Source organism: Salmo salar, chromosome 01, assembly GCF_965601325.2.
Source record: "Salmo salar chromosome 01, fSalSal1, whole genome shotgun sequence".
Classification (NCBI taxonomy): domain Eukaryota; kingdom Metazoa; phylum Chordata; class Actinopteri; order Salmoniformes; family Salmonidae; genus Salmo; species Salmo salar.
In genome coordinates, this window is record NC_138291.1 from 60,287,365 (window position 1) to 60,548,665 (window position 261,301).

General features: G+C 42.0%; 4 protein-coding genes and 1 pseudogene across 11 annotated transcripts; 3 read left to right on the top strand and 2 right to left on the bottom strand.

The window, feature by feature from the left end:
* Positions 1-17,385: 17,385 nt before the first annotated feature.
* On the top strand, positions 17,386-24,837 carry LOC106606477 (core histone macro-H2A.2). Its single transcript, XM_014202702.3, has 9 exons — positions 17,386-17,543; positions 18,903-19,094; positions 19,602-19,708; positions 20,512-20,706; positions 20,818-20,928; positions 22,119-22,218; positions 22,324-22,413; positions 22,656-22,830; positions 24,233-24,837. Exons 2-9 carry the CDS (start codon positions 18,923-18,925, stop codon positions 24,396-24,398), a joined length of 1,116 nt encoding a protein of 371 aa, XP_014058177.1. The 5' UTR covers positions 17,386-17,543; positions 18,903-18,922; the 3' UTR covers positions 24,399-24,837.
* Positions 24,838-24,897: 60 nt separating this feature from the next.
* LOC106606442 (Golgi-specific brefeldin A-resistance guanine nucleotide exchange factor 1) lies at positions 24,898-144,718 on the bottom strand. 5 transcript variants are annotated; one of them, XM_045720593.2, is made up of 41 exons: positions 144,443-144,718; positions 139,403-139,544; positions 130,884-130,987; positions 130,377-130,443; positions 71,437-71,568; positions 65,901-66,019; positions 65,308-65,416; positions 64,802-64,862; positions 57,993-58,047; positions 53,927-54,074; positions 51,809-51,999; positions 51,503-51,683; positions 51,053-51,264; positions 50,857-50,955; positions 50,515-50,709; positions 50,072-50,267; positions 49,785-49,922; positions 49,582-49,670; positions 49,170-49,372; positions 48,757-48,880; positions 46,178-46,303; positions 44,690-44,772; positions 44,236-44,472; positions 41,476-41,569; positions 41,208-41,384; positions 40,812-40,876; positions 40,494-40,617; positions 40,274-40,345; positions 40,062-40,156; positions 39,676-39,829; positions 34,402-34,627; positions 34,022-34,179; positions 33,537-33,783; positions 32,536-32,738; positions 31,193-31,343; positions 30,681-30,811; positions 29,348-29,449; positions 28,953-29,066; positions 28,541-28,724; positions 27,859-28,032; positions 24,898-27,736 (listed from the first exon to the last, which is right to left on the bottom strand). In XM_045720593.2, exons 3-41 carry the CDS (start codon positions 130,977-130,979, stop codon positions 27,498-27,500), a joined length of 5,571 nt encoding a protein of 1,856 aa, XP_045576549.2. In that variant the 5' UTR covers positions 130,980-130,987; positions 139,403-139,544; positions 144,443-144,718; the 3' UTR covers positions 24,898-27,497. The 5 variants fall into 5 exon arrangements, with proteins under 5 accessions (XP_045576549.2, XP_014058162.3, XP_014058142.3 ...); XM_014202687.3 differs by lacking the exon at positions 139,403-139,544 and having other exon boundaries at positions 32,548-32,738; positions 51,512-51,683; XM_014202667.3 differs by lacking the exon at positions 139,403-139,544 and having other exon boundaries at positions 51,512-51,683.
* A 13,848-nt stretch (positions 144,719-158,566) lies between these two features.
* On the top strand, positions 158,567-176,568 carry LOC100136797 (paired-like homeodomain transcription factor 3alpha). Of its 2 annotated transcripts, XM_014200970.3 has the most exons (4): positions 158,567-158,851; positions 167,658-167,784; positions 172,399-172,604; positions 174,837-176,525. In XM_014200970.3, exons 2-4 carry the CDS (start codon positions 167,676-167,678, stop codon positions 175,401-175,403), a joined length of 882 nt encoding a protein of 293 aa, XP_014056445.1. In that variant the 5' UTR covers positions 158,567-158,851; positions 167,658-167,675; the 3' UTR covers positions 175,404-176,525.
* Positions 176,569-185,876: 9,308 nt separating this feature from the next.
* LOC106605598 (inactive pancreatic lipase-related protein 1-like) lies at positions 185,877-189,072 on the top strand (annotated as a pseudogene). The gene is made up of 5 exons (XR_014381124.1): positions 185,877-185,957; positions 186,150-186,284; positions 187,463-187,569; positions 187,752-187,872; positions 188,026-189,072. The product of XR_014381124.1 is annotated as an inactive pancreatic lipase-related protein 1-like (transcript).
* An 8,720-nt stretch (positions 189,073-197,792) lies between these two features.
* On the bottom strand, positions 197,793-240,835 carry LOC106606490 (heat shock 70 kDa protein 12A). Of its 2 annotated transcripts, XM_014202722.3 has the most exons (12): positions 240,450-240,834; positions 222,615-222,691; positions 222,261-222,391; positions 218,407-218,593; positions 215,288-215,392; positions 214,992-215,108; positions 210,720-210,891; positions 206,214-206,300; positions 205,484-205,588; positions 204,776-205,034; positions 203,147-203,250; positions 197,793-201,879 (listed from the first exon to the last, which is right to left on the bottom strand). In XM_014202722.3, exons 1-12 carry the CDS (start codon positions 240,538-240,540, stop codon positions 201,248-201,250), a joined length of 2,067 nt encoding a protein of 688 aa, XP_014058197.1. In that variant the 5' UTR covers positions 240,541-240,834; the 3' UTR covers positions 197,793-201,247. The 2 variants fall into 2 exon arrangements, with proteins under 2 accessions (XP_014058197.1, XP_014058206.1); XM_014202731.3 differs by lacking the exon at positions 206,214-206,300 and having other exon boundaries at positions 240,450-240,835.
* Positions 240,836-261,301: the final 20,466 nt, after the last annotated feature.

The following is a 261,301-nucleotide window of genomic DNA, read 5'->3' on the forward strand; positions in this document are numbered from 1 at the left end:
TTTCAACACTATCGTACAATGCTTCGAATCTTTTCATCAGTTCAAACACAATTTGTTACTTCTGTATCGACTACCATTTAATCAGCTCATTACTTTTACATTGAGATGCATCAACCATAAGTAACAAGGCCAGATGATACAACCTGTTGAGGACCTGATCCCGGTATTGGGATTTATTGGAGGTACAAATAATGAAATTGTGGCAACACAAGGACCCATTCATATTTATAATAAGGAAGAAGGTATTCATGTAATATAGGTAATTGGTATAGTATCACCATACTACTTACCTTATTACTTACCCTATAATATAATAGGCCCTATGAGGATAGCAGGGCTGATGAGCAATGTGCCCTCTAAACTAGCCCCGAGAAATATCAGCCCACGAGAGAAGCACGAGATTTAACATTTGTAAAAAAAAAAATTTAAAAACCGATAAAGTCGTGTGTTCCTTGTTTGTTTTATTCGACTCTGGCTGTTGCCGGTAGGTACACCCGATTCAGCCGCCCTGCGCGACAGGTAGGCGAACTGTTGCCATTTTTAACCATTCCATATGTCTGAAGGTACAAATTCTGCATCCCAGTGGGCCTAGAGAGCAAGTCAGGTGTACTATAGGCCTACCGCTGGCCAATCGGATGGATCAGATGACCAAGTGTGCAGTAACAGGCATAAAAGAAAACTACAGTAAAATGAATACTGTGAGATTTCAAAGGTTTAAAACCATGACTAGAGAGAGACTTAACAAATACAGGAAAGAGCTGCTGTTGTTATGAGTGAATTCATGTTTAAGTTCTTACTCAGCAATGTCAACACTTTGTATTCAACACTTTTATGAGCCATAAAATGCATGTTCTTCCTATTTCCACTCAGCACTGAACAAGCACTGTAGTTGCAGTAATGAATGAGTAGGACAGTGCATCAATAGGCTTGCATTGTTATTATTAGCAGCTTGCAGTGGCGATTTTAGCATGTAAATCTTGATGGGGCAACCCCCCCCCCCCCAAAATAAAATATATGTTGCATACCAGCAAAGCCACAACACTAAACAACACATTAAATTGCACTATAATGGTGACAAACGGTGACCACAAACTGTTAAAGCTGTCCCAACAGCAGAGCTTTCTTTTCAGCACCATGGAGTGAATCCTTACCACTTCTACAGTACACCTGGCTATCATTGTAGCTTTGTCTGGCAGCGATTCATTCAGCCATTCAGTTTTTTGTTGTTTTGTGTTGTCAACTGAGGGACCTTTTGCTGGCCGGCCTACTAGCTGGTTAGCCTAGCCTGGCCTGCTGGTGAGGCTTGCTAGCTTTCTCGTCCCTCAAGTTTGGCAGGTGTTGTTGGTCAGTATTTTTTGTTGTCCCCTCATTTCCCTTTACCCCAATCATCTTGTTTCATTAGTTTTACCCCCTAGTTTGTCCCTCCTTTTGGTTTGTGTTTTTTGTTTGTTTTTGTTGTGAGGCCTCTCGGCTGGCAGGCCTGCTAGCTGGTTAGCTTAGCCTGACCTGCTGGTGTGGCCTGCTAGCCTCCTAGCCTTTATTGGTTTGTGTAGTGTACTTTTGTCTTTCCCCTTTGTGCCCTTCCCCTTTATGGATAGTTTAAATTCCCCTCCTAGTGTCCCTTCCCATTGTCAATAAGATTAGTTAGGTGCTGTGCTAGATAGTTTGTTGTGTTTTACGTGGTGCTGGTAGGCCCTGTTAGCATAGCCTAGCTGAGCCTGCTAGCTTCCTCGGTTGCCTATACTCCTCCCTCTTCCTCCCACCACCCCTCTCCCTTCCCCCTTTTCACTGGTGTTGGGTTTTAAAGGGAGTGGGCCTCCATGTCAGCAGCACAAGCTGGCATAAGGAGGCACCATGCTGTGTGCTTCCTCTTAAAGGCGAAGGGAGGAAAATGGAGTTATCCCGATTGGATTTCTCCAGAAGATTTTCCAGAAAGAGCTCGGTTTCCAACCCGCGCAGGTAAACTGCATCTTAACCCTCCCCTATGGGAAAGGCTTCAATGTCAGTTTTGCCTGTGCCAGCTTCATGAGGGAGTTCTGGGGGAAACTCCAGAACGCCCTGAATACCCAGGGGTCCCTGACAGCAATGTTTGAGGTGACCAAGCTGACGGATAATAGCATTAAAACCGTTATTATTCATATGTACAACGAAACCATACAACCCGAGGACGTTGCAGTTTGGCTTGGCAGGTACTGCAATGTGAGGGGGCCCGTGGTCCAGGTGAAGGATCCTGATGGGATCTGGACAGGGGCCTGGAGGGTCACTGCCCAGCAGAGGGAAGACCCTGGTGGTTATGGTGGGTTGAAAGCCATCCCATCCACCATAGTCCTCGGAGAGAACAGGGGCCATGTTCACTACCAGGACCAGCCCAAGCTGTGCCGTAAGTGTGGTGAACATGGCCACCTAGCAGATGCCTACGACAAGGTAGTGTGTATGAAGTGCCGGGAGGTGGGCCACCGCTACAAGGCATGCATGAACGGAAGGTCGAGCAGTCCCACCTCATCAGGGGCTGCCCCTCTTCCTGGGCCAATAAGGTCAGGGCTGGCAGGAGGGAGATGGCGGTTGCGGACCGGGCTTCCGAGCGCCAGGAGGAAAGAACAGCAGTTGCTGAGGTGGTGGAGGAGGCGGTTGTGGAGCCAGTGGCAGTGAAGGTGGTGGCTGTAGTGGAGGGCGCAGAAGGTGCAGTGGTGGAAGAAGTAGGAGGAGAGGAAAAAACCCTCCCCTCCCCAATCCCAAACATCAGTTTGGGACAGGGGAGGAGAAAGGAGAAAGGGCAGAGAAAGACGGCTCCGGAGAGACTTTGAGTGAGAGCTCCCCAAGTGGGTCAGACAGCATGGGGAAGGAGTCGGAAAGCACCATGGAGAAGGTGTCAGGAGATACGGGAGATGGGGGGAGGTTCTGGAGGAATACCTTCCCCCACGAAAAAGAAATGCTGAGGAGCTCTCCGACCCCGAACAGGGTGAGGAAAAAAAGGGCAAGTTGGAATGGGAGAGCTCCCAGGGGGAGGAAGAGAACCTTCCTCCCCAACTCCCCCATCTAGAATCTTCCCCCCCAACTCCCCCAATCCAAATCTCCTTTTTAAGTCCCGTTTTAACCTCCTCTTCCTGCCAACCCCCTTTACCCCAGAGGGAGAGAGAGAAAGTACCTGAAAAGTAACCCCTTTTAACTGTTCAAATCCCTTTTCTTTTAACACTGTTTAGCTCTACTCACCCCTTTTATGGTTATTAACATCACCACTATTAACGTAAGGAGTGTAAAAACAGAGACACGGGCACAGTCGGTTTTATCTTTTTTAGAAAGGTTAAATTCAGATGTGTTTTTATTACAGGAGTGTGGTCTACCCTTTTTATGCTCTTACAGTAAATGAGAGGATAAGTGGCAGCACGGGCCCTCCATTTGGAGTGGTTCCAATTTGAACAAAAATGACAGTGTTGCCATTTTAATCAAGGTGGTGGTGACGGGGAGGACGGTGGTGGTTGGTGGGCGTGCTCTTTTAGCCAGTTGCACTTTTATGGGGAAGGATTTTAACATGCTAAATGTGTATGGTTTTAACAATAAACATGACCGGTGCGCACTCTTAGAAGACCTGCAGTCCCACATGCTAGGGAGGGATTTCAACTGTGTTTTAAGTAGAGCAGACAGGAGAGGGGCGGGAGAGGATTTTAAGGTAGGTAAGTCAAGTGTTTTATTGCAAGGGTTGTGCAGGGATTTTAAACTGACTGACTGTTTTAAAACCCTGCATCCAAGAGCGGAGGGCTTCACCTGGACCAGTGGTGACGGCACCAGAGCCTCTTGCGTTGACTGTTTACCGGTGACTGTCCCCCAACTGATGATAGAATAACCCCTGCTTTCTTCTCAGATCACTTAATGCTGACGTGCACCCTTTCACTGACTTTGGGAGTGACTGTGGGAAGAGGGCCCTGGAAACTGAACTGCTCCCTTTTAGAAGATGATAGAGTAGTCAGTCAGTACAGGGAGCAGTTCAGCCAGTGGCAGACGCTACAGGACTTCTTTGACACACGTGCACAGTGGCGGGAATTGGTGAAGGGTAGGACGAGGACCTTCTTTAGAGAGATAGGAAAGAAGAAAAGTAAAGAAAAAGATAAACACATGCTGGGACTGCAGAGGTGACTGGAAAAGTATTTTAATCTAGGTCAACAGGGCTTTGATTTTAACCATGAAATTAAAAAAGTAAAGAAGGAAATGTCCTTTTTAGCAGAACAGAAAAGTAAGGGGGTTATTTTAAGAAGTAAGGAAAGGGAGTTAAAAGAAGGGGAGAAGTATACGAGGTACCTTTTAAAGAAAATAGTTAGTAAGGGTAGGACAATGACAGGATTAAAAAACAGATAGAGGGAATAAAATAAGTAGTTGAGGATTTTTATGGGGAACTGTTTGGAGTAAAATATGTGTGTGAGGAAACCATGGGGGATGTTTTAACATACATTGACAGGACCTTACCCAACACAAATGACCTAACGAAATACCTGACGATGACAGAAATTGACAAAGGATTAAAACATTTTAACCTGTTTAGGATAGGGGGCAGTATTTTCACGGCCGGATAAAAAACGTACCCGATTTAATCTGGTTATTACTACTGCCCAGAAACTAGAATATGCATATAATTGTTTGATTTGGATAGAAAACACCCTAACGTTTCTAAAACTGTTTGAATGGTGTCTGAGTATAACAGAACTCATATGGCAGGCCAAAACCTGAAGATTGCATACAGGAAGCGCCCTCTCTGACCATTTCTTGGCCTTCTATAGCCTCTTTATGGAAAATAGAGGATCTCTGCTGTAACGTGACATTTTCTAAGGCTCCCATAGGCTCTCAGAAGGCACCAGAACGGGGAATGATGACTCTGCAGTCCCTGGCTGAAAAACAGTAGCGCATTTGGATAGTGGTCGATCTGAGAACAATGAAACGGGCGTGCGCATGCACTTGAAGAGTCCATTTTACATTTTCAGTCTTTGAACGAAAACGACGTCTCCCGGTCGGAATATTATCGCTATTTTACGAGAAAAATCGCATAAAAATTGATTTTAAACAGCGTTTGACATGCTTCGAAGTACGGTAATGGAATATTTTGAAATTTTTTGTCACGATACGCGCCGGCGCGTCACCCTTCGGATAGTGTCTTGAACGCAAGAACAAAACGCCGCCATTTGGATATAACTATGGATTATTTGGAACCAAAACAACATTGGGTGTAAACTAGAAGTCCTGGGAGTGCATTCTGACAAAGAACAGCAAAGGTAATCCAATTTTTCTTATAGTAAATCCGAGTTTGGTGAGTGCCAAACTTGGTGGGTGTCAAAATAGCTAGCCATGATGGCCGGGCTATCTACTCAGAATATTGCAAAATGTGCTTTCACCGAAAAGCTATTTTAAAATCTGACACCGCGATTGCAGAGGAGTTCTGTATCTATAATTCTTAAAATAATTTATGTTTTTTGTGAACGTTTATCGTGAGTAATTTATTAAATTCACCGGAAGTTTCGATGGGTATGCTAGTTCTGAACGTCACATGCTAATGTGAAAAGCTGGTTTTTGATATAAATATGAACTTGATTGAACAAAACATGCATGTATTGTATTACATAATGTCCTAGGAGTGTCATCTGATGAAGATCATCAAAGGTTAGTGCTGCATTTAGCTGTGGTTTTGGTTTTTGTGACATTATATGTTAGCTTGAAAAATGGGTGTGTGATTATTTCTGGCTGGGTACTCTCCTGACATAATCTAATGTTTTGCTTTCGTTGTAAAGCCTTTTTTGAAATCGTACAATGTGGTTAGATAAAGGAGAGTCTTGTCTTTAAAATGGTGTAAAATAGTCATATGTTTGAAAAATGGAAGTTTTGGGATTTTTGAGGAGTTTGTAATTCGCGCCACGCCCTGTCATTGGATATTGGAGCGGTGTGTAAGAGGTTTTAAGAGGGGTAAGTCACCGGGGGAGGACGGCCTCCCCTTGGAGTTTCATCTGACCTTTTGGGACGTTTTAGCCGACGAACTTCTGACTGTTTTTACTGACTTTGAACAACTTGACAAACTACCTGACAGTTTTAGAGTAGGTATTGTGTGACCCTTTTACACAAGAAAAACAACAGGACTGACCTGAAAAACTGGAGACCGATTACCCTTTTAAATTTTGACTGTAAACTTTTTACTAAGGTTTTAACACTCAGAATGTCTTCTGTTTTAGGGGAGGTGATCCACCCGGACCAAACCTGTGCCATTCCCAGAAGGAAGATCACGGACAGCCTGGCACTGATCCGAGATGCCATCTGTTATATTAGAGACAGAAACATGCGGCTTGTAGTCCTAAATGTAGATTTTGAAAAGCTTTTGATCAGGTCTCGCACCATTACCTCTTCAAGGTACTGCAAAAAATGGGCTTTCCGGACAGGTTCTTATCTTGGGTGGGACTGCTGTATGGGGATATCACCAGCAAAATCCTTGTAAATGGGCATTTGTCAAAAGCAGTGGGAGTACACTGCAGTGTCCATCAGGGCTGTCCATTATCTCCTTTCCTGTTTGTGGCCTGCATCGAACCACTGGCACAGGTCTTGCGAAGGGACCAACGGATCACGGGGGTGGGTATCCCGGGGAGTGGGGGGATGACCGCCAAGTGCGTTTTTTATCATCAACATTTTATGCACCAACCTTTTATCTGTCGACAGGACCCTGGACAGGACTGACTGGTACGGACAAGGCTCTTGGGCATCAAGACAGAAGCCCAATTCTTCGGACCAAGTGTAGACCCAGACTTGACCAGACTACCACTGACAGTTAAAATGACTGACATAAGGGTACTGGGGGTAAAGTTTGACCGGGAGGGAGGAGGAAGCGGCAACTGGAGTGGGATCCGGGGGACTGTACGACAGAGACTTGGTTTTTGGGGACTTCGACAGCTGTGATTTTACCTGTGCTGTTATTAATCAGTTCTGTTATTATCCCCCCACGAATAACTCTTTTAGCTCTGGAACGGATGCTGTTTCACTTCCTGTGGGGAAGCAATTGGGAGAGGCTGAAGAGGGAGGTGGTCAAGAGACGCAGGTCCAAGGGGGGGAAAGGCTTGCCTGACCTCTACTTGTTCCTGGGCAGCCGCTACACAGCGTTACATCTCAATCTTGCCACCTCCCCGGTCAACAACAAGACTCAGGCCCTCGCACGGTTCTGGCTGGGATCTTACCTCAAGAACCTTAGGCTGATCCCGGTCGACCTGCGCTCCCACACACTACGTCCAGCTCCAAAAGTTAAGACATTTTAAACTGGAAAAAGAGGCAGTCACGGTTTTAACTAAACACCGCTCTCTTCACTCTCTTGTGCAGGAGCGGGAACCAGTGTGTCCAGTGCGCAGGCTTGCTACAAGCGAGCCCACAACGGTTTGGCGCAACATGGCCCATCCTGCTCTGCTGAACCGGCACCGGGACCTATCCTGGATGGTCGCCCACGAGATCCTCCCAGTGGGGGCCGTTATGCACTCCTGGGGCATGGCGAGGACACCCACGTGCCCCCGACCAGGCTGCGGCCAAGATGAGTCGGCGGGGCACTTGCTCTGAGAGTGCAGTGCTGCCAGGGACCTGTGGAAGGGAGCAGGCCCCCTGATCTCCCCGTGTCTGCCAGCAGAGGATGACCTAACGCCCCAGCTCGTGCTGTATGTGGTGGGCCGAAGGCCTATTCCACCGAAGGCCTTCACCAAGCTCTGGCCTAACCTCACGTGTCTGAAGGATGCACTGTGGTCCTCCCACAACCTGCTGGTAGTGAAACGAGTAGAGACCACCCCCCAGGCAGTGGCCATGGTAGCTACGGAAGCCCTGGGGTGGTACAGAACAAAGGGGGCCCCGACCCCAAGTGAAGGGTCCCCCACAACACCCAAGGTCCCGGCAGCCACGGCCTGACAGCTCTGCGGCGCCTAGGGCGATGCGCCTAGGGGAGGGATCACCTCTGGGACCCGACGGACAGGACGATAATTGATTCGGAGGAGCAGGAGGCGGCGAGTTTGGCTCACCCTGTTCCTGTACAAAGGACCGAAGACAGCCTTTTAACCTCTCTAGGACCGGCGGGACGAAATCGTCCCACCTACGCAACAGCCAGTTGAATCCTGTGGCGCGATTTTCAAATACCTTAGAAATGCTATTACTTCAATTTCTCAAACATATGACTATTTTACAGCTATTTAAAGACAAGACTCTCGTTAATCTAACCACACTGTCCGATTTCAAAAAGGCTTTACAACGAAAGCAAAACATTAGATTATGTCAGCAGAGTACCCAGCCAGAAATAATCAGACACCCATTTTTCAAGCTAGCATATAATGTCACAAAAACCCAGAAGACAGCTAAATGCAGCACTAACCTTTGATGATCTTCATCAGATGACACACCTAGGACATTATGTTATACAATACATGCATGTTTTGTTCAATCAAGTTCATATTTATATCAAAAACCAGCTTTTTACATTAGCATGTGACGTTCAGAACTAGCATACCCCCCGCAAACTTCCGGCGAATTTACTAACAATTTACTAAATTACTCACGATAAACGTTCACAAAAAGCATAACAATTATTTTAAGAATTATAGATACAGAACTCCTCTATGCACTCGATATGAACGATTTTTAAATAGCTTTTCGGTGAAAGCACATTTTGCAATATTCTCAGTAGATAGCCCGGCATCACAGGGCTAGCTATTTAGAAACCCAGCAAGTTTAGCCTTCACCAAAATCAGATTTACTATTAGAAAAGTTTGATTACCTTTCCTGTTCTTCGTCAGAATGCACTCCCAGGACTTCTACTTCAATAACAAATGATGGTTTGGTCCAAAATAATCCATAGTTATGTTCCAACAGCTGCGTTTTGTTCGTGCGTTCTAGACACTATCCGAATGGTAAATAAGGGTCACGCGCACAGCGCATTTCGTGACAAAAGATTTCTAAATATTTCATTACCGTACTTCGAAGCATGTCAAACGCTGTTTAAAATAAATTTTTATGCCATTTTTCTCGTAAAAAGCGATAATATTCCGACCGGGAATCTGCAATTAGGTAAACAGCCGAAAGAAATATATCACTGGGTCGACTCGGGCACGCGCCTAATTCCTTTGTCCTCTGATCGGCCACTTGGCAAAGGCGATTATGTGTTTCAGCCTGGGGCTGCCTCGACATCGTTCAGCTTTTTCCCGGGCTCTGAGAGCTTATTGGAGCCGTAGGAAGTGTCACGTTACAGCTAAGATCCTGACTCTTCAATAAACAGAGGCAAGAACAACAACACCTTGTCAGACAGGCCACTTCCTGCATGAAATCTTCTCAGGTTTTTGCCTGCCATATGAGTTCTGTTATAAAAAAACTGGATTACCCTTGCTGTTCTTTGTCAGAATGCACTCCCAGGACTTCTAGTTTACACCCAATGTTGTTTTGGTTCCAAATAATCCATAGTTATATCCAAATAGCGGCGTTTTGTTCTTGCGTTCAAGACACTATCCGAAGGGTGACGCGCCGGCGCGTATCGTGACAAAAAAATTCAAAATATTCCATTACCGTACTTCGAAGCATGTCAAACGCTGTTTAAAATCAATTTTTATGCGATTTTTCTCGTAAAATAGCGATAATATTCCGACCGGGAGACGTCGTTTTCGTTCAAAGACTGAAAATGTAAAATGGACTCTTCAAGTGCATGCGCGCGCCCGTTTCATTGTTCTCAGATCGACCACTATCCAAATGCGCTACTGTTTTTCAGCCAGGGACTGCAGAGTCATCATTCCCCGTTCTGGTGCCTTCTGAGAGCCTATGGGAGCCTTAGAAAATGTCACGTTACAGCAGAGATCCTCTATTTTCCATAAAGAGGCTATAGAAGGCCAAGAAATGGTCAGAGAGGGCGCTTCCTGTATGCAATCTTCAGGTTTTGGCCTGCCATATGAGTTCTGTTATACTCAGACACCAGCATATTCTAGTTACTGGGCAGGAGTAGTAACCAGATTAAATCGGGTACGTTTTTTATCTGGCCGTGCAAATGCTGCCACCTATCCCCAACAGGTTAACAAAGTGACTTTTTAACATGTCTTAAAAATGTTTTATCTTTGTTAAATCATTTGTAGACATTTTAAATGGCTTTTACAGAATTTGATGTTTTTTACAAGAAAAAGTACTTTTTATTCATGGTTGTTTCTATTGTTTTTAACAACATGTACTTTTTAACAAACTTAAATGTAATATTCGAAAATGCTGTGTTTTATGCTTTTGTGCCGTTTTTATGTACATAAAATGATGTGCAAAAATATATGAACTGTTTTAAAAGAAATGCAACAGTAAAACTTTTCCAAAAGAAAAAATAAATAAATACACATAGCCGATATGGCTGACTTGCTTAATTAAACAAATGTGGTTTCCACTGACAATTAAGATGTACAAACTATGGCATAAGGGGATGACGAGCGGTTAAGAGGCAATCAGTAACTTGGATTAAGACATTAATGAGCGAGCTAGGACAGACATAGTCAATATAACTATTTGTTCAGCACTTTTCAAATGTACAGCTACAGAATTCAGAACATGGGCCGTTCCTACAGTATTCTGCCTGTACACCAAGTCAGAACTGTAGGATAAATAAAGGGGGCATATAAACAGACAGTGAAAGCTCTTACAATATTCAATGATTACATTTCTCTAAAACAGGCTATAGGCTACATGTGCACCACCAAGTCAGAACAGTAGTCTAAATGATGAGGGGGAAAGGGACCAAATTCTTAGGGTGAGGCACATGGGCTACTAACAGCTTACTACACAAGATACAATTAATATTACTTTCTTAGCTACAATTAGTATTACTTTCTTAGCTACAGTGTACATATCTCCCTGGCACATTACATAATTTATGCAGCAGCATAAAGACATTTTTGGACTCACCTTGTGCTGTGCTCACTTGAACAGGAAGGTGGTGCACATTTCGTCATCAAAGTCTGGCATTCTCTGGTTTTAAGGTGCTTTCAAAACTGTGAAACCTAAAAAACAAAACAAGGTTGAATCATGAAGTCAGTAATCTTCAGGTTGGAGCTCTAGAAAGAGGACTGAGTTGGATGACCATATTTTACCATTCGGAGCTAGTTCCCCCCCCAGAGTTCCCAGTTGTCTTGAACTCACTGAAGTCTGACATTTCCCAGTTCCGAGTTTCCAGTTGTTTTGAACACGGCAGAAGTCATGCCGGATTGACAGCATGGCCAATGTATTCAACCTTTTATGGCCCATGGTGTTGAATGTTTATCTTTTTAAGCTTGGAAAAGAGACCCTTAAACCCAGACTTGGACCACACACCCACTCCATTAAATAGCAGGCTAGTGATTACTTTGCAATGCTTGCAGTTAGCCACTGATTCCTTCCAAACCACTCATTGTTGAATTTGCAATTTCCAACTTGTGTAATGTTTATGTCCAATGGCCGATGAGCACAGATACGTTTTATCTAAAATGTATCTTCATAATTTCTCTTCCTATGACAAGGATTAAAAAGGATTTGCCAGTAGATTGTCGACTTGATTCACGATGATGACTGCTAGCTCGCTAGCTAAGATTCTGAAAGTATGATGTTGACATCAGTCCAATCAAAGCTATGGTAGATAACATGATTTGGCATTTTATCTGTGGCCAATGACCTTGAGCCTTCTTGGATGGGCACGTCTAATGTAACACTATGGCAGCACCCAAGGGGCTTGAATTTTAGAGCTCTACCCGTAGATTTTGTGGTGACGTAGTGTCCCCATGAGTGACAGAACACTGAGCCAATCACGGTGCAACTAGAGTCCATTGCCAACCCTACGCTCCATATATTCCGCTGGCTGCCCCACCACCACAGAAAGCACTGAGCTAGGCTTAAACACCTGCATTTTGGAGCTGCCTTACTCAAGAAAGCAAAAAAGAGACCATGTTTGTATGCAGCTTTATTAACTCAATTATTATTATTTTTTACATTGTTTGCAAACTGATATGTGACATGTATTAATTCCAAAATAACATGCAAAACAGGCCAAAAAAACTAAACAGGTGGGGCTAAACACGTGGGGCTCTGCCCCACCTGCCCTGAATGACGGGTCGCCACTGACGGCTTGGGTCTTTTTTAATAAAGGAATATTTAATTTTCTCCGTTCATAGGAGTAGCATGAATTTGTGCAGGAGGCAGAAATAATGTGGTGCGACTCGAGTTTCACCATAAGCTGGAAGACGTCCCTTGTTGGTCAGTGTCAGTGGAGGAAAAGGAGGAGGGATGTTGAGAGGTGGACCCTCAGTCTACTGCTCTCTCCCTCCGCTGAGACTGACCATCAGATGCAGGTACCATCAACCCAGTAAAAATATATATATATTTTATTATGTAGATAGATAGATAGATAGATAGATAGATAGATAGATAGATAGATAGATAGATAGATAGATAGATAGATAGATAGATAGATAGATAGATAGATAGATAGATAGATAGATAGATAGATAGATAGATTTAAATGTATGCTGACTCGGCTGCGCCGCAGAAGTAATACAATATGCCTCACAAGTAATACAACAATGATCATATAGCCTACCTCAAATAAAAAAAATTGCCCGATTGGGCTTATAGCTTACTGCACAAACCTCATTGCTACAGTACTGTTTTTAATTGGTTAATGTTGCATAGGCTTATGTTTTTTAAGTAATGTTAAAGAAAAATCTGAGCAGTAGATCTCGACTTGCATTTTGACTCAGAAAAGGTTGTAGACCACTGTTCCAGTGTTTTCCCTGTTAGGACTATCAACATCTTCCTTTACTGTGGCAATTGTGAACGAATCAATGCAATATTAGTCACTTTCAATGCAACATACCGAAACAAAACGAACTATGCAAGAGATTTTGTTGTGGGCAGAACGCATCGGAGTAGGATTCTATTGCATTGACACTCACTACTCAGCCCATACTCTGCACTACTCAGCACGTATTCTGCACAGACTGGTGCGGCATAAACAATCAGAGCTGCAGTATGTCTATATGCAAATAGACAATTGCCATATACGGATCTGTGCCATTTACTTCGAACTGGACTGTGTTTACAGCATGAGCGTTCATGAGTAGATGCGATTGTTAAGATCAAAGTGAGAGCTACATGTAGCCACATGTGCACATTTTGTTCATATCCTTTGCTAGTTAGTGAGTTATTATCCCAGTTATAGATAATTTGTAGTCAGCAATAGGTGAGTGATTATTTCCTATAAGAGCACAAAACAGGTACATTTCTAGACACCTTTGAAAAGCAAATCAGGTAAAGAGCTTTAATTTAGTCCTAAAGGGGCAGTGTTGTATTTTGAGACAGGCTTTAATATGCTAAATAGCCAATAGGCAGAGGGTAGCATAATTTGTCCGATTCTCTGTAAAAATGATATGAAAATAATGCATTGTATTTTGTTAAGTGGTTTATTCCATCAAACAACACAGCAGCATTTTCAGTCACCTCCTTATTTGAAGGACATGTGGATAAAAAGGTTAATGTCAAGCCCCGCATGTTTTTTTTACAAAAGTTTCAAAATGTTACCCGCAAAACATCAGTCTCAACATAAACAGTGAAGAGGCGACTCCGGGATGCTGGTCTTCAAGGCAGTCTGAAGTTTCTGAAAGTTTCCAGCTACAATAGTCATTTACAACATTAATAATGTCTACACTGTATTTATGATAAATTTGATGTTATTTTAATGGACAAAAAAAATAGCTTTTCTTTCAAAAACAAGGACATTTCTAAGTGACCCCAAACTTTTGAACAGTAGTGTATACAATATTGACACTTTCTCAATCAAGAAATTGTCTGTAAGGTATCAGTGTGTGGCAAGGTGTTGCGAGACGAGACAAGCCCAGGAGTTATTTGGAAGAAAATTGGCTGGCATTACCTTCCATTTAATAATTTGCTTAGACAGATCAAAGGTGGAGACAAGTATTCCGATTGGTTTATCTGACATCCTAGTCCCATGTGATTTCTCTTTGATGCATAAAATAGCCAGTCAAACAGGCTTGTGAAATATGGTTAACTGCCCTCATACATTTCTTATGAACTGAAAGTTTGCCTCATGCCTGTAATTGCTGGCACATATATTTGCACATTTTCAATAGTCTGTACATGTCCATTTAACTTATGTTTTATGTCTATAGCCTTTATGTCTATTTGCAACATCATGTCAAGATTCTGTGGGATTACACAGAAAAACCAAATGGTCAACAGCCTACTGTGCAGAATTGACAATGAATGAAGGTGGGCAACCATGATGCATTTTTCTTGGTCTACATGTATGCATCTATGTATGTGTGAATGTATCCATGTAAATCTACACACAATACCCCATAATGACAAAGCAAAAACTCGTTTTTAGAAATTCTTGCTAATTTATTAAAAATCAAAAAACGGAAATCTCATTTATATAAGTATTCAGACCCTTTACTCAGTACTTTGTTGAAGCACCTTTGGCAGCGATTACAGCCTCGAGTCTTCTTGGGTATGACGCTACAAATTTGGTAAAACTGATTTAAATTTGCCTGCATTAAAGTCCCCGGGCACTAGGAGAGCCGCTTCTGGGTGAGCATTTTCTTCTTTGCTTTTGGCCTTATAGAGTTGGTTGAGAGCGATCTTAGTGCCAGCTTCACTTTGTGGTGCTAAATAGACGGCTATGAATAATACAGATGAGAACTCTCTTGGTAGATAGTGTGGTCTACAGCTTATCATAAGGTACTCTACCTCAGGTGAGCAATACCTCAAGACTTATTTAATATTAGACATCGCGCACCAGCTGTTATTGACAAAAAGACACACACCCACGCCTCGTCTTACCAGAGGTAGTGTCTCTGTTCTGCCGGTGCATGGAAAATCCTGCCAGCTCTATATTGTCGGTTTCTTCGTTCAGCCACGTCTCGGTGAAACATAAGATGTTGCAGTTTTTAATGTCCTGTTGGTAGGATAATCTTAGTATTAGGGCATCAATTTTATTTTCTAACGGTTGCACCTTAGCAAGAAGACGTGAAGGCATTGGGGGTTTACTCGCTCGCCTCCGGATTCTCAGAAGGATCCCAGATCTGCGTCCCCTTTTCCGGGGTCGTTTCTTTACGCTAAAGGTGTGGATCTGGGCCTGTTCCAGTGAGAGCAGGATATCCTTCTCGTCGGACTCGTTAAAGGAAAAGTTTCTTCCAGTCCGTGGTGAGTAATCGCTTTTCTGATGTCCAGATGTTATTTTCGGTCATAAGAGAAGGTAGCAGCAACATTATGTACACAATAAGTCAAAAAATACGTTGCAAAAAATTTAATAGAAAAATTGCACAATTGGTTGGGAGAATGTAAAACGTCAGCCATGGTCTTCGGCGCAATCTTTTTCAGAGACTTGTCCCGAGGCCACTTCTGCGTTGTCTTGGCTTTCCTGTTGTAAGGTGAACCTTCGCCCCAGTCTGAGGTCCTAAGCGCTCTGGAGCAGGTTTTCATCAAGGATCTCTCTGTACTTTGCTCCATTCATCTTTCCCTCGATCCTGACTAGTCTCCCAGTCCTTGACGCTGAAAAACATCCCCACAGCATGTTGCTGCCACCACCATGCGTCACCGTAGGGATGGTGCCAGGTTTCCTTCAGATGTGACGCTTGGCATTCAGTCCAAAGAATGTTGTTTCTCATGGTCTGAGAGTCTTTAGGTGCCTTTTGGCAAACTCCAAGCGGGCTGTCATGTGCCTTTTACTGAGGAGTGACTTCCGTCTGGTCACTCTACCATAAAGGCCCGATTGGTGGAGTGCTGCAGAGATCGTTTTCCTTCCGGAAGTTTCTCCCATCTCCACAGAGCTCTGTCAGAGTCATCATCGGGTTCTTGGTCACCTCCCTGACCAAGACCCTTCTCCCCCGATTGCTCAGTTTGGTCGAGCGGCCAGCTCTTGGAAAAGTCTTGGTGGTTCCAACGTTCTTCTATTTAAGAATGATGGAGGCGACTGTGTTCTTCGGGACCTTCAATGCTACAGAATTGTTTTGGTACCCTTCCCCAGATCTGTGCCTCGACACAATCCTGTCTCGGAGCTCTACGGACAATTCTTTCGACCTCATGGCTTGGTTTTTGCTCTGACATGCACTATCAATTGTGGGACCTTATACAGACAGGTGTGTGACTTTCCAAATCATGTCCAATCAATTGAATTTACCACAGGTGGACTCCAAATTGTAGAAACATCAAGGATGATCAATGGAAACAGGATGCACCTGAGCTCAATTTCGAGTCTCATAGCAAAGGGTCTGAATACTTATGTAAATAATGCATTTCTGTTTTTAATACACTGGGCTTTCACCCACAACAGTGTCTATGGTTTACAGAGAATGGTGCAACAAAAAAAAAAAAAAACAGTCAGCGGAGGTCCTGTGGGCAAAAACAGTTTTTTTTTTATTAAACTTTTAAAAATGTGTTTAACCTTTATTTAACTAGGCAAGTCAGTTAAGAACAAATTATTATTTACAATGACGGCCAAACCCAGACGATGCTGGGCCAATTGTGCGCCACCCTATGGGACTCCCAATCACGGTCGGATGTGATGCAGCCTGGATTTGAACCAGCTACTGCAGTGATGCCTCTTGCACTGAGATGCAGTGTCTTAGACCACTGCGCCACTCGGGAGCCAAATCAGAGCGGTTGAAGAAGAAGGGCAAGAATCGTGCAAATTAACATTCAGGACACAAACAGGCAAATAACGGCACAGTATAATAGTGGTGTGCAGAACGGCATCTCGGAACGCACAACATGTTGGTCCTTGTCACGGATGAGCTATTACAGCAGACAACCAAACCGGGATCAACTCCTATCAGCTAAAAATAAGAAGCCGCTCCAGTGGGGACCTGATCACCAACACTGGACAATTGAGGAGTGTAAAAACGTCACCTGGTCGGAAGAAATCCCAGTTCCTGTTGCTTCATGCCAATGGCAGAATCAGGATTTGGCGTAAACAGCATTAATCCATGGCCCCATCCTGCTGGTGTCAACGGTACAAGCTGCTGGTGGTGTAATGATATGGGGAATGTTTCCCTGGCTCTCATTAGGTCTCTTGATACCAATTGAACAACGTTTGAACACCACACCTTGCAGAATCCATGTCTGAATAATTCAGGCTGTTCTGGAGGCCCGGTACTAGATTGGTGTACCTAATAAACTGGCCACTGAGTGTGTATATATATATATATGTATCCAGAATTTATAATTGACACATTTTTCAAACTGCTCTACGCATACAAGGCCAAATTCAGTCGTATATATTCAAACACATTGCGTTACTTTCAACCAACATTCTTCTCCCCTTCAAGCCATGTTAAGAGGGCGTTTTCATTCTACTTTCCCCGTACTGAATTTTTCCCCTTTGCAGCATCAGTAGTAGTAGAGCCAGCCCCCTATGTAGCCTATGTACGTACGTTGGTTGTAGTTTTATGAACAGGATCCGCATAAGGACAGCGAATACAGCCATTCCTCTGAGATTTGTGAAAGAGAAGATCAGGCCTGCATCGATTCGTGTTAAGGAGGACAAACAGGTATCAAACTTGGATAATTTCACTCTCGCGCATATCCGGTTTATTGCGTTTTGTGGCGAGCTGCGTCTCGGAAAGAACGTTCCTTTCCGACCAGGTCTGACGAGATTACACATCCAATGGATTGAAAACAAAATGGGGGTTGCGCTGTAGCATGGGAGGAACATAATTACAGAAAGGTTATGGCCCGATGTCCCAGGCATTTCTATTTGAGAACAACAGCCGCGGATGTCTAGTGGATAGGCAACCAATTTAAAGCAAGGCCATTGATTAGATAGATAGATAGTTATTTTATATTAGCATAATCCTGTTGCGATAGGAGGAACCGGTCAGAAGAAAAACGTATCAAGGGGTTATTTTTATTCCTGCATAATGGCGCGTAGATTTATAAACATTTGTCATATTCATGGATTTGTGCATTTAATATTTCTATGTCGTTTAGGATCTGTCGTTACATTTAAGACTTCATATTTGACAAAAAAATTTTTTTAAAATTACTGTTTGTCGAGTAGCCTATTGTAAGCTATTATACTAGGTGGCATGATCTTTTGTTATTTTATTTGTCATGTGCATGTGAGCAATCCAGAATCCAAAACGCATTCAAGATGCACAAATCAATGTATTCTAAATAATATACGTCGGGTCTCAGATTGCAAATGCCATATCCAAAACTGGAGTGTAGGCCACCGCGGCCGTTTTCTGTCCGGTATTATTGAGTTTGTTTACATAGTTACATTTGGGAAAGTACGTTGTCTACCCTTACTATTTTACCTTGAAAAGCAGACTAAATACTATACAAATATGAAGTATTTACAAATAATAAATACAAATACTGATGCGTTAATCAAATAATCCTATATGGCACGCAATTTAATTCTTAAATATTGTAGGCCTCTTATTCCATCGTATTTTGGAATTGTCTTCCAATGATATCTGTTAGTGTGCATTGCTAGTTTTATTCAGTCTCTGATCTTATCAGCTTTGCAAACTGTAGGCCTACACGAGGACGATATGACGCTCCTGAAAGGCCCCTTCTCAACCTGGAATCTCATTCTTTGTTTCTCAAGTTTACAGATCTGCACAGATTTGTTTATACATGTGTTATCAGTTTAAATAATGAGTGGTCACATAGCCTGCTGACAAGTTCCAACTTTTCACGCTCAGACTTGGTTATGCTACATGTACACACCAGCATCTAGTCAATTTATGGAAGCTTCAACGTGGCACATTTGCAAGCTTTTGGAGGAGTAAATTGAGTCTTTATAAAACTCATTTGGGCAAACAAAATAAATGACCCATTTAACATAGTTTCAATCTCCATCCTAAACACTAACCATGGTAAATGGACTGTTGTCTTCCCAGGTAGACGTAGCTGTGGCAAGATGTCAGCCCGAGGAGGGAAGAAGAAGAGCACCAAACTGTCCCGCTCTGCCAGAGCAGGGGTCATCTTTCCTGTGGGGAGGATGATGAGGTATCTACGCACAGGGACCCACAAGTACCGCATCGGCATGGGGGCACCCGTCTACATGGCAGCCGTCATAGAGTACCTGGCAGGTTGTTGTCTCACCTGAATGAAAACACACACATCTTTCTTCAATTCAGTTGTGTGTCCAATATAACAGGAAAAATGGTATCTAAAATATATACTGAATAAAAATATAAATGCAACATGTAAAGTGTTGGTCCCATGTTTCATGAGCTGAAATAAAAGATCCCAGAAATTTCCCATACGCACAAAAAATCTTATTTCTCTGAAATGTTGTGCACACATTTGTTTACATCCCTGTTAGTGAGCATTTCTCCTTTAGCCAAGATCATTCATCCACCTGACAGGTGTGGCATATCAAGAAGCTGACTAAACAGCATGATCATTATAGAGGTGCGCCTTGATGAGAAAACAACAATTGAATCCATTTTAGAACAAGGCTGTAACGTAACAAAATGTGGAAAAAGTCAAGGGGTCTGAATACTTTCTGAATGCACTGTATTTTTGTTCAGTATATAACTGATACTTTATAATTTGTCTGAAGATTTTCTAATGACATTCATTTATTTGTTTAGCTGAGATTTTGGAGTTGGCAGGAAATGCAGCAAGGGACAACAAAAAAGGCAGAATAACTCCTCGGCACATTAAACTGGCTGTAGCCAACGACGAGGAGCTCAACCAGGTACAGTATAATTCCCATTAAAATAGACAAACATTTAGAAAATGTCAGTGCTTGTCGTTCCACTTCATTGCATCATCGTTACACTATATTATATTGCAGTATATTTCTCAATAGGGCTCCATGAAACTATGATGAAGGTTGTCCTTCTGTCTTAAGGGTTCAGGAAGGTACAGATGACGCCATATGGCATCAGGCATGAACTGCCACCGCTTCGTGGTTAACCCCAAGTGGTAAAATGTTTTATTGAGGCCCGATATCCTGACAAGACATACAGTGCTGTGAAAAAGTATTTGCCCCCTTTATGATTTTCTCTATTTTTGCATATTTTTGATACTTAATGTTATCAGATCTTCAACCAAAACCTAATATTAGATAAAGGGAGCCTGAGTGAACAAATAACCAGAAAAATGTATACTTATTTTATTTAATAAACACCCAACAATCAATAACTGGTTGTACAACCTTTAGCTGCAATGACTGCAACCAAACACTTCCTGTAGTTGTTGATCAGTCTCTCACATCACTGTGGAGGAATTTTGGCCCACTCTTGCATACAGAACTGCTTTAACTCAGTGACATTTGTGGGCTTTCAAGCATGAACCGCTTGTTTCAAGTCCTGCCACAAAATCTCAATTGGGGTTTAGGTTTGGACTTAAACTAATTACACAATGTTCTTCATTTTATGAGGATTTTTTTTTTACCACTTGACTAGTAAAGTATTTCTCAGAGCAAAGAAATTGAACAATGATAGACTGAATACCGATTGAAAAGTAAACTAATTCACCTGTTCTTTGGCCTCTTAGCTTCTCCGAGGGGTGACCATATCAAACGGAGGGGTCCTGCCTCGTATCCACCCGGAACTATTGTCCAAGAAGAGGGGCAGCCGAGTGAAAGTGGACACTCAGGTGACCGTGCCAGAGAAGAGGGCGGAACGCGTCAAGAGCATCAAGAAACCCACCACCAAAAAAGGCAAAGGCAAACCAGGCCGCAAGCCAAGGGTCAGTACACATGAATGGGCTTCGTGAATGATGGCAAACATCTCAATATTTGTCCATGTGTTTGTTATAGTGTTATAAGAAGCGTGAATGTGTTCTGTTTTCCATGATAAGAAGAGCACAGAAAATGATAAAGAGGCTGTCGTAGCCAACTCGACAGTGGAAGATGGACCAGGCGATGGATTCACTATCCTCTCAGCGAAAAGCCTGTTCCTTGGACAAAAGGTATCATGTCATGTCAGTTATGACAAAACTGTCATTCTGTGACACCTATTGTAAAGATACTTTTGTATATATAGTGTATGTGGACACCCCTTTAAATTAGTGGATTCTGATATTTCAGCCACAACCATTGCTGACAGGTGTATAAAATCGAGCACACAGCCATGTAATCTCCATAGACAAACATTGGCTGTAGAATGGCCCGTACTGAAGAGCTCAGACTTTCAACGTGGCACCGTCATAGTATTCCAACAAGTCAGATCATCAAATGTCTGCCCTGCTAGAGCTGCCCCGGTCAACTTTAAGTGCTGTTATTGTGAAGTCGAAACATCTAGGAGCAACAATGGCTCAGCCGCGAAGTGGTAGCCAAATCGTCTGTCCTCGGTTGCAACACTCACTACCGAGCTCCAAACTGCCTCTGGAAGCAACGTCAGCACAAGAACTGTTCGTTGGGAGCTTCATGAAATGGGTTTCCATGGCTGAACAGCTGCACACAAGCCTGAAATTACCATGCGCAATGTCAAGTATCAGCTGGAGTGGTGTAAAGCTTGCCGCCATTGGACTCTGGAGCAGTGGAAACGTGTTCTCTGGAGTGATGAATCACACTTCACCATCTGGCAGTCCGACGGACGAATCTGGGTTTGGCGGATGCAGGGAGAACGCTACCTGCCCGAATGCATAGTGCCATCTGTAAAGTTTGGTGAAGGTGGAATAATGTTCTGGGGCTGTTTTTAATGGTTTGAGCTAGGCCCCTTAGTTCCAGTGAAGGGAAATCTTAACGCTACAGAATAGCAAGGTCCATATAGAAATGGTTTGTCGAGATTGGTGTGGAAGAATTTGCCTGGCCTGCACAGAGCCTTGACCTCAACCCCATCGAACACCTTTGGGATGAATTGGAACACGACTGCGAGCCAGGCCGAATCACCCAACATCACTGCCCAACCTCATTAATGCTCTTGTGGTTGAATGGAAGCAAGTCCCTGCAGCAATGTTCCAACATCTAGTGGAAAGCCTTCCCAGAAGAGTGGAGTCTGTTATAGCAGCAAAGGGGGGACCAACTCCATATTAATGCCCATGATTTTGGAATGCGTTGTTTGACGAGCAGGTGTCCACATACACCTTGGTCATGACACGTATGCATTAAGTTTCTTAGTAACTTTGTCATAACTTCAACTCTATATCCCCTTTAACAGCTTTCACTAACAGAGAGTGAAATTAGCAAGATTGGAACGATCAAGGTGGAGGGAATCATCAACCCCACAAATGCTGAGATGGACCTCAAAGAGGGAGTGGGTGAGGATTCCAGACCTGCTCGTCTTTTCATCTTAGAATCGCGAAAGCTTCACAGCCCATTATACTTTTGACTCTATCTTACCTGTTGTGTGCTGTGGTCTGCAGGCAATGCCCTGGAGAAGGCAGGTGGGCGGGACTTCTTGGAGGCAGTGAAAGAACTGAGGAAAGCACAGGGACCTCTGGAGGTAGCATCAGGTATGGAGACACGGACACCCAAACTACTGTCAAATCTGCTGGATGAAAGGGTTTGCTTTTGTATGGTTATAAAAGGATGCAATTACTGAATGTGCTTATCCAAATACCCAAATGTAACATAATCCACTTGATAGAAACATATTGTCTCACCTCACTTCAAAACCAACCTTACAGTACACTGTCAATGCTACATTTAAACTTGCACGTGAAGAGCGAAACGTCAGTGCGTCTTCCTCCTGTAGTTGCGGTGAGCCAGGCCAGTGGTATGCCAGCTCGTTTCGTCATCCACTGTAACATCCCTCAGTGGGGCTCGGAGAAGTGTGAGGACCAGCTGGAGAAGACTGTCAAGGCCTGTCTCTCTGCTGCAGAGGAGAAGAAACTGAAGTCTGTGGCCTTCCCCTCACTTCCTGCTGGCCGGTGAGACTAGTCAACTACAGCTTTAAAGGAAAATTCCACCCAAAAACTATCTTTTGGTATTTGTTTCATTAGTCCATTGTTGTTAGATATGACATTCAAAATACAGAAATACAGCCAGTATGATGTTTAAATCTATACCAGTAGCTAGGTTTCCATCAATTTGTCGAACGATATTCAAGCGAATATTCAAATTCACACAAAAGAATATGCCCATACAGATGCCATATCTTGATTCGATCACTGTCAAATTCAAATGAGCCTCGTGATTTACATACATTCACTGAAAACCCGCAGATCTCTCTTGCTTGCTCAAACGCTAAAGCACCAGACAGAATAAATGTCCTAGTACTGCAACATTCAAAATGTTTAAAAAATGCAGCCATACACATCAACAACTGTCGTTTTATATAGCTTAGTAACAAGCTAGATGTTGGTCTCCACTATGACACACAAGTGTATCTGAAATGCAGCTGTACGCTACATATAGCCTGCTGTAGCCTATCAAACTGGCTTCTTGTGAACACACAACTTTTTTATTTACTGAATAAAAAAACTGAAATTCTATTTGTTTTTAACTAGGTCGATGGTTTGGGCACAAAGTCTGCTTTAAACAGCAAATGTGCCCGCTCTGGTCTCGGCATGCGCTCTAGCCAACAGCTCGCTGATACAGTGCCTACATGATGAAATTATGGATAAGAGAGAGATTGTATTTATTTGTCGATTGGCAGGCAAGCACCATTCATGTCACCAGCATAAAATAAGAACCCTTGATATCTATTGAAAACTAGCATTAAGTTTATCATGCACTTTCACCAACCTGTGAAGTTTATCATCATTTATTTAATCTGTAGCCTAATCTGCATGCTTTTTCATGTTGTAGTGGGAGGACCACACAACATATCACGTGACTGCAAATTTACCTCGTCATGGTTAATCTAACAACAATTGCACAATAAATTGTTTCCACCGGAATTTGTTGCATAATCGTATCACAGCCCCAAAACATATCCACCTTTGTGTAGCGAATTTTGTTTTGTCGACAGTTAGGAAATTTAGACAATTTGACTGTTTCCATCAGGCATGTAGTGAGATTATCAGACAGGCACTTGACTCACAACAATGGTTGGGTGGTAACCTGCTGAGTAACAATAACATTGTTATTTTAAAAGGTACAATTCATACATTTGGTTTCCAGTAATAAAAAAAAAAGGGGCCTCAGCGGTCTGAACTAGGGCTCTCAATTTATCTTTCCTCGTTTCCTTAAAACACATTTGAGAAAAAGGTCCAGGGAGGGACATTGAACCTTATACTCAAATAAGGTTCAGGAAGCAGCAAGGAGATAGGAATCGCAGAAAGACAAATAGAAATTGAGCCCACATCTGTGCATCTCTCCTGGTTCTAGGAATGGATTCCCAAAGCAAACAGCCGCCCAGCTGATCCTCAAGGCAATCTCCAACCATTTTGTCTCCGCAACGACCTCTTCCCTGAAAAACATTTACTTTGTACTGTTTGACAGCGAGAGCATCGGAATATACCTTCAGGAAATGGCCAAGCTGGATGCCAAGTGAAGATGAGCTAGAGAGATGCTCGATTTGGGGTGTTTTTTTAAAAGGTTGCAGTTGTATTTCAGATGGATCTTTGTTTTTGTAGCTGGTATAGTGTGATGGAAGATGCTGTAAGTAGGTGTTTTTGACGACATCGGGTAGCCCTCGGAAGGTGTTAAAACATTTTTTTTTGTGAGTGAAGTACTGTATGCATTTATGTTACCGTCTTCCTTTTACGGGATTGCATTATTTTTAGACTAGATTAAATTAATAATCCCCATGGCTTGTCATTCGTATCCCTTATTTACTGATATTGTTTTTACATTCCATGTACAAAGACAATTTTAACGGTTGTTTTTCTGCCAGAATCACTCTGTAGTTTCTGATACAGTTAGTTTACTAAGAAAAAAAAAAGTGTTTCACATTCTGCTTTGAAATAAAAATCCAGATGTTTTACACCACAGATCCAGCTGTGATTTGATTAATGCATAATTTACTAACACCCATGAATAAGACAACAATCCAGTTTCATTACATTTATTACATTGTAAAAAGTACATGACCTTATCTTCATATATACATTATATTCATGTAATTTCTTGTTCACTCAAGAATTAGCTCCTGGTATACCTAACAACGCAGTACAACACATTAACATAACGACTTACAAAAAGACCCCCCTGATAGAGGGGCTCCACTTCATTGTGTTTGTGCACAGACTAATGTGATTTCTGACATAAGGCAGAGGATTCGGAGAGTAATGTAACCTGACATGGAAGTAGTTGCTCCCAACTGTGCTTCGACGAGAGTATTAATTCCCCAACGACCCCATTCATAGCTGAATAAATACGCTAAAAATATTATAGACTGATAGGGGTAACGGCCAAGGAATAAGCTGCACTGAAGTTTACTCCAATCGCAAGGTTGGGTTTTCAAAATAGACACCTGACGTGTTCTAAGTGGTTGAGGCTTTTGAAAACCATTGTTTGTTCTTCCGTCATCACATGCAGTGAGAAGTCTGGTACGTGCATCGTTTGATAAGATGATCAAGGCTCTAACTTCAACATGCCAATGTTCCAACTCCTCTGCAATCCATAGCTTACTGTACAGACGGTGAAATGCAAATATACTTTCACTGAGTCAAGTGGGGTAAAGTAGTCCCGTATGAAACTTGCACAGGTGATCTGGACCAATCATCTCATCTCTTGAAAATGAAAACTGAATTTAAGATCTGCTTGTCCCAGATTTACTGATTGCGGTCTATGCTCAATCTGCTCAAGTCATATAATATGACATTATGCTTACTCAAGTCTTAAGTGGCCACAATTGCTGTATGCATCATGTTGCTTAGAGTGTTGGACCAGTAACCGAAAGGTCGCTGGTTCGAATACCCGAGCTGACAAGGGGAGAAATCAGTCGATATGCCCTTGAGCAAGGCACTTAACCCTAATTTGCTCCAGGGGCACTGTACTACTATGGTGGACTCTGTAAAATAACACATTTCACTGCACCTATCCGGTGTATGTGACAACATTTATTACACAAACGACAATATTGTACTCCATTAAACAATCTCATTAAGACTTTACTATTAAACTCTCCTAACATGATCGACAAAAGTTGACACGTACAGAGTTCCACCATCCCAGAACACAGGGAACCAACCACATACCTAGGCCAGTTGTCACATTCAGAATGTTCTTGGTGCTGCCCTTGTTAGCAATGGCAGCATCTCAAATCCATCTTTCCAAGCCAAACCATGCACACCTTTGGCCCTCTTGGTCATAACAGTATTTAAAGTACGTAAAGTGTCGTTTTAAAACATATCCTTGTTCTTTTGTGTTTTAGGGCCATTGTAATAAAAATTTGCAAACAAGATTGTGACAACTTGTAAGCTAATTTCTAACCTCTGACGCCAAATTTTATACTGGAAATATAGAAACTATGTATGCTTTATATTACCGTACACTTACTTTTCGACCTTCCAATAAAATAGTTACGATATAGGTCTGTTTTTGTTTTAAGACAGTGCCCTGACACTTTGACTGGAGTAAATGAATCTGTTTACATCCTATTCAGTAAACAACATGCAGTACTTAAAACCCAAATAAGTTATTCACTATGATTTTGTTCCTGGCAGAACCTCTAGATTAATGTTAAGCACAGGCATACTCAGGCAAAACTTTAGCCTTTTGGGGGCCCTAAGCGAGATTTGGTTGGGGAGGCCCCCCCACAAAGCGGGCCATTTTTTTAAATGCCCCCCCCCCCTTGAAGGTGGAGAGAAATATCTTTTAAAGTAATTTCATGGAACACATTTTGCCATGGGGCGTAGAGAAAAATGTTAGCCATTTTAAAGCAAGTTAACTGCAGTTCTATACATTTTGCCATGGGGAATAGACATTTTTGCAATTTTATAACATATTTCATGCAATTCTACTAACTTTGCTGCTTTACAACTTGTTTCCCATTTTTCCATGGGGTGGAGAGACATTTTAGCAGTTTTAAAGCCAATTTCCTCAATTCTACACATTTTGCCATGTTAATGATATCTGAGTGAGATTGACTAACAAAATCAAAAAAATGGTGGGCCCTTTAGAAGTCAGGGCCCCTGGGCAAGTGCACTGTCAGTATTTGGTCATGATTACTACAAATTTAGGTAACTGGCTAGACTAATTTACCAATCAACAAAATTGTTAGACGACATGGCTAATTGGAGTGGCTGTTAGCGATTGACAAAACGAGAAAAACTGCTAACGCACAACCAATTTTCAAACTTGCACCTTGTGTATTCTACTAATCTAACTCTCAAAAGTAAGTTGAGACCCCGACAGAGTTCCAAAAAATGTCTGACGAATAAGTGAATATTGAAGGACAGCAGGCCCCAGGATGTTAGATAAGACTTCAAAGCTAGATGTGTCTGTTGTTTAGTGTCATCTGAGAGGTGACCATGGATGTCCAGGGTCTCTCTCTGTGTCACAGACGGTTTATCCCCCTGTGTGAAGGGGGGCAGAGCCTAAGGAGAAAGCTATGTTGTTTAGGGGACAGGTGGGGGATGGAGTTCCCCCCCTGAGAGTAGGCATAGGGCTATGGTGGCTCTATTTGACCTGCGGGGTGTCACTATGGTTAGTGGGGTGGCGGGCGGGGAGCAGGGCAACTGGCCTCAATGAGGGCGGGGTTGAGAATAATGGGGAGGGACATAGGGGGCACGCCCCCCACCTGCAGATGGGAGGCCAGGGGCTGCAGGATGAGAGGGGACTGACTCGTGGGGGACTGGATCAGTGGGCTAGAGATCTGGGGGGACATCTTCACTGGGGTGGGCATGGGGGGAGTCGACGGGGGTACTGGAGATGATCTGTCTGTTCCTGGAAGAGAAGAGAGGACATTGATTAATTCACTGATTGTTGGCTATGAAACTGACATTGACTAAATTGATCGTTGGCGTTGGCCAGATTTGATCTTTGACTGGCCACGTTAACATGGTTACCGTTGGTACTAGGTGGTGGGGGATCTTGGGGCGACGCTGGTCTGCTGGAGGTCTTTGGCTCTGTGGGGGCAGCTGGCACTGGCACAAGAGATGGGGCCTGAGCTGGGGGTGGCGAGGCTGGGGGGCAGGGGGCAGCCGGCTGGACAAGCTCCACTGGGGGACTAGGAACAGGATCTATGGACACAGAGCACATACAGCCATTACATCTCAGAGATCTAGCTTGTGTATATAGCAGAACACTGAAACAAGACTAAGTATAAATCATGAAAAACATGAAGGCTGTGTATTTGAAAATCTGATTTATGCTTGATCCGGGAAAATGAGGTCCAGAGGCTCCGTACAGAGGGTGTGATGCAAACACGGAGCCGCCGTAGGCCTGCAGAGGCCAAATCAAGCTCCGTACCGCATCGCCATGTGCATCCCACATTTTGTAAGGTTTCCATATAGCTCCCCATTGACATGATTGGTTGACGGTAGGTAGGGGTGGTATGTCGTGTATAAACAACTCACTACCTTGACAACAGCTATGCTCCGCGAAGGCGCAAGAAGTATGAAGGCCCTGACTTCTGCAGAGGCCGCAACGCAGGAAATGCTGTACTGCCAATACAGATCCAGATAACCTACCTTGTTAACAGTCTGAAAGCAGAGTACAAAGAAAACAGGGCCTTAATAGAAGCAGTACCTGGTTGTGGTATGACTGTCTGTTTGAAGAGCTCCTCCCGGAGGTTAGGCAGGAAGCAGTCGATGCGTTCCCAGGTGATCTCCCACAGGTCAGAGTATCCCGTACGAGAGTCAGCGCTGTGGAAGATTCCTGCTGTGTCCATCACCAGCAGCATGTTCTTCAGAGACTCTGGGATGGCCTCCAGCTGGGGGGGGGGTGATAACAACCAGCCAATTAGCCATGCAATCACACACATAGATGGAGAAAAAAAAACACTGCTTGAAATGAGCTGTATAGGAATAAACATGAACTATTACTTAAAGACCAGTATTTGTTGTCCTTTCTTTTTGTTTGACCACTCAGATTAGAAGCACCTGCGCTAATAGGAGTTGAAATCGACATGTGCTACTGTGTAACAAGCAGGCATCCTTACCAGCAGGTCACTGGAGCCAGCGTGCATGTACTTGTCCATGAAGTCCAGGATGGTGAGCCACAGGGCAGCGAAGGTGGACAGAGACAACAGGGGAGAGAGGTGCTGCAGGAACACCTAGGGGAGAGCAGAGCAATGGAGAGCAACAGTGAGATATGCAGAGATGGCATGGGTAGACAGGCACACAGCATATTATACTATCGCTGTTCAGGCAGATGAGAAGTGCTAGACAGTGGAAGGATTTAGCAAATTATGTCAATTTCTCTAAAAAAAATAACACCCCAAAGGCAACAGACAGTTGTAGGAGAGTCTAAACCTGTGGTCTGAAAACAGTCTGACAAAATATCAGATTTCACACTTTGAAATGGATGCCTGTTGTGTGTTGACTGAACTCTGACCTTTGACAGCAGGGTGCAAGCCCTCATCCTGGTCTCCTCCATGCCACACACGTCTGCAGGGCTAATATTGTCCAGAAGCTTGGTCAGCAGGGGGAACAGCACCTGGGAGCACACAGTACACAGTACTTAAAACACAGTTAACACTGACAACGCTCAGATTAGACAGACCACTTACCGTGCATTCAGAATGTATTCAGACCACTTTACTTTTCCCACATTTTGTTACGTTACAGCCATATTCTAAAATTGATTCAATTGTTTTTTCCCTCCTCATCAATCTACACACAATACTCCATAATGACAAAGCAAAAACAGGTTGTAGATTTAAAAAAAAAAATGTATTAAAGATAAAAAACTGAAATATGACATTTACAGACCCTTTACTCAGTACTTCGTTGAAGCACCTTTGGCAGCGATTACAGCCTCGAGTCTTCTTGGGTATGACGCTACAAGCTTGGCACACCTGTATTTGGGGAGTTTCTCCCATTCTTTTCTGCAGATCCTCTGAAGCTCTGTCAGGTTGGGCGGGGAGCGTCGCTGCACAGCTATTTTTAGGTCTCTCCAGAGATGTTTGATCGGGTTCAAGTACAGGTTCTGGCTGGGCCACTCAAGGACATTCAGAGACTTGTCCCGAAGCCACTCCTGCGTTGTCTTGGCTGTGTGCTGAGGGTCGTTGTCCTGTTGGAATTTGAACCCTCTCCCCAGTCTGAGGTCCTGAGCAGGTTTTCATCAATGATCTGTACTTTGCTCCGGTCATCTTTGCCTCGATCCAGACTAGTCTCCAAGTACCTGCCGCTGAAAAACATCCCCGAAGCATGATGCCGCCATCACCATGCTTCACCGTAGGGATGGTGCCAGGTTTCCTTCAGACGTGACGCTTGGAATTCGGGCCAAAGAGTTCAATCAAGATTTCATCAGACCAGAGAATCTTTTTTATTTTTTTTATTTATATACATTTACAAAAATGGCTAACAACCTGTTTTCGCTTTGTCTTTAATGAGGTATTGTGTGTATATTGCTGAGGAAAAAAATGTATTTAATCAATTCTAGAATAAGGTTGTAACGTCATTATTTTGGGGTAAAAGTCAAGGGGTTTGAATACTTTCCAAAGGCACTGTATTTCCCACTTATTTTAGAATGTGAGATTTTTCCAAAATACTTATTTGCCATAGAAGCTAGGATTTGGCCCCAAGTGCCTACTCTTTTAATGAATCATCTATTTCAGAGGAACCATTCAGCAGCCATTCTTGTGACCCACTATTCCCCATACGCACACCAATTTCCAGTGGTCCTCCTATTTTGTGGAAAATGATGTTCAGCATCCTCCTCTCACCTTGTTGAAGCAGGACTCCCACTCCACAGCATCTAGTGTCTGCAGGTCATGGACCAACAGTGCCCTCTGGAGGTAGGTCAGGGCCTGCATTCGCACCAGCCTCCTGGCATCGCAGCACAGCCAGGCTATCCCTATAGGGTTCACACAATGTATGGATACTTGAGCTAAGACTGGCTATAGTGGAACGATAACAAGATCACTGAGTCCACTAAGTCCATTCTCTCAGGGGTCATCAGTGAATTAAGGGGACCTAGGGACCTTCAAGCTTATATTTATATGAATCTCCAAATATTAGTTATCAGTTCCAATATTAGCAAAAAAATATTAACATCTGAAAACCTTGTCAACGAAAACAGGAAATGTGCATTTGGCTTCACACAATAACACACTGACACTGAAAACATTCCTCCAATGACTACGAAATGATGATAAATTGTGTTTATTAAACACAGTTTAGAGGTGCCTTTATTTAAATAGGTTATAATGACAGCAATGGGGATAAAGTCTCTGACCTTGGAGCAGTGGGCACCAGCAGCTGGTCCACAGTGTCTGGGAGTCGGCCTCAATCTTCTTCCCTGCAGGCTCCAGGCGACGCTGCTCCTCTGCCCAGGAGCTGTAGATGCTGGAGGCCCTCGTATGCAGCGTGTGCATCAGATCTAACAGCTGAACCAGGGGGAAACACCGAACTCCATGTCAATATGGTGTGGTCATTGCTAATCTAATCACAGCTTGATTCTAAAACATGAATGTATGACTTAATGTCTGTATTGTCTTGCTGGCTCCAAGACACATACTACAGTATATTTACATATCTATGGCTGCGTTTAGACAGGCAGCCCAATTATGATCTTTTTTTCCCACCAATTGGTCTTTGACCAATCAGATCAGATCTGAAAACGATATGTGAAAAGATCTGATGTGATTGGTCAAAAGATCAGAATTGTGCTGCCTGTCTAAATGCAGCTTAGGTAGGTAGCCTAGTGGTTAGAGCGTTGGGCCAGTAACCGAAAGGTGGCTGGATCGAATCCCCGAGCTGACACGGTAAAAATATGTTCTGCCCCTGAGCAAGGCAGTTAACCCACAGTTCCCCAGGCGCCAAAGACGTGGATGTCGGTTAAGGCAGCCCCCCCACACCTCTCTGATTCAAATACGGAAGACACATTTCAGTTGAATGCATTCAGTTGTACAACTGACTAGGTACGCCCCTTTCATTACTTTATTCTAACCCAGGCTAATATTAGTGTCCGTCGTCTGAGCATGAATACCTGATTAGTGCCAAATGAGTTCTGAAAAGAGATGGCAATTAGTGCTGACAGATCACGTAACTTTGAATCACTCATATAGGGCCGGGATGATACCAGTATCGCGGTACTCGTTAGTGCCATGGCAAGGAAACAAAACGCAAAGCGGATTTAAGAGTCACATTTACAATATTTTACATACAGCAGATTTTTAACCTTTGTGTTTGAATTTTTGCCAAGGGAAAAATATTGCGATAGTGGTATCGTCACAGAATAGGATTAAACACCGCCACAACGTCGCTTAATTGCCATGACAACCATAGTATGTCACTCCGCCTCAGTCTCAATTGAGTATGCAGAGAGAGAAAAGACAGCTGAAATCTCCCATAATTCCCACCTTTCCCTGCAACCCCACCTCCACCCCACATACCTGAGAGCAAACCTGGGGCTTATTCAGGAGGGTACAACGTTACAGAATGTTCAGATAGATAATTATATTGTGTAGAACAGACATGATTGTCTGTCATATAGTTCTGAACATTTCATCCAACTGAAAAGAGCCCCTGAGCAGCACAGAGACCAAGGTAGAAGGGAAAGAGGGCTGTGGTACTTACGTCCTGACTAACCTGTAATGACACCATGTGGTAGCTGGCTGGGACCCCCTCGTCCTCCTCGTCATCGCTATGGGAACGGGAAGGCCTCTGGCTGGAGGCCTTGGCGCGGCGGGATGCCCCCTCCTTGTCCCGGGGCTTCCTCCTCACACGGGACTTCTGGGAGTCGTACTTGTGGTTCTTCTTCTTCTCATAGGTCCTGTAGCCTGTAGGTCAGTGGAGATGGAGAGACAGTTTTAGCCATTGTTACAGATATATCCTGAATAATTATCTTCATTTATATTTCTATAGACGTCATATTTTGACGGGTATGACTTAGCGCTTGGGAAAAAAATGCATTCCTTTTATGTTAAACCAGGCAACAAAAGGCTATATCAACTTTGAGTAATAGCAGGTTTCAGGGCTGTGCGGTTTCCATTAGCTTCCTATATAGATAAGCGCTGCGCTTAACTGAGGTCCTTGATCAACCAAACTTTATTATTAAGTGTGTAAAGCCGTGTTGACAGCAGGTATCTAAGGGCCTGGAGCGCTGGGAGAAATGAAAAGGCTATCAGTGGTGCCATGCCTGCAGAGTGCACCTGCACCACCTTCCACTGTAATCCCGGCTTTACTTTAGTCTTTTCCAGATCAAATCAAATCAATCTAGATCACTAACAGACTGCTGTTGCTGGGGAGAAGGGAAGTCGAGTGACACAGTCCTCAATTAGAGGGTTAGTGTGGAGGAGGCAGGGTAGTCACTCTATAGGCATGCCTTCGGATCCCCTTCCAAAGGGTTTTGAGACTAACCACTCAAAAATGGCAAACTGTCAAAGCTTAAATTACTCAAGCATATGACATGTGTTAGCTTGTAAAACAGCATTGATGAAAAGAAAGGCAAATACAATGCTGAATTCATTGTTGGAAGAATTCTAGTTGTTATGAAAAAACTAAAAACACTTTGGAAAAAGACAGAATACAAAATGAACCTCAAACAAGTATATATGTCAGTCCACAGAAAGCCATACCTCCGTTTAGGCTGGCCTCCACAAACACCCGGATGGCCTTGACACACAGCTCAAAGTTCTCGGGGGTGACGTGTGCAGCGTCGCGTACGATGAAGGAGAGGGACTCCACACACTTGATGAGAGACTTGGTGTCGTGGAAACCCATGTCTTGACCCAGGGTCAGGCTGTACTGGTTCACTAGAGGGTTTAGCAGGGTCTTGGAGCCAGAAGCCGCTACCTTGCTGATGTCCAGGTCGTCTTTCCCAACCTGCCAATATAAACACACTGTGTGAGATGTGCCGTATGTTGATGCATTGAGAGTATTGACTGACATTGATATGACAAAATAACACACGAGTTTCACTATTACTCTCGGGTCTTCCACAACAAGCAGCGTAAAATAGTATCAACGCTATGAAGATCTCTGGAATTGATCGTCTGAGCACTTAAAAGAAAAGCGTGTGCACGTGACGTGGAAGTGTGTGTGTGTGTGTGGGGGCTCATACCACCAGCCATCCGCTGCTGGTCACGTCCACGTCAGTGACAGAGCGGGGCATCCTGGACTTTCCGTGCTCCGTGTAGACCTCAGAGTCTGAGGTGTACCCCCGGTCCAGACTCACCTCACTGGGGTGGTGGAATGACAGCTCACTGTCCGACTGGGCACCTGGAACAAAGGTGGAAACGGGACATGAAAACAACCGTTTAGCAGACATAAAAACGCACCACTTAAAAGTGTGGCTGTGTGCCCTGTAATATAACAGCTGAGCTGTTTGTATAAAATCAATACAATTGACCATAAACTTGTAGATTTTTTCTCAGCAGCTAAGGCCAACAATGTAGCCTACCATTCCACGTGATGGTGTGTGTAAGTAAGTAAAAGGCTGACCTGTGTCGATGTCTGGGGTAGTGGAGGTGACCTTGAAGGAGGCGGGGGGTTTGATCCCGGCCCCGATGCACTCGATTAGGGAGAAAAGGGTGAACCAGTCGTCTGTGCAGTGGATGTTGGCAGCGTTGGTCTTAAGCAGCTCATGGAGGCCGTAGGCCACCTCCCGGCTAACCCGGGCCAGGACGTGTGGTTTCATCATCAGCAGGAGACGCAGGGACAGCAGCACCTAGAGATGGTGTGGCAGAGGGGTTAAGGGGACGCGGTTACTTTAAAAGACCAACTGCTTGAACTGGCTGCGACCTCAATCTCACCGATTAGGGAAGTGAAGTATGTTCCTTACAAACAAAGTTCAATTTATGTAATGACAGTTCTAGGTCTCACAGTTCTGCTAGGTCTCACTGCACGTTTGAAGGGACAAGAAGATTAGCCGAAACAATTGTAGGATTTGTGACAAATACGTTGTGGGGAAGCAAAAGGAAGAAGAATACACTATTAGTTTACCGTAACAATGTCCATCTGGGTTAGAGATAAGATTGGGAGCAAAAGATAGTTCTCCATCTACAGTTTCTTGATTACTGAAGGAAACTGGGCTCCACATAGCCAAAACAATAACCTCTTCTGCACAACAGTAATTTCTCATCCTTTTCACACTAAATGCAAATGCGGAACACTTCTTTTGCTAAACAGACGCAACTCTGAATCACAAGACACTTTTTGCTAAACCGTAGACAACGCTCTACATAAGACACAAATCAATTGGACCTCTATACCAGGTGGTGTCAGAGGAAGGCCCTCAAAATGGTCAGACTCCAGCCACCCAAGTCATAGACTGTTCTCTCTGCTACCGCACGGCAAACGGTACCGGAGTGCTAAATCTGGGACCAAAAGGCTCCTGAACAACTTCTACCCACAAGCCATAAGACTACTAAATAGTCTGGCTAACTATTTGGTAAACTATCTGCATTGACTATTTTTGTACTAACACTTTTTGACTATGCACACACACACTAGACTCTACCCACACATACAATAGAGTGACATCAAAAAGTATTCATACTCCTTGACTTATTCCACATTTTGTGTTACATCCTGAATTCAAAAAGGATTACATAAAAAAACACAATATCCCCTTAATGAAAGTGAAAACATGTTTAGACATTTTTGCAAATGTATTTAAAAATGAAATACAGAAATATCTAATTTACATAAGTATTCACACCCCTGAGTCAATACTTTGTAGAAGCACCTTTAGCAGCGATTACAGCTGTGAGTCTTTCTGGGTAAGTCTCTAAGCGCTTTCCACATCTGGATTGTGCAACATTTGCCCATTACTCTTAACAAAATCCTTCAAGCTCTTTCAAAATGGTTTGTTAATCACTGCTAGAAAAACATTCAGGTCTTGCCATTGATTTTCAGGAACATTCACTGTCTTCTTGGTAAGCAACTCCAGTGTACATTTGGCCTTGTGTTTTAGGTTATTGTCCTGCAGAAAGGTGAATTAATCTCCAAGTGTCTGGGAGAACAGGTTTTCCTCTAGGATATTGCTTGTGCTTATCTAGTTTATTTTTTTATCCTGAAAAACTCCCCAGTCCTTAACGATTACAAGCATACTCACAACATGATGCTGCCACCACTATGCTGAAAATATGGAGAGTGGTACTCAGTAACGAGTTGTATTGAATTTGTCCCAAACAAAACACTTTGTATTCAGGACAAAAGGTTAATTGTCCCACTCCACTTCAATGGCTGTGCGAACTGGAACACGCTGTTGTACATGTCGATCCAGAGCATCTGGTGAGTATGCAGGTCATGGAAGAACTGGGACATTTTCAGCTTCCAGGAATTGTGTACAGATCCTTGCGACATGGGACTGTGCATTATCATGCTGAAACATGAGGTGATGGAGGCAGATGAATGGCACCACAATGGGCCTCAGGATCTCATCACGGTATCTCTGTGCATTCAAATTGCCATTGATAAAATGCAATTGTATTCAAACTCTGTTCACAATGTTGACATCAGCAAACCGCTCGCCCACTCGATGCCTTGCATATGTCATCTGCCCGGTAATGTTAAAACCGGGATTCATCCATGAAGAGCACACTTTTCCAGCGTGCCAGCGGCCATCAAAGATTAGCATTTGCCCACTGATGTCGGTTACGATGCCGAACTGCAGTCGGGTCAAAACCCTGGTGAAGATGACAAGCACGCAGATGAGCTAACCGGAAACGGTTTCTGACAGTTTGTGCAGAAATTCTTCAGTTGTGCAAACCTAGAGTTTCATCAGCTGTCTGGGTGGCTGGTCTCAGGCAATCGATCCTGCAGGTGAAGAAGCTGTATGTGAAGATCCTGGGCTAGCGTGCTTACACGTGGTCTTTGGTTGTGAGGCCGGTTGGACGTCCTACCAAATTCTCTAAAACGACGTTGGATACGGCTTATCGTTGAGAAATGAACATTAAATTCTCTGGCAACAGCCGTGTTGGACATTCCTGCAGACAGCATGCCAATTGCACTCTCCCTCAAAACGTCAGACATCTGTGGCATTGTGTTGTGTGACAAAACTGCACATTGTCCCAAGCACAAGGTCCACATGTGTAATGATAATGCTGTTTAATCAATTTCTTGATATGCCCCACCTGTCAGGCGGATGGATGGATTATCTTGGCAAAGGATAAATGCTCACTAACAGGGATGTAAACAAATTTGTGCACACAATTTGATAGAAATAAGCTTTTTAGAACATTTCTGGGATATTTTATTTCAGCTCATGAAACATGGGACCAACACCTTACATGTTGCATTTATAGTTTTGTTCAGTGTATCTACCTCAATTTCCTCGTACCCCTACACATCGACTCAGTACTGGTACCCCAGTAGTATATTCGTTTATTAGTACCAGTCAAAAGTTTTTCTTTATTTTTACTATTTTCTGCATTGTAGAATAATAGTGAAAACATCAAAACAATGAAATAACACATATGGAATCATGTAGTAACCAAAAAAGCGTCAAATCAAAATGTTTGAATCTTCAAAGTAGCCACCCTTTTCCTTGATGACAGCTTTGCACACACTTGGCATTATCTCAACCAGCTTCACCTGGAATGCTTTTCCAACAGTCTTGAAGGAGTTCTCACATATGCTGAGCACTTGTTGGCTGCTTTTCCTTCACTCTGTGGTCCAACTCATCCCAAACCATCTCAATTGGGTTGAAGTCAGGTGATTGTGGAGGCCAGGTCATCTGATGCAGCACTCTATCACTTTCCTTCTTGGTCAAATAGTCCTTATACAGCCTGGAGGTGTGTTTTGGGTCATTGTATGTTGACAAACAAATGATAGTCCCACTAAGCACAAACCAGATGGGATGGCATATCGCTGCAGAATACTGTGGTAGCCATGCTGGTTAAGTGTGCCTTGAATTCTAAATAAGTCACAGACAGTGTCACCAGCAAAGCACCATCACACCTCCTCCATGCTTCACTGTGGGAACCACGCATGCAGAGATCATCCGTTCACCTACTCTGCGTCTCACAAAGACGCGGCGGTTGGAACAAAAAAATCTCAAATTTGGACTCATCAGACCAAAGGACAGATTTCCACAGGTCTAAAGTCCATTGCTCATGTTTCTTGGCTCAAGAGAGTCTCCTCTTCTTTTTGGTGTCATTTAGTAGTGGTTTCTTTGCAGCAATTCAACCATAAAGGCCTGATTCACACTTTCTTCTCTGAACAGTTGATGTTGAGATGTGTCTGTTACTTGAACTCTGTGAAGCATTTATTTGGGTTGCAATTTCCGAGGTGCAGTTAACTCTAATGAACTGTTCCTCTGCAGCAGAGGTAACTCTGGGTTTTCCTTTCCTGTGTTGGTCCTCATGAGAGCCAGCTTCATCATAGCGATTGATGGTTTTTGCGACTGCACTTGAAGAAACTTCCAAAGTTCTTGACAATTTTCAGATTGACTGACCTTCGTGTCTTAAAGTAATGATGGACTGTCGTTTCTCTTTGCTAATTTGAGCTGTTCTTGCCATAATATGGACTTGGTATTTTACCAAATAGGGTTATCTTCTGTATACCAACCCTACCTTGTCACAACACAACTGATTGGCTCAAACGCATTAAGGAAAGAAATTCCACAAATTAACTTTTAACAAGGTACACCTGTTAATTGAAATGCATTCCAGGTGACTAACTCATGAAGGTGGTTGAGAGAATGCCAAAAGTGTGCAAAGCTGTCATCAAGGCAAAGTGTTTAACACTACATGATTCCATATGCGTTATTTCATAGTTTTGATGTCTTCACTATTATTCTACAATGTAGAAAATAGTACAAATAAAGAAAAACCCTTGAATGAGTAGGTGTCCAAACTTTTGACTCATACTGTATATAGCCATGCCATCATTGCTCGTCGTGTATTTATTCCTTGTGTTACAATTTTTTTTCTCCCCCCCATTATTATTTATTTAGTTGTATTCTGCATTGTTGGGAAGGGCCCATAGGTAAGCATTTCACAGTTAGTCTACACCTGTCGTTTACGAAGCAAGTGACAACATTTTTATTTGAATTGTGTCGTCTTTTTTTTCACCTTAAATAACAATAACTCGCATAATATTATATTTTTACCACCAACCTGTAAACTACCTTTGCATAATTAGTCCATAACTAGACATGAAAGTGTTTTCTGGTGAGTTATTTGGTTTTCCATGGGTTATAAAGTAGATCACATTCCATTTTTCTTTTTTTATATTGCTGAGAAAAGTGTTCGAGCAATCAAGAGAAGCTGTAATGATATAGCAGTTCAAGGTCAATAGGACAGTCACATAATAAACACTATTGAGGTTACAGGCCAGGGCATCAAGAACCCAGGTCCCCTCTTGGAAAAAAAGATTAGACCAGTTAAAACCTGGATAATCAAATTGTCCCACTGATCAACACAGACTAAGGTAGTTCATTGTGTGCCTTGATGCCCGAGCAAATACAACAATTGAGAGAAACATCTGACACCAGCAAACAACTATCACAGGAAACATCCTTTGTGACTTGTTATACAACAAATTGAAGCTTCCTTTTTAATTGCTTTTAAGACTAGGCCAGATAAGACCAATTGCAATGGTTAAAGGACATTGACCTAAGAAAGCTGTGTGTGTGTGTCCCCATCAGATGTAAGACTCATTGGATCAACAGTCCAATCATCCAAACACAGTGCTATCACTGCATCATTTCTGCGTTAATGCAACGATGCACTCCTAGATAGTTTGGTTTCCCCTTTCGTGTGCGTGTACCTGGGAGCTGATGTCCTCTCTGCGCAGCAGGCGGATGGCCAGTCTTATGAGGCCCACCACGGCCCTCTCCACCAGGAAGCAGCTCTCTGTAGCCTGGACACACAGGTGGCACAGGTGATCCCGCACCGTCTGCCATACACACGACACACGGTCCCTAAACACACACACACACACACACACACACACACACACACACACACACACACACACACACACACACACACAGAGAGAGAGAAAAACAGACAAATGATAAGGACTCGATAGCATAACAAAGCCTGATGTTGAAACAGCTGATTTGACTGATGTCATTCCTAATGGACGTGGGACAAAACACACTTGCCCTTACTCAAAGCAAACATTCTACCCTTTCTTCCCTCTGGCTGTACCTGTTCTCCATGACTATGCGTAACAGCATCTCCAGGCAGAACGCAGCATCCTCCTCGTCATACGTCTCCTCATCAGGTGTGACTGAGATCAGGGCCTGTGCACAAGAAACAGCTCTTAGAAAACAATACTAGAACGTTTTATACTCCCTGCATTTTAGTAATTAATATTCAGACAATGCATAGACAATATTTGCCTGTAATGTTATGATTACCTTCATCAGCTCCTGTAGAGACTCCAGCTGCAGGAATTTACTCTCTGTGATCAGCTTCTCTGGGTCACATTGCTGGAGGGGGAGTGACAACCCCCCCCAAAAAATGTATTAATAAAACAATTAAATGCACTATATGAACTTATCAACAGAGGCAATTTGGATGATCGTGATAGAGAGAAAGCAGTGGGCTAAGGGGTGATGGGTGTTGTAGTTCTGGTACCTTGATACAGAGCACGGCTGCCTGCTTGGCCTCCTGGTTCTCAGTAGAGGGCCCACGTTGACCAGACTGCTCCGCTCCACTCAGTGTCAGCCAGTTCACAAAGCTCAGCACCGCAGACTCACCCCTGGGAGAAAGGGAGGAAGACAGAGATGTCAAACACTTTAAAAACACATGTAATGTTTAATGATAGCCACCCATTTTACAACATGGAACTGGATTTAAATGTCAGAAAAGCTCTAGGTTTTTTTTAAGTGAAAGAGCTCAGCCTGGTATTTGAGCGAAACAGATGGTGTGACATGATTTTAAGGTGACTTTTACCGATTTGACGGTGTCTCTTCTCTTTGAAGGGAAATCGTTCCATTTGGCTCCACAAAATCCTCCACCTGAATGGACATAAGCACACAAACGCCACAGACATTTAAGAAGGAAGTCATGTCTAGTTTAATATCAGTAGGTGGCAGTATAACATTCATAATGTCTTACAGAAGAGTCCGCAGTCTTCCAAATTCAAACAGAGAACCATTTCATCCAGCAAAATGAATGGAAGGTTTGAATGTTCCAAAGGTACTCATAAACATGATTGAGGCCATTCGTTTTTTCTGACCATGTAACCTGACCAGGAAAAAAATGCTCACCCTTTCTGGTTACGTCACAACAAGGTCAGGTAAATCTCCTGTCCCTGACCATTGTCAGTAATAAAGAAACAGTTCTGACCTCCAGCATGGCCTTGGGCAGCAGCTCGGCTCTGAACAGCTGCAGCATGGAGTCCATGATGTTCTTCCAGCCTTCCCTCAGGATGTCACCGTGCCGGTGGGCCAGGTGGAACATCGTTTTCGCCGCTATCTGTGCCTTCCCGTTACTCCCAAATACTGTGGGCAGGTTCTCCACCGACTGTATTGAAACCATCCAGTGGAAAATGTTAGAATACTCTAGCGCACTAGGTGAAATGCGAAGGTTCCCACATTTGAAATGAAGCACTTACCTCACTGCTGAGTATTGTAAACTTGCAGAGGGAGATGATCAAATTATCAAAAACGTCACTGAATCCATAATGAGCTGATATCATGGCACACTTCCTAAAAGGAGAGAGAGAAACAGATCATCAAGCCTCATTGCTTTCCCCAAGGGACCCTTCTTCAGCATCTCCTCAGAGCCACATGGCTGGGCCCAGAACCATCTGTGACTCGTTTCAGGAAACTAGGCGTATGTCGTGCGTCACTACTTCACAGGAGAGCCATTTGAACATAAACTTTTTTTTTAATCAAAATGCGTTTTTTTGGCAGAAATGCCTTCTGGAACATGTTAACTTTCATGTGCCTTAATAACAAACTTGTATGCCATCTGTAAATACGAATAAAATTGTTAAATTACGAGCCTAGTTGGTTTAGCCACAGAAAAGTTTTGAAATCAGTGGAAATAGAGTATGATCGCTAACGAGATGGAGAAAATGTTGGCGTTTGATTGCAAATAAACAGACGGAGTCGAAAAGGGAACACACAAAAGGCTGTTACATCTTCAAACTAAGGGCAACCATGGTGTCCGTGACAGAGGGAGAAGCGTCCATCCATGTATACGGGTAAGAGAGTCTAGCTAGCTACATTTTCAGATATTACACGTTTCTAATTTAGTCAGAAAATCGTTTTCATTTCAAGTTAAAGTGTACTGTTAGCTAGCTAATGTTAGCTGGCTGGCTAGCTAGCTAACGTTACGTGTATGAGATCTGTGTTGTAATATTATTTGTATCTCAGAGCCATTTGCATTGCTAGTTATAACCTAATGTTAGCTAGCTAACATTGAACCTGTTTGGTTAGCTACCTGCAGATTCATGCAGGGTAGTAACATTATGAGTTGGGATTATGGTTCATTGTTTAGCTAGCTAGCTACATGTCTAAAACGTTGCATATAATCAATGCGGTGCCTATTAATTTATCATCGAATCACAGCCTACTTCGCCAAATGGGTGATGATTTAACAAAAGAGCATTCAAGAAAAAAGCACACTCGTTGCACCAATGTACCTACCTAACCATAAACATCAATGCCATTCTTAAAATCAATACACAAGTATATTTTTTAAACCTGCATATTTAGTTAAAAGAAATTAATGTTAGCAGGCAATATTAACTAGGGAAATTGTGTCACTTCGCTTGCGTTCATGCAAGCAGAGTCAGGGTATATGCAGCAGTTTTGGCCTCCTGGCTCGTTGCGAAATGTGTGAAGACCATTTCTTCCTAACAAAGACCATAATTAATTTGCCAGCATTGTACATAATTATGACATAACATTGAAGGTTGTGCAATCTAACAGCAATATTTAGACTTAGGGTTTCCACCCGTTCGATAAAATACGGAACGGTTCCGTATTTCACTGACAGAATAAACGTTTTGTTTTCGAAATGAGAGTTTCCGGATTTGACCATATTAATGACCTAAGGCTCGTATTTCTGTATGTTTATTATAATTAAGTCTATGATTTGATATTTGATAGAGCAGTCAGAGGTGGTAGGCAGCAGCAGGCTCGTAAGCATTCATTCAAACAGCACTTTCCTGCGTTTGCCAGCAGCTCTTCGCAAGGCTTGAAGCACAGCACTGTTTATGACTTCAAGCCTATCAACTCCTGAGATTAGGCTGGCAATACTATAGTGCCTATAAGAACATCCAATAGTCAAAGGTATATGAAATACAAATGGTAGAGAGAGAAATAGTCCTATAATAACTACAACCTAAAACTCCTTACCTGGGAATATTGAAGACTCATGTTAAAAGGAACCACCAGCTTTCATATGTTCTGAGCAAGGAACTTAAACGTTAGCTTTTTTACATGGCACATACTGCACTTTTACTTTATTCTCCAACACTGTATTTTTGCATTATTTAAACCAAATTGAACATGTTTCATTATTTATTTGAGACTAAATTGATTTTATTTACATATTATATTAAGTTCAAATAAAAGTGTTCATTCAGTATTGTTATAATTGTCATTATTACAAAAAAATATATATATATCGTCCGATTAATCGGTATCGGCTTTTTTGGTCCTCCAATAATCGGTATTGGCGTTGAAAAATCATTATCGGTCGACCTCTACTCTGGATAACATAAAAACAGCCTAACCAGCTCTGCTAGGGTGAGTAAAATGGTCAGAGTGAGCTGTTCTCTCATTTGTGTCAGGAAGCAGCTAGCAAGATAGCTTGGGTGCTTGACTGCTGTCAGGTCAGAAAGCTTGGATCAACCGTACTTTTCGGCTAGAGCGTCCGGTGTGCGCTCTGAAGCTCCGAGAGTGAAACGCTCTGAATTTACAAATGGCCAATCTGGAAACGCTTTGAGTTTATGAACGCCCAGAGCACACTCTGGCACTCCAGATAAAATTTACGAACACACCAGTAGTATAAACCTAGTCTAGAAATCTTTGGTTGTTTAGTACATGTGAATCCTTAAAGAGATGGGTGGGGCTAAAGCTTAAAAGGGTGTGAACGACGCTGAATGGGTGTAGACAAAGAAGAGATCTTCCAGTAGGTACCCCAAAACATTCAAGGGCCATTTTCTCAAAAGTGAGATTACGAGTTTATCAACTTTTAAAGCAGAATGACTTTCCCATTGTTCCTCAACTGTAGTGTATGATATACCATTTTCTATCTCTGAGTCTCTACTTTTATTCAATGTAAAAAACACAATTTAAAATATTGATACATAAGACCGAATCGAGCCGGTCGGTCACATCTGAGCAGGCCTATAGTGTACCTAAAGCCAGCAATGGCCTTCTGGATGATTGTGTCGTCCTGGCTCTTGTCGAAGACGTAGGAGAGGGCTGCGATGGTGGGCCCCCAGGTCATGGTGAACAGGTCGTGGTCGTAGCTGCCGGCGGGCACATGAAGGAAGACCCCCTCGGAGGTGGCCCCCCGGTGGAGCAGCACGCTCCATACATAGTTCTCCTTAACCAGGCCAGACTGCTCGTCTGGCATCACTATCTCTTCATTCCTACACGACAGAGAATACCATGATTGATAAGGCAACTTTGATCATCTAGGGTGGGTCGTTTGACATGGAAAAAATATCCCAGACATAACTTACTGTCACAAAGTGCCAACACTGAAACAAATAAGTACATCCTCTTGAAATAAGATTGATTTCCTTCATCTTGTGTGTGTAAGTCACAAACATTTCTATATAAGATCTACATAAGACTATGGCTTACTTGATTGCATTGTAGATGTCTTCCAGCATATCCTGATCAAAGTCTGTATTTCCATTCACACCCTTCAGATTCTTCTTGAATTGCTACATGAAGGGGGAAAAAAGACAGTTAACACTGATAATATGAGAATCAGGGCACCCTCATCACACCAATCATTGTGGAGCTCTGCCAGCTAGCCTGGCTCTGGCATCCAATGCTTTGGCATGCAATGCTCTTGCTAATTGAGCATCCAACAATTAAGGGGGTAGGGGTCCAAGCTTTACCAACGTATGTGTCACTTAATACGGTTAGGTGTAGTGTTAGTCAAACAGGATCGAGGCCAAGAGCCACAGCAAATAAACACATCCACCGTGTGTTGACTGATCGAATCAAGGCTCCTGGTTGGCTGCGTGCTTTGGCTAATGGCAGGTAAACCAGAGGGGAAACTCGAGATGCTTTGCAGCGGGATGGACAGACAGAGAAATAAACAGTGAGGGCTCAGGGTCGGCGTGGAGCAGACAACGGTAACAATAGCCTCCACAGACACAAAGCAGCTGGCCGTGATGCCTGCCAAGTAATCATGGGACTGACAGCCAGAGAGAGCAGAGCTGTTTCCAGACCGACATATTTGTTGAAGAGCTACAATGTTGCACTATGCGCTAGCTGAGTATAATTTAGAGCAATAGCATCTTCGACTATTGCCATGAGTCTCACAGAATATCGTATCATGGCATTTGTATGACAATTGGAGAGGTCACATCGTAAGAACTTTCATCCGTAATAACGGTGTTTTTATATACTGTGCTGAGAGTCAGTAAACTGAACAGTGGAAATTTCATTGCCCTCTAAAAAAAAGAATCTAAGGTCACAATTCCAAATGGCAACCGAGGATCGGGTATGTCTTGTGTAGGAGAGTGGCCCACCAGAGGCCTCTTCAGAACCCTGCCCATGGGACTTGTGTTTAGTCTTCAGGCGCTGTCACTCACACAGAGAGCGGGAGCCAGGACCCCCCCCCTCCCCCCACCCCCCTCACTTCTCCCACCCCTCCTGTCCTCTCCCATCACGTCCTCTCTCCCCCCTTACTTTTTCCACCCCTGACTAAGCAGGATGACCTAATCCCACAGACCACCACTGGGCACAGCTGTTACTGGGGGTCGGCTTTCTTCAGACCATCAGAGGGTCTGGAAGAACCAGCACAACATACTAAATGTAGGGTGTCTAAAAGGGTCTTAACAGGGCCTCTTGTGAAACCCATCGCTGCATGGCACAAAAGCGATCATAAGAGGTGATTCACATCATGTCTAACATATGTGGGTTATAGGTGCATTTCTGAACATTTCAACTTAAGACAAAATAAGATCGGATAAGATTTTGTTTTGTAGTAGTAGAAAACTTAAATTGGTAGGAATAGTAACTTAGTCCATTTCTATCAATAAAATATATTTGAAATATAAAAATAGTGAGCGTGTTCTCATGGGAAATAAATTGTGTGTGTGTGTGTGTGTTTACCTCAATGGTCATGGGGATGTTCTGTTTGCGCACGTTGTTGTTGTGCTGGTCCGTGTTTAGCATGATGACAGCATAGGCCAGGGCGAAGCCTGCGTCATTGGTCATGAAGGGAGAGCCGTTCACTTTCTACACACAGAGGGAAAAACACACTAATATAACCCTCTGTCCATAAAAATACTTTCCAGGTCACGAGGGCAACCCTCTCCAGTTATCTAAGGAGCAGCCAGTGGCCCCGCTGGTTTTGTCCTCCTGCCCACGACCGATTATGTATGCCTAGTCACTTTACCTACCTACCTACAAGTACATATTACGTCAATTACCTCAACTAACCTTTACCCTGCACACAGACTCGGTACTGGTACCCCCTGTATATAGCCTCATTATTGTTATTTTTGTGTTACTTTTTTAATTCCATTTTTTTACTTAAGTTTATTTAGTAAATATCTTCTTAACTCATTTTTGTTAACTGCATTGATGGTTAAGAGCTTGTAAGTAAGCATTTTACGGTAAGGTATGTATGTTGTATTCGGCGCATGTGTATATATCAAATCAAATTTTATTTGTCACATCAACAGCTGAGTTCCAGATACATACATCAATATAACAACATTTGGCACACCAAAACATCTAAACTCACCAAAAAAAGAAATGCCCCCTTTTCAGGACCCTGTCTTTCAAAGATAATTCGTAAAAGTCCAAATAACTTCACAGATCTTCATTGTAAAAGGTTTAAACACTGTTTCCCATGCTTGTTCAATGAACCATAAACAATTAATGAACATGCACCTGTGGAACGGTCGTTAAGACACTAACAGCTTACAGACGGTAGGCAGTTAAGGTCACAGTTATGAAAACTTAGGACACTAAAGAGGCCTTTCTACTGAAAGATGCCCAGGGTCACTGCTCATCTGCGTGAATGTGCCTTAGGCATGCTGCAAGGAGGTACGAGGACTGCAGATGTGGCCAGGGCAATAAACTGCAATGTCCATACTGTGAGACGCCTAAGACAGCGCTACAGGGAGACAGGACGGATAGCTGATCGTCCTCGCAGTGGCAGACCACGGTAACAACACCTGCACAGGATCGGTACATCCAAACATCACACCTGCGGGACAGGTACAGGATGGCAACAACAACTGCCCGAGTTACACCAGGAACGCACAATCCCTCCATCAGTGCTCAGACTGTCCGCAATAGGCTGAAAGAGGCTGGACAGAGGGCTTGTAGGCCTGTTGTAAGGCAGGTCCTCACCAGACATCACCGGCAACAACGTCGCCTGTGGGCACAAACCCACTGTCGTTGGACCAGACAGGACTGGCAAAAAGTGCTCTTCACTGACGAGTCGTGGTTTTATCTCACCGGGGTGATGGTCGGTTTCGCGTTTATCGTTGAAGGAATGAGCGTTACACCGAGGCCTGTATTCTGGAGCGGGATCGATTTGGAGGTGGAGGGTCCGTCATGGTCTGGGGTGGTGTGTCACAGCATCATCGGACTGAGCTTGTTGTCATTGCAGGCAATCTCAACGCTGTGCATTACAGGGAAGACATCCTCCTCCCTCATGTGGCACCCTTCCTGCAGGCTCATCCTGACATGACCCTCCAGCATGACAATGCCACCAGCCATACTGCTCGTTCTATGCGTTTTTTCCTTCAAAACAGGAATGTCAGTGTTCTGCCATAGCCAGCGAAGAGCCCGGATCTCAATCCCATTGAGAACGTCTGGGACCTGTTGGATCGGAGGGTGAGGGCCAGGGCCATTCCCCCCAGAAATGTCTGAGAACTTGCAGGTGCCTTGGTGGAAGAGTGGGGTAACATCTCACAGCAAGAACTGGTAAATCTGGTGCAGTCCATGAGGAGGAGATGCACTGCAGTACTTAATGCAGCTGGTGGCCACACCAGATACTGACTTACTTTTTTGACCCCCCCCTTTGTTCAGGGACACATCATTCCATTTCTGTTAGTCACATGTCTGTGGAACTTGTTCAGTTTATGTCTCAGTTGTTGAATCTTATGTTCATACAAATATTTACACATGTTAAGTTCGCTGAAAATAAACGCAGTTGACAGTGCGAGGACGTTTCTTTTTTTGCTGAGTTTATATTTGTCCTGCTGAAAGTGCAGTCACAACTGCTCAATAGTGGGAAAGAGGTACACGTGTGTGTGCAGTAAGAATATCTGTGAACTCATTCAAGGCGATTGTGTATGGACAGGGAGACTATGAAAAGACATTACAATAAAATATTTTCCAGGTCACGAGGACGACCCTCTCCGGTTATTTAAGGAGTAGCCAGTGGCCCTGCTGGTTTTGTCCCCCTGCCCTTGATAGACAGGCCGGCTCTGTTATGTCAGCCTTGCAGTTGCAACTTTATCCTGTTCCCCTAATTACCTGAGTGACTAATGCCCCTGTCCTTGATTCAGATCAGGGTCACAGTTCCACTGGGCGTAATTACATGATGATAGGGACAGTTGGTGGCAACGATTGCCTTGTGGTAATGGAAGAAGTGTGTCCCTCCCTGTGCCCCAGTGCATGTGTGTGAGGAAAAAGAGAGACTTCCAAGGGGGGTAAGACAGCTGACTTACATGCCAGGTGTCTGTGAAGGTTTCCAAAAGTCTATGGATGACCGGAGCCTCTCCTGGCAGTCTGAAGGCCTCCAGATACAGACGCAGCGCCTCGTCAATACGCAGCCCTCGGAAGGTGAACGTGCTGCACGTGAGAATGAGTATGATTCACTAATATGGATATTCTGAAGTATATTCTTCAATTTCCTGTCAGGTCTTTTAACTCAACTATACATATCCATTTGTGTACTGCATTTTATAATCGTTGGGGATTAAAGACAATTCCTAGGGTTCAACTAAATAAACGTCACTGCTTCACTATTCATTGCTGCACTAGTAACTGAGCCAAACTTCAGCACAATTCAATGAAGGAGAAGATCCAACTGGTTGTACATCATGCTGCCTGGTAATAAGAAGAAGACTGGGGCTCCTACTTGACGAAGCTGTCCAGTAACTCCATGTATTTGCGGTCACTGATGAACTCTCCGATCTGCTTCTTGTCGAGGCGGGGGTTCTCCCGGAGCCACTGGGCCACCTCGTTGTTGTCCATGGGGCTGCTGAGGAGACCCTTCTCCTGCAGGAACTGGATGCCCTTCTTAGGCTTCTGGTTGAACTGCTCTGTACCGCTGTTCAGCAGCTGTAATCGTACAATATAAGTATGATCACTTTATCTTAGCGACACAAAGCGAGTCGAATCACAACTTGAGATCCACAAGCGGACTCAAACGCCATTGTCGTCAATGCATGGTTTATGTCAAAGTCTGAGTTACAGGACGTGTGGAAACATCATTAACGGCCACGCATAAGTCATTTAAAACAGATGCACAACAAAATCATAAAACATACCTTCTTTTTATTTCTGATGTCCAACAGCTCTTGAGAATCAGGTAAACAAGACGAGAAGCGTTGTGGCTTTTTTGGTTCTTTCTTCTCAGCTAAAATAAAAATACAATTTTCACTCTTAAATCAATTTCATTCATGTCTATGAACCTGAATGCTAACCCAGTGCTTGAGGAGACCTGGCCACTGGTTAGTAAAATCAAACTTACCTGGTTCTGTCTCCTCCTGGTCTTGTCTGCCCAGTCTCATCTTCTCTGCCATCAGGTGCCCGCTGGTAGGTGGTAGGGGCCAACTGTGAGCCTCTGGAACATTCTGACCGTTGGCACTGTTCACCTGCCTGCTCGCTTCTACAACCACATCAGAAAAACATTAATGAATAACCCTCTATACACATCTGATATAACCTTTTGTCAATGTAAATGATGGACAAAGACCATTACAGTATAAGACCATCAAAGCAGAAAGTATACCAAGTGTATGAGAGGAATCGGCGTACCCGTGGTTGTGTCTGTACGGTCGTTGGTTGAGCCCTCCCCTTCTGCCAACACCATTTCTGCTGATTGGTCCTGCTGAGCGCTGCTGTTGAGCACCTTGGCCTGGCAGTGGGCCTCAGTGCTGTCAATAACAGTCAGTAGGGCCTCTAGTGAGAGGAGGTGGGTTGTGTAGAGCTGTCCGGACACAGGGAAGGCATTCTGCAAGAAAACATGACACAAACAAACCATAGTTCAACAAAAGAGAACAATGTTCCTCTGAAAATGAAAAGCATGGAGCGTGACGGTATGCATCAAAAGGAAACAAATGAAGTATTAATCCTTGACTGAACGGGACAGTGGACACTCTTCTAATGCAGATTTTAGAAAGTAAACAAAACCCTAAGCTCCCTGGAGTGATCATCGAGTGAGTGTGAGTGTCCAGAGAACAGGCATCGTCAGTTCCCACCTTAGAGAGCAGCTTGGTGAGGTCTTCAAACAGGTTTGAGCAGTAGAAGTCACAGTCGTAATTGATGTAGAGCTCGGTGACGAAGCTGGGGATCCTCGAGAGCTGCACCAGGGCCTCCAGGGCCATCTCCTTCATCTCATAGAGCATCTTCATGTTCTCTGATGTGATGATGTCCATCAGCTTCTTCAGATACATCTGCAGACCGTGAGAAGGTGGTTAAGTTGGTCACTCTGTTCAGCTGCTGGTTTTTACCATGACTCAGCTTGTGTGTGGTTGTGTCAAACTAGTGTGTGAACCCTTGTGACAATATCAAATGCGAAGAAAAGAAACACTCCCAAGTACCTCGAGCTGAAACTTCAAATGTCCTCGCATGCTCTCAAAGAGCAAGAAGCACGCTCGGACGGAGGCGGCATACAGGTTCATACGGTCCACACTTAGCAACTGAAATAGAAAAAAAACACACGTTAGTTACGTTGTTTTGTGTTGAATAGATGCAATAGAAGGTTCCCCTCCTGAACAAGCCTGTGGTGTACGATACCTGGAAGAGGTGTCTGCAGAGCTCGTCTTTGACCAGGCCCAGCAGTGACTGGTAGGGGGCGATGTGAGCCGCCTCCAGAGCCACGGTCAGCAACTGCAGGCCCATGTGCATCATGGCGTCCGTGTTGTGGCGGTCATGGGGGTTGGTCAGTGAGATGAGGAAGCGGAAGAGCTCCCGCAGACAGGGCAGGGAGTAGGGGATGAGAGCCGCACCTGGGAGGTTAGGAAATGACAACATGACAGTTAGGAGAGGATTCAAAGCCATCATTTGGGTGAGACGTCAGGTCGGGGTGAGACACGGGATATAAAAGGAGACACGCAGAGACAAGTTGTGAGACATGGGTTGAGACGTGTTGAAACATGAGGAGAGACATAAGGAGACACACAAGGTGAAATGCGAAGTGGAACAGGGTGAAATCCAAACAATACTGGCGGTGGTGTGATGGCTCACCATCCTCACCGTCTCTCTGTGTTTGCTGTGGTGTGAAGCGGACTCCTCGGGGGTTGACATAGTCCATGTCATGTAATGAGGCTGAGTCCGAATGCTCCGTCACAGATTCTCCGTCCTCCAGGACCTCAGGGATGGACTCCACCGAGGCTGACTGGGCATGCTCCACCTGCCTACCCTCAGACTGGCAGGGGAAACAGAAACATCAGCGTATGAACATTAATGAGCACGAACGAAGACTAGAAATATGCAAAAAGTGACAGATAACATAGCTGATCCAGTGTCTTTCCCCCCCCCCCCCCCCCTCACCTGAGTGTACAGGCGTCCAGGCTCTGTGGAAGGGGTGGTGGCAGCAGAGCTGCTCTGGTCCAGGTCTGTCAGGTCCTCTCTGGAGGTGGCCTTGGAGCAGGTGTCCAGGCCGCTGTCTGTGGGGATGGACATGGAGGAGGCCACGCTGTCTGAGACAGACAAACTATCCTGCTCGATGAATGGGACACCACCTGGTAGAAACACACAGACCTGTGTTAGCTACATCAGCATTTTTTGGTCAAGATCGCCTAGACTTATCCATGCTATTCATCTCTCCACTTTAAAATGCATGACAGTATAAATGTTAATATATCTATGAGATTTAAGTTTAATAGAGACATACAATGAAGCCCCCTTGGACCAAATATGATTCTCTAAGCTGTTCTTTACCGAAGAGGCATTTGTTATTGATGTTGTTGCGGGGCATGCATTGATCATGTTTGATCAATTGTCCGTCTTCCGGTTATTGCAACATGGTCGACTTAGGGGTTCGAGCCTCGGCCGACTGTCTGTGCCCTTCCTTAGTTTACCTTCTATGTCTATCCCCCCGATCTTGTTTCTAACACGGTCTGAAAAAACAATAATATGTGGGATAAGAAAATGTTCATAAACTCAGCAAAAAAACAAACGTCCCTTTTTCAGGGCCCTGTCTTTCAAAGATTATTCGTAAAAATCTAAATAACTTCACAGATCTTCTTTGTAAAGGGTTTAAACACTTTTTCCCATGCTTGTTCAATGAACCATAAACAATTAATGAACATGCACCTGTGGAACGGTCGTTAAGATATTAACAGCTTACAGACGGTAGGTAATTAAGGTCACAGTTATGAAAACTTAGGACACTAAAGAGGCCTTTCTACTGACTCTGAAAAACACCAAAAGAAAGATGCCCAGGGTCCCTGCTCATCTGCGTGAACGTGTCTTAGGCATGCTGCAAGGAGGTACAAGGACTGCGGATGTGGGCAGGGCAATAAATTGCAATGTCCGTACTGTGAGACGCCTAAGACAGCGCTACAGGGAGACAGGACGGACAGCTGATCGTCCTCGCAGTGGCAGACCACGTGTAACAACACCTGCAAAGGATCAATACATCCGAACATCACACCTGCGGGACAGGCACAGGATGGCAACAACAACTGCCCAAGTTACACCAGGAATGCACAATCCCTCCATCAGTGCTCAGACTGTCCGCAATAGACTGAGAGAGGCTGGACTGAGGGCTTGTAGGCCCGTTGTAAGGCAGGTCCTCACCAGACATCACCGGCAACAACGGCGCCAATGGGCACAAACCCACCATCGCTGGGCCAGACAGGACTGGCAAAAAGTGCTCTTCACTGACGAGTCACGGTTTTGTCTCACCAGGGGTGATAGTCGGATTCGCGTTTATCGTTGAAGGAATGAGCGTTACATCGAGGCCTGTACTCTGGAGCGGGATCGGAGGTGGAGGGTCCGTCATGGTCTGGGGTGGTGTGTCACAGCATCATCGGATTGAGCTTGTTGTCATTGCAGGCAATCTCAACGCTATGCGTTACAGGGAAGACATCCTCCTCCCTCATGTGGTACCCTTCCTGCAGGCTCATCCTGACATGACCCTCCAGCATGACAATGCCACCAGCCATACTGCTCGTTCTATGCATTTTTCCTTCAAAACAGGAATGTCAGTGTTCTGCCATGGCCAGCGAAGAGCCCGAATCTCAATCCCATTGAGAACGTCTGGGACCTGTCGGATCGGAGGGTGAGGGCCAGGGCCATTCCCCCCAGAAATGTCCAGGAACTTGCAGGTGCCTTGGTGGAAGAGTGGGGTAACATCTCACAGCAAGAACTGGTAAATCTGGTGCAGTCCATGAGGAGGAGATGCACTGCAGTACTTAATGCAGCTGGTGGCCACACCAGATACTGACTGTTACTTTGATTTTGACCCCCCCCCCTTTGTTCAGGGACACATTATTCCATTTCTGTTAGTCACATGTCTGTGGGACGTGTTCAGTTTATGTCTCAGTTGTTGAATCTTGTTATGTTCATACAAATATTTACACATGTTAAGTTTGCTGAAAATGAACACAGTTGACAGTGAGAGGACGTTTATTTTTTTGCTGAGATTACAAGATTGAGTCTCACCAGAGAGGAGGTTGTTGCTGAGGGTGGTGGTAGGGGCCTGCTCCAACCCGCCAGAGGCACTTCGCACCATGTGACGGGGGGGGTGGGGCGAGCGCTTCTGCTTCTTCCACTTTGACGACTCACTCATCCCACCAGCACGCATCTTCAGCTAAAACCAGTAGAACACACACACAGTCAGTACACAAATACATTAAACCACTGGCTGTGCTCTTGGCCAGAGGATGCTGTAATATCATCATATATTGTACAGATGATGGTATCAGGTTCATCTTTTAAAGGCAATAGGATCCTTTTAAATACAGTATTTGGACAGTGCCCCAGTATAACACAGTCTTAAAACAGAAAGTCATACACATACATCTGAAAACACAACACTGTTTACTAACAGCTGAGATTGCATAGCAGTCACCCCAATGGCAAGATACAATATCTGTACAAAGGTGGAATAAGAAAATTCAACAAAAAGTCACACAGGATTAAACACAAGAAACAAATTCAAGCAGCCACAATGAAAAAGGTCATGGCATGGTTTTGTTAGTGTACTCCAACACTTTATAATGAATATAACTACAACAATACATCTTTTAAAAACATCTGCAAATTGTATTTTGGTTAAAAAAAATTGCCCCTTAGCATTGTGTATGAATCTTCAAAAGTGGGTGGTTAGTGGGTTCAGATTAAGAGGACAGGAGGGGCAGGGAGGATGAGGAGGAGGGATGGTCATTCTCCAACTGAGTCACCAGTCATCTCCTTACCTGCACTCGTTTGTTTTTCCACAACATATTGTAAGCCTCAGGAGAGAAGGGGGCAGGTGCCCGTGATTAGTGATGGACGACATGTCAGCAGCAGCACACAGACAAGCGACTCACTCAGTGATGCATGGGGTGTGGGGGGGGTTCAAACAGAGTACCATGCAAACCCCACCGGGATGGGCTTGTTTGGGAAAGAGGGTAGTGGGTTAGGAGGGGGGGACACAGGCAGGCTCCATACGGAGACATTCACAAATGAGCAGGCCAAACCAGACAGCACAGTGAAGGGCAGGCAATCAGACAGAACGGCAAACTTCACATTGTAATTGCTCAAGCTGACATTTTTTTACCCCCTTTTTCTATCTTGTCTTATTGCTGCAACTCCCCAACGGGCACGGGAGGCGAAGGTCGAGTCATGCGTCCTCGGAAAAACACAACTTGCCAAACCGTGCTTCTTAACCCCCGACGCTTAACCCGGAACCCAGCCGCACCAATGTGTCGGAGGAAACACTGTTCAATGTGGCTCAGTTGGTAGAGCATGGTGTTTGCAACGCCAGCGTTGTGGGTTCGATTCCCACGGGGGACCAGTACGGGAAGAAAAAAAAAAAATTATGAAATGTATGCATTCACTACTGTAAGTCGCTCTGGATAAGAGCGTCTGCTAAATGACTAAAATGTAAAAATGTAAATGTAACTGACGACCGGTATCAGCCTGCAGGTGCCCAGCCCACCACATGGAGTCGCTAGAGCGAGATGATCCAAGTAAAGCCCTCCCCGGCCAAACCTAACCCGGACGATGCTGGACCAATTGTGCGCCGCCCTATTGGACTCCCGATCACGGCCGGTTGTGATACAGCCTGGGATTGAACCCGGCTCTGTAGTGACACCTCTAGCACTTTGATGCAGTGCCTTAGACCAGTGCGCCACTCGGGAGGCCCCAAGCTGACATTTCTGGTGCCCATCAATATTTGTATTTGTACACTTGGAGTCTAGGTTTGATGGGGTATGATTGTGAAATAAAAGTGTCACTTGTGTTCTTTTCTACTGTTTGTGGTATGAGGCTAAATCAGAAATGCCAGAGAAATGTCCAATCCAAGCCACACGATGCATACACTGCATTCGGAAAGTATTAAGACCCCTTGACTTTTCCCCACATTGTTACATAACCTGATTCTAAAATTGATTCAATTGTTTTCTGCCCCCCATCAATCTACACACAATACCCCATAACGACAAAGCAAAATCTGGTTTTAATTTTTTGCAAAGTTACTAAAAATAAAAACTTAAATATAACATTTACATAAGTATTCCAGAGCCTTTACTCAGTACTTTGTTGAAGCACCTTTGGCAGTGATTACAGCCTCGAGTCTTCTTGGGTATGATGCTACAGGCTTGGCACACCTGTATTTGGGGAGTTTCTCCCATTCTTCTCTGCAGATCCTCTCAAGCTCTGTCAGGTTGGATGGGGAGCGTCGCTGCACAGCTATTTTCAGGTCTCTCCAGAGATGTTCGATTGTGTTCAAGTCCAGGCTCTGGCTGGGCCACTCAAGGACATTCAAAGACTTGTCCCGAAGCCACTCCTGCGTTGTCTTGGCTGTGTGCTTAGGGTCATTGTCCTGTTGGAAGGTAAACCTTCTCCCCAGTCTGAGGTGCTGAGCGCTCTGGAGCAGGTTTTCATCCAGGATCTCTCTGTACTTTGCTCCCTTCATCTTTCCCTTAATCCTGACTAGTCTCCCAGTCACTGCCGCTGAAAAACATCCCCAAAGCATGATGCTGCCACCCCATGCTTCACCTCAGGGATGGTGCCATGTTTCCTCCAGACGCTTGGCATTCAGGCCAAAGAGTTCAATCTTGGTTTCATCAGACCAGAGAATCTTGTTTCTCATGGTCAGAGTCCTTTAGGTGCCTTTGGCAAACTCCAAGCGGGCTGTCATGTGCCTATTACTGAGTGGCTTCTGTCTGGCCACTACCATAAAGGCCTAATTGTTGGAGTGCTGCAGAGATGGTTGTCCTTCTGGACACCATCTCATGTCTCGGAGCCCTACGGACACTTCCTTCGACCTCATGGCCTGGTTTTTGCTCTGACATGCACTGTCAACTGTGGGATCTTATATAGACAGGTGTGTGCCTTTCCAAATTATGTCCAATCAACTGAATTTACCAAAGCAGTTTCCGTTTGCAGCGGACTCCAATCAAGTTGTAGAAACATCTCAGGGATGATCAATGGAAACAGGATGCACCTGAGCTCAATTTGGAGTTTCATAGCAAAGGGTTTGAATTCTTATGTAGATAACGTATCTGTTTATTATTTTTTATAAATTTGCAAACATTTCTAAAAACCTGTTTTCGCTTTGTCATTATGGGGTATTGTGTGTAGATTGATGAGGAAAAGAAAAATGCATTTAACACATTTTACAATAAGGCTGCAACGTAACAAAATGTGGACAGAGAGAAGGGGTCTGAATTCTTTCCAAATGCACTGTATATAGAAACGGGTATGAATACATGAACAGTTTGAAATAACGTAATTTGTTGTACAGCCTGAAACCATTAACCTGTATTTATTTTCATTTAAATTACATTGAATTGAGTTTAGTGGGATAAAAAAAAAATCTAACCACCAAATAATGAAATGTCTTTTTAAGTTGTTAATAATTCATGTGAAATTTATGTTGTGGAAATATGAAATTCCTTTAAACCCAGGATATAAGAAAATGCTAAAATATCCCTAAAATGCACCCTCATGCATTCACTCCAGAAAGCCACGCTAACCTGGCCTATTTCAATGCACTAGTCGAGAGCCTTTAACAAGTACCCTCTCTAAGCCCCTCTGATTGGTGTTTTTAGGCTGCTCTGTACAAATAAGATCCTGTGTGTCCAGGATACAGGATGGGATCTGTGGGAGGGAACACAGGCAAATATGCATTTTGTAAAGAGGAACTCAAATAAAATAAAATAATAAAATAAAAAAACGCAGCATTTGATGAGATGGAGGTGATATTGGGAAAAGCACGCCACCACGATGGGTGGAAGCAGAGGGAGGGAAGGGCATATTGGGTATGTAGTTGCAATTCCGCACGTCAAGACAATATATTATTATTATTGTTAAGACACTTTTCTTTTTGGCCGTGGGGGAGCAAAGACCTAGCAAAAAGAGGTGTTGCTACGGTGGCCATCCCTGTAGAGTACAATGATTACTCACAGCACCATGGGGATGACAGGAACCAGGAGGAGACAAGGGGAGGGGGTGATGCAAGAAAATCAGTCATAGCAAGACAGTACTGGCACATTCAACATTAGGCCTAATTTGAGTTTACCTTCTTCATGTTGGCGCCCACAAAACTTTTGGCCTCCTCTTTAAACTGGGGTAGTCTAAAAAAAAAAAAAAAGGGCGGGAGGAGGATGTCAATTATCAGACTTATACATTCATTAATACATTGTCCTGTCCTCTCCTCTCCTCCCTCTGCGTTGAGTTCCTGTGCCTTCTCAAACTCTACCGTCAATTCAAGGTCATTCATTCATCAGCCACCGTGAGGCGACAGGAAACCTGATATCTACACCAACAAAGCAGTTTCCGTTCGCAGCGGATATCTGAAGTTGAGTCCCTTTTACATGTAGAGCTAGAGCAATCAATCAAATTAAATGTAGTTATAAAGCCCTTTTTACATCAGCAGTTGTCACAAAGTGCTTATAAAGAAACTGATCCTAAAACCCCAGAGAGTAAGCAATGCAGAAGCACAGAAAGACTGGAACCCAGGAAGAACCAGGCTCTAAGGGGTGGCCAGTCCTCTTCTGGCTGTGCCCGGTGGCGATTATAAGCATTAAGAGCACAAAAGGCTTTAAGCCCTTGCAAACTGTATGATACCAAAGGGCAGTACTTGAATATCACAGTTTAGACTAACATGGAAACTCAATGTCATTAACGCCACACTGAAAATAAAATCTGTATTGTGTAACCACATGCATGTCAATATCCAAGCAGGGACAAAGAACGGAAAATTGTTTGTCATCTTAGATGAAATTTAATTAAATCCCCCAAAGGCTTGCAGACAGTAAAATAAAAACAGCTGGTGTAGAAGTTGACAACTGCTAAACAAAGCTTGTTAAAGTAACCAAAGCTCCATGAAAATAACCATACACACACAGAGAGAGAGAGCGATGCTTATGAGGCACTAGGGCTGACAGAAGCAATCTGTCTGAGGGCCCTGCATTTCCATCCCGAACCCAGATGAGCTTCTCAGTGGCTTGACGAGATGAGCTGTGCAGCGTAATGTTTCTACTCCTCACACATTGTCCGAGAGCCCTGTGCTTTGTGGACTCTTGGGCTTTGCGGCGAATGAGATGTCACTGGCTAACACACACACACACACACACACACACACACACACGGAGACGGGGCCCCCCCGCCGTTAACTCTGCGTTAATAGAGTGTTGTCTTGCAAGCTCGATTATTGGATGATCTGTGAGTCCAACAGATTAACATTCATAATACTTTCAGTAGGCAATCTAAGCCTCCTCCTGAGCACTCAATGAGATCTGCTGCTCATTATGCCCGGGCTGCTCAAGGCTCTTACGTCTTTATTATGGATGAGCTGCGGACAAGGGGGGGCTGGGTGAGTGAGTCTACGTAATAGGCATCCTCAACGTACTTGCACGTTGTTGTGGGAAGGAAAGTTGTAATAACTAGGCAAGTCAGTTAAAAACAAATTCTTATTTTCAATGACGGCCTAGGAACAGAGGGTTAACTGCCTTGTTCAGGGGCAGAACCACTGATTTTTACCTTGTCAGCACGGGGACTCGATCTTGCAACCTTTCGGTTACTAGTCCAACGCTCTAACCGCCAGGCTACCTGCTGCCCCCGATGGCTGTCATTCATTTCTATTTCCATATCCGACAACTAGTAAACAGTGTTGTAAGAGATATGATAACAAGCTGCTGCAGTGCATGACACACAACTCCCAACGACGACACAAATACACAAAGAATGTCCAGATAGTGACTTAGCGATATCAACGGACTCCACTGTGAAAGACACCACGTTTCTTAACAAATCCTGCATCAAATAGCCTCGTCTGAGATCCATGCGCCTCCAAGAGAGAGAATTACACCGTGACTTTGTTTTGAGCTCTGTTTATTCTTGAGGTGGTGAGGGGAGGGGGGGGGCGTAATACATTTAGAGAATGAGACGACTCTATTCCGTCTGATTTTATGATCATTTCTGGCAGGATTACTGGCCATGCTAATTCTGTGTGTGTTTATGGGGGAGACGCTCTTCTTCATCTATATGCAGATCATACAGTCTGGCGCTCCGCAGGCTCATCCACTCGTCTGTGAGACGATGTGACTGGAAGTCTAATGTACGGGCCTCTGGGACAGGGGGTGGGGGGAACGATGTGGCATGCTTCCCCACAATGCTGAAGTCGGTAGAGAATCATGTTATTGCATTAGTGGACCGGCGCCCTGTTGACCTCTGAATGCAGAGGGAAATTAAGATGGCTAAGTGTTGCTGAATACGTTAATGTACAATGCCTTCAGAAAGTATTCACACATTTTGTTGTGTTACAAAGTGGGATTAAAATAGATTTAATTGTAATTTTTTGTTAACGATCTACACAAAATACTCTGCAATGTCAAAGCGGAAGAAAAATAAAAACATTTGTAAAAAAACATGAAAAATAAAACACGAATATATCTTGATTAGATAAGTATTCAACCCCTTGAGTCAATACATGTCAGAATCACCTTTGGCAGCGATTACAGCTGTGAGTCTTTCCGGGTAAGTCTCTAAGAGCTTTCCACAACTGGATTGTGCAACATTTGCCCATTATTCTTTTCAAAATTCTTCATGTCAAATTGGTTGTTGATCTTTACTAAACAACCATTTTCAGGTCTTGCCAAAGATTTTCAAACAGATTTAAGTCAAAACCGTAACTAGGCCACTCAGGAACATTCACTGTCTTTTTGGTAAGAAACTCCAATGTAGATTTGGCCTTGCGTTTTAGGTTATTGTCCTACTAAAAGGAGTATTCACCTCCCAGTGTCTGATGGAAAGCAGACAACCTGGTTGTCCTCTAGGATTTTGCCTATGCTTAGCTCCATTCCATTTTTTTATTCTGAAAAACTCCCCAGTCAACGATTACAAGCATCCGATAACATGATGCAGCCACTACCATAGTTGAAAATATGGAGAGTGGTATTCAGTAATGTGTTGTACTGGATTTGCCCCAAACATAACACGTTGTATTCCAGGTCAAAAAGTGAATTTCTTTGTCACATTTTTTGCAGAATTACTTTAGTGCCTTGTTACAAAAACAGGATGCATGTTTTGGAATATTTTTATTATGTACAGGCTTCCTTCTTTTCACTCTGTCATTTAGGTTAGTATTGTGGAGTAACTACAATGCTGTTGATCCAACCTCAGTTTTCTCTTATCGCAGCCATTAAACACTGTAACTCTTTTAAAGTCATCATTGGCCTCATGGTGAAATCCCTGAGCGGTTTCCTTCCTCTCCAGCAACTGAGTTAGGAAGGACGCCTGTATCTTTGTAGTGACTGGGTATATTGATACATCATCCAAAGTGTAATTAATAACTTCACCCCGCTCAAAGGGATATTCAATGTCTGCTTTTTTTCTTAATCTACAAATAGGTTCCCTTTATGAGGCATTGGAAAACCACCCTGATCTTTCTGGTTGAATCCGTGTGTGAAATTCACTGTTCAACTGAGGGACCTTACAGAAAATTGTTTGCGTGGGGTACAGAGACGAGGTAGTTATTTAAACAAATTATGTTTAACACTATTATAGCACACAATGAGTGTCCATGTAACTTATTATGTGACTTGTTAGGTTTACTCCTGAACTTACACTATACAGTGCATTCGGAAAGTATTCAGACCACTTGACTTTTTCCACATTTTGTTACGTTACAGCCTTACTCTAAAATGTATTTAACAGTTTTCCCCACCTAATTAATCTACACACAATACCACATGAGACGTTTTTAAAATGTTTTTTAAATGAAATAAGTATTCAGACACTTTGTTAAAGGACCTTCGGCAGTGATAACAGCCTCGAGTCTTCTTGGGTATGACGCTACAAGCTTGGCACACCTATATTTGGGGAGTTTCGCCCATTCTTCTCTGCAGATCCTCTCAAGCTCTGTCAGGTTGGATGGGGAGCGTCGCTGCACAACTATTTTCAGGTCTCTCCAGAGATGTTCGATCCGGGCTCTGGCTGGGCCACTCAAGGAAATTCAGAGACTTGTCCCGAAGCCACTCCTGCATTGTCTTGGCTGTGTACTTAGGGTTGTTGTCCTGGAAGGTGAACCTTCGCCTCAGTCTGAGGTCCTGAGCGCTCTGGAGCAGGTTTTCATCAAGGATCTCTCTGTACATTGCTCTGTTCATCTTTCCTCAATCCTGACTAGTCTCCCAGTCCCTGCCACTGAATAACATCCCCACAGCATAATGCTGCCACCACATTGATGGTGCCAGGTTTCCTCCAGACGTGATGCTTGGTATTCAGGCCAAAGAGTCCAATCTTGGTTTCATCAGACCAGAGAATCTTGTTTCTCATGGTCAGAGTCCTTTTGGCAAACTCCAAGCGGGCTGTCATTTGCCTTTTACTGAAGACTGGCTTCCGTCTGACCACTACCATAAAAGGCCTGATTGGTGGAGTGCTGCAGAGATGGTTGTCCTTCTGGAAGGTTCTCCTATCTCCACAGAGGAACTCCGGAGCTCTGTCAGAGTGACCAGGAAGCTCTAGGAAGAGTCTTGGTGGTTCCAAACTTCCTCCATTTAAGAATGGTGGGGGCAACTGTGTTCTTGGGGACCTTCAATGCTGCAGACATTTTTTGGTACCCTTCCACCAATTCTGTGCCTTGACATAATCCTGTCGTCTCGGAGCTCTACGGACAATTCCTTCAACCTCATGGCTTGTTTTTTTGCTCTGACATGCTCTGTCAACTGTAGGACCTTATATAGACAGGTGTGTGCCTTTACAAATCATGTCGAATCAATTGAATTTACCACAGGTGGACTCCAATCAAGTTGTAGAAACATCTCAAGGATGATCAATGGAAACAGGATGCACCTGAGCTCAATTTCACGTCTCATAGCAAAGGGTAAATACTTATGTAAATAAGGTATGTTTTTTATTTTTTAATAAATGTGCAAACATTTCTAAAAACCTGTTTTCGCTTTATCATTATCGGGTATTGTTTGTAGATTGATGAGGAAAAATGTTTATTTAATCCATTTTCGAATAAGGCTGTGGAAAAAGTCAAGGGGGCTGAATACTTCCCGAATGCAATATATACAAAAGTATGTGGACACCCCTTCAAATTAGTGGATTCGTCCATTTCAGCAACACCCGTTGCTGACAGGTGTATAAAATCGAGCACACAGCCATGCAATCTCCAAAGACAAACATTAACAGTAGAATGGCCTTACTGAAGAGCTTCGTGACTTTCAACATGGCACCGTAATAGGATGCCACCTTTCCAACAAATCAGTTCATAAAATTTCTGCCCTGCTAGAGCTGCCCCGGTCAACTTTAAGTGCTGTTATTTTGAAGTGGAGACTTCTAGAAGTAACAACAGCTCAGCCGTGAAGTGGTAGCTCACACAAGCTCACAGAATATGACCGCCATGTGCTGAAGTGTGTAGTGTGTAAAAATCCCCTGTCCTCGGTTGCAACACAGCACAAGAACGGTTCGTCGGGAGCTTCATGAAATGGGTTTCCATGGCCGAGCAGCCACACATAAGCTTAAGATCATCATGTGCAATGCCAAGCATCAGCTGGAGTGGTGTAAAGCTCGCCGCCATTGGACTCTGGAGCAGTGGAAACGTGTTCTCTGGCAGTTCGACTGACGAATCTGGGTTTGGCGGATGCCAGGAGAACACTACCTAGTGCCAACTGTAAAGTTTGGTGGAGGAGGAATAATGGTCTGGGGCTGTTTTTCATGGTTCAGGCTAAGCCACTTAGTTCCGCTGAATGGAAATCTTAACGCTACAGCATACAATGACATTCTCGACGATTCTGTGCTTCCAACTTTGTGGCAACAGTTTGGGTAAGGCCCTTTCCTGATTCGGCATGACAATGCCCCCGTGCACAAAGCGAGGTCCAAACAGAAATGGTTTGTCGAGATCGGTCTGGAAGAACTGACCTCAACCCCATCAAACACCTTTGCGGTGAATTGGAACGCCGACTGCGAGCCACACCTAATCGCTCAACATCAGTGCCCGACCTCACTAATGCTAGTGGCTGAATGTGAAGTCCCTGCACTAATGTTCCAACATCTAGTGGAAAGCCTTCCCAGAAGAGTGGAGGCGGTTATAGCAGCAAAAGGGGGACCAACTCCATTTTAATACCCATGAATTTGGAATGAGATGTTCGACGAGCAGGTGTCCACATACTTTTGGTCATGTAGTGTATTTAGACTTGCCATAAAAAAAGGGGTTAAATACTTAGACTCAAGACAATTCAGCTTTTCATTTTTTATGAATTTATAAAAATGTAAAGAAAACAAACATTATTCCACTTTGACATTATGGGGTATTGTGTGTAGGCCAGTGACAAAATCTCAATTAAATACATTTTAAATTCAGGCTGTAACAACAAAATGTGGAAAAAGTCAAGGGGTATGAAAACTTTCTGAAGGCACTGCATTTAATGATAATTCCAATTGAGGCTTGACAGGGATTATACCATTATCAGTAGATGGTAAACTGACTTTTGCATAAAAAAGCTTGAATGATTATCATTGGCGCTTTAACATGGTCGTTTATAGAGCCAATGGCTCGCATGTCTGATGACGAGGACTGGGATTTTCAGTTGGTAGTTTAAGTTCACCAAATGATCTTCATACTAAAAAGTCAGACACTGATTATGAAGCAACTTGTAAAATTAAACAGATTTGTAATTTACACACAGCACAGTGAGGTAAGCCCTAACCCTACAACTTTCCCTCCCAGTGGTTTTCATGGTAGGCGCTCTAATCCAATATCCTAATTGAAAGGGTTCTCTATAGACAAACTGGAAGTTCATTTCCTGAAGTTTTCCAGTCCCAGTGTACGGTGTAGAGGCTTGGGCTTGTCTCACACACACATCTCCCCACCCTTCCCGTTACCTGGAAAACAGCAGCTGCACCATGTCCACCAGTGTGTGTTCGGCTGATTTCCTCAGGAGCTCTGTGGAGAGGGCAAAACAAACAGAGGAGGTGCCATTAGAGCCCAGAGGACAAGAGGAACGAGGCCAGGCTGGGACCTCTTGTCTGTCTATGTTTGGCCTGGATAAGGAGGGCATTTTATTAAAGCACAGGTCAGGGACTGAGGGAGGGTTGGGGGGTAAGGGGGGGGGGGTTAGTGAACTACTAACGCCTGAAGGTCTGGAGGGGGTGAGAGTTGTAGTTGAGTGATAGAGCTCATCAAAACGTTAGGCTGGAGTGATGAGGATTCCGGAGGCCATGGAAGCTAAACGTGAGAATCAGGTTCATATCCATGAGTTCCAGAATTTTTCCCCTGGAAAACCTTCATAAAATACAGCTTAGTGTCTTTCTAGCAAAGCATGTGGACTAGCTGCAGTTCCTTCCAGGTGCATCAATCACTGGGAGAATTACTGAGATGGAGAACTCACCGCTGAGGCGCATCTCGAAGCAGATGCGGAAACACGACTGCATGATCTCACACACAGACTCGTTGGTCAGGTGGGCTCCTACGGGCGTGAGCAGCAAAGTCCTCAGGACCTGTCAAGGCAGAGACAGTGTGTATACATGCGAGTGTGTACATGCGTAACATTCAGGGTGGCCATCTCAGTTCCACATGGGCTTTTACGAGCAGAGGAGGCTGGTGGGCGGAGCTATAGGAGGACAGGCTCATTGTGATGGCTGGAATGGAACGTTTGGAATCAAACACATGGAAACCCCGTTTGACACCGTCCATTTATTCCATTCCAGCCATTACAATGAGCCCATCCAGCTCCTCCCACCAGCCTCCTCTGTTTAAGAGGTATGCCATCGTACAGTAAATGTTCAACCTCAAAGGGAATCCAGCCAGGGTATTCATGCATGTAATACACTTGTATAAAGTTTCAAATGACAACCCATTCCCCATATAGTGCAGTGTCTAATATGTGCACTACCGGTAACTGGGAAAAGGGTGACATTGAGCTTGTTTGATTGATCATCATCTGGTGCACGTTTAGCTGTAAGATTTTAGCTGTAAGATTACCTGTAGGATTTTCATGAGCACTACTTCATCGCTGGCGGGGTCCGTCCCTACGAATCTGGCGTGTGTGACGGCATCCGCCATGTTCTCGATGGCCTCCGCCGCCGCCTCGTGGTTAGCATCTGCACAGGACAGATGACAAGATGGCCAATGTGATCATCTCCTTAGAAATCAGCGGACGTTTTATAAAACCGCTCATTTCTTACACTGCTCATTCAAGGCTCAAGTCTGCCAAGTTTCACTCACAACACTTCAGCTGAATTTAAGTGACAACTCCATTTGGAACTGTGTGAGGCACACGACAATGTTCAAATATGGAATGCACATTGATATTGCCATCTTTTTATCAGATGTCAATACTGTGCAACAAGCCAATCTGTGAAACGTTTGATGTTAAGGAAATCCTTATGATGGCCTTCAACCTCGAAACGAACATACCTGTGTGGCAGACATTGTTTTCCAGACCAACTAAACCACTATTCTGTTCCTATACGATCAATGAGGACACATTTTTTGTCATCTGAGCTATTGAACAACTAAAGTAGCAAAAATGTCAAGTAAAAGACCTAGTGTCGCTCCACCTCAAAAAGCACAAGGAAGAGGATTTTGACAGTCTATTGACAAGGTCTGACAACAATCCATGTGTTGGTTTTGTTGTCCACTGTTTCAAATGCTAACTTTTTAGCATGTGTCACAAATCCAATGCAAATAAATGGTACCTATATTAGCATTTTCACACTTCATGTCCAACAACTTCAAAAGCCGTGGTTGGCTTTTGACAATTTCTTTGGATTCCTCATCTACTCAATGTTTGAAAAAGGTTTGGTCCAAATCGGATGTTTGGTACAATATTTGTTGAATATGATATGATTTCTATAAATTAAAATAGCCAATTTGCGTGCAATCAATTAGCTTAATTTCTCAGAGATAAAATTATATAAAAAAAAAAAAAAATTGGATTGCTAATTTGACCTGTTTCTAGCTTCAGAAATGATTTCAGAACAATCTGAGATGGGGGTGTCATGGCTTGCTGAAATGACAAGGAACGACCCCATGCTAAGGCAAGAGATGAAACAAAACTATCTAGGAGTGCATCATTACATGAATGCATGTTTAATGCACAGACAGCTGCTGTCAAACAGATAATGCAGAGGACAGGTTTTCTGACAGGTGATAGCGCTGCATGAGTGGACTGTCGAGCCAATAAGTCTTACATCTGATGGTCACACACACACACAATCTAGCATGGTCCATCCAGAAGGTCCTTCAAAGCCTGGAGATCTAATCACCAAATGTGGCCTTTTGTGGGTTGTGCTGGCCAATTGGCTGTGTAGGCAACAGGAGCTAGTGTTTTGAAACCCAACAAGGCCAGGCAGCGGCCTGGAGCCAGCATGTTTTTCTTTCCCATCGCTCTTAAAAGGAGCATTTCATTAACTTGGCCTAATAAGCAGAGAGCATACTAGGGGAAGGAGAGGGATAACAAGTGAAAGCCTTTCCAGGTAGAGGTCTGATGCCACACACCATTCTATCTATTGACAGATAAATAGGAAGGGTTTAGGCGGGGGAGGGGGAAGGGGGAAGGGTTTAGGCTGGTGCCATCCTGCCCACTGACACACTCATTCGCTAAACATCGGTGAGATGTTTAGCGAATGAGTGTGTGTCAAGTCTTGGAGCGTTTGTCGACGCTGTGAAAAAAACTTGAGTGAACGCCGAGAAACGGCGCAACGTGATTAGCCGAGTGAAACTGTGTACTGCCAAAGTCCCTCAATGAGGCGAGGGTCACGACAACTGCGGAAGTTGGGCTGAAAACATCTCATCCCACCACAGAAACTGGAGCCACGGGCTATCCAGCAGAATGTCAGAAGTGATATAAAATACTAATCCCCCTTGGCAAAGTCTAGCCTAAGGGGAGGACTATTGTTAAAATAACACCGTTGGCTGGGCGTGCGTGGCTGGAACAGCTGTCCTGTAGTATGACGTTAAAAAAAGAACATTCAGACTGCCGAGTAAGAGAGAGAGGAGAGTTTCAGAATGCCACACACAAAAACCCCAGAGGCACATACTGTACAACGACCAATACATCTCCTCAAACCAAACAAAAGGGTGTGTACTTTTCCTTAGTGTAAGTGAAGTCAAGTTTGCTAACCTGTTCCCCTTCTGAATAGCACTTTGAGACAACTGCTGATGTAAAAAAAAAGGCTTTATAAAACAATTGTGATTGAATTGCACTACAACAATTATCCCAGGTAACATTTTTGTAAAAATACCCCATCTTCAAAGGTTGCAATAATAGTTTCACTGCATTAAAAGTTGACTTGACTGGCCTTCATGTTTAAAAATCTTTTATATATAAATGCCTATATGATGTAACAATTAGAAAACCAGTGTGATATTTTGCACCTCTCTTTTGAGCGGGTAATGAAGGCAAATGTTCAGTTGAGCTGTTCTATGAGCATTATGAGGCTGGTGTGGCCATGGCTGCTTTCAGCAGGCTGAGTGGTGGTGCATCTAGGCTCTGAGGGATGTTGGAGAGGAGGGGATCAGGATGTCCATCAGTGGAGGGGCTTAGGCCAGCACTCCCTCCGTGCCAGCAGACCTCAGGCCACAGATTGAGGGGAATTAGCCCTCACTCAATGAAATGTGTGTGCGAGTGGGAGTGTGTGTGTGTGTGTGTGTGATTTCCCTTGGTCTCTTCCTTCCATCTTTTCCGGACCCCCCAGGGCGACAGAGAGGGTAAAGCAGGGCCCATTGCAAACAGAGGAAGGTTGACGGGGGGGGGGGACAAAGGGACGACACCAAGGGGAACATGTTCGGAGTGACACGCAGGGTAAAAGCAACAGGGCTAAGCTACATGCTGTGGTGTGTTTCTCCTGAGAGGAGCCTTGGGAAGGGATATTAAGAATATGTGCAAACTTGCAGAGCCCTCTCCACCACATCACAGACACAGGAGACAACAGAGCTCTGGAATCATTCAAAGACAAAGAAAAAAAACTCCACTACGTCGATACAACAAAGCAGACAGACGTATTTAGCCTGCCACCAGTGGCCGCTTTATCGCTGCTATTAACATGTTTTGGCAATTGGACTTTCCAGTTGTGATACTTGAAGAAAACTTCATTGTTTCCATAACAGACAACTTTATAGTGGGGAAAAACTATGCCAAAGTGAATCCATCCCTAATCAATGTAAGCTGATGTTGAGAAATCTATCGAGAGATTCTAATTAGCGTTAGGCTTACCATACATCTAATGGGAAACATTTGAGAAATTATTACAAATTGACAAATAAAATGATCAAAAACGAGTGAATGATCAGCAAATGTGAACATTTTTGGCACTGCAGCCAGCAGATGGCAGTGTTCAACAGGATCAGCCCTCTGCCTGTCTCTTAGTATCAGTCCTTCACCACCAACAGAAGTCCTTTTAAACCTCTTACTCCGCTTGTACAACGGTGTGACAAGTGGACAATTGAGCAAAAACGACTTAATTTGAGACATTTCCTTTGGCTGGGGTGTTGAAAGCAATTTCAAAATTGCATTTTTTTTCAAAGTTTTCATCGATTGAGTAGGCCTACAAGGTGTGCAGTACTAATGTAGGCTACATGTCATATCTTTAGCTAATATAGACGGCCAGCTCTCATAAAATGTCTGAACGGACGGATACTAAGTTGACTTTTCACTGGAGATGGGCCTAATCAGAACTGCTGGAGCAGGCTCATTAGTATAAAAGCCCTTCGACACTGAAAGATGGTTCATTCAATCTCACATGACTCTATGAACATGAGACAGTGCGTCTAGTTCACCTGGTTATTAAGGTAAGAGGTTTCGCTCTGACTCCGCAGTCAATTCTAAATGACTAGGTACGGGCATTTCCTTTAAATGACCATGTCGTAAGTACCAGAATACTACTAAGGCAGTACTTAGGAACGATTTGGATTTAAATGGTAACTAAGCCCTGTAAATTTGGCACTACTTACTGGCTAATGAACAAGACATCTGGGCCAACTCCATAGTAAGGACATATTCTCGTAGTGAGGTGAATAAGTTATTCAAGTGAATACGTTATTCTAGTGAATAACGATGTTAATGTCTAAACAGATTACATTTAGAAATCATTTTCAGTATTTTACAACCTTTTCGGGAAGGCCTAGAATGAATCAATTGAATTAATCAAAGCTGTAGAATTTATTTTACGATTGAAATCATAATACTTTATAAATGCAGAATCTCCATTGAAACTCTCATTATTTATCATTTTAATAGAAAGTTTAAGTATTTAACTACACTACATTCATTGTACAGTAATATGCTGTTGAAAAATGCATGTATTTATGTACGATCAGAGTCCAATACAACCAGTGTTTCCTCAGTTCCTCAATACGTCTAACGACTGTGATCCAACGAGCCGCTTTCTGTGTGAGCAGACAGATGGTGTAGGGAAAAATGATGCCGTTGACTTCAGTGTGTTAACAAGCTGGGAAAGACCTCACAGCATTTGAGGAACACGGGTTGAATTCAAACGGAGGGTAATATCTGAGCGTGTCATATCCTTCTCTTCATTCTGCGCTGGAGGGCCATTGTCTTGAGGGCTGCAGGGTCACGTTGCCATGGTTTCCCACCCATTTGAACTCCCCTGATGAGGTGTGTGTGTGTGGGGGGGGGGGTTATAGGATTAGGAAGCAGGCGTTGGGTTTGGAGTGACAGACAGGGGCTCTGGGAGTGATTTGTGAGAGGCTGATCTGTGATGGTGTGTGCTTGTGGTTTGTGAGAGAGTGGTGTGTGTGTGAGGACGTGCATCTAGACTCAGTTTGCCAGGTATTCCAAGGGCTTGTGGGATCAGACTCGAAAAAGACAACTACGGTACACCTTAGGACACATGCCAAAAGCAATGGTCGTAGAGCTGAAATCAAATTACCCTTCCCACATATGTTGTATTCACCGGATATTTGGCCAATATAACAACTGAATGATAAAATTACAGCCCAATAAAAACAACATGTTCAGGACAGGGACGCGATAAATGGTGTTATTCAATGTTACAATGGAGCTTATTTATTTTAGCGAAGCGTCGCAGCTGTTTTGACGTCGGAGATAACATTTATTCAACCCCTGCCATTTAGAACAACATCTGGTGATACATGCTTTCTTCACACTTTTGACAACTGGCGGACGCCTGCCATATTTCCATGATGATGCTAGCAAGGACGGGCTGTGCCATTTCTGTAGTAAACAACAAGTCCATTTAAGCGTCGATAAATCAGAACTCGTCATTCTTGGCATGCCTGGAGCCAGAGGGAGTCCATGATGACTGTGTTCTCACAGATTGACAATATAAACAAGTGTCCCCTCCAAATGGAAAGCTGTCTTTAACAACAACGTAGTGGTCCCACACAGAAATCTCTGTCAATGCTACATTACTTACAATATCAAGGCTAAATAACTGACAGAGCACCATACAATGTTCTCTGTATATAACATAAATGCTTAGACAACAGCCCTGACCGGTCTGTCTGTATGTATGATGACAGCTGTGCTGCTCACCTATGAGGCCGTAGGACAGGAACTTGTTGACAGAGGTGAGGGCCAGGCCTGTGATTGGTCCGGTGGTGTCTTCAGATCGTACTACCTCCAGGAAGGGCCGCAGGAATACGTTGGGCTCCACATCCGACAGCTCTGCGGAGACAGAGAGGAGAGGTCAGTCAACACTTGCAACACTGAATACAAACAGCTTTAAATGTATTGGTAGGTTTGTGTTTTGGTGGATCAATTTAAGTGATCATTTAAAACTATATACACAGTGGTTCTTCCTTTAAAAGTTGTGCCACATCTTGTGGGCTGCCGCAGAATTCTATGGCATGTTATTTAATTGTCAGCTATAGTTGCCGTTAATGCTAGTTTGAGCACCAGAGGGCATCTTTGAGAAGCATTTGACAATTTTTAATATAGGCTGTACTAGATCATTTAAAAGCTTGTTTGTAAGAACATAGTATATGGGATTGATTTTAAATGTAATAATTTGACTAATATTATAGTGTTTCTATTCCAAGAAAAATGAAACCCCTCAGGGTTTCGCTGTACAACATGACCGGTCGGGAGTAGGCTACTAAGAGCAAAATAATCCGACCATTTCCACACTCTAATTGTAGGCTAACCAACACCGAAACTGAGAAAAATCTATTTGATTTATCAAGACCAGTCCCCATGCTTGTCTCAGAGCAGAGCGAAATGGTGCTGAAATAGTTGACCACACGAGGGTAGGCTATTGCTTCAAATCCTATTATAACAATTGGATGACTTTGGGTGCTCCAGTAAGCAACAATTTGTTGCCTTCATTAGCCTACTTTATTCTGAAAAATGTATCCGTCACTCTGCCAAGCCGACAAGCAAAGATGAACTGGTGAAGGCCATCAAGATGTTTTGGCTTGAGAAACTGACGATACAACAACGCAACAAATATATTGATCTCAGCAAGGTTTTATCCATGGTCATGGAGCTGGGGGAAAGTGCAACTAAAACGTAGCTGAGATGTACAGTAGCTGAAATAAACATCTGTATTTTGAAAGTCTCGTTATTTTATTAACGAAAACATAAAGATGTTGATGAACAGAAACTGTGTAAAACTTAAAAGTATTTAAGCATCAAATACACTGCAAGTTGGGGGGATTCACACCTACAGTATCCGGGCTATTAAACTAATCGTTGGATAACAGATCGGCTCTCTGAACTCATTAAGAGGCGTCTTCTATCTTCAATATGATTTAAAACGCCACAATGTCACAAATAATTGAACACACACAACACGAGCAGGTTAACTTGGTCAAAACATGTATTTATTAAAGACTATCAGAAAGAATGTTGGTACTTATTTTGATCCAAAGCCATTAATGAGTGAATAATCCAATAATACGCGTAGCAGGCTGTAAATTCTGCAAACAAGCCAACCTAACTAAGAAATAAATGTTATTGGTTGCCATGGTGAATAATCCAATAATAATTGGTAGGACACAAAAGGAAACAAAGAGTTTACCGGAATCTCGAAATGAAAATACTGGCAGATCAATAAAATGTCCTTGTACAATAGTAGATCTAATTCAATTTAGAGGATTCTAAATTCATATCTAAGGGGCTTTTATACAATTATAATGCAGGGTTAATAATACATTTATATATTTGTAGGGGTTGATGCATTTTTCGTTGTTGGGGCAAATCTGGTTTTAGAGTACTTAAGCATCGAATACATTGCAAGTTTGCCCATTTTGGCCTTTAGGCTACACTTTACAATGGGACAAATATATTATTTAATTCAATTTTTAAAAGCTGTTTTAAAATGTATATGTTTATTAAGTAGTCTTGCTTGTCTCAGAGCAGCGCGAAACGGTGCTGAAATAGTTGACCAAACGCGGGTTGGCTATTGCTTCAAATCCTATTATAACAATTGGATGTTCCAGTAAGCAACAATTTTTTGCCTTCATTAGCCTACTTTATTCCAATATATCTGTCATTCAATTATATTTATTCCCATTGTAATTCGTTATGGAGCAATCCTGATGTGGTTAGAAAACAATGCATTTGGTGGACTCGGTAAGCCTACAAGCAAAGATGAACTGGTGAAGGCCATCAAGACGTTTTGTCTTGAGAAATTGACGATACAATGCAACAAATACATCGATCATCTCAGCAAGGTTTTACCTGTGGTCGTGGAGCTGGGGGGGAAGTGCAACTAAAATGTAGTTGAAATAAACATTGAATACATTGCAAGTTGGGGGGGATTGTCACACCTAGAGTAGCCGGGCATTTAAAATGACCATTTTGTAAATAAATCAGAAAAAACACCAGAAACAGGAGGTCGAGTTCCAGAGCTCACAGGTGACTCTCCGCCAATACCACCTGGCTCTGGACCAATGCATCAACTGATTCATTTTGAAATCACGGCTAAAGCGATTTAATTAAGGGTTTCAGTTAGGAAAATATGGCGCTGTACAACTGGACCAGTCGAGAGTACTGTAGGCCTAAGCTACTAAGTGACTACAAGTGAAGTGCAAAATAATCCTAACATGCCCAAATAAAAATTTGCTTGATCTATCAAGACCAGTCCCCATGCTCTGTCATTCATTATTATTATTATTATTACTAATAATCGCTGGATAACAGATCGGCGCTCGGAACTCATTAAGAGGCAGCTTCTATCGCAAATATAATCATTCCTTAGGAAGGTTAAACCCATAGGTTTTAGGTCTGCAGTAGGTTAAAATGAACGGGAAATTGTGTGTCAATTCATAAACCATGTGCCATGGAGTCGGTACAACGAAAATCTCTTCCCATGTGCCATGGAGTTGGTACATCGAAAATGTCTTCCCACCTATTTTGCAATCTATAAGGCACAGCTGTCCATTTTTTGGTCCTTAAATAAAACTGGTATATATTTTTACTAATCACAATTTTTTTTAACCAATTTTGGTCTTTAATGCAGGGCCGACAGACAAGGTCCTTACTCCCCCCCCCCCCCCCCTTTTTGTAACTGAAATTGCAACCAACTTGCTATGGCTTGTTTAAAGAATAACGATATTTTGTAGATGATTTTGTTTCAAATAATCGAAAGTGAGAGATTGTAATCTGAATAAAGGGGGAAAACATGTAAATAAAGCCCGTTTGTTATTTAGAATTATTTATTTCTGTTTTTAGAGGGAGAGAACACCGTGCCTATTTTTCGAAAATCGTCAGTCCACATGTCTAGTGAAATTCCCCCCATTGTAAACTCAGCAAAAAAAGAAACGTCCTCTCACTGTCAACTGCGTTTATTTTCAGCAAACTTAACGTGTAAATATTTGTATGAACATAAGATTCAACAACAGACAAATTGAACAAGTTCCACAGACATGTGACTAACAGAAATGGAATAATGTGTCCCTGAACATAACTGTGATCTTAATTGCCTACCGTCTGTAAGCTGTTAGTGTCCTAATGACCGTTCCACAGGTGCATGTTCATTAATTGTTTATGGTTCATTGAACAAGCATGGGAAACAGTGTTTAAACCCTTTACAATGAAGATCTGTGAAGTTATTTGGATTTTTACAAATTATCTTTGAAAGACAGGGTCCTGAAAAAGACCCTGTCTCCTGGACCACCGACAGTTTTTTTGGTGTTGCCTGATGCAGGACTCTAATGCCAGAGGAGAGACTTTCAGACTGAAAAAGCCTCCATTAATTGCCACAGTCTACACTACCGATAGATCAGCGTTCTAACTCCCCCTTGTGATAGTGTGGTGCAATGACAGAATGCCACCATCTACCACTAACGGTTGCGACATAAGCTCATAACTTTTAAAGGAAGAAGCACTGTACAGTACATTAGCAAAGTATTCAGACTTACTCACTTTTTCCACATTTTGTTACGTTACAGACTTATTTTAAAATGGATTAAATTGCTTTCCCCCCTCAATCTACACACAATACCCCATAATGAATGTTTTCAAAACAAAAATGAAATATCACATTTACATAACTATATAGACCTTTTACTATTTTGTTGTATTACTTTTGGCAGCGATTACAGCCTTGAGTCTTAAGTATGACGCTACCAGCTTGGCACACCTGTATTTAGGGAGTTTCTCCCAATCTTCTCTGCAGATACTCTCAAGCTCTGTCAGGTTGGATGGGGGGGATGTCGCTGCACAGCATTTTCAGGTCTCTCCAGAGGTGTTCGATCGGGTTCAAGTCCGGGCCTAGTTCGAGGTCCTGAGCTCTCTGGAGCAGGTTTTCATCAAGGATCTCTGTACTTTGCTCCGTTCATCTTCCTCTTGATCCTGACTAGTATCCCAGTCCCTGCCGCTGAAAAACATCCCCACAGCATGATGCTGTCACCACACTTCACCGTAGGGAGGGTATTGGCTAGGTGATGAGCGGTGCCTGGTTTCCTCCTGACGTGGCACTTGGCATTCAAGCCAAAGCGTTCAGTCTTGGTTTCATCAGACCAGCGAATCTTGGTTCCAAACTTCTTCCACTTTAGAATGATGGAGGCGGGCCTCCCGAGTGGTGCAGCGGTCTAAGGCACTGCATCGCAGTGCTTGAGGAGTCACTACAGACCCGGGATTGATCCCAGGCTGTGTCACAGCAGGCCCCGACCAGGACACCCATGAGGCGGCGCACAATTGGCCCAGCTTAGTCCGGGTCAGGATGTCCTTGTCTCATCGAGCTCTAGCGACTCCTTGTGGCATGGTGTTTCCTCCGACACATTGGTGCGGCTGGCTTTCAGGTTAAGCAAGCAGCGTGTCAAGAAGCAGATCGGCTTGGCAGGGTCGTGTTTCGGAGGACGCATGGCTCTCGACCTTCGCCTCTCCCAAGTCTGTACGGGAGTTGCAGCGATAGGACAAGACTAACTACCAATTGGATATCATTGGGGAGAAAAAGTGCTAAAAAAGTACAAAAAAAATACACAAAAAAGATTGTAGGCCACTGTGTTCTTGGGGACTTTCAATGCAGCAGAAATGTTTTGGTATGTTCTGTGCCTCGACACAATCCTGTCTCGGAGCTCTACGAACAATTCCTTCAACCTCATGGCTTGTTTTTTGCTCTGACATGCACTGTCAACTGTGGGACAGTGGACAAATCTGCTAAAATTTCTACAAACCTGTTTCACTTTGTCATTATGGGGTATTGTGTGTATAGATTGAAGGGAAAAAATAATGATACATTTTAGAGTAAGGCTAATGTAACATAACGTGAAAAAAGTGAAGGTCTGAATACTTTCCTAATGCACTGTATACAAATAAGAAAATAACTTGATTAGAGATCACATGGCCTCTACTCTGAAAAAGGAGCAATATTATTTTCCAATATCTTAATGCTCTCAGATATCTCCCCTTATGGCAGTGGGATTTGCAAATCCCAACCAAGTGTGGGAAGTCTCGGTAGGACCTTAGCCCTCAGTTCTGCTGTTGTGCACAAACATGCAGAACAGAGTGGTCAACAGCAGTGTGCGGACTTTTCTCTGCCTTTAATATGCTTTGCTCTCTATAAAAGGTCTGTGTAAACAGCTATGGTGCCCCAGGGCAGATCAATGGGGAATTAGCTGCTGTGGAGGCTGTAACCTTTTCCCGCTGCTACAGCACGGTAAGAGATGGGAACAACATGGAGCAAAATGTGTGTGTGTCAGAGCGAAAGACAGAGGGTGAGACACAGAGAGAGAGAGGCATTCAAGAACCGCCTCTTATTCACCTTGGTAGCGCACGGTATCTTATTACAACTCAATTTCCAAAAGCTCTTTTTAAAGGCAGCTGTGTAGGATGTGGGATTTAGCATTAATGAAATTGACTGGAGAGTGACTGGGCTTGGTGTGGGGGTGGGGGTTTCTGGTGGTGCAGCAGGGTCACAGCGACTGGAAGAAATCCCATAATGCCCGACAACAGTGCTTGTACGTTTACATATTCCAAAACAATGACAAAAGATGTGTAAAATTGACATAGAGTGAAAAACAATGAACAAACTTATTCTAAAGCACCCACAAGAGGCAGATTGCGGTGTATCAATTAAAGATTCAAGTCAGGTTACATCATTGAGCCAACCAAACACAGCTGCAGAACATGAACCAAATCTTCCTCTTAATCAATTCACAGAAATCCAGTTCGCCTTGCATCTCTCGCGATTGGGAAACCACCTCGGGCCAATCCACAGAGGCTTGGGTAACAGCTCCCTCTGAGGGTAACTAAGAGAGAGAGAGAGAGAGAGAGAGAGAGAGAGAGAGAGAGAGAGAGAGAGAGAGAGAGAGAGAGGAGAGAGAGAGAGAGAGAGAGAGGAGAGAGAGAGAGATGGGGGTCTAGAGGGGCTGCAAAATACAAAGCAGGTAAAACAACAACGGCAAATTAGTGGAGTCACGAACACTGTTTGGAGTGTTGTGTAGAAATACTGCTTGCCATAGCAATATCACATGGATTAGGCTTCCTCTGGAGCAGCTACTCTAAACGCGAAAAAACAACTTGTGACTTCAAAGGCTGAGACGAGCCTCGACCAAATTTCCAACAGTGCACATGTGACCGCCACGCATTAGCTTGTGATATCCAATACCCCCGCGGCATGTTTGGAAATCAAATATGTAATCATTTCGAAATTTCCACAATCCTTCATCGGACGCCAGGTTGCTCTTAGACTTGCTTCTAAAAGTAAATCTCCTCCCGCTTGCTTTTTCTTTTTCTTCATTTTTTTGGGGGAGCTGATGTTTTCTTTGTATTCTCCCTCTATGCTCCTTTGATGGGGTAGGTCCATTTGGTGTAAGTTTTGCCACAAAGCTGCAGTATCGGACTGAACAACGGTCTCAAAGAACCATAGGGGTCACCTGAACTCCGCTGGAAAGTAATTTCCTCCATCAGATATCAAGGCAGAAATAACAAAAACAAACTTAAAGGGGTTGTGTTCCTATCAATCATTCCATCAGCTCTTAGAAACTTTTAAAGGAGGGGGCTTAGTATCCATTACTTTACAGTTGGGAGAGGAGCAAGGGACGGGAGAGGAAGTTGCTCAACTGAATCTGTCAATAGAGGCTGATAAAGACTTCATCAAAAGCGATCACCCCGTAAGTGCCACGGCTGCGTCTCAAAGACCCTCAGCTTGGAGAACTCAATTGTGTTGTATTGATCCGACTGGCCATCGGTAAGCAAGGGCTAGGCCATCGGACAGTCTCTGGCTGGCCTGCCCAATCTTCTTAAATAAAGGCTAAATATGGCTCTGTAGTTCAGCTCAATCTCCAGGGCTTGTAGAGTGAAATAAATAAAGACGACCGCACCACCACAGTGAGACGATCACACCATAACCAGGTTGACCTTTGGCTGACATTGCCCTATATAAAGAGAGGATGAAAGTCACTCACCATCCATGTAAATTGCCTCCCAACTGTCTGTCTGTGTGTGTGTGTTAGAACCATTTTCTGAGGCTGTTAGAGGACATTTGGCCATCTTGGAACTATAGCCCATTGTTCTGCTTGGTGTGAGCAGCCATGTGTGGCCTACCTCTGCAACCGACCAAAGCAGAGACAGGGAGAGCCTGATCCTTTGCCCCCAGGAAAGCACCTCAGTCCGTGCCATCTAACGTATGCACATTGGCAGTGGAGCAGAAAGGGCTTAACACATGGAATACTAGGAGGGACGAGGAGCTGAGCTCCTACTTAACTGGCACTGTAGGCACCAGTAGAAGAGATTCACAAGACCCTCAGAATGTCCTGATATCAACATTCATATCAGTTTTTTTTACTTAATGTAGCATTGTTCTTGTTTGTTGCAGATGTATGTATGGTGAATCTGAAGTCAAGTAGAAAAACTAAATCAGCAGAGATCAGTACGAGATCAAGGCAGAACATTATTTCTGAGAGGGCTGCTTCAAAAGTGAACAGCAAAAAACAACACGCACAGGTGCACAGTACAATATCTAGGTTCACTTTTCAGACTAAAAATGTACATTCTTAGCACATTGGCATTAAACCTTAGGGTGCCTTCCAGCACCTTCCCAGTTAGGAGGCTAATAGAGGCTAGCTGAGAATCCTTAATTAGCCCAAACAGTTGAGTAGGCTGCTGCTGCTCACATTCAAGGAAGAAAGGACTGGAGACAGCAGCAGATAGGTTGGGAGATAAGATTTAGTTTAAGAGAAACCTTAGCAACTGAAGTTATACTTTAAGTTCCTTATTCTTGAGCATTTCGGGTTTGTAAAATTATACAATAAAAGCCTAAGCTTGAATTGTTTACTCGGGCTCACTCAGCCTCTGTACCCTGAGACCCGTCCTAGCTCTGGTCCGTGGCAGTGGCCACTCCCCAGGCTCTGCTACAAATGATGAAGAAAGCAGGTACCAGCACGTCCTCCTGGCCAGGAGGACCATCAGCTAGGTTGTTCGGTCTCGGTACATCGCTCCCTAGAGGCAGAGGATGGTTCATTTAAAGTTAAAGTAATGCCAAGAAGAAAAGCTAAAAGTAGGCAAGCAAGAGGATCAAGCTCAAGAGGACCTCTTCACACTGCTCTACAAGACTCTGATGGGAGACAAGCATTTCACCCCGCTTCCGGAACAGAAGGATTCAGACCCCCTCTGCACCAGCTACCCAGGGCTGTCTACATCCCTGGACACCAATCTCTCACAGATGGAGGGGTAGTTTGGCTTGTGTGAGTTGTGTGTCAGCCCTAGCCATCACTGGGTGGATTGTAGGGCCGGGCGGTATACCGTATTTTACTATATACTGGTATTGATACAAGGACCGGTTTGAGTTTTACTTTACCTTCTATAATGGTATTTCAATGTTTGGTTTGTTAAATGTGATACGCAACTTCTGTGCCTATGTCAGTTTTAATAGTTTACTTAATTTGCTACTTGAGTCTCTCTCCCTCCTCTTTCTGCTGCTAACCACACCAAGCCCTGCCCCCTGTCACTCAAGGAGAGAGCAGTTGCTTGACCACGGAGTCACAAGTACTTTGACGTTCACTCTGCATGGTCAGATGAATGCAACAAAGTTGAAGACATGCTGCTTTTCAAAAGCGTTCTACAATTACACTATTAGTTTGTGTATCTTACTTCTTTTTTGTATTTATTTTTATTTAATATTAAAACATTCAAAAGGGCTTTATTTCTAAGGTTTCATCGGCTGTCCGGGTGGCTGGTCTCAGACGATCCCGCAGGTGAAGAAGCCAGGTGTGCAGGTTCTGGGCTGGCGTGGTTACATGATGGTGAGGCCGGTTGGACGTACTGTCAAATTCTCTAAAACAACGTTGGAGGCGGCTTTTGGTAGAGAAATTAACATTCAATTATCTGCCAACAGCTCCGGTTGACATTTCTGCAATCAGCATGCCAATTGCACGCTCCCACAAAATTTCAGACATCTGTGGCATTGTGTTGTGACAAAACTACACATTTTAGAGTGGCCTTTTATTGTGCCCAGCACAAGGTGAACCTGTATAATTATGAGGCTGTTAAATCAGCTTCTTGATATGCCACACATGGCGAGTGGGTGGATTATCTTGGCAAAGGAGAAATGCTCACTAACAGGGATGTAAGCAAAACTTAGTTCCAAAAATGTGAAAGAAATACACTTATGGTGCATATGGAACATTTCTGGGTTCTTTGATTTCAGCTCATGAAACAGGGGACCAACACTTTACATGTTGCGTTTATATTTTGTTCAGTATATTTAGGCCACATTTTTTTTCACAGCAAGAGAGGAGTTATCATATGTATACAATAAACCCTTTTTCCATAATGTTATTGAGCCAATTAAGGAATATCGTAGTAACTTGTAATGACATTAGAAGCAAAATAATTTTTTTCTCAAAATAAAAAATATTGCGAGCTATGACATTACGTAATAAAGGAATTTGAATATGTCACAAGAGAAAATATAATTCACCCCTATTAAACTCACCAGATCATTTTCCATCAATGGATGTCAATTTAACCAAAAATTATGTCAGGCTATTTTCTGGCAATTGTGCTGTTATGTGCCAGATGTTAAGACCACAAAGCATTATAAATGGTACATTTGCGTGATTGACTTTCAATAGGCTACCTGCTGCCCTGTCATGCTGAGGGGGACTCCAAGCAGCTGCCACTGCCTCCTTGGCTCAAGGTGTCCTCATGTCAGGTATGGGAACCAGATGGAGTCTGGCCAATACCCCCTGTGCACCCAGAAGCACAACCACTGCAGCCACCTAAACTGCAGTCACTTGTCGTGCCACCAGGGGCAGCAGACAGGTTGGGAGATAATACATTGTTTAAGAGAAACCTTAGTTACTGAAGTTATACTTTAAGTTCTTTATTCTTGAGGATTTCTGCATGTAAAATGATGTAATAAAGCCTAGGTTTGAACCGTTTACTCTGCCTCACTGAGCCTCTATACCCAGAGAACCTTCCTAGCTCTGGTCTGTGGCAGTGTCCTCTCACCAGGCTCTGCTACATTTAGTTACATCCTTGTCCCAGTACAGTAAGTTAAAAATCCCACAGAGAAAGTTGACGCATCAACATCGAGTAATTCCTGTCCTAGAGCAAAAAAATATATAATTTAGGTTTCACCTGGAAGACTGACGCAGGCTGCTAATGCATATTCAGGAATTGGGGGTGGGAAAGTTGTGGTGATTTCCACATGTAGCAGAGAAATAACAACAAATAAGGCACTGACGGACAGCTGCCAGTGTAACTAGCTAACATGCTAACCTTAGCTAGCCAATGAAAGTTATCCGAGCACCATTTCATTTAAGACAGGCCTATTGCAAGTCAGGAGATAATTATTTCAGAAAATGACTACCAGCGTAAATGTCAATAGAAAAGTCTCAGCTAAACCGTGCCTATACCAGCTGTTGATATGTTGAGGATTGATGTGTCTGACTCTTGCCGTTTGATCATTTTAGTGAAAGTGTCATATTCCAGACGTCATTAATAAAGTCAGCAACAAAAGAAACGTCCTCTCACTGTGTCCTCTCAATAAACTGTGTTTATTTTCAGCAAACTTCACGTGTAAATATTTGTATGAACATAAGATTCAACAACAGACATAAACTGAACAAGTTCCACAGACATGTGTCTAACAGAAATGGAATAATGTGTCCCTGAACAAAGGGGGGGCCGTCACATGGTGCGAAGTGCCTCTGGCGGGTTGGAGCAGGTCCATACCACCACCCTCAGCAACAACAACCTCTCTGGTGAGACTCAATCTTGTAATCTCAGCAAAAAAAGAAATGTCCTCTCACTGTCAACTGCGTTTATTTTCAGCAAACTTAACATGTGTAAATATTTGTATGAACATAACAAGATTCAACAACAGACATAAACTGAACATGGTCCACAGACATGTGACTAACAGAAATTAAATAATGTGTCCCTGAACAAAGGGGGGGGGGGGGGGCAAAATCAAAAGTAACAGTCAGTATCTAGTGTGGCCACCAGCTGCATTAAGTACTGCAGTGCATCTCCTCCTCATGGACTGCACCAGATTTGCCAGATCTTGCTGTGAGATGTTATCCCACTCCTCCACCAAGGCACCTGCAAGTTCCAGGACATTTCTGGGGGGAAACCCTCACCCTCCGATCCAACATGTCCCAGACGTGCTCAATGGGATTGAGATCCGGGCTCTTCACTGGCCATGGCAGAACACTGACATTCCTGTCTTGCAGGAAATCATGCACAGATTGAGCAGTATGGCTGGTGGCATTGTCATGCTGGAGGGTCATGTCAGGATGAGCCTGCAGGAAGAGTACCACATGTGGGAGGAGGTTGTCTTCCCTGTAACGCACAGCGTTGAGATTGCAGGCAATGACAACAAGCTCAATCCGATGATGCTGTGACACACCGCCCCAGACCATGACGGACACTCAACCTCCAAATCGATCCCTCTCCAGAGTACAGGCCTCAGTGTAACGCTCATTCCTTCGACGATAAACGCGAATCCGACCATCACCCCTGGTGAGACAAAACCGCGACTCGTCAGCGAAGAGCACTTTTTGCCAGTCCTGTCTGGTCCAGCGAAGGTGGGATTGTGCCCATAGGCGACGTTGTTGCCAGTGATGTCTGGTGAGGACCTGCCTTACAACAGGCCTACAAGCCCTCAGTCCAGCCTCTCTAAGCCTATTGCAGACAGTCTGAGCACTGATGGAGGGAGTGTGCGTTCCTGGTGTTACTCGGGCAGTTGTTGTTGCAATCCTGTACTTGTCCCGCAGGTGTTATGTTCGGATGTACCGATCCTGTGCAGGTGTTGTTACACGTGGTCTGCCACTGCGAGGATGATCAGCTGTCCGTTCTGTCTCCCTGTAGCGCTGTCTTAGGCGTCTCACAGTACGAACATTACAGTTTATTGCCCTGGCCACATCTGCAGTCCTCATGCCTCCTTGCAGCATGCCTAAGACACGTTCACGCAGATGAGCAGGGACCCTGGGCATCTTTCTTTTAGTGTTTTTCAGAGTCAGTAGAAAGGCCTCTTTAGTGTCCTAAGTTTTCATAACTGTGACCTTAATTGCCTACCGTCTGTAAGCTGTTAGTGTCTTAACGACCGTTCCACAGGTGCATGTTCATTAATTGTTTATGGGTCATTGAACAAGCATGGGAAACAGTGTTAAAACCCTTTACAATGAAGTTCTGTGAAGTTATTTGGATTTTTACTAATTATCTTTGAAAGACAGGGTCCTGAAACAGGGACGTTTATTTCTTTGCAGAGTTTACTTGGACATGCACACGGACATGATCAAATAGCTATATTTTTTGTTCTCTCTGTTACCGCAGCAAGCTAGCTAGCTATATATAAATTCATTATCTGAATTGCGGCTGCGAATCCACCATAGAAATAGAAAGAATATAAGCTCCGGTAATATGGATAGCCTAACTACTGAAGCAATGGGCGAGTTCGTTTTGCATGGTCCAGCGCCCTGGAAGGGTGGAGATTTGTTTTAAGAATCAATGGAAAGGTAGAAAATGAGCAAACTTGGGGCACCGGGTCATGCAAAACGAATTTGGCTAAAACCTTAGTGGTCGAAACCATTCATCTTTGGATGACAGGAAGTGGGGTTCTAAAATTCAACCGTATCACGCAAGTGTCGGCTAAAGCGAAAAGCTGTAGTCAGAGACTGAAGAGGAAGTGAGACACCCCACTCCGTTTTTTTCTGGTTCAATGGAAATCAATGAACTACAGTAAGTAGATCAGACCAAGCTGCTATTGCATTGGTATCTATGGGAGACCCATCCCGTTAAGTAGACTGGAACTGATAAATGTTTTCCAATGGTAAACGGCCTATATACACACACACAGTACCAGTCAAATGTTTGAACACACCTACTCATTCAAGGGTTTTTCTTTATTGTTACTATTTTCTACATTGTAGAATAATAGTGAACACATCAAAACCATTAAACAACACATATGGAATCATGTAGTAACCAAAAGTGTTAAACAAATCAAAATATATTTTATATTTAAGATTCTTCAAAGTAGCCACCCTTTGCCATGATGACAGCTTTGCTCACTCATATATATAAATAATATTATCTATTATATTGCTCAGCTCTATCGCGACTCCAACTTTGCATGTGTTTCTGATTAATAAACAGCGCCATGCTGGTGGGTGGTACCATTCAAATAAATATGGACCGAGATACCTGCCAAAAGGTTGAACATACGTATTGTTAGGATCGTAAGAAAAACCAAGCGTGAAACATGAAGCGTAAAAGTTAAATTAGGTCTGTAAACGTACATACCCTGTTACGACTATGAATTAACATTTACACGTTCAATTATTACTTTACATCTCCTTTTACTTAGTTAAATATATTTTTTATACATACAAACTTGTCATCAGTAATGTGGCATCAGCAAAGGACAAGAACCGAATGTAGCTAGTTTAAGCTAGCTAGTCAATCAAGCGACTCTAACCCAAACGTTAGAGTTGCTTTCCAGCTTCCGGTTTCATTTCCAAAATGAAAGTCTAGAGCTTGTTTTAGAACTGCAATCAATAACGACGTTATACCAACAGATGGCGTAGTATAGGCTTGGGCCTTCAGCAAATGACTTGTGAGATAATGCTAAAGACACAGAAGAGCCTTATCTAGAATAAACGCCTGAGCTGTAAAATAGAAAGTAAATAAGATTTAGGCTAGGCGGCCTATTCTGCTATCTAAATATGCCATGCTGTTGTGTGTTACTTAACGGCCATATAATATTTTTTTTTATAGCTGCGTGGGGCTACTGTGGTGATCATGTAACCTAACGAACCACACTTTTTCCAGTATTTGGGAGCACGGACTGTCGGCCTTATATTAGACCTTTTGACTGTTTTATTAGTGAATTCCACTCTGTACGTAGGCTTGTTATAACCATTTGTGAAGCACAACCCCACCACGCAGAGGCTATATCCATATCAATACATGAGACAAAACGAAATATTGATTAAGTCTTGGCTATAACCTGTCCTGAGTGAAATAGCCAAGGGGTCCCAAATGCCCAAGACTATCTATATCCTATTCTTATTGACAGATCTGTTTTCCCTATCAGCCACTGCACGTGCTTCTTCAACTATTTTGTTTAAAATTCATTTAGAGGCTATATTTAGGCCTGTGAGCTAGGGTCTCCTTTTTAAGGGGAGCCCTATAATAAAACTGTTATAAAACAAATATTACACAAGACACCAGCAACCAAAATGATAGCCTAAATTGCAATGCCTACAAATTGAAGGCTTATTTTTTATCTGAATAGGCCTAAATTAAAACATTGAAATATTAAAGTGATAGGCTAAAAGAACTTGAGAATTTAGATCATTTTGAACACACATGGATTTCAATAAACCTAATGGATACGACTGTTCTATTCTCTTTAAGTTAGTTCCTATTGCAAATACTGAATGGATGACATACTGACTGAAGTATGAATGAAAGGCTCAAATATGTTGGAATGAGGAGTTGCACGCATCATGCATGTTCTGCACTTTATTTGGCTAGTAGGCAAATAGGCCTACATTAGGGTATAATGACTATGGTTGCATGCCTCCAGAAGGGCTTTTCAGAAGGTGCATGGTGCTGTGGTGCTTGCATGGAGATCACAAGCTCTTCAACTGGGCAGCAGTGTCGCAATGGAGGGAATAGCCTATACAGAGACAACCTCAGGCCACTGCAACAGAGTTATTCTAAAGTGTGGGACTAAGTTTATGCCCGACAGCCTACGTTTAACCTCTCCCTTGCTCATTTCAAAGTCCATGACCAGATTCATAAAAATAATTTCAAATTATTTTACATTTATATTAGAACCTCCTACAGAATATGCTTTGGCAAGATTTTCAGTGATTAAACAAATATCAAAATATTTGGAATGGCCGCTCAGGTGGTCATAAATAATACATAGATTTAGCAAACATCTATTATTGTTTCATTATTTCTGGTAGATAAGACTGGTTATGATTGCAGACAGAGCACATAGAATTTGATGGTGCAATACTGAATTAGTCATATTTTGATAAGATGCATGCATGGGGATGCCCATGCTGTTGTAGGCATAATACAGGTAGTGGTATCTAGACTTGAGCTGGCAAACAAATCCATTACATCAGCTACCTAAATGTGAAGTAAACTGAGGAGTAATAGAGAATGGAGACTTTTAACTTGAAAACATGCAGGATACTTCTTTCCGGTTTCCCCGACTTCCGTTTTTTTATAGTGCGTCATGCTTGTTCTCGTAGCACTCCTCACGGGACATTTGGTGTACGTGGTGAGGTGAAACTGCCAAAACTCAGAAAGGTAATATTGTACGTCAGAATCGCAAGAAGATTTTTTTCAAGCTAAAAATGTTAGTCTGAAATCCTAACATGGTGTTCGTATGTTCACAGATGAAATTTCACGTTTACATTTCATGTTTCACACATGGCTTTCCTTACAATCCTAACAATTTACGTATGGATTGTCTTACGATCCTAACGATATGTACGGTCAACCTTTTGGCAGGTATTTCGCTCCATAAATAAAACCCAGGCCTGAAACGAAACCTAGACTAAAAATTATTTGAAAGTAATTTTATAGGAAAAGTCATAGGCACGAATTTGCACGAAGTGGGCAGTTCGGTTTTGTCATTTGAAGCCCGAATATAATCATACTTAGACTAAAAGTTAGATTAAGCCACAGATTCAAAAGAAAATAACATAACACATATGCTTTACACAGTTTACGCCTACACAGCACAGCAAACTTACGGAATAACTTTGTGATTTTAGCGACCAACTTCCATGTATAAAAAAACATCAACTAAGAGCTCCAATGGCCATCATATCCAGTTTCATTAAATGGTGATAAATGTCCCCCTTGTTGTGCATTCAACTGAACCAACAGAGAGAAATCTGAATTCCATGAGAACTATGCATTACACTCTACAAACACAAAGCCAATTTTCCAAACGGTGTATGTGTATGCATGTGTGTGAGGGAAATGGGATGGGCAGAGGGACAGCTATTCAGAGCAGCACGATTACAACACCAGAAATACAAACACTGCTTGACTCTCGGCACTCGGGCTGGTGGCCCCTTTGTATTTGCTTAATTTAATCACAAAAGGATGAATAACTTAATTTGTCAGACTGCTGTGTCACATTTTACACAGTCATATAGTCCTGGTGCCCTCTGCCCAGTCTAACACAGGTCCCGCTACACCTCCTCCATTAGGACCCTGTTAGTCACTGACAACTCCACAATTAAAAAGCATTTTTTATTTATTTAAAAAGGGACAGTGCATTCAAGAACAAGATTTGTAAAAAAAAAAAAAATCTTTCCACACTATGATGTCGAAATAACACTGAAATTGTGAAAATTATGATAAAGCCCTTTTAGCGGCACGCCTGGAATTTCAGCCTGTTCAGGTGTGATGAGATTTTGGACAACAGCATGACATCACAATCTGATCTGATTATTCTGCATATGAATCCTCCTACTTTGAAGGGGTAAGAAGGGTAGGCTCTCTAGAGTCTAGACCAGGGGTAATCAACTCTTACCCTACGAGGTCTGGAGTCTGCTGGTTCTGTTCTACCGGATTTCCCAGTTCTCCTCCATGTTCTGACATTTTAAGACTCGTCTCCACAGCTAAAAATGTTAATTTAACGTAACGCCTTTCATGAGCTAGCAGAACCATTGTGAATGTGTATGAGCTAGGGCTGACCCACTTTAGTCGACTGGCCGATTGTTTGGTTGATAGGCTGTTTAGTCCAGCAGTAGAGAGAAAAAAAAAAAAAAATATATATATATATATATATATATATATATATATATATATATATATATATATATATACAGTTGAAGTCGGAAGTTTACATACACCTTAGCCAAATACCTTTAAACTCAGTTTTTCACAATTCCTGACATTTAATCCTAGTAAAAATGCCCTGTCCTAGGTCAGTTAGGATCACCACTTTATTTTAGGAATGTGAAATGTCAGAATAATAGCAGAGAATGATTTCTTTCAGTTTTTATTTCTTTCATCATGTTCCCAGAGGGTCAGAAGTTTACGTACACTCAATTAGTATTTGGTAGCATTGCGTTTCAATTGTTTAACTTGGGTCAAACGTTTCGGGTAGCCTTCCACAAGCTTCCCACAATAAGTCGGGTGAATTGTGGCCCATTCCTCCTGACAGAGCTGGGGTAACTGAGTCCAGTTTGTAGGCCTGCTTGCGCCCACCCTTTTTCAGTTCTGCCCACAATTTCTATGGGATTGAGGTCAGGGCTTTGTGATGGCCACTCCAATGCCTTGACTTTGTTGTCCTTAAGCCATTTTGACACAACTTTGGAAGTATGCTTGGGGTCATTGTCCATTTGGAAGACCCATTTGCGACCAAGCTTTTAACTTCCAGACTGATGTCCTGAAATGTTGTTTCAATATATCCACATAATTTTCTTTCCTCATGATGCCATCTATGTTGTGAAGTGCACCAGTCCCTCCTGCAGCAAAGCATCCCCACAACATGATGCTGCCACCCCCGTGCTTCACGGTTGGGATGGTGTTCTTCGGCTTGCAAGCTTACCTCTTTTTCCTCCAAACATAACGATGGTCATTATGGCCAAACAGTTCTATTTTTGTTTCATCAGACCAGAGGACATTTCTCCAAAAAGTACGATCTTTGTCCCCATGTGCAGTTGCAAACCGTAGTCTGGCTTTTCTATGGCGGTTTTTGAGCAGTGGCTTCTTTCTTGCTGAGCGGCCATTCAGGTTATGTCGATATAGGACTCATTTTACTGTGGATATAGATACTTTTGTACCGGTTTCCTCCAGCATCTTCACAAGGTCCTTTGTTGTTGTTCTGGGATTGATTTGCACTTTTTGCACCAAATTACGTTCATCTCTAGGAGACAGAACGTGTCTCCTTCCTGAGCGGTATGATGGCTGCGTGGTCCCATGTGTTTATACTTGCATACTATTGTTTGTACAGATGAACGTGGTACCTTCATGCATTTGGAAATTTCTCCCAAGGATGAACCAGACTTATGGAGGTCTACAATTTTTTTTCTGAGGTCTTGGTTGATTTCTTTTGATTTTCCCATGATGTCAAGCAAAGAGGTACTGAGTTTGAAGGTAGGCCTTGAAATACAGCCACAGGTACACCTCCAATTGACTCAAATGATGTCAATTAGCCTATCAGAAGCTTCTAAAGCCATGACATAATTATCTGGCATTTTCCAAGCTGTTTAAAGGCACAGTCAACTTAGTGTATGTAAACTTCTGACCCACTGTAATTGTGATACAGTGAATTATAAGTGAAATAATCTGTCTGTAAACCATTGTTGGAAAAATTACTTTTGTCATGCACAAAGTAAATGTCTTAACCGACTTGCCAAAACTATAGTTTGTTAACAAGAAATTTGTGGAGTGGTTGAAAAATGAGTTTTAATGACTACAACCTAAGTGTATGTAAACTTCTGACTTCAACTGTATATCATGGTGTACAACACACCTGTCTGATTCGCGCTGAGTGGACAGATCCATTGTGGAGACCGTGGGGATGGCACAGTCCATCAGTCTAACACATGTGCTATTGAAATTGTATATGGTTATATTACATAAAAAATAGTGCAACACTAATACAAATAATATTATTTTATAACAAATGCGCTTTCTCCCTCATTAGATTGCGGTTGCTATTAGCATCAGTGCGCTGTTGAATTGGCGCCTTTTCTTAGACAATGTTGCTATGTGCATAGCCAAAAAGTTAACCAGCATATTGGGTTAAGAACAATGCGGCGGAGGCAGCAGCAGAACGAGGAGATGAGAAAACAGCACTTGCCTTATTGTTTAAGAAAAGTGAGGAGTGGAAATCCAAACTTATTTAGGTCTATAATCAATAGCCTATGTATTAAATGTGACTGGCTTTATAAATCATCAATATATCTACAGAAATAAGAGAGATCCTGCTTCTGTTGCCTGTTTGAGTGTTTGTTTAATAGCCTACTGATTCCGTGTGCACTAAGCCTCAAGCATGGACATGTAAATTAAACAATTTTACAAATGTGTCCGTTTTTAATCTTTGCTTTGCTGTAACAAAGGCTTTACCTTTATTTTTGTCATTAGAACAGCCTCTGGTATTATTTATAATTTATTTAGTGTTTACATTGTTCCAAATTGTCGGGGAAATTATATTTATAATAAAAAGAAAATTGGGATCTCCTTATTGTTATTACTATTATAATAATAATAAGTAATGTCTTTATCATTAGTAAGTTCCCAAGTGGCACAGTGGTCTAAGGCACTGCATCTCAGTGCTAGAGGCTTCACTATAGACCCTGGTTCGATTCCAGGCTGTATCACAACCGGCCATGATTGGGAGTCCCATAGGCGGCGCACAATTGGCCCAGCGTCATCCGGGTTAGGCCGGGGTGGACGGTCATTGTAAATAAGAATTTGTGCTTAACTGACTTGCCTAGTTAAATAAAGGTTAAATAAAAAAAATAGCAACCTTGTATAACCACCATCGAGCTGTACGCCTAAGAGCACATCCTGTTTAGTCTTAATACCGTCACTTACTTAGGCCTACATTTCTAAATTTCTATAGGCTACTGTATCAATCATTAAGTCCTCGTGCTCCTAGATCTTAGTGCTGCTTTTGATACCATCGATCACCACATTCTTTTGGAGAGATTGGAAACTCAAATTGGTCTACACGGACAGGTTCTGGCCTGGTTTAGATCTTATCTGTCGGAAAGACATCAGTTTGTCTCTGTGAATGGTTTGTCCTCTGACAAATCAACTGTAAATTTCGGTGTTCCTCAAGGTTCCGTTTTAGGACCACTATTGTTTTCACTATATATTTTACCTCTTGGGGATGTCATTCGAAAACATAATGTTAAATTTCACTGCTATGCGGATGACACACAGCTGTACATTTAAATGAAACATGGTGAAGCCCCAAAATTGCCCTCGCTAGAAGCCTGTGTTTCAGACATAAGGAAGTGGATGGCTGCAAACTTTCTACTTTTAAACTCGGACAAAACAGAGATGCTTGTTCTAAGAAACAAAGAGATCTTCTGTTAAATCTGACAATTAATCTTGATGGTTGTACAGTCGTCTCAACTAAAACTGCGAAGGACCTCGGCGTTACTCTGGACCCTGATCTCTCTTTTGAAGAACATATCAAAACTGTTTCAAGGGCAGCTTTTTTCCATCTACGTAACATTGCAAAAATCAGAAACTTTCTGTCCACAAATGATGCAGAAAAATTAATCCATGCTTTTGTTACTTGTAGGTTGGACTACTGCAATGCTCTACTTTCCGGCTACCCGGATAAAGCACTAAATAAACTTCAGTTAGTGCTAAATATGGCTGCTAGAATCCTGACTAGAACCAAAAAATGTGATCATATTACTCCAGTGTTAGCCTCCCTACACTGGCTTCCTGTTAAGGCAAGGGCTGATTTCAAGGTTTTACTGCTAACCTACAAAGCATTACATGGGCTTGCTCCTACCTATCTTTCCGATTTGGTCCTGCCGTACATACCTACACGTACGCTACGGTCACAAGACGCAGGCCTCCTAATTGTCCCTAGAATTTCTAAGCAAACAGCTGGAGGCAGGGCTTTCTCCTATAGAGCTCCATTTTTATGGAATAGTCTGCCAACCCATGTGAGAGATGCAGACTCGGTCTCAACCTTAAAGTCTTTACTGAAGACTCATCTCTTCAGTGGGTCCTATGATTGAGTGTAGTCTGGCCCAGGAGTGTGAAGGTGAACGGAAAGGCTCTGGAGCAACGAACGCCCTTGCTGTCTCTGCCTTGCCGGTTCCCCTCTCTCCACTGGGATTCTCTGCCTCTAACCCTATTACAGGGGCTGAGTCACTGGCTTATTGGTGTTCTTCCATGCCGTCCCTAGGAGGGGTGCGTCACTTGAGTGGGTTGAGTCACTGACGTGGTCTTCCTGTCTGGGTTGGCAGCCCCCCTTGGGTTGTGCCGTGGCGGAGATCTTTGTGGGCAATACTCGGCCTTGAATCAGGATGGTAAGTTGGTGGTTGAAGATATCCCTCTAGTGGTGTGGGGGCTGTGCTTTGGCAAAGTTGGTGGGGTTATATCCTTCCTGTTTGGCCCTGTCCAGGGGTATCGTCGGATGGGGCCAGTGTCTCCTGACCCCTCCTGTCTCAGCCTTCAGTATTTATGCTGCAGTAGTTTGTGTGTCGGGGGGCTAGGGTCAGTCTGTTATATCTGGAGTATTTCTCCTGTCTTATCCGGTGTCCTGTGTGAATTTAAGTATGCTCTCGCTAATTCTCTCTTTCTCTCTCTCGGAGGACCTGAGCCCTAGGACCATGCCTCAGGACTACCTGGCCTGATGACTCCTTGCTGTCCCCAGTTCACCTGGCCGTGCTGCTGCTCCAGTTTCAACTGTTCTGCCTGCGACTATGGAACCCTGACCTGTTCACTGGACGTGCTACCTGTCCTAGACCTGCTGTTTTCAACTCTCTAGAGACAGCAGGAGCGGTAGAGATACTCTGAATGATTGGCTATGAAAAGCCAACTGACATTTACTCCTGAGGTGCTGACCTGTTGCACCCTCGACAACCACTGTGATTATTATTATTTGACCATGCCGGTCATTTATGAACATTTGAACATCTTGGCCATGTTCTGTTATAATCTCCACCCGGCACAGCCAGAAGAGGACTGGCCACCCCTCATAGCCTGGTTCCTCTCTAGGTTTCTTCCTAGGTTTTGGCCTTTCTAGGGAGTTTTTCCTAGCCACCGTGCTTCTACACCTGCATTGCTTGCTGTTTGGGGTTTTAGGCTGGGTTTCTGTACAGCACTTTGAGATATCAGCTGATGTAAGAAGGGCTATATAAATACATTTGATTTGATTTAATTTGTTCATGTCATCACACAGCATATGAGTCATTCATGATTTGAAATGCAATCAAGCATTTCCGTTTTAAAATAAAACGAGCCTTGAATAATTCGTTTCAACATTAAATAAACCGTTACATTTCGGAAATTGCATTCACGACGGAATGCGACTGTTTTTAATCTTTGCTGTTATAAAGGCAAGGCAAAAAAACTTTAGACTCTCTGGTAGGCTTATACTTTATTTAGTGTTCGCAATGTTCAAAACGGTCAGGAAAATTATTTTGTAATTATATTGTAATCATAATATGCACACAGAGCTTGCTCCTTACCTTTTTCACCAGTATTTTCCACAACTAGTCACATTTATTCCACATCTGACTTTCCCTATACCTCCTGAGCAACGTGTTTCGAGTCTGTCACGTCCTCTGCATCCATTTTTCTGTCATATGTGTTACTGTGTTCAGAGTTTGTTAGAACCAATTTATTGACGTGATTATGATATGCTATAGGCACGGCCTGCCCGCTCATTAGGCAGGATTAAGTGGCCACCTATGGCAACATGTTGACGAGTGCAGCATTTTCTGAGCTAAACTGACCAAGATACACCAACAACACGTAAAAACCTTACATAATTCTTCCCAAAAACAATGACAATCTCTCTCAACCAGTGGCATATGGGCTTTTTAGGTGAGCGCTGATGCCGCCCTTTGATAAGTAGTGCCCACTTAGTCTAAGGCAGGGACGCAAAATATTTTGCATGTCCATTCCCAGCGTGAATCTCCAGGGTGCTGTTGGAGAGATGCATCCACCAACGTTCAGTCCACAAAATGATCTAACATAAATCGTAAGGCAGATATAGGATATGGTAGAACGAGTATACTTCTGCATTTCCCGGCTGTGTAAAAACATTGCAAATAGGCTGGCGATACCGAACTTCATCACGAGTTAGCTTATATTCAGTGCTTATATAGCTCAATTGATTAGCCACAGGAATAAGGACTAATAAAGCCAATGCAATGGCCTGGTTGACAAACGGTGAAAAATTCCATTGCACACCACCATGGTAGGCTACACCCTGGTAAGCACGAGCAGACATCTTTTTTTGGTCCTGTCCGGAAATCGTTTGTTGTTGTTTTACAAACGGTAGGCTTCTCACATAGATGGGCATTCATAAAATTCAATTTGAGGCAACACTGTCGGCTACACCTCAGTAAGCACGCACCGACGCCTACACCTTTTGGACGTCTTTTTTTTTTGCTGCAGTTCCTGACCAGCCATCATTTCCCCATCCACGGACATTGGTTTCTGGTCCGGTCCAAATCTGAACCAATCGTAGACGTCTAGGTTTGGTTCAGATTTGATGGGGTCCAGACTGGCCTTGATTTCAACGTCCACAGACAGAGTTTTGGTCCCTATTGTGCCCTATTTGGATGGGATTAGTTTTACTTGTGGAGGTTGGGTAATGTAATTATGTGCACGAGCACAAAACACTACATCTGTAATTTTTGTCCCGTCTGAATCTGCCATGTCAGCACTTTTCATGGCTGGAGTGTAACAATTCCAACCAGAATAACCTAAAGTTTGTCAAATTCCAAGGACCTCTTATAATACTAGTCCAGTGCGAACTGACATTCCTGTGTTTTGAGAGAATTCTGAAGTCTGAGTTTGACAGGTGTTGCTCGCGGTTTGCACAAGTAACTGATATGATAAATTGAACTAAGTGCTGCACATAAGCTATATTTGAATGGCCTACATGTAGCCTATCAACTTTCACAGTGAATGTGTTTATGAATTGAATATTACCAAATGCTTCATAAAAATGTTTTGCCTATTTAATGCAACCCTTACTGTTAATAGATAGCAAAGCAACAGCATACAACTGACCTAATTTGACTTTCTCATACATAGCCTTAAAATGGATCTCAAGTGCAATTGCACTGTTTAACGCACATCTGAAGGCTGGGGGGGGGGGAATTTAGGAGGTACTGCGGATCCCTACAAAATCCTAATGATTATGATCACACTTCCTCAATTAAAATATTACGGCGACACTATAGGAAAGATGGTTTGGTATGGTTTAGAAACTTGGGAACCAAGCTTGAGTTATCAGTGTGGCCCCATCACCTGGACATGTTGAAATACTGTATCTTCACACCTAGAATAAAAGCCTCCAGGGTTGCGTCATAACTGTCAATTTATTGGGGAAAAAGAAAGAATTACACAGGGCAGTTTGGGAAAAAATTGTGAATTGTCCTCTGGAATAATGGACATTCTGGAGTAATTATTACATAACCAACAGTCTCTAGTAATACTAGTCCCATGTGAATAGGTCTTTGAATAGGTCTTTGGTCACGTGGATGTAAAACATGTGTCACGTAAAAAGAGCAAGGATAGAGGGAATAGGGAATGTTTTTCCTAAACAAATGAGTTATTTCGGTAACGGAACTTTTCAGTCAGAAATGGAGTATATACAGTACCAGTCAAAAGTTTGGACACACATACTCATTCAAGGGTTTTTCTTTATTTTTTACTCTTTTCTACATTGTAGAATAATAGTGAAGACACCAAAACTATGAAATAACACATGGAATAATGTAGTAACAGAATATATTTTATATTTGAGATAATTCAAAGTGGCAACACTTTGCCTTGACAGCGTTGCAAAGTCTTAGCATTATCTCAACCAGCTTCATGAGGTAGGCACCTAGAATGCATTTCAATTATTATTATTATTATTTAACCTTTATTTAACTAGGCAAGTCAGTTAAGAACAAATTCTTATTTACAATGACGGACTACCAAAAAGCAAAAGGCCTCAGATGACCAGTTTACAGAGCAGTATAGAATGCAATGATGTGTCCGATAAGAAGAATTGGTGGCAAATCTGATGGCCGAATGGTAAAGAACATCTAGCCGCTTGAGAGCACCCTTACCTGCCGATCTATAAATGATGTCTCCGTAATCTAGCATGGGTAGAATAGTCATCTGAATCAGGGTTAGTTTGGCAGCTGGGGTGAAAGAGGAGGGATTACGATGAAGGAAACAAATTCTAGATTTAACTTTAGCCTGTAGCTTTGATATGTGCTGAGAGAATGACAGTGCACTGTCTAGCCATACTCCCAAGTACTTGTATGAGGTGACTACCTCAAGCTCTAAACCCTCAGAGGTAGTAATAACTGCTTGTAGGAAGAGGGGCATTCTTCTTACAAAACCACATGACCTTTGTTTTGGAGGTGTTCAGAACAAGGTTCAGGGTAAAGAAAGCTTGTTGGACACTAAGAAAGCTAGGTTGTAGAGAATTTAACACAAAATCTGGGGAGGGGCCAGCTGAGTATAAGACCATCATCCGCATATAAATGGATGAGAGAGCTTCATACTGCCTATGTTGTTGATGTAAATTGAGAAGAGCGTGGGGCCTAGGATTGAGCCTTGGTGTACTCCCTTGGTGACAGGTAGTGGCTGAGACAGCAGATTCTGACTTTATGCACTGCACTCTTTGAGAGAGGTAGTTAGGAAACCAGCCCAGAGACCCCAATACTCCTTAGCCGGCCCACAAGAATGGAATGGTCTACCGTATCAAAAGACAAGTTAATAAAAATATCAGCACAATATTGCTTAGAATCAAGGGCAATGGTGACATCATTGAGGACCTTTAAGGTTGCAGTGACACATCTATAACTCGAGAGGAAACCAGATTGGTGTGCCTTGTTAAAAGTTAATTTGTGGAAATGTTTTCCTTTTTAATGCGTTTGAGCCAATCAGTTGTGTTGTGACAAGGTAGGGTTGGTATACAGAAGATAGCCCTATTTGGTTAAAGTCCAAGTCCATATTATGGCAAGAACAGCTCAAATAAGCAAAGAGAAACTTCAGTCCAACATTACTTTAAGACATGTTCAGTCAATCCAGAATTTTTCAAATACTTTGAAAGTTTCTTCAAGTGCAGTCGCAAAAACCATCAAGCGCTATGATCAAACTGGCTCGCATGAGGACCGCAAGACCCAGAGTTACCTCTGCTGCAGACGATAAGTTAATTAGAGTTACCAGCCTCATAAATTGCAGCTCAAATATCTATTTTTATTTAACTAGGCAAGTCAGTTAACAATAAATTCTTATTTACAATGACGGCCTTCACAACGCTTCACAGAGTTCAAGTAACAGACATCTCAACATCATTCAGAGGAGACTGCATTAAATCAGGCCTTCATGGTCGAGTTTCTTGCGAAGAAACCACTAGTAAAGGACACCAATAAGAAGAAGAGACTTGCTTGGGCCAAGAAACACAAGCAATGGACATTAGACTGGTGGAAATCTGTCCTTTGGTCTGATGAGTCCAAATTTGACATTTTTGGATCCAACAACTGTCTTTCTGAGACGCAGAGTAGGTAGACAGATGATCAAGGCACACTTAAAATTCAAGGCACACTTAACCAGCATGGCTACCACAGCATTCTGCAGTGATACGCCATCCCATCTGGTTTGCGCTTACGGGACCATCATTTGTTTTTCAACAGGACAATGACCCAATACACACCTCCAGGCTGTGTATGGGATATTTGACAAAGAAGGAGAGTGCCGGAGTGCTGCATCAGATGACCTGGCCTCCACAATCACCTGACCTCAACCCAATTGAGATGGTTTGGGATGAGTTGGACCGGAGTGAAGGAAAAACAGCCAACAAGGGCTCAGAATATGTGGGAACTCCTTCAAGACTGTTGGAAAAACATTCCTCATGGAGCTGGTTGAGAGAATGCCAAGAGTGTACGAAGCTGTCATCAAGGCACAGGGAGGCTACTTTGAAGAACCTCAAATATGAAATATATTTTGATTTGTTTAACACTGTTTTGGTTACTACCTGATTCCATATGTGTTATTTCATAGTTTTGATGTCTTCACTATTATTCTACAATGCAGAAAATAGTAAAAATAAAGAAAAACCCTAGAATGAGTAGGTGTCCAAACTTTTGACTGGTACTGTATGTTGCAGCTTCAGCAACACCTACAGCGCGATAAACACTTTGATGTCATGAGGGGGCCGATGCAGCAGGGAGGAGAGAGAGAGACAACGGGTGCAAGTCTGAGCCTGGCCCAGCAATCAAATCAATTTCTGGTCGGACTCCCTCTAGTAATTTGTGTCTCTTAATTATTTAATCAAACAGTGTGCTTAAAGCATCATACAAGCTCAGTGAATATAGTTCATTTGATTAAAACACATAGGACGTGTCAATATGGAAAAATTCACACGTTTAAAAATGTCAAACGAATCGATTGGTCAAAAGAATAGACAACTCTTTTTTTTGGTCAGGGACAGCCCTAGTATGAGCACACTCACTGTAGTGCATGCACTGCACACAACCTGATGCTAATGTGCCCTCACAGTAACAAAAATAAAATGTGCAACAGCAGACCTGTCAAATCCCTTTATCTACGAGGCTCTACTACAGCACACACGCAGACTCCAATTCAGACAGTCCATGAGCTCACAGTGAAAATTACGTCAAAATGACACCCTCACCCTGGGTGCATGAATGGGGAGCAGGGTTAAGGGGGGTGTGGGGGTTGACCAGTGCAGCAGCCCAAAACCAAATACTGATGGTTATTGATCTGGAGCCCCGCTCCTGGAATTAGAGTCGGGGCCCTTCAAACAGCCGGCTCCTAATGCTGGGGGAAAGGGGACGTTTTAACAAGGCCAGCAAGCCTAAAATGAAATCCAGGGAGAATTTTCATCTCACGCTGGCAAGTCCTGGACTACAGTCTTATCCATCTGTCGGGAGAAGCTTGATGCATGTCAACTCGACGAGCCCCCCCTCCTTTACTCTTTTTTTCCCCTCACTCCCGCCTTCTCTTGAAGGAAATTGGCACTTGTCGAAGGGGGCAATTAGGATGTAACAATGTTGTGGAACTCCATATGGTCGTTTCGTCCAACCCACAGTGGTATTTTATAGATGCTTTGAACAATGCCTCGACACAACCTAAACAGGCAATTTAAAAGCCCCAGAGAAATTAAAACTTTTCCAAGTGCTTCAGAAGTAACTATGTAGCTTTTGCAGGGCTACCGCAGGAGTATTTTCCAGTGGGGAATGGAATATAGTTTGCATTTGTATATACAGTTGTCCAAAACTATTACACCCTTGATAAAGATGAGCAAAAATTACTGAATAAAATAATTCAAATACTGAGCTATATTGTATGCTTAGACAAATTGGGAAAATATCTGATTTTATACTATTACAATTACTTAGAGAAATAGTTTTTTTCTCTCAAAAAGGTAGGGGTCAATATAACCAACATCTGTTTTCAATATCTTTTAATAAGTCACCTTGTGAGGATAATGGTATAGAGCCTTTTTCAAAAATGTAGTAATAAACATTGGGAGGGATCTTAGACTATGGTTCCATACAGATTCCTTCCAGGTCCTTGATATCCTTCGTCTGGACTTATGGACTACCCGCTTCAATTCAAAAGTACATAGACATTTTGGCCAAAAACCTGGTTGTTTCTGCCAGGAGGCTGTAGCTTGGCCGCAAGTGACCCTTACAGAAAGACAATAACCCCAAGCACACATCAAAATCTACAAGATATGGTTAATTAGCCACACAATCAACATTTTGCAATAGCCATCTCAGTCTTGGGAACCCATTGAAAGCCTGTGGTTTGAATTGAAGAGGGCAGTCCATAAGCGCAGACAAAGGATATCAAGGGCCTGGAAGGATTCTGTATGGAAGCATGGTCTAAGATCCCTCCCAATGTGTTCTCCAACTCATAAAACATTTTAGAAAAAGTCTCTGCGTTAACCTCGTAAGGTAAGGTATTGAAAACAGAGGCGTCAATTTTGACACCTACCTTTTTGAGAAAAATGACTTGTTAAACAATTTTATTAGCATAAAATATTTTTTTTGCAAATGTTTGGAGAATACACCATAGCTCTGTGTTTGAAATATTTATTTTAGCTCATCTATATCAAGGGTGCCAATTTTGGACCCCATTCTATAGTAGCCTAGCGGTTAAGAACGTTGGGCCAGTAACCGAAAGGTCGCTGATTCAAATCCCCGAGCAGACTAGGGGAAAAATCTGTAGATCGAAAAGAAAATCTGCCTTTGAGCAATGCACTTAACCCTAATTGCTTCTGTAATTCACTCTGGGTAAGAACATCTGCTAAATGACTAGTTAAACAACGAAGTTAGCCAACATAGTGCATCACATTTTTCTCTGATATTAACAATAGAGGCTTGTTGTAGTATTTGCTGCAAACCCTTGGATGCAAAGGACTCCCTCATTCATGATGCCCATCTTTAAACACATTGACTAGGTCTAAACCACCAACATGATTAATCCGAAGTCAAAGCAGGACTAAACGTGGCGATTATTCTCAACGGAAACCCTTTGTGCCTGATGGTGGCTTTGTGTAACTGCTAGCATACTTGTCCCCCCACTGCTGGCTGGGGACAGAGGTGGAGGCACGCAGTGTGAGTGTGTTCGTGTGCACTGTGCACGTCCATGCATGCGTAGGGGGCTGTGAAAGTGACAGCACAGCATAAACTTTAAATCACAGATAAACAAGAGGCCTGTTTGGTCTCCTAATCCAGTCTTTCATGCCTTCTCTTCATAATCGCTCCATCAGTCTTTCAGCAGGTCAACCAAACGGAGGCCCCTGGCCACCAATGCTTTGTTTGCCACACCTTGGGCCAGATATTAAAAAAGGCAGTGCTAAAGACCAAACAAACACACACAGCCTTGCCAGCACCTCTGACCCAGGGGGCTCTGTTCAAACTGCCCTTTGGACTTATATTGACTACAAACAGGAGAGGACCTCACTCGGGAGAAATTCCCCTCTTTATGAGAAAAAGAAAAAGCGAGACAGCCGGACAGACCGAGAAAGAGAGAGCGAGCATGCTAAACGTTTAATATTGGAGGGGCATACAGCCATGGTACTAGCCAGGCAGTCGACAAAGGCTTGAGGAATGTGGGCTACAAATTCAAACACACTCTTCCGTTGTCAATCTTAAACCATAATCTCATATTTATACTCAAATCAATGGTTGTATTGCCTTTCGTCTAGGCTAAACAACTAAAATGTCCATGTTCTCAGACGATGCTTCTACACCTGCATTGCTTGCTGTTTGGGGTTTTAGGCTGGGTTTCTGTACAGCACTTTGAGATATCAGCTGATGTAAGAAGGGCTATATAAATACATTTGATTTGATGATTTAAAAAGACAAACTCAGCTCTTCTTATGTCCCAACATAAAAATGGAAGCAAGTTGATAAAAAGCATAACCAGCGCATTCAAAAAGCATGACTTCATTAGTAAACCTTCCCGGCCAGGGGAACCGGTGCTGCGCTATGCTGCCTTGCACCTGTTATCCTGTACATAAAATGTATTTTCTATGCTGCATACTTTGCACAGAAGCCGTATTATTCCAGCCGAGGGTTGGCCAGGCCCTGGCGTCCAGTTAATGTGTTTCACAGCCTGCAGTCGCCACTATGATGGATGGGCACACTTTACGCTCAATCAACTCATAAATAACGGATGTTTTATCATGCTGAATTAAAACATTTGAGAGAGAGAAAGAACGAGAGGGGAAGGGGGGTGAAACACATGGAGTTCAGTTCCGTTCTCTCGCTCTCTCTGTGTGTGTGTGTGTGTATGTGTGTGTGTGTGTGTGTGTTAAAAGGGATTGTGCAAGGTTGTCAACAGGGATGCAAACTGGCGAGGGCCCAAAAAGGTGACACTCTTTTATTTTGCACTGAAACATGCAAAACAAATCCCTGCTAGAGGGAAATGCAGGTTTTAACTAATTAAACAAAGAATGTGATCTACATGATCAGTCTCTGTGTGTAAAATAAAAGTGGTTAATGTGAACCTAACGCACAGCTAAAACATTTAAAGAAAGCAATCCAATGTTATTTGTTTCGTAGACTTTACTGCAAATGACACTCAAGTCTTGAGAATAAACAATACACTAATATTGCAGTTAGCCATGACAGCCTTTATAATAGACCTCTTGTGACCACACACATCTAAAATATTTCACTTGGGGGAAAAAAACATCTTAAAGTAGAAATAGAATGAAACAAACAGGCATTATATTTTTGCTCTATTATAGTGGCCACTAAAGTAGACATCGATCAAGTGCACAAGGCTACATATGCAAAAATAACATTCATTGTGTAAAAAACGTAATAATCCCCCCCCACACACACACACACACACACACACACACACACACACACACACACACACACACACACGTGTTACTGTCAAGTTCAACACAGCAAAAGCAATATCTTTGGTCTACACTGGACAATATTACATTGTACACTTTCTGCCTGTGGACATTTGTTCTACAATGTGCCAGCAGAGCATGATACCGTTTGTTGGCATAATTGATCTCTTTCAGGCAGAGTACACCTGGCATACCCCTTTTATCCACTGTATTGAAAAAGTGAGAAAGAGGGAAAGTGTGTGGTGTTCCTTTCACCTCTATAGTGGCATCCATCTTAAGCCAGGCCCAGCTCCAGCTACACTTGATCCCTGAATCCACCTGTTTAACAAGCTACACCCCATTTTCACCTAATTCTCTCATTCTGAAAATTAACCACATACTGTAGAGGGAAAACATTAGTTCACAGATAACTAGTTAACTAGCTAACGAACTAACATTTCACACAGATTGACAGGGTCCAGTAAGCAGCTAACACGTTATAACTTGAGGAACAGCAAGGAGTCGTATACCAGTTAATACTATAGTGAAATAGTTAGGTTACTAAGGTTAGCTCATCTGATGTTGTAACGGTAGCCAGCTAACGTTAGCTGTCTGACTTTATTAGCCAGCTAATTTTCACACCATAAACTCAATTATTTGATCAGTTAAGTTGGCTAATGTTGCTCAACATTTCTCTGGCTAGCTAACAGAATTTGATCCAGCTAGCAAGATACTTAACGCAAACAATACTTGTTCCACCACACTTTCTCCCTCACCTCAAACTTTCCACATGCCAGTTGTTTTTCGGTTACAGCTCATGAAGTACGCTTCATCACCTCAACCCAGTCTCCGTGGTCAGGCTTCTCACCTACCTTATCGTTATCGTTCAGGAGACGCGCTGCTGTAACTGGCAAACTGCCTTTCCACTCTCTGCTGTCTTTCAAGAGTGCCCGCTGATGCTGTAACTAGCAAATTGGTTGTCTCTTCGTCAGTCGCGTACTGCATTCTGTTGTTACGTGAACGATTGGCTGAGCCTTGGATACAGCTAGCATTGCTCCAAACGTGCATCACTCGTTCGCTTACAACCCCCCAAACTTTTCTCATCAGATCTACACAAATCACGTAGGTCACCTACTTTGGATTCAAAATGGCTAACTTTGCCGAAAGGTGACTAGTTTGCATTCCTATGTCAAGTAACAGTAGTTAGCATTCGCTCTCGAAACTACCTTCAACTTCCTTCAAACTGCACACAGACAAAAATGGTATCCATGACTCCCAGTAAGCAGAAAAACATTTAAAAATCAACATTTTACACTATCCCTTTAATTGTTTTGATGCCTCCCAAAAGATGCAGAAGCGTACAAGTGGAATACTGTGATTGTGCGAACCCCCCTGGTTAGAACAATTAAAGATAACATTTTACCATACTTTTGGGGAATACACTGTGTAAAAACGCACCAAAACACATACAATTATTCCTTATGTTCAACAAGTTCTCACGACATTTCAAATGGATGATCTTAAAATGTGGTTTTCATGACCAAGTTGATCTATAAACCTTTTTCTCCCAATTACCTACCTTACGGTAAATACGGCCCCCCATTATCTAATCCAATTCCATCATTTTATTTCAAAGTAATTTCGCTGTCATACGCTGCCCTTCAGATGAGGTGGCCTGGTATTATCACCTCTATTTCCAGAAAATAAACAGAGCGCAAGATACAGAATTTCCATCTGATCCTTTGACCATGTACCCTTGCCGATCCTGGTGTGCATCTTGGGAAAGAAGTGGGGGGAAGGAATGGGGGTGGGAGTCAGGGCGGGGGTAGGAGCGGGGCTCTCTGTTTGGTACAGTAAGAGGTTAAGCTGTAGATGGCGGTCGGCTCGGCAGGATAAATCGGCACACATGCTCCGGATCGGACTAGATTTCACACCCCTCCTCATGAGTACTACCATCCACAACTGCATGGAAAGAATGAGTGGGGGGGTAGCGAGAGCGAGACAGAGAGCGAGGGGGGCGGGGGGACAACTCCCCCCTATTTGTTTCACCTGCTGCATTCCTTCAGCTTCCATCTAATGGCATTCCCTGGGGTCTGAAGGAATCCTGCAACCACACACTGTAGATAGACAACAGGCCCCAGCTATTGTGTTAGCAAGACACAATACCCACTGGCAAACAGGAGCATACTAAAATCAGATTACACAGGTTTAAGCCGAGCGGTGTGGACTCACAGAGACCAATGCTTTTTATGTGAGGAGTGCTGTTGAAGAGCTTCTTACAAATAATATTTGAACACACTTCTATTCTAGAATCAGTCCTGTATGTTTCTTTTCCATTTCACAGCGGCAAAGAGTTTGATTATCTTAATAAATATTCTGTACTGTGCCAAAAACAGCCATTTAAAAAATTATAAAACCATCAATGAGAACACAAACCTGAAAGACATTGTCAATCTTTTTGATCTGTCTTCAAAATATTTATTGCTTTGTAGAAGGCATTGCTTACATTTATCCGGTTAGCTCTCCTGGAGGAAACAAATGATTTACCAGCTGTTTAAAGAAAATCTGAGCAAGATGAACTGATTCGAGGAAATGGGCCAGTGATCAACACAAGCATTGCAGCCGCTAATAAACGTATCTTACTCTCTTTCTCACTCCTCCAACTCGTCGGTCCATAACTAGAGATTTTAGGGCATGGGAATAAATCTATCCAACACTCCAAGTGAACGAACTAGTGGCCCGTCAGATGTTTAGGACACAAGAGTCCACTGTAGAGGCGTCACGAAATGACAACAAAACCTCCTGTCTGCTAGCATGAGCCCGCCAAGGTGCATTACACAGTCAGAGCTCTGGCTGCCCTCCAGATAGAATTCCCCCAAGGGCTACTGCTAAATTCTCTCCAGAGCACGGACGCTTCCTCAGCCACCTTGACATTACTGTAAGGACCAGCTGTGCTTCTGCTGCTGTGCTCACACAATGGAGGGTTGGGTAAACCATGAATGAATGGCTGGATAAATCACTGCAAAGAATACATTTAAATACACGATCTACAAGAGGTGTTGCGTGTCATGCCTAAACTAATGACTGTTAGGCTACATGGTCATTTTATTTTTATTTCACCTTTATTTAACCAGGTAGGCAAGTTGAGAACAAGTTCTCATTTACAATTGCGACCTGGCCAAGATAAAGCAAAGCTGTTCGACACATACAACAACACAGAGTTACACATGGAGTAAAACAAACATACAGTCAATAATACTGTAGAAAAATAAGTCTATATACAATGTGAGCAAATGAGGTGAGATAAGGGAGGTAAAGGCAAAAATGGCCATGGTGGCGAAGTACATACAATATAGCAAGTAAAACACTGGAATGGTAGATTTGCAGTGGAAGAAAGTGCAAAGTAGAAATAGAAATAATGGAGTGCAAAGGAGCAAAATAAATAAATAAATAAATACAGTAGGGGAAGAGGTAGATGTTTGGGCTAAATTATAGATGGGCTATGTACAGGTGCAGTGATCTGTGAGCTGCTCTGACAGCTGGTGCTTAAAGCTAGTGAGGGAGATAAGAGTTTCCAGTCATCATTTTAGAAGGTAAAGGATCTAGTGCGGTTGATTTTTATTCACTTCAGTTCGTTTAAAGATGTCACCTTTCTCCAGGAAAATATACACAAGGTGTTGCGCACAGAGAAATTGTTAGTTTTTTTTTCCAAAAGATTTTTGAAAATGTTTGAAACAGCTCTAGTGTCGGCATTGATTTATCAATGAAACATCTACCAGTCTGACCAAAGATTCAAATGGTTTCATCCCTATTAAAAATCAATGACCAGTTTGAGCTGCAGGTAAGACTGTGCGGAATAATGCCTTGATCGCATCATTGCGCAAAATGTTATGCAGCATCATCTGGATATGTGGGCAGAAAAACATTCACCTTCTGCTACCATTCCCACCAAGCATTCTACACATAGAATTTGATGCGTATGTTCGATAAATCCAACGCATGCACCACACAGGACTCACTGAAACTGCCTCTGCAACGCAATACTGCAAGACAAACGCAGCGTTCAATTGGAAATGAATGTAGTTCTGGTGTACCAAAACGCTGTGTGATCGAGGAGTAATAGACAACCGTCAGGAAAAACATTATTCAGTGGAAAGGGCAGTCATCCTCTCATCCATCCCTGCCTCCTTCTCTGTGCAAGGCCCTCATTTGAATGTACCAATCAGCCCCAGCTTCATCAGTATTAATAGTCTGATACCACTGTATTTAGACATGATGTGTTCTTGATACCCGCCCAGCATTGACAGCAAATCCTCCGTGTGTTTAATAAATCGTAGCAGTTAGGTTGGACGGATTAGTCTCAAGTCACCTAGTGACTATATTATGAGCCGCAGCATTAAGAGGGATTAATACTAATCTTGGCACTTTTAGTTTACCCTGGGCTGGAGGCAGGGTGGGTCGAGGGTGGGTGGGTCGAGGGGACAACGAACCACCGCGCCCCAGCCAGTCAGCTCCTAAACACAGCAAAAGCACATTAATGAGAGCTTCCATATGCTGCCGCTCTCCCTCTGCAGTTTGCAGCCTAGCCAATACACTCTCACTCGGCTAGTATACCATTTAGCCAGTCTGCGGCGCACATTAATAAGTAGTGCAGGTTACTGCTAGCCAAGGGTGGAGTTAACACTGTACAGCTGGAAAAAACTCCCAAAAGTGTGTACTAAAACTGAGATTTCTTTTTTTAAACAGTGTTGACTTAATTAATATAATCCAACAATATGACAAGGAGTTTCTTACACCATAACGTACATCAAACCAAGAATGTTCACATTCGATTTCATAACAAAATACATGTACGTTGCGTCCTGTCCAAAGTGTAACGTAGCCTCCACGTGCGGCAGTCCTCTCCATGGCAACGCATGGTGACTTTATACAACAGAGGCTTGGGGGCGGAGGGACATTTCTGTCCAGTGATGCCACATGGGCTCCATAGCGGGGGAAACAAAAACCTATCGGGTTTATCCCCACTGGGGCTCTGAAATGCCCCGCTCAGTGGCTGGAGATGCCCTGGCTGGCTTAGCGGACTAAAGGCGACAACTGTCATAAATGACTCCCCCGTGGGTCCGCATATCTACGATACTGTAACCAGCTTTCGGTAAACGGAGAGGCCAGGGGCTGGGCCAAGGGCCGAGAGGCCAAGCTATATGGACACCATCCCGCAGCGAGGCTATTGGCATGGTTCTAGGATCTATGCTCCTTCGTCTGTAGGTGGGGTGTCAGCAGGATAGAGAAACTTAACTCTCCAGTCTTCTCGACAGATACCAGGAAATGCAATCCTTCAAGTTTCCCTCAGCATTTGTGCAGTGGGGCTGTAGAGCAAAAAAACTGAGCCACTATCGCAGTTCACATGGCAGGCCCTTCTAGTGATGTATAAAGTGCACTTCCCTGGGGCTTGCTGTTTGTCATAAAACATCTCTCAGCACATAATTTACCCAAACCGGAGAGGCAAAGGAAAAAAAGGAATACAAACAACTTACAAAAGTGGTGTTTGAGTTTAATACGGAGGCCGTTTGCCAGGAGTGCAGTAATTTTAAACCATGCCTTGTTAAGTGGCTCCTCCAAGATACTGTGGGGTAATGTCGAACAGCTGAGCAAATGGGATGGGATCCAGCTAGTGCATTATCTTTATGAATTCATGACAGAATTCTGCTCTGTAAGTGACGGCGGGCAAGGTGTTTGTAAACAATTGAGGCTGCTCTCACATGAGAAAGTCGAGGAGCAAATATTTTTATGTAGATCTAACGGAGAACCATCCATACGACTTGTGGCCTCTTCTCGCCTCACTTACCTTCCGCCTTGTCAGCCTCAGTATCGCTTGAGTGGATTCAATTCTAACTATCCATAGAATTCATTACAAGGCACTTGCTTTGTAAACACCCTTATAACACCATAATACTCTAAATACTGACCAAGTCAGAGCCTAGTGTATCAAAACATTCAACATGGTCAAATGGAATCGACCAAGCCTTCAAGTTTATGAAAATAGTTTAAAGTATTTATTTTCTTCTCTCCATATGTTTTTCCACAAAATGCCTTGATCAGGAAAACATGCTTTAGTCAAAAACAGAATTGTTGGTTGTTTTCTACTTGGCAAGGGAAAAAACTGGTTTTTAAGAGTATCTTCTTGCAGATTGAGTTGGAAACATAGTTTAACTCATCATTTGGATCACAGTGCAAACACAGACAATGTTGCTTACATTATAGGCTTTACAGGGATTAGCTCCAAACCACTAAATGCAGCTCCTCACAATCTTTACACTCTTCCACTTGTCCAACTGTAGAAATAAGTGAGAAATTGCAAGTTCTTTTACATCAACATTTTCCAAAGTAGGCTATATCAGGTTAAAAGCATTTAAACCCCGACCAATATTTGCCGAATAAATAGTCTGGGACAAAATAAAGCCAATTTTAAAAGATTGGTGTTGAACAATATCATCTATTTTCACAACGGCCAAATTGTCTTTCCCATAAAGTGCGTTTTCTGCAGTGCACTGCGTCTCCATCGCGCCCTGCTCGTTCTGCACACGCAAGGCTGCGCCTATCCGATCAGACTGGCATCACTGCCATGGAATGCTGAAGTCCACATTTTTCCCATTCAACAAGGAAAAAACGGCCTTTCAAAACCAATCAGCTAGAAATGTTGCTTTGTTTTTATTTTCGACTGAACTTCCTGGAACCCATTATGGAGCTGTCAGGGATGTATATTTAGCTATGGCAACACAGGGCCTCCTCGCCCCCTTGCGCCATTGGCCATGTCACCTCTGATAAACAGAAAAACAATTGGCAATCCCTTTTGTCACCTTTAAAGAAAATGGCTGCGTGTGTCGTGTGTGTCAGACGGTCTGACAGGTAGACAAGAGGTGGGGCATCTCTGTGTACACAACTGCAATGGGTCATTGGCTAGACGTGCCCTACATCCATTTCTACTCTCCTGCCCTGACAGCGCCTGATACTACATTCGCCCGATGAGTCACTCCCAACTCTCTTGATAAAGGACTGTTTAAGAATAATTCTGAGTGAATTATCTAAACTAATAATGAAAGTGCCGGTCACAACTTCAATGTCCCTAGAGATGATCCCCTTTCAATGGCCCAGTATATTGAGACCACTGAACCGGTTGAATTATCTACTATGCAGCTGTACATTAGTGCTCAAGGATGAACAATGGAGTAAATGTTTGACATATAAAAATGGCTGATGATAATGCCGATAAAAATACATCAACACTGTTCTTGAAATGCATCCAAGTACCCCACCAGAGTAAAGACGGTTTGATGGACGAGTAAACCACATTGCATTATCACAAACAAATGTCTATTTATCCCAAAATCTGTAAAACTACTAAACGATTGCCCAATGGCGCTTAACCATATAACCATATAAAACAATGCAATGAAGAGAAAATCTGAAATATAAAGACATGGGGGGCAGACAACCTTATGGGTGATCCGAGAGCCTTGAGAAAACAAAACCTATATTTCAAGATCTCTCCTTATATGTACCATATTCACTGAGTATACCAAACATTAGGAACACCTTCCTAATATTGAGTTCAGAGGAATCTGTGCATTGAGTCCTGGATAAGTTTGACCAATACTTGACTCAACAGTAACAGTGCTCCCGACTGGTTCACAAGTTCAGTTCCCCCTGACCTCGTTGTCTGAGATACAGAGCACCACCAACCCCACCCCCCCTTCTCCTCTCTTCTCACCCACACCCCTTCCCCAAAAACAAGACAATACTACTCTGCAAGTGTTCCCAGGTCGTTAATTCAGGGACGGCATTTCACCACTCATAACCTACTGCACTACTGCCAGTTTAGCAGGAATTTTTACAATTTAAAACCAACATGGGCTTATGAGCATTGCTGAGATGGCTGAAGTCTGCCTTGTACATAGAGGTCCTACTCTGACTGAAGAGGAGGGGCTACAGAGAGCTGGAGCCACCCACCCCTCTCACACAGGGATTAGACTACAACTGACAAATCTGGGTATATTTACCTCACGCTTCTTTTCACTACAGCATCAACACCTTCGTGAGAGTTTAAGAGGCAAAACGATATATTGTGCAACATTTTACAACAACGGGGAAGTCCAGTTTCCAAAGCAAAACTCGCCTCATCTGTAACTTGAAAATGTCTCAAACTTCACCGCAGTTCAAAAGCCATTTATGAAGGAGATGAGCGGTGAAGGGGGGCCTCTGTCAGCAAGGTGAGGCTTTGTCCAAGACATGAAAGGACCAGGACCACCTCGTCCCTTATGTCCATGTCACAGTTACATCCGTCAGCCAGAGGAGAGCCACGTCGATAAAAAAGGGAGCCAGAGAAAGGGAGGGGTAGACTGGCAGTATATCGGCAGGTCTATTTTGCTTTCAGACCAATCAACACCTCCTTGTTGTCCCAGGTTCTTAGCAGGTCTCCTTGTCAGCTGTGTGGGCCGCTCGGCCCGGCCGGCTCCCTCCCGTCTGCAGGACGGCTTTTGTAATCGGAGGCACTGATCCCCATTCTATTTAAGAAGGACACGTCAACAGGTTTAAAAAAAATGCTCACCGCACGTCACCTCTTTTCGATTCAGTATTTATGATCCCTGAAACGCTGGCAGTTGTTTAATCGTCCCACGCCTGTTCCACCCCTCCCCGCCACCTCTCAGCCATTCCCCCTCAATCGTCCAATGACAAGACTGTTTTGACCCATGTCACCGTTACAGCGCACACTCCTCAAAACCCAGCTGTGACCCCAAAATAGGCTGTCTTTTTTAAATTCCGTGCATCCAATTGGAAAGTATTGCCTTTTGCCAGTGACAAAACAGGAAGGGGGACGACAACTCTATGGATGCACAAAAGAGAGTTGTAATCGAGTATCTGCTTAGCATGTTCAATGAACAAGGTGATGATTTTAACCTCCCCCATCACAAACACACACATTGTCAAAATGTTTGTATTTATCAGTGTTGTGGTACTCGAGACCACATATTGAGTGTCTCGGTCTTGGATACATTGGTACTCGGTCTTGACTCGGTCTCGGACAGTGAGGACTGGTCATTTCTTCCCGAGACCAGCGGAGTAAAAACTAGATTATCAGCTTCTACTCAATCAGCAAGTAAAATTGTCAGAGTGAAGTGTTCTCTCATTTGTGTCTGGAGGTAGCTAGCTCGCAAGCTAGCCAACTTTAGCCAGTTAGCTTGGGTGCTAGGTTGGGACAAGCATGCATTGGCAGGGAAGCTGCAGAAGGATGAGGCGGCTACAATTCCCCATCATTTATCAGTGCAATTTTAACAACAAACTAGCTGAAAAAGTGTTTATCTAATGTTCCTTCATTAGATTTTAGCTCATCTTGCTCTGGCTAGCATTAGTTGTTGATCTTGTTGTTGTTTATGTGCATAACAGAGAGAGAGCCAACCTTTTCATGGTTGTTTAGTTAATAGGACTGTACTGCTCCCGAATGTAAGAGGACTCACGTGGTATTTACACATATTTACATATTAGCAGAAATCCATTCAGGTGTATTTTGTGGCTTTTGGCAAATGCGTTCTAATGATCTAAAGTCCCGCTTTTGCTACTGCCTGTAGAAACACAGTCCAGTTCAAAGCGAATGATGCCAGGCCGGTGTGGCAAATGGCTTGTTTGTATAAAGGTCTACTGTCGCTCTGATTGGCTATAGTGCAATGGTCTGTGTAGACTCCAGTCCTGGACAAAACAGATGTTATATTTATTTACGGCAGTGTATATCAATTGTCCAAATGCACAGCCGCTTTCCCACTCCATATTGCTATCAAATTTTCACAAATGTCTTAGTATAGAGTACCAGTCAATAGTTGGCACTACTCATTCCAAGGTTTCTTAATTTTGACTGTTCTACATTGTAGAATAATAGAGAAGACATCAACATAGCCACCCTTTGCCTTGACAGCTTTGCACTCTTCGCATTCTCTCAACCAGCTTCATGAGGTAGTCACCTGGAATTAATTTCAATTAACAGGTGTGCCTTGTAAAAAGTTAATTTGTGGAATGTATTTCCTTCTTAATGCAGTTAAGCCAATAAGTTGTGTTGTGACTACGTAGGGGTGGTACACAGAATATAGCTTTATTTGGTAAAAGACCAAGTCCATATTATGGCAAGAACAGCGCAAATAAGCAAAGAGAAATGACAATCCATTACTTTAAGACATGAAGGTCAGTCAATACGGAAAGGTTTTCAAGTGCAGAAGCAAAAACCATCAAGCGCTATGATGAAACTGTCTCTAATGAGGACCACCATAGGAAAGGAAGACCCAGCGTTACCTCCGCTGCAGAGGACAAGTTCAATAGAGTTAACTGCACCTCAGATTGCAGCCCGAATAAATGCTTCACAGAGTTCAAGTAACAGACATCTCAACATCCACTGTTCAGAGGAGACTGCGTGAATCAGGCCTTCATGGTCATATTGCTGAAAAGAAACCACCACTAAAAGGACACCAATAACAAGAAAAGACGTGCTTGAGCCAAGAAACATAAGCAATAGACATTAGAAGGGTGGAAATCTGTAATTTGGTCTGACGAGTCCAAATTTGAGATTTTTGATTCCAACTGCCATGTCTTTGTGAGACGCAGAGTAGGTGAACAGATGATCAATGCATGTGTGGTTCCCACCATGAAGCACGGAGGAGGTGGTGTGGGGGTGCTTTGCTGGTGACATTGTGATTTATTTAGAATTCAAGGCACACTTAACCAGTATGGCTACCGCAGCGATAAACCATTCCATCTGGTTTGCACTTAGTGGGACTATCATTTGTTCTTCAACAGGACAATGACCCAAAATACACCTCCAGGCTGTGTAAGGTCTATCTTACCAAGAAGGAGAGTGATGGAGTGCTGCATCAGATGACCTGGCCTCCACAATCCCCCAACCTCAAACCAATTGAGATGGTTTGGGATGAGTTGAACCGCAATGTGAAGGAAAAGCAGGCAACAAGTGCTCAGCATATGTGGGAACTCCTTCAAGACTGTTGTAAAAGCATTCCAGGTGAAGCTGGTTGAGAGAATGCCACGAGTGTGCAAAGCTGTCATCAAGGCAAAGGGTGGCTACTTTGAAAAACCTCAAATCTCAAATATATTTTGATTTGTTTAACACTTTTTTGGTTACTACATGATTCCATATGTGTTATTTAATAGTTTTGATGTCTTCACTATTGTTCTACAATGTAGAAAATAGTAAGAAATAAACACGGGAACGAGGGCAGCGCACAATTGGCCCAGCGTTGTCCGGGGTAGGCCGTCATTGTAAATATGAATTTGATATTAACTGACTTGCCTAGTTAAATAAAAGTTAAACAAATAAAATAAATAAATGAGTAGGTGTGTCCAAACTTTTCACTGGTACTGTAAGTATTCAGTACTTACAGTAATCGAAATTGAGCTCAGGTGCACCCTGTTTCCATTGATCATCCTTGAGATGTTTCTACAACTTGATTGGAGTCCACCTGTGGTAAATTCAATTGATTGGACATGATTTGGAAAGGTACACATCTGTCTATATAAGGTCCCACAGTTGACAGTGCATGACAGAGCAAAAACCAAGCCATGAGGTCGAAGTAATTGCCTGTAGGGCTCTGAGACAAGATTATGTTGAGGCACAGATTTGGGGAAGGTTCCCAAAACATTTCTGAAGCATTGAAAGTCTCAAGAACATTGTGGCCTCCATTATTCTTAAACGGAAGAAGTTTTAAACCACCAAGATTCTTCCTAGAGCTTGCCGCACAGCCAAACTGAGCAATCGGGGGCTCGGGAGAGGTGAAGGTCGAGTCATGCATCTTCCAAAACATGACCTGCCTAACCGCTCTTCTTAACACCCGCCCGCTTAACCCGGAAGCCAGCTGCACCAACGTGTCGGAGGGAACACCTGCAGGCGCCCGGCCCACCACAAGGAGTCACTAGAATGCCATGAGCCAAGTAAAGCTCTCCCAGCCAAATCCTCCCCTAACTTGGACAACGCTGGGCCAATTGTGCGCCCCCCTATGGGACTCTCGGTCATGGCCGGTTGCGACACAGCCTTGGATCGAACCCAGGTCTGTAGTGACGCCTAAAACACTGCGATGCAGTGCCTTAGACCACTCCGCCACTCAGGAGGCCCCTTCAGGTTTAGAAAAAAGAAAAGTCTAAAAACCCGTTTTTGCTTTGTCATTATGGGGTATTGTGTGTGGATTGAGGACATTTAAAAAAAAAAAAAACATTTTTAGAATAAGGCTGTAACGTAACAAAATATGGAAAAAGTCAAGGGGTCTGAATCCTTACGAAGGTACTGTATCTACAATACAAAATCCATGTCTACATGTATGTAGAGTTCTTGTCTTATGTGTATCTGAGCCTGTGTGTGTGTGTGTGTGTGTGTGTGTGTGTGTGTGTGTGTGTGTGTGTGTGTGTGTGGTCTCTTCACAGTCCCCGCTGTTCGATAAGGTGTATTTATATCTGTTTTTTTTATCTGCTTCTACTGCTTGCATTAGTTACCTGAAGTGGAATAGAGTGCCATGTAGCCTTGGCTCTATGTAGTACTGTGCGCCTCCCATAGTCTGCTCTTGACTTGGGGACTGTGAAGAGACCTCTGGCGACATGTCTTGTGGGGTATGCATGGGTGTCCGAGCTGGGTGCTAGTAGTTTAATCAGACACCTCGGTGCATTCAGCATGTCAACACTTCGTACAAAAACAAGTAGTGATGAAGTCAATCTCACCCCCACTTTGAGCCATAAGAGATTAACATGCATATTATTAATGTTAGCTTTCCATGCACATTTAAGGGCCAGACGTCCTGCCCTGTTCTGAGCCCAAAAAACTCAGCAGCAAGATACAGAAAAATAGTCGTCGGGGGCCTCCCAAGTGGCGCAGCGGTCTAAGGCACTGCATCTCAGTGTGGTGGCATCACTACAACCTGGGGTTTGATCCAAGGCTGTGTCATTACAGGCCGTAGCCGGGAGTCCCATAGGGTGGGTAGGTGGGGGGCGGGGCTTTACTTGGCTCATCGCGCTCTAGCAACTCCTAGTGGCGGGACGGGCGCCTGCAAGGTGACTTCAGGTCGCTAGTCGAACAGCATTTCCTCCGACACATTGGTGTGGCTGGCTTCCGGATTAAGCGGGCAGGTGTTAAGAAGCGCGCTTTGGCGGGTCATATTTCATAGGACGCATGACTTGACCTACGCCTCTCCCAAGGCCGTTGGGGAGTTGTAGCGATGAGACAAGTAATCACGAAATTGGGGAGAAAAAGGGGGGTAGAAATTACAAAAATAATCATCAAATAATTGTCTCATCTGAGAACTGTACAAGGTGTTCCAAAAGCATCAATACAGGAACTTACCAAATGTTCCCAGACTAAAATGTTTTTATAAAAATGGTACTTTAAATTATTACAATAGAATTCAGGGATTGGGAAATTATTTAGACATTTTGGGGGAATTCTATGTATCAATGTGTGTGTGAGAATCACAGTTGGAAGCTGATGCACACAGCAATGCTTACCTAATTGGATATGTGTTTTAGAATGTTCGTGGTCACAGGGCCCTTATGGGGCATGAAATAACAAGCAGCTGTGTGTGGTGAGACTGCATGTGTGTGTGCGCGCGAATGTGTGTGTGAGGTGGGTGTGGGTCTGTAGGGAGGTTTATTAACACAGTCCGTCAAGGCAGTATGGTACTCGTACTGGGACGCCCAAGGCTTAAGATGTGAGCGCCACACAAGCAAGACAGTGCCTCCTCACAATACTAATATCGGCCCTTATTTTTTACAACAAAAAAATCCCATTCCACCAACCCCCATCCCCCAATAGCAGGGCAACTTCCACAGCTAGTCAGGTGTGCAGTTTGAGTTCTCCAGCTTTGCTCCCCTGCTGCGGAGATTATCCTGGCCACTAACGTTACAGACAGTGAATCAGTGGTCCACTGCTTTATTTCTGACTTTCCAACGTACCCTACCCTTCCTGTAAGCAACTTTGGTGTCCACCAATCATCAATTGAATGCAATATTTCACACATTCTACTCAACAACATATCTTCCTACATGAAATGATAGTCTGTCGAAGGTGTTCGGGGGTTGAGCCCCTATATTTGTCCATGCTGAGACTGTGACAAAGGTTTAACAACCAGGCATGCCCTATAGCAGACGAACACCATGAGAAGGAAGAGGGAAAACACTAATAGGGACTATGAAATATGTACTGTCCACATAACAGAATCCCTGATAAAAGACCAGCCAGCCCCTAACTACAGCCCCTGGCATCAACATGCTTTAACCTTAAGTTGTTTTTTTCAGACGGCTAACCATTTTGGCATGACCTGATAACCACAAGGTACCTTTCTGTTGTTCTCCCTACGTGTTAACAATGCACACAACATAGAAAGAGATGGTTCAAGCTAAGGCTATATTGGAGGACAAGAAAGCAGACAGAGATAATCAACTTCTACCAATGTTATTTTTGCTGGAGAAAGCTGGTGGCTAAACCAAATGAGCTAAAGATCTAGCTGACATAATCCAAAGCATTTGCATGAGGGTAAATATTCATCTGGAAGATTGAATAGATGTGCTATATAGCCCTATACCATTTGAATCTATACATCAGAAACAGTCTCAACACACTGTAGGAGAAGTAGACTAGAGCACTGATCCCCTGTTTTACCAAGGCACCCGAGATCTATTGGGACTGTGATGAACTAAAAGGACATTCCAGACACCGAACAGAAATGCAAATCACATCACGCTGGAAAGTGATCTGCTACAGAATGACCAATTAAAAGGTGAAAAAAATGCTGTCCGTGAGGCGCCAACAGTACACAGAACATAAACCGCCGCCACGCAAACACAACTCGGGGCCTCCTCTAAAACGGTTTCAGCCTCGTGTCAGGCTATAAATAGCGATGCGCTCACATAAACATTGAAAGCAAATATTTGGCACCTCCATTTTCAATACCGGGTCATAGTCAATCTGCTAAATATTGTTCGCCCCATCAAAGTGGCACCACATGCAGCCCAGGTTGTTTTTAGAGCAGACCTCCAGTGGGGACGGGCGCAGGAAGCAGGTGTTGAAAATGTCCCAAACCCCAGCTTAATACTGCCTGCTTTATTCATATTCTCAGTTCCCAGTGTGGAGTCCTTAAAGCATAATTGAACATAAAGCCTATTACCTCCAGGCTGAACAAAGGCAGAGGGGAGGTCCTGCTCGAGACCTGCCCCACAACGGGCCAATTACCACCTCATAAGATTATGCTTAACAGAAGATTAAAACACAATCCAGGTAGCAGACTGGAAAACACTAAATCCTCAGCATTGGTTCACAACTGACAACGCACATTAGGCGGGCCTAGACCTGAACTCAACTGATCCACTCTAGTCTCTGCGGGCCACCGCTAAACCTGGAGGATAGAGGACCCTGTAGGTTTGCTTAGACTTTGTCTGTAGCCTAAACCCCCCGAAACATATCAATGTTATCTTTACCGGAATACCATCGACTGTTATGTCATCCTATTTGTCCCTCGAATGACATAATGCCTGAAGTGGTTAGAAACAGCAAAGAGGGTAAAATCATATATCTTGTTAAAAATGTATTTCTAACCGGAGCACGTGTGTCAGGCCATCATTAATGCAGACGGCAAAAAGGAATTAGCCAGCCATGTTTGCTTATCATATTCTGCACTGCACCTTTCAAAACAAAAGCTGTGCATCAAAGTACATTTCCTTGCCTTTGCCCTTCAATGACCTACACAGGATCTGAATAGTCGCACCAAACAGGTTCTACGGTAAATTGGTAGTTATCGATTGATGTCGACTATTCGGTGACTAGAATATTGTTATTCACATCCCTAGTGACTTATTTTGAAGAACCATCGGAGAACTTGACAGGACAAGTCATCAACAAGTGCTCCGAGGCAAACTTTCAGGAAGCAATGCTCTACTCTTCTTTTGCTTAACCTTGCTGGCAGAAGGCCAAATGGTGTACCCTTTCCCCCCTCTCTTTTGGGGCTCAAAGGGGCTGTTTTGAGCCCGTTTTGCCCTCTGTTCCTGTCAGAACATCCGGATCCTCCACGCCACCTTCCCCCACAGTCCCAGGCCAATATGATTAACGGCCCTCTGCCAGGACTCTCCATCCACTCAGCACATTGTTGAGAGGCTCTGAAACAGGACAACAGTTGCATCGCCTCTTCACACCGGGCCTAAGCCCTGCCTGTCAGTCCCCGGTTAAAGCACTGTTAACTGGACAGATTTACAGCTACTAACCAGCACTAGGTGACAGCCTGTCTTGTTAGAGGACCCCGATAATCATGCGCATTTGATGGGTGCTTTTACAACAACGAACCAAAGACCTACTGCACCAACAATGGCCCACATCCACAAAACCCACTGCTCTGCTGGTCATAAAGTTAGCTTGCATCCAGTGTCCAAACATAAAATGTCCCATATGACTTTTTGTACTGTACTGAAGTTTCATATTGTGAAAGTTGTCCAACATTTTGCCATTCCTTTGGCTTGACAGTGAACCGTTAAACTTCCCCAAGCGCCCAATGATGAAAGCTTGAGTACTGTTCCTAGAAAAAAAGTTTCAACCTTTTCACCATTCGGACTGGAGCATTAATCCTACGACGGTGCTAAGCGTTCCACCTTTCCCATGGACAGGAACAAATGAAAGGTTGGGAGAAGTAGCGGACAACACACCATCTCTCTAACGGAAACCCCCAGGTCTCGAGTTTTTGGCGCAATGGAAAATAACTCTTGTTCCTTAACCTGTTAGGGCTAGGGGGCAGTATTGACACGGCCGGATAAAAAACGTACCCGATTTAATCTGGTTACTACTCCTGCCCAGTAACTAGAATATGCATATAATTATTGGCTTTGGATAGAAAACACCCTAAAGTTTCTAAAACTGTTTGAATGGTGTCTGTGAGTATAACAGAACTCAAATGGCAGGCCAAAACCTGAGAAGATTCCATGCAGGAAGTGGCCTGTCTGACAAGTTGTGTTTCATCTTGGCTCTTTTTTATTGAAGACTGAGGATCTTTGCTCTAACGTGACACTTCCTACGGCTCCCATAGGCTCTCAGAGCCCGGGAAAAAGCTGAACGATATCGAGGCAGCCTCTGGCTGAAACACATTATCGCTTTTGGCAAGTGGGCTTAGGCGCGTGCCCGAGTCGACCGAATGCTTTATTTTCTTTCGTCTGTTTACCTAAACGCAGATTCCCGGTCGGAATATTATCGCTTTTTTATGAGAAAAATGGCATAAAAATTGATTTTAAACAGCGGTTGACAAGTACGGTAATGGAATATTTAGAAATTTTTCGTCACGAATTGCGCCATGCTCGTCACCCTTATTTACCCTTTCGGATAGTGTCTTGAACGCACAAACAAAACGCCGCTGTTTGGATATAACTATGGATTATTTTGAACCAAACCAACATTTGTTATTGAAGTAGAAGTCCTGGGAGTGCATTCTGACGAAGACAGCAAAGGTAATAACATTTTTCTTATAGTAAATCTGACTTTGGTGAGTGCTAAACTTGCTGTGTGTCTAAATAGCTAGCCCTGTGATGCCGGGCTATCTACTCAGAATATTGCAAAATGTGCTTTCACCAAAAAGCTATTTTAAAATCGGACATATCGAGTGCATAGAGGAGTTCTGTATCTATAATTCTTAAAATCATTGTTATGCTTTTTGTGAACGTTTATCGTGAGTAATTTAGTAAATTCACCGGCAGTGTTCGGTGGGAATGCTAGTCACATGCTAATGTAAAAAGCTGTTTTTTGATATAAATATGAACTTGATTGAACAAAACATGCATGTATTGTATAACAATGTCCTAGGGTTGTCATCTGATGAAGATCATCAAAGGTTAGTGCTGCATTTAGCTGTGGTTTGGGTTTATGTGACATTATATGCTAGCTTGAAAAATGGGTGTCTGATTATTTCTGGCTAGGTACTCTGCTGACATAATCTAATGTTTTGCTTTCGTTGTAAAGCCTTTTTGAAATCGGACAGTGTGGTTAGATTAACGAGAGTCTTGTCTTTAAAATGGTGTAAAATAGTCATATGTTTGAAAAATTGAAGTTTTTGCATTTTTTAGGTTTTTGAATAACGCGCCACGGGATTACACTGGCTGTTACGTAGGTGGGACGATTTGGTGCCACCTACCCTAGAGAGGTTAAGGGACAGCAGTTATAAATTCCTCACAGGTTCAAACACTTGCTGTACTTCAGGTCTGGGCCCACACAATGTTTCCCTGTAACATTCACAGTCAAAGAGTAAAAAGTCCCCCCTACCTATAAGTCCCTGTTATAGCACAGTGGTGAATGAGAATCCACATGCTTTAAAGGGATGGGGATAAGCAAATATATAGGCAACTTCACAGAATGGATTTCAATAGCACACAATCTTATCGCATTGTATTATTATGGCATGGTGGTTGTCTTCAAAATACCTATACTCAAGAAGAGTAGTGGATTTGGTGTTATAAATAGGCATTATATCAAGCATCAGGAAAATGACCAGGGTATTAATGGCTCTGACAACACCATCATTAGTAATTACTGGCTTTTTGAAATGAGCAATAAAAATGACTAAAACTGGGACTGAGAATATAACCCTCCCTTATCATAATCTCAGTGGTAAACCCAAGGCGTACTGGGGAAACACCAGGGACATGTAATGAAGTTCTCACAGTGGCTATTCCACAGGGTAAAATGTCTTCATGAGTAAACATATTTGTATACGTGACTGAGCGATATGAATTATGGCTCTTACTTGGCATTTGCCGACTGCATTCTGGCGGTTCAATTGGGTATGATATATGTGCGAATATCAGGTGGCAGAGGAGTGCAGGGGGCCTAAAGGGCACAGTCGGTTCCCACGTGCGCAGACTACGGCCCTTAGAGGCCCGGCCACAGCTGCCTGAACACAGCTGTGTGGCCAAGACGGCACACACACTTGACCTTGAACTGTGAGAGCGTGTGTGTTTCTACGTATTGATGGACGAGACTGTACAATGATGTACACGTATGGGGTGGTAGGCATTTCATAGATAAAGTAACACATAAATAACGTTAATCCTTTCATAAAGAAACTAGGAACAAAATATTTATTACATTTTTTTTAATAACAAGCAGACCCTGAATTTTAGCTTGTTAAGACACTTTAAAGACACTATAAAATAATTTTTCAGTCGCAAAAATGTAATTTCTTCAGCATCCACTTCCCAATTAACAATAAAGGGATGAAATCATCATGAACATGAAGTGTTTTAGACAAAAATAACATGATTCAAACGTGCTCCCTTGCCTAATTTTGCCACTCCTGCCAAAATTATCTCTGCATTGTCCTTTGCTCAGGGGACAAGGAGGTAATTATTGAAAAGGTCAGTCTGCAAGTGATCAAATCATGGCTACGGCATTCACTCTACGCTTCCACTGCCATGCCCCCTAATATCAACCACTGGTGCCTTTCTGGTGATTCCAGTCAATTAGAGGTGTGCTTGTGAATTTCGTTAGTGTTTGGAAAAAAGAGAAAGAGCTGTCAGTCAAAGGCCGCTCTGGCTTTAGATCTTGTGGGTGTTGGAATCTCAGAACCTGTATTTGTAGGAATAAAAATGAGGGGATTTAGACTGACTGCTTTCTCTGCAGACCTGTCAAAAATCTGACCTTCACCGTAAAGGAAAGGGGAAGGAAGAAAAAAAAGATTTAAAGATTTAAAAAGCTGAGTCTGAGACTGACTTGTGAATAACAAAAGGTAGAAAAGATAGACCAAAAAAAAAGACATATCTGAATGAATTGTGTTCACCCTGGTCTTTTCTTTCCTACTTCTCAGAGGTATAGTCGACCAATGTATAACCGATAACATAAATCCACAGAATTATTCAACAGGGGATTGAGAGAGATTTCTCTGTTTGATGTTAAACATAGACCATTTATAGAATACATCACTTCCCTTCCAATGTCAGGGGAGAGCTCTGATTGAATTTACACATCAAAACAATGCTTTGGATGCTTTGGATGTTGTAAAACGTCCACTGCCTATGGCTTCAATGAGCAGATATGGACAGCTCAACGTAATAGGCATTACCAAATTTGTCACAGGGCCAATTTGTCACTATTAGTTGCTTGTTTGTAATTCCAGTGTAGTGCGGGGATTACCCAACACATATCCACATGGTTATCCCTGTCACCACTGGTCTACTTACTGACCCAGATGTTCAATGACTAGTGGACAGCACTGGCAAACCATAACTACAAAACCATGAGGCAATAAGGCAGAAGGTTTCGAACCAGGCTTTGGAGTGAATATAGAACATTCAAATTTAACATGTAAATATGATCTACAATGACAGCTGAAGAGACTTAGAAAATGTCATACCCAAAAACAGTCAATACCAACAAAATTGTATTTTGTTACAGTAGTACTAATGAGCTTTGGTAGACACACTGCAATATTTTTGTATTTTTATACACTACCGTTCAAAAGTTTGAGGTCACTTAGAAAAGTCCTTGTTTTTGAAAGAAAAGCACATTTGTTGTCCATTAAAATAACAAATTGATCAGAAATACAGCGTAGACATTGTTAATGTTGTAAATGACTATTTTAGCTGGAAACAGGTGATTTTTTAAAGGAATATCTACATAGGCGTACAGAGGCCCATTATCAGCAACCATCACTCCTGTCTTCCAATGGCACGTTGTGTTAGCTTATCCAAGTTTATCATTTTAAAAAGGGTAATTGAGCATTACAAAACCTTTTTGCAATTATGTTAGCATACCTGAAAACTGTTGTACTCATTAAAGAAGCAATAAAACTGGCCTCCTTTAGACTAGTTGAGTATCTGGAGCATCAGCATTTGTGGGTTTGATTACAGGCTCAAAATGGCCAGAAACAAAGACCTTTCTTCTGAAACTCGTCAGTCTATTCTTGTTCTGAGAAATGAAGGCTATTCCATGCGAGAAATTGTGACGAAACGGAAGATCTCGTGCAACGCTGTGTACTACTCCTGTCACAGAACAGAGAAAACTGGATCTAACCAGAATAGAAAGAGTGCGAGGCCCCGGTGCACAACTGAGCAAGAGGTCAAGTACATTAGAGTGTCTAGTTTGAGAAACAGACGTCTCACAAGTCCTCAACTGGAAGCTTCATTAAATAGTACCCGCAAAACACCAGTCTCAACGTCAACAGTGAAGAGGCGACTCCGGGATGCTGGCCTTCTAGAGTTGCAAAGAAAAAGCCATATCTCAGACTGGCCAATAAAAAGAAAAGATTAAGACGGGCAAAAGAACACACACACTGGACAGAGGAACTCTGCGGATCAACTCATCCCAAACCATCTCAATTGGGTTGTGGTCGGGTGATTGTGGAGACCAGGTCATCTGATGCAGCACTCCATCTCCTTCTTGGTCAAATAGCCCGTACACAGCCTGGAGGTATGTTTTGGGTCATTTTCCTGCCTGAAAACAAACGATAGTGGGACTAAGTGCAAACCTGATTGGATGGCATACCGCTGCAGAATGCTGTGGTAGCCATGCTGGTTAATTGTGCCTTGAATTCTAAATAAATCACAGAGTATCACCAGCAAAGCACCCCCACACCATCTCCTCCATGCTTCACGGTGTGAACCACACATGCAGAGATCATCTGTTCACCTACTCCGCGTCTCACAAAGACACGGCGGTTGGAACCAAAAATCTCAAATTTGGACTCGTCAGACCAAAGGACAGATTTCCACGGGTCTAATGTCCATTGCTCGTGTTTCTTGGCCCAAGCAAGTCTTCTTCTTATTATTGGTGTCCTTTAGTAGTGGTTTCTTTGCAGCAATTCAACCATGAAGGCCTGATTCACGCAGTTTCCTCTGAACAGTTGATGTTGAGATGTCTGTTACTTGAACTCTGAAGCATTCATTTGGGCTGCAATTTGAGGTGCAGTTAACTCAAATGAACTTGTCTCTGCAGCAGAGGTAACTCTGGGTCTTCCTTTCCTGTGGTGGTCCTCATGAGAGCCAGTTTCATCATGGCGCCTAATGTTTTTTTGCGACTGCACTTGAAGAAACTTTCAAAGTTCTTGACATTTTCCGGATTGACTGACCTTCATGTCTTAAAGTAATGGAATGTCATGTCTCTTTGCATATTTGAGCTGTTCTTGACATAATTTGGACTTGGTCTTTTACAAAATAGGGCTATCTACTGTATACCAACCCTACCTTGTCACAACACAACTGATTGGCTCAAACGCATTAAGGAAAGAAATAATACAAATTAACTTTCAACAAGGCACACCTGTTAATTGAAATGCATTCCAGGTAACCATCTCATGAAGCTGGTTGAGAGAATGCCAAGAGAGTGCAAAGATGTCATCAAGGCAAAGGGTGGCTACTTTGAAGAATCTCAAATATATTTTGATTTGTTTATCACATTTTTGGTTACTACATAATTCCATGCGTGTTATTTCATCGTTTTGATGTCTTCACTATTATTCTACAATGTACAAAAAAAATGTATATAAACAAAAACACTGGAATGAGTAGGTGTCCAAACTTTTGACTGGTACTGTATATAATGAATACAACATTTTGAATAGTAAGCAGGGGCAGTTTGGAAAGACGTTGGCTAAATATAGACCCTTTGAGATCCTCAGGTAAAAATAATTCCTCTCCAAGTCATGCTGTACATTCAAAAAGTCATGCTGTGATTTATTGGTGTTTGTATGATATATATTAAACAAAGGGGGGAAAGTCTACCCTTTCATTGTTTGCAAACAAGCACTTCAAATCTAAAAGGCGCAGATGTAGATTGCAAATCTGTGGAAAGCACTCTATTATATGGATCTAATGAGTTTAGTGATGGAAGATTAAGCATTTTTAGCACTCAAAAACATCCCTTCCCAAGGAGATACAGGGCCTACTTCCTCTGGGGAGAGAGGAGAGTGTGACGTGGTAAGGTGGGGTGGCAGAGGGGATTTGCATGGCTCCATAACTGTGTCCTCTGTTTGAAATAAAGAGAAACCCTCCTTCCAGAAGTTGTAGGGGAAAATTTTTTCAGAAAGAGAGACAACACTTCCTTTCCCAGAACAATTTATAGCTCTGCTTGACAAGACTCCCTGCTATATTTACCCAACTTAAAATTGCAGATGATATACTTCCAGCTGCATTGTGCCATGGCACATGGCCCTGTCAATCACGCTAGGAGAACAGAACCTTTAACAACGGGGAGAAAGTGGTTGAGAAACCTTTCAGTACTAATCCACATTTTGTTCACTGGTTGCTTTTGTTGTTAGAGGAGCTAAGATACACTGTGTGAATGGAATTACTGGGCTTTCATTAAGCAGACAGCTGGGTCACTACAGCCCACCCGGAAGAATTCGTACAGAAATATTGGTTGGGCGGGTGTGGTGGCAGGGGACTTAGCTTGTGTTTGTGTTGCCGCAAAACAAAAACACATTGATCAGTCTGTCAAATACAGAGTTGGGCTTTGGCCTGGTTATGTGATCTGCTTTTTTTAGGCTTTCATCGCACACCAGGACATGAACATACCATGTCAGAGAGCCAAATATGCACAAGATTGGGGGTTAGGAGGCAATACCAGCTCTTAACCCCCTAATGTTTGCCCATTGCAAATTTCATATCAAACCTCATGAGTACCAAAAAAAAAAGAATTGTATAATCAAGTCAGTCTGCTCAAACTCAAATGGAAGTCGACATGGGATAACAAAAAATATTTAGTCCATTAGAATAAAATTCAAGCATCTTATAACATTCCAGAATGGCAACTTGAGTTAAACTACTTCTGTAAACTAACTGGCAACCAAGAGAATACATCAGTTACCTCTTTAGAATCAAAGTAGACGAACATAATATAACACTTGTTCCCCAATGCTAGCTGTGGACTACTAACAAGGCCTTTGGTGTTCTGGGAGGGGTTGGGGGATGAAAAAGCGTGGCAGATTCCTCCCAGGCCCCTGGCGCAGCCGTGCCTGTCCATCTCGAGGCAGTGGCATTCCCTGGAGGAAGCTCTACGCCTGGAGGGGGCTGAGACCATGGCTGCAGGGTCCATGTGTTCCATCTCTCCACTAGCTGCTACTGTGGCTGGGGATGGGGCTGCCAGGAATCCCATTGCAAAAGCATGACAGCAAAGGCTTGACCGGAGAGTTAGCTCACCCGGCGACCATCAGCTAGCACCCCTCCATTAATACACACAACAGAGCCACTCCAAATGATCAATCACTACAGACGGTGATAGAGGGACGGGGGGGGACGGGGGGGATGGAGGTCAGGGGTTCTAGTGGGGTTGTTGCATGCGAACCCTATATGGCATTAGAGATACCATAAACGTTTACTAGAGATAATTGGCTGACTTACATGTTTGAATAACTTTAAACGCAACTTGCCATCCCATGCCTTAAAAAGTAAATTAGAGTAGGGGAAAACTAAATCACTTCTAGACAAGTGAACTCAGGACAGCCAGAATAACCAGGTTCCAAGTATTTTCTATGTCAAGTATTACCAAACTATAAACCAAAGATGTGACTTTTCTAACTAAACTCAGCATATTCAAATACCTTAGAAATGCTATTACTTCAATTTCTCAAACATATGTCTATTTTACACCATTTTAAAGACAAGACTCTCGTTAATCTAACCACACTGTCCGATTTCAAAAAGGCTTTACAACGAAAGCAAAACATTAGATTATGTCAGCAGAGTACCGAGTCAGAAATAATCAAACACCCATTTTTCAAGCTAGCATATAATGTCACATAAACCCAAACCACAGCTAAATGCAGCACTAACCTTTGATGATCTTCATCAGATGACAATCCTAGGACATTATGTTATACAATACATGCATGTTTTGTTCAATCAAGTTCATATTTATATCAAAAACCAGCTTTTTACATTAGCATGTGACGTTCAGAACTAGCAAACTTCCGGTGAATTTACTAAATTACTCACGATAAATGTTCACAAAAACATAAATTATTTTAAGAATTATAGATACAGAACTCCTTTATGCACTCGCTATGTCCGATTTTAAAATAGCTTTTCGGTGAAAGCACATTTTGCAATATTCTGAGTAGATAGCCCGGCATCACAGGGCTAGCTATTTAGACACCCACCAAGTTTAGCCCTCACCAAAGTCAGATTTACTATAAGAAAATGTTATTACCTTTGCTGTTCTTCGTCAGAATGCACTCCCAGGACTTCTACTTCAATAACAAATGTTGGTTTGGTTCAAAATAATCCATAGTTATGTTCAAATATCCTCTGTTTTGTTCGTGCGTTCAAGACACTATCCGAAAGGGTAAAGAAGGGTGACGCGCCCGACGCGTTTCGTGACAAAAAAATTCTAAATATTCCATTACCGTACTTCGAAGCATGTCAACCGCTGTTTAAAATCAATTTTTATGCCATTTTTCTCGTAAAAAAAGTGATAATATTCCGACCGGGAAACCGTGTTTTAGTACAAAGAGAGAGAAAATAAAAACATGGGGTCGCCTCGTGCACACGCCTCAGTCTCATTGTCCTCTGATAGACCACTTACCAAAGGCGCTAATGTTTTTCAGCCAGGGGCTGCAAAGACGTCATTCAGCTTTTTCCCGGGTTCTGAGAGCCTATGGGAGCCGTAGGAAGTGTCACGTTACAGCAAAGATCCTAAATTTTCAATAAAGAGAGTCAAGAAGCCCAAGGAATGGTCAGAGAGGGCACTTCCTGTACAGAATCTTCTCAGGTTTTTGCCTGCCATATGAGTTCTGTTATACTCACAGACACCATTCAAATAGTTTTAGAAACTTTAGGGTGTTTTCTATCCAAAGCCAATAATGATATGCATATTCTAGTTTCTGGGCAGTAGTAATAACCAGATTAAATCGGGTACGTTTTTTATCCGGCCGTGAAAATACTGCCCCCTAGCCCTAACAGGTTAGTAGACGAGAGAGAAGTGAAATGTAAAGACTGACCAAAAAAATGATGAAGGTCATGTACTGTAATTCTACCAAGAAACCTCAGATGTCACTGTAGTGGAATAGGCAGTGGACTAGACTGACCAACCTAGTAATGTGAAACAACCTCCTTTACTCAGCAAAGTGTATGAGATGAAACATTTTCATATGCATCATGTTGGCACCAAAGCAAAATGGCATCATGAAATGTTGCCAACATGAAGGATAGTTTGCAAAACTCCATAGGCCTATACCTCTGGACAAGGTTTATTCCACCAGCATAGTATATATCAAGATGAGCAGGATCGGATGGAGCGAACACGTGCTGAGGATGTCTAAAGAAAGTTGCCCTCAGAAGAACACCTACGGCAAAGCACAAGCGAGGCAGGCCAAAGAACGTGACAATGGACAGTGGTGGCTGAGCTGGAAGAGAGGAGTCTCATGGGACAGGGCACAAACTGCAGCCTAAGACTCCAGTTGAAGATTGTTGCGGCATTATATCCAATCCGGAATAAAGAGGACTAAGAGTAAAAGTATAAAACATTCTTATGTCTGAGTACAAGGAGAAAATTGCCCTGTGGAGGAAATATATTTGATAGTAATAGAACATATTAAGAGCAAAGTATGGTCACAACCAAAACCCATCAAGGAAACATAACTAATGTGAAGGGATGAATGCTCTTCTTAAATTCAAGGAAATCCAACACAGAGGATATTCTATTTTTTACTGAATTGCGTGTTGTGAGAAGAACTCAGAGGTACCAGTGTCTTGAAGTGTTGAGCATCTTCCCCTCATTGAGCAGAGAAGAACACTTGCACAACTTAGCGTAACATTTACCTTCGCCGTCATGTTCATAATGAGGCACTTGGATAAAAGACGAACAAACAGTGATATCGTTTCAATGGGACTTCTAAAAATTATTAAGCTGAGTAGTCCCCCGCAGTAAGACATTGGGAGAGATAATATTGACAAACTTGAAAGGCCAGCCCATTTCTCTGTGGAAATCTGCTGCACACCTGATTAAATATGTTCTTACTTATCAGGCAGGAGAAGGCACTTTGTGATAATCTGAATGCGTTTAGCCTCAAGGTCCCGACTGACTGAGGTTTATTCATGTAATGTATTGGCGGAGGGAAAATTGAAAATATGGCTTTCATTTTAAGCTGGTCTTCTTCCATGGACAATGACAATGATAGTCGTTCTAGTATAATGAACAATTGCTATAAACTAAAAATACTTTCATGTGTTATCATATCCTCTCTGTATCTGCATAATAATGTAAGTATGAAATGCTGTTGGGGAGGAAATGGTGACCTACGATCACCTATGGAGACAAGATTTGCAAAGAGGGCTAGTCAGGTATTAGTAAAGGAGACTGCTGCAGGTATCTATTTGCGTGTGGGATGACAAGTTAGAGATAAGGACTTACCTTAGATATCCACTAATATTCTGTAGTTCTATAGAAAAAAAGGCCAAATATACAATGCACCATGTATTGTGCTTGCCATTATTAGGTTATTACCTTTCATATTGTTGAGAATCTCTTTCAGGTGGCTGAAACTGTTAAGCAATGGATCTTGTTCCTCATCCTGTACAACAATAAAACAAACAGTACTGGCATCAACAAAAACTCAAGCATGAGAGGACATTGAAGCTCAAAGTGAAACTACTCCATTCAAATGCTGTAGATTTGACCAAATTAACACACTGCCTACAATTTTAACGCAAATGCTTTTTTTTCTACTCAGAGTAGCTGCCAATGTAGACTTAAGGTATTAAAGTATTTATGACGATTAGGCCTTAACACTACACAAAGAAACATTCATGGCAGCGCTATGAAAACTATTTCTGCATATCTCTTCTTTTTAATCTTCCTTCCTCTTGTACCAAGTCTGAAACACTCATTCCTTGAGCAGGTAGTTCTACAATTAAAAAAGCTCAACTAAACTGTTGTCATTTCAAACTAAGCCTTGATTGAGAAATACTATTGTGTTACAAAAATTGTCTTTACCAAGATAAAACAACTTACCAAAAGAGTATGGGTATTCCACCTTGAATTCCTCTTGATGGCACCTACAACAGTACAGATCTCCCCTTGGACAATGTATATATTCTTGTCCACCATCCTGATACCTGAAAAGACAAACAAAAAAAATGTATATATATTTTCAGAAGGCTTACTTCTTACTAAAGCAAGTAAATGAATTCATGTAAAATAGCTTGGTAGTCAAAGACCAGCCAGTCAATGGAACTGTCTTAACTGAAATATTTGATCCTACAGCTAAAATCATCACAAAGCAGAGGTTCTCTGGACACCGCCTCAGACAAATCGGGCAAGCCGAACATTATTAGATTGACATTGGTAATATTTGAATAGCAGTTTCCCCATGTACCTCAAAATGGTTGGATTAACCGTTAAGCAGGCCAGAGAAAGGTACTGTAGAAAGATAATATTGTGTGTCTGCAGGGAAATGTTATTTGACTATTGAGACTGAGAGGAGGTAATACTGAGGCAGAATTCTGTTCAAATTCATGATAAGCAGATTCAAAATAATAAGAGATGAATGGTACAGGGTGGTTGGAGTGCTGAAATGCAAGCATTGATAGGCTTAGACTCAGGTGACTTAAATGCAAACAGAAATGTATTATCACTTGTTTCAAAAGTGTTAACTCTCTGTCACAACACATTTAGTGAGGATATAGCAAATTGTGTGGCTAAGTAGAAGAACATAAGATTTGCTGTGGTCCTCCAAGGTCTCAGACTTCACACATAGAGCCATTGCTTGAATCCAAATACGGGCCTGAAGTTGTAAGAATGTATTTAATTTAAATGTAAAATATACCGTACAGCGTACAGTTGCTATTGATATGTGGCTTAGGCCATCACCTGTAGAACTACAGTGCCTTCAGAAAGTATTCACACTGACTTTTTCCACATTTTGTTGTTACTGCCTGACTTTAAAATGGAAATTGAGATTGTGTCACTGACCTACACAAAATGGCATTACGTTTTTAGAGATGTTTAAAAATGAAAAGCTGAAATGTATTATGTAATTTGTTATCGCAAGCCTAATAAGTTGCATGGACTCAGTGTGTGCAATAATGGCATTTAACATGATTATTGAATGACTACCTCAAATTTGTAACCCACACAACTACCTTTAAGGTCCCTCAGTCAAGCAGTGAATTTCAAACACAGACTCAACCACAAAGACCAGCGAGGTTTTACAATGCTTCACAAAGGGCACCTGGGTAAAAATGAAAAAGCAGACATTGAATATACCTGAGCATAGTGAAGTTACTAATTACACTTTGGATGGTGTATCAATACACCTAGTCACTAGAAAGATACAAGCGCCATTCAACTCAGTTGACAGAGAGGAAGGAAACCGCTCCAGGATTTCACCATGAGGAAATTGGTGACTTTAAAAAACAGTTAGAGTTTAATTGCTGTGAGAAAACTGAGGATTGATCAACAACATTGTAGTTACTCCACAATACTAACCTAAATGACAGAGTGAAAAGGAAGCCTGTACAGAATACAAATATTCCAAAACATGCATCCTGCTTCAAATAAGGCACTAAAGTATAACTGCAAAATTTGTGGCAAAGAAATTAACTTTGTTTGGGGAAAATCCATAATCACTGAGTACCACTTTATATTTTCAAGCTTGGTGGTGGCTGCGTCATGTTATGGGTATGCTCGTCATCGGCAAGGACTAGGCAGTTTTTTTTAAGGATAAAAATAAACTGAATAAAGCTAAGCACAGGCAAAAACCTTGAGGAAAATCTGGTTTAGTCTGCTTTCCAACAGACACTGGGAGACAAATTCACTTAAAACACAAGGCCAAATATACACTGGAGTTGATTACCAATACCACATTGAATGTTCCTGATGGACTAGTTATAGTTGACTTAAATCTGCTTGAAAATCTATGTCAAGAGTTGAAAATGGCAGACAAGCAATGATCAACAACCAACTTCACAGGGGTTGAAGAATTTGTAAAAAATGTATGTGCAAATATTGTTGAATCGAGGTGTGCAAAGCTCTTAAGAAACTTACTACCTCTGAGGGGTTAGAGCTTGAGGTAGTCACCTCATACAAGTACTTGGGAGTATGGCTAGACGGTACACTATCCATCTCTCAGCACAAGCTGCAGGCTAAGGTTAAACTTAGACTTGGTTTCCTCTATCGTAATCGCTCCTCTTTCACCATAGCTGCCAAACTAACCCTGATTCAGATGACCATCCTACCCATGCTAGATTACAGAGACGTAATTTATAGATCAGCAAGTAAGGGTGCTCTCGAGCGGCTAGATGTCCTTACCATTCGGCCATCAGATTTGCCACCAATGCTTCTTATTGGACACATTACTGCACTCTATACTGCTCTGTAAACTGGTCATCTCGGTATACCCGTCGCAAGATCCACTGGTTGATGCTTATTTATAAAACCCTCTTAGCCTCACTCCCCCCTATCTGAGATATCTGTTGCAGCCCTCATCCTCCACATACAACACCCATTCTGCCAGTCACATTCTGTTAATGGTCCCCAAACCACACACATCCCTGGCTCACTCCTCTTTTCAGTTCGCTGCAGCTAGCGACTGGAACAAGCAGCAACAAACACGCAAACTGGACAGTTATCTCCATCTCTTCATTCAAAGACTCATTCATGGGCACTATTACAGACAGTTGTGGCTGCTCAACCTTCTTGCCCTTTGTACTGTTGTAGGGGTTGAATACTTATCAAAACATGATTAGTGTTTTATTTTCATAATTTTTCTTGCACTTTGGAGAATTGTGTAGATCGTTGACAACTTTGAAACAAAATGTGGAAAAAGTCAAGGGGAATGAATACTTTCTGAAGGCACTGTATTTGGCTAACTCACAAAATTATTTAAATAATCAACTTATAAATTGTTTATGGAAAACAATAGGGCTGTGACAATACCAGTACCGTAATATTTTTCCATGGAAAAAATGAAAACACGAAGCGGACCTAACTCTTTGGTCCTTTAAAAACCTGCTGTTTGTAAAATATTGTGTGCTATTGCTTAGAATATAAATACATGTGAGACTCTGGATGACAACATAATCGTGTTTGTTTCCAACATTAGGGCTGTTTTCCTAAAGAAGTTAAATACGCATCGTGTTATGTTTCCTTGCCACGATACTAATGAGTATCGCAATACTGGTATCGTCCCAGCCCTAGAAAACAACTGCGCAGGCATAGCCAAATAGCCTAATGGTGCTTTCAAGACAACTAGGAACTCTGAGAAAAAACTAGGTCAAATTGTGACGTTATAGGATGATGCCCGAGTTAGACTTGGAATTCCACTGAAAACTGGATGCATCCGGTTGTTTCCACCCCACTATGGCTGCTCTATCAAAGATGAGAATCTCTGCGTCTTGCTAGCAGCAGAAAGTTGTGACAAACTCAAACTAATACTGAAAAAACACATAGCATGTTAACAAAATGATGTAACTAGCCAAGAAACACAAGGACAAAGTCACACTTAAGTGGGTCGTTCTACCTCACAAAGCAAAAGAGGATTTCAAAACCCACCATTTCAGATGGTTCTGAAATCATTTCTGTAGTTCGTAACAGATACGATTAGCATTCTTGAAACATTGTTGAAATATAATTTGAACTCTGAGAAATTAAGCTAATTGCTTGAACCAAAACTAGCCATTTTAATTTATAGGATTCAGATATTCAATAAATATAGTACCCATCAACCGATTTGGACCAAACTACCAATGAGTAAAACATGAGGAGTCCCCACGCCAATCTCACCCAACAACCAGTATACAGTATGAGTTCTACATGTTTGACAAGTAGTATGAAGCTGTGGCTTGGAATACTGCTTCTCCATACTACGTAATGTATTCCTAGTGAATCTGGTCATTTTTTCCCCTCACTGTTCAGAGAAATTAGTCATTGAAGTCACTTGCAATATTTACCATAAAGTAGTGTGAAAGTACCAGGATTTAACCATTAGATGCAGCTGTTCCTGCTATACCGGCACGTATCCATTTTGCTGGTGTCTTGTTTATTAAATAGATCACAACACTTCCATTGCAACATTGGGTAGAAAACTAATAGATTTGTCACATTATGAAAATAAATTGTGGTCATCCTCACAATTCAAACCAGTCCTCTATGAAAGCAATTACATTTTTCCTACTAGCAACCTAATGATTCAAACCAACTCTCCTCGAATAGTCCAACCTGAGGTCTCATTAGCTTTCAGAAATATGCATTTTCAAAACCCAGACTATCAACAAAAAAAAAGTGTTTTTAAATAGGGGATGGGCGGTAACCAGACTTTCATATGGTCCTTCTCTCATACTGGGAAATAAGGTATTACTGCCATAAAAAAAACAACATTGGGCATCTATTACCTGAATGTTAACAAAATTAGCACAAGTAATGGCGAATTTCAATGGAGGGTGCTAGCTAAATATGCTAATGAGCACAAACGAAAATAAACCTATTGCAACTACAGTCTATTTAGATCATAAAGCCATACATACAGAGGTAGGATCTACCGAATGTCATTTTTGGTGAGTTTGGACATTTGTAAGCTAATGTGAACAAGAGACATTCTACAAATGAACAAAGTCTTGACACATGCTTGTATGAAGGAAGAACAGTACTGGCTCTGCAGCAGCATGTGTAGGCTACATGCTGTGTCTGTGTGGAGTCTGGAGTCGCTAGTGCAACGAACGTGCCTGCTCTGCTCAGAGTAGGATGAAGATGGGCCAAGAACTGAGAGGAGAAAAAAACGCAAGGAAATCAAGATAGTGGCAGCAGTACAAATAACTTATCCAAAAGGCTTTGACTTCACAAACACAGCAGAAAGCTGACACAATATGATGCCCCTGCCACCTTATTTATTCAGCCACTTACTTAGATTAACTAGTAAGTTAAACATAGGGGTGGCGTTAATGCGTTAATTCTTTCTATGATAAACAGAAATATGATGGCCATGCACCGTTTTTGCAAAAAATACTTTAGTTTTTTCATTGTAAGCGCATTTACTTGTGTGGCTGCCAGCCAAATAGCATTGCACTTCTGTTGTCATCTGATAAAAATAAAGCAATTTTCTGTTATGGAAAACTATAGTTACACTCCCCTGTTCACTCCATTGAAACAAAAAACCACTTGCCTTTCAATATAAAAACGCGACCCCATCAATATACAGCAGGACTCACCTGCTCCCGCTTTCTCCCTTTGTGCTTTTTACAAACAAACACGTGATTGGCTCAACTGTTCTGGGAAACTACGGTAAGCTTCATAATGTAAAATAATGTGACAGGTGAAATGAAGAACGCAATCTGCTTCATCTCCTAACGTATTGCACAAGTTGACTGCAGGTATTTACTTAAAAAGGTAGCTACAAATATTAAAATGTATTGAACAACTTCAAATAAATCATTTCAACGGTATGGAAAACCCGTCAAGTGGCAATTTCCAAATACCCCGGTATACAGTACATACAGTATACCGCCAAAGGCTAGTTTTAAACTATTTCACCTGCGTTTTATATTGAAAGTCAGTGTTTTTTGCTTCAGAGTGATAAGGGGTGTGCGACTATCATTTTTCTTCACCCAAAATACATTAGCGCAGGGCTCTCCAACCCTGTTCCTGGAGATACCGTCCTGTACTGTAGGTTTTTGCTCCAACTCCAGTTGTAACTAACCTGATTCAGCTTATCAACAGCTAATTATTAGAATCAGGTGTGATAGATTCAGGTTGAAGTGAACATTTACAGGACAGTAGCTCTCCAGGAACAGGGTTGGAGAGTCCTGCATCAGTGCAACACATTCGACAGAAAATAGTTTTCATCAGATAACAGAAGAGCAAAGCTATTTGGTGTAAGTAAATTAGCTTACAATGAGAGAGGTCTTTTTTGAAAAAACTTTGGAAAAACTACACCCGAGGAAAGTAAAAGAGAAAAGTAGCCCACACATCAGTCAGAGGCTGTCTTCGTGATCTAATGAGGAAGGCAAAGACATTTCATCCGAGTGGAGAAGTGCAACTGAAGCACGAAGTCTATTTTTACATCCATTGAGAATGTTCAAATAGGTTGAGGAATTATTGTCAATCTTTCCAACTGTTTCCCTTTCGATAACCACTTAGCGTGAAAAGGAAAAATGTAATGCTCTGATCCAGTGGAATAAAATGGGCCTACCTGATTACTTCTTATCCCTTGCGCAAATAGACTAAAGCTGTGTCTGTCCCGAGCTCACTGGCAAGGGAAACTGAGGGCCCATAATATGTTGTAGAATGTAGCAAGGAGCTTCAGGCTGGACCCGAAGGATACAATGTTTCAAGTTTGGCTACATGGCCTGTCCACAACAATGTGATTTTAAGGATATTTATGTTTAAAAATCTGGTTATTTTCTACCTGCGGGCTGCAATATTTTCATTTGTTGGCTTTGTAAGAATTTTTTTTACCGTTTCTATCATTTTTCATTTAGATAGAATTTTGATTAACCATATGACAATGATTTTGCGATACAAAGACGATATAAAATAAGTGAAACTGTTCCACAAAAATGTGCATTTGAAAACCATAACTGGCATGCAGATCAGTAAAGTTTGCCGACTCCTCGTGTAGCCTATTACGAGCCACTTCAGGAGAGTAATGGAAGAATCTGAGCACGCCAGTAGGAGTGGTAGGAGGATGGTCAGAAAAGCTTCATGTTTTTTTTCTTGTGGTAATCTATTATCTCTGGCTCCCTCGAGTCATTTATGTCTTATTTCATCAAACAGTGAGCTTAACGCATCAGACAAGCTCAATGCATCTATAGTTGATTTTATGAAGACATAGGGTGTGTCTATACAGTGCATTTGGAAAGTATTCAGACCCCTTGACATTTTTTTATGTTACAGCCTTATTCTAAAATTGATAAAATAGTTATGTTAAAAAAATACCCATAATGACAAAGCAAAGAGGTTTTTAGAATTTTTAGCAAATGTAACAAATAGAAAACTGAAATATCACATTAACATAAGTATTCAGACCCACTACTCAGTACTTTGTTGAAGTATTCATGGCAGCGATTACAGCCGAGTCTTCTTGGGTATGACACTACAAGCTTGGCACACCTGTATTTGGGGAGTTTCTCCCATTCTTCTCTGCAGATCATCTTAAGCTCTGTCAGGTTGGATGGAGAGCGTCGCTGCACAGCTATTTTCAGGTCTCTTAACTGACTGGCCTAGTTAAATAAAGGTTACATAAAAATAAAAAAATAAGAATGGAGGCCACTGTGTTCTTGGTGATGTTCAATCCTGCAGACATTTTTTGGTACCCTTCCCTAAATCTGTGCCTCGACACAATCTTGTCTCGGAGCTCTACAGACAATTTCTTCAACCACAAGGTTTGGTTATTGCTCTGACATGCACTGTCAAATGTGGGAACTTATATAGACAGGTGTGTGCCCTACCAAATCATGTCCAATCAATTGAATTTACCCACAGGTGGACACCAATTAAGTTGTAGAAACATCAAGGATGATCAATGGAAACAGGATGCACCCGAGCTCAATTTCGAGTCTCATAGCAATTTTTTGTCAGAGACAGCCCTAGAATCCTGACTGAAGCCAAGCAGAATGTACAATAAGAAGCATTTTATATCTGTTACAAAATGCAGCAAGATACTTTTTCTGCATTCTCTCTTTCCTTTTCTGCGTGAAAAACGCAAAATCCTGCGTTAACGCGACCCCTGACAATAAGTGGCTGCTCTCAGAGGGCTATCCCTCTGAGAGCCCAAAATCTAGAAGCCCAAAATCTAGGAGCCCAAAATCTAGCCCAAATCTAGGAGAAATGGGCTAGGGACTAAAATGTGACAAGCCTAACAAAATAATGAATTGCATGGCAGTCAAGTTTTTCAATAAAACTATCATGAAACAGCTTTATATGTTGTGTGATTAGTGACATTTGGGTCGTTCCATGTCATTTCAGCAAGCCATCACACCCACCATCTCCGGTTGATCTGAAATCGTTTCTGTGTTACCCCCCCCCCCCCAAAAAAAAAGATATAGATGTACTATTGTAAAGTGGTTGTTCCACTGGATATCTTAAGGTGAATGCACCAATTTGTAAGTCGCTCTGGATAAGAGTGTCTACTAAATGACGTAAATGTAAATGTTGTTAGAAACACCAGATTAGCAATCCTGCAACATTTAGTTGAAATATGTTCAAATCATCTAGGTAACCATTGAGTTACACAATCCATTTTTAGACACTTTAGGATGATTTTGACATGAAGCTTTAAAATGCTAACATACAGTTGAAGTCGGAAGTTTACATACTTAGGTTGGAGTCATTAAAACTCGTTTTTCAACCACTCCACAAAATTCTTGTTAACAAACTATAGTTTTGGCAAGATGGTTAGGACATCTACTTCGTGCATGACAAGTAATTTTTCAGAAAATTCCAGAAAATGTCGTCATGGCTTTAGAAGCTTCTGATAGGCTAATTGACATAATTTCAGTCAATTGGAGGTGTACCTGTGGATGTATTTCAAGGCCTACCTTCAAACTCAGTGCCTCGTTGCTTGACATCATGGACAAATCAAAAGAAATCAGCAAAGACCTCAGAAAAAAAATTGTAGACCTCCATAAGTCTGGTTCATCCTCGGGAGTAATTCCAAACGCCTGAAGGTAACATGTTCATCTGTACAAACAATAGTACGCAAGTATAAACACTATGGGACCACACAGCAGTCATACAGCTCAGGAAGGAGACGCATTCTGTCTCTTAGAGATGAACATACTTTGGTGTGAAAAGTGCAAATCAATCCCAGAACAACAGCAAAGGACCTTGTGAAGATGCTGGAGGAAACAGGTACAAAAGTATCTATATCCACAGTAAAACGAGCGCTATATCAACATAACCTGAAAGGCCGCACGCAAGGAAGAAGCCACTGCTCCAAAACCGCCATAAAAAAAGCCAGACTACGGTTTGCAACTGCACATGGAGAGAAAGATCGTACTTTTTGGAGAAATGTCCTCTGGTCTAGAGGTCGACCGATTAATCGGAATGGCCGATTAATCGGAATGGCCGATTAATCGGAATGGCCGATTTCAAGTTTTCATAACAATCGGTAATCAGTATTTTTGGGCACCGATTTGCCGATTAAGAAAAAAAACTAAAAAAAACTAGGCAAGTCAGTTAAGAACACATTCTTTTTTTCAATGACGGCCTAGGAACGGTGGGTTAACTGCCTTGTTCAGGGGCAGAACGACAGATTTTGACCTTGTCAGCTTGGGGATGCAACCTTACATTAACTAGCCCAACGCTCTAACCACCTGCTTTACGTTGCCAAGGTAAGTTGCTAGCTAGCATTAAACTTATCTTTAAAAAGAACAATCAATCAATCATAAACACTAGTTAACTACACATGGTTGATGATATTACTAGTTTATCTAGACTGTCCTGCTTTGCATATAATCGATGTGGTGCGCATTTGCGAAAAAGGACTGTCTTTGTTCCGACGTGTACCTAACCATAAACATCAATGTCTTTCTTAAAATCAATACACAAGTATATATTTTTAAACCTGCATATTTAGTTAATATTGCCTGCTAACATGAATTTCTTTTAACTAGGGAAAATGTGTCACTTCTCTTGCAAACAGAGTCAGGGTATATGCAGCAGTTTGGGCCGCCTGGCTCGTTGCGAACTGTGTGAATACTATTTCTTCCTAACAAAGACAGCCAACTTTGCCAAACGGGGGATGATTTAACAAAAGCGCATTTGCGAAAAAAGCACAATCGTTGCACGACTGTACCTAACCATAAACATCAATGCCTTAAAATCAATACACAGAAGTATATATTTTCAAACCTGCATATTTAGCTAAAAGAAATCCAGGTTAGCAGGCAATATTAACCAGGTGAAATTGTCACTTCTCTTCCGTTCATTGCACGCAGAGTCTGGGTATATGCAACAGTTTGGGCCGCCTGGCTCGTTGCGAACAAATTTGCCAGAATATTACGTAATTAGGACATAACATTGAAGGTTGTGCAATGTAACAGGAATATTTACACTTATGGATGCAACCCGTTAGATAAAATACGGAACGGTTCTGTATTTCACTGAAAGAATAAACATGATAGTATCTGGATTTGACCATATTAATGACCTAAGGCTCGTGTTTCTGTGTGTTTATTATATTATAATTAAGTCTATGATTTGATAGAGCAGTCTGACTCAGCGATGGTAGGCACCAGCAGGCTCGTAAGCATTCATTCAAACAGCACTTTCGTGCGTTTTGCCAGCAGCTCTTCGCAATGCATTGCTCTGTTTATGACTTCAAGCCTATCAACTCCCAAGATTAGGCTGTTGTAACCGATGTGAAATGGCTAGCTAGTTAGCCGGGTGCACGCTAATAGCGTTTCAAACGTCACTCGCTCTGAGACTTGGAGGAGTTTTTTCCCTTCCTCTGCATGGGTAACGCTGCTTCAAGGGTGGCTGTTGTCGATGTGTTCCTGGTTGGAAGTGTGGTGCCAGGATAACAACCTCTCCCTCAACAAGACAAAGGAGATGATTGTGGACTACAGAAAAAGGAGGACTGAGCACGCCCCCATTCTCATCGATGGGGCTGTAGTGGAGCAGGTTGAGAGCTTCAAGTTCCTTGGTGTCCACATCACCAACAAACTATCATGGTCCAAACACACCAAGACAGTCATGAAGAGGGCACAACAATGCCTATTCCCCCTCAGGAGACTGAAAAGATTTGGCATGGGTCCCCAGATCCTCAAAAGATTATACGGCTGCACCATCGAGAGCATCCTGACTGGTTGCATCGCCGCCTGGTATGGCAACTGCTCAGCCTCTGACCGCAAGGCACTACAGAGGGTAGTGAGTACGGCCCAGTACATCACTGGGCCAAGCTTCCTGCCATCCAGGACCTCGATACCAGGCGGTGTCAGAGGAAGGCCCCAAAACTTGCCAAGGCCCCAAAAATTGCCAAGGACTCCAACCACCCTAGTCATAGACTGTTCTCTCTGCTACCGCACAGCAAGCAGTACCGGAGCGCTAAGTCTAGGTCAAAAAGGCTTATTAATAAGGATGGAACCCTTTTTTTCAATTTATGTCTGAAATGACACCCAAATCTAACTGCCTGTAGCTAGGAAATACTTTGAAGTTTGTGGAAATGTGAAATTAATGTAGGAGAATATAACACATTAGATCTGGTAAAAGATAACACAAAGAAAATTTTGTTTTTTGTTTGTTTTTTCATCATCTTTGAAATGCAAGATTAAGGCCACACTATTATTCCAGCTTAGGCACAATTTAGATTTTGGCCACTAGATGGCAGCAGTGTATGTGCAAAGTTTTAGACTGCTCCAATGAACCATTGCATTTCTGTTCAAAATGTATCAAGACTGCCCAAATGTGCCTAATTGGTCTATTAATACATTTAAGTTCATAACTGTGCACTTTCCTCAAACAATAGCATGGTATTCTTTCACTGTAATCGTTACTGTAAATTGGACAGTGCAGTTAGATTAACAAGAATTTAAGCTTTCAGATATGTCTATGTCCTGGGAAATGTTTTTGTTTAGCGCACGTTAGCTCAAATGTCCCGTGGGGGGGTACACATCATCTCAAAGAGGTCAACGGTGCACCCGCACATTGACTCTGTACCAGAACCCCCTGTATATAGCCTTGCTACTGTTATTTTATTGTTGCTCCTTAATTATTTGTTATATTTCTATTTTATTTTCATTAAACTGCATTGTTGGTTAAGAGCTTGTAAGTAAGCATTTCCCTGTAAGGTATTATCTGTTGTATTTCGCGCATGTGACAAAGAAAAACGCATTTGATTTGTCTAGCGTATTTTGTTCTGTTGAAAGTCTACCAACAAATTTGCTGTTTCCATCAAGCCTGTTGTGACATTTTTTTTATCCAACATGTACTTTACACACAGAAAAATGTTGCATGGAAACCTTGTTACTGTCTCTATTTCCCAAAACACAATTCAACACAATTCCAATCACTGTCTTTTAAGCATTTTAACAATACTTCATACACATTTTCTAAAAGAGAACTGATACTGTATACTGGTTGTTAGGGTGGGATTGACATGGGTTGTGGGGGGTCCGTGGGTTGCTTTTGCCAATTTTTGGGGAATCCCCATGTCTTACTCATTAGTAGGAAGACATTTGCTCCAAATCGGATGTTGGGTACAATATTTATTGAATATTATCTGAAATCCTATAACTTAAAATGGCCAATTTGAGTGCAATCAATTAGCTTAATTTCTGAGATGAAACTAAATTTCAACAAAATAAAGTTTCAGGAAAACCGATCTTAACCATTTCTGTACAGAAGATTTCAGAACTATCTGAGACGGTGGATGTCATGGCTTGCTGAAATGACATGGAACGACTCTAGTAGCCTTTCGGGATAATTCAACCAACTTCTACATTTGGCCTTTCCAAATGCTCTGTGTGACTGACCACCTGCCAAAGTGGCTGGTGAAACAGGGCTCTACAGTGCGACCATTTTACTCACATACGCGGCTTAATGTTTTGCTGGGCGACATGGAATTTTTATTTAGGAGCAACAGTGCACCTACAAAATTAAGGATTAGAGTTTTAATACTTCAAATGTTTCATTGTGTTGCTAAATTTCTTTGCGTGCATATGTGCTCCTTGTAAAAAAAGGTCAGCCCTGTGAAATATACATTCTTACCCGCCAATGCTAGAATCTACCAGCATTTGGTGAGTGTTAATTTTCCACCCTGGTCCCATGAGTTGAATGGGATTTGTGCCACAAATGCTAAAACGTCAACATGTGGAAACAATGCCAGGACAATTCACACTTAGTTGCCGTCATACCTTCTTCAAAGACTATTACAGGGTAAGGAAACCAATGTGTCATTTAATAATTTGGGTGAACTATCCCTTTAACACATCTATGGCCCAATTGATAACCTAGCAGCAATATTACAACCTAGCTAGCTAAGTCAGCTACTCAGCTACAGGCCTGGCATCTGATGATTAGCAAGGATAGTCCAGATAACTAGCTGGCTAAGTAATAAAGGCCTGCATGTTGGGATTATCACTTGATTTTCAACATGAACAGACAGCGGAATGTCGACCAAGAATATTCCAAATATTGCAGGTGAATTAAGTTAACACCAATCATGTGATGAATCATACAGGTTGGCAAAGTAGATAAAGTAACGTTCATTGGATTGACACCAATGACGTTACAATCTAGCTAGTTATCTACATAAAACAGCTAACGTTAGCTACATAAGTGGCTTGCTGTATAATTCAATAGCTAGCTAACTGTCATGGCCAAAGATTTAGCTAGCATTAACTCGTCATTCTTGGTGAGACAGATAACGTCAGTTACTTAGCTACTTTACCACGCTAACGTAGTTAGGCTCAGACATAATTTGACAGGTCGGCTAGCTAGTTATGCCCTAGTTTACATCGTTGACAACACACAGCGTCGGTTTGAAATTAGCCGTTACTGGGTTTTTGAAGCATCAGCTAGCAAACTAACATTGCACACAACTTTTTGGATCAAACTGAACCTCGAAAATACCCTACCTGTTAGGAGTTCCAAGATGGAGTCCTGTGCAATTTCAATTGATAAGCTAGCAAGCTAACTGCCCAACAGTGATGACCAATAATCAATTACAAGACATAGGAAAACTACTCTATTTTGACATTCCAGTACGTGAGACACATTTGAACCAAAAACTATTCATTCAAAAGGTAGCTATATGGTTCCTAATATACACAAATTAAACACAGAAACCGGCTGACAATCTGTACTTAGTAAACACACTACGTGGAAAAGCTGGGTCTTCACAACCGAACATGCTGCACTGCCACTGAAATGGTTTGACAGCTCTCTAGGCCAATCGGGTTTGACTGCTCGGTAAACCAATCAATCCCGATTAAATATAATTATTTTAGCAAAACAAATATTGATTCACTTGAAGATATGGGAGTTTTTTTTTTACGTTTCCATAATTAGCTACATAAATAAATGTATGTTGATCCATAAACTAATGTTTTTCAGCTAATCCCAGTCACAACAGAACTGAAATCAATGAATCTTAATGGGCAGGACTAACAGTAAGCAGCACGGTTGATTGAGTGTTCGTGATAACGAAAGCATGATGGTCAGCATCCATGGCATTGCAAAAGACTGCAGCACAAGTCAGTTTTAAAAAATCTTTGACTGCAGACTAGGCTACATCTCTGCAACTGATGTAAACAACATTACAAGCTGTTCATTGTAGCCTATGTTTCCAGTACATGCTTGCTTCATCTGTTGATACACATGTATGAAAGTTTTCGTTGAATGATTCTGTTTGTGGGCTGGTATGATGAAATCATCATAAAAAAATAATAATAATAATTTCGGGAGCCAATGTTTCCTTGTGCATTTATGGCTGTGCTATTCTTTAGCATTATAACCATTAAGGCGCTGTTGTTGGAATAGTTATTTCCATAATGGCTGATTAATCAATAGATAGACCTATTGAAAGTGTATAGAGGGAAAACTTCATGTGAAATATCTCAATTAAAATGTAGCCTATATTGCAGCATAAACTTTCATTTCTGTAGAAAATAAAAGCATTTATGTTTCTACATGTCATGTAAAGATCTTGTGGGGTTTTCTATAACTTATCAAAATTGAATGTACAGTATATCAAAGCCCTTATCTCTCTGTGTGATATCAGTGGCCTATTTATTCAACATATAACCTGAAATTTGTATTGCTTTGTGTTTAAAACATGCAGCAGTAACTCCTTACAATCAAAGTCCTCTGTTTGCCAATTTGATCACCTGTGGGGTTTGTAATTACAACATTTCATCGGCAAATAAAGAAACGTCATAGACACGCCAACCCCACTGAGGCAATAACAAGACAGATATCTTTATGGATGTCAGTCATACACCTGTACATACATGACATTTGTGCTATGCTCAACCAACAGGTTATGTTTTGTACAAATTGTTGTGAACATCTGTCAAAATAGTCAAAATAAACACCTGGAACCTAGATGATAATATTTAATCTACAAAACTAAAATTGTTCAACAGTTTACACATTGAAACAATGTGTTAATTTATTCATCAAACAGCACAATCATTATTACATAATTATATACGATGATGTGAAAGAAGTAGGCTTCTTCTCCACTACATGAAACATCTGGATTTCTTTTGATTACACAGACTGGAATATGTTCCGGGGTTCATCTAATGGCATTGAGGAGTATACCACCTTAGTCACCGGCTTCATCAATAAGTGCATTGACGTCGTTGTCCCCACAGTGACCATACGTACAACCAGAAGCCATGGATTACAGGCAACATCCGCACCGAGCTAAAGGCTAGAGCTGTCACTTTCAAGGAGTGAGACACTAATCCGGACACTTATAAGAAATCCCGCTATGCCCTCCGACGAACCATCAAACAGGCAAAGCATCAATACAGGACTAAGATTGAATCCTACTACACCATCTCTGACGCTCGTTGTGGCAGAGCTTACAAACTATTACAGACTACAAAGGGAAACCCAGCTGCGAGCTGCCCAGTGACGCAAGCCTACCAGACGAGCTAAATGCCTTTTATGCTCGCTTCTAGGCAAGCAACATTGAAGCATGCATGAGAGCGCCAGCTGTTCTGGACAACTGTGTGATCACGCTCTCCGTAGCCAATGTGAGCAAGACCTTTAAACAGGTTAACATTCACAAGGCTGTGTACTCAGAGCATGCGTGGACCAACTGGCTAGTGTCATCACTGACATTTTCAATCTCTCCCTGACCGAGTCTGTAATACCTACATGTTTCAAGCAGACCACCATAGTCCCTGTGCCCAAGAAAGCAAAGTTAACCTGCCTAAATGACTACTGCCCTGTAGCACTCACATCAGTAGCCATGAAGTGCTTTGAAAGGCTGGTCATGGCTCACATCAATACCAGCATCCCGGAAAGCCTAGACCAACTCAATTCGCATACCGTCCCAACAGATCCACAGCTGACGCAATCTCAATCGCACTCCACACTGCCCTTTCCCACCTGGAGAAAAGGAACGCCTATGTGAGAATGCTGTTCATTGACTACAGCTCAGCGTTCAACACTATAGTGCTCACAAAGCTCATCACTAAGCTAAGGACGCTGGGACTAAACACCTCCCTTGTCACGATTGTCGCCTGGAATGGAGGACCAAAACGCAGCAGGAATGTGGATGCTCATCTTGATTTATTTATAAAATAAAGTGAACACCAAAATAATAAACACGGAAAAACGCACAAACAACAAAACAGTCTTGTAAGGCTCACACACGCAAAACAAGAAACAATCTCCCACAAACACTAAACCAAACACATACCCATATATAGGACTCTCAATCAGAGGCAACGAGAAAGCACCTGCCTCCAATTGAGAGTCCAACCCCCCATTAACCTAAACATAGAGATACAACTAACTAGACTAAACATAGAAATACATAAACAAGGAACAGTGCCCAAAAACCCCGGAATACATAAATCAAATACCCTTCTACAAAAAACACCACCCCGAACCACATAAAACAAATACCCTCTGCCACGTCCTGACCAAACTACAATAACAAATAACCCTTATACTGGTCAGGACATGACATCCCTCTGCAACTGGATCCTGGACTTCCTGACGGGCCGCCCCCAGGTGGTAAGCTCTCAAGCTACAACACATCTGCCACGCTGATCCTCAATACGGGGGCCCCTCAGGGGTGTGTGATTAGTCCCCTCCTGTTACTCGCTGTTCACCCACGACTGCGTGGCCATGCACGACTCCAACACCATCATTAAGTTTGCTGACGACACAACAGTGGTAGGCCTGATCACCGACAATGATGAGACTGCCTAGAAGGAGGAGGTCAGAGACCTGGCAGTGTGGTGCCAGGACAATACTCTCCCTCCACGTGAGCAAGACAAAGGAGCTGATCGTGGACTACAGGAAAAGGAGGACCGAACATGCCCCCATTCAAATCAACGGGGCTGTAGTGGGAGTTGAGAGTTTTATGTTCCTTGGTGTACACATCACCAACAAACTATCATGGTCTAAACACTTCAAGACAGTCGTGAAGAGGTCACGACAACACCTTTTCCCCCTCAGCAGACTGAAAAGATTTGTCATGGGTCCCCAGATTCTCAAAAAGTTCTACAGCTGCACTATCGAGAGCATCTTGATCAGTTGCATCACCGTCTGGTATGGCAACTGCTCGGCATCCAACCGTAACGCGCTACAGAGGGTAGTGAGTATGGTCCAGTACATCACTGGGGCCAACCTTCCTGCCATCCAGGACTTACAAAGTATAGTAAAAATAAAGAAAAACCCTGAAATGAGTATGTGTCTAAACTTTTGACTGGTTCTGTATTAGAGGTCGACCGATTATGATTTTTTTTTCCAGCGCCGATCCCGATACCGATTATTGGAGGGCCAAAAAAAGCCGATACCGATTAATCGGACAATTTTTTATTTTTTTTATTTATATGTAATAATGACAATTACAACAATACTGAATGAACACTTATTTTAACTTAATATAATACATCAATAAAATCAATTTAGCCTCAAATAAATAAGGAAACATGTTCAATTTGGTTTAAATAATGCAAAAACAAAGTGTTGGAGAAGAAAATAAAAGTGCAATATGTGCCATGTAAAAAAGCTAACGTTTAAGTTCCTTGCTCAGAACATGAGAACATATGAAAGCTGGTGGTTCCTTTTAACATGAGTCTTCAATATTCCCAGGTAAGAAGTTTTAGGTTGTAGTTATTATAGGAATTATAGGACTATTTCTCTCTATACGATTTGTATTTCATACACCTTTGACTATTGGATGTTCTTATAGGCACTTTAGTATTGCCAGTGTAACAGTATAACTTCCGTCCCTCTCCTCGCTCCTACCTGGGCTCGAACCAGGAACACATCGACAACAGCCACCCTTGAAGCAGCGTTACCCATGCAGAGGAAGGGAAAAAACTACTCCAAGTCTCAGAGCGAGTGACGTTTGAAACGCTATTAGCGTGCACCCGGCTAACTAGCTAGCCATTTCACATCGGTTACAACAGCCTAATCTTGGGAGTTGATAGGCTTGAAGTCATAAACAGCGCAATGCATTGCGAAGGGCTGCTGGCAAAACGCACGAAAGTGGTATTTTGAATGAATGCTTACGAGCCTGCTGCTGCCTACCATCGCTCAGTCAGACTGCTCTATCAAATCATAGACTTAATTATAACATAATAACACACAGAAACACGAGCCTTAGGTCATTAATATGGTCGAATCCAGAAACTATCATCTCGAAAACATAACGTTATTCCTGTTACATTGCACAACCTTCAGTGTTATGTCATAATTGTGTAAAATTCTGACAAATTACCCAAAGTGTTGCATATACCCTGACTGCTTGCAATGAACGCAAAATGACACAATTTCACCTGGTTAATATTGCCTGCTAACCTGGATTTCATTTAGCTAAATATGCAGGTTTAAAAATATATACTTCTGTGTATTGATTTTAAGAAAGGCATTAATGTTTATGGTTAGGTACAGTCGTGCAACGATTGTGCTTTTTTCGCAAATGCGCTTTTGTTAAATCATCCCCGTTTGGCGAAGTCGGCTGTCTTTGTTAGGAAGAAATAGTCTTCACAGTTCGCAGCGATTTTAAGAAAGGCATTGATGTTTATGATTGGAGCAACGTGTACCTAAGCGATTATATGCAACGCAGGACAGGCTAGATAAACTAGTAATATCATCAACCATGTGTAGTTAACTAGTGATTATGATTGACTGATTGTTTTTTATAAGATAAGTTTAATGCTAGCTAGCAACTTACCTTAGCTTCTTACTGCATTTGCGTAACCTCGTGGAGTGCAATGTAAAGCAGGTGGGTAGAGCGTTGGACTAGTTAACCGTAAGGTTGCAAGATTGAATCCCTGAGCTGACAAGGTAAAAATCTGTCGTTCTGCCCCTGAACAAGGCAGTTAACCCACCGTTCCTAGGCCGTCATTGAAAATGAGAATGTGTTCTTAACTGACTTGCCTAGTTAAATAAAGGTCTAAAAAATAATAATAATATATATTTTTTTTTTATTACATCGGCCAAATCGGCGCCCCAAAAATACCGATTTCCGATTGTTATGGAAACTTGAAATCGGCCCTAATTAATCGGCCATTCCGATTAATCGGTCGACCTCTATTCTGTATATACTAGGCGGTGTCAGAGGAAGATCCAAATTATTGTCAAAGTCATACTGTTCTCTCTGCTACCGCACAGCAAGTGGTACCAGAGCACAAAGTCTAGGTCCAAAAGGCTCCTTAACAGCTTCTACCCTCAAGCCATAATACTGCTGAACAATTAATCAAATGGGCAACTGGACTACCTAGATTGACACTCCCCCCCTTCTTTGTTTTTACACTGCTGCTACTCGCTATTTATTATCTATGTATAGTCACTTTACCCCTACCTACATGTACAAATTACCTCGACTAACCTGTACCCACGCACATTGACTCAGTACCAGTACCCCTTGTATATAGCCTCGTTATTGTTCTTTTATTGTGTTACTTTTTATTACTTTTTTTACTTTAGTAAATATTTTATTAACTATTTCTTGACCTGCATTGTTGGTTAAGGGCTTGTAAGTAAGTATCTACACCTGTTGTATTCGGCACACGTGACAAATACATTTTTATTTTATTTGACTTCATCAAAACTGAAAATATTTACTCAAGATATCTGTGAAGTAACTATAATATTTATTCATAGTTACCCTATTACAGACTGATAAAACTGATGCCAGATTTTGGAATCAGTTGGCAATGAAACCTTTAGGATGTTTCCCATTGTAGAGTTGGTTATAAGAATTCCTTTGATGTCATATTTCTTGGGCAATTGAATCTAATTCATTAATACGTCTTAATTTCAAGGCACTGGTGTGCTTGTGCCATAATTTCATGGAGTTCAGCATACAGTAACATAGTTTGCCAGGCAGTTGTAAGAAATTAGACAAAATCAGGTTTAAAGGCCTAGTGCATTCAAAAACGTGATATACCTGTATTTTATAAATATTTCCACACTAGGTGGTTGGAATAATACTGTAAAATTGTGAAAATTATGATAATTCCCTTTTAGTGTATGAGCTTCTTGAAAAGACTGCTTGAAATTTCAGAATGTTTTGGTGGGCTAAAAGTTTTGGCCTGCCTGGTGACATCAACAGGTGGTAAATTGGTTAATAGAGCAATAAGAAAGAGAGCTCCAAATCTCTGCCAAATACAACTAGTTTTCAGTTTTCAGTTAGTGGCAGAATTGTTTGGGGTGCATGCGCTACAGAAGGCTAAATCAGTCCTTAATGCAAGACTAGTAAAGGCCCAGTGCACTACTTTTGTGAGAAGATTATTTTTCTAAATTCAGATATTTCAGGGGGTGCTGCAGCACCCTCAGCACCCATACTTCCCACGGCTATGATTAGTGTTGTAATAAGATAGATAGCTTAGGCTATTATCAAGGCATTTGTGGCTACAAGCTTTAGACACATTTGGATTTTTGATCATCTGGAAAAAATACTAATTGAAAGTAAAATGATGACAGACCTTCAAATCAATTATTGAATCAACGATATTTCCACGTCATTTCAACAACAAAAAATCTATGTGATGACGTTGAATCAAAGTGGAAAACTTATTGGATTTGCAAAAAGTCATCAACGTAAGGGAATTTGGTCTTGTTTAACCTAAATCCAATAACAGAGTGACATTTTTTGTTGATTTCACGTTAGTTGACAACTCAACCAAATGTAAATCAAAACTAGACATTGAAATTACATCTATGCCCAGTGGGTTTCGGCAGCGGGTAAATCCTATATGATGAGATGCATTGATTCATGAATGTTGGCAAATTTACCTAAAATGATCAATATGTACAAGGTACATAGGCCTTCTATATAGTTTTGAATGCCATTGAAAAAATGATAAAGTACACAGGAATAATTGTTCAGCAGTTTGGGTTAAAAGAATTAACATATCGCAAGCTACAATTTAGATTTCAGATAGGCACATTCTTCTCTTGTCCTCTACCTTGCAACTCTTCCCTGGGTCCTTGGTGTACAAGAGATGTGTTTTCTGTACATATACCTAGTAAAATAATGGTTAATAAACAACTAAGGGGGCCCCATAAAATTAGCTTTTGTATTTTCAGGAATTCTGTTTTCTCTGTTTTATTTTTCCTGGTTTCAGTGGTTTTTGTAACGGTTGTCGTCAGATATAGACCAAAATGCAGCAGGGAAATGTGCACTCATCTTCTTTATTATAAGCAGACAAGAAGGAGAACCAAAACAAACCCAACGACTGGTAAGGCACAAGGCTATACACAGAACAATCTCCCACAAAGTACTCAACAAACACATACCTATATATAGGACTCTCAATCAGAGGCAACTAGAAAACACCTGCCTCCAATTGAGAGTCCAACCCCAATTAACAAAACATAGAAATACAAAAGACTAGACAGAACATAGAAATACACTAACATAGAGCAGTTCCCCAAAACCCCTGGAATACAGAAATCAAATACCCTACTAAACAAACCACCACCCCGAACCACATAAAACAAATACCCTCTGCCACGTCCTGACCAAACTACAATAACAAATAACCCCTATTACTGGTCAGGACGTGACAGTTTTACTCTCAATATTAGAATGATTCATAGAGAAACAACGAAAATGGATGTTCTGAGTCCATGTCATGCTTAAATCACATCAAAAGAACAATTTTGAGTTCTGGAAAAAAACGAAATAATTTATATTTAAGTGTAATTCCCCTTTAATTGTGCATTAAGCGAGAGAGGAATGTGTTGGTCTAGCGATGTTTTTGCTGTTAGGCTTACTGCTGCTCCTTACAAAAAAGTTATACAGTAATCCTGCAGGAATTCAAACCTTTGTGAAGGAATTGTGCAGGTGTCCTGCACGAATCCTGTAGGATTGACAAACTCCTGCAGAAAAAGTCCCTGATGCTCCTGCAGGACACCTGCAGAAGTTTGACAGAAATTATAAAAATACTCCACAAATATGACAATTTCTGCAGGATATTACTACAGGATTTTCCTGCAAGATATGGCAATTCCTGTACGACCAGGAATCCTGCAGGACCGAAATCTGCAGAATTATGGCCCGATGAATATCAAAATCCTGCAGGATTCGTGCTGGAATTGGTCCTGCAGGACCGAAACCTGCAGGATTTTGATATTCCTGCAGGATATGGCAATTCCTGCATGACCTAGTACATTCCTGCAGAAATCAAATAAAAATCCTGCAGGATGGCTGGAAGACAGTTTAGATAGTTAAAGTACTGCTAATATTAAGTATTTAATTTTTTTTACAGGTAAGGAGTCAGAGAAACATACTAAAACTACAACAAATATGAACATGTTATAGGGTAGCATAGTTATTTTTGTCTGTGTTGTGTTTGCAGAATCTTTTTTCTGAGTAAGAATGTGGATTGTCCTACATGAAATGTTATTGGTGGACTATCTGCAGAATCCCTTTAGGAATTGTCCTAGAGGAAAGTGGCCCTGAAAATCCTGTGTGAATTTTTTGTGCAGGATTCCAGTAGGAGTTTTTTGTAAGGGCCAGTTAAAATGTCATGGCAGAGTTTGCAAAACAATGGTCACACATTTGGTACAAATAATCATGACATCTTTGTCAGGTAAGCCTACTTTGCAGTTAACATTTAATTGAGAAGGTTTTGGGGAAAGTCTTTCTGTTTACCCACAAGACGGTTACATTAGCATCACTAACTGACTACATACGGAGTGATGGACAAATGTGTGCACCAAACAGACAGACGGGCAATATTGCTGGAAATAATTGGCAGATATTGTGTTACGTTTGACTTTTTTGCCAATAGTGGCTAACCAGGAGTGGGATAAATGCAATGTGGCTTTGATTGGATATTAGCCGGGAGCTTTATGTTTATGACAGTTTGCGATGGAACACATGAAATAAATGCAGGTACTTTCAGAGTTGCTTGGCTAGCTACTCATAGGTGGGCTGCAAGCTACTGGTACTGTAGCTCGCGATCTACCTGTTGGAGGCCGTTTCGTCTGCAACGTGATGTTTCTGTTCCCCAGTCCCCATCATGTATAAGCCCATTTGGGTTAGCCTATGTTATCTTTATTCTGTTTAGCAACAGTGAGAGCATGGTTGTTGTTAAGCTGATCATCTTATTCTGGAACAAATATCCTGCATTTTGTATAAAATGCATTGGCAAACTTTAACATTTGCATCATCAATCAATGACTTAATCACAGACACATTCGGGAAAGTTTCCCATCTGGATTTTGTGGAATTAAATAAGAGTAGCTGATAGGCCTATAATGCACAGGGGTACCAAATACTCTTAGTCCATTTTCTCTCCCCTCCCTCTGGCACGCAGCGTCCTTATACACACTCCCTCTGTGTGAAGGTTTACAACCAGGGCCAGCACCAGGCATAAGTGACATAAGCGGTCGTTTAGGGCCCCAGGCCGCTAAGGGGCCCCAACCCTCCAAAAAATTATAATATACTGAAAAAATATATAAACACAACATGCAACAATTTCAACGATTTTATTGAGTTACAGTTCATATAAATAAGGAAATCAGTCAATTGAAATAAATTCATTAGAACCTTAATCTGTGGATTTCATATCACGGTACAGGGGTGCAGCCATGTGTTGGCCTGGGAGGGCATAGGTCCACCCACTTGGGAGCCAGGCCTAGCCAAACAGAATGGGTTTTTCCCCACAAAAGGTCTTTCTTACAGACAGAAATACTCCTGTTTCATCAGCTGTCTGGGTGGCTGGTCCCAGACGATCCCGCAGGTGAAGAAGACGGATGTGGAGGTCCTGAGCTAGCATGGTTACACCTGGTCTGCGTTTGTGAGGCTGGTTGGACGTACTACCAAATTCTCTAAAACAACATTGGAGGCGGCTTATGGTAGAGAAATGAACATTCAATTCTCTGGCAACAGCTCTGGTGGACATTCCTGCAGTCAGCATGCCAATTGCATGCTCCCTCAACTGGAGACATCTGTGGCATAGTGTTGTGTGACAAAACTGCACATTTTACTGTGGCCTTTTGTCCCCAGTACAAGGTGCACCTGTGTAATGATCATGCCGTCATCACCTGTCCGGTTGGTGAATTATCTTGGCAAAGGAGAAATGCTCATTCTCAGGGATGTAAACAAATGTGTGCACAAAACTTGAGAGAAATATTTCAGCTCATGAAACACTTTACATGTCGCGTTTATATTTTTGTTAAGTTTATATATATATATATATATATATTCAGCAAAAAATGGCCCTAGCCCTCAGCCTCCGATCCAACAGGTCCCAGACGTGCTCAATGGGATTGAGATCCGGGCTCTTCGCTGGCCATGGCAGAACACTGACATTCCTGTCTTGTAGGAAATCACACACAGAATGAGCAGTATGGCTGGTGGCATTGTCATGCTCGAGGATCATGTCAGAATGAGCCTGCAGGAAGGGTACCACATGAGGGAGGAGGATGTCTTCCCTGTAACGCACAGCGTTGAGATTGCTTGCAATGACAACAAGCTCAGTCCGATGATGCTGTAACACACCACCCCAGACCATGACGGACCCTCCACCTCCAAATCGATCCTGCTCCAGATTACAGGCCTCAGTGTAACGCTCATTCCTTCCACAATAACCCGAATCCGACCATCACCCATGGTGAGACAAAACCGTGACTCGTCAGCGAAGAGCACTTTTTGCCAGTCCTGTCTGGTCCAGCGACGGTTGGTTTGTGCCCATAGGCGACGTTGTTGCCGGTGATGTCTGGTGAGGACCTGCCTTACAACAGGCCTACAAGCCCTCTGTCCAGCCTCTCTCAGCCTCTTGCGGACAGTCTGAGCATTGATGGAGGGATTGTGCGTTCCTGGTGTAACTCGGGCAGTTGTTGTTGCCATCCTGTGCCTGTCCCGCAGGTGTGATGTTCGGATGTACCGATCCTGTGCAGGTGTTGTTACACGTGGTCTGCCACTGCGAGGACGATCAGCTGTCTGTCCTGTCTCCCTGTAGCGCTGTCTTAGCCATCTCACAGTACAGACATTGCAATTTACTGCCCTGGCCACATGTGCAGTCCTCATGCCTCCTTGCAGCATGCCTAAGGCACGTTCACGCAGATAAGCAGGGACCCTGGGCATCTTTCTTTTGGTGTTTTTCAGAGTCAGTAGAAACACCTCTTTAGTGTCCTAAGTTTTCATAACTGTGACCTTAATTGCCTACCATCTGTAAACTGTTAGTGTCTCAACGACCGTTCCCCAGGTGCATGTTCATTAATTGTTTATGGTTCACAAGAATGGGAAACAGTGTTTAAACCCTTTACAATGAATATCTGTGAAGTTATTTTGATTTTTACGAATTATCTTTGAAAGACAGGGTCCTGAAACAGGGACGGTTCTTTTTTTGCTGAGTTTATAAATATTTCTTTATTTTTTGGAACTCAGTCAGGGTCTCAACTTATTGTTGACAGTTAGAATAATAGAATACACAATGTGCAAGTTCAAAATTGGGTTGTGCATCAACAAGTTCTGTTGTTATGTCAGTCACTTACAGTCACTGAATTAGCCATGTCAGAATGGTAAATTAGTCTAGCCAGCTATCCAAACTTGTGTTAATCATGGCCGAATACTGACCTGTCACGCAGGGCACGTGCCGAGGGGCCCTAACCTCCAAGGGGCCCCCATTGATTTTGTTAGTCGCTCTCCCTCAGATTTCCTTAACAATGCGTAAGTCATGGCAAAATGTGTAGAATTGCAGGAAATTTGCATTCAAAAGTACATTTGTCTACGCTGTCAAGAGTGAGGGCCACTCAAATGTTTTGTCCGCAAGGTGGGAGATGGGCCACAACCAAATCTCGCTTAGGGCCCCCAAAAGGCTAAAGCCGGCCCTGTTGACAACCCTCAATACTTGATTAGCCAAACCTAAAACTGTCACTTTATAGGCTACATGCTATACACATACAGTGCATTCATTAAGTATTCAGACCCCTTCACTTTTTGTTACAGCCTTATTTTAAAAGTAAATCTACACAATATACAGACAATACTCCTTAATGACAAAGCAAAAACAGGTTGTTCAAAATGTTTGCACATTTATTAAAAATTAAAGATCACATTTACATTAGTATTCAGACCCTTTACTCAGTACTTTGTTGAAGCACCTTTCGCAGTGATTACAGCCTCGAGGCTTCTTTAATATGGTGCTACAAGCTTGGCACACCTGTATTTGGGGAATTTCTCCCATTCTTCTCTGCAGATCTTCTCAAGCTCTGTCAGGTTGGATGGGGAGCGTCGTGGTATAGCTATTTTCAGGTCTCTCCAGAGATGTTCGATCGGGTTAAAGTGCTGCAGAGACGGTTGTCCTTCTGGAAGGTTCTCCCATCTCCACAGGAACTCTGGAGCTCTGTCAGAGTGACCATCGAGATCTTGGTCACCTCCCTGACCAAGGCCCTTCTCCCCGATTGCTGAGTTTGCCGGGGTGGCCAGCTCTAGGAAGAGTCTTGGTGGTTCCAAACTTCGTCCATTTAAGAATGATAGAGGCCTCTGTGTTCTTGTGGACCTTCAATGCTGCAGAAATGTTTTGGTACCTTTCCCCAGATCTGTGCCTAAACACAATCCTGTCCTGGAGCTCTCTGGACAATTCCTTCGACCTCATGGCTTGGTTTTTGCTCTGACATGCACTGTCAACTGTGGGACCTTATATAGACAGGTGTGTGCCTTTCCAAATCATGTCCAATCGATTGAATTTACCACAGGTGGACTCCAATCAAGTTGTAGAAACATTGCATGGATGATCAATGGAAACAGGATCTGCCTGAGCTCAATTTCGAGTCTTATAGGAAAAGGTCTGAATACTTATGTAAATAAGCTATTTCTGTTTCTTATTTTAATACATTTGCAAAAATTTCTAAAACCTGTTTTCGTGTAAATTGATGAGGAAAAAAATATACATTTTTTATCAATTTTATAATTCCACAAAATGTGGGAAAAAATCAAGGGGTCTGTATCAATATATTTAGTTTAACTACGCAAGTGAGTTAAGAACACATTCTTATTAACAATGACTGCCAACCGGGGAACAGTGGGTTAACTGCCTTGTTTAGGGGCAGAACAACAAACTTTTACCTTGTCAGCGCGGGGATTCGATCCAGCAACCTTTTGGTTTCTGGCCTTACGCTCTAACTACTAGGCTACCTGCCGCTCCGAAGATGACACATCCAAACACAAAACGTAAATATTCTAGTGTGATCATGCGTCTTTTGTAACGATAAAAATAAAATACAAAAAAAAAATATCCTGGACACACTGAAATGACGTTGAACCAACGTGGAATGGACGTTGAATTGACGTTTGTGTCCAGTGTGAATTGGCTACTTTGACTCAGATGGATATCAGCTGGACTAATCGAAACGCAATGCAAGCCGAGGCTCCAGAGAAAAGTGCTGGGTAGAGGGTGCATTCGTGTGAGAGTGCGTGCATGGCTGCAAGATAAGGCGATGTAGAGCGCGCGAGAGAGAGAGTTTGTGTGTGTGCGTGCGTGCGTGCGTGCTTTAGTGCGTGGGGGTTCCTTGCGCACGAGCGTGCACTGTGTGGGTTGTGGGGGACAAGTAAAAGCTGTGAAGTGAAGTGGGCAGTCCTTTCTGTAGTGGACTTGTCGCACAAGATATTTAGCATAAAGTCAGTCCCCCCGCTGTATGGGGTTCAGGCTTTCACTCTTCGACTGCCTTCATGTCTGACAACATTGAAAGAGGGAAACTGTCACTTTTTTACTTTACAGCCGGAGGAACTTTCTTCATGTCAGCAGCATCTCATTCGGACAATCATTAACCTATACATCAAGCTTGCCTTTTCGGGGGATTAATTTAACCAGACCAGACCAGGATTTCATGTAAGTGCGCGTATGATAGTTTCATTCTCCCAGTAAACTTCAAACGTCATGGTTGTGTCTGACTGAATGTTATGTCAGCATGTGCATTAGGCAAGCAAATTAGACTAGACTAGACTAGATTGTTTGAACCGTCATGTAAATCCATAACGAAGCCTATAGCTACATCACATATTGGGTTGCTAGTCTTAAACATAGCCAGGCTACCTCACGAACTCAAACTTTACCAGCAAGTTACTCTGATACGATGGACTAAAAGTATAGGCTTCTCGTCAACACCTTTACCATGATTTAGGTGGTTAAACGTATTGAGCAGAGCAGGGTAAATAAACAGAATCATGTTTACAGTTTACTTTAGCTCATTAGTCATGATGATGAAGATGATGATGACCTGTCACATCACATCTGTCCAGCACTTACAAACTCAAAGTTGTGTGAGAAGAGTGCTCTATGTTACTATAACCAAATGTGCATGTCCTAGCTGAATGAAACAAACATCTATTAGGCCTAGCCTGTTTACTTTGACAATAAAACTGGAAATGTAGACCACAATTTATCTAACAGTAGAGTGTAATTTTGGCATTGATTCATGTCTTCAGTAGATTTTAGGGGATACACTTTTTAAACCTGGCATCTGCTCCTCTTGTGAAATGTTAATTTGCTTTAATTAAGTTAAAATATAAGTCACCGTTTCCATCCTTATAAATCTAAATAAAATAGTTTTCTGGAACAAATATCCTGTATGTAGAGTTAATAGGCCTATATCAGCATTGATCGGAATATACAGGCTAACACATTTTGCTCATTGTTTGTCCAAATTATAAGTGCTTTCGAAATGCTATGTATTTGTTCCGGTGGGGCTCGGGCAGTAGGTCATGGTGCATGCAACGTCAATGGTTGGGGGTTCGATACCCACGGGGGACCGGCACAAATACGTACGAAAATGTATGTGCTCGCTACTGTAAACTGTTTTTTAATTTAACTAGACAAGTCAGTCAATAACAAATTCTTATTTACAATGACGGCCTATCGGGAACAGTGCCTTGTTCAGGGGCAGAACGACAGCTTTTTACCTTGTCCGCTGAGGGATTCGATCCAGCAACTTTTCGGTTACTGGCCCAACGCTCTAACCACTAAATTACCACAATGTAAAAACACATAGTTAAGTTTTGACTTACATGGGAGAGCGCTCTCTGTGAGAATATTTCTTAGGTCAAAAATATTTGAGGGTCTATCCGAAATTGATAGGTGGCAGGTGCTCCCGATCCACAAGAAAGAAAAACAGAGTTTCTACCCTCTGCCCCCTCCGGTCTAGGCCTCGGAACTCTCTCCGTACAAACATGCGTGCACTCACTCTCCCCTGAACATAAACGTATTCCGTTTATTTACTTTGTTATGACGAACTTATAGCAAATTAAACATTATATTAAAGTAAGAAAACAGGCCTATAAAGAACGCACTGCTATTGTTTCATATAGGCTAACAATCCTTTGTTGGGTCTATCCATGTGTGTGGCCTATTTGCCTATCTGCGTAACAAAATGGAAAACATATAAGCCTATGTCTAAAGAGGATATACCTGACGAATTCAACTTTATTTAGCCTACTTCATTCTAACTATACTATGTTTACAATAATTCATATATTATTTAGAGAGATGCCATACATAAAAATATATATTGCTGTATATAGATCTCCCATATCTAGGCCAAGATGTTTAAGACACGTTGCTAGCAAGGGCTAAATTAATTTTAATTGTCAGGTCAATTTATTCAAATTCAAATATTCATTATATATATTGCTATTTAGATATTTATTGAGTGGGAATAAGAAAAAAATAGCCGACAACGTTGAACTGATTTGCACATCTGCAACAAGTGTCACCCCATTAATTCGATTTTACACAAGGTCATATGGCCAACCATTATCATTTATTTAACAAGTGATATGGCACCAATATTGTATTATTTAGGCCGTGCAATTTTTTGATTGCATGTTATTTTGTGGTTTTCAGTCTGACATCTACCACCTCACAAGTGAAGTTAAAGATCAAGGACATATCAGATGAGATCATTTGACTGTATTATAAATAATACATTTGTATTACGGAATCATCCGGTTTTGAAATGAAAACCACTGAGCTGTTTGAAGGAAACAGTTTGGCGTAGCCTATTCTGTTAATTCAGCCACAAAGCATGGAATACTGTTGAATTACACTGCGACAAGGGATCGGCCTATAATATAGGGTGCAAGTGCAATCATGCCTTCCAAATAACCTATTATTCTCGGTCATTATAATTTTCACTTGTAAAATGTGATCATGCTATGGGCCTCAGCCATGTGACAGTTAGCCTAAAAGTTGTTTCTTATATGCCTATTCATTGTTGAAATTGTTGAATTGTCCCTACGTAGTAGACTACTTGTTAACTGACTTGATCGCACCGCTTTGCTTTATCTTGGCCAGGTCGCAGTTGTAAATGACAACTTGTTCTCAACTGGCCTCCCTGGTTAAATAAAGGTGAAATACAAATTCTATTTTTAAAAAATGAAAAAAGAATTGGCCTGATTTTGCAGTGGGCCTATACATTTCACTCAAAATATATATCATTATTATTCGATTCTATGAGAGATAGATATAGTAGGCTATAACTGATATTTTGAATTGCTCCTCTTTCAGATTGCTTTCTGTTTCTTAATTGAAAATGTTTTATTGTGAATATGAATGCCTAGGCAAAGCTATAACGTTTTTCACAAAGGCCTATCAGCCCAATCAGATGTCATTTATTACTGGCAAATAATCTGTAATAAAACATTTATATTAATGATAATAATAGCTTATAATAAAACGTATCATTATTATTATTATATGGACTTTATAACATCGAATTAACATCGATAGCATCACTATCCATTGGCTAACTTGGAGATTGAGAAATCCGGTAATTGAGAAAAGGTCAAATAAAATTGAGAAATCCGAGTTTGTTGTGCGCATGTAGAGAAACTTCGCTTTGACCCTCCCAGTCATATGCAAATGTTTGTTAGGAGGGGAGAAATTAACATCTACAAACATTGGGCCGAAATTCCATCTGCCGCCTCCTCGAGGAGGCCTTTAATAAATTCTCAGACAGCAAAGTGACATACATCTTAATCAAGTCTTAATCCAGGGAATTAATTCTCAACGCGTTTTTATGAATAATTCCAAGGCATGCACAAGTCGTGGAAATGTAAGCAGTGAGCCTCTGCCTTACCAACAGATGGACCCACCAATCTTCTGAAAAATGAGAGGATTTCTGCTTCCATTATTTTTTATTATTAGATATATATTTTAATGAGCCCGATGTCGTACTGCTTAAAGCACTCTACTTATGCAAACTACACACCCCATCTCGCATCGACTCCTACTAATGTTGATTTGCTCAGTTGAACACGAGTATACTTCATTCAGTTCATAAGACTATGAGTAAACATACACTTCCATCTGTGGTCACATCAATGTTTTACGCTGTATTAAAGCCATCGTTGAGACAGAAAACAGAGGAACACAGAGAGGGAATTTGGATGCAAAAGTGGTGGTGATCCCAAAATGAACATTGCATGGTGCACGAGCACGAGCGCAAGCCCTTAGAAAATATCAGAGTAATTCTAATAAAGTACCAAGGTCACTCAGTGAATTGCTATGGGTTATGTTTGTCAGACGAGCAATTTGCCTGTAACATTTCAGCATATCAGGTTATGATCAAGAATCTGTTACAGCTCTATCAACATAGTAGGGCTATAAATGTCAAGTATTGTCAAATGTCATTACAACTGTACTTGATTTGTAGACCATTGAACAACAACAACATAATGATGTAATCTGACTATGAATAGTATCATCATTTGCTGTAAGGATTCCAATTGTAATATATTACTGTACTGGATTGACTTCACTCATTTCAATGGGTGAACAAGGCTATGTACAGTATGTCTCAATTACGAGTAACTTATGGATGAAGTTGAAATAAAGTACAAAATAATCAGTCGTCCTCAACTCTAGGCCTACATATTTATACAAATTCTTATAATAAATTAAAGGAGCCACCATGGTGAAATTGTAATATTTATATAGACGTTAGGTGAAGTAATTCATTGATATTGTGACAGATGTTGTCAAATATGAACGGAAATGATTGGTATAATTAACCAAAGCGCCTTTATAAAATGTATGCACTTGCAACTAAATAACACAACATTATTGGTGAACTGGGGACCTCCCATACAGTGTCTCTTGAAATTCATAAAAGCTTCTCTTCAGTTATATCCATGTGTCTTTGTTAGGCCCATCACCATGATGGGTTGTTGGCCTTATCTAATTCTAGCGAAGGGACTTCATCCGAAGGAGGCCCTGACACCTTGTTCTAGACTAAATGCGGGCGTGCGTCACCCGCACCTTCTGCCAAGCTGCCCGGCCTCTCTCAGCACTGCTATGACACGGTCCCATACATCACTGTCAAAGGATATGTATCTGACAGTGTCATATTCATATTTCTGACCAAAATACTGGACTTCTCTGGTGGCATAGCCTATACACAAAGGACAGCAGCTGTTGCTCTCTTTCAGGCAAGTAGCCTCTGAGTTTTACTGTGGGTTGCTTTGCAATGAGATTGGATGCGTTCTTTTTCACTTTAGGTCTTGGTTGTAGACAAAATGGATATGTCTTTCAGCCTATATGGCACATACCAGATTTTTGATTTTACCAACCTTACATTGAATTTAAACAAGCTTACACAATAGAGAATCCTAAGCAGTAATTCTATTTGATGACTTAAAAGTACTTAATGATAAGCAATGTCACTTTTGTATTGACTTCAGATAAATCTTTTATATCAGTGTTGAAACAATCAACTGAAATACGATTTGACTAGCAAGTCAACTATAACCCACAAAACCAGAACCTTATTAGTACTATCGCCTCAACACAAAATAAGTATATTTTGTAAAGCAATCTCTCTGTGAGATTTGACCTTATCCTCAATCTCACTTCTCACCTATGGGCCAGAACAAAGCCTTTGGGAAAGAAACTAACACCATAGAATAATTCCAAAATGCTTTATATTTTGTGAAGGATAGCTTTGGCATGGTTCTTTTCACATGTCAAATTAAACCTGTATTAGTGCAATAAGCACATGATCACAACACTGCCCCCTGTGTCTCCCATGCAGTTGTGATTGGATATGAGCTTACAAGGTCTTTACTCTTCAAAAGCATTGATGGATTGTTACATTTATAAGTCATGGATGATGTGACGGTGCAATAGGTGTACTGTGATTTATAATACACAATAAGGATTGTAAAACATTGAGGAGAGAACTACATTGGCATAAGAATGTATTGATATTTTTCTACTTGTACCAAACAGCATAACGTTTTATATTTCATAATGAGATACTAAATTATAACTGCTAAAAACATGACGCAATGAAACTTAAAAAATGCTTTTACATAAGTGTATATTTTTAGTTGGACTCTGTCTTCTGTTGCTTTTTCTGTCATGGTGAACGCAAATCTTAAAGTGTTGACCAACATGACATATCATAAACACTTGTTTTATTCCTGCAGTTCTTCAACTCTTTGAAGTGGAATACAAATGTTTTGATAGGCGTACATGTATGGAGATGTGCATAAAGAACACAGCACGAGGCTTCATCATGTGCACTCTTAGAAAAAAAGGGTTCCAAAGGTGTTCTTCGGCTGTCCCCACAGGAGAACCCTTTTTGGTTCCTGGGAGAACCCTTTTTGGTTTCACGTAGAACCCTTTTGGGTTCCATGTAGAATCCTCTGTGGAAAGGGTCCTATGTGGAACCAAAAAGGGTTCTTCAAAGGGTTCTCCTATGGGAACAGCAGAAGAACCCTTTTAGGTTCTAGATAGCACGTTTTTCTGAGTGTAGGGCTTATTCTAAGATCTCTAGAGCAGAGACACTCACACAGAGGAGCAGATTGCTGTCAGGGATATTCTGTAGAAATTGAAAGAATTCGGGGAAACGGAAATACAGCTAGTATTTGCTTGATATGATTAATCAGTTTTTGGATTTATTGTGTTTACCATTCAAACTGAGAACACCATCAAGTTAGTCTGCAAATTCTGATGGTCAGCAAGTTGGTTGATCAGATCAGAGCCCCCACTCAGTACCGTACTTGAATGAAAATGACTGGGAAATGTGTGTTCAAATCTTATCAAATCAAATGTTATTTGTCACATGCACTGTGAAATGCTTACTTACGAGCCCTTAACCAAAAATGCAGAGTTTTAAAAAAGTAGGTAGGAAACATTTTATTAAAGGAAATGAAAGGAAAGATAGTAACAAAATAAAATAACAATAACAAGGCTTTATACAAAGGGTACCGGTATTGAGTCATTGTGCAGGGGTTAGTCAAGGTAATTGTGGTAATATGTACATGTAGGTAGGTGTAACATGACTACTGTAGGCTTAGATAATAAACAGAGAGTAGCAGCAGCGTATGTGAAGAGTGTGAAGGAATGTGAATGCAAATGTATGTGCGTGTGTGTGTGCGTGTGTGTGGCGTCAATATGCATGTGCGTGTGTGTTTTGTCTGTGTGTCCGTGTGTCTGTGTGTGTGTTGGGAGTGTCAGTGTAGTATGTGTGAGTGTGTGGTTATAGCCCAGTGAGTGTACATCGAGCCTGTGCAAGTGAGTCAGTGCAACAAAAATAAAATAATAAGGGGATCAAAGCAAATAGTCTGGGTATCCATTTGAATAATTGTTCAGCAGTCTTATAGCTTGGGGGTAGAAGCTGTTAAGGAGCATTTTGGTCCAGACTTGGCACTCTGGTACCGCTTGCCGTGCGGTAGCAGAGAGAACAGTCTATGACTTGGGAGGCTGGAGATCTTTTTGAAGATCTGAGGACCCATGCCAAATCTTTTCAGCCTCCTGAGGGGGAATAGGTGTTGTCGTGCCCTCTTAACGACTGTCTTGGTGTGTTTGGACCATGATAGGTCCTTAGTGATGTGGACGCCAAGGAACTTGAAGCTCACTTGAAGTTTTATATTTAACTGCATGTTTCTCCAGTGAGTATCCAGCTCAAGTGAGTGAGGTTTGATGTTATGCCACTATGGGCCACCATGTGATTCGTTCACATCATAGTTCACAGAGACACACCAGAGGAGTCAAAGGGTGCACAGCTAATGAGGGGTTTATAGAGTGACAGAGACCGGCATGAAGAAGGCTGATTTAAATACATGCACACACACATAACAGTCAAATCGGATTAAAAAAATTGATAAAAATACACCTTCTGTATCAGCGGGAACTGTGATGAGACACACACGCAGGCACAGACACACGCATACACAGACGATAACATAAGCACTATACATACAAATACACATGTACTTTGTGTTGTCATGTGTGGTAGTAGAGTAGAGGCCTGAGTGCACACGCTTAATGTGTTGTGAAATCTGTTGTGAAATGTAATTTAATGTTTTTAATTGTACTGTATATAACTGCCTTCATTTTGCTGAACCACAGTACAAATACACACAAACACACATACGCAGTCACTTATGGCACATGGTTGAGGCAGTGTTACTACAATATTTTTTGTACAAGGCAAAGACCAATTAGCTCCCATTTTGAGAGCGCCTGTAAAGGGGTTGAGAGGCGGCTAAGTGGATTGGAACCTACCCCCGTCGTTAAACGTAACACGACATCATAAATATCAAGAAGCTTTGAGGGAGCGATTGTGTCCTCCATATCTTCAAGGTGTTAACTGCGCTTGTATAAATATACGACCTGTTATTTTAGGCTTCATTGCGTATCAGCCTCCCTCACGAGGTTGCTATTCGGGTCATATATTTTACCACTATAACTCCAAATGAACAAAAATAGAACTAACAGTAACATAACACATTCGTAGTTATTACAACGTAATATAGGCCTACATTTAGCGTGCGTTCGTAAAATCACTCTGGCTATCTACTCCGATTTCAGAGCATTCTCATCTGATTGTGCGAGAGCGCAGAATAACTGACAATTTACGAACAGGCAACACCCGTGGAATCTGAGCCATGTCAGTAAACGTCGCCAAAAAAAAAACGTAATTAAACTGTTGCCAGCAGCACAGTTACAGTCACCAACGCTCTAGATAACATTAAAACAGCCTAACCAGCTCTGTTAGGACGAGTAAAATGTTCAGAGTGAGGTGTTCTCTCATTTGTGTCTGGAAGTCGCTAGCAAGCTAGCCAACTTTAGCCAGTTAGCTTGGGTGCTTGACTGCCGTTGTGAGGCCAGAACGCTCGGATCAACCCTACTCTCCTATAGTGAAACGATCTGAATTTACGAACGGACAATTCCGAACGCACTCCAGAGTGAATTTACGAACACACCCTTAATCTAATAGGTAGGCTATTTCAGAGATGGACCGTTTTGTATCATGAATAAAGTCAATCAGCAACGTGAATGTCTTAATATGAGAATATATGATTAGCACTAGCAGTTTGTCAAGATTTTACCACGTAAAGGAAGTGTGATATTCATAGTTATCCCCTAGTCAATGTTGTTATTGAATTGTAAAACATGCGTAGGCCTAGAACATTTTAACTGTCCAAGCATTTGTTATATTACAATTCAGGCTTATTATAAAAATTATTATCAACATAATTATTGTTGTCATTTCTTGTTCTTTCTAGTTGTTTATTTTTGTAGTTGTTTATTTTGTATTGCCAATTAGGTTGGAGGCCAACACTGAGGTGAGGATGCTTGTATTATGTTACCTTATTGATTTATGCTGAAATGTATTGCCTTGCTGTTGCAGAGCCGGGAGGCCGTGGTTATGGATTTTAACCTTCTGACGGACAGTGAAGCCCGTAGCCCGGCGCTATCGCTCTCGGACTCCGGGACCCCGCAACATGATCAGGGGTCCAAAGGCCAAGACAACAGCGGTTCGTTTCCACGTATACCATACATATACATTAAAGGAGTGTTTGACCGATGTCCTCAGACTGAAATTGCGGGTGAATAGGCTTAGGCTATATGTTCATGCATGTAGGCCGACCAATCAAACAATTGTATAATAATAGGCCTAATAATAATAGGCTAATATAATAATAATAATACGGTTAATAAGATTAATCATAATCATAAAAGCAACATCACGATGCTTTTCTAAAGTTGTTTATAGCTTGCAATACCTATTATTATTGTAGCCAATAGTGTGCGTAATTATATGTGGATATCAATTTAATCGTATTAATTGGCTTGCTTCTTAGGCTACTGTTGCCACATTTTTTATTTCTTAACTTGAATGCCGATATTATTCGAATCCAAATGTGTTATTTTGTACAGCGCATAGCAACCTATATGATTCACATTAGATACTTGTCCTTTTCCTTCATGAACTCAAATTGCAAGTTCATTCTTCACGCTTGTCTTTTATAAAGCAAGGCTTATTAACTGCGAGACTTTAATGGAAGCTACTGTAAACATCTGTCATGAACCCCTTGCGCCTTGGCGGAGAAGCAGCTTTTGGCCATTTTGGATTGTGCGTGTCTTTGCACACTGATATTTTAATCACTCTCAATTAAAACCTAAAAGCTAAAACACATAATGAACGGAAATAAGCCTAAAGTCATAGACATACAAGAATATCCTGAGCAACTATTTCTCAGGCTTGAAAGCTAAATGTCTGCCTCTGCATTTCAATGGTCTGCATGGCACTTTATAACAAATGATGCCAGAGAAAAAGCAAATATTTGTGATACCGGTGCGGTCTAATAGATGACATCTCTGTGGATCCAGGGGCTGCAACAGACCCCATAAAGTGTGACTAATGTAAACTTACTCCGAAACGGACGGTCCTGAGTGAGTGCAGGGATTTAGGAGAACGCCTAAATGTGAACCATGGATTAAGGACTATAACCTAGCATCAACATAATGAGGCATAGAGGCCAAAATATCAAGTGGCAATATTTCCAATGTAGCCTACTTGTTTTGTTCACTGACTACGGAATGTTTATTCTAGAAAAAGGTTTAGCTAGTTGAAATTATATATAGAAAAATAAACAATATCGTGTGATATTGGATATTGTTAGAAAGGTCAACCAATTAGTTTGTTTTTCAATGTCCACTTAAATGGTTATTTGTTCAGTGTATATATATTTATTAAATAAACTGTATCCCCATGATGAGAGACACCTGGGCATTACCTCTGAAATATGATATCCACTTCATTTCATTATTTAACCTTTATTTAACTAGTCAGTTAAGAACAACTTCTTATTTACAATGACGGCCTGCAGGGGAACAGTGGGTTAACCGCCTTGTTCAGAGGCAGATGACAGATTTTTTTACCTTGTCAGCTCAGGGATTCAATCTAGAAACCGTTCTGTTACTGGCCCAACGCTCTAACCACTAGGCTACCTGCCACCCCATAAATGTTATACATACTCCGAATTAGGCCTTATTAAATGACAAATGTCACATGGGCAATAGCACGCTCAAGTGGCATCTCTGAAGTTTGAAAATGAGCGAAACGTCAATAAATGACAAACGCGCTGTGTAGACACAGAGGTTTGGCTACAGTAGCCTTCTTTTATTCAGCCCACGTTTGATAATATACAACCTGGGAATGTATCATTTCTTTCACAAAATGGGGACACCCCTAGTGATTAGAACATGCTTCAGATTGCAGGGTCCTTGGTGCACTATGAGCAGCCTAGAGAGGCTATATTATACATCAGCATTTGTGGGTATCTATGCATGTATTTCAAAGCGTGTGTGCATGCATTTGGATATATAGACACAGTATGCTGCTACATTGGTGCTTTTTCGGGCCTGTCCAAGGGGTCAAGCATATACATTCAGATTGAATTGCCAAACAACTAAGTCTGCTGTGTGGTTGGCACTCATAAATCCACCTCCAACAGGGCTTCAGACATTCTAGTGCTGAGAATATCTCAGCCTGTCAGGCTGAAACAACTTTCAAAGCAATGTGATGAGTGGAAAGGGGGCTTCTACATATGCTCCTCAATAATGCTCATTTACTGTAAAGCCCTTTACCCATGCATTTATCATCTTGTTGCTCTAAAACTCTATTCATTTTCATCATCAGGTTTAGGGTCGTTTTAAAATTGAGTCAGTGTTCGACTGACATGTTGTTCCAGTGGTTAGTGGATACAGGACATTGCTTCTCCAACTGACTCTCAGAAATCTCATCAGTTGTGCAAGTGGTGGTGGGGGCTGACTATTATTTGGTTGGTTTGTTTGTTTGCTGGCTGGCTGATTGACTGGCAGTTTGACCAAATAAGTTGCTGTTACAAAAGCTGCAAGGGTGTACAGTACTTGCCAGACATATGCCTTCTTCTATACATTTGTACACCATGAATATATATTAGCCCATGCACTGTAGGTGTGTGTAGTGTAGCCAATTGGCTGATATACCCGTGACAATGTATTACACATGAAAAACAAAACAGCTATTCATATTCATTGTATTTGCGTTATGTCAGTGAGTAAAGTAACAATTTTCTACGAGACTGTATATTCTATTTGGAGATCAAGAACAACGTAGCCCGTAATCAGAAAAAGCTAAATAAATGGACTTTATTTACTCTCATCACTGAGATTGCTTTATAGTAGGTTTTAAAGGTCTGCCCTCCTTTCTGTATTGTGACACTGGAGGGGAAATGGTTTTTGGCCAAATGATGGCTAAACCAGTGTCAGTTTACTGGTAGATAACAGCAAAGGCCTGGTCCTATTGGTTTTTCCAGTGGCCCTGTGGAGTCTTTTAAACCCTGCTGACTATTTCTAACTGCTCCCAGAGAGCTAAGCCCTTGCCAAACAGTCCGAAACCTGCCCGGTAACAAAAGCCTGATCCCTGGGATTAGGTAGCCAACTAATTTCACTCTTTCTGTGGGGTCCTCCAATTGCGGAACTCAGATGAAGAGAGAAAGGATCTTGGGCAGACATAACATGTCTGATTGGTTCTGGTGTTAGTGCCAAGCAGGTTTCACGGGCAATTTCAATTATTGATTCATTTTTGACAACTCTGAAAGGAGGATACATAAACGCAGTCCATGAATCTTGTAATATTCCAAACAGAACTGCAAAAGTCTCAGGTGGAAACTGTTAACCATTTGCCATATCATTAGAAGAAAATATAAATAAAAACTTTTGTTCAAATAGCATGGGAGGGTATATCCATTAAGTTAATTCAGTTCAAATAAAAGAGCACACCTGGTAACATGACAGTCTAAATTAGTCACAGACTATTGCCAATATGCTTTGGCGAAAACTGTGAGAAGTGTGATCAATGGAAAGACACTTCACTCTGAAGAGATGATTGCTGCTCTTGTGCAAAAAATACTTGACAATTGAATGGGAATTGAAATATGCCTGTCATTTAGATTGAGTTAAAGTTGTAAGTGCTTTCTCAACTTTTTCCCCATGCTTTAATCATTTATCCCACTACAGTCGATGTAGTACACCATGAAATACAATTAGCGTAATAAAAAAATCCCCATCAGAATCTGAGTCTGTTTAAGATAGAGGTATGTGTTTTTTTTTCTTGCATGGGCTGCGTCTCAATCCCCACCACCGCCAACGGTGGCCTTCAACATCTGCGGTGTTTGTCAGACCATGAGACATTGCGATAATCGGTCTTCTCACGAAAACGTCTGTGCGTACGAACGGTTTGGCCTACAAAACTAATATGACCACTCTATGAAAGATGAGACTCTCACGAACGCGATGGTGTTCTCCGTTTTGCTAGTGCCCCCACAAAGGTCACGGGACTCGTCTGAAGTTGGTACCGCCAATCTGCCAACTTCTGTCTGTAGCGTCCGAACTAGAATGTCTGAAGCCCTGTTGGAGGTGGATTTATGAGTGCCAACCACACAGCAGACTTAGTTGTTTGGCAATTCAATCTGAATGTATATGCTTGACCCCTTGGACAGGCCCGAAAAAGCACCAATGTAGCAGCATACTGTGTCTATATATCCAAATGCATGCACACACGCTTTGAAATACATGCATAGATACCCACAAATGCTGATGTATAATATAGCCTCTCTAGGCTGCTCATAGTGCACCAAGGACCCTGCAATCTGAAACACATACATGTTTTGCTCTAGGACGACCACAAACCTCACGAGACTCGTCTGTACTGTAGGTATATGTGGAAGTAGTTTAGTGCCCCAATTATTTTTTAAACATGGATCATTTTTTGAAATAAAATCCTGATCTTATATCTATCTCTCAGATATAGGACAGACACTTTAAAACAAACTTTCTTTTGATATATTTTTTTGACTATCTGTTTTCTACATGTATCAATCTGTAATTCAATGCGTTTCTATGGGGTAATAGCAGTAAGGCCAAATTCAATGTTTCATTAAATCATTTGTTAATATATTTTTTTTACACCTAAAGGGATCCTAAGATCCTTGGTATGGTCATCTTAAAACAATTCCATATTTTAGCTTTGTTGAAAATGTAATGTATTGGGCTTGTTTTTTCTACTGATTGTAAAACTCTCCATCCCTGTTGTTGCCTCCCAGACACAGAGAAGTCCCACCAGAACCAGACAGATGAGTCGAACACAGAGGACGGCTCTCTGAAGAAGAAGCAGCGCAGGCAGAGAACCCACTTCACCAGCCAGCAGCTCCAGGAGCTGGAGGCCACCTTTCAGAGGAACCGCTACCCCGACATGAGCACACGGGAGGAGATTGCCGTGTGGACCAACCTCACAGAGGCACGGGTTAGGGTGAGTCCCCCACATAATCACTACTGAGCCAATACTGAACCAGTGGTTGAGTTTCGTTATTATTTCCCCATTTGTTAGTATTTCCCTGTCACGTCCTGACCAGTAAAAGAGGTTGTTTGTTATTGTAGTTTGGTCAGGGCATGGCAGGGGGTGTTTGTTTTATGTGTTTCCGGGGTTTTGGTATATGTTCTATGTTTTTCTATTTCTATGTTTAGGGTTTTTGTTTGACCTTCAATTGGAGGCAGCTGTTTCTTGTTGCCTCTGATTGGAGGTCCTATTTAGTAGAGGTTTTTCAGCTTGTGTTTGTGGGTGGTTGTTTTCAATCTAGTGTTTTGTACCTGACGGAACTGTTCAGCTGTCGTTCGTTTCTTGTTTTGTTTTCGTGTTCAATAAAGTAAAAAATGCGCATTCAATCCGCTGCGCCTTGGTCTACTCCCTTCGACGGCCGTTACGTTCCCCATTACATAAAACATTGGAAAAAGGTGCCAATCAGTCTGAATGCAATCCAAACCCACTTTCTTTAGGATTTAACATTTTGACTTTTACCTCTTGGTTTACCTAATAGTCAGTGTGTTTGAAACATGGGTTGTTTTGTACTCTAGCTATGTCATTCACCAAAACGTTTGTGGGAGTCAAGCATATTATTTCAACGTAATTCAGAAGGTAAAAAGGCAATTGAAAGTACAAATGTAAAAGAGTGTACCTAACCAGGGATTAGGTACAACAACCTAAAACTAGGCTTCACATGTCACACAAAGGTCAGAAGTGTGCACTGCTCCTGACCCTAAAACGACCCAAGCCCAGTGGTTTGGTCACCCCCCAGTGTGGAGCAGGTGGGCTCACATTCCAATGGATGACAATAAAATCACTGCCTGCCTGACAAGTAATGGATCAAATTCACGTTGGCCGGATAAAAGGTCACATAGCACACAGTCTTGGTTGTTATTTTGAAAGAACAACAGACCACACACGTCCTAATGTCTAGCAGTGGCCTTTTGAGCCTCACTCGTTCCCTGCTAATCCCACATGGACGCAGATGCCCCCTGCATATCCCGAATACTACTCCTGTCGTCTTGATTTATGCAATTTAATGAGGAGTTTGAAGTCTTGTCTATATGAGAATAAAGAGAAAGTTCCAGCACAAAATGAACGCTCAGAGAGAAACGGAGTCGTGAGCAATGGACGTGGGTACTTTAGGTCACAGCGAGTGTCTTGTATCAGTCATTTGACAGTTTTAGGAAAGTGAGGTAAGGTTTGCCACAAACACCTCATTCACTAACCATTTGACATTCAGATGTTTCCATGATACCTAAACAACATAGCCCAAGAGTCATGTTAAAAGGCAAGAAGTCTTCCTCAATAGTGGGGTTTCCCCTACTGTCAATGGGTACCATGGAAAACTCACTGCTATGTGCACTGTACCCACACATTTAATAGTCCAGAGCATTCTATTGCTATCACAACAGATGCCTGGGCTGTTGGCTGGCAGATACACAGATTGGGGGATTTGGTGAGATACTGTATGCCTGGCACAGCGGTTCTAGATGATGAAGGGAGGGAGGGAGATTAGTTAGCCCCAGCAGTGTTGGTGGCCTTTTTACATTTAAATTAGAATAATTTACATGGGAATAATATGTATTTGATTAATACAATTAGATTTGAACTGTACATGACAGTCCATTTATGTAATTTCTATATTTAATTCCTATAATAGGTATATTGCCACACAGTGAGGAGTTTTGAAGTCTTGTGTTTGTGAGAATAAAGAGAAAGTTCTAGCACAAAAATGAACTGTCAGAGAGAAATGAATACTTCCCCAATTGGGAACTGAATTAAGTACCTTCATTTTAGATTTGCCATTAAAACGTTAATCCATTTGATACCTCTAAAAATAGGACCTTAAAATGACAAAATGTGAAGACAGCTCTAGCTTGACATTTCTTTCATTGGGAGCTTATAATTCAAATAAGTGAATCGTTCGTTTTAATAAACCATGGCTAATATGACTGTTTGATGATAAACTTAGTTTCCTGGATTGTTCTTTCTTTCAAAAAGTCTACAGAGCAACAACATACTGAATCTTGCCAAAACTATTTGAAAGATATACATTCTCAGTCATTGCATACCAACATTTTATTGTGTTTCAGAGCAATTTTTATCACCTCACATTATGTTGAAAAGAAAAGCCCATATTTACTTGCCTTTTTCTCCTTCTCTGTTCTTCTCTCTCAGGTATGGTTTAAAAATCGCCGTGCCAAGTGGAGGAAGAGGGAGAGGAATCAGCAGGCTGAGCTGTGTAAAAATGGCTTTGGTGCCCAGTTCAATGGACTAATGCAGCCCTATGACGACATGTACTCTGGCTACACTTACAACAACTGGGCCACCAAGAGTCTGGCCAGCAGCCCACTGTCAGCCAAGAGCTTCCCCTTCTTCAACTCCATGAATGTCAGTCCCCTGTCATCCCAGCCCATGTTCTCCCCCTCCAGCTCCATCCCCTCCATGAACATGGCCTCCTCCATGGTGCCCTCGGCGGTGGCCGGGGTGGCCAGCTCGGGCCTCAACAATCTGGGCAACCTCAACAATCTCAATAGCCCCACGCTGAACTCGGTCGCAGTGACCGCCAGCACCTGCCCCTACGCCACCACCGCCAGCCCTTACATGTACAGAGACACCTGCAACTCCAGCCTGGCCAGCCTCCGGCTCAAGGCCAAGCAGCATGCCAACTTTGCCTACCCGACCGTGCAAAACACCGTGTCTAACCTAAGCCCTTGCCAGTACGCAGTGGACCGGCCGGTATGAATGACACCCACACCCACCCACCCAGCCTGCCCTGTACCCCCCAACCCCCCCTCTCAGACCCACTGACCCCCCTCTTCCTCCTGGTCCCTGCCATGCTCCATCAGTAAATCAGAGTTAACTGCACACATCACCATTACACTCTTAGAAAAATGGTTTCAAAATGGTTCTTTGGCTGTCCCCATAGGAGAACCGTTTTCTGTTCCATGTAGAACCCTTTTGGGTTCCATGTAGAACCCTCTGTGGAAAGGGTTTTACATGGGACCCAATAGGGTTCTACTTGGAACCAAAAAGGTTTTTTCAAAGGGTTCTACTATGGGGACAACCAAAGAACCCTTTAAGGTTCCATGTTTTTTCTAAGAGTGTACATGGACTGGTTAACAAAATGTTGTTTGTCTAACTGATGGTACACAACAGGAATAATCTTCAACAGTTAGAACAAATCCCCTGATGGACCACCACGCCTCAAAGAACTCTCTCAAATACGGTGAGACTTTGTTGCTGAACCGACCAACTGTTAAAAAGGATTTCTAAATTGAATCTGAGATCATTTTTTGGGACTGCATGACTAGAGTGGATTTGAAATGAAGAAAATTTGGATGCTCCAACTGCACTCTGGTGGTCAAACATGAAATCATTGTGACGCTTGCCACCATCACGGGAAAGGGACCTGTGGTTGCAATATGGGATAGAGGATGTATATAATGGACTTGTTTTGTTTTGTTTTGTATGTGACAAAACTATCTATGAAACGTAGAACTTTGGAGATGAGAAAAGCATGTTCTTCAAGAGCAGACCCTAGATTGATGTACTATGAGTACCTCCTTTAGGAATTTTAATCTTTGTTATGAATTCCACTCACCTCAGAAGGTCAGGTGTCAAAGGTCAAATCAGAAACGAGAGAGGAGCTAGCAGAATGTAGCCTCAGAGAGTAAAAATAACCGGGAGCGGAGACAAAACAACAATTTACACATCTGTCAGAGAACCAATATCAAAAACTTTTTAAAGAAAAACCTAAAAAAGCCATTGAATATATAAGTTTGTGTGGTGTTATAAAAATGGAGTCCATGACTGTAAAAATGTATGTAAGAGTGCAGTTATAAAACAAGCTTTTTTTCTGGTGTAGCCTGCTTTGTCTCATTAACATAATAAAAATGATGTGTTTTTATGAACAACACATGGGCTAAAAGTGAGTGCCATTGAAAGAAAGTCACCGGTTTTTCCCTTACAGGTACAGCATGTCTTCATCTATGTTCTATGACATTAGACTGAGTGACTGACACACAGGTCCTACACACAATGTTCCCCTTGAACAAGCGTCAATGCCATGGAAACGCTGTCTAACATCCATGGCAACGTAATGCAATGGGGGACGTGGGGACTGGAGAGAGATGGCGAGATAAAGATGTGCCTGCTGCCTGGTCACTGATACGTTTGACCTACACTCTTTGAATCGACAGCCACAGCGCACTCTCCAGGCTATCCCGTAACAGGAGGAATTCTTGGGGCTGTGCCACAGAGGCCGGTGCCAACATTACATAAGCCTTCAGTAGGTGTCCCTACGGACTTACATGTACAACCAAACGGACTGACAGCTGAGCCTGGGCCGCCCAGCTTGTAACAGAACAGCCTTTTTTACTACAATGACATTTTTACGGTTTACTTTTTGCCTTTCTGTGTATTACATGCTAGTTAACATCTACAATGTGAGACATCAGTTGCAGGCATAAAGCATCTGAGTTATCACATTTTAGCACAACAAGGGAGACGAAGAAAGAATTATTTTAACAATACGTAGTCTTATTAAATGCTACTTTTTCAACAACACAACTCTGTGGAGAAGTCTCTTCTCCCAGCAGTCCATACAGCCTGTCCATGGGACCACAGTAGTCTGTGGAGTGAGGTAGAGCAGTCACAGTGTTTGGTTTCCCCCTCCACACAACACATATAATCAATATTCCACTGGAGGGGAAACGTCCCACCATTCCACTTTGTTCACACTGCCCAGCACAAGGAGAACGCATTCAAAATGGTCCAAAACATTTGTCTGGAAAAATCCATACTTCTAGAAGTGTTAACGATTACCTTTGAGAATACAGAGGGAAGGAATAGAATAGCTGCTTTAGTTTTCTGAGAGTGTTCTATGGTTCATAAAAAAATGTTTGAAGGTCCCGCACATCATGAAAACATTTAGTTCACGCATGCATTTCAGCGCCAAAAAGTCAAGCAACATCAGCAGATTATAATTTATCTGCCACTTCAACTTCCTTGGGACCAATATCACTAGAATTACAGTCAACAACAGCTTAGCATTAAGACAAGCATCCACATCTCCCTTTACCCCTTACAGTCTCTCTGCTACAGCCAGCCGCCTTTCGGAACACTGTGGTAGTGGCAAGAATATTAAAGATGATGAAATAATATTTTCATTTACTACTGATGAAGAATCAATCATCAAATTCTATGATGATGATAAGCTCTAATGGGGGCTCTAGATGACCTACGGACGTCAATCTGTTCTAAGACCTGTGACCTGTGACCTTATGGCTTGTGTCAAATATCCAAAAGTATTGCAAAATACTTTTTTCATGAAATAGAGAGGCGTTGCTTTTTAACATCACTCACACATCATTTCTGTAATTAGAGTACAATAATGAGAAACTTGTTATTAAAAAGCCAGCTATTACATCTCATATACTCTGACTAGTAGAAGGTAATATAAGGATCCATTCAGGTTGCCTTTGTTAACTCATTTGTTAATTGCATACGTAATTAAACTGTGGTTTAATTACATATCATTATTCCACCTTTGTCTATGATATGGTGAATCAATGGTATGGGGCAGACTGACTAAATTAAGAAGGAGAATATCATAAATGTAATTTGGACTTGAGCAGAAAGTGCCATCATAGTAATTAGTGTTAAAAATACAAACAGAATGAGGAAGGAATCTCAGCTCTTTTTACACTATGTTCCTAAAGAGGATTAAGGAAATTAAAGTCTGCTGAGATGGCTTTTCAAACTTATTAACATTACAAATTGATGAAGATGGGAGGAAAGCTCCCGGTGGTGTTTTAATATGATTCTCCTTTATGAGCTGTTTGCTCAACCTGTATAACACTGAATAAGTTTTAGGTTAGTTAATTGTGGAAAGTTTATTTTGGAAATAGGTTTTGAATTAAGATGTATATATACACTGAACAAAAATATAAAAGCAACATGCAACAATTTCAAAGATTTTACTGAGTTACAGTTCAGGCAAGGAAATCAGTATGGATTTCACATGACTGGGAATACAAATATGCATCTGTTGGTCACAGATACCTTAAAAAAAAGGTAGGTGCGTGGATCAGAAAACCAGTCAGTATCTGATGTCACCATTTGCCTCATGCAGCGTGACACATCTCCTTCGCATAGAGTTGATTAATGGCATATGCTAAATGGCATATTATTGATCAGGCTGTTGATTGTGGCCTGTGGAATGTTGTCCCGCTCCTCTTCAATGGCTGTACGAAGTTGCTGGATATTGGCGTGAACTGGAACACGCTGTCGTACACGTCGATCCAGAACATTCCAAACATTCTCAATGGGTGACGTGTCTGGTGAGTATGCAGGCCATGAAAGATCTGGGAAATGTTCAGCATCCAGCAATTGTGTACAGATCCTTGTGACATGGGGCTGTGCATTGTCATGCTGAAACATGAGGTGATGGCAGCGGATGAATGGCACCACAATGGGCCTCAGGATCTCGTCACGGTATCTCTGTGCATTAAAATTACCCATCGTTAAAATGCAATTGTCTTCATTGTCCGTAGCTTATGCCTGCCCATACCATAACCCCACTGCCACAATGTTGACATTAGCCACCAGCTTGCCCACACGACGCCATACATGCTGTCTTGCATCTGCCCAGTACAGTTGAACCCGGGATTCATCTGTGAAGAGCACGCTGCTCCAACGTGCCAGTGGCCATTGAAGGTGATCATTTGCCCACTGAAGTCGGTAATGACGCCGAACTGCAGTCAGGTCATGACCCTGATGAAGATGAAAAGCATGCAGACACAATTTCTGACAGTTTGTGCAGAAATTCTTCGGTTGTGCAAACCGACAATTTTATCAGCTGTCCGGGTGGCTGGTCTCAGACAATCCTGCAGGTGAAGAAGTCAGATGTGGAGGTCCTGGGCTGAAATAGTTCAACATGATTTGCGGTTGTGAGGCCGGTTGGACGTACTTCAAAATTCTCTAAAACAACATTGGAGGCTTATGGTAGAGAAATGAACATTCAATTCTCTGGCAACAGCTCTGGTGGACATTCCTGAAGTTAGCATGCCAACTGCACATTAAGATTGGCCTTTTATTGTCCTCAGCACAAGGTGCACCTATGTAATGAGCATGCTGTTCAGCTTCTTGATATGCCACACTTATCAGGTGGTTGGATTATCTTGGCAAAAGAGAAATGCTCACTAACATGGATGTAAACAAATGTGTGCACACAATTTGAGAGAAAAAAGCTTTTTGTGCGTATGGAACATTTCTGGGATTGTTATTTCAGCTCATGAAACATGGGACCAACACTTTGTTGTGTTTATATTTTTGTTCAGTGTATCTTTTATAATTTGGCTAGGGATGGTGTTCTGCCCAAATTCATGCCCTTAAATGTTTAAATTGCTATAGTTTTGTCATTTAACTAATCATCACAATACATTGATTATACAACTACATGAGAGACTGCACGTTTTGTCTGCTGCAACATCCAACCTCATGAAGGAGGACACTGTATACAAGACGTAGAGCATGCCTTGTTTGTGTTTAATCCGATTAAACCCTTCCTTTTCAATAGGAGAGACTCAGCTCTATCTGAATACTCACAATAGGAACAATATGAGTTATGTCTGACAAGCTGTACCCTGGGGTAGCAGGGAATCTGTGGAACAAACATACTAGCAAGCCACAAAAACAGCGAGCCAAATTTAGGATATACTTGAGGCCTTGAAGGGGTGGTTTTGGGGTGCTACTTTATCCTACTGTACCGCTCAACACTATTTTAAGGATTTAGTCTAACTATACCCCCAGTTAAACCAACTGCTTTCTCAGTCACACACACAAAACAACAGAAACCACATGCTGTGTTAGTTTGTTGCGGCCCCTGGATGCTTCAGCCTGGTCCTGTGTGTCATTCTCCAGTAATTAGAGCCTTGCTGTGTCTGCCTCCCTCCTCCTCCTCCCTCCTTCTTCCTTCCTCTTCCTCTTCCTCCTCCAGACTGTGGTTCTCCTCTCCAACTGTAATACATTAGCAGGATTAACATTCCAATGGTAAGCCCCGCGGACGAACCTGCCGGCTTTTCTGTCCTCTTTCCCCCGCCCTGCAGCCTGCTCCATCTTGCACGTAATTTCCCTTCTGCTGCCTTGCTTTGCCCACCTCACAAACGTGTCACAGTGCAATGGTGCATCAAAGGTTTATCTCTCGAATCGAACAATATTCCTTTTCCCAGTGTTACCTACATGTGTTGTAGGGCTAGTTTTGAAAGATTTGTGGTGAAATGTTATACTGTACAAATGTGGAAATTAATAAGACAATTCAATGACATTGACGGGTCAGAGTGCATGCACTTTTACAAAAACATGTTTAGAGCTGGGGCTGATTTGTTACTGCTGTATTCTTAATCATTGTGTTTTAATTTTGGTTATGTCTCCACTTGTTTGTGGAAACCTAATAGCCAAAGCAAAGACAAATTGAGCAAATAAACAAATGCAGCAAGTAAACTAAGACTACACAGCCACAAACACACATTGGTCTTGAAATAATCAAAATGATAAACACACATACTGTATTTGACCCACGGGGTGCTTCACTAAACCAATCCCAGACACCTCCTATTCCACATGATTTATCCAGGAGCCGCAGGGGAGAGAGAGCACCTTAGGCCTGTTTTCTCATGGGATTATCCTCCTGGGTGGAAACTCCACAATGATCATCTCATCTAACTGCTTTGACAGGATCATCTGGCAAAGATTACCCCTCCCTCCCTGTTTCACATTTATTATGTTGTCGAGTTCTCTTCTATTTCTCTACTATTTCTGTGCAAAATATTTCAATTTTTTTCTAGAGCTTTGGATAGATCAGGTGTCTGCTATATTCCTTTTGATGATAATAGAATTGCAAGGTAGGAATATCATAAATAGGTAAATTACCAAACAATTATTCTGAAATTGTATATTGTATTTCAGTATTTGATTTTCCTTGGACATACGCACGGTGTCATTCATGTTTTGTTAGTCTCAATTTGGTGGTTATTGAAGAGGCTTGCTAATATACATTGTCTGCCCTTCATATAAAACATACGAACCCCTGGTTACATACAATCGGTGGATCTCCTATATCTACTAGGATATACACTGAGCATACAAAACATTCAGAACACCTGCTCTTTCTATGTCATAGGCTGACCAGGTGAAAGCTATGATCCCTTATTGATGTCTATCAGTGTAGATGAAGGGGATGGAGACAGGTTAAAGAACGATTTTTAAGCCATGAGACAATTGAGACATGGATTGTGTATGTGTGCCATTCAGAGGGTGAATGGGCAAGACAAACGATTGAAGTGCCTTTGAACAGGATATGGTAGTCGATGCCAGGCGCACCGGTTTGTGTCAAGAACTGCTTCGCTGCTGGGTTTTTCATGCTCAAAAGTTTCCTGTGTGTATCAAGAATGGTCCACCACCCAAAGGGCATCCAGCTAACTTTTTTAAATGTGCATTTTATTTAACTAGGCAAGTCAGTTAAGAGCAAATTCTTATTTACAATGACAGCCGGACGACGCTGGGCCAATTGTGCACACATTTGTTTACATCCCTGTTAGTCTTTGCTAAGATAATCCATCCACCTGACAGGTGTGGCATATCAAGAAGCTGATTAAACAGCATGATCATTACAAAGGTGCACCTTGGGCTGGGACAATAAAAAGCCACTAGAATGTGCAGTTTTGTCACACAACACAATGCCACAGATGTCTCAAGTTTTGTGTGCAATTGGCATGCTGACTGCAGGAATGTCCACCAGAGCTGTTGCCAGAGAATTGTATGTTAATTCTCTACCATAAGCCGCCTCCAACGTCATTTTAGAGAATTTGGCAGTACGTCCAATTGGCCTCACAAACGCAGGCCACATGTAACCACGACAGCCCAGGACCTCCACATCCGGCTACTTTACCTGTGGGATCAGGGGAGGAGGGTGCAGAGGAGTATTTCTGTCTGTAATAAAGCCGTTTTGTGGGGAAAAAATTGTTCTGATTGGTTGGGCCTGGCTCCACAGTGGGTTGGCCTGGCTCCCCATTACTACACACCTGCCCAGTCATGTGAAATCCATAGATTAGGGCCTAATGAATTTATTTAAATTGACTGATTCCTTAAACTGTAAACTATATGAAATTGTTGCATGTTGCGTTTATAGTTTTGTTCAGTATAAAAAGGATAGTTATTGAGGCGAAAGAGAAACAGCCACTGCTTACTCTCCAGTGCCATCTCTTGGAAATGTACAGTAGTTGACAGAAAATTAAATGAGAAAAACATGCAATTGAAATTGTACTGATAGATTTAACTTATTCAAAGTTTTAATGTACAAGTGGATAATTTACTTTTTAAGCATAGTATATTGGTATGATACAAAAATTGATCTACATGTAAAAAAGAAGAAGAAGAAACCTACAAGCCAATTTACTGTCTCTCTTGTTCAGTATCGGTGTAACAGCATGCAACAACACACAATAGGAAGTGGATATTCAGCTGGGTGATCTAACAGTTAAAGGTTAGGGTTAATTCAGAGTTTGCAGTTAGGTTAGGGTCTTCCGGCTGCTATCCACTTCCCATGAATACACACCTACACTCCTTAGGAACAGCAGTGCCATCACCAGTACAGTACAACATGGTATATGGTGTACACATACTGTACGTACACAGTGTACATGTCTGAGCTGGCTGTGATATCAGTTTTGTGATAACAAACCGTATGACTTATAAACGCTATACATTACTGACAAAAACATATTCTTGACAGAATGAACCAGGTCTAACCAATTTCTAGAAGACACAATAGTATACCTGTAACATACACATGAAATAGATGACTGGGAAGGAGTAAACATTTCAGTTTGATCATATTCATTCAACATATAATTCAAAAGTGATTTATTGATTAAGTTGTGTTTTGTATATGTTTACTTATTCATTCAGTCACATACAAACCTTGAACAGTTTCTAGCATACTTTTCCACAATCTCAACTGCTACACTACAGCAATGAATTGTTTCTTGCTTTCTAAAGCCCGTTTATACCTGGTTGTAACATGCATACCTTGTTCTGATCTTTTCCACATTTTGATTGTGCCCAGATTTTGGACAGGTGTAGACGATTGAAAGTCGCCTTGTGGTCTGATTGTGATCAGATCTTCCCGACCACCTCTGGAGGTAGTCAGAAGCCTTGTTTACACCTTGCGCTAACATGTGCATTTTGTGATCTGATTAATATGATCCAATCACTATCTGATTAAGGTTTGTTTTGACTCGTGTCTACGCATTGTATTAAAATGTGTCTCTTATCCGTCCACTGTTTCTGCATTGTGACCAGATCAGCTGGTGCCTCCCTGTCAGCAAATTATTTGACAGATATTCTTTCAAGATAATATTAATTTATTTATTTTAAGACAATTACTGATGCCAATGATTTTAGAGGCCAGTATAATGATGATTTAAATGGTTTGACCATCCAGATCTGTTTACACTTGATTGATATCCGGACACAACGAGTCCCTGACTTCCTCAGGAGGTGGTCTGGAAGATCTGATCACAATCAGATCGCAATGTGTCTTTTAATCATCTACACCTGTCTAAAAATATGGGCGCAATCAGAATGTGTGAAAAGATCTGAGGACAAAGGGCTGAGGACAGATCTGAGGAAAAGATCTGATTGGTCAAAATACCAATAAGATCAGAATTAGGCTGTCTGTGTTAAACACAGCCATGTTAGCATTGGTATAAATGGGGCTATATACTGTATCTTACAAGTGTAGACGGATCTGAACAGTGAAACCATTTAAATCATCATTATCCCACCCTATAACATCACTGACAGGTGACGCCATTGACTTGGCATAAATATGCGTCTTTAAATAAATAAATCCATATTATTTTGAAAGAATATCAGTCAAACATTTCCATACAGGGAGGGACCAGGATATTTGGTCACAATGTGGACACAGTGAACGCATAAGAGACACATTTTACTACCATGTGTAGATGCAAGGGCTACAATGGCTGCGTTTACACAACCAGACCATTTATTGGCAAAAGATCTGATCTGATTGGTCAAAAGAACAATAGGTAAAAACAGCAAACAACGTGGGCACGATCAAAATGTGGTTTAGCTCAGGACACAGGAACAATGTTAGCACCAGGTATGAAGGAGGCTTAATTGACACAACTGATTTCAACTAGGTAATTAGGTAGCCTGACATTTTAAATAGGTGTGACCTATTTAATTGGGATGTCTTTTTATGGTTGTAATTTGTTCTGGAAATACTGTTTAACGACCAGAGTCGTTGGAAGGTAAGCGGTTCTTGTACATATTTATTTTTTATTTAACCTTTATTTAACTAGGCAAGTCAGTTAAGAACAAATTCTTATTTACAATGACGGTCTAGGAACAGTGGGTTAACTAACTACCTTGTTCAGGGGCAGAACGACAGATTTTTACCTTGTCAGCTCAGGGATTCAATCTAGCAACCTTTCGGTTACTGGCCCAACGCTCTAACCGCTAGGCTACCTGCCACCCCTGAACATAGAAGAGCATAGGAAACCCCAGGACATAGTGTCTATAATACTGTAATAAGCTCACATAGTTGCTGTCACAAACTTCAAACTCCACACAGTTGTCACTGACTAGTTGGATAATTTCCCACTGAGCCAAGAATTTCTGTACTTACAGGATTCGTATAAATACATTTTTATCCGTTTTTTATTTTATTTACATTTGGCAATAAAACATGAATGCAGTTGTTTGTCATTGTTTTGTTTTCTGTTTGCGGCCCTGGTTGTCCTGAGAAGACAATGGTAAAACACTTCAATGTGAGACTAAATATGAATGCAGAGCAAGCAGATGGATGAAAAGTTGTGAATTTCAGCTTTTTTTTTACTGTGGGATTTCGTGAGACTGATGGAAACAAACAACAACTTCTAGTGTTTTAAGTCTTTAAGTGTTAGTGAATGCCAGATTTTCCACAATGATTCATGTTGTGTACTGTGCTGATCAGTTATAATGCTACTGTATATAGATGGTGTACCTTTTGGCCTTGATATGAACTGATGTTATAGTATGTACACAATAGTACGTGACATCAGACACCTCCAACTGCCTGTTTCCCAGACACAGAAGAGTAGCCCAGATCAGTGTATATAAAAAAAAAAGCAAACAGATTCAGCACAAATGTCTGTCGTTAATTGTACTGGTTACTTATTCATTTTTTTTGACAAGGGTGACGAGAACTGGCTTATTGACATGTGCAAAGTAGGCAGCGGTCAGTTCTAGTCTGAGTGCACTACACGTTGAGTCCCTCGCAATGTGACTTGTGTACTATGCTTGATATTTTATTTTGGGGTGAGAGGGTGGTTCTCTGGATAACACCAAGGAAGTAAGCGATAGTTAACACCGGGAACAGCAGTTCCCATTGTGGGGTTGATGTCATGTTTGTGTTTTCAGACCATACTGACAGAGGAAGAGGTCAACTGCATCTGTGTGGACTGGAAGAAGGGGGGGCTGACCCTCTGCACACAGGCAGCCAATAACATCTGAGTCGTTGGTGCCCAGGTGGCCCACATGATTGACGTCTTCTGGGTAAGTACCTTCTGGATCATAGGTACTGTATACACAGGGTTGGTGTTAATTCCACAAATTCAATTCCTTTTCCCTTTTACATTTTATTCAATTCAAATTCTACTAAGCTAATGTATGGACTTGTTTTAAGATGATCATACCGTGGATATTTTAGCTGTTTAAATTCACTTGTGTAGATATATATTTACAATTTGATAAAATATAAAATTTGGCCTTTGCTGCTATAGCCCATTGAAAGGCATTGAATAACACATTCATAAATGGCAAAAGACAATCAAAGGAAGTCATAAGATTTTGAAGTCTCAGTCCTATATCTAGGAGAAATAAGATGGCTCAGGAATAATAAAAAAAAAATGTACATGTATTTGACCCCTTTAAGGGTGGGGGGCACAACCACTTCTATAATTTTTTTGGTACCGGGTTAACTTCAGACGAGTACCGTGACAAAACTGAGAACACCATCGTGAGTCATGTTTCCATAGTTGTCATGTTAGTTTATAGGTCAAACCTTTCGGGATGCCACAGACGTTTTCATGAGAGACCGATTTTCGGGATGTCTCCTGGTCTGACAAACAGCGCTGTAGCTCTCCCACTTTCCATCGCAGCTGTGGAAGGCTGACATGGGCGGATACGGTGGAATGAGACACAGCCCATACAAAAACGGATATATCTAGCTTAAACTGATGGATTTTGATGGGGAAGTAATTATTTTAATTAGATTGACACAAGCCTGCGTCAATCCACTTTAGGCGTTCAAATCCTGCAGTAAATTTTCTATAATTGCATTAGTTCCTTTATATTTCTTTGCATTAGTTTATCTGGGAAATGGAAAAATACAGAATTTCAATTCCGAAGTGACATTTTTCACCATTCTAATGTAGTCTAATTCTATAACTTTAAGATTGTTGGAGTTCTAATTGAATTCAACAAACTCTCTACTTCAGAAGTGAATTAAATTCTATAATTATATTGGAATTGACCCTGACTGTCTACGCATGCACATGCCGTATGTTTCACAGCTCAAGAACGTTTAAACCTAAACATATCTCTTTCTGTTGCGGCAGCATGGACGCACACCTGCAGAATAAAGGGGAATTGTCACACACAGCAAACAGAGCATTCTAGGTTGAAAGACCGCATTATCACTCCAACGCCCACCTTAACATTTTCTGTCACAGGACGTCTATTGGCAGAAGGCTAGCATGGCCCACGTTATCGGACAATCTGGGAGCAGACGCTGCTGGGGAGGTGGGCCGCAGGATCAGCAGGCTAGGACGCATCACAGGTCAGATCTTAGCTAAGCACCTGTATACATCATCATGGATCTACGTAATGCAATGAAACCCAGGTCCCAAGCCCCAACTCCTATTCTGAGCCATATAACCCTTGTTGAAAACGTGTAGATGTAAAGTGATTGGCTGAAATTCTGAGTTAGAGGTTGTATGTTTGTGTGTCCTCCTCTCTCAGGGCTGGACCCAGCACAGCCCTGCTTCCAGGGCCTCATTGCAACGGTGCGCCTGGACCCCTCTGATGCCACGTTTTGTAGATGTCATTCACACTGACACGCTGCCCTTCATCCCTTATGTTGGTATGGGACACAATGGATGTTTTTTAAATATCAAAATAAAGTGCACTGTTTGAGTGTGACGAATACCCTGGCTTACATTTGTGGCTTACACAAAATATTTCTGTTCATATGAGCGGAATACAGCACAAGACTAAATCATCCTTTTTATTTCAGGCAAGGGCATATCTCAGGCTGTTGGCCACATTGACCTCTACCCTAACGGAGGAGAGCACATGCCTGGCTGTGACAAGAACATTGTCTCTACCATTGTGGACATTGACTGCCTTTGGGAAGGGGAGAACTGATGCATATTTGTACTGTGTCTTGAAATCTGTAGAATTGGGGGAAAATGCTTAAAAGGGGAAGATAGATGAGGATCAACCGCAAGGGAAAATAACTCCCGATTGCGTGATAGAAATGTAAATGTAACTTCCGATTTGCGCTGACATGCAGCAGCGGCAATGTGAATGCAGTCTCCTCTAATGCCGGAACATTGCCTTTAAATTTCAATAACACTAATGCTGAACTTCTGCGTTACGGATTGAATAGAGCCAGGGGAGAACGACTGCCCCCTCTCATTGAAGCTACAGAAGTTGAATGCCAACTGCAGTACTGCAGGCTTTGTTAGCGGAAAACAGGATCCCCCCATTACAGCGAATGGGAAAAATGACAATCTTCTTAAAAAAACGAAATAGAATGATACAAATAATTGCTTCTAATAAACCAGATGTATGTCCTTGAACTGATAACTTCAAAATTGCACACAGAATAAGTTATAAGGATAATTGAGTTGCTAATGGCAACCTGCAGTACCCCAGGTTGGCCTTCAACTTGAGCTACTCAATGAGAGGTGGCAGCACTGAGTTAGCCAGCAACATCACTTCATGGATTAGCTCAAACTTCACGTTATTCCTCCATGTGACACTATCTTAAGACTTAATTTGGCTTGAATGCGCTATTGAGTCTTCACATAGGAATGAATGGTGTCACTTGATCGATGTATGAATGGCCAAAGCCAGTCAGTGAATAGAGACCCCGATCTATTAACCAGCCGTTACAAGTTGATGTAATGTAACTTCCTATGTAGTGTAAGATTACCCACCAAGGTCAGAACTAGCATCATAGGCACTCCATGTCACAATGACACACACATTTTCTTGTCTGGCCATCTTAAAATGTATCCCCTGGATTATTGGAGTGGTACCAATGGTAAAACCATAAAGAACACCAGTTTTTTTCAATTGGACCGGTCTGGACAAATATTTTCTAAAATGGTGGCAGGCTCCTTCAGTTATGTGCTGCTGCCTTGGGGTCCAGCACAGCTGAATCTGCCACTTTCGATTGTAGATAAGAGTGGAAGATGGCGCCACAGCTTTTGATCTTGAAGTGCCTGGTGCTTGCCCTATGCTGGGAGACTACAACATAGCCCATGACCTTTACCCATCCCTCTCTCTGCTTTGCCCCCTTTGTTATTGTGCCAGACACGCACAATGTTTTTGCCTGCAACCATCTCTGATCCTACAAGTACTACAATGACAGACTCGTAAACCCTGAAGGCTTTACGGGATACAGGTTTTGACTCTGTAAGTGTTTTCTTTATTTGGGTTTGAAAGTCTTCCCCAAATTACTGGGGTTGCGCTGAGTTGTTAGGGGGCCAAGGCTGGGTGGCTGTCCTCCATTAACAAACTACTCTAGGCTATCACATGGGATGGGGAGGCGCATCGCTGGCTGCAAAGACTGTCCTGGGGGGGCACGCACGCACCTGTTGTACATGACATTGATATGGCTGTGAACGGTTTCTATGGTTTTAGAAGTTGATTTGCCGGGATTGGGTTCAGCGAAGCATGTAGCAGACGGGCGTCCCCCATGATTTCTATGGGAGGGAATGCAGCTGTCCACGTTAATGGCAGTTTATCCCTGCTTTGGGTCGCATCCCAATCAAACAGCCCCGGGAGCATGGTGCATGACCTCATACATTCGGAAAGTATTCAGATCTCTTGACTTTTTCCACATTTTGTTACGTTACAGCCTTATTTTAAAATTGATAAAAACATTTTTGTTTTCATTAAGCTACGCAATACCCCATAAAGACTTTTCCAAAACAGGTTTTTAGACATTTTTACAAATGTATTAAAAATAAAAAACACTACCTTATTTACATAAGTATTCAGACCCTTTGCTATGTGACTCAAAATTGAGCTCAGGTGGATCCTGTTTCCATCTATCATCCTTGAGATGTTTCTACAACTTGATTGGAGTCCTACTTTGGTAAATTCAATTGATTGGACATGATTTGGAAAGGCACACACCTGTCTATATAAGGTCCCACAGTTGACAGTGCATGTCAGAGCAAAAACCAAGCCATGAGGTCGAAGGAATTGTCCGTAGAGCTCCGAGACAGGATTGTGTCCAGGCACAGATCTGCTGCATTGAAGGTCCCCAAGAACACAGTGGCCTCCATCATTCTTAAATGGAAGAAGTTTGGAACCACCAAGACTCTTCCTAGAGCTGGCCGCCTGGCCAAACTGAGCAATCGGGGGAGAAGGACCTTGGTCAGGGAGGTGACCAAGAACCTGATGGTCACTCTGACAGAGCTCCAGAGTTCCTCTGTGGAGATGGGAGAACCGTACAGAAGGACAACCATCTCTGCAGCACTTCACCAATCAGGCTTTTATGGTAGAGTGGCCAGACGGAAGTCACTCCTCAGTAAAAGGCACATGACAGCCCTCATGGGCTCTCAGACTTTGAGAAACAAGATTCTATGGTCTGATGAAACCAAGATTGAACTCTTTGCCCTGAATGCCAAGAGGAAACCTGGCACCATCCCTACAATGAAGCGTGATGGCAGCATCATGCTTTGGGGATGTTTTTCATAGGCAGAGACTGGGAGACTAGTCCGGATTGAGGGAAAGATGTACTACAAATGGATCCTTGATGAAAACCTGATCCAGAGCACTCAGGACCTCAGACTGGGGTGAAGGTTCACCTTCCAACAGGACAATTACCCTAAGCACACAGCCAAGACAACGCAGGATTGGTTTCGGGACAAGTCTCTGAATTTCCTTGAGTGGCCTAGCCAGAGCCCGGACTTGAAACCGATCGAACATCTCTGGAGAGACTTGAAAATAGTTGTGCAGCGACGCTCCCCATCCAACCTGACAGAGCTTGCAGGGATCTGCAGAGAAGAATGGGAGAAACTCTCCAAATACAGGTGTGCCAAGCTTGTAGCATCATCCTGTCTGTTTGGCCCTGTCTGGGGGTATCATCGGATGGGGCCACAGTGTCTTCTGATCCCTCCTGTCTCAGCCTCCAGTATTTATGCTGCAGTAGTTTATGTGTCGGGGGGCTAGGGTCAGTCTGTTACATCTGGAGTATTTCTCTTGTCTTATCCGGTGTCCTGTGTGAATTTAAATATGCTCTCTCTAATTCTCTCTTTCTCTCTTTCTGTCTTTCTCTCGGAGGACCTGAGCCCTAGGACCATGCCTCAGGACTACCTGGTATGATGACTCCTTGCTGTCCCCAGGCCACCTGGCCGTGCTGCTGCTCCAGTTTCAACTGTTCTGCCTGCAGCTATGGAACCCTGACCTGTTCACCGGACGTGCTTGTTGCACCCTCGACAACTACTATGATTATTATTATTTGACCATGCTGGTCATTTATGAATATTTTAACATCTTGACCATGTTCTGTTATAATATCCACCCTGCACAGCCAGAAGAGGACTGGCCACCCCTCATAGCCTGGTTCCTCTCTAGGTTTCTTCCTAGGTTTTTGGCCTTTCTAGGGAGTTTTTCCTAGGGAGTTTTTCCTAGCCACCGTGCTTCTTTCACATGCATTGCTTGCTGTTTGGGGTTTTAGGCTGGGTTTCTGTACAGCACTTTGAGATATCAGCTGATGTACGAAGGGCTATATTAAATAAATTTGATTTGATACCCAAGAAGACTCGAGGCTGTAATCACCGCCAAAGGTGCTTCAACAAAGTACTGAGTAAAGGGTCTTAATACCTGTAAATGTGATGTTTTTGTTTTAATAAATGTGCAAACATTTCTAAACCTGTTTTTGCTTTGTCATTATGGGGTATTGTGTGCAGATTGATGGGGGGAGGACAATTTAATCCATTTTCGAATAAGGCTGTAACGTAACAATGTGGAAAAAGTCAAGGAGTCTGAATACTTTCTGAAGGCACTGTATGAGTATGTCCCAAGAGATGCTGACCGACGCCTCGTTGTTCACGTCGTAAACGCCCTTGGGTGTTATTCCTTTGCCCTGTTGACAGCCAAACTCAGCTATTCCCACAACTATAAACTGGTGTCATCCTGAACTACATATTTATAGGGTGGCGATCTATGACTCATTAAAAGTTGGGAGGAGCTTTGCGTGTGTTCCCCCTATTTCGGGTACTCAAAGCCATGGGTGAGAAACGATGAGTACTCACAAATTGCTTTGGCGTAAAGAGGCGGAAAGCGCTGGGTCATAACATGCAAGATCCCTTAACATTTCACCTTGGGCAGAATATTAACTGTAGCGGACTGACTCATAATGCATTATCAAACGTGCAAAACGAGCTAACCAATACTTTAGCCTGTCCTTTTGCATTTTCGTGAATGGCCAAAAATGGCAATTGTGGATAAATACTAAGCTTTAATCTTTACTTTCAAACTGAAATGCCTCAATTGAATGTCTCCCAGTACAACAAATCTACACATTCTTGTTTCTATACCTTGCCATATATGGTCATATTCTATATTCGGGTCCCTCGGCCCTATCAAATCCACTGTCTAACATCAATGTTTTCACCTGATTCTGTCATTGGTATTTATTTTTATGGGAGGTGTTTACCATGTGCAGACAGTATGCATGTCCCTCAGGACAAACGAGGGCGTTCTGTTATTAATGCTAGCCGTATGCCCCTAGTGCCAAATATGGGTTCCTGAGGCTTCAGACTCAGCCCTAACAAAACTAGTACTGCGATAGGATTTACTGCCTATGCGCCACTTTACCGACGTTTGTGTTCATTTGGTTTGGAGCGTAAACCTATGACGGGAGGAACACATTAAATAACACGCTGTTTGTAATGTATTTATTGTACACCAGCTAACCTGGACTGTAGCCTCCTAATATATAACAAGTCATAATTTTGAGAAAAAAAAGCAGCTCTCTGAAAGATGCTCTGTAAAACCCTAGAGGGCAGTGTAGGACCGTCATCTGTGATAAACATTCGTCTATTCATGTTCCACTGGCTCACCATATCTCTGTTGCAGCTTTTTGTTCTGTGGAAACGAGATGGTGCGTGAGATCGCGCTTCAGACCCTTAAACCATGCGAACCTGAGTGAAGCACAATATGAATGAAGTTACAGCATTTTAATTGTTTCTACAATTGGGTACGGCAGCTGCAGTCAAATACACCTACACAATGAAGCATTGCAGCAACATGAGTGGAAGAAAAAGGACAGAGGTATATCCCGACCTGTTCAAGGACAAAGTAATCCTTAGAATGGCAACAAAAAAATGTATAAGCTATCATATGCAAGAATATGCAGAATCCGGTTTAAATCCTGATTTGAATTGTGTGTTCGCATAACGCATACAGGAAGAAAGTTCTGAGTCTCTATTAGCCTAAATGTTGAAAGACTGGGGGCTGCATTTGTGCAAACACAAATCTACACTAAATTACACGTTAATATCATGTCGCTCCTTTTCCCATTTAGACAAAAAGTGCAGCCAGCCAGAAAGCCTGCCTAATGTGTCATACGTGTATTTCCAAGAGGCCTAGTGTCTTCACAGCTCTCATTAACGTGTCCCTGGCCTTTCACCAGCTTAGGAAGTCCTGATTGGGTCTCATTGTTTTGGCTTCATTTATTTGAATACCCACCCTGTGATTACGGCTAGGGAAAATACAGCATTAAAAGGCAAGCTGCCATTTTCATCAGAACGCTAACAAAGTGCATTTGTATGCAGTGACTTAACAGATTCGAGCCATCAGCACTCACACAATACCAATCAGAACAATCCGCAGAGCCACAGCCCCGAGAATGACTACATTATGGTATTAAACATAGCATTGAATATGGGGCTAAGGGGTGGGGGATGCTTGTGTCTTCAAATCCGCCGTAGACATCCGTCACTGTCTTTCTTTTCGATTTCTTTTTAATAGGCTCATTGAATGCAGAGGCTAATGACAAAATAGCTAGCTAATTCCAGTAATTATGTCTGTTTGCCTGAGGGAATTTGTGGATGACAGCGTTTCATTTTGATCAGTGCTCCCAGGGCTCTGGGGGTGGCATTGTAGCTAACAAAGCACACACAGGTCAAGCATTAGCAAGGTATACTTAAAACAGTGGAAAACACGACAGATGACAGAGAACAGATTTTTCAATGTGTCTGCAGTTATATAATTGGATGTGTATACAAAAGGATGCTACTATATGAATGACAGAGAGAGGTTTTGGTAACTTTGAATTAGGTAATGGTTGGACTAGATAATGGCTTTGTTGGACTCCTTGAATACCAATCTTCAAAATCATTGCTTAGCAAAAACCTGATTGTTTTTGTATTTCCTTCATATGGTTGGGATGTGGTTTATCTAGATTATCATAGACTGATAAAGGGATTAGGATGTTTCCTGGCAAATGGAAAAAGCTCACCAGAATCATTTTGTAGCTATACCTGTCCTAAACATACTAGGACTACTCCATAGTGGGTAAGGCCTACTCAAACTGAAGTTGGAGTGCCCACATTAGGAACAAAGGGTTGCTGGTCTGATTTCATGCTGATTTCATGCCATGACTTTACTAGAATATCTAACAGTTATTTATATCAAACCCGCACTCAAAAAATACACACGTGTAGTCGCATGTTCAGTCAGCCATCCAGTCCAATAAAACTGTCTTGACTCTTTCCAACACTGGATTCTGTTGTTGGAATATGTTACAGTAAGGAGTGCCATTCCTATCATGTACACAATTGTTTGTATGTATGTGCCTGTGTATATGTGTGTGTGTGTGTGTGTGTGTGTGTGTGTGTGTGTGTGTGTGTAGCACAGGTGGCTGGTGGCACCTTCATTGGGGAGGACTGGCTAAATTTAATTGATGGAATGAATTATTAATGAGATGGTATCAAACACATGCTTTACATATGTTTTCATACCATTCCATTTACTCCATTCCCACCATTATTATGAGCCTTCCTCAGCAGTCTCCTATGGTGTGCAGGTATGTGTGTGTGTGGAGGGAAGTTACCCAAACAGACCTCTCATCAACATGCAGTGACACTCATCTCATAGATAAGGGTGTCTGCTGAGCAAACAAATACTAATAAACTCAAATGATGGCTAGGTAACCTGACAGAGGGGGGAATGGCCCAGCAGAGCACAAACGTGCTCCAAATGGAATGAAAACGTGTGAAGAACTGTGAGACTTCAGCCATGAACATCGACCGCAACATCACGCTGGAATGAAAACATGTTGAGCTCCCAGCTCCAAATCTCACTGCTTTCCTGACAGAATATATGAGTGTGTGTGAATGTGTGGGAGGGATCACACCAGCAATTCAAGGGCCTACTTTGAGAGTTTCCCCTTGAAATTGCCGTAGCAACTGCCCTACTTTCCAGCCATTCCGGAGACAACCAGTGCACCTATCCTATCCTTCACCCTACCCATCCCCCTCGCACACATCCAACAACTAAAAACAACCTTGCCCTGTGCGGGGTTGAGAGCCTCTCCACAAACACTCCTGTTAGAATAACACACTCACTCCTAAATGCACACAGTGGTTGAATAAGAAGTGTTTAGTTTCATATTCAGCTTGTTGGATCATTAGCGAGGGCGCTTGAGGCTAACTACAATTTAGCAGTGGACTTTTTAATCCAAAAGTATGTATATGTGAAATGAATAATGGCACACCATTGCAAGCTGAATAGAGCAAGGGTTCCCAAACTTTTTGTGTCTGGGGACCCCTTTTGTGATTGCAAATTCATCAGGGAATCTCACATAATCAGAACACAACAAAATAGCATACAAGGAGTTTTGCTATGACTTTGGCAGTGCATGGCCGGACGAACCAAGTCTCGGGCCCTGGGAAGAAACATTTTAAAGGCCCATGGCATTGGAGAGAAAATGTAGCAGTTTTCAGGAAATTTACTGCAATTCTACACATTTTGTAATGGGGCAGAGATTTTTTGTTGTTGCAGCTTTAAAGCTAATATCCTGCATTTCTACACATTTTGCCATAAGGCAGAGAGAACTTTGCAGTTTTAAGCTTTAATTACAGTGCATTTATGTAAAAAAATATATACAAGAAGTATTAAGTTGAAACATTTGTAATTGCTGGAGTAACGTGGATACCAATATCCCTGTGAGCCTCCCAGGCCAATATTGCCCAGGGTTAAGAACATAAATTATAGATTAATAATATTACATTTTATTGTATTGTATTACACCCTCAATTTATTCCATGGATCCATTGGCCAAAATCCCTTTAATCTGTTGTTAGTAATATTCATACAAAAAAATGAAATGCAGTGCTTCTGCGGACCCCACTTTGAGAACCCCTGGAGTAGAGAATAGCACATTGAGTTTGGTTTGAAGCATGTGCTTATTTCGCAACCTCTGTTATTAAACCCAGGATCTTTTTTGGTAAAAATCATCGCTGTACTATATGAGTACTACTGTACATAAGGCACTCCAAAGCCATTAGGCCTAATAGATACCGGCAGTTATGGACCCATGTCTCCAAAACGTCACAACTCGACACAGCAAAAGTAAATGAGTCTTGAATTTCAGCCAAAAAAACAGCTGGAGCTTATTTTGGATCTACTGTTCTTTCTCCTAATACAACGTTCTGGCCTGGGTGGAGAGATCAGAAACAGATGAGCAGCAAAGTTAGAAATAATTTCGAGCTGTCATTATCATGGAGATATAGACCACTGAATTAGTGGAGGCTGCTGAGGGGAGAACGGCTCATAATAATGACCAGAGAGGAGCAAATGGACTGGCACATGGAAACCATGTGTTTGATGTATTTGAAACCATTCCACTGATTCCGCTACAGTCATTACCACGAGCCCGTTCTCCCCAATTAAGGTGCCACCAACCTCCTGTGCACTGAGTTGGAATCGTCCGTTGCGAAAACACCAAAAACAAGTCACAGGTGGTGAAGCAGGGTATCACTACTGCATAGTGCTGTACTAGTTATCCCATCATTTCAATGCTGTATTACGTAGTCTCAGGTACTGTAGTTTCAAAAAATGTTGGTAACACTTTATTTGAATTTTCCATCTATTAACCTTAACCCTAGCCCTAACATTTACCCTTATCCTAACCCTGAACTTAACCTTTACCCTAACCCTTATTCTAAACATAACCCTAACCATAACCTTTTCATGCAGTTGCTTATCAACAGATAGTTTGTTGATACTATGACCATCTGTAGAGCATCTACAAGATGGAGTATCCATTGTATCCATTTTGGTCACACCAAATAAAGTGTGACCAGAATATCCACTGGAGAGCAGTGTTGCTTTTCTGATATTCTTATTCTCGGCTCCTACTCAGCCCGAGGGTACAGACCCAAATTGGTCACACCCATATACAAATCTGTGGCTGCTTTGGATATATCTCATCAAATTGTGCTAACACTGAATAGAACACATAGAAAAATATGAATTAGCTTGAATTGGGTTTCCAAACTTTGGATTTATTGCGGAATAGCTGTTGTTTCCAATATTAGTGATTAAACAGCAGTGAGTGTTTATAGCCACTGCACTGGCACCTTGCCGTCTTGGCCTAAATAAACATGCAAAGCATAAATAATTTCATTAAGAAGTGTGATATAGTCTGTTTTCTTCTTCCCCTGTTACTTTTATTGATGTGGGAAGTCTTTTTGATGATGCATGTGTAGCATGTCATGACACCAGCAACGAACAACGACAGGTAGTCAGATATTCTTTGAAATAGACATTTTATTGGATGACAGTTTGGCTGTGAATACTTGGCATTGAAATACAACTCATTTTAGTGAAAATGGTAAGAGCAGGAAACTTGTAACTCAACAGTAGAAAAATCACATGTGCGTAAACCCAAGGATAAACTGAAAAACGTATGATTTGTGAAACATTTAAGAGTGGCAATTTTGGTTGAATAGTGAAGAAATTTGTTCTACGGCAAGCATAGAATCATCAAGTAGCAGTGAACATTCATGTCCTGTAATATTGTAAGTTCTAGATAAAGAGTTAAGCACTTTCTGTCGTAGTATGCAGAAGCTAGCTAAACTGATGCTCCTTAACCGTCTCCACCCACCCATTCAATTACAGGTTAATAAATGACACTTCATAGAATTTGACATATTTACCCTCTTTAGGGTGCCAATTGTCATATTCTGCTGCGTTATAAACTCAATATGATGCGAACTTCAGCGAAACATGTCTTCATACTATTCGGACGTAGCTTTGAATATAAAGCCGCTACATACAGTATATTGTGCATTACATAATACTGGAGGCGGCACGAAATACATGGTGTTTATCAAAGTAGCAATACATTAAAGAAACAAATGCTGTCTTTTTCTTTCCTTCAACTCAATAGTCATCCATTGACCTCCATGAGGATGAGGAAAGGGTTGATAGATTAACCTGTTATTAGTTGTTTGGATGGAGACTGAGCAGATCTGCTGTGATAACAGTGTGTGAGATGATTGATTGGGACATGCCATGTACATGTAAAAACATTTCCTTCGCAGTTAATTATTCATTTGTCATTACATCTAGAGTTGAAAAGGCCACACTTTTCTCCACACATGGTGGTGTAACATTATCACCTCACCTAACCCTCAAACCTAAAAAAGTGTGGTTAGAAATGATGTTCTCTCATCATTCGTAAAGAGTTAATCATGCAAAACGTGCATTGCAGGAGAGTGCCAAAGGCAGCATCAGGGATCAAAGCTTGTGCACTTTTTCAAGTCAACGGAGACCAACTTAAATTCACAGAGTTTTTCTGTGAGAATCTACCTTACATTAGTTTTACATCCTCAGTGTAGGGTTCTCAGAGAGGAACACTGCTGGAAGACCATAAACATTATTTTAAGGTTATCATGCATCGTCTGCGCTATACCTTGTTACCAACCACTCAAATTGAGTGCATCTGCAAACAACAGCTATTGTAGGAAACAAAATCAATTCAAATCCAAACCCAGTTACTAGTGAGTAATACACTACCTCTGTCTTGAATCAAGACTAGGGACATGAATTGTGTCTATATGCTGAATAGTTTTGACATCTCATCTTATATTAGACATTCATTTGGGTAAATTAGTGTATGTTGGGCCATAAACTAGTTTTCTTCTCCAGTGTAAAGCTATTTATATGTTTAAATATGAAGTTGTTTTTATTGCGTTGTTTCCTTCCATCAATACTTGAGTTAGGGGATAATACTTTCAAAAGCAGCTTCCGGTAGCTGCAGCCTTGAAACTAATTTAAAATGGAAGCACAGCACAGAAATGTAAATGGTTGTTAAATTGTGGTAAGGAACAATACCTTGAAATTGTAAGGTTTTATTGCTCTTGTATTACATTTGTTGGAGAAGAAAGACAAAGATTTGGAACTGTAATTTTATAGTATTTGTAGGGTGGTTGAAGTATAGTTTCAGTTGGCCTTGTGTCTGTCAGTATGGTTTGCCAATTACTGTAGTTAGAAAGACCCCCAAAAATATTTGCTACTGATATTTTTAATACAGGTTTTTTCAAAAGCCAATTGGGACTAATGCCAATTGTCATTTTATTGTAAACATTTGAACTAAATACAAATTGACAGTTACAAAGCAAACAAATATTTGCCCAACCCAAAGAAACTCCATGATCCATAACAATAACCACTCATGTTAAGGACAAAGGTATTCAATCTCTTTCGATGCTCACTTTCACTCATTGTCGATGAATGCGGCATTCAAATTCTGCCTCGACTCACATGCTATGGATGGTGAGAATAATGGAAAAAGGTGTCTGTTCTAAAGCTGCTAAAATAATAACGCTAAAAATCTGTACAATATTTAAATACTGTATTTACAGAAATAAACATATTTTCAATTTCACCTTTCCTTTTCAACGGCCTACACAATCTCCTGAATTTCAGATATTCAAAAAAGGAAATTCAGTGTCTTTGTGTCCTCCGTCGTCTCATAAGCATAACAAATGAAGGCAACCACAAAGCACATTGCAATGGCTATATTCAAATCAGTTTGCCGGTTCAGCTAGCAGCATTGTCAACTCTGCCACTTTTCACATTCTCGGATTTATATTTTGTTGTGGATCAGCGCAACATGTTAAACAGTGAGGTGGATTTTTACGTTGTTTGTAAGAAATGATAGAACGTCTTGACAATCAAGCCTGACGTCTAAACAGTTAGTTGTTAGTCTCTCTATATTCCTAACACATAGATTTACATAGATTGCAGTGCTGAATAAGCCACATTTAGAAGCCAACCGTTGCCTTAAACAGATATTGTTGACAGGATAGGAGACCGTCTGCTTACATTTGACCAAAAATGAACTGAGTTTCCATGACTTCAAATGTATTTTAAAAGCTAATGCACCAAGTTTGTTTTCATAAGGTAATATAACTCCTTTCTATGGCATCTCATGCCTGACCACAGGAGACGGTAGAGACAAATACAGATTTGAAAGCTATCCTGTGAAGTTTAACTGATCAAGTGGAGTGTTTTTGTTGGAGAACCACTGCCTTCCCTCATCTCAGGTGCTCTCCAACCCCGACTCAATAAAACTCTGGTCTGATGAGTAGGATAAGCATCTGAATGATAGTTTCTAACTGTTGTTCAAGGAAACCCCAGGAGTTTGGTTTTAAATGCCTAATGGTCATAGCAGTTATGAGAATTTGGTCCCATGAGCGAGGGTTGGAGAGGACATAGGTTTGTGGAGCATTGTGTCATAGCATAGTGTTGTAGCTGTAAGAGCTGCAAGATAGGAGTACTACAGTATCCACCTACCATGACCTAACACAGCTACAGCACACAGCTACAGATAACACACAATGGACCTGAAACAAGGCTGTACTTATCAATAGCAATATATGCCTATAGTACAAAGCTGTGTTGCATCTCTGTACATACTCCAATCTAAATATCTCTAGAGCAGAGCACATCAATATAGCCTGCACTTAAGACTAGATACACACACAGATGGTACACAGGGATAAAACCTGAGTGCTAGTTTGTTTCTGACCAAGGAGTCAGCTAAAGCAGAAACAAACTAGCACTCATGCTAATCTGAACAGGCCCAAAGATCAATATACTGCTACATTCTAGCCACTGTCCCCTGGCTCATTGTGTGTGTGCTGCTGGAGGTTACACTTCCTATGACCCTTTGACCTTATTTCTCCATTTCACCCTATTTACTGACTGAGGAAGTCGATGCTAGCCTTGACGGTACGCGAAGTGGCTACGTCCACCGCCATGGCCCGGATCTCCGTGTCCCCAAACTGCATGAGCGTCTGGATCTCACGGCGCACGACGGTGCTCTCCGTACCGGTCACATCCAGCCGCAGCGTGCCGCACTTCCTCACACCCGGCTCGCTGATGAAGCCCACGCGTTCCTTCTCCGAGCAGTAGATGTGGATGACGATGACCTGCTGGCTGGGCTTGGCGGGCGTGTAGCTGCGTTTCACCGTCTCGCCCAGGGCCACGGACTGATCGCAAGTGATGAAGGTGTCGAAGACATCGGTGCACCAGCGCGTGCCGTCCTTCACCAGCATCTTGTCGGGCGGGTGCTTGCCCTCCACATAGCGGTTAAGGACGCCCACACCATAGGTGAGGGGCGAGCGGCGTACCTTGATGACGCTGGGGTCCAGGCCGAAGAGAACGGCCCCCTTGAGGATGGTGAGGCCCACGTCGTGGGGGATGATGATGCGGCTGCGTCCTTGCAGCATGTTCTGCACCGCCTGCTGCAGCAGGGGCGACTCAGCGAAACCGCCCACTAGGAACAGGAACTTGATGTCAGACACCTCCGGCTTCTCAAAGAGATCGGCTGAGAGGGAAAGAGTTGTTATTCAACTAGAGTTCTACTCTATAGTATGTGAAGCATTAATACAATTTCAGTTTTCTGCAGGCAATAGCATATGGCTATGTGTTATGCCAGAGGACAACATTTTCTGAAATATTTATCTCAAACTACCCTCCCTGTTTGAGCCCCAAAGTTATCAGACAGTTCATCAGACTCCAAACAGACCATGCTAAAGTAATGTGACCCACTTCTTACTCTCTGTCAAAAAACACTGCATGCATAATTGAAGTAGGTTGGTTTATTTTGGGTGGGAGTACTGGGAAGACTGCTCACTGTACAGTGAGAGGAAGCCTTGGGATGCAGTGTGCACTCCCCAGATATCTCTTCTGGGATCTCAACTCCTTAAGAGAATGGGATGGGAATGCTTTCAATTCAGCCTGGGTGGAGTGCCAACCTGGACTCAGTGGTAGACAGGGACACTCCAATTAGTATGATATGTTATGTTTCATATGGTATGTATTAATTTGTGAATGTCCATCATCCATTTTGTATAATATGTTACGAATTACAATTCGTATATGTTATGAATTACAAATTGTATGATATTATGAATTGGAATTTGTACAATATATTATGAATTGCAATTTGTATGATATGTTACAAATTTGAAAAATATATTAGATGTTACAAACTCAAATTTGTTGTGGCTAACGTTAGCTAGTCTAGGGGTTAAGGTTAGGAGTTTGGTTAAAGGGTTAAGGTTAGGGGAAGGGTTAGCTAACATGCTAAGTAGTTGCAAAGTTGCTAATTAGCTAAAGTTGTCCGTGATGAGATTCAAAAACGCAACCTTAGGGTTGCTAGATGTTCGCATTACACGTCAACCCATCTACCCCGACCAACCACCCTACTTCCATTTTTTCCCTTAAGTAAAATTATTTTATATGTAACCATACCAAATGTAACATATCATACTAATTTACTATGTTACGTCTAGTCTGAGACCAGGCTGGGCGTGCTCACATACAGTATGGTGATGCATACAATCCAATCTTGTTTGATGCTTTATTCATCTTGGTCAGTTGAGATATGTCACTTTGTCAAGACAGCAGCAGGGCCAACAGCTGAACATTATATAGGATGCAGTATTGCTACACCTAAGGTTTGGCTTCCTAATATAGAATGACAACAGGCAATATCTTTCAGATACTACCAGTATACTGTATATGTGTGTCCGTACTAAGAAGTCCCTTCAGGAAAATTGTTTTTTTTATTAGTAATAGTGGCTACTTACTGAGGTGCTGAATGATGTGGTCTATGGTGGGCTTGAAGAGGGCGTTCATGGCATCAGGGTTCATTCTCAGCATGCCCTGGGAGGACCACTTCACAAAGTCCACACTGCAGAGAGAAGAGAGGACAGATAAGCATGCCATTATTGACGCTGCTCTGATTACCAGTCGATTGGTAGGCTACCGTATAAGCACTGACACAATACACTCCGAACCAGACTTCCTCCTTCGTCAGTAGATGGCCTATAATGACTTTAGGACATTTAAAAAAAAAAGATTTACAGTCTGAATGAAATCCTTGTATCTTTCACAAATGTTTACCCATTGTGCTTCTTGGTAAATGATCTGTATGGAGATTTAACACAGTGAGCTCTCTGTGGAATACATGTACTGTATGTCTGTAGGAGAACAATAGATAAGTAGTGTCTGCCTCCATGCAATAGCTCTCATGGGACCACTGTTTTTCTACATGTACTGTATACTCATCCTCCTCAGTGTTTGTATTGTAACAGATCTTATAGGAGTGTATAGAATCCATCTGGTATCTTTCGAGAATTCTCCTAGATGTGAGTGTGTGCTTGCCAGTGACCTCTCTCTTTCACAGAAAGGCTTTTGTGGCACAGCGAGATAGTCATAACTGTAAATCATTTAGGATATGAGTCAGAGGACCCGCAGGACCTCTGGAGGCTCAGGTTTCTGGCGTCTGAATGTCGTTAAGGGTCCCATGAGTTTAATACAGGATGAAAATCTATAGTAATGTAAGACAGTACTTTTAACAGCCAGACTACAGGATAGAATCAAAGTGAGACAAGGTTTATTTCAAGTTATTCAGTCATCTTTAGTGAATTCAAGTGCACATACTGATCCAAACATTTATTAGTGTAACACTACTACTGCACTTACTACTGTGTATAAGCAGGAAGAAAGCATTTTAGACTTATCTAAGGTAATTTGAACTGAATGAACCAGAGTGGGAATACTTAGTCAGCTAATGACACTAGTCTACTATATTGTACAATAGACGCGTCTCTTAATGAGCTGACTGTAAGGTGGTGGAGGGGGAAAGGTGGTGAATTCTGAATTCGCTGGTTGGCTTACTGGGCAGTTTCAGACTGTATAATGGATAATCATTGCCAGTGCCTGGACAACTGATAGATGGATAGAAGTAATCCTCATTGAATAGATTTTGTATTGCACTATTTTCTATGCATTTTACTGTATCGTATTGCATTGTGTGTTTTGGTATTATGTCCTATGTTTTTAAGCACATGCACCCAAATGAATATCCACTGATAATAAAATGCATCTAATCTAATTTATCACACAGTATCACAAACAAATGGATAGTAATGGTCATATGTAGCAAGTTGGTCATTTAACGTTTGGGTAATGGAATTGAGATCTGTTGCAGAGGAGACGTGTGTGTGTGTGTATTTCCCTGGATACATACACCAAGTAAAGGTATATTACATCCGACAGCTAGCACATGCTTATTCAGACACATGCTTGGGTAATCGGGTAATCACTCAATAGGGAGTTGAGGTGAGCTCTAGACTTTCAGTGTATTCTGTATCCTATACCGATCCTCTAACCCTCCTCTGCAATCATACACACACTCACACACGCACACTCACTTGCTCTTGCGCAGGGCGTGCTCCACGCTGTGACCTCTGAACTTCTTGTAGTAGTCGATGAAGGAGAAGGGCAGGTTGATATTCAGGGGGTTGGTCCTGTCCGGGGCCGCTGCCCGTTTCCGGGACTCAAACGCGATCATCAGATCCACCCAGGCAGCCGGCCGCTTGATCTTAAACTGGTCGATGAAGTCGGGCCCGAAGATCTTACACAGGAGCTTCTCAAACTCATAGTCAATACCAATGGAGCCATAAGGACCGCCTGAGGAAGTGAAAATGAGTGTCGGTCAATAAGAGCTCAAATGACACCGAGTCCACAGAACAGAGGGGATGCATGGACCCTTTTGAGACTAGGAGTCCATGTGTAGCTCATGGGGATGTGTGAAATTTACTCCTCAGCCTGAAGTTTCCCCACTTGTGCCAGCGAGCAGCCAGCTTTCCGTGTGGTGCACACTGGTAAGACACTCCAGGAGGGTGGTCACGTGCTAGCAAGGCAGAGGTCCCAAGTTTGTGCCAGGAATGGGATGAATTAGGAGGAAGTGGTACTTGCTAAGCAAGCAGTGTGGCATCCTTTACACATGCAGCCACCCCAGAATGTGTTAGAACAGCCAGAAGAATGTGTTTATTTTGAATCGAGGATACTGCCTAGATCCATCTCTGTGTAACATGTATTCAGTGAAAGCTGCTATCTGAGCATTGAGCACTCTTTACCTGAGGCCTTATAGAGCTCCTTGAGATGTCCCTCAGGGAGCCGTATCTGATGGACCGTGAGGTCAACCGTTCCGCCACCACAGTCAACCACTACATAGCGGTCACCTGGGGACACGGAGAGAGAGAAACGTCATTGGAGGCAAAGGAGCAGAAGACTATAGCGGTAGCCAATAGCGCCTCTGAAGCATGACTTCTGACAATTTCCTCTAAAAGCGGCTTCTGTTTTTGGGACACACTCAGCGGATGTTCAACATGAGTAGTCATGATGCCGTCGCGTCCTAAAACCCCAAGTGTGTATTAGAGAACAAGATACAGTGTATCGGATAGAGGATAAGCCAATTGCTATACTGGATTTCAGTCTTTTTATACAGTAGATAACCTACTATCACCATGCCCACACTGTCACAGTGGTCAGTAATCACCATGTGATCATGTAATCAACCATACGATCACTGACATGTCAACATGCAGCCAAACCTACAGGAAGCATTTGATTAGTAGAGAAATGTAATCGATTAGACTGTAAAAGCATGAGGTTATGAGCAAAAACTAGAAAGATAGTAAGTAGGGTACATCCTCCCACTCAATAAACATAAGGTTGTTGTTTTTCAGGGCACCGAATAACAAACACGATGCATGATCAGTAGCATAAGAAACAGCAGGAGCAATTACTGTATAGAGGGAGGAGGGAGAGAGAAACATAAGCGTAAAAGAGAGAAAGAGACTCTACCTTCTTCCAGCTCCGACCAAAGCTCCCCTATGACATTTTCCACCAAAAAGGTGCGGCTCTGCCGTTTGCTCCGGACATGCTCCTTGGCTGGTTATTGACAGAGAGAGAATGACCGAGCGTGAGAAGGGTGGAAGCGCTTTGGTGAAGCTGTGTGGGTCATACAATGTAAGTCAAGCGACAGGATGATAGGGCTATATGATGTCTAGGATGGATGTGTGAAAACAGCAGAACTGTCCATATAGCCTAACTGCAGGTACCCATCCCAGAAGCTGTGTTGACTTGCAGGAATTAGAAAATCCATTGTGAGACTATTTGGATCTAGAGTTTCATTTTCCGTTTTTTATATTCAAACTGTATTTTATTAACATATACAGTTGAAGTCGGAAGTTTACACACACCTTAGCCAAATACGTTTAAACTCAGTTTTTCACAATTTCTGACATTTAATCCTAGTAAAAATTCCCTGTCTTAGGTTAGTTAGGATCACCACTTTATTTTAAGAATGTGAAATTCCAGAATAACAGTAGAGAGAATAATTTATTTCAGCTTTGATTTCTTTCATCACATTCCCAGTGGGCCAGAAGTTTACATCCACTCAATTAGTATTTGGTAGCATTGCCTTTAAATTGTTTAACTTGGGTCAAATGTTTTGGGTAGCCTTCCACAAGCTTCCCACAATAAGTTTATTGAATTTTGGCCCATTACTCCTGACAGAGCTGGTGTTTCTGAGTCAGGTTTGTAGGCCTACTTGCTCGCACACACTTTTTCAGTTCTGCCCACACATTTTCTATAGGATTGAGGTCAGGGCTTTGAGATGGCCACTCCAATACCTTGACTTTGTTGTCCTTAAGCCATTTTGCCACAACTTTGGAAGTATGCTTGGGGTTATTGTCCATTTGGAAGACCCATTTGCAACCAAGCTTTAACTTCCTGACTGATGTCTTGAGATGTTGCTTCAATATATCCACATAATTTTCCTTCCTCATGATGCCATCTATTTTGTAAAGTGCTTGGGGTCATTGTCCAGCTGCAAACCGCAGTCTGGCTTTTTTATGGCGGTTTTGGAGCAGTGGCTTCTTCCTTGCTGAGCGGCCTTTCAGGTTATGTCAATATAGGACTCGTTTTACTGTGGATATAGATACTTTTGTACCCGTTTCCTCCAGCATCTTCACAAGGTCCTTTTCTGTTGTTCTGGGATTGATTTGCACTTTTCGCACCAAAGTATGTTCATCTCTAGGAGACAGAACATGTCTCCTTCCTGAGCAGTATGACGGCTGCGTGGTCCCATGGTGTTTATACTTGTGTACTACTGTTTGTACAGATGAATGTGGTACCTTCAGGCATTTGGAAATTGCTCCCAAGGATGAACCAGACTTGTGGAGGTCTGCAATTTTTTTCTGAGGTCTTGGCTGATTTCTTTTGAGTTTCCGATGATGTCAAGCAAAGAGGCACTGAGTTTGAAGGTAGGCCTTGAAATACATCCACAGGTACACCTCCAATTAACTCAAATTATGTCAATTAGCCTATCAGAAGCTTCTGAAGACATGATGGAATTTTCCAAGCTGTTTAAAGGCACAGTAAACTTAGTGTATGTAAACTTCTGACCCACTGGAATTGTGATATAGTGACTTTTAATTGAAATGATCTGTCTGTAAACAATTGTTAGGAAAATTACTTGTGTCATGCACAAAGTAGATGTCCTAACCGACTTGCCAAAACTATAGTTGGTTAACAAGAAACGTGTGGAGTGGTTGAAAAACGAGTTTTAATGACTCCAACCTAAGTGTACTTAAACTTCCGACTTCAACTGTATGCTGATGAAATGTTCTTCCTATGGGGAAAAAAATGTATTAGCTGCAAAGGGACGAGAGAACGCTGGCCAAGGAAAGGACATTCTACTCTAAATGTTCAGAACTGGAGAATGCACTTATGATCAGCACTTACAGGCTAATGGTGACATTAATTACATATGGACCTTGTAATCACTGGTTGAAAACAGGACAGCAGTGGCAGTAGCATGAACACATCGACCAAGATGTCAGAAGGACATGTTCTCCAATAGAGCGGAAACAATATGAAGGGAAATGAGGACTTTCCTACTCCCATTAGTCCTCAGGAGGGTGTGAGAGTGGGGTCTATCTATGTCACCATTAACTCTTCCGTCATCGTGTCAAAACACAATGAAGAAATCACTTTCCGGGAATGCTGTGAGAACATTATGAGTTAGCTATGGTGAAAGCTGCTCGAACAGAGGAGCGGTCATTATGGGAAAGTTAATGTAAGGAGGAAACAGCAGCAGCTGGACAGAGAGTACACTTTCCCTTCCCGTAGGCTTCCTTCCAACATAAAAACACCTCAGTAGGAAAAGAGTTATAACATCCTGTTGGAAACACCATCATTAGGGAGGGGATATTGACTTGTGCCCCTTTCTTTTGGTCCAACCTCTCTCTGATCTCTGCATTGCTACTGAAGGTAATGCACAAACAAACTGACCATCTATCAAAGGGTTAATTTCAAACCAACTACATTTCCCATAATTATTATGGAAAGACAGATGATAGAGTAGAAGATAATTCCGTTGGATGGTGCTACATTGTCGTCGCCGGTTCTAAAATCCAGTATATAGACTTGGGATACTATGAGCACCATTTTGGAAAACAAACTCAGCATTTTACAAGAATGTAAAGATATACGAGAAATACAGTACCAGTCAAATGTTTGGACACACCTACTCATTCAAGGGTTTTTCTTTATTTTTACTATTTTCTACATTGTAAAATAATAGTGAAGACATCAAAACTATGAAATAACACATATGGAATCATGTAGTAACCAAAAACGTGTTAAACAAATCAAAATATATTTTAGATTTGAGATTCTTCAAAGTAGCCCCCCTTTGTCTTGATTACAGCTTTGCACACTCTTGGCATTTTTTGGTTACTACATGATTCTATATGTGTTATTTCATAGTTTTGATGTCTTCACTATTATTCTACAATGTAGAAAATAGTATAAATAAAGAAAAACCCTTGAATGAGTAGGTGAATCCAAACTTTTGACTGGTACTGTATAAACTCTGCAAGTCTTACAGTATGTGCTCATAATCATAGCTTTAGCCCCGGACCTAAGCCGACCAGACACAGCTTAAAGCAGGTCATTAGAGAGTCTTTAAAAGAAAAACATCTGTTCCAAAGAGCCACCAATAGACTTCCGCTCTATAATAGCATGATGTTAGCATTGTAAACCATGATGGAGGCAATGAACATTAAATCAAATCAATTATCTTCATCCAAGAACCTTAAGGTAACAAGTGTCTAGTTACAGAGCAAATTCTGTTTTCATATTGTTGCAGTGAGTAATAAGCATCAACAATACTAACGTATACAGTACAGTACATCATCTCTCATCTCAGTTCTTATTAAAGACAGTATACCATATCTACTGTAGTCCTAAAGGGTTTCCTCTACTGTATGTGTGGGTGAACCAGATTGAATTCCAACTAAAGCTACAGTACTGCTATATAACCATAACATAGCCTTCAGCTTCTGTACAGAAGTTCAACCTCCTTTATACGTATAAGGTAAGCTGTTGAACTAAAATAAATGCATTCAAGCAAGTGATTGCTAGTGTGAGTGTGGTTTAGTCCTATCCCTAGTCAACAGCATAGCGAGATAGGACTGAAGGGCACTAAGCTTCTAAATCTCTTGTTTAGATGATCTATGGAGAACCACAACTTTTTCCCGAAACAAAAGATCGATGAGTGAGAGAGAGGAAAGGCTTGAGGGAGTTTATGGTCATTTGCTATTGCTGATTCACGTGGGTGTCAAATATGAGATTGGATTTCATTGGATAATACGGACCAGTTCTAAGGTGGCATTATTTAGTATTTGAATGACCTTTTATACATTCAGATATCAGTACATTTTCCGTGCTACATCCTGAATACGAATAGTTGTTGGCTCATTTTCCCATAGTATTCAAGGGCTCGTGCACGTTTTAGGAAACAGAAACAAAAGCAAATAGACATGGAGAATGTGATGATTTGTATTTATCCATGCATTTTTTTGTATCTGAATATGAAAATAAAAGTTATGTTAGGGTTGAGGATATTGTCCCATGCACATTATCCGTTGAGAGGAATTGTATGTTTAAGATTCTTTTTTTCTATTAGCAGCATTTTACATAAACGTACAATATCACTGCAGTAACCTGTGACCTGACTTGAGTGGGAAGACGGTTTTCCCCGGCCACCACTACCTCTCCATCGTGAATACAGTTATCCAGAATGAAGTCTACAGACACAGATTTGACTCTTTTTGGAATGATAAACATGCTTGTCGACCAATAACCAATCTATAGACCAAGATTAGTTTCAGAGGCACATACTATATGAAATCGTTACATGGGGGATGCAAAATGTTACCACGGTACATTATTGTGACGTTCAATGTGATGCTCATATTCTAATTGGCCTGTGGGGTGACGGGGGGGGGGGGTGGGAATTACCCTGGGTCATCCCTGCCCCCACATTCTCAGTCGGGCTGAAACCGTTCTGGTTGGTCTTGGTGCCAATGTCAATCATCTGGTGGAGGCGGAGCTTGCGGCAGTAGATGGAGGCTGCCTCGGGCTCAAGGGCGATGATCAGCTGCTCTGGGATGTCACGTGGAACCAGACCAGCCTAGAGGACGGCAGAGCACAAACAGGAAATACTGGACAACAGCTTTTTCCTTAACAGGTCTCAGAAAGATGACCTCAATAAAACCAGCAATGTGAATAACTGTCCTAGTAAGTTACTATAAACATCCCCTCATTGGTAAATATTCAGTGTATGTTAAGGATTCAAGATACCTCAAAATAGAAAGTAAGACAATATGGCTGTCAGCACCAAACTTTTTACTGAATTATTTTAGGAACATCAAAGTTACAATGTCTACATCAGTAATAAAACACTATACCATATACAGCTGAAATGGAACAATTTAACACAATCATCATTAATCTAAAACATAATCCTGTTCCATGTGAGGAGGGAGGGGTGGCTTTTGGAAAAGTATTGGGCTCATGGGCAGGCCACAGATATGAATAGGAAAATACTCCAGGGATAAATCATGCAATCCTAGCATAAAAGGAATTCCCAAAAGCTATTACATTTCTCGAAACATCCACACGCAACCACTGCTTTTGCAGCATTCGAACAACGGCTTAAGTTGAAGGCCAATCAATCAACATGCTGTTCTGGCTGGTTTGTGTTTCTGTCCACAATATACACAGAAAAAGACAGGCAAAGTATAAAAGCTGAACATTGCATCACATCCCTGTGCGTTGTGAGATTCTGCATGTTGCGATGAAGGGGTCGAGGAGGGTGAGGAGGAAAGGAGGAGAGGGAGACGTGGGTAAGGTAGGGGTGTTTCGTTTCCCCCAGTACCAGTAATAAATTATCCAGCCAGAGGATGCTGAGTCACTGCAGATACGCAGCCACTCACCCTCCCCCAAACCAAACATCCTCCCCCTCTTACTGTGCCTCAACCTCCACTGCAGATATCAGGTGATCAAGCTGTCTAAAGAGCTTCTCTCCTCTTCGTCTCTCCTCCTCTCATATCTCTCCTATCCTGTCTCCTATTGCTCTCTCCCCGCTCTCCTCCTCCTCCTCTCTCTCCAGCCCATCCTCTTTGTTCACTGCAGAGGGGAGAGTGGTGTCTCTATCCGGCGGCTGCAGCCGCAGACAGACTGCCACACCCATGTGACACTCTCTCACACATACTAATGTACTGTACCTCCACCCCTCCCTCCTCACACACCCACTCCTCCACCTCACACACCCACCTCACCCTCCTCACACACCCACTCCTCCACCTCACCCTCCTCACACACCCACTCCTCCACCTCACACACCCACTCCTCCACCCCTCCCTCCTCACACACCCACTCCTCCACCTCCTCACACACCCACTCCTCCACCTCACCCTCCTCACACACCCACCTCACCCTCCTCACACACCCACTCCTCCACCCCTGCCTCCTCACACACCCACTCTTCCACCTCTCCCTCCTCACACACCCGCACCTCCCTCCTCACACACCCACCCCTCCCTCCTCACACACCCACCCCTCCCTCCTCACACACCCACCCCTCCCTCCTCACACACCCACCCCTCCCTCCTCACACACCCACTCTTCCACCTCTCCCTCCTCACACACCCACCTCTCCCTCCTCACACACCTACTATTCCACCTCTCCCTCCTCACACACCCACTCTTCCACCTCTCCCTCCTCACACACCCACTCTTCCACCTCTCCCTCCTCACACACCCACCTCTCCCTCCTCACACACCCACTCTTCCACCTCTCCCTCCTCACACACCCACCCCTCCCTCCTCATACACCCACTCCTCCACCCCTCCCTCCTCACACACCCACCCCTCCCTCCTCACACACCCACTCCTCCACCCCTCCCTCCTCACACACCCACCCCTCCCTCCTCACACACCCACTCCTCCACCCCTCCCTCCTCACACACCCACCCCTCCCTCCTCACACACCCACTCTTCCACCCCTCCCTCCTCACACACCCACTCTTCCACCTCTCCCTCCTCACACACCCACCTCTCCCTCCTCACACACCCACTATTCCACCTCTCCCTCCTCACACACCCACTCTTCCACCTCCTCCTCCTCACACACCCACTCTTCCACCTCCTCCTCCTCACACACCCACTCTTCCACCACTCCCTCCTCACACACCCACCTCTCCCTCCTCACACACCCACTCTTCCACCTCTCCCTCCTCACACACCCACTCTTCCACCTCTCCCTCCTCACACACCCACCCCTCCCTCCTCATACACCCACCCACCCCTCCCTCCTCACACACCCACCCCTCCCTCCTCACACACCCACTCCTCCACCCCTCCCTCCTCACACACCCACCCCTCCCTCCTCACACACCCACCCCTCCCTCCTCACACACCCACTCTTCCACCCCTCCCTCCTCACACACCCACTCTTCCACCTCTCCCTCCTCACACACCCACCTCTCCCACCTCACACACCCACCTCTCCCTCCTCACACACCCACTCTTCCACCTCTCCCTCCTCACACACCCACTCTTCCACCTCTCCCTCCTCACACACCCATTCTTCCACCTCTCCCTCCTCACACACCCACCTCTCCCTCCTCACACACCCACTCTTTCACCTCTCCCTCCTCACACACCCACTCTTCCACCTCTCCCTCCTCACACACCCACTCTTCCACCTCTCCCTCCTCACACACCCACTCTTCCACCTCTCCCTCCTCACACACCCATTCTTCCACCTCTCCCTCCTCACACACCCACCTCTCCCTCCTCACACACCCACTCTTTCACCTCTCCCTCCTCACACACCCACTCTTCCACCTCTCCCTCCTCACACACCCACTCTTCCACCTCTCCCTCCTCACACACCCACTCTTCCACCTCTCCCACCTCACACACCCACTCTTCCACCTCTCCCACCTCACACACCCACTCTTCCACCTCTCCCTCCTCACACACCCACTCTTCCACCTCTCCCTCCTCACACACCCACTCTTCCACCTCTCCCTCCTCACACACCCACTCTTCCACCTCTCCCTCCTCACACACCCACTCTTCCACCTCTCCCTCCTCACACACCCACTCTTCCACCTCTCCCTCCTCACACACCCACTCTTCCACCTCTCCCTCCTCACACACCCACTCTTCCACCTCTCCCTCCTCACACACCCACTCTTCCACCTCTCCCTCCTCACACACCCACTCCTCCACCCCTCCCTCCCCAAACACCCCTCCCTCCCCACACACCCCTCCCTCCCCACACACCCCCTCCTCTAGCCCTCTCCCCTGAAATTCCTCTACACAGAGTACCACACCGTACTACCATGTGCCCATCGCACAGCTCTCTGCAGTTCCCTCCCACCACTGTTCTCCTCTGGGGGAAAACAAACAACCCTGCCTGTCTTACTATGCTGTAAGCTGGCATGTGTGTATTGTGGAATATCATACATTGGAGTTACAGTACACTGTCTTGTAGGGATCTGTCGAACCAAGGTGTTTGTCTTATTTATTTTCCTTTCCCTCACAGCGTATTGAGAATTATCACAATATCCCCTTCATTCTCTTCCTCTGTTCTCATCCTCAGTATGCACCCCCTCCCTGCTATCCCTTGTCTCACTGTCCTATCCTCAAATTCTCTCTCTTGGGACGACTCGTAGTGATGAAATGATCCCTCTCCCTGGTGGCTCCCTCCAGCTGCCCTCCCGCTCCTCTCTGTCCTCTCCTCTACTGCAGTCGTGGTGGATCAGTCTTTCTCGCTCTACCCTCACACAGGAGAGAGACCAAGAGAAAGAGGGGGAGGAGAGTAGTCGTCACTGTCTGGCACTGCAGCTCCAGAGCAGCAACCAACCTCTCTCCTATAGGTAATAAATCACAGCAGCAGCCAGGGTGGTAAAGTTAATCATGCACCGTCATCACTTTCTCTCCCAAGTACCTGCAGTGCCTCTGCCAAACGAGAGCTAACGGCGAGACTGTACCGATGCATCATTTACTCTGAGGGAGATAGATGGTTTGAGCGGCAAAAGCTTGTCATTTGAGCTGTTGAAAGCAGACTACAGCAGACAGACAGTCGTTTGAAACGAGGAATATTTGACATTCAACCTTACAATGTGCGTGTATATGCATGCATGAGCGCATGTGCCTCCCTGTGTGACTGCATGCGTGTGCACATGGATGTGGGTTCATTGACAGGGGCCCACCCACCTTGTAGGCTGCCTCCCTCATGAACTGCTTGGCTGGCATTTTCCAGATGGCTGGCACCGTGATGACCCATCTGATGTCTGCGTTGTCAAACTCTGCACCCGCCTGGTCACTCAACTCCTGCACGGGATCACATCAAGCACGGCATCTATGTTCCCTGACCCACCATAACATCAGCACTATCGCTGAGCATTAAATGCTACTTTTAATTAATAATACATGTATTCAATATATGAAACAAATGTATTTTTTGTTGTTGCATGTAATATATCATGCAGTAGAATCTGGTAATACTTTACCTTTAGTGCTTGCTCCTTGAAGAACGCCAGAGCATATGCAAAAATATCAATAGCTTTTACTCTCTTCCCATTGGCTGCATGGAGTTCTGTGTCGATGGAAAGATTCTGATTGGGGGAAAGAAGGGACGACAGAGAAAACTAAAGTTCCACTTAATCGTAATCTTTTCATTTAAACACCCTACAGACATCTACTGATAAATACTAAGATAGACCCAGTCAACATACTCAGCCTCATCCAAATCGTGTCCACTTTACCTCTATGGTGAAATATGTTCAATAACAGTAGCCTGAGCCAACAGTTACTGGCGGTGTTACCTCTTACTTGGCACAGAACACAGAACTTCAAGAGCTTGCTGCAATGTCAGCTCAGGGCAGCCAAGCTGCTAGCCCAATAATGGACTAGAGGAGCCTAACCTTACTCCTGACAGTCCAAGGACCTTACATGTTCTGTTAGAGGTGAATTGGCCCTGGAAGCCAAAACAGCCAAATAAACGTGAATCGATTCTCAATTACGGTACGGTTCTGGAAACATAAATCCCTTTGCTTTCATATCACGTCAAAATAATTTCACAAATGCAAAACATACACTTACTGTACAACAGTGGCGGTCAGTGCTGTTTATGAGGGAGGACAATTTTTTTTCATGAGCATGGACTTTCCATTACAGCATGTTGGATGACCCTCATTCATATTCCATTTACCCAGCTCAATGTAACATCGATAGGTTTAGGCTACTACATGATACTCAAATTGTCCCTATACCCATCATGAGGTGGCTACAACCAAGCCTATGAATGAAAGTTTACAACATAGGTGCACACAAGTTGAGAGAAATATTTGAGATGACAGACAGTGACACATGGACAGACAGTGACACATTCACCACCTTGCACACTCTTGCCTACATCATCTTATCTAGGGTGTAAATGAATACACCCCTGATCCCGCATAAACACAGTTCACTTTCATAGCAGCCACGTCGTATTCCTTCTATCCTCTACGCACTCTCCTCCGCTCACCTTTTTTCTTCATTGTGGACTTCAATGAACAACACATCAGCTGTATGTGACCAGGCAAAAAAACCTTTCCAAGCCAAACCATGTCATAACCACTACACACAGCCTACATCGTTGTCCCCATATTAGCTAAAGTAACGTCCTAGTCAACGTAACGTTAGCTAATAGTACTAATGCATTAGTAATCCCGCTACAATCATGCAGTAACGTTACAGTATATAGTCATTAAGCAGTTACACCGGCAGTCCCCAGTGGCAATAAATGAATAAAACCAAAAGCTTAACTTGAGTTCCAGTGTTGTGTTGGATAGTCATAGCCAGCTAGCTAACATAGCATCCCTCTGTTTGAGCCGGGTGTTTGAGTAACTAAACTAGCCAGCTGCATTTGCTAGCTAAGTACTGTTGACTAACCCCTGACGCTGTACGTTAAATTGTGACGTGCCATGACGTAACGTACAGCACGCATAATGCAACTCATTCAGTATCGTACAGCCTCTCTCCACCAGGTGTAGCGCTTCTCTCGCAGATTAAAAACAAGAAAGGGACAGGGACAGGGTAAGGGGGTGATACCTAGTCAATTGTACAACTGAATGCATACATTTTTTGCGTCATTACTGCAAGCCAACATGGCTCTCAAAAGCCGCGACAGCCGCTGTTTACTTCTGAAGATGACTAACACCGCCCTAAAAACCCATTTCAAATTCGACACAAACCTTCAAATAGGTATGTAATGAAACATTATATAAACTCTTTATAGTGTTTTATTTACATTTTAAAGGTGATAAGTTGGACAGATCAGTGAAAAAAGCTGTTTCCCAACACGGCTTATCTCCCCCTTTCCCTATCACGCAGTAGGTTTCGCTTCCCCACCCGTCATTTTTAAAAAGACCAGATGGAGCTCATTGCCTTCTTCAGTCATGCAAAGGTGGGCATCATGAAGGTCTCGTCATTGATTTTGCTGGAAAGGGGAGAAATTGTGCTTTACAATTGTATTCATATTACAGTTGACGTGGAAGTATTACGTTTTTTGTGCGCAAAAATAATTGTACGTTACTGCGTGATGTACAAAAGTGCGTAAGCTAACTATAAGTGAAACTGAAACTCTCCTTCATTTTTGAAGAAATTAATTTGTTGAAAACTGTTCAACTATTGTCTTTCTCTCTCTTTGAGTCAACTACTCACCACATTTTATGCACTGCAGTGCTAGCTAGCTTATGCTTTCAGTACTAGATGCATTCTCTGATCCTTTGGTTGTGTGGACATGTCAGTTCATGCTGCAAGAGCTCTGATAGGTTGGAGGACGTCCTCTGGAAGTTGTCATAATTACTGTGTAAGTCTATGGAAGGGGTTGAGAACCAAGAGCCTCCTAGGTTTTGTATTGAAGTCAATGTACCAAGAGGAGGACGGAAGCTATCTGTCCTCCGGCTACACCATAGTGATACCCTACAGAGTGCTGTTGAGGCTACTGTAGACCTTCATTGAAAAACAGTGTGTTTTAATCAATTATTTGGTGACGTGAATATATTTAGTATAGTTTAATCTAAAACTTTTTCCAATGTTTTACAATTTTTATTTTTATGAAATGTACTGAGGGATGGTCCTCCACTTCCTCCTCTGAGGAACTGCTGTACTCTGTTTTTACCGGCTTTAACACAGTTGCAACTGACAGTATTTTTCAGTCTTGCGTTCACACACAGGTGTTAGGAGATGCAGAAAGCTAATTAGCACAGGTAGTCGACTCTATCTTCCGTCTGTTTTCCATAAACACTAACATGGAGATTCGGCCGTGTGGGAACACTAACACTAACCCTGTGTTTCAATTTAACGTTTTATGTCTTTTTTATTATTTCTCGCTGATATGAAAGATAAGGTCCTTATGCTTCCAAAACTGTACCGCAAGCGGCGCGTGTTAATGTACAGACCGAGCATCAGGGCTCTTAACAACACTCCCCCATATAGAAGACGCCTTCGTCCAATGACTCTTATGTGTAATGTAATGGAACTGAAAGTCTTGATCAAGGGCTACCAAGCTGCCAGACCTGCACAAGGGCAGACACAGAGTAATAAGGGAAGTGTGTGTTTGCGCGAGTGTGTGTGTCTTTACCGCAGTTGTATGGAGTTTCATTTTGAACTTCTCCAGGTAGAGCCAGTGCTTGGACTCGGTAGGGTCCAGGTCGTGGTAGAAGTCACGTGCTGCATAGCCAAAACTATGGAACTTCCTGTCCGGGGTCAGAAGGATGGTGGTAGGCGTCTTCTGATTGGACACCCCGGGGTCGCCGCCCTCCCAGCGTCTGGGAATGAACACAAAACATTTAAACCAATGAGAAACTTGGTTAAGTCAATGTAGTTCAGTTGAAGTTTTACTCTAATTTCAATGTTTACAATGCAGGTTCAAATGAGATGACAACATTACTGGTTGTTACTTTTTTTCAAATCCAATGTATTTTCCACATTTATTCCACGTTACAATACGTTGACAGATTACGTTGAAGCAACATTGATTCAACCAGTGTGTGCCCAGTGGAATCTATCTTTCATCTGTTGAAACAACTGGTTGAAAACTACGTAGGCCTACTTGCAAATGATACTGGTAAATTATTAAGGGCCCAGACAGTTCCCTGCAGTGCATTTTCTCCATTTGTGTCAAAGTGCTCAATATGGCTCAATAAGGTGGAATGCATAGGAACATTCATGTATCCTGTCAACATTCCAACCTGAACTAAAATGTCTGCAGACTAAAGACACGTCCAAGGTCAATCACACAAATTCAAGTAGTGTGTCCTCACCAGTCCCTCGTTGTCAGTCTAATGGCTTTCTGAACCTGGCCTACACGCTAATTGAGCTATACTAGTTCTGGGCAAATCAAGACTAACTATAATTAGTTTGCTTCCCTTGGAGATGAGTGTATGTTTGCTAAGTGCCCTGATGAGATTATGGGTCTGTCTCACTGGGGGAGAAGCCTACTGTGACGGACTCAATTGGAACATTTTGGGGGAAACCACTGGATGCTCACTGCTAATCTAAATTATGATGGAGATTATCTTGGGCTCTTTTGCGCACAATCCAAGTTTATCATTGATAGTTCAGATGTTCTTCATCATCATCCTCATCATTATGATCATTGCCATCGTCATGACCATATTCATCATCATGCTAGATGGTATGTCCACAGCCATATGGGAATCGTGTTCCTCTTTGAAAAGACAGAGAATTCTGCTCCACTCCAAATCACATCAGTGTTTAATGATCATGCTCTATGAAGCTCTAATCTATGCTTGGTTACTAATTTAAAATGGTATTTGATACAATCCAATAATCCAGACATGAAGCCTTTTTATTCAATACTCATTCTGTCACATGATTCAACATTGCAACAACAACATAGCCTCAATGTGACTGCATCTGCGTATTAGTCATTGTAACAGAAATTAAAACATGGTTGTGATTTAAACTATCACTGAATGCAAATCATTTCACAGTATAGTTAAACTGATCTACATGTAGGAACATGACAGGTGAAGAATAGCCTTCTGTATAACATAACCTTAGATAGTCTGGCCTGGAATATGCCTTACTGCATTAACAGCTCACTGAATAATGCATTAAGGAGTGAGAGTCTTTAAATTATGCATTTATTTTCACTGTGTGTACAGTATGTAAGACTGGGATTTAGAGCAGTGGGAGGCCAGACCTCTGATAATCACAATCTAAAAGCCTTAGCACACGTACAGTACATATTACTAAATAAAGGATGGCTTACTGCAAAACTTAGCAGGAGCAGAAATTCTATCTAAAAAAATTAACACACCAAAAAATATTGTCAGTTGAAAGAGTAATAAGAGTGTTGGGAAGTTCTTGAGGAACTTCAGGAGCTGGCAGCCATTTTGGAATAGCTGTTTTTGTCTCAGGCTGGTTTTCTATTGGTTTGAGTGTTTAGCTGTGCAATTGGATCAGTGGTGTAAAGTACTTAAGTCGTTTTCGGGATATCTTTACTTTTTCTATTTTTCACAACTTTTACTTCACGACATCCCTAAAGAAAATAATGTACTTTTTACAGCATACATTTTCCCTGACACCCAAAAGTACTCGTTAAATTTTGAATGCCAATTCACACACGTATCAAGAGAACACCCCTGGTCATCCTACAGCCTCTGATCTGGCGGACTCACTAATCAAACATGCTTCATTTGTAAATTACTTCTGAGTGTTGGAGTGTGCCACTGGCTATCCGTAAATTAAAATAACAAGAAATTGGTGCCGTCTGGTTTGCTTAATATAAGGAATTAGAAATTATATATATATTTTTAAATGTTTTAATTTAAGTATATTTTAGCAATTAAATTTACTTTGATACTTAAGTATATTCAAAACCAAATACTTTAGACTTTTATTCAAGTAGTATTTTACTAGGTGACTTTCACTTGAGCCCATTTTCTATTAAGGTATCTTTACTTTTACTCAAGTATGACAATTGGGTACTTTTTCCACCACTGAATTGGATTCCTGTTCCATTGTGAGGGCCAGCGACAGTGAGGACAGGGGATGAATACTAATGTCTATGTCATAGAGACGCAAATAGCTGATGCTCACTATCAATACACCAATGCATTCCTCCTCTATTCAAAGAGGAGTTCTACCCTGAAATCTCCATCATGTGAAAATGTAAATGTTACAGCACCCCAAAATAGTTCATTTAATGTATGGGCAAACTTTACAGATCCAGTCTTAGGGCTTATCCAGTGAAGCCATTGTTTATGTAAGGATTTGGAGAAGATGGTTCAATCCATCCTAAATAATCTTAGAGCTCTGGGTGTTTTCACTGCAAGGTCTAGTAGTACTAGTAAAAATATATTGCTCAACTGTTATCTGATGTCTGGAGTAAATGACAGAAGAGGGTTCCGCAATAGATGCTTCTCTCAGTCTGGGTCTCTGTGCGTCTTTGCGTTTCATCACCCTAGGGATGTTACATTAACGATACTCCATTTTATCTAGTGTAGGGGCTTGTGATACTGTTCTTCCTAGTAGTCTAACCAACAAAAGTTTTTAAACTGCTACAGATGCTAGAAAGTGTTACCTGTTGTCTGTTAATATTTTGGAAGTGGGAAAGTGCTGATTTTGATCGAGAGTCATGCATAAAACTGTAACAAGTTGTATATAGAGTTCCCAGACATGCTTTCTCTATGGAAAACTCATTCGAACTATTGGTGATTGCCAGTTAAGTCAACAAGTTTAACTATGAATTAAAAAATGATTAAAATCAACAAAAACCTGCAACCACAATGGCCTTTTACAGATAAGATTGGCCAACCCTGCTCTAAGATATGCCATGAACTCAAAGTTCCAATAGAGCCCCTTAAAACTAGCGCATGAAACCATATAAACACCTGTCGGTTTGGTGAGGGACTGCAATGCACTGTATGGAGGTTGGCCCTGGTGCCTGGCACACACAGGGGAGAGAGTTAACCTGTGTGTTTTATGGGTCAGAGGATCTCAGGACTGTAGTCCAGCTGGTTCCTCAGCTCAGTGAACCAGCTCCTCCTCCCAGCGCTAACATGACCATTACACTGACTGGGACCACGATGACCGCCAATGAGGCATATAAGTGGTGAGAGAGGGAGCAAACACTGTTTCATTTGACTTCTAAAGACAGTCATTGGGAATCCAGTTAGAGGCCTCTGTGCCCTATACATCTCCATTTGATGACAATGAATTTGAGGAGCAATACTTTGATGAATACGTTTAACCTGGCTATCAGCAACCCTTCTGGTATGATTACGCCTAGACAAGTGCTAAGACCAGAAAGTAGAACTCTCTCCTGCATCACCTGCCAGATAATATTTAATAAGACTGCTACGGAAAAGAACAGCCTGACCTGAGTGCACCTCCCTATGACTCCTTCAATCTCTCTCTCTCTCCTCCTGCTACCAGGGACTGCATTGCAGCGTTGGCTTGGCTCACCTCATGGTGTGAATGCATTCTGGCTCCTTAGTGAAGGCGTAAGCATAGCCGCTGGAAGTGGTGCCAAAGTCGATAGCAACCACCACGATGAACGAAGGTCCCGTGTGGGCATTCGAGTCCGTGTCATTTTGCTGAGGTGGAGAGGACAGAAAATCAGAGTGAACAAATGGAGAACGTTTAAGGAGAGGTGTGATTTATTCTGGATGGAAAAGCAGATGAATTAAAAAGACTGTGTGGTGAATCTCTCATACCAAACTCGCCTACCAATCTCTCATACCAAAGTAATGGAGTTTGACTTCATTCGGCTCTTATGGATCCATCTCCACGCAGAATATTCCATGGAATGTTTCTTACCTGAATGTGGGAGGGTGACAGTGGGGTGATGCCAGGGTCACCCATGCTCTTTGCTGGAGAGGGAGTTGCCATTGCATCTGAAGAGACAGAGAGAAGTAGATACAACGAGTGGTAAAAACAAACAACAGATACAGTGCCTTGCAAAAGTATTCATCCCACTTGGTGTTTTTCCTATTTTGTGGCATTACAACCTGTAATTTAAATGGATTTTTATTTGGATTTCATGTAATGGACATACACAAAATAGTCCAAATTGGTGAAGTGAAATGAAAAAAATAACTTGTTTAAAAATTTAAAATAAATGTAAACGAAAAAGTGGTAAGTGCATATGTATTCACCCCCTTTACTATGAAGCCCCTAAATAAGATCTGGTGCAACCAATTACATTCAGAAGTCACATAATTAGTTAAATAAAGTCCACCTGTGTGTAATCTAAGTGTCACATGATCTGTCACATGATCTCAGTATATATACACACCTGTTCTGAAAGGCCCCAGAATCTGCAAAAAGGCATGTGGGAGACTCCCCAAACATATGGAAGAAAGTACTCTGGTCAGATGAGACAAACATTGAGCTTTATGGCCATCAAGGAAAATTCTATGTCTGGCGCAAACCCAACACCTCTCATCACCCAGAGAACAACATCCCCACAGTGAAGCATGGGGGTGGCAGCCCCCATGAAATGTATGCACTCACTACTGTAAGTCGCTCTGGAAAAGAGCGTCTGCTAAATGACTAAAAATGTAAAAATGTAAATGTAAATCATGCCGTGGGGATGTTTTTCATCGGCAGGGACTAGGAAACTGGTCAGAATTGAAGGAATGATGGATGGCGCTAAATACAGGGAAATTCTTGAGGGAAACCTGTTTCAGTCTACCACAGATTTGAGACTGGGGCCGAGGTTCACCTTCTAGCAGGACAATGACCCTAAGCATACTGCAAAAGCAACACCCGAGTGGTTTAAGGGGAAACATTTAAATGTCTTGGAATGGCCCAGTCAAAGCCCAGACCTCAATCCAATTGAGAATATGTGGTATGACTTAAATTGCTGTACATCAGCGGAACCCATCAACTTGAAGGAGCTGGAGCAGTTTTGCCTTGAAGAATGGGCAAAGATCCCAGTGGCTAGATGTGCCAAGCTTATAGAGACAGCTGTAATTGCTGCAAAAGGTGACTCTACAAAGTATTGACTTTGGGGGGGTGAATAATTATGCACGCTCAAGTTCTCTGTTTTTTTGTCTTATTTCTTGTTTGTTTCGCAATAAAAAATATTTTGTATCTTCAAAGTGGTATGCATGTTGCGTAAATCAAATGATACAACCCCCCAAAAATCTATTTTAATTCCAGGTTGCAAGGCAACAAAATAGAAAAAATGCCAAGGGGGTGAGTACTTTCGCAAGCCACTGTAGCTCAATCAAAATAATGAGAATTAGTACATACTGTATGTCTATTAGTATATTGTCAGTCACTATTTCTCAACCATTCATATAAATTGTGCAGCTGTGATCTTAGTTATGATTGATCAGTCATCCTCTGATAATACACTACAAAGAATATTGCCATTCTAATATTTTATTTGAAACTCCGAACTATATAAGAACTCTTCATTTAAGAGAAAACGGCTGATGCACCTGCCTTTTAAACAAAACGCCATTTGAAAAGAATTAAAGATTGTATTTGTCCATTTGCCACCACTTTCATTAGATTCACTTAATACTGCAGCACTTATGAAAAGGCCCTTTGACAATGCACAATAACAGTGCTTCCTCTACAGTTTTAAGTGTCTGGGGATGGTCTCTCAATGGGACATCATGTTATCTGTCCGTTTTCCACATGGCACATCCTTTTCTCGCCCTTACAGAGTGGCTGAGTGGTCCGAATCCCCACAATGCACTTTGCTTGGTAATTACTGTATGGAATTATGGACCACCTGTGGATAGACTCCACTTTCTCCACCCCCTCCCCCATGCTCCCATCCTAAAATCATAACCTTGAGTCTTACTTTAAAGTGCAATCTGCATTTCCTACATCCATCCTTTTAATTTCAATGAATGATACACATTGATTCTTGGAGAACATCATTTAAGAGAGGCAGGTGCATCAGCCGTTTTCTCTTAAATGATGTTCTCCAAGAGCTTAGATCTTACTGTTGTGCTGCAACCTGGATGTAGACGTAACATAGTAAATGTAAATCTGTCACCCTCCATTTAGTATGATATGTTACATTTATTAATTTGTGGATGTCCTTCATGTATGATATGTTATGAAATGTTACAAATTGCAATTCGTACAATATGTTACAAATTTGCAATACATATGATACTGTATGCTATGAATTACGATTTGTTGTGGCTAATGTTAGCTAGGTGGCTAGGTGGCGAACACTAGCTAGTCTAGGGGTTAGGGGTTATAGTTAGGGTTAAGGTTATGAGTTATGATTAGGGATAAGGTTAGGGTTAGGGGAAGGATTAGCTAACATGCTAAGTAGCTGCAATAGCTAAAAAGTAGTAAGTAGTTGCAAAGTTGCTAAAGTTAGCTAAAGTTGTCCGTGATGTGATTCGAACACACAACCTTTGGGTTTAAGTAACCATACCGAACGTAACAGGGCCATGCACAGACCTTTCAGGGGGCAGGTCCCCCCCCCCACACACAATTCATATCTCGAAATTCATATTCATGTAGTGAAAATGTAACATTTTTAGAGCATATGCCTATTTATTTCTGGACCAACACACTCACTCATCATCACAAATTGTAAGCATGCTATTTACAGTGCATCGGGAAAAGAGGCTGGGCTATCAGCTGATCATTGATGTTGATGATTGCTGTAAATCTTCTTGTTAGCTAGCTTGATTTCTTTTACTGATTGTGATTTACCACTCTGTCTTTCTGCCTCTCTCTGCTGCCAACCAGACCGAATATTGATGATGATGTGGGCTAAATCAATTGTTATCAAGTATTAATCAAATGTTATGCTGCTGTGGCAGTACTGTTGATATTTAAACTAGCTAGCTACACACACTCTACTGGTGACCGCATCTCTCAAGCCATGCATGTTTGGATACCGGGCGTGTGCAATTTCTGTACAGGGCAGACTACTGTGAAAAAGGTGCAACCACAAGCTCCGTACAGAGCAGATCAACAGGCGCAACAAACGGACCAGGGTGGGGGGGTGGCAAACCTGACGACGACTTGTGGGCAGTGGGTCCCGAACAACAATGACAAAAATGTATACAAATAATAATAATTTTGGGGGAAATTATACCACCACCTAAAAGGGCACTTTGGAGAGTGGAAGGGAGCCCTATCTGTGCACGTGCCTGAAACGTAACATATCATACTAATTTGAGTGTCACAGATTTACATTTACTATGTTACGTCTAGTTTTTGAGGCCAGGCTGCGTACCCCATCAGAACCCAAAATATAAGCCTGTTTAACATTCTTTGTAGAAAAATTAAATAAGAATTGTAAACAAACACTGGTTAACAAACACCTCAAAACATGGTTAAAACGTAATTTTGATATCATGGATGGTCAGTCCTTGTATCCATAGCTCGGTCTATGAATTTGAGAGTGGTTAAATTTCTCCAGCCGTGTCCCTCAGCTGTTACCTATAACAGTGGTGGGGAGCACTTGGTTATTGTTTGAAATGCAGATTTCCCCTTTAAAGAGAGCAATAAAAATCAAATCAAGGAGTCTGAGTTTTTGTGTGTGTGTGTGTGTGTGTGTGTGTGTGCTTGTGTAGTTTGTTTACCTGGCAGCATAAAATTCTTAATGAGAAATTGTATAAAAATTTGTATTGAGTTCCATACAAGCGGTTGAAAATATCAATGCAGACCTTTTTTCAGACTATTGAGTGCAAGTGGATTTGGGCATCTGGTTGAGAATGTTATATTTATTTATTTTCAATTTCATTGAATAACCCATTAAATCCTTTACACAAGTCAACCAGAAACTAGAAAGCGGTGTCGAAGTCGATGAATCACTGACAATCACATTGTGGAGATGGCAATATAAACGTAAGTAATTTACATAACTGGCAACAGCAAATACATTATTAATTGAATAGTGTGGTGCCTTCACACTTACATAACTGTAATGTTATATAACAATATAATGATTTTCTTCAACATCCCCCACTATTGTTAATGTCGGGCTCTGAAAAAGTGCTTATAATTCATCCGAAATAAGCAAACAATGCTCTTGCTCAACCTATCAACTGCCAACAAAGTTTCCTCAGAATGAGTGCTAAAGAATCAATGTTTCAATGAAGGTAGCTCACTTCAGAGAGATTTGATTGAATAGTGAAGTGGAGAAGCCCTAGAATAGCCTACAATCCTGAATTCTAATAGTCAAAATACAATCAAGTCCCAACAGCACGACATCATTTTCTTCTAATCATCAGAGGGAAAAAATAAACATTGAGCCACAATAAAAAGAGCTGCTAGATGAAGCCATAGATAGAGTATCCTGTTTCCCCTCCCTTTCTACATCCTAGCAGAGTGGTCCTGCTGCCTGGAATGTTCTACACACATTCTGACAGGAAGCAGAGCCATTCCTCCTCCATAAGCGACTGACAGGCCTCCAGCCAGATATGTGTGCTGCATCTATAAAGTTCAAAACCTTTTCAGAGAGGCTCTCGATTTTTGTGCCTGGACTTTTTTCTCCTCTCTGCAGGAGGAGCTTTTACTTCCTGTTCTCGTCACATTCCTCTGTTTCCCCAGACAACTCTTTGCATTTTTCGGGCCCTCAGTACAGATCTCAGAATCGGTTTATACAGGAGAACTAGGCCCCAATCTATGACTGCACAATGGAGGTTTTTCCGATACCACAAATGAGCAGCAAGAACAGGAATGTAAAACTGGTGTCAAAGTTAATTACAAGTTTGTAGAAATAAAACAAAGTGGGAAGTAGCAAGCTACTACTGCATTTTCCTGTGTGCAAATTTGGTATTATATAGGCAAAGGCAGAGTTAGGATATGTCAGATACATCGACCACACTAGAGCTTTGCTAACCGACCCGAGCCCTGACATTATACATCGGGTTTGGGCCGATGTATAATCAGGGCTCGGGGAACACACAATTGATCAGTAAAAAAATGTAAGCTGAGCCATTTGCTTGTGCTCTGCAGCACAGTACAGTCATATCTGACTAAGATCATAACACGGTGTCGGAAGTGCTTCAACCTCGTCAAATATAAGACGGGAGAGATTATTTCACCGAAAGTAATAATGTTCCTTGTGAGTGATGAAAAAGTAGCTAACAGCTAACTGCTCTCGCATGTCTCTTCATTGAGCAGAGCAGCCCAAGCGGAGCCGTTGCTATGGATACTGTCAGACCCAGAGCCGCCATGAGCAGTGCGCATGCAGAGCGAGCAGTGCGTAGGGAGCGAGTGACACATAGAAAGGAGCAGCTAATGGTTTTATTAACGGAGGAACTTATTTCTGATTTCAGGTTTCGGGCAAGGCCTGAACGTCGAGGGCATGGGTAGGACTCAGGCTTAAAATTCATGCCTGTGCAGGGCTCTATACCTCACTAACAAGTTGTCAAACAATACTCATTTGAATCCTTAAGACACAAATGGTTTGGATAGACAGTGAAAAACGGGTTATTTCTACCGCTAGAAGCCTGGGTACATCGACAAGCTCTTCGTCTTTCGAATGACATTGATGATTCTTCTCGTGTGATCATCATAGCCTACTCTCAGTGAGTGCCTGTGTGATGAAGAAAAAAGAAGTCAATCCAATCCAAGCTTTTAGCCTCTGGCCCTGTGGCACTCCCCTGAGAAATGATGTCAGAGCTTCCTCTTGTCATCTCTGACCAGATAGCTAGGCTCACACCACCTCTTCAATACAGCTTCAAGTGTGAGGGAAATGGCCGCACACGAAAATGTCCTTCACGTCGTCTCTGATTTTCTCATATTTTCATACTATAAGATTGAAGGACCGGTAAATTTCATTGCTGCTCGTACGGGAAGATGAGAGCGAGAAAAAGGCAAAATATGCGTAAACACGATGAGAAAACACATTCCTTGTACTGCTGTTGTAGTTCAGAGACGCATGCAATTACCAAAAAAAGAGGCTAGTCTTTCATTATGGATTAAAAAGGAACAGGGTAAGGACTTCATCATCTGCTAGTTTATCAAGAAGCAAGTTCACGATCGGTGCATTACCACGCAATGACAGTGTTGAAACCCATCCTTTTCCCCCAAAATGGATGACCTATATGCAGGCATATACTGTACTTTACCTTCATTAAAGACAGGAGCAGAGGACTCAATATCTCATAGTGCAAGGCCTGATTAACTTCAACATGCTCCTTCTCATGTCTTGCTCAGGTTAGATTTAAGCTGTGTGTCTTGTCCAATAGACCTAATCTACAGATCGTTATATTTGGAATCTGCCAAACTGGCCAAGCATGTTAAGCTAATAGAAATAGGTCCTTGGAGCAATAAACCACATTTTTTAAAACATTCTTTACGTTTAGCGCAAAAATAAACCCAACATTTTTGTTAAATAACTAACATCAGGCGAGCGAGTGCATGTTAAATACCGTACCACAGTCCACAGCCCATTCAAAGGTTCATTTAAAAATAATAGACAAGTGAGATTCTTGTCTCTTTGCAAGTCTGATTAGATCTATTTGAAATCCGTTGCACCAGTTCCAGAATAGTTCACAAGGTACTGTAGGCCTCATAGGCACACAGACGGATAACTTCAGCCTTAAATGACAACAATGATATTCTACAAAGGACAAGTGCATGTGTATTGTGCATGTAATCAATTCAAGACATTCTGTACTTTTATGTATTATATAGTACAACTGGCATGTATAGATACTGTAAACATCAGAGAATGTGTAGATCAACCGTTTCTCCAGAAAGTGGACACTGATTGGGACAGCAGACGCAATTTGTGGCATAATCAACAACGCCTACAAAGGCAAAGAAACGCCCCATTACATTCACTGCCACAAACATTCAGTGCCACACAAAAAATCTCTATCAAAAGGCTACATTCATGTGGATGAAGGGAAAATTAGATTGGGCAGCTCTCCTTTTGAGAGAATGTCCTACTTCTTCCCTCATCTGAGGTCCCATTCATGCCATGCGGCAGCACAGCAAGCAGTCAGAGGGAAGCAGTCAGAGGGAAGCTGAGAGAGAGAGAGAGAGAGAGAGAGAGAGAGAGAGAGAGAGAGAGAGAGAGAGAGAGAGAGAGGGGGCCGCCTTCATTCTCCCTCCCTCTTTATCAACTGAATCCAGCTGGCCAAGTGCCCAGACACACAGTGCAGAGAAGCAGCAGCCTGACAACAGCTGTGGCTAACAGAGTTTCAAGCACCCTTCATAGTCCGCACACACGCACGCACGCATATACACACACTCATAACGGTTTCCAGGCCTACTTTTCAGGTGTCCTGCTACGACTACTATAGGCCTGTTTAAAATAAAACTGAGATACTCCTCCGCAGATGAGTGAAATGTATTGTGTAATAGTTACAGATAATCACTATTGTAAGGAAAACGGTGGATGGTCATTTGGCATGATGCTTCAGAGAATATGTCAATATTATTTAGCCTATTTAGTGAAAAATGCAACTTGTTAGAAAAAAAAATAATCACATCATAATTTACACACTAATAAGTATATTTCCACATACAAATGCAATCCCTGTGTGATAAGTCCTGCATATTATGAAACGTTAAAGAGTCTCCCTCCTTCTACTGTAGCAGGAAGCACTGAGAAAGGCACTGATATAAAACTGCCTTGGACTCAGAAATCAATCTTTAGATCTGCGTCTACTGCAGCTCAAGGTCAAACGGTATCCCAGCAGTGGAGAATCTGCAGATGAGACAGAAATAAACCTCCGCTCCACTGAGTGAAGCGTAAACAGACTACCATAGAACACAACTAGGTTTAACTTGATCAGCATATCCTCACCTGCTATGGAGCTGTAGATACTGTATGCATAGCTCTACCTTTCCCCTACATTATCTGCAGAAAAAATGGTGTAGGCCTATATATCAAGTAATATAAACTCTATGGCATGAGAGGGGTGAAAAACTAGCTAATATAACTGGTGAGAAATTGAGGGACTTCCAACCATTGTATGTTTCCAATGGTCAAGGTGCAACGCAGAAACCATTACATTTTTACATTTTAGTCATTTAGCAGACGCTCTTATCCAGAGTGACTTACAGTAGAGTGCATACATTTTTAAATACTGGCCCCCCGTGGGAATCGAACCCACAACCCTGGCGTTGCAAGCGCCATGCTCTACCAACTGAGCTACATTGAATATCCCACATGGTTTCTCTGAGAAAGTACCCATGAATGCCCTCTCAGGTATCCTCCAAACAGAGCGGAGGAGACGGGGAGGTAGGGACATCTGCTTAACTGTTGTATAGTAAAATAAACATGTCCGGCTAGCGGCTCCCCGCCGGACCTTTTAGAGAAAGAAGTCCTTGTTCTAGATCGGTCTGGAGGTAAATCAGTGTGACACTTTGACAGCAGCACATCAGTTGCCTGAGGAGCCTCAAAGTACACAGCTCAGTGGCTACATATCTTGTGCTTTTGACTGGCCCACTGAGCAGGGGAGTGGCTGGGAAATGGTGCGACAATAAACATACACAGATTTGTCAGTTTGTCAAGGCTCTCTCAATGTCAATGTACATTTTCTGACCTGGCCTCCACAATCACCCGACCCAATCCAATTGAGATGGTTTGGGATGAGATGGACAGCAGAGTGAAGGAAAAGCAGCCAACAAGTGCTCAGCATATGTAGGAACTCCTTCAAGACTGTTGGAAAAGCATTCCAGGTAACGCTGGTTGAGAGAATGCCAAGACCGTGTAAAGCAGTCATCTAGACAAAGGGTAGCTACTTTGAAGAATCTGAAATATAAAATATATTTTGATTTGTTTAACACTTTTTTGGCTACTACATGATTCCATGTGTTATTTCATAGTTTTGATGCCTTCACTATTATTCTATAATGTAGAAAATACTAAAAATTATGAAAAACTCTGGAATGAGTAGGCGTGTCCAAACGTTGGAGTGGTATTATATGTAGGTAGGTAGTCTAAGTTAGACAAACAGCTATCTAAATCTTGTAGTAATCATGGCCAGATAATGTGCCGATGGGGCCCTCGTCCCTCAGAGGGCCCGCAATGATTTGTTGAGTCACTCAGGTATCATACGAATGCACATAAGTCATGGCAAAATGTGTAGTAGAATTGTAGGCAATTAGCTTTAAAACTGCAAAATGAGGGGGCCTCACGAGTGGTGCAGCGGTCTAAGGCACTGCATTGCGTCACTACAGACCTAGGTTCGATCCCTGGCTGAGTCACAACTGGCCGTGACCGGGAGTCCCATAGGATGGTCCACAATTGGCCCAGCGTCGTCCGGGTTAGGGGAGGGTTTGGCCGTGGGCGGGCTTTACTTGGCTCATGCGCTCAAGCGTGGGGCGGGTGCCTACAGGCTGACTTTGGTCGTCAGTTGAACAGTGTTTCCTCCGACACATTGGTGCAGCTGGCTTCCGGGTTAAGCGGGTGGGTTTTAAGAATAGCAGTTTGGCGGGACATGTTTCGGAGGACGCATGACTCGACCTTCGCCTCTCCCGAGCCCGTTGCGGAGTTGCAGCGATGAGACAAGACAGTAATTGGATCGCAATTGGATATCCGCCAACAAGAGGGGTGTCAACAGTTTGGGGTTGCATGGTTTGTGAGGTGGGGGGGTGTTACTATGCCGACAAATTATAATATCTATCCGGACCCTTGCCACCTAGGAAATTTGTGTGAGCGGACATTATCAAATAGCATTTGAGTACCCCTGCCCTATAGCCTCCCTTGGTTCTCTTTTTAGTCCATTATTCCAATTTCCAATTCATGTAAGCACTTCAAAATTACATGTAAGCCAAGCTTCAACAGCACACATTGGATAGATAACTGAGATCAAACATGAGAATAGTGTAAAAGTCCATAGTGTGTGTCCTTACTACCACACAAAGAATTTGGAACAATGGTAAGAGGAATTTGAAAGAAAGGAGTGAGCCTAGTTTCCTACAAGGGCACAGCGTTTAGGTCATACTGAGGAAATTGATAAAACCTCTCCAAAGAACAATGGCCTTGCTTCCTTCCTCTCTCTACGTTGGAAACCCGGATAACAACAAAGCCACGGCGAAATAATAAGACAATGTCTAATAATAAGACAATTAAATTTGCTACACAACAGATAAAAATAGCTGCCCATTGTTTACGTATTGCAGACACGTTAACACTGCACGTTCAAAAGCATCCTCTAACAGCAACATCTGCTTGGCAATGAACCTTGTTATCAGTGCTTTCGTGCTATCATCCATTTCAATGTTAAACTAAACACATGGGTTACGCATAGCGATGGTGCTTTGAGTTTAATTGTCTGAGAAGCTTCCCGGTTGTTAATTGGGTCTTTCCACGAGAAGAGTGCCTTTTGCGTCCCTTTGATATATAAGTATTAATTGTGCATCAATATTCAATAAAAAACCCTGTTATATTAAATGAAGAGCCCTTGAATATAGACCACATCAACAATTCAATAAAACATTTTTTATATGAATACAAACTTCCTAAGTGCCACAATTCTGCATTTTGACATGTCCCTCTGTAAACCTTTCTAGGAAGATTTTAACCCACTTAACCCCAACCTTTCTCCAAGTTTTCACCATCACTGTAAAGTCCTAGTTATTTTGTTGCTTTGACAAAGTCATTTCTGAAGAGTATTATTTATTTAATGTGATAAGTGAATCATTTACAGTTGAAGTCGGAAGTTTACATACACCTTAGCCAAATAAATTTAAACTCCGTTTTTCACAATTCCTGACATTTAATCCTAGTAAAAATTCCCTGTCTTAGGTCAGTTAGGATCACCACTTTATTTTAAGAATGTGAAATGTCAGAATAATAGTAGAGAGAATGACTTCTTTCAGCTTTTATTTCTTTCATCACATTCCCAGTGGGTCAGAAGTTTACATACACTCAATTAGTATTTGGTAGCATTGCCTTTATGTTGTTTAACTTGGGTCAAACGTTTCGGGTAGCCTTCCACAAGCTTCCCACAATAAGTTGGGTGAATTTTGGCACATTCCTCCTGACAGAGCTGGTGTAACCGAGTCAGGTTTGTAGGCTTCCTTGCTCGCACACGCCTTTTCAGTTCTGCCCACACATTTTCTATGGGATTAAGGTCAGAGCTTTGTGATGGCCACTCCAATAACTTGACTTTGTTGTCCTTAAGCCATTTTGCCACAACTTTGGAAGTATGCTTGGGGTCATTGTCCATTTGGAAGACCCATTTGTGACCAAGCTTTAATTTCCTGACTGATGTCTTGAGATGTTGCTTCAATATATCCACCTAATTTTCCTTAATCATGATGCAATCAATTTTGTGAAGTGCACCAGTCCCTCCTGCAGCAAAGCACTGCCACAACATGATGCTGCCACCCCCGTGCTTCACAGTTGGGATGGTGTTCTTCGGCTTGCGAGCGTCCCCCTTTTTCCTCCAAACATAACGATGGTCATTATGGCCAAACAGTTATAATTTTGTTTCATGAGACCAGAGGACATTTCTCCAAAAAGTACGATCTTTGTCCCCATGTGCAGTTACAAACCGTAGTCTGGCTTTTTATGGCAGTTTTGGAGCAGTGGCTGCTTCCTTGCTGAGCGGCCTTTCAGGTTATGTTGATATAGGACTCGTTTTACTGTGGATATAGATACTTTTGTACGTTCACCTCTAGGAGACAGAACACGTCTCCTTCCTGAGCGGTATGACGGCTGCGTGGTCCCATGGTGTTTATACTTGTGTACTATTGTTTGGACAGATGAACGTGGTACCTTCAGGCGTTTGGAAATTGCTCCCAAGGATGAACCAGACTTGTGGAGGTCTGCAATTTTCTTTCTGAGGTCTTGGCTGATTTCTTTTGATGTTGCCATGATGTCAAGCGAAGAGGCACTGAGTTTGAAAGTAGGCCTTGAAATACATCCACAGGTACACCTCCAATTGACTCAAATGATGTCAATTAGTCTACCAGAAGCTTCTAAAGCCATGACATCATTTGTAATGTAAACTTAGTGTATGTAAACTTCTAACCCACTGGAATTGTGATACAGTGAATTTTAATTGAAATGATCTGTCTGTAAACAATTGTTAGGAAAATTACTTGTGTCATGCACAAGTTTGTTAACAAGAAATTTGTGGAGTGGTTGAAAAACGAGTTTTAATGACGCCAACCTAAGTGTATGTAAACTTCCGACTTGAACTGTACATCTGTCCCTCATTTTAAGGTCAAACTAAGTGAACTGAACTCTTACTTGAAATGAAACATAGTCAAATCATAGTATTAAAGCAGGTGAGCTGGTTCTACTATTTTTGCCATTTTCTGGTGTTTTGTGGTGAAAAACTGAACGGGTCGAGCGTAACAGGTCAACCCGTAAATAGACAAACTAGATATTTTTTTGGTGGGGTGTAGCTTGCATTCAATTACCATTCCCTGTTGAACACAACAAGCATCCATTACCCCTATCACAAGATGATTTATGGCTGACTAAGATGACATCAACCCTGTTATTTTAATTAGCACTTAATAGGCACTTACTATAGTATTTTTTTAATTTAACCTCTTGAGATGAGAAATCATGTTTTTTTATGAAGTTGAACATGTGCTCTTTATCACAAAATGTTAAAATTAGGTGAAATCCAATATATATATATTTTTTTTTACCAACTTATGCTTCTCAAAAGACACCGAATTGGTGGAACAACCCTATTAAAGTAATTCCATCAAGTCTAAACTAGTCATCAAACAGCACACCATATATTCAACTTTTGTGAGTTTTTAAGTTGTCCTGAATTGTTGCTGCTTTTTGCGTTTGAACTGAGGTAGTTAAGAGCAACAGATTCATTCAGTAAAGGTTCTTATGTAAATCTGTCAAAGGGAACACAGGTCCCAAACACTTTGAAAGGTGGATGTACAGAAGACATTGCAATGGGATGTAAACATTGCTGTGGTATGAGGAAGAGCTTGTGTCTCACAGCATCTTGATGGGAGTGAGAGATGTGAAGAAACAGTAACACATTCAGTGTTTACATTCTTGGAATTCCACTGAAACATATGCAACCAATTAGGCTTCATTGGACATCAAACAGGCTTGCGCTTCAGTAGGCTTTTGGTTTCTAACATTGAACTGGAGAGAGTACAAAGAGTACAGTGGTGAGAGTACAGAGAGTACAGCTTTCTGTGGAGTGCACTGATGGAGGAGAGAGAGACACATACAGATGGAGATTACAGTATTTTCATGAAGGGCCTCTTGGGTAATCGCAAAGATGTCAGACTGCTGATGTCTAACAGCTGTTTTGGTCTTATTTTCACATCTAGAATCCAATGGCATGTGAAAAGCGCCTCCCTCACCCTGCGCCGCCTACTCCAAAACATAATGGGTGCCTCCTCTTGAGGGTAAACAAAGCCAATATCTTAGTCATGACATAATGCCGAGCATGGGACTTCTTGTCCCTTCCCAGTTTATTTGCCTTCCAATTGTAATTATTTTCAACCTCCATAAAATATAGCAACCATGTTATTACTGTAGTAATAACAGCATTATTGGTATAAAACCAACTAATGTGAACTGTTACCCACACAGAATACCTATAAGAAAAATGTGATCCTGTAATGTGATTAATGTCACCCATTATCACCTAGTCACAACACGAAAGATATCTTTGATTGAGAGAACACACCTGTGTCGTGGTGGGCCCTCTGGTGTGTGTCTCGTCTTGGAGTAGCGATTGGATCCGTTTGACCTTAGGGCCTCTGTGGCGCTGACAGACAACTTCCTGTCTGGCCCTGGCCTATCAGATTCAGCCCCCCTCCCACTCTTGTCTCAGGGACTCCAAGTCATTGGATTGACCTCAGACAGAGACGCTAATGCCTGAGGCCTTAAACCACCTCTGACTGCATCCTAACCCCCTCCCCTGGCCTGAACCCCTTGCCCAGGAACCAACCCCCAAAGCCCCCGTGCATTTCACAAATGGATGCCAACAATGGCTTCAAGTGAAAAAGGGCAATTGTATACTAGAGCTCAAAGGTCTCGTACAGAGGCTGTACATGTTTAAAATGATAACAGCTTCATCACTGCCGTAGCATGCAGCTACACTTGAGTTGTAACACTACTTGTGTTGTGCTGTATGAATGCCTCACTTACTCCCGCAAGAAGACAATAATGTGTTGGTTGCTATGGGAACTTAAAACGCTGTGTGTCACTAAATCAAATCAAATGTTATTTGTCACATGCTTCGTAGACAACAGGTGTAGACTAACGGTGAAATGCTTACTGACGGGTTCTTTTCCAACAATGCAGAGTTAAAGATACAAATAAAATAGAACTAGTGACATGAGGTATAAATACACAGTGAATATCGAATAACAATAACGAGTCAAAATAACATGGTTATATACAGGGAGTACCAGTACCGAGTCGATGTGCAGGGGTACGAGGTCATAGGAAATGATGGCTGAGACATTATGTACAAAAAAAGTTAAGATCAGTTTAAAAAAAACAAAAAACACAAGACAGCTACTATCCACTGCAGCACCATCTTTCGTTTACAGAATTTGTGAGTGCAACGCCGACAGCACACCTGTGGATCAATTTGTTTTTGACTGCTCATGATGTGCTGAGCCACATTGAGGTATTATATTGTATAGTCCTTTTCAATGCTTGTTGCTGTTCACCAGCTGATTTATGACCTGAATGACCTTGTAGCGATTCATACAATGCCATCTTATGGTAAAAGGTCTCCCATAACTCAATGCATTTCAATGTCTTCTCTGAAATGTCGTCTGACCTGACGTCATCACATTTACACTCTTTTGTTAATTGATACTCAAGACTGGTTCCTTGAATGCATGGAATGTGCAACGCTGACTCTAGTCTTGAAAAATACTCTACAACGGTTCTCTCCTCTCAGTGAAATTGATGAGGAGGCATCACACATTGGTTGGCCGGAGCCACATGTGTGGGAGTGTCCGTAAGTACTTGGATACTCTGTAGAGCAGCTGGACAGAGCACACAGAAAATAACCCAGTGATGAGGTCCACTTTGTGCAGCTCAGCAGACCAGAGGAAAACTGGGCTTACGACTGGGCTTAAAGTTAGCGATCACAGTGAAGCTGATTGAATTCCTAGATCACAGTACAAGTCAATCTGGAGAATCCACCCACAGAAAAGCACTGGGGCTGATTGAAACGCTTTCAGATGTTTAGAGCATTGATTAGACAAGAATGTATGACTGACTGTTTAATGAACTAGTTTGTTATAGATGGCTTTTGTATTTGTCACCTTTTAGGGTCACGCCTCGTTGCATCAAGCTGTCACCAACGCTATCTACAAAGGCAACACAAGATGAATCTGTGCATTTTGGAATCTGTGATCACATTAATATCACGGTCCAACCAAATAAATGTCTGAGTATGAGTCCCCCACCCCTCTCTGAGCTCTCCCTTTCTCTCTCTACCTTAAATCTGTTGAACATGTGTGGCAATCCCTAAGGGAACACAAAGCTCTCTGTTAGTGTGGTCACTGGGTGTTCTCACTTGGCTAAAGCCAGTCCAAAATAGTTTGGGATTTTGCTCTTTTAAAAGAAATTACTTGAGCAAAAGCGGACAACAGAAAATGTGCTTAGCAAGTTATGATGGTGACATCGGCAATTAGAAGTAATGATCATTTGAAACAGATCATTGCGGTTTGGGTTGTGTCTACAAGCAGTATCAGAGGGTTTAGATGCTATTTGTCATCTCTGGGATATGTATCTGCACACTAATAGGTACTTGAGCACAGCTCTCATGATGAGAAATTGTCCTTGTAGCTCAGGTAATCAGCTGAGTGCAATATCAATTTATGTCCATTTGTCACATTCACACGTTTTACTGCACACAATTACAGTGCCTAATATTAGCCAAACACTGCAAATCAATAATCTGAAAAGGTTCAACATTACTATACAAGCATGTGCTGCTCCACTGACTGTGACCACACCCTGAATAGTATGGGGACTCCATTGTCCCGTTCTGCTTGCCTGACGACTCAAATTCAACTATTCCGCTCCTCTATATTCGCTACATACCTCAGTCTGAGACTGCCATCGTTGAAGTAATTTGTGGTGGCGTCAGAATGAGGGGTGTTGTACAAAACAAAGTCATCAGTGATGGGATCATCTATAACTAATCAGAGTATCAAAGCCAATGACGCATTTTTTAAAAATGACGATTTACCTACGTATGTTCTGGCTCTGGCCAAACCAATCGGTTTCTGGGACCAATCAGAATAGTTAGAATGTGTTTGCATTCTAGAAATCGTCGGGGAGATTCTCAGATCCAGAATCATTGCGGAGTTCAAACTAATGTCCGTGGGCGTGGCGTAGCATTTGGCCGGAGCAAGGAGTTTGGGTAACCAGGCAATCGTTCTGCTGCAAAGCTCAAATATACATATTGATCGATTCCACCGTGACTGTGCTGGCAACCTCTATATCAGTGATGCTGAGATAGCTGTCCCTAGGATTGGCAGCATTGCCCAAATAGTGTCGTGCTTGTAAAATGCATGGTCTGTTTAAAACTTTTGAAGCACCCTGTCACAACCCAGTAAATGATTCCCAATCAAATACTGGCATGTTTGTTGATATATTGTCTGGATCAACAATGAACACCATAAAATAATACATAGTAAATTCATAACACAGTGGGAAAAAACTATCTCTAAAAGGTTTAACAGAGCAGATGAAATGTAACCATACTCTAAAGTCATATATCATCAATGATACTATTTAGGCCTTTTTAGCATTTTTGGGAAGTCATCAAAAAAGGGAAAGGGTCTGAATACTTTATGAATGCACTGTAGGGCCTACTGTACAGTACACGATTCATCTACACCTTCATATTACATCATAGGAGAGGTGTCACATGATTTACTGTCCTGCTGTGGAGCAGATATGACACCTCTGTGAAGTTTGTGGGTGATGGAAATAAAAGTAAATATGCCTATTCCTAAACAACGTTGTTATTGTGTTGGACATGAAAACCTAGAAGAAAACGTCAAATAAGTAAAACAACATGAAAATAAGAGCACTGGTTGAGATGTAATAATATAATTTGTCCCATAATAGAGGAATCGCTGTTTTTAATCAATTCAGATTATATAGCGATTATTTTCCTACTTCTAATCCGACGTTTTAACCACATTGCTGCGATACCTGGGATGGTAGTTGGGCAAGCATACTTTTGCTGCATTGAGTCAAGCCTCCCGTGGGACTGACCATGTGACCATACTCTGCACGGTTATGGAGGACCAAACTCTACTGCTCGACCATACCTTTTCTGCCCAAGGAAAAGGGGCGTCTAAACGCGACCGCTGGCGATTTTCTGGGGCTGCAGGGGAAATATTCTTCAGAGTAAAATAATGATTCTAATAATGAAATGTGTTTCTGTCCAGGTGGATTATCATATTTCCTCCATGTTGCGGCAGAGCTATTTTGAGGCTGCATGGCCACGACTGTAGCCTATACGCTTTACAATAATAGCTTCATTACAAAACATTGTATAGCTAAATACATTTAAAAGGAGCGAATATTACCTGGACGACTATAACCAAAATCAAACGTGAAAACGGAAAAGGAGTCTCCTGGCGAGATCTCAAAGGCTCTAATGCGCACCGCCACGGATATAATGAGCGCACCTACTGTGTAGATTTGAGACTGAAATAATAGGTAGAGAGAGGGCCCTTTGAAGGATAGCCTCAAGAATCAAAAGCGTTTACCTGCTATTATCTTGTCTGTTGCCGATTCTTTCTCAGTCATCATGTCCCGCTGTTTTATCTTTCCTTGAGTCTCCCCTAAACAGTTACACATTCAGTTTGTCCTTGTTTACTTGCCAGCCTGAAGCATTAGATTTAACTGGAAAATAGGATTTGCTATGGATGGCGCGCTAAAAAGAACATTTAAAGGATGCACAGTGGGGTTGACCCATTCGACTAAACGCTTGTAGTCGAGTTTGGCCGATCTACACCTCCAAAGCAAGGAAGTCTGGTTGTACCTCAGGCTGCTACTTTCCGATTGTTAGGTAGCCCTCTGTCCCGCCCCTCCCGTCAGCTCGCACGGCTGTTCTGACAAGGAATGTCTCCAAATCCAGACCTAAATGTCTACAGTAAGGGCTTCTAGGACGCAGCACTACGTTTACATCATCAGGGTCTTAGCTTTCCTGCACTGGCACATTTTCATTAGTCATCTCCTATGCAAATAAGAACCCCCCGCACCACAAAAAAAAATCTGTACAATGGTTTTCAGGTTACCTGTCATGTTTTGCATTTTGACTATTAGGCCTACATCAATACACTTGTACTGCAATATTGCATAACAATTTTAGGAATGGTAAAATGCACTATGCTTCTGGGTTTGTTGTACATTCACCATGACACTTGATGATGAACACTGAGTTCAATACATGACTAGAGAGTCAAGGCTGGGCTCTCTAGCAATCAGGTATATGTTAAAAAAAAAACATATTGTAACGGTTTTTTTTGCTATATGAGCCACATTACAATTCCCATCAAGTTGGTTAACCCTATTGGTGCAAAGCATAGGGTGTTTGCCTTTCATGCTAGTGAGCCTGCGGGAAGTAGAGGTGCTTAAAATAGTAAAACTATATATATTAATACAAATATATACTTTTTTGAAGAAAGTTTCACAAAAGTAGTGCACTCGGCCTTTAATAGTCTTGTATTAGAGGACTGATATAGCCACAGAGAAACCAAACTAAACATACTCAATTGACTAAATATAGAAAACAACATGTATTCAATGTCTTAGCAGATGAAAATAAACCCAACACAACTTTGTTATCTATCTCACAATGAAAACAGTATGCCAAGTGCCACAATATTAACAGCCTCAAAATCATCAGCATGCTAATGAAGAAAAGAGCAAAGACGTAAAGGAAAGGTTCACCCATTTTGAATGTTATATTGTTTTTGTGCATCTCTGAGTGATGTTCTATCGATTCCCTGGGTAATTTCATGTTTTCATGTGTATCTGAGTTATTGTCATTCAAGCAGGCAGAAATCCGGCCGGTATGACGTAGCACTGTGATAGAATCGCTCTCACTACACTGGAAGTGAATAGGAGTTTGACTTTTAGATTGCAAAAACGTCAATCATACATGTCAGATTTCAATACTGGCCGATGTACTAACTCGGGAGAACGTCTTCTCTCGAATCAGCCATTGATAATATTTTTGTAATATAAAGGAGGGTCTACCACTTTTTCCTATTTGTCTGCCTCTTTAGTCCAGGGTGCATTGCATGGTGCCGTTGCCAGAGATATTATAGAAAGGAGATAGGACTCGAATGAATGAACGTATAATGCCCCACCCAGCCAACTGTCGACCAATCACGCTCACATTGTCATGAGGCTTCACGCGGTTGCTAAGCTAATGGTCATACAATACCCTTCTCAAAGTCAGTGTATATGTCAAGAAACGTGCCTATTTTCCTCGAAAGTACGTAATGTCACGATTCCAAAGCTATACGATATTACAGAGAGCAAGCTAATTATCTTACATCTCGGAAAATATTTGTAATGTTGTACTTCTTGTTGACGAAATTTGTGCTAATGTTGGGTTTTTGAGCTAGTGCCCAATAGACTACCATTCACTCCTTGAAGGAGAGCGCTCCTCGTCCCAGAGTCGCCCAGAATGCACCGCGCGGCCCATTGGCGTAGGATGGGCAACGTTTCCCATCTCCTGAAAATTATATCTGCCATTGTGAATGTCAGACTCCAGTCTGTGAGGCACATCAATCTGCAGGTTGAACATGGTGAGATTGTAGGCTCCTAAATTGATAGTGCAGTTTGTTTTGGCAATTTTACAGCTAACCAGCTATTTTACATGCATATATTTGCTTTGGTATTATTGTGTGTAGCTACATTTGTTACCTAGCTAGCCAGCTAGCCCATTGAGAGAGCATTGCAGATTTTGTAGTTGACTGGAGCTGCAACAGATTCCCACAACAATTTTCCATGTTGCTACCAATCTTATTATAATGCCAAAATGAAACATTTGTTCACCAAAACTATTGTTCTCACATATTAGTGTAATTTCACACTGTAAATTAAAGGAATGAGTGGTTTTGAGTGGATATTTCCTTAAAGATTTCCTAGATCAATTGTTTATTTAGTATTGTTATGTAGTTTCAACATTTACATGAAATGTGAACAATATTGGGATGTTGGAGGCGGCTTATGGTAGAGAAATTAACATTCAATATACACCAGAGCTGTTGCTAGAGAATTGAATGTTAATTTCTCTACTATAAGCCACCTCCAATGTCGTTTTAGAGAATCTGGCAGTACATCCAACCAGCCTCACAACCGCAGACCATGTGTAACCACGCCAGCCCAGGATCTCTACATCTGGTTTCTTCACCTGCGGGATCGTCTGAGACCAGCCACCCGGACAGCTGATAAAATGTTGGGTTTGCACAACTAAAAAATTTCTGCACAAACTGTCAGAAACTGTTTCAGGGAAGCTCATCTGTGTGTTCATTGTCCTCACCAGGGTCTTGACCTGACTACAGTTTGGCGTCGTAACCGACTTCAATGGGCAAATGCTCACCTTCGATAGCCACCGGCACACTGGAACAGTGTGCTCTTAACAGATGAATCCCGGTTTCAACTGTACCATTTCTACTTTACCGGACAGATGGCGTGTATGGCGTCATGTGGGTGAGCGTTTTGCTGATGTCAACTTTGTGAACAGAGAGCCCCATGGTGGCAGTGGGATTATGGTATGGGCAGGCAGAGCCTACGAACAATGAAAACGATTACATTTTATTGATGGAAATTTGAATGCACAGAAATACCGTGATGAAATCCTGAGGCCCATTGTCGTGCCGTTCATCTGCCACCATCAACACATGTTTCAGCATGATAATGAACGGCCCCATGTCACAAGGATCTGTACACAATTCCTGGAAGCTGAAAATGTCCCAGTTCTTCCATGGCCTGCATACTCACCAGACATGTTACCCATTGAGCATGTTTGGGATGCTCTGGATCTATGTGTACGACAGCATGTTCCAGTTCCCGCCAATATCCAGCAACTTTGCAGAGCCATTGAAGAAGAGTGGGACAAAATTCTACAGGCCACAATCAACAGCCTGACCAACTCTATTCTAAGGACATGTGTCACGCTGCATGAGGCAAATGGTGGTCACACCAGATACTGACTGGTTTACTGATCCACGCCCCTATCTTTTTTTTAAGGTATGTGACCAACAGATGCATATCTGTATTCTCAGACGTGAAATCCATAGATTAGGGCCTAATGAATTGATTTGAATTTATTGATTTCCTTATATGAACTGTAACTCAGTAAAATCTTTGAAATTGTTGCATGTTGTGTTTATATTTTGTGTTCATATATTTATGAACATGACCCAGTTGTTCATTCTATATGCTCCGTTCCCATGCTCGCTGGCAACGTTCTTATCCCTTGCTTGCTAGCTAGCTGACACAGCCAGAATAAAAGCAAAGTAGCTGCATTTGCATTTGTTTAAGCTGTTTTCTATAGACATTCATTTGGATACATCACAACAATTAGCTGATGATTCCTGATTTTGCCTGGCATAACTAGAAAAGTTTGCCTTCTTATCAGGACACTCGACACTGTTCATTACGAGAAGATTGCATTGCATATCAAACATTAGGCTAGCTTAATAGTTTTTTGCTAGAAAACCTGCCAATATGACAACCAAATTAAAACATATAATTTGCTGAAAACAGCTGGTCAAACTAAAAACATGTGGGGGGATTTGACTGCATAGCGCCACATGCGTCATGACTGCAACAGTAGGGACTTGAGAAATTCCTGTTCATCACTCACCACGTTAGGTCATCAGACGCTCCAAAACAATATGTCTCTGCAAAAACAAATCAGCTAGCTAGCTTAGTTTTGCCTTTTTGGTACTGCGTTTACAAACTATCCAATTTCGGTTTGTGTGGTTCTTGGTTTGGTTTTCTTTAACTTTAGCAAGTATGGTCTGCATGTGTAGGCACATATTGCATCATGATTGTCCTGGTATTTTTTCCAGTTGTCCATTAGCCAGTTTTAATGGCCATTCTAGAATGCCCTTTCAACCAATCAGAAATGTGTATTCAACAATGTTGCGGTATAAAACGGTTTAATGTACTCTGGGTCATTCTTGAATTGGTACCCACTCCGTCAATTTCGGTCAGAAAATAGAAAGTGACATATTACATGAAAGCCACAGCACTTGTCTTTTTGGAAATCGAGCTTAAATCTTCCTACTGGCGATGTTGTAAGAATGCCTTAGAATGCCTCATATTCATAGAGTTAGCAATTTAGATCAAGTCACCAAAAGTGAAAAAATTTTGTATGCATGGAATGGGTACACCTTGGGTGTGGTTATCATAATACAATGCATTTCTTTCTACATCCACACATTGAATGTGTAATTACCATGAAAAGCATCCTCCATATTGACCGTTGATCTATCTCACTCATTTCTAATGGGAAACATGAATGGGAAAAAGGGGTCGAGGTTTCCTCGCCTGTCAGTGTCACTTTAAGATGACAGGTTTGAAATTCCGTTCTGTCATTTTCGCACAGTGAATCACTACCCAAACCAGATCAAACGCAGTGTTGTCTACTATTTTTCAGTGAGATCCGCTATTGGCTCTTTGATTTGTCGCTAGATGTCGCTAGATGACGTTTTGCCGTTGCCGTGACGACGTCACAGCCCCAATTTGCCTTGCTGTGGCATAGCTGCGGTCCCGACGCAGCGTCTTCCACTGCACCAGCCCTCCCCTTGTGGATCTCTGCCTGTGTGTGCACCTTTGCTGTGACTTCTGTTGCACAGACAGCTTCTCCCACTGTCGTTTGTGGTAGAATTGAGTGGGGGGGAAAAAAATCGCTAAATGCTATCAAAACCATATAAACCTGGTGGTCAAAACTACCCAAAGGCAGCCTAAAAACTAGCTGGATTTGTCGCTAGAATCTTTTACCAATAAAAGTCGCTAGAGGGGTCAGAAAACCTGCTAAATATAGCGACAAAGTCGCTAAATTGGCAACACTGATCAAACTAGACCCATCTAGTTTCAAGTGGCCAAGTCACATCATGTGATATTCTACTGCAATCTAGTGGATGAACTGGGAATCAGACATGAGAACTGATTAATTCAGTGAAAAGGTTACGACTTCAGCTTTCTTCTCAAATGTATTTAATTGTAAGACTAAAAACGGAGGCATGTCTGCTTTCCACCAGGCTGGGAGATGTCTTACGCTTGTTAATGGCTGTTTATGGGAATTTGCGCATGTTTAGCGACACCATTAGGTAAAAGATATGACATTTAAATAATATATATTACAAATAGGCCTAAATCATTTTGGAATGGTAATTGGTGAAATATTTAATTTCAAACCCAGACTTTCAACTCTCTTATTTCCCAAAATGGGGACAATTTGGAAACCAAAACCAAATAAATAAAACAATTGTTTTCAGATTTTCTTTGCCTGCTGTTGCTCTGGCTCTGTAATAGTTGCGTTGTTGCACGTTGTCAGAGTTACACGGTTTTTCTTACCTTTCTAACAATACTAAGCATGTGTTTGTAGGACTTATTGTTTTGAAAACGAAATGTATGGAATGAAGGTAGTTTACAATATGTGTCACTTAAATGTTTGTTTTTTTTAAAACGTAACCTTTATTTAACTAGGCAAGTCAGTTAAGAACAAATCCTTATTTACAATGACGGCCTACCGTGGAACAGTGGGTTACATGTCTTCTTCAGGGGCAGAACGACAGATGTTTACCTTGTCAGCTCGGGGATTGATCCAGCAACCACTAGGCAATCTGCCGCCCTACTTAGAAAGTGCCACAAGAGGGCGTCAGAGTTAAACAGCACTTAACCCCAAAATTTCTCCAAGTTTTCACCATCATTGTAAAGCCATAGTTATTTTTGTTGCTTTTTGTTGTCATTGCAAAACATTATTATGTCATTCATTTTAAGGTCAACCCTGTTACATGAACTGAACTCTTGTTTTAATATGGTCAAACTATTCCTATTAAAATATAGATTTTTAAAAGAAACATTGAAATGTTTAAACAATTAAATATTTTTGGGGAAGCTACATGCAATTGTCCCTTCCTTTTGCACACAACAAGCTTCCGTTCCCCCTGTCACATTGGGATTTAAGATGAAATTCTCTAACCTGTTACGGTCAACCCCGTTACTTTATACTTTATCTGGCACTTAATCAGCACTTACTATTGAGATGGAAAAACATCATGTTTTTTTATTAAGTTGTGCATGTGCTCTTCATGACATAACGTGAAAAAATAGGTAAAAACCACACTATCCAAAAGGGACTAATTTCGTGCAGCGCACCAGTTAATTGAGAATTATCATAAATGGAGGCCACAGATGCTTAAATCTAAGGTTATTAACTCTTTAAAAATACATTTACTAAAGTGATATGATTAATCATTTTGCTCACATTGTAATTTTCCAATGACTATTTTTATTTAGTCACACCGAATATCAATGGAACCCTCCAATTTATGACATACTAAAAGGGTGTGATTAGCTAATCATTTTCTTTAATCTAGACCCCTCCCCCATAACAGTTTGCCACTGGAGGGAATGCTCAAGGTCCTTGTATATATTTGTAATGAGGGATTTTTAAGGCGGCAACACCAATTACATAAAAATTAGAGACACATATCCTACAGTGCCTTTAAAAAGTATTCACCTCCCTGGACTTTTTTCACATTTTGTTGTGTTACAGCCTGAATGTAAAATTGTTTAAATTGAGATGTTCTGTCACTGGCCTACACACAATACCCCATGGTGTCAAAGTGGAATTATTTTTTTTCTCTCTAAATTTGTATAAATTAAAACCTGAAATGTCTTGAGTCAATAAGTATGTTAAGGCTTGTTATGGCAAGCCTAAATAAGTTCAGGAGTAAATGTGCTTAACAAGTCACATAATAAGTTGCATGGACTCACTCTGTGCCAAATAATAGTATTTAACATGATTTATTAATGACTACCTCATCTCTGTACCCCACACATACAATTATTTGTAATGTCCCCCAGTCAAGCAGTTAATTTCAAACACAGATTCAACCACAAAGACCAGGGAGGTTTTCCAATGCCTCGCAAAGAAGGGCACCTATTAGTAAATGGGTATTAATAAAAAAAGCACATATTGAATATCCCTTTGAGCATGGTGAAGTTACTAATTATACTTTGGATTCTGTATCAATACACAGAGTCTCTACAAAGATACAGGCGTCCTTTCTAACTCAGTTGCCGGAGAGGAAGGACATTTCACCCTGAGGCCAATGGTGACTTTAAAACAGTTACACAGTTTATTGGCTGTGATAAGAGAAAACTGAGGATGGATAAACAACATTGTAGTTACTCCACAATACTAACCTAATTCACAGAGTGAAAAGAAGAAAACCTGTACAGAATAAGTAATACTTCAAAAAAAATGTGGCTAAGCAATTCACTTTTTGTCCTGAATACAAAGTGCTGTCTTTGGGGGAAATCCAATATAACACATTACCACTCCATATTTTGGAGGTGGCTACATCATGTTATGGGTATGCTTCTAATTGTTAAGGACTGAGGAGTTTTTCAGGATAAAAAATAAATGGAATGGAGGTAAGCACAGGCAAAATCACAGAGGAAACCTGCTTCTATTTGTCATTTTAAAGTTTGTCATTTTAAAGTGTTTTTCATGGTTGCGAAGGTGAGGGACGCAAATACCACTCCAATAATCACCCACTTGCTAGTTAGTAAGGACTACTTTATTGTTCCCAAAGGGGAAATTGGATTGCACCAACCAATACTGACACAACAATGAACATTGACCACAACACAAACAACTAACTATCAGTGAATAAAAAAATGCCAAGATAAATTGATTAAAAAGTCTGTAAACAAGCAGTTGGTGAAAAATACATTTTAAGCAGTTGGTAAAAACAATATTTGAAACCGGCATTCTGCCTTGCTAAAGGGTAATATAAATATTCTTGAAACAACCCTGCGGTAGCCAGTGTGGAATTTTAAAGTTACATACTCAACAATTTGCCTCTGGGGGTGCTCTTGAAAAAATAGGGTCCCCGAAATGGACAGAAATAGTGTCTATAAATTTCCTCATTGGACAGCAATGGGCACACCTCCCCACGCCCATGACCTAAAGCTTATATTGTAAAAATTGGTTAGCTTGAGGATTGTGGGGTGTAGTACATGAAATGGAATCCATCATTCTTTCCTGTAGCCACGGCCCTCCAGTGGAGTGTTACTATAGCAGTACCATCATGTATCAAACACTCAACTCACTTCCCCCACATGATAGAGTGAGTAGATGGCATCTTCCAGGGAAGGAAAAGAGCGACACTGAGAAGTGAGGCTACACATGCAGAAGAAGTTTCCAATAAAGTCAGACAGAGCAGAGCCAGACAGCCAAAGCAGCACATACTTCACAATGGGGAATCTTCCTCTCGACCTCGTTTCAAACAGAAAAGATGGAGTCATTTGAGAGATGAAGAACTACCCTCTAGCCAGAAAAAAATAGAAAACATTTTCCTCCACTATTGTCTCATTGAGAGGATCCAAATATATTCAGTTACTGTAGCAACTGGTGAAAAAAAGAGAAAATATCCTATCAAGGTCACTTCAGCATCCTAGCCCGTGGTGCACAAACGACCAGCTCCTTACCCCATCTAGTGGTCTTCTGCTATGTGACTTTCTCACAGTCAACTAACAATGATGGTAGTCAATTATGGTAGTACTACATGTTGATTCAGTGGACTGATAAGTGCACATTGGGTAAGTGCGAACAATGTGGTATAGTTCACCATTTTTTTATTAAAATATATTACTTCAGATATCTGCCTGGTTTAGTGTACACACACCATACCACAGTCCCAAGTTAATGCATCAGAAGTCATCTGTTTACTCACATTGTGTCAATATGTATTTTTAACTGATAATAACTTATCATCACTAATTATTTCTAAAGGTAGACTTAGCAATATGACATCCTCATACACAGCAAGGCAACTCCCTGCCATACATTCATTAACTTCAAATAAAAAATTGCCAAGACATCCGCTATTGGTTCTTTCTCAAGCTTTCAAATGACAATATAATAAACACATATAACACACCCAGATTTATCCATAAGTCTAACAGAAAATTCATTGAAAATTCATGGTATATTACTATAACACAAAACAGCCAATATAGCTTAAGATTTTTCAAAAAGTTTGGATTTTATTTGTCTGGCATTTCTTTTCCAATGAAAGCTATACATTGTGCGTGCACCAGACCTGGGGTCAAATACATGCATATTTTGTATTTGAAATACATATTTCCTGTGTATTTCAGTATTTTCAAATAATGTGGTCGAATCAACTACTTCTATATGAAGTATCTGAAAGTATTTTGAAATATTTTCCTATCAATAGGCTACTTTTTTAAACTATTTACAAACTTGTTTCCAAATACATTATTTCAAATACCCCTAGGACCAAACATACCTGGATTTTAATGCATGGAGTATTTCATTACTTGTATTTGAAAAAACACTTTCCAAGTGTATTTCCAAATACATGCAATCTTCAAAGAAACAAAAACTTACTTCAAGACGTGTGTGAAAGTAATTGAATACAATAAATAGTATGCCTATTTCAACCCAGGTCTGGCGTGCACAAACAGTGCAAGTGGCCATAAAGTGCAGTGGAGCATCTTTGAAACCCTGGTAATCATATTTTTTAAAGGAAAATAAAGGAAAAAAACATCCATTAATGATGCTAGGACACGAGAAAAAATGGTGATGGGGCTTAAGTGCCTTAAAAAAATGTATATTGCTTGTGAGGACAAGGACCCTTCTCTCCTATCACAAAGCGCATGAAGGCTTGGATGAATCAGGCAACATTTTAAGTATAGCTGGATTCATGTTCCACCACTAATGATGCAGCATTATTATGATGAATTTATATCCGCCTAATTGGAAAATGCTCGCATAATCCTGGAGTGCAAGGCATATTCAAGGATGGTAAACACACAAAACGAATTATCCAACTGTGAAGAAAGATTCTGTTTCTCGGATTGCAGAAGCACCGCATTTATGCCTGTTCTTTGCCATTCGCTTCCCACTGGGCAAAAACTGGTTGAATCAACGTTGTTTTCACGTCATTGCAACAACAAAAAACGATGTGATGATGTTGAATCAAAGTGGAAAACTGATTGAATTTGTAAGAAGTCATCAACATGAGGGAATTTCATATTTTTTTTCACCCAACTTCTAACCTAAATCCAATGACATGGTGACATGATTTGTTGGTTGCTTATTTGTTTCCATTTACGTCAATCAATTACAATCTTGAATTGGGATTGGTTAATGTACTAGAAATTGTAACTGTAAAGGCCAGTGTGTTGTCACTATTTATGTGTTGTGTGAATAAGCGACAACGATGGACCCCTCTTTTTCCAACGGATAAATGAACAACAAACGCATTTCAGAGGTATGCTGGATCTTTACAACATCAACAGTAGGTTATAGTGATTATGCATTTATTTTTTACCTTTATTTAACTAGGCAAGTCAGTTAAGAACAATTTCTTCTTTTCAGTGACGGCCCAGGAACAGGGGTCTTAACTGCCTTGTTCAGGGGGCAGAACGACAGATTTCTACCGATTAGTGTCAGCTCGGGGATTCGAACTTGCAACCTTTCGGCTACTAGTCCAACGCTCTAACCACTAGACTACCCTGCATAACATTGACAAAAACTTTGTTTGGTTAAAATGAAGAAAAAAATAGAACATCAATGGGAAAAAAGAAAGTACCGGGCAGAAGCACATGGAAACTAAAAAATACCCATAAAAGTTATAGTTTCATACAGCAAACTTGTGTCATGATACACTAATCCAAAACAGAACTTCTCTATCCACAAGAGGGGGCTGTCGGTGCAGAAACGGTCAAGGTGTGTGCCAGTCGACCATCTCTCTCTCCCTCTCGCTGTGTTCAGGGGAGAAGCACCTGCAGGAGCGTCAACAAATTCATGAAACACATTCTCTAACAAGCATAATTTAATAAATGCCTGAATTAGCCTACGTTTCATTCATTCTTCACATGGGGGTGTCTTCTTATCTACCTCATAATGCATTACTTATTAAACTAGGCAAGTCAGTTAAGAACAAATTCTTATTTACTTCGACGGCCTAGGAACAGTGGGTTAACTGCCTTGTTCAGGGCCAGAAGGACATTTTTTTACCTTTTCAACTCGGGGATATAGATCTTTTCAACTAGGGGATATAGATCTTTTCAACTCGGGGATAAGATCTTGCGACCTTTCGGTTACTAGTCCAACGCTCTAACCACTAGGCTACCTGCCGGCCTACTGTGAAAGTTAATTCATTCATTTAGAAAGATCTGATAAGCTCAACCTGCAGGCTCAAGCGCGGCTACTAGTCTATACCCCCCCCCCCCCCCCAATCATTAATATAAGTATAATAAAAAATGATGTGCATGTTATTTGTAACCTGCCTTTTCAAAACCAACTCAAATGTTTGAAATGTTATCTACATTCAGTGGCTAGGCTTCAAACGCAATCATTCTACATAAAATGTAACACAAGAGAAAATAGGTTTGGATGAATTGTTTTGTTGTTTGCTTCACAATCATTCTCTGTTGTATATACAGGCCTTGTATTAGGCTACCGTTTTGAGACAAGACCTTAGCTATAGGAATTAACAAAAAATGATGAATAAGATTATTTCAGTGCATGTTCAATTATTCAAACAGGCTCTGTCCATTATACCATTGTCACACAGCACACAGCTTTGGGCATAAGTAACCTTTTAGGCTAACTTTTTATTTCAATTATTTCTTCTTATGTACAATTTGATGTGTGTGCCAACCTTTAACCATTCATAATTAATAAACACAACATATTTTGATTAGGCTAGTACACATGAACTACTTTATATATGCTCGTAAATCTTGTGTTATTGTATATGACTGGCATGATGAGAATGTTCTCGAAATATCATTGAAGTATATGTTTGAAAAGAGGAATTCATTATGCGTTCTTCAAAAAGAGGAATTAAATGCTCTTCAAAGTGATGTTTTCAGAATAGTAAGCATGCTATTGCCTAAATGAAAAACCTCAATATTCGAAAAGTTATACATTTGGCCAAAAAGTTGTACAAATAATGTACATTTAGGCCTACTTGCTGTATAAGGCACGCTTAAATTTATACATTTCTGCAGTTTGCTGTGCGATGGACTATTAGTCAGATAGGTTTAAAGTGTTGACATAGCTATACAAAGATTTCATTAATGGATATTATGGAACTATTATGTATTTTTCCAAGTAAACAATCTATGTGGGATTTCTATGCTTTTTTCTAAGCTTGCGTTTTTTAACAGAGGTATTGGTCCTATAATGTTTAGACAATTATATTCCATTTGAAATCCTTATACGAGATATCAGAAGTAATACAATATGCAACTCGATTCCTTCTGTTGTTTGATTCTTTTCAACAACAGATTGCAATATGGACATAGCCTAAAGCCTTAACAAAGTTGTCCTTGGGCGCTATGACACCTGGTTTTATACAACGCCCTCTATTAATGGTGCTCCATATCTATACCCATGTATTTTCTCTTAATGTAATCTACTCATGTAGGAAGTGATCGATGTGCGCAGTTTACTCTACACTCTTAGAAAAAGAGGTTATATTTTCTTGAGGGTGTAGGCTGTCTGATACATAGCCAGTCTACATATACGCAAAACGGTTGTTAGAAACATCGTTCGGTGGTGCATTCAAGTGCCCATTTCAGAATACAATTGTTGTTGGCACGTATAAAACAGGGAGATTAGTGGTTTTGTGTAAAGTACACTCTTAAGACTTGGCTTAATAAATTCACTAGCTAGATCTTGCTTAATTCACTCTCCAAAACCCGCTGAGAGAGTTCACAGACAGGTCGACCATTTATTTGCATTATGAAAAGGGACATGGTACACAGAAACTGCTCTGCTTGGGTACCTGAACACGCCTGAGGATTATATGTGAAATTATTTGTACATTTCTTCCCTCGTCACCATCTGGAGCTAACGAAAATGCCAACAATTTATGAGTATGCATTTTCCACCATAGAACCAAAATAGCTGTCAAACGTAATTTAATGCATAGGGAAAGGGGCAAGGAGAATTAGCAGGTGAATATCATATGATACATATCTAGGTCCTTTTGACCTAACTGAACATTTGATAGCCTATAAACATATGAGTTTCAGGTAAATGGGTTCAGAGGATTTTTCAGGAACTTGAAATAGTTCACCTTTTGAAAATGATCAAGAAACATTTTTGTTCAGTTAAAGGACCATCCTTTATAAAAGGTTTGATCAGTTGAAGGATTCTGTTAATTTTGTGACAAATCCCTTGTGATGGCATATCAAGTCAGTAACAGACCAGCTAAAGGCCTATTAAAGGAATAATCCACTCAAAAACTATGTAGGTATTTATTTCATTAGTCCACTGTTGGTACAGTCCCAAAATGTTTTGCATGTCAGCAATCACGTTTTCAAGATACAGGACTTTTAAAAATAAATGTGTAACTTGCCACATCATCATGATGATGCCTTTTACATCATATGATGCATTTTGCATCATCATGATGATGTGGCAAGTTACAATTAGCTTTTTGAAAGTACTATATCTTGAAAACTTGATTGCTGACGTGTAAACATTTTATGGCTGTATCAACAGTGGACTAATGGAAAAAAATACCAAAATAAAGTTTTGTAGTGGAATACTCCTTTAAATGCAGTCCTTGAATATATCACATCCTCGTCATTGAAGTTTTACCTGTATTTTCAGAGTTCAACGGAAAGAAAATAAGTTCAGCTAATGGAGTCTTAAGGATTCAATTAACATTTTGACAACTCACATTAGCATGATGTATGCAGCCAAATCATTTTTAAGTACCCTTATTAAAATGTTCTCTTCAAGTTCGATTGAAGAATTAACCTATTTACTTAATTGAAATATTGTATTATTTGATTCAATATTCACAAGCAACCATCCACTTTGTGCTACATTGGACATTTTGTTTAGCAGCATTTGTAGGCCCTAGACAACATGTTCTATATTAAGTTATATATATATATATATATATATATATATATATATATATATATATATATATATATATATATATATATATATATATATATATATATATATATATATATATACACACACACACACACACACACACACACACACATGTTTAAAAGACCATCAATACCCCATTCAGCAAACACCTGTTCAAGATTGAAAACATGACGAGGCGGGTATTTCAGTTAGGGCCAATTAAAGAAGACAAGCTCTCCTCCGGTGTGTATTTTGGCGGCTTAAGGCTCATGGGACAAAAACGCACTAATTAGGTAGAAACTGCACTTTTTCATGTGACCCCACCAACACCCCTGGTAAGCTGTTTAACATTATTAGTTAAACAATTAAAACGTGTGAATGCAAATTAACCCCCCATCTTGGGTTGGCCTTACAATCACAGACGGGTATTGCATTTGTTATGAAATAATGTGGCGTATAACTCAGCAACAGGTGATTTATAGGCTACCATTGTATAACTATAGATTACACTCTTGCTTGCGCCACCATCTGCAAACTATATTTAAAGGCCTTTCCTATAATGCTTTTAATTCTTAAGGATTCATAATGTACTCTATATTGACCGATTCCAAAAACAGGGCAGATTCATTTTTTTTACCAAGTGGCCTATGTGTGCCACCAAATTAATATTGGGCACTGCATAATAAATACACCTCAAAGACAAGCAAAAGTCTATTTCAAAAGCCTAGAGCCTACGTTGCAATGGTGTAGGTTTTTAGAAGACTATAGGCACCCCACCAGGTCACCTCAGTAAAATAATTGCGCCGGCCCCAAATGCAGCCACAAATTCGAGGGGTTGGGCAGACGGGGCTGGTCTTTTTTGGAGCTAGTATATATATTTTTTGCTTCACTGGTCGATTTCTGCAATTGAAACATGTAGACTTTTTTTATCTGCTTCTCAAGTAAGGCTATTTCAGGTGATGCCGTTACTGGTTGCGCTGTCATTACCTATATAACAAAATATGGTCAGCAATTTGAGCAAACAGAACATGCTTGGTTTTAAATGCCACTATTCTTTCTTCCCCCCCCCCCACAGGTAGGTATATTGCTATTTTCACAGGGAGGCAGCAAGCAAAGGGATATCCACAATCTGTAAGTTTTTATTTATTTTAATGGCATCCCATTATTGTAACCTGTTTATTGAATTCGTTTTTGTTTGGAATAGAAGATTAGGAATTTCATACGTGTTGTGGCACTTGATTTCATGGGACCATTGAGTAGCCAGCTACGTTACATAGTTGTGCTTTTTTAATCATTTATTTCTATTCGATTTTTTTTGTTGTCTTACAATGGCTGACAAACGGACTACACTTTGTTGGTGCTGTGTTATTTCATGAAAAGTTCTCTAAGTCCTCTTCATTTTGTCTTGTGCACTCTGCCTGCATCTTATTGAACATGTAACTTCTTGCTCCCAGCCATTACCAATCATAGGGAGGTCATACTGTATTTGTGCCTCTGATGCATTTAGAAGTCTTCAGAAACAACTTTCTTTCCCCCAATTGTAGATGTCTCATTTTGCAACATAACAATACAGTTGAATTATATTTGACACTAATTGACAAGCATTTTTGTATTTATAGTGTACATCTCTATGTGGACACCCCTTCAAATTAGTCGATTCGGCAATTTCAGCCACACCCGTTGCTGACCGGTGTATAAAATCGAGCACACAGCCATTGCAATCTCCATACACAAACATTGGAAGTAGAATGGCCTTACTGAAGAGCTCAGTGACTTTCAATGTGGCACCATCATAGGATGCCACCTTTCCAACAAGTCAGTTCATCAAATGTCTGCCCTGCTAGAGTTGCCCCGGTCAACTGTAAGTGCTGTTGTTGTGAAGTGGAAAAGTCTAGGAGCAACAAAGGCTCAACCACGAAGTGGTAGGCTACACAAGCTCACAGAACGGGACTGGCGAGTGTTTTTTAACAAAAAAATAAAACATTTGATTTTTTTATTTCACCTTTATTTAACCAGGTAGGCAAGTTGAGAACAAGTTCTCATTTACAATTGCATCCTGGCCAAGATAAAGCAAGCAGTTTGACACATACAACAATACAGAGTTACACATGGAGTAAAACAAACATACAGTCAATAATATAGTAGAAAAATAAGTCTATATGCAAAGGAGGTGAGATAAGGGAGGTAAAGGCAAAAAAGGCCATGGTGGTGAAGTAAATACAATATAGCAAGTAAAACACTGGAATGGTAGATTTGCAGTGGAAGAAAGTGAAAAGTAGAAATAGAAATAATGGGGTGCAAAGGAGCTAAATAAATTAATACAGTAAGGGAAGAGGTAGTTGTTTGAGCTAAATTATAGATGGGCTATGTACAGGTGCAGTAATCTGTGAGCTGCTCTGACAGCTGGTGCTTAAAGCTAGTGAGGGAGATAAGGGTTTCCAGTTTTAGAGATTTTTGTAGTTCGTTCCAGTCATTGGCAGCAGAGAACTGGAAGGAGAGGCGGCCGAAGGAGTAATTGGCTTTGAGGGTGTGACCAAACGATATACCTGCTGGAGCGCGTGCTACAGGTGGGTGCTGCTATGGTGACCAGCGAGCTGAGACAAGGGGGAACTTTACCTAGCAGGGTCTTGTAAATGACCTGGAGCCAGTGGGTTTTGCGAAGAGTATGAAGCGAGGGCCAGCCAACGAGAGCGTACAGGTCGCAGTGGTGGGTAGTATATGGGGCTTTGGTGACAAAACGGATGGCACTGTGATAGACTGCATCCAATTTGAGTAGGGCGATTGGAGGCTATTTTGTAAATGACATCGCTGAAGTCGAGGATCGGTAGGATGGTTAGTTTTACGAGGGTATGTTTGGCAGCATGAGTGAAAGATGCTTTGTTGCCTAATAGGAAGCCAATTCTAGATTTAACTTTGGATTGGAGATGTTTGATGTGAGTCTGGAAGGAGAGTTTACAGTCTAACCAGACACTTAGGTATTTGTAGTTGTCCACATATTCTAAGTCAGAACCGTCCAGAGTAGTGATGCTGGATGGGCGGGCAGGTGCAGGCAGAAATCGATTTGAAGAGCATGCATTTAGTTTTACTTGTATTTAAAAGCAGTTGGAGGCCACGGAAGGAGAGTTGAATGGCATTGAAGCTCATCTGGAGGGTAGTTAACAGTGTCCAAAGAAGGGCCAGAAGTATACAGAATGGTGTCGTCTGCGTAGAGGTGGATCAGAGACTCACCAGCAGCAAGAGCGACATCATTGATGTATACAGAGAAAAGAGTCGGCCCAAGAATTGAACCCTGTGGCACCCCCATAGACTGCCAGAGGCCAGGACAACAGGCCGTCCGATTTGACACACTGAACTCTATCAGAGAAGTAGTTGGTGAACCAGGTGAGGCAATCCATTTGAGAAACCAAGGCTATTGAGTCTGCCGATGAGGATGTGGTGATTGACAGAGTCGAAAGCCTTGGCCAGGTCAATGAATACGGCAGCACAGTATTGTTTCTTATCGATGGCGGTTAAGACATCGTTTAGGACCTTGATCGTGGCTGAGGTGCACCAATGACCAGCTCTGAAACCAGATTGAATAGCAGAGAAGGTGCGGTGGGATTCGAATTGGTCAGTAATCTGTTTGACTTAGCTTTCGAAGACTTTAGAAAGGCAGGGTAGGATAGATATAGGTCTGTAGCAGTTTGGGTCAAGAGTGTCCCCCCCTTTGAAGAGGGGGATGACGAGTGTTGAAGAGCTTAGCTCGTAAAAATTGTCTGTCCTTGGTTGCAACAGTTACTACTGAGTTCCAAACTGCCTCTGGAAGCAACGTCAGCACAATAATTGTTAGTCTGGAGCTTCATGAAATGGGTTTCCATGGCAGCCTAAAATCACCATGCACAATGCCAAGCCAACGCTTGGCAACGCAGACCTGGAGTGGTGTAAAGCTCGCCGCCATTGGACTTTGGACCATTGGAAACATGTTCTCTGGAGTGATGAATCACACTTCACCATCTGTCAGTCCGACGGACAAATCTGGGTTTGGCGGATTGAAGGAGAACGCTACCTGCCCAAGTGCATAGTGCCAACTGTAATGTTTGGTGGAGGAGGAATAATGGTCTGAGGCTGTTTTTCATGGTTCAGGATAGGCCCCTTAGTTCCAGTGAAGGGAAATGTTAATGTTACAGAATACAAGGACATTCTTGACGATTCTGTGCTTCCAACTTTGTGGCAACAGTTTGGGGAAGGCCCTTTCATGTTTCAGCATGACAATGCCCCCATGCACAAAGTGAGGTCCATACAGAAATGTTGTTGAGATCTGTGCGGAAGAACTTGACTGGCCTGCACAGAGCCCTAATCTCAACCCCATCGAACACCTTTAGGATGAATTGGAACGCCAACTGCGAGCCAGGCCTAATCACCCAATATCAGTGTCCGACCTCACTAATGCGATTTTTGGCTGAAGGGATGCAATCCCGGCAGCAATGTTCCAACATTTAATGAAAAGCCTTCCCACAAACTCCATATTAATGGCCATGATTTTGGAGTAAGATGTTCCACGAGCAGGTGTCCACATACTTTTGGTCATGTAATGTATAATATAGAAAAGGAAACAACGTTTAATTTTTCACCGACAATCCCCCGACCCTCCCCTCTCACCACAAACATGGTATGTGTCTTCTAGCCAGCTAGTTAAACACACAACTATTTAAAATGAAAAACAAAATGTTGGCCTAACTGTAAATGGCTAGCTAGCTAATATTCTTTGTGTCTAGCTAGTTAGCCAACAAAGGCAATTTGTCCCATTGACTTAACATGGACTTTGATTACCATGATAATCAATTAGCATGCACACAAGTGGATATTTTTCGCAGATGAACATGACAAACTGAAAACAGTATGAGGGCTATTTATTAACATATAATGATCAAATGTTGTACAATGAACAAAAATATCAACGCAACATGTAAATTGTTGGTCCCATGTTTCATGAGCTGAAATAAAAGCTCCCGAAAAAATGACCAAAGTGATGTTGTGCTTATCGGGCAGAGCTGTTGTAACTTAAGGATAAGGTCAGACGGGTCTCTCACATAATGAGGGAAAACATTGTACATATGGTTTAATGTAGTAGTCTACGAATTGTGACAGGGGTTCCAAAGGGGAGTTATTGCATGATACTATTGGTCGTCCGGGGACTGGGACAGTTTAAAAAAAAAAAAAATGTTTTGTATTTTAAGGACTGTGTAGATTACCCGCATGGACCACTTTTTGCTCACCAGAAATCTGTTCTCTTTGGGTGAATTGTCCTCAGTGATAATTTGTTTAATATATACCAACAGCTGTTTTGTGGGATTTGTGCCGAGTGTCTTATAGAACGTCTGATCATTCAGTTGTCTGAGTACTTCAGTCTGATACTGAACAAAAATACAAACAACATGTTAAGTGTTAGTCCCATGTTTCATGAGCTGAAATAAAAGATCACAGAAATGTTCCATACACACAAAGCTTATTTCTCTCAAATGTTGTGCACACATTTGTTTACATCCCTGTTAGTGAGCATTTCTCATGACAGGTGTGACATATCATGACACTGACTAAACGTCCACCAGAACGTTTGCTAGATAATGTAATGTTAATTTCTCTGCCATAAGCCGCCTCCAATGTCATTTTTGAGAATTTGGCAGTACGTCCAACTGGACTCACAACCGCAGACCATGTTGTATTGCATCGGGTGGGCGAGTGGTTTTCCGACATTAACGTTGTGAACAGAGTGCCTTGTGGTGGCGGTGGGGTAATGGTATGGGCAGGCATAAGCTATGGACACCGAACACAATTGCATTTTATCAATGGCAATTTGAATGCAAAGAGATACTGTGTAAACAAAATCCTGAGGCCCATTCATGTGCCATTCATTCGCCGCCTTCACCTCATGTTTCAGCATGATAATGCACAAGCCGTATGTCGCGAGGATTTGTACACAATTCCTGGAAGCTGAATGTCCCAGTTCTTTCATGGCCTGCATACTCACCAGACATGTCACCCATTGCGTTTGGAATGTTCTGGATCGATGTGTGCGACAGCGTGTTCCAGTTCCCGCCAATATCCAGCAACTACGCACATCCATTGAAGAGGAGTGGGACAACATTCCACAGGCCACAATCAACAGCCTGATCAACTCTATGCGAAGGAGATGTGTTGCGCTGCATGAGGGGAATGGTGGTCACACCAGATACTGAATGGTTTTCTGACCCACACCCCCACTTATTTGTAATTATATATTCCCCCCCCCCCCCCAATTTTGATCTTGTCTCCTCTCTGCAACTCCCCAATGGGCTCGGGAGGCAAAGGTCGAGTCATGCGTCCCCTGAAACATGTCCTGCCAAACCACGCTTCTTAACACCCGCCCGCTTAACCTGGAAGCCAGCTGCACCAATGTGTCAGAGG

What these genes read in the sequence shown, in the direction of transcription:
- LOC100136797 (XM_014200970.3), top strand. Translation starts at nt 167,676, where the DNA reads ATGGATTTTAACCTTCTGACGGACAGTGAAGCCCGTAGCCCGGCGCTA. An exon ending in CAAAGGCCAAGACAACAGCG is followed by an intron (nt 167,785 to 172,398) that starts GTTCGTTTCCAC and finishes GTTGCCTCCCAG; the next exon opens with ACACAGAGAAGTCCCACCAG. An exon ending in TCACAGAGGCACGGGTTAGG is followed by an intron (nt 172,605 to 174,836) that starts GTGAGTCCCCCA and finishes CTTCTCTCTCAG; the next exon opens with GTATGGTTTAAAAATCGCCG.
- LOC106606477 (XM_014202702.3), top strand. Translation starts at nt 18,923, where the DNA reads ATGTCAGCCCGAGGAGGGAAGAAGAAGAGCACCAAACTGTCCCGCTCT. An exon ending in CGTCATAGAGTACCTGGCAG is followed by an intron (nt 19,095 to 19,601) that starts GTTGTTGTCTCA and finishes TTATTTGTTTAG; the next exon opens with CTGAGATTTTGGAGTTGGCA. An exon ending in CCCTCACTTCCTGCTGGCCG is followed by an intron (nt 22,831 to 24,232) that starts GTGAGACTAGTC and finishes TCCTGGTTCTAG; the next exon opens with GAATGGATTCCCAAAGCAAA.
- LOC106606490 (XM_014202722.3), bottom strand. Translation starts at nt 240,540, where the DNA reads ATGTGTAACTGTTTAGGGGAGACTCAAGGAAAGATAAAACAGCGGGAC. An exon ending in TGTCACCCTCCCACATTCAG is followed by an intron (nt 222,392 to 222,614) that starts GTAAGAAACATT and finishes TCTCCACCTCAG; the next exon opens with CAAAATGACACGGACTCGAA. An exon ending in TCAAGGAGCAAGCACTAAAG is followed by an intron (nt 215,109 to 215,287) that starts GTAAAGTATTAC and finishes GATCCCGTGCAG; the next exon opens with GAGTTGAGTGACCAGGCGGG.
- LOC106606442 (XM_014202656.3), bottom strand. Translation starts at nt 130,979, where the DNA reads ATGGTGGACAAGAATATATACATTGTCCAAGGGGAGATCTGTACTGTT. An exon ending in ACAGAGAGACGGTGAGGATG is followed by an intron (nt 51,265 to 51,502) that starts GTGAGCCATCAC and finishes CTAACCTCCCAG; the next exon opens with GTGCGGCTCTCATCCCCTAC. An exon ending in CCAGCAGCGGATGGCTGGTG is followed by an intron (nt 33,784 to 34,021) that starts GTATGAGCCCCC and finishes TTATATTGGCAG; the next exon opens with GTTGGGAAAGACGACCTGGA.